Here is a 263,748-nt window from a genome sequence, read left to right on the forward strand (position 1 = left end):
GAAAAGCATAAGAAAATTAAAATGTCAATAGTAAGCCCAGTGGTCAGATATAATCCATGTTAGTATTCTGGTTTATCTACATCAATCTTTTGAGGCACCGCTACAACCTTTGTAGAACCAATCATACATTATAGAGTTAGTTCTATAGATATAGATTTGATTCCTTATTTTGTATTTAATATTGGACCATGAGATTTTAGCTCTATATACTATGGGACTCTCTGGGAATGCTGTCTGCACAGAAAGAATATCCCAGGACTAATTAAAGGAGAGCCCTTGGCACCTGGGTGGCTCAGTCATTTAAACATCTGCCTCTTGGTTTCAGCTCAGGTCATGATCTCAGGGTTGTGGGATTGAGCCCCAAGTCAGGCTCCATGATTGTCCAGGAGTCTGCTTGGGATTCTTTCTCTCCCTCTCCCTCTGCCTTCCCCACCTCTCCACCTGGCTTTCTGTTTCTCTAAAGCAATAAAACCTTTAAAACTCAATCACTCAGGGGCACTTGGTGGCTCAGTGGCTTAAAGCCTCTGCCTTCGGCTCAGGTCATGATCTTGGGGTCCTGGGATCAAGCCCCGAATTGGGCTCTCTGCTCAGCAGGGAGACTGCTTCCCCCTCTCTCTCTCTGCCTGCCTCTCTGCCTACTTGTGGTCTCTGTCTGTCAAACAAGTAAATAATCTTTTTAAAAAATAAAAAAAATCAATCAATTAATTAATAATAAAAATAAAACAAAACAAACAAAGGAGTGCCCTGAAAGCCCTCAAGTCCGAAGCTGTTCTAATCCTGAGGAATGTAAAACTTTCCTCCCAAATTCTCATGTGAACCCAGAATCTGAAAAAGGAAGTCACCACCTCCCTTCTCTAAAAAACCAAAGCCTCATCCAGCACAGAAGGCCGATCTCTGGTTGCATTGTTGTGACTCATTCCCTAGTCCTGTCTCCTAAGTGGAAAGACCACATCCGGACAAAGGTGGGATCTGCAGGGTTAACCACAAGGAGAGAAAGAGACAGAAGAGACGAAGAAAAGGAGAAGAAAACGTTTGCTGGGCTTCATCCCTGGGTATCATTTGTCCAGATGCCTTTGAGGAAACCCAAAGGCTGACATTTATGCCAGGTTCCACATGAATTCTTGAAGCTGGTCTCATGGAGGGGGTGGCAGTTTATCCAGAGGGCTTGGTTTGCCCATGGCGAAGAAAAGCAAGGGTAAGCAGCCTGGATGGAGGGGCGTCATGACACCGGGACTCTCCAGGCCTTCCAGTGCATGGCTTCTTGCTTGGAGCTACTGGGGAAACCATCCAGTGGCCCCCAGTCTCAGTCTTCCTCTGTAAACCAGTGGGAAGAAGAAAGGAGGAATGTAACAAAAACAGCATTTACCAATGGCTTTGTGTGTGTGAATCACTGTGTATATCACACGTGATTGTCTTTGATCTTCACAACAACCCTATTGGATGTTTTTGTTCGCATCTTACAGGTGAAAAGCTGAAGCACAGAGTCCAGAAACTCAATATGGTTACGCATCTAGGAAGTCAACGGCAGAGCCAGGATTGAAAGGCAGGTGTCTTATTCCAAAGCGCATGCTCAGTCCACAAAATTCTGGTTCTGTCATAAGCAAAGCACTTGACTCCTGAAAACTGAACCATCCTGCTCTTAATGTGAAAGAAGCAACAGTCACAATGAGAAGTAATCAAAGACAGACACAGCCTCTCGTGACCTAAGACATATGAAGTTATCTGTAAATCTGATCGCAGTGATGCTTATGTGTTTGCAGTCACAACACGAGAGTCTGTGACTCAACATTTAATTTATTCCTACAATAACCTATTTATATCACAGGCAGTCAGCATGCTCTATAAATAGAGGGTAATGAAATCTTATTTTTAAGACTCATAAATTTAAATTTAATTAACTACCTACATATGCTCATATCTCCATCAATGATCAACTATTCCATTAAAAACAGTGCAAGTCTGTTCCAGCAACCACAATCAGATCTACCAGAAAACTCTCATGAGGGCAAAGGAAGGAAGCTGGGTGTCCCTCTTAGCTACCTGCCTTCCTGCCTGTACGTCTGCCCACTGAGCTCTCTCTCTCTCTGTCTTTTCCTCTGCTCATCAAAGCCCATTCTCAATAGATCTAGCTACTGGGTATCTACAATTTAAGGTAAATTTTAAACAGTGTGCTACTGGGTATTTAAGTCATTCACTACTTAGCTTCGCTGCGGGAGGTACAGGAACAGAGGAGGGCAAGATGGGCCCAGCCTTTCTGCGGACAGTGGTATTGTCATTACATCAACCCCCAATACTGAGAAAGAGACCAGAGGGAGGGGGAAGACAAGCTTTTCTTTTCTCTCCACGGAAGGATCACAGGCATTGTTCGAGAATGTGGGTGGAAACAAGGCTTGAAAAGGGGAAAATACTGGCCTTAAGGGAAGCTGGGATTCAGCTTCCCCACCACTACTCAGCTCCCAGCTCCAGGCAAATCACCCTGCATTTTGAGACCTCTATTTCTCCAATGGCAAATTTAGAAGCTTGAAGTAACCCCTTCCAAGACCTTGCGACGTCAGTTTTCTAGGATTCTAATACTTGAGCATCCTTGAAATCACAGCATGGGGATTAATGACTACTGTGCTTATCATTTATAAACAAGCAGGTTTTCACAAGAAGATCTTCGTCCCCAACCTCCGAAAGCATACTCGCCCTTTCCTGACGTATGCAAGAAGTCCCTGAATTCTGAGACTGAATTTTCATTGGTTTTCACCCAAACTCCTGCCTATCAGCACATGCCATTGCTACCACAACCTGGGACCCCTCCTGCTGCCCACGTGCTCCCTCCCCTCACCCCAGGACCACCCTCTCTCTCCACTGGACCCAGGCCTCTTGACTGACCTGAAATGTGTGCTAATACAAGGCAAACCATGGGGCTTGGGGGGAGGGGGGAAGAAAGGCTCCTTCAGGTGCTGAACGAGGAACCCAACGCATCACTGTCTTTATGACACATCATCACGAACGGTTCCTGCCGGCTCTCAGACTGTCCGAACTCCTGAGATGTCACTCCTCCGGGCCCCCTTCTTTTCTTGGTAGCCCCCACAGACCTCCCCTCTCCCTGCCTTTCCGCCTCCCTCCCCTGCCCAGCAACTCCCACCGCAGCTGGGAAACTGCAGGCGGTTGAGGAAGGGCACAACTTGGCTCCTCTCCCAAAGCAAACAATTAGGAAGCATTAACTTCCCTTAATGGGCAAAGCAACATTAAGCAGATGGAAGCTCAGACCTGGGTCACTTTGCACAGAGCCCAAGCTGTGAGGGGGCTGCCAGTGTTCGTATGTGACCTCTAAATTGAAACTTAATTGGCCATTAATGGAATTCATCTAATTAAAAACACTTGTAATTAAGCACGAAGAAGAAAAACAGCCTGCATTGGGGACTTGGAGAAAGCAGAACTACATTTGATATGGTCAATAAACCCATACTTAAGAACATATTCCATTATTTCCTGTCTTCTATGGCGCAGTGCTTCTGCACGAGGAAGCTCCCCTCTAGTGCCCTCCCCTCCCTGACTTCACCCCTCACAATCCAGGATCTTCGGGACGACGGGCAGTGGCAGCTGTGGGGGCTCTATGGTGTCCCCCAGGTTGTAAGGCAGGAGCAATAAGGAAACGCTTTAGAAAGAGTAAAAGATTGCTGCTATAGCTTGAAACTGATCGATGCACCCCATTTGGGACCCCAACGTTTAAGGGGTCCTCCAAGATAAGAATGGAGTTTCCTAAACTTATTTTTTGTGCATTTCAAAAATGCAAATAGAAATAGCCTATTGACCTGCAAGGGGGAGGGAAAATGAAGTAAACAGACTCTCAGAGAAGTGAAGCAGTTTGCCCAGCGTCACAGAGCACAGCATGACAGAGCCGATGCTTTATGGCAAACTTGTTACCCGTCTCATGAATCAGTGGAAGGACGCAATGAGATTACATTTGTGAAAACTAGAACCTGTGACTATAAAGTGTATCATCAGTAGGTCCAGTTGTCCCTTCTTGGAAGGAAACAATGGGAACGCAAACCCACCCATCACAATAAAACCCCTAATGTGTACACAGCGCCCCTAGCCCTATGCCTCACCAAGAGAGGCCAGTACAGGAGAGCAGTGAGGAGTGCATGCTTTGGACCTGATTGCCTGGGCCAGATTCTGACTCTAGTACTTACCTGCCAACTGCGTGGCCTTTGGGAAAGCTACGTCTCTCTCAGTTTGCCCACCAGTAATACGGAGAGAACAATAGTCCTCTCCTGTAGAACTCAATGAAGGCATAAAACATTCTTCAGACGGGATCTGGCACATAACGAGCACCCAGAAGTGTTAGCTATCATTCTTAATGGGCGCAGATTAACAAGAGGTCCAGTCTCTCCCCAGAGCTCCCCTTCCCTGTTGCATTCCCAAATCTCCTTGTGCACTTAGTGGTCAATCGAAGAAGATCATTCCCGGCTCCTCTCCCAGCTCGTGCATAAAGCCAAGATGCTCATGCGGTCCTCGGGGGCTGTAGAAGGCAGCAAAGCTGCCCCAGATGCTGGAAAAAAAACATCTCCGCTCTGGGTTTGCTGCAAGAGCTGCTGCCCAAATCAGACGCTTCGTGCTGCCCCTCGCCGGGGGCCTCTCTGAACCGCCCACTCCATGCCTTCTGACAGCGAGGGAGCGGACACAGCTCCCTCTGCACCGCACCATCCCGAGCATAGCCTGGACTCAGCTCCCTACCATGCCCTCCCTTATCCATGGGGGACCCATTCCGAGACCCCCAGTGAATGCCTGAACCTGCGGATAATACCAAACCCCATATATGCTATGTTCTGTCCTATACATGCCTCCCTGGGATTGAGTTTAATTTATAAATTGGGCATAGTGGGAGATGAGCAATAACTAATTATGAAATAGAACAATTCTGACAACATACCACAAGCGACGTTCTGTGAATGTGGTCCCTCCCCTCCGTGCCTCTCTCTCCATACGTTACTGTCCTGGCGTCCCCCTTCGCCTTGTGAGGATGTGAGATGATGAAACACCCGCGTGATGGGAGGAGTGAGGCGCAGGTCACAGGCAGTGACGCAGCGCTGTGCTACTACGGACCTCCCTATGCTACATCGGAGGGGTGGTCTCCGCTTGGGGACAGCGGTTGACCAGGTGTAACAGAGGAAAGCGAGAGCCAGACAAGCGGGGACAACTGTCGCCTGAGCTGAGACCCACCTGAGAGTCCCCGAGCGGATGTCGGCCTGTCCCTGTCCTTGTCAGCCAACCATGCGCTGGGAGCCATGACCAGCTGCCGGGTGCCCCGGAACATGAGCTTGTCTCATTCTGGCCCAGACAGAGGGGGACGCCCAGCCTGCCTGTTTCTTCCCCAAGACGAAGCCCCACCAGGGCTGCCTTCACCAGCTGTGATCAAGGCAGAAGTGCTCTGCACTTGGGGCTTAAGACTCTGTGGCGACCATCTTGAATTTCTTAATAATTTTCACTTTGAATTTATGTCTATAAGCGAAGTCCAACAGGACAGTGAAGCGGGTGCTCTGTGGGGCAGGCGCTTGGGCTCCCTCTCCTCACCCCTGCCCCATGATGGCTGTTGTCCTCTGCCCAGAGTGACTACTCCCATCATCTGAATGGGTTGGGGGGACAGAACCTAGGTAGGACAGAAGAGTAGGGGCGGGTGTCTGGGCCGTGCCAGGGGGGGCAGCCGTCCCTCCACACCAGGCGGGCAAAGCCAAAGAGCAGTTGGCAGACGAGCAGGAGTGACAGGCATGGGGCTGGCAGGGAAATCTTGCCAAGTCCCTGCACCGAGTTGCAGTCCCTTGATGTCCGCCTATCCACCAGGGTTCAGGGCAGTGGGCCATGGAAAGAGCAGGCTGATTTCCCATCCCTGCCCGGGACCCCCATTTTCATTCTGCATTGGGGGGCAAATTATGTAGTGAGCCCCAACACTTTGTAGGATGACTGGCCATGGGAAACCAATCACCTCTCAGGAAAACCCCATTTCTTCTACAGAAATACGGTGAGACTCCGTGACCCCAAGAAGCCAGGGTTCTTGGTGTTATCTGTGATCACTTATAATAGATACTGTGCCAGTATGAAATCATGTTATACCACAGGGCTTTACATACCATATTATTAAATTCCAAAAAGTGGTCCTACAGGTCTCCATCCTTTCAGGGTCCCTTTATGGTGATAATAACAGTAAGCAGACCCGTGACCCACAGACGGTCTTGATTTGCTACACAACTGGAAACAATGAGAAGACATATCGTTCAGGAACATTCTGATGAAAGTAAGGGCTATGAATACCAGGGTAGGGTTAAGTCTCATTTCACCTGACTTCCCGGGGCTTCCTCGCAGGTGATAAGATTCCTGCTGCCACAAGGGACACCCCCATCTGCAAATGTAGCCAACCCTAAGAGGCGGGGACACATGGAGAGGTTTCTAAGGAAACCTGGGCTTTTCCAAAAGAGTTGTAACTCAAACCAAACCATGTCTTCTCACTTCTTCCCACTCACCCAGGAGGTAAGTACTATTAATCGGCCATCCAGAGACAAATAACTCCACAGGATGCTTGGAACGGTCTTACAGAATGGTGCCGAGGTTTCTGATAAGATAAAGCGGCCACTGGCATGATCTACCTTTCCCGTACCTTTTGACCAGCCTTCTATTTCCTACAGGTCTGCCGTGTGAGTCGGGCAGAAAGGGGTTGGCGGAAGGAGTGAGAAGTGTCCGTAGCCGAGAGCAACAGTAGGGACGTTGGTCAGTCGACCTAAGTAGTTGCTCTTCCTGGCAGACAGTGGCTATCTCTCCAAAAAGGAAGTTCCCAGATTCTACCTACAAAACAGGTAAAGTCCTAATCATCCTAAAGGGGTTGTGGTTCTAAGTTTCATCTGTGGGTCGAACCACGTGTCCCTCAATAGCAGGAAACGCGGCTTGCACATCTCCTAATCTCCAGGGCGTGGCCCAGGGTTGAAACACACATGGTGCGGGATAAACGTGGGCAGAGAGTGAGGACACCGGCCATGACAACACGGGGAGGAATGTGGGGTTTTTCCTCCACTGGCTTCACAGAATTCTCTGGAAATTTATTTTGAGTGCAGAGATAAACATGGTAATAATTGAAAGCTAGGAGCCTTGTGAGACCCCGCATGTGTATAATTTCACCGCTGAGCGTGGCGCCAAGGGTGTGTGTGTCGGGGGGGGGGGATGGTCCGGAGTTATTTGTGAATGGAAAATGTGCCACTTTCTGTGACTGTCCCGAGTCAGGTCAGGCCACCTGCCCCTCTTTGGAACAACTGGACTTCGTTGCTTGTCTGTGATTTTGGATGCAGGACGGAGGCCGAATCTTCAGAGCCTTCAGGAGCGTCGGAGAAAATCTGCACTGGGGGTGGAGGGGTCCATCTGCCTACTTTGTCAGGAGGAAGCTCCTCACACTGGGGACCCTTGCCGATCCTCCCTTCTTCCCAGCTGAAGGACTTCCTAGCAAGAAGTACCAACAAACCAGCCAGGACTGTCCCGTGTGGAGCAGGGGCCAGAGAAGGCAGCCATCTCCCTCAGCCACCTGCTTCCCACACTCTGCTTTCCTGAGGCCTGACTTATAAGGTCAGAGGGCGTTAACCAACAGAATGATGTGCTCCACAGAGCACAAGCAACAAGTAACAAGACCGAGACCCAGCAACCCCTCCTTCATCACTGTAAACCCCTAACCAGGAGAGGCTCTATTGATCAAAACGGTTAGCCTCGCCCAGCCGCTGCCTGCTTCCAGAAACCCTCCCGGTTTGAACCCACAGAGGGCAGCTGCCCAGGAGAACCCAGTTCTGGCCTGTTGAAGAAGAGCGCAGACCCGCCCCGTACATTTGGGGCTGGAGCATTCCTCTCCCCAGAAAACCACGACTGGAGGATGGATGGCATCAATCTGATCTAGTCTGTTTCCAAGAAATACCAAAATAGAAACAAGAAAGGAGTAAGGTTGGGTTGAACTGGAATCCCTCCCCTCCCCCGCGTGCTTGGGGCATGTGGACAGGATTGTTGTGGATAAGCTTCTGTTAGACCCTGATGGATGTCTCGCTCCCCCGACAAGCACTGAGAGAGCAAAACAGCTCCCACTGAGTGAAAATCCAGCCATCGACTCCCCAAAAAGAGAGCTCTGTCAAGTTCCTTGAAAACATAACAAGACCCCAAGTTTTAGAAAACAAGAGCCTTTTCCTTGGCACAAACGCATCACTGTTGTCTAAGGGGCAATAAACCGGATGTTGGAAACGCAGCCCATGACACTGCGACCGGACAGATCTCTCGCCTCTAGGGGAAAATGCACCCCCAAAAGAAAAGCTGGATTCTAAGTGTTTGAATGTAAGGTTTTTCCTTTAAGGGGCAGGTAGATATGTCACTGCCTCACAGACACAGAATGGGTAAGAGGTAGGACTCAATGGCTTTGGTTTTGCAAAAATATTCACCACGCAAAAGGTATAGGGATAAACACCTATTCAAGGCAGAACTCCTTCATCAGCAGTGTTACAAATGATAAGGGCCATTGCTTTTGATGTACAGAGGAACCCGATGGTCCTCAAAGTGTGGCCCCCAGATCAGCATCAGGATCATCTGAGAACTTGTCAGAAATGCAAATCCAAACCCACTGAACTAGAAATTCCAAGGATGAGACCCAGCAATCTGTGTTTTAACAAGCCCTCTGGAGATGCCTCCCCTCGTCCCTAAGGAGATTCAATTTCACTGGTAGAGGGTGTGATGGGGATTTTTAGAAGCTCCCCAGGGGATCCCAAAGTGCAGTGAAGTGGGGAAACCACCGGGCTAGGAGTCAGTAACTGATCTCTACACAGTCTCAGAATTCCTTTGTGCCCGGCATTTACAGCCACTTCAACTCTGAGGAACAAATTTTCAAGGAGTTACTTGCCTCTCAAAACATTGATGGGAGGGGTTCCTGGGTGGCTCAGTGGTTAAAGCCTCTGCCTTCGGCTCAGGTCATGATCTCAGGGTCCTGGGATCGAGTCCCGCATCGGACTCTCTGCTCAGCAGGAAGCCTGCTTCCCCCCCTCTCTCTGCCAGCCTCTCTGCCTACTTGTGATCTGTGTCAAATAAATAAATAAATAATCTTAAAAAAAAAAAATTGATGGGAAAACTCAAACAGATTGGCCGTTGCCAGGTGAGAGCCCTGGGCTCTGGGCCCACGTTCCTGGACACATTCTTGCTTACTGAGTTGGGGAGACCTGGGGGACACTGTGCTCAAACCCTGCGGTAGGTTACCGTGAATTTGCTATTCCTTTTTTAAAAATAAAAATATATTGGGGCACCTGGGTGGCTCAGTCAGTTAAGCGGCTGACTCTTGGTTCCAGCTCAAGTCATGATCTCAGGGTTTTGAGATCAAGCCCCTCATCGGGCTCTCTGCTGAATGGGGAGCCTGTTTGGGATTCTCTCTCTCCCTCTCCTTCTGCCCTTTCTCATGCACCCCCCACCCAAGCTCACTAGCACACTCTCTCAAAACAAACAAACAACAAAATAAAAAAACAAACAAAAAAATACATATATTTATCAAACCATATAAAATCAATATTAAACAATCATCAGTTTTAAAAGCAATACTTTAGAACAACGTTTAAAAGTCTTTGATATGAGGGGCTCCTGGGTGGCTCAGTGGGTTAAAGCCTCTTCCTTCGGCTCAAGTCATGTTCTCAGGGTCCTGGGATCGAGCCCCACATGGGGCTCTCTGCTCAGCAGGGAGCCTGCTTCCTCCTCTCTCTCTCTGCCTGCCTCTCTGCCTACTTGTGATCTCTGTCTGTCAAATAAATAAATAAAATCTTTAAAAAAAAAAAAGTCTTTGGAATGAAATAGTCATTTCTTACCAATATTTCACTCTTCTTTTATCAACTCATCCCGTATCATTTTAGCATCAAAAGCCGTCTCAGTAATTTAACTTTGACTTTGGGTAGCTCAGCCTGAGAGTGACCCTTGGTTGCTTGCGCCAGAGGACACTTGTGTTCTTTGCTTCAGTCGGAGGCAACTCAGCCCATAGCTTCTATGCCTCGAGTTCAAGAAAGGGATGCCCCGCTTGGCCGTGGGTAGCAGCAAAATGGAAACCGCGAGGATGGTCCCAGGGGCAGAGAGGGGGATGGGATGAGTGGGGGCACAACGGCCAACACCAGAGCAAGGACGCCGGGACCAGAGCCCAGGCAAGAACACGGCACCAACCACTGATACGAGCCAGGGATCCAAATTCTAGGCTAAATTATAGAAGATCAAGCCATGGGTGGGAAGACAGGCATCAGCAGACAGAATAAGCAGGTCAAGAACTTAGAAACAGAACAAAGGCAAACACTGAACAGCAAGAAGACACGGATGTTGACAGTACAAATGTCCTTGATACCGATTCTGTTTGAAACCAAACGGGGCTTACACCAGGACAAGGTGACTGCAGAGAACCACGTTCCCGAGCCCCGACTGCCAGTGCAGCAGGGGACTGCACACAGTAGGCATTCCATCTCACATTATGGAATGAATACTGTTTCAGAATCATCCGTGGTTGGGACTACCTAACTCTCTCTCTCAGGGGCCAGGGTGCATCCACCACGGCCGGCCCTCACTCTGCCAGAAACAAATCTATCACAGTCGCTGGAGTGTGGAAGGTTAAGTCTAGGCGTGCGTTGGGTAGAAAATACCAAGCTCTCCCCTAGGAAATCTGGATTTGGATCCTAGCTCCGTTTCTAACTAACTATGCAGCTTTGGGCACGTTCTTTTATCCTTCTGCCTCTCAGATCCGTTCCTGGACAGTGAGGCAAGTGAGGCATGGGAACGCCATCTGAGGGTGAAAGCACGTCCAGACTCTAAACCCCCCTGGCTCTGCACAGCGGCAACATTCCCCAAAATCCATCCCAGAAGATTGATTTGTCGTGTCAGACTGCAGAGGGCACCTGCCTATTACGGGCTCCCTGTGGCTGGCGATCTTCCAGACGTTTTCAAGGTCTCCGTGGTCAATGGGAAGTAAATCTGATTTTTCAGGTTGTTCATGCAACCAAAGGGCAACCCTACGAAGAGACTGATGCCAGCCTTGGAGGGCTTTCGTTGGCCAAGTTTAACTGGAAGTTTTTCAAGTTTTCCCTAAGGAAAGCCCCCGTACCCTGCCATCACGGGCAGGGAAGCAGAAATCAGAGGCAGGGAACCAGAAGTCTGGTTTTGGCTTTGGTCTTCCTGCACTGGGGTCAGAGGTGGGGACGGGGGCAGGAGGACAGCAGGGGAAAGGATCCCAGACAGAGGGAGAGCGTTCTTTCCTCCTTCACACCCTCCGGAGGGCCAGGCCCACACCCGGAGCTGCTACGTGCTTCACAGCATTCCCAGCCAGATGCGGGCTGGCCCAAGGGGCAGCCATCTGGACTTCAGAGCCCATTATAGCCGTAACAGGCAGCTGAATCTAGTTATCAACGGCGGCCTCTCCCAGCCTGCGTGTCTTGAGCTGGAAATCACACACTTAGGAAGCATCTGCTTGGGACACGAGACACCGCTCCCATGGGGATCAACAGAGGAGAAGAATGTGGGGACATGGACACAGGCACACAGACTGGTGGCTGAAGCAGGTTCTGGGCAAGGTGCGCAGGCCCCTTCTTGCCATCCTGCCCCTGCTCTATTACCCTCTCTCGTCCGTGCTCTGTAAGGAGCATGGACACACACATATTACCGAAATCACCCTCTCAGGGACACGGCTGCACATAGAGCATGGTGTAAAGCAGGACTAGATGCGAGATACCAGAACGTCCAGGACTGTAATCCAAGCAGAAAGCCGCCTACACTGGGAATAGTCACATCCACAGACTGCCCAGGCCCTGGATGAGAAGAGCTCACTCTGCGGGCTGCTGAGACCCTCAGCTGGGGTGTGCAGAGAAAACACGGTGCTTCCATCCATGGCCCTTTTTCCTTGAACCCATACAGGGCCGTATGTGGTATTGGAAAGGCCGACAGCTATACTGAGGACGGGACACACAGGAACAAATTCTATCCCTCTCTGCTCTGGTGGCATGGTGCCTAAATGTGCCTCCCTTCACCAGGATGGGTCAGGGCTCCCTCCCGATGTCTGAAATAGAATATTAGGGCAAAGGTCATAAGAAGTCCTGAGTGGCCCCAGCCCCGTCTTCCCATGACTGGCTCTGTCTGGCCACGGCTAACCGGACTTTTGTGAAAACCCCACATGTCTTCTTGCTGCCATGACTAGCACAGACTGTCCCGTCTTCCTGGAAGGTCCTCCTGATCTAGCCCACCTCTACAACATGCTAGAAGCAGGAGAGAGGTCAAGACCACCATCTCTGAGATCTGGGGAAGATCTGGGTTCAAATCCCAGCTTGGCCACCCCTATCCGGTATAGAAAGGTAAAAATTTGAAGTGTCTTGGATTGAACTGGCCAGACAACGGCTAATAACGCCTCTCACTCAGTTGGTGCCGTCTACCTGCTGGCCATGTTGCTGAGAAGTTCGTTCATATGAATGAGTTGTTTCTTTAAATTCCGTCTCCTGTGTTCTCGTAGCTCACAAGTCTGACTTTCAGAAGCAGGAGGGGAAAGTGTTACTACCAACGAAACTTTGAGGGCTTAAGGCAAAAGAACTGGAGAAGAAGAAACAGACAAATATTGGTCCTCTTTGGAGAGAGAGAGATGTAGGAGAAGAACTGTCAGCCTGGAGTCTATTAACACAAAAAAGGTGATTCTGTGTGGCCAACAGAGCTCTCAGGAAGGCAGACTTAAGGCCAGAAAAATGAAATACATAATCAGACGTAGGTCTAAAAAGAGTGAAATTTCCTAAAAAATAATAAAAAAATAAGGAATAAGGGGATCAGCACAAAACAAACCAAAGCAGATGAATGGGCTGTTCTCTATAATATATATGTAATACATACACAGATACGTACGCCTCTCTCTCTATATATATATTTATCACTTATATGTCTATATATTATATAATATATATATTATTAATTATTAGTATTATGATATATATTCTAAAGTATGTTAATATTTTATGTACTAAGTATTAATAGAATAGCATATTCTATTAATATATATTATCTATAAAATAAGGAGCCGGGACAGGGAAAGAGCTCAGCCTGCATCCACTACGGCCTGGGACTGGGAAGACCGGTGTCAGAAAGGCAAACGCCTGAAGCAAGCCTCGCAGGGCAGGAGCAAAATGCTAAGAGAGCAAAGGAGGCTCTTTTCTGACAGGGAAACAAGTGCTCATTCAATGTCCAGAAAATAGAAAAGAGGGAACCATGGCTCAAGAGGGGCTCTGTCTGGGCTGATGACGAGGAGGCTGAACAGTTCTGCTGGTGTTTGCTCCCCTCTACCCAGTGAGGACCAGCATCGGCCAGTTAGGAACTGGGGACAAACTTCATCAAGAGGGAAATGAAGACCAAAATGGGTGAAAAGATTGCAGGAAAGTCCTTAGCAACTTAAAAGAACTTAAACCTCTTGCCCAGGCAAATTTTATCGTGACGATCATCATTTTATGGTTTTTAAAAAGTCCTTTCATTCTGTTATTTTATGAACTTAGCTTCGAAACCGTTTACGAGGTTCAGAATGAAGAGCTGGCGTGGGCCTCTGGTCAGGGCCCGGCAGAAGTAAATCTTTGGTTGATACAGAAAAGTCGTGTTTTTCACTCTAACATCAAAGAGGAGAAAATGAAATCATGTGGCATCGTTCTATCCTTTAAAAAAAGTATTCTTTTAATGGATCCCCACTTCTATCATGAAAAAAATTGCTGCGGCATGAATCACATTAGGAAATGAAAGCCCCACTTAGCAAAACAGGATCTGGAGGACTCGAGGACCAGCAAGTGTGCCACATTGGAGAAAGGTAAAGGGAGGAGGAGGGCCGCTCCTTGGTGGGAACCGGGGCTCCGGCCCAGCCCTCACTTCCCCGGGTTTTCCCAGCGTCTCCAGCGCCCAGTGCCTGGCAGAGGCCTGAGCGCCCAGCGTGGTTTAGGAGCGCCACCCTGTGTCAGACTCGGAAGCCACAGACACAAAGGGTTTTCACGTGACGAGCTTTAACTAGAGGCGTCGACCTGAAATTCCAGCCGTAAACTAATTTCTTTTCTTTTTTTTAAGATTTTATTTATTTATTTGACAGAGGGTGAGATCACAAGTAGGCAGAGAGGCAGGCAGAGAGAGAGGAGGAAGCAGGCTCCCCGCTGAGCAGAGAGCCCGATGTGGGGCTCGATCCCAGGACCCTGAGATCATGACCTGAGCCGAAGGCAGCGGCTTAACCCACTGAGCCACCCAGGCACCCCGTAAACTAATTTCTTACCTATGTTAATTTCTGGAGCCCATGCAACCTAATTCCAAAACACCTTTAAGAGCTCTGTGTAAGATGATTCCAAAAACTGTCTGAAAGCAGAAAAGGGACCCGCATATCATCACCATCATCACCATCATCACCATCATCTCCATCATCTCCATCATCTCCATCATCACCATCATCTCCATCATCTCCATCATCACCATCATCACCATCATCTCCATCATCACCATCATCACCATCATCTCCATCATCTCCATCATCACCATCATCACCATCATCACCATCATCTCCATCATCACCATCATCACCATCATCTCCATCATCACCATCATCACCATCATCACCATCATCTCCATCATCACCATCATCACCATCATCACCATCATCTCCATCATCACCATCATCACCATCATCTCCATCATCTCCATCATCATCATCATCACCATCATCACCATCATCACCATCATCACCATCATCACCATCATCTCCATCATCACCATCATCACCATCATCACCATCATCTCCATCATCACCATCATCTCCATCATCACCATCATCACCATCATCTCCATCATCACCATCATCTCCATCATCTCCATCATCACCATCATCACCATCATCTCCATCATCACCATCATCACCATCATCACCATCATCTCCATCATCACCATCATCTCCATCATCTCCATCATCTCCATCATCTCCATCATCACCATCATCACCATCATCTCCATCATCACCATCATCTCCATCATCTCCATCATCACCATCATCACCATCATCACCATCATCACCATCATCACCATCATCACCATCATCTCCATCATCTCCATCATCACCATCATCACCATCATCTCCATCATCACCATCATCACCATCATCACCATCATCACCATCATCTCCATCATCTCCATCATCACCATCATCACCATCATCACCATCATCTCCATCATCACCATCATCTCCATCATCTCCATCATCACCATCATCACCATCATCACCATCATCTCCATCATCACCATCATCACCATCATCACCATCATCACCATCATCACCATCATCTCCATCATCTCCATCATCACCATCATCACCATCATCACCATCATCTCCATCATCACCATCATCACCATCATCACCATCATCACCATCATCTCCATCATCTCCATCATCACCATCATCACCATCATCACCATCATCTCCATCATCACCATCATCTCCATCATCACCATCATCACCATCATCACCATCATCACCATCATCACCATCATCTCCATCATCACCATCATCACCATCATCTCCATCATCACCATCATCACCATCATCTCCATCATCACCATCATCTCCATCATCACCATCATCACCATCATCTCCATCATCCTCATCCTCATCATCATCGTCATCGTCGTCATCAGTGAGAGTAAGGACTCCCTTGACCGCACACGCACACACATGGCCTAAGGATTCGGGTGTTTCAAAGGAGAAGCTCTCTCTTAACCACTGTGCCCACGCCCTTGAGTCTTGCTTCAAACCCTCCCCACCTTCACACCCTGCACCTCAGAGAATAACAAACTACCCCCAAACTCTTCTTGTGTCTTGAGAATTCTGCTGCCTGGCGCGCCGGGCACCAGCGTGGCTCAGCTGGTTCAGCAACTGCCTCTTGGTTTCGGCCCAGGTCCTGATCCCAGGTCATGGGATGGAGCCCTGTGTCGGGCTCTCTGCTGAGCGGGCAACCGGCTTGAGATTCTCTCTCTCCCTCTGCCTCGGCCCCTCCCCCCACTCACACGCTCTCTCTCTTTCTGTATCTTAAAAAAAAAAAAAATTACATCTTAAAAAGACAAGAGAAGAAAATAAAATTCTGCCACTTCAGACCTCAATTGAATCTCCAAGGCATTCTCTTTGGTGCAAATCTTGCTGAATTTAGAATCAGGAAAGGATCATCTTGGTCCTAGGGAGGGAGAAAGGAAGCGAAAGATGGTTCAGGGCACGTAGGTGGGCAGGTAGAGCTCGGAGAAAAAGCAGGTGCTTTAAGGCCAAAGCACCTCTCCCCCATCTTTCCTTCCTAATTCTCCTAAAATGTTAACATGGCTGGTGCCTTAGAATTAATTCTCTTTCAGTGACCCTGTAGACCAACCTAGATATTCCTTGTAAAAGCCAACAAACAAACATAAAGTCTTTCAGCTCTGCTTGCAAAATAGTAACCCTGACCTTCTTGTGTTAAATCTGACTCCTGGGTTTTAATTATAAAGGGTCCCCACATTTACGCAGATGCTTCTGCTGATTTCCATGTGTTCACATGGCACTTGGTTCATGTCATTTCTCTCTGGTGTTAATTTTCCCAAACATGTGACCTGTTTTGTTCCATGATCCTGGTATGGAGAATATGTTAAAGAGGTGAACAAAATTAATTCTGGAGTCTCTTCATCTTTCTGCCTGCTACTGCCCTCAACTTGATGTTCACTTCCTTAAGGCAAAGATTATTTTTACCTTTCTCCATGGCTCTCCTGCCACTGAGCCCAGGGTTCTGCTGGATACACCTATGTTGAATTAACCCAGAAAGAATAGCAGTTGATGTGGGAGAACCTTCTTGACAGAGGCAGCGACAGAATTCCGGAATAGGCGGGCAGAAGCAAATCCCTGACTCTGGGCTCCTTGTGAAGTGAAGAGATGTGGGGACCCTGGGTGGCCCAGTTGGCTAAGCGTCCAGCTCTTGGTTTCATCTCAAGTCATGATCTCGCCGTCGAGGGATAGTGCCCCAGGCTCTGCGCTGAGTGTGGAGTCCGCTTCAAGTTCTTTCTCCCTCCTCCTTTGCTATTCTCAACTCATGTTCACGCTCTCGCGCTCTCTCTCAAAGAAATTATTTTTAAGAAGGAAGTGAGCAGACGGGTGGGCAAGAAGTGCAAAATCTTAAGAAAGGACTGTAACTTCTCAAATAGCAACCTCTTCAATAAATGATGCAGGCGTTTCCAGCCTGTGAGCTGCTGCCCCAGTGCAAAGATGGAGGGAATGAGGGTGGGATGGAAGCTGAGGGAGAAACGGGCAGGAAAGAGCCTGAAGTGCGTCTGTCCATCTTCTGCGTGGAAGGGAAATCTGGTGCAGTCTGCCCTGGTTGCTTCCACTGTCGACCCCCCGGCCCCCGCCCCGAGCCTCCAAGTTCAGTTGTTTGCATCCCTGAAGCCATCCCAGGCTTCTCTTATTATTAGAGGGAAGGTTGAACGGACCTTTGACGTCAAGGAAATCTTTAATTTGTCCATTTCTGGGACTGGGTCAGATGGGATCATAAGAAGAGGGACATCAGCTTCTCTGCACACAGTAGTTGAGTTCAAAGTTGAACTCACCTCCCAAGGAGCAAGAAGGAAGGTCGGAATGCTTGGGGAGGACTGTGGGTCTCGATGGAGGGTGGTCACGACCCTCTTCTCTCATGATGTTGCCTCCCACTCTCTTCTGGAAGGTTCACAGGACCTGCTGGTTTTTAAGCTCCCTTTCTCGCTCTCCAGCAGGTGGCGCAATAAGACTCAAGATGGTTTGGAAAATCTTCCAGATCCCAGTTCCTCTGAAGATTGGTTTAGGGGGAGGAAGCTTCAGCCCCTCAACTCAGCCCCTAGACATAAGAAAATAAATGATGGGAAACACCGAGCATGGAATAGGCATGTACAGGCTAAGTTAAAATAGTCTGAGACTAAAGAGGTAGAGATAATAAGAGGGGTAGGAGGTTTGGTGGCTTGGATAGAAAATCATTTCATTCGACAGTTTTCCTCCTTCAAGACTAGACAGAAGCGTTTCAAAATGTTAATAGGCTGATAAGGCCACAGGTCATTTTTTCACTCTTACCTACACTTTTCCATATTTTCCAAATGCACTGTATGAAGCAGATCTAAATGTCATACCTACCAAATATTAAACGTCATTACAAAGATCTTTTTTGCTTGTTTGTTTCTCACATTTCAAATTAGATTTTTTTTATTTCTTTTCAGCATAACAGTATTCATTGTTTTTGCACCACACCCAGTGCTCCATGCAATACATGCCCTCCTTAATACCCACCACCGGGTTCCCCCAACCTCCCACCCCCCACCCCCTTCAAAACCCGCAGGTTGTTTTTCAGAGTCCATAGTCTCTCATGGTTCACCTCCGCTTCCAATTTCCATCAACTCCCTTCTCCTCTCTATCTCCCCATGTCCTCCATGTTACTTGTTATGCTCCACAAAATAAGTGAAACCATATGATAATTGACTCTCTCTGCTTGACTTATTTCACTCAGCACAATCTCTTCCAGTCCCGTCCATGTTGCTACAAAAGTTGGGTATTCATCCTTTCTGATGGAGGCATCATACTCCATAGTGTATATGGACCACATCTTCCTTATCCATTCGTCCGTTGAAGGGCATCTTGGTTCTTTCCACAGTTTGGCGACCATTGCTGCTATAAACATTGGGGTACAGATGGCCCTTCTTTTCACTACATCTGTTTCTTTGGGGTAAATATCCAGTAGTGCAATTGCAGAGTCATAGGGAAGTTCTATTTTTAATTTCCTGAGGAGTCTCCACACTGTTCTCCAAAGTGGCTGCACCAACTTGCATTCCTACCAACAGTATAAGAGGGTTCCCCTTTCTCCACATCCTCTCTAACACACAAAGATCTTTTATATCAATATTTATTCAATATCCTTTTAAGTTATTCTGATTCTATTTTTTACCCTTGTAAGCAGCGAGTGCCAAAATTTTACATTTCTTCGATGATTGGGCGTTTTGGAGATCACTGGGCTCATTGCGGTAAATATTGTACATCCTGGACGCCGTAGGTTGTTTCCCTGTCAAGCTTCTGATTCTCCCAGGCTAAAGCATTTCTTTTATTTATCGAACAAAGACATATCCTAGAAAGGTTTTAAACAGTGGGGTCCCATGAATGCTAATCTGGTGGTGTGAGGAGAGACCAAGGTCAGGAGATCAGAGAGGAGCTGGTTATCATGGTTTAGGCATAAGGAATCAAAAGCCTGACGCCAGTGCGTGTTAAGAAAGAACTGGAAGCAAGGGATATTCCAGCAGACAGGTTCAGAGGGTTCAGTAATGGTCAAGGGGAAGAAGGAATCAATGATGGCGACAAGGCTAAGCAGCTGGAAAAATTAGAGAACTGGCAAGAGCAATAAGTAAATGAAATGGTGAAGATGGTAGATCAAGACACATGTCATGTTACTGGAAGTTCTAAAATAGACTAACAGGATATATGTTGGATCATTAAAATAGTGTAACTCCCAGTAATGAATATAGTAAACATTAAAATTACAGCGATTTATTTTTTAAAAATATACAAATTACCTACTTATAAAAATTAAAATAAAAATTGAGTAACTTTGACCCAAAAGGGCTCCACGGGGCTTCTTTAAAAAAGTCCCCATCATGGGTTGAACCATGGCTGCCAAAATGATGTCAGTCTTACCCCGCGGCCCTATGAATGTGACCTTACTTCCAGATGGGGTCTTTGGAGATGTAATCAGTTTAAGATGAGCTCAGACTGAATTAGGTGGGCCCTCATCCAATGTGACCAGAGTCCTTATAAGACAAGAAGAGACACAAAAATAAACACGAAGGGTCGAGAGCCATGACAGCATGGACACAAGGCTTGGTGGTCCACCACCACCAGCCAAGGAGTGTCTAAAGCTACCAGAAGCTGGGAGATGCCTCCTCCAGGGGCTCAGGACAGAACATGGTCCTGTCAACAGCTTGATTTCAGACTTCCAGCCTCCTGAGCTGTGAGAATATATTTCTGTTGTTCTAAACTGCCCACTTGGTTATGACAGCCCAGGAAAGCTAACACAGTCCCTCTTGAGCACTCAGCGAGAGAGGAGAGGCAGGTGTTTGGTTTTGTAGGCGGAGTGGGTATGACGGGGACTCGGTCACTATGGAGACCCACACACCGTGTGTCCAATCCCCATTAGACAGATGGGGAGATTAGGAATGTATTAGCTCAATAACACTGTGTGCTTTCCCTGATAAGGGTGGCCACGACTGTTACTTTCCCACTATGTGGTGAAGGCTGAAGTCTCATTATCAGGAATAAGGAGGGATTAGCCAGCCCACGTTCCTTAGCCATGCCAGCCCCACAAAAGAAACACATCCTGTGCACCTCACTACACCGCTTCCTCTCTGGTAAAGGCTGTTGGGTTTTGGAAACCCAACAAGCTCACAAAATGTTTGCTTTAATATAAAATAGAAAGACAGCAGTTCAGCTATAAATCGAATGAAAGGGGGAAATGGGTCAACTTACAACTAATATGGGATAACCACTGTAAGCATAGATATACCCTTATAGGCTATGGTTTTCCCAGCTCAAAATATTAGTAAGACATTTGACATTATCTTAAAAATCACCTTTTCAGTTTGATAAGAGAAGCACTGAAGTCCTCTTGGTTATTAATTAATACGAAAATTAAAAATCTGAGTTACGTACATTTTCAGGGGAGATTATTTAACTTGCTATTTTTTCCTAATTAAGTTTTAATTCAGCAAACATGTACTGAACACTCTCATGAGTCAGGCACTATGCTGCATGCTGAAGAATTTTTCCAAGAATTCCAAAAATTTTTCCAAGACCCTCTCTCAAGGAGTATGCACACCAGTGGGAGAAAGAGACAAATAAATCATTAAAAGGATACTGACATTTTTGAAAACTGTGGTGTAACAATGGTTCCTGTTGGAGGGTTAACAATAATAATAGTAGTAGTAGTAATAATGTTGAATGAATTATATGTTTTACATGCACTGAAGGAGAGGACAGAAACTTTTTCAGCTCCCTCTGGAAAGATAAGGGGACCTGCCTATCCTTGGCACGCTCCTACTCCTCCAAGGGGGACAAAGAGCCAAGAGAGGGAGAAGGGGCCAGCGAGAGAAGAAACAGTCTGTGCTAAAAACTAGCACCTTAAGAATTCGTGGTGTCTTTGCAGAAATGCAAACAGCCCAAGGGAGATGTGGGAGAGTAAGAGACAAGGCCAGGGCTGTGTCTTGAAAATGTGTTTGTGTGAGCCTCATTCTCGGAGCCACGTGTTTTCAAACTGGTGTGCGCACACACAATGGGGGGGATCATGAACTTCTCTACAAGAAAGCATGTACGCAGGATGCCTGGTGGTCTCAGTTGGTTAAGTGTCTGCCTTCCACTCCTGTCATGATCCCAGGGTCCTGGGATTGAGCCCCGCATGGGGCTCCTTGTCAGCGGGGAGCCTGCTTCTCCCTCTGCCTGCAAGCTCTGCCTGCTTGTCTCTGACAAACAAATAAATAAAATCTTTAAAAAACAAAGAAAGCATGCATGCATGTGCTTATGCTTTGTTTGAAATATAATCTAAAAAATTATATTAACATATTCTGACCATCTGGATAAACCACCTTATAGGAGAGCACTGCCAGTGATTTTAGACTCTGCATTTGCAATTATAATAAGGTTTGTACCAATTAGTGCTTATTTGATTGTACCCTGTCACATATTAAGAGGGGTGAACACTCAGTAACCCTTAGCTGTCTGTTTCTGTGTCATAGTGTCTGTGGCAGAGACTCCTGGTTGTCTTCTAACATAAGTTTCTTCTTCTTCCAAAGCAATGAAACCCCCAAAACTTAGGTGGGCACATAGCTATTCAGAAAAAGAAAAACAAAAAAGCAAACAACATTGTCCAGTCTTGCTTGAAGCCAGCTCAAGTTTAAGTCAATGAATTGTAAGCAGAAGTATCTTCTGGCAGCTTCCAGGAACCTTTCTTAAAAGCAAGGTGATCTTCTCTATATGTCCATAAGATTAAGTCTGCCACTGTGTTGTTCAAATGTCCCACATCCTTATTGATTCTTAACAGATTCCATTAATGACTGAGAGGGGTGAATTAACATTTCCCACTGTAATTCTGGATGTCTGTTTTCTTCTTCTTTCAAGTTTCACCTTGTAAATATCGTTTATGTTTGGGGGAAAATACTGCAAGATTTGGGTCATCTCAGTAACCACCATTTAATAGGGAAATTTCACATGATTTCCTCATTTCCATTTGCATTTATATTTATAATCATTTTAGTGCCAAGTAGCACTCTTTAAAAAAAAAAGAAATCCAATCTGACAATTCTTGACTTTTAATTAGAGCCGTTAGTCATTTATGTTTACAATTTCTGATCTTTTTGTACTTACATTTCCATCTTATTTTGTACTTTCTGCTTTCTCCATCTTTCTCTCTCCGTTTTTAGATTCATTGTTTTTTCCATTTTGATTCTTCTCCTGTGCTGGTTTGTAAATCATGCTCTCCTCTATAATCCTTTTACCGTTATCCCAGATATGATGACATGCATCTTAATTTCTGGGTATATCATGTTAATTGGAATCTTTACCCTTTCCTTGGGCTATAAAAGAACCTCAGAACCCTTCGCTGTTCTACCTCTTTGAAAGCTCAGGGCTTTATTACAGTGCACTAAATACTTTATTTTCCAAATCTCAGTTTTATGCAGCCAGTCTTGATTTAGATATGCGCCCACATATCTACTACTTTCTCAGTCCTTCATTCCTTCCTACATCTTGGTCCTACATCTAGGAACATTTCTTTCTCCCTCAAATATATCCTTTAAAATTTTACTTAGGGCAGAACAAAATCTCCTTTGTTTATTTGTCTGAAGTTGTCTTTATTTTACCGTGTATAGAATTTTATATTGACATTTGCTTTCTTTGAGAATATTGAAGATATTCCCCTATTTTCTGGTTTCCATTATTCCTTTTTAAAACCCAGCTAAAAATGTACTGAACGCTCCTTTGAATATAATGTCTTTCCCCCAATCTGGCTGCCTCAAACAAAAATTTTTAACTGCTTGCTATGGGAAATTTAGAACATGTTCCTAAATAGAAAGGCTCATCTAGTAAACACTCTTGTGCCCCCATCCCAGCTTCAACATTTTGCCACTTTTGTGTCATTTCTCCCCACACACAGAGACACGGATGCACTTGTTTTAGGATTTTATTACACTTCTACTAGAGGATTTTAGAACACATACGAAATACTAACTCATGACTTTTCATCTGCAAACACTTCAGTATGTACCTCTAATGGATAAGGATTTCATTAACAAAAGCACCTGCCATCATCCCAACCAGTAAAATTAACAAAACCTGAGATCTTCAAATACTCATTTTCTACTCAAACTTCCCACTTATCCCAAAGGTACTTTTCACATTTGGTTCTTGGGACTGAGCCCTGCATTGGGCTCCCTGATCTGCAGGGAGTCTGCTTCTCCCTCTCCCCGCGCTTGTGCTCTCTCTCTCACACACACACAAATAAATAAAATCTTTTTTTAAAAATTAGTCTCTTATGGTTTGTCTCCCTGATTTTGTCCTGTTTTATTTTTCCCTCCCTTCCCCTATGATCCTGTTTTATTTTCTTAAATTCCACATGAGTGAGATCATATGATAATTACCTTTCTCTGATGATCTTTCTCTCCATACATGTCATTGCAAATGACACGATTTCATTCTTTTTGATGGCTGAGTAGTATCCCATTGTGTGAGTGTAGTACATATATATGTATATGTACTACATCTTCTTTATTGATTTATCTGTCCATGGACATTTCCATAGTTTGGCTATTGTGGACACAGTTGTTTTAAATGTTGATGTACAGGGACCCCTTCAGATCACTACATTTGTATCTTTGGGGTAGATACCTAGTAGTGTGATTACTGGGTCATAGGGTAGCTCTATTTTCAGCTTTTTGAGGAACCTCCATACTGTTTTCCAGAGTGGCTGCACCAGCTTGCATTCCCACCACAGTGTAGGAGAGTTCCCCTTTCTCCGCATCCTCGCCAGCATCTGTCATTTTCTGACTTGTTAATTTTAGCCATTCTGACTGGTGTGAGGTGGTATCTCATTGTGGTTTTGATTTGTATTTCCTTGATCCTGAGTGATGTTGAGAATTTTTTCATGTGCCATGTTGGCCATTTGTTCGTCTTCTTTGGAGAAATATCTGTTCAGGTCTTCTGCCCATTTGTTGATTGGATTATTTATTCTTTGGCTGTTAGGTTGGTAAGTTCTTTATAGATTTTGGATACTAGCCCTTTACCTGATAAGAAGTTTGCAAACATCTTCTCCCAGCCTGTCGGTTGTCCTTTGGTTTTATTGACTGTTTCCTTTGCTGTGCAGAAGCTTTTTTATCTTGATAAAGTCCCAACCGTTCATTTTTGCCCTTGCTTCCCTTCTCTCGTCTGCCCCATTTATCCTAGCAGTTAGAGCCCCCATTTCTTAATTGTATCTCATTAATAGTGTTTTTAAAATCTAACTTGATTAGATTTTAGTTCTTTTATTTCTCCAGAAAAAGATGATTTCTAGTGTCTTCTATGCTTTTTTTGAGCCCAGGTATCTTTATAATTGTTATTCTGAACTATAGTTCTTATCTATATCCATACTGATTCGGTCCCTGGCAGTCAGTACTGCCTGTTCTCTTTTCTGAGGTGAGTTTTTCCATCTTGTCATTCTTGCAGGAAGTGGTCACTTTTCTCTTTGTAGAATTACAGAATTCTTTTCTTAGCTCTCGGTTGAGTTTACAGGTGTTCAAAATGATTTCGAGCTACCTAGCTACATTCCAGGGACCAGACGAAACTCAGGTCTCCTTCTCCTCTGCCATCTTGGGATGTCTCTTATACCTTTTTTTTTTTTTTTTAATCAGCTTTATTGAGGTTTAATGTTCATCCAATAAAATTCACCCATATTGGGTGCACAGTTTGGGGGTTTTTGTTTGTTTGGGGTTTTTTGGTGGGTGGTTAGCAAAGCAAGGTTTTATTGAGTGAGAGCAAAGTGATAGTACAAAGCTCCCGAGGAGGGAGGGGACCTGAGAGGGTTACCCTTGAGTATATCGTGTGACGAGTTCTGACAAATGAGAACATTTATGTAAATCCAACACAATGAAGATTAGAACATCTCCAGGACCCTCCAAAAACTTTTCTCTTGTCCTTTCAAGTCCATCAGTGCTCCCCCACTCCCCTGCCCCTGGGCTCCAGCAGCCTCCGTCTGCTTTCTATCACTTTGTTTACGTTTTCTAAAATTCGCTATACATGAAATCACACAGATTTAGTCTTTTGTATGGGCACTGTTCACTTAGCACAATGCTTTTTTTTTTTTTTTAAGATTTTATTTATTTAATAGAGCACAAGTAGGCAGAGAGGCAGGCAGAGGGAGAAGGAGAAGCAGGCTCCCCACTGAGCAGGGAGCCTGATGGGGGCTCAATCCCAGGACTCTGGGATCATGACCTGGGCCGAAGGCAGACGCTTAATGGACTGAGCCACCCAGGTGCCCCTAGCATGCTTTTGAGAGTAATCCATGTTGTTTCATGTACCGGTAGGTTTTTTTTTTTTTTTTAATTGATAAGTAGTTTTTTATTACATAAATGTGCCCCATTTTATTTATTTATCCGCAGTTTGGTTGGGCATTTCATTCTTGTAGGAGTCGATCAGCCAAAGACTCAAAGGGACCCTTCTGTAGATCACTGGACCCCCTTCCCCACACCAGGTACTTCTCTCTTGTCTGGTACTCTGTTCTGCATAACCAGCCACCCCAGCCTGTCCAGACTCCATTCTCTGGATGCTCGACTCAAAGAGACAGTTGGATTCTGTTTGGGTTGCCACTTCATACACTGCAGCCTGAAACCTGCTTCCAGGTACTAATGTGGGGCAGTCACAGAGGTCATCTTATTTCCATCTTATTTGAAGGGGATCGCACACCTGCATTGCCCATTTTCCAATATTTGATAACAGTTATATTTCGCCTAGTTCTCCAGGTTTTGAAGGGAGAAGGGCAAGTCCCATAGAAGTCAATCTTTTATGGTGGAAGCCGAAGTCTCCTGCATCTTTTTGACAAGAAGAAATTAGGTGTTTTTTTTCCAGTCAACTTTACTGAGGTATAATTTATATACTTTAAAATTTCACCGTTGACGTCTACAGGTTGTTGGCTTTGACAGATGTATGCAACATATAATCACCACCTCTGTCTCCCCCAGAAAGTTCCTCATTCCTTTTGGCAATCAGTCTTCATCCACACCTCTCAACCTGGGCAACCACTTATCTAACCTCTGTCACTACAGAGTAATTACATCTGTCCTAACATTTCAAATATACAGAATCAGTTTCTCTTTTGTATTTGGCTTCGTTTACCAGTATCATGTCTGTAAGATGTTCTCATGCCATTGTGTGTGTTGATGTTTTGGGGTTTTTTTGTTGATACTTTCATTTCTCTTGGTTGAATATCTAGGAGTGGAATTTCTGGGTCATATGTAAGTATATGTTCAGTTTTATGAGAAATTGCCAAACTATTTTCCAAAGTGATTATACATTAATTATGATCCACATTAATATTATGATCCACATTGATTTATTTTTCAGTGTTAAATCACCTTTGCATTCTTGGGATAACCACATTTGGTCACAATGAATTATCTTTTGTACATATTCTATATATTTTATATGATAGACCATGCTTAAAAACCTTTGCATTTATGATCATGAATAATGTTGTTTTATAGTATCAATTTCTTACAATGTCTTTTTCTGGTTGTATTGGGATTATACTAGCCTCATAAAAAAATTGGAAAGTAATTTCTCCTCTTAATTTTCTGGGAGAATTTCTGTAAAATCGATATTATTTCTTCCTTAAATGTTTGGTAGAATCACCCAGTTTACTTCGTGGGAAGGTTTTGTTGTTGTTGTTGTTGTTTTAGATCTTATTTATTTATTTGATAGAGAGAGAGAGATCACAAGTAGGCAGAGAGGCAGGCAGAGGGACAGGGGGAAGCAGGTTCCCCGCTGAGCAGAGAGCCCAATCTAGAGCTTGATCCCAGGACCCTGAGACCATGACCGGAGCTGAAGGCAGAGGCTTAACCCACTGAGCCACCCAGGTGTCCCTGTGGGAAGGTTTTAACTACAAATTCAGTTTCTTTCATCTATATAAGGGTATTTAGTTGATCTATTTCTTTTTAAATGATCTTTGGCATTTTATGTCTTTCAAAGAATTTCTTTTTCATCTAATTTGCCAAATTATTGATATAAACTTGTTTACAATGTTCTCTTATTAGCTCTTTATATCTGTAGAATCTGTAGTGATGTCCCTCTCTTATTTCTGAAATTGGCAATTGTCATCTTTGTTTCTTTATTCCTTTTTTTTAGCAGTTAGACTTTGTATCCATTGGAGTCATTTTATTCATGTTTCTTTTGCTTGGGATTTATTGAGCTTCTTGGATCTGGTACTCTGCCCTGCTGATGCTAGCTGCCTTGCTTTTCTGGACTTCTAGCTCTGTCTCCTCAACTCAAGGAATACATGCCTGGCTGCCCCTCCCTGTAATTCAGGGAAACCTCTTCCTGGGCAGTACTAGCTGTGACAATAATAGGGATCACCTGGTATGTTTCTGTTCTTTCATCCTCTCTGCCTGATGTCCGATGTAACCAAAAATAATAATAATAATAATAATAATTTCATAAATTTTGTCTGATTTTTAAATTGTTTCATATAGAAAAGTAAATCTAGTTCCTGTTACAACATCTTTGCTAGAAACCAGGCACTAACTTTTATTGTGCATCTTCTATGCGCAAACACTTCACTTATCCTTTCATTCTATTCTATAGAAGTCCTGTGCTAAAGATACTATTAACCCTTTTTACAGATCAGGAATCTATGGCTTTGACAAATTAATAAATAAAGTTATATGTCCTATTAAATAACAAAATTACTTGATCTCAGATGTGTTTGACTACACAAGGATGCTACCTCCAGATAAAAGAGAGATAGGAAAGTTCATGAGTGCAAATAAATAAAATCTATTCTGTAAAATTAATTTTAATCATAACTGCTTTAATAACTGCTTTGATCTGTAGAAACTTCCCCTTTCCCTAGTAGTGATAGCAGGACACAGTGTGGGAATGACAATTTTACATTTCTAATCACTATTTTTGTTTCTTTTCTTTTCTTGTCCCTTATGGGTAGATTAGTGTCCCTTAATGGGCAGATTCTCCACATTTCCAGCCACTTTGGTTATAAAAAGGCCAGTCCACTTTGAAATTCCAATCTCATATACAATTTAAACCCTTCCCTCACTAGACTCCAAGGGACCTGGAGAGGGAGGGAACAAACTGCTTTATCATTCTTCCTTCTCCAACCCTTTGGAGAGGAATGGGGAATGTGGTCTTGTTTTGTACACCTCCCCTCCCTGACTTCTCAATATCTAACCCCTCTGAGGTTGTGGGATCAAAAGGAAATAGAAGAGGCAGAGCTTTTCCTATGTAACTGGTGCTTGTGTGAACATTGCTCGTCTTTCCTTGTCCAGTGATGTTCCATGCTTTCCTGCTGTCCTCTGCTCTTAAGATGTGTTGTTTCTAGGCCACCTGGGTGGCCCAGCTAGTTAAGTGTCTGTCTTTGGCTCAGGTCATGATCTCAGGGTCCTGGGATTGAGTCTAGTGCCATCAGGCTCCCTGGTCAGCAAGGAGTCTGCTTCTCCCTCTGCCTCTCCCTGCACTGGTGTTTGTGCACCACCCCCTCTCTCCCTCTCAAAAAAAGAAACGAAGGAAGGAAGGAAGGAAGGAAGGAAGGAAGGAAGGAAGGAAATAATCATTTTCACGAGGAAGTTCCCCTTCAATGAGATCTCTAAGTCCCTTCTCCCCCTGGTCCTGCCTATGGTTCTATGCCCACTCTGGTGACGTATTACCTTATTTGACCTAGAGTCTTCCATGGCTTCTGCTTCCTTACACAAGCCCTTTGCTCCTTCACGAGCCAGGAAAGTGCTGAGATTCTCTTTGGCACTCTCAAAGGGCCGAGGGGGACTAGGATGGGTTTGGCCACCATTCCCTTGCACACTCATCACACTACGGCTCATTCCTGTCTTCCAGCCTTGGGTTTTTTCTGCAAGCCTCCCTTCTCAGCTCTCTCTCAAGATGACATGGAGTAACTAGTTTTTCTAAGAAATCCCTCACCATCATCACCCCTGGTGGCAGCAAAGGGCTGGGAGGGAAGCTCTTTGGTGGTTCTGGGGGTCATCAAGTCCCCCTGGGGAGTGAGCTGCCCATCTCGCCTCTGTAGACACTCCTTTCTCTTGGATGGTGTTCTTAGAACCCCACCCTGTTCATTTAAATACTGGAAGTGAGAGAATGACCCGGTGGGAGGGCTGGGAAAGGAATTACCTCCTACTGAGAGAATGAATAATGGCTTGTCCTCTTGCTCTCCCCAGTAATCTCCTTATAATAGCGTGTTTGCAGGTGGATGACTGGATGACTCTGAGTAGTAGAGCCTTTTCCGCTGAACTCAGTAAACTCTGGGGGGATTACTAGGCCCTCATGCTGACGGTTCTTTAGACTGTGGCACCCGAGTGGTTCTTGTTTTCCCATGAAGCCCCAGGCAACAGTACAAATCCTGCTTAGTAGCCTGTTCTATAACCAATAGTTCAGCTGGTCTTCTATTGCAGCTGTCCAAACTGTGATCACACAAGTCGATTTAAAGTTCACTTTACCTAATTCTGATGCCACAACAGAAAACCTTAATAAGCTCTGACGTACACAATATGGACAGAAGCCCAAGGAAAGTCAGTATGATGTGCAAAAATGATTAAAAAAAAAAATTAACTACTTCCCTACACAAAATATACACCATCTGATCCCCCCCCCAAAAATCAAAAAACCAAAAATCTAGAAACAATGCCTTCTTTAGGGCCCTGATCTGATTTCCAAGAAGTTGGAATGAGCGTGGGGGGAAGGGAAGGTATGACAAATGAAGTGGAAAAAGAGAAGGGGGGTGCGGTGGGGAAGGAGACTGAGAACACAGTAAAACACTTCTTGCTTTCATTCTCGGCTCCCATGGACACAGCCCAGAAGGAGTACAGCGGGCCCCACTAGGGGACAGCTGGAAGCTGGCAGGCTTCCTTAACTCGCAGAGCTATTTAGAGCTCTGGGATTGGTACCCACGTCCAGGGAGTTAGCATTCCTGCCCAGGGGAGGTGGCACAGGAGAGAGCTTTCAAGTGTATTCAACAATCTTCCCCACAGCCTCTCCCCGCCCCCCCACTCCAAGACCAAACTCCAAGATTTCCTGAAGAAAAACAAGCTCATTAACCCAGACTCAGCCTGACATAGCAAAAGATACCAGCAGCATTCACATGGTGAGAACTCTGGCTTTGTAGGTAAGTGCTACTCACCCGTCCTTTAGTTAAAGTTTAGTCTAAACTTTAGACTACAAAGTAAGCTGTCTTAAAATGTCTTTTCTGGTCTTGACCTTATCCTCCCTTTCAACACTAAGCTTTTTCCTGAATTATTATCATCAAAGTTCCCTCTAGAGCAATCCATTTGTATCCTGGGCATATATTATGATCTTAGCTCTGAAGTAAGTATGGTGAACTCAAAGAAGAGGAAGGTGTGCCCTGCCTATGCATGTGATAGGGTTCTCAGAAGGAGGAAGCCAGTGTGGCTTGGTCATCAGGGTACGAGAAGGGTAGAGAGGACCAGAGCTCTGAGAAGATGGGTGGCGACGTCCAACCCAAGTCTTCTCTCCACTGCTGCCCAGACTTCTGGTCTAGGATGCCTGCACTATTCTGTGACCGGGAGAGTCCTACTCTTCAGATCTGGTGTGTTATTATTAGACTCCACAGTCACAAATCTAAAGCATCTTAGGAGTGGGAACTATGATTCAGTCATCACTACCTTCAGCACTTAGCATAGCACCTGGCACCTGGTAGACTAGAGGCTGCGTGGACCCATTCATATGTGAATGAGTGAACCAAAAGGGGTCCCATTGAATGGCTCTGCCCTACGTCCCACATCCTCTCCAGACCCTTCAGCAGACTTTTTGGAAGCTCTTGAAGAATAGTGGAAGAGACTCTCTTATTGGGTGAATAATGCTTTATGTAAAGTGTTTCCTTTTTTTTTTTTTTTTTTTTTCCCCAAAGAGGTGTTTGTATGCTCTGTCTTCACAGACATAGCAATCTGACTGGGGCTGTGTGGGGAGCCTATGATCCATCACTATTTTATTGGCAAGGACACTGAGCCTCAGAGAACAATTTTCCCTTCCATCTTCTGTGTCATTCTAGGAATTCATTAGTATGGGACAAAAGTTCCCAATGGTATGACTGGGCAGCTGCCGTTTCAGAAACACACAGGATTCAAACCTCGAAACCTGATTAAAAGCCAGGGGTCAGGGTCTCTCCCTCACCCCCCATCCCTGCCTTGCTCTATCAGGTTCGTCATGGGGCCTGTCAGAATCCTGTATGATTGTCTCTAGACCATGAAGAGGATGGAGAGGCACATGGTCACGGGTCCTGCGTATAAGCACTTCGATTTGGAGAGGAAGAATGCCAGGCGGGCTGAAGCCAGACTCCGCCAAAGACTGCACACACTGGAGTACATCTGCCTGTACCAGATGAAGCTGCTGACCTGGGAGCAGAGACAGCTCCAGAAAGAACTGCAGCGGTTGCAACAAGGTAAGGCCTCCGGGATGGGGGAGAGGCAGGGCAGGGCGGCAGGCCACTGCCTGGCTGAGGCCAGAGTGACACCCCCTCCTCAGGACAAGGGCTCTTTCAGAGACCTGGATCCCAAGGAAACAAGAACTGAACCCGGACCCGGATTTTAGGCTGCCTGCCCTCCTGCCGCCACCCTCCCCCTCCCTCTCTCCCTGGAGTGCACAGTCCCCGAGAGCAGCTCATCAGAAAGCCTTTTTCAGCTAATACTTCTCTGGCTTCCAGTCACTTCAGTGTTTCAAGTGAGCTCTCTCTTACTAAGTCCTTTGTTTTCTTCGTATTTTATTTTTCATTCTGCTTTCTTCTCACTATGTCTGGGTTGGTGTGGTTTCATCTCTGCACCTGGTCAACAGCCATTGATTGAGCAATGGTTCAGTGTGCAAGTCACATTATGAAGGGGAAGTCAAAAAAAAGAAAACAAAACCCCCACGCTTAGTGACCACAGAGCAATATCCTCTGTGTGGAGAGCGGCCCTCTGATGGGGCTGAGCAGGGGGCATTTGGCTGTTTTCGGCGCTCACCGATGAGACCGACTCTGATACGAACTGCTCAGCCTCCTTATACTTTCATGTGTGTCCATACGAGAGCCTGCAGGGTTTGCTTAGATGAGAACATTTCAAAGAAGTAATTGTGGCATATCGGAACTGTGTTTTCTTTGACTCTGTAAGTCAAAGGGCCAATATTTCTGTTGTTTTCCCAAAGAGGTTTCTTTATCCATAAGCCATGTGCTCATAGCCTTTACCCAATGCTCTTCCCTAGAACCCCCGTCTCCAAAGAATAACCCTTTCCAAATGTATATATCACTTAGAAGACTATCCAGTTAACAGGTATAAGTAGGAAAGTAGTGATAATAAGAATAATGGAACTAACCTCAAAAACTAGTTTCTAGTTAGTAGCTACTGATCATCATAGAGCCAAGGGCTACACGTGGTGTCCGGAATCTCAGAACCTCCAGGGCTGTCTATACCATTCAATAAAAACTGGGAAAGAAAACTCCCCCTACTCAATGACCTCATTAAAACATGGCGGCTAAGAACACGGACTCTGGACCCAGACTGTCAGGGTTGAAATCCTGACTCCTGTTTACCAGCTGTGAGGCCTTGGGGGTGCTTACTGGACCTGTCTGTGCCTCACTTTCTTCCAATGTAACATGGAAATGATATTCCCCACCCCGTGAAGTTAGTTGAGGATTCAGCAAGCACTTAGGACCTAAACACGAAGTAAGTTTACATAAGTGTTTACGCTTATCACTTAAGTGATTGATCGAGCCATCAAGAAAAGATGGTTTCAGGACTAAAACATTCCTACTGCTTTGTTAAAACTGCTGTAATTGTATGCTTTGCAGAAATGACATCCATCATTAAAATAATTTGATTTTTATATGACTTCAAAATTCAGCATAGAAAGGATCCACCCGAGTTCTGCAAAACTATAGCCCCTTCTCACTAAAAGCAGGTGCTGGCACTCAGAAGTTCTGAAAATGCTAGAGCAAGCTCCAGAGGAAATCCAGGTGTCATGATTCAGTGTCGACTTGTTTAGGTCTACACGGCTAATACATGGACACAAGAACAGAGAGTGATGTCCAAACAGCTGGCCTGGGAATTATTTCTAACCTGCAGCTTTGGGCCTAAGAGAGGACTCTGAGCAAGTAGCTGAACTTCTCTGCTTTCCATTTCCCTGTCTATAATAAATGGTTAAAACAAACGGGAATGAGAGCTCACAGACTGGAAAAGAACCTTAAAAGCCATCTGGTTGAATCCCACTTCTACTCTCAAAAAGACACAGAAGACCATATATCTACTTTCACAGAAGGGGGCAGGGAAGGTATGCAGAAGGCCAGGCTGAGACAGGTGGTGGTCCTGGCTGAGTAGTGTCTGCCTCAGGGACAGGTGGCGCAGGAAGAGTCTGGACCAGGAGGCAAAAAACTGATTCAGGGGCCTCGGCCTCTATGTCCTTTGGAAAGTCATATTCTTTCTAAGCCTCGAATTTCTTGACAGTAAAATTAAGGCAAAGGGGAGAAATTAAGGAAAAGGGGAAGAAATAATATGTATTATGTCTTGGTATTTATCAGACACTGTACTAGGCAACATTTTCCCATGATTCATTTACTGAAATTGTAACTGAGATTCAGCCACATGCCAGTTGGTAGATTGTCCAAAATGCATAACCCCTGTCCTCATCTTAGAGATGTCCTCACCGTAGAGATTTGGATCAGCAGGTTGGGAATTGAGCTCGAAAACCTACATTTTAACTGAGGTAATACTTAGATTATTATGGGACATTATAGCTACTCCAATAGATGCAGGAACATAAACATGAAAAAACATGGTCTGTGTCTTCTAGATGCTCACGTTTAAATTGGAAGGTATCTGTGCTTTTGAAAAATTATAATAGAAAATGCTAATTGCTAAATTAGAGTTGTTTACAAAGGAGGGCAGGAATATAAGAAGATTCCTATGGGCCCCAGGTAAGATCTTCCAGGAGAGGCACTGTGTAGGCAGAATCTTAGAGGAGAATGCAGGGGGCAGGGGGTGGAGTGCAGTTTGTCATAAGGACATATGGAATGAGGTCACTCCTGGCAGAAGGAACAGTATGTACAAAGGTGCATACACGAGCATAAGTTGCTTCAGACAGCCCAGTACTGAGGAGGGTAAGGGGTGAGGAGAAGGTGAGGCACAATGTGGAGGCAAAGGGGGGGGCGGGGCCTTGATCATGAAGGGTTTTATAGGTCATGCAAAAGAGTTTAGGTTTCACGCTATAGGGTCTGGGAGTAGGGAGATAGCATGTTCACTCTGGCAGCAATGTTGAAGAAAATTCCTAAAGTTCAGACCTAAATTAGGGAATTGGCCAAGGAAATAAAAATTAGTATTTTAAGATATTTAGAAAGTAGAATTGTCCGAACTTTGTGATTAATGATATGTCCAGGGGGAAATAAAACCAGAGTCAAGAGTGTATTGCCCGGTACAGAGGAGGCATTCAAGCATCCTTGTTGAGTTGGAGAGTTGGATGCCTACAGGTACCACACCTTCACAAGGGAACATGGGAGAAAGATCACGTTTCAGAGGAAAGTTATGTTCATTTCCGAGCCTGCTGACTCAACAGGTCTAGACTTCAGAAGACTGGCCTATCTGGAAGAGGTATCTTAGAATCTCTCGGTTTATAGCAAACAGATGAAGGTCTTACATGGATGAGACATACACACACACACACACACACACAGACTCAAGGAACTAACAGAGGAAAAAGGGCTCACCAAAGATGGTCTCTTGTCTTGACTGTCTCACAAAGAGGTGACGAGATGAAATGATACTAGGAGGTGAATATGATGTCTAGTCCCCCTGTCTGGTCATATTCCCTCTGCCTGCTGCCTGCTAACCCCAGTGCAGATCCGGGGAGCTCACTCCCAAGCCAGTGCAGGACTTTCACACCCAAGTGATCCATTCGTGAGGTGTCTTGAAAACTAAGTAGGTCCTCAACAGCAGCCATGACTACAAGATGCTGAAACATTTACTCAAAGAGTGAAAAACCCACTTCATCCTAGCCGGCAGTTGCAACTCATGGTTGAGACCAGTAGGAGGGCACATAATTGAGGTAAAGGAAACAATAGGGCGCCACCTCTGGGTATCGCTCACACCCAGTTATTTTGTCTTGAAAACACCATGTTTGCCAAATACAACATTCAAACAAAACCTCCATGGGCCTCCAGCCAGTTTAAACCTCTGATCTCAGTGTTTCTAAATCCTTGTTAACATGGTCTAGGTCAACCCTGGGGAACTGCTGTGAGTCCTTCTGCCTCCATCGAGCATGCCAAGTCAGCCTGCTGTGGTCTGAGTGTGTTCACGTGTTGGTTCTCTGCCCAGAAAACCCATGGGTGATCCAGCATCCGTTCCGTTCTCCTCTGACTAGATTAGTTTTTAGGGCTTCCATAAGAGAGAACCATGAACTAGGTGGCTTATTTTTTGCCCTACAGTTCTGGAGGCTACAAGTCTAAGATCAAGGTGTGTAGGTGGTTGATTTGTTCTGAGGCTGTGAGGGAAGAAGGACCTTCAGGCCTCTCTCAGAGTGTCAATGGCTGTCTTTTCCCTACCTTCCTTCACGTTGCCTCCCCTCTGTCTGTGTCTCTGTGTCCAAATTTCCTGTTTTTTTATAAGGACACTACTCATGGATTAGGGCTCCCCCTAACGACCTCCTCCTAACTTGCCTATCTCTGTAAAGGCCCTATCTCCAATTAAGGTCACATTCTGAGATGCTATGGGGTGAAGACTTCAACATAGGTCATTTGGGGAAGACAGAATTCAACCCATAACACTTATTCATTAACTCAAAGCAGATATTATCAAGAAAAAGCTCTCCTCTTATTTGGGGAATGGAATTCAGAAGAAACCAAAAGATGCCCTTCCACCCTCATCAACAAGAGGACAGAAGCACCGAGTTCCACAGGTTAATAAAGTTAGGTAAGAAAATGCTTACTAAACTCACTGAGACACCATTGAATCCCTCTTCCCAACTGACCACCCTATGTCATCCTCTCCCTGAGAAAATGCTGCCTTTCCTCCTGAAGCAACGAAACACTTCCCGCTATCGACACCACCCCCTTCTCAACCACCATCACCTCAGCTGACACCACACTGAAAGGGAACATGGTCTAACACCTGGGAAATTCAAAATATGGGCCTTTTTATTGGTTTTCAGAGATTTTTCTTCTTTTCACCTCTTTCCCCAGAGCACTGGTCACCAACACAACCCAAGAAATACATAAAACCAAATCCCAGATGCCTCCTTTCCATCACACTGCCCTAAAGGACTCCATGAAAAGCAAAGAAGAGTCACTATCTCAAAATTACGGAGCTTCCCGCTCTACAGCAGAGAAGCCACGAGCCCATGAGAAAGATTGTCAAAGCCCCCCAAAGGGCAAAGACTCCAACAAGGGCATCTCTGTTCTGTGTCAAGATCAAGATGTCTCCATCAACACCCTAGACCAAGGCCCTGGTTCCAGCCCAGCTGGTGAGAGTGGAAAAGCACACATTGACAAGGCCGGATCAAAGGATGCCAGCCTACAGCCAGACCCCAACGCTGGCAGACAAAGTCCCCTGAATCCCAGGGAATGCGCAGGATATTTGAAAGACGAGTCCGTAACACCTACCTTCTTAGAGCTGTTTGTGAAGGTCAGAAATGCCCACTACCTCCGACACAGGGTTCCCCCCGAGTCTGAGAGACTGCTTAGTATTGGGGAGATATTCGGCACAAGGAATCCTTCCAGCCCAGAGGAGGACAGGAGTGTGAGAACAGGGCAGGCTTCCTTCGTCTCTAACCATCTAGCATAACCTCACAAGAACATCTATCATACTCACTACAGAGATGTGTGCCTCAAGTAACTGCAGTAATTAAGATATATAATACACATGTCAATATATATTATATATATAGTCTGTTTTAAACCCTCAGGTTTTTCTTTTTTTTTTCCTTTTATGGGGATATAATCTTTCACTGAAAGAGCAGTACAAGTATACGAAAAATGAGGGGAGAGATGAATCTTCTGAAAACTCTTTAAGGGATGCGCACATGTTGCTGATGTCAGCGAAGCTAGGAACCGACACTGACGACTAGACTTTTCCGGAAAGGAAAATACCACGGGTCCTGCTTACGTTCCGCCCCCTTTTACTATAGGAGGTTCTTATGGCGCCACCTGCTGGCAAAAGGACGTAGCTCTTCTGTCTCAGTTCGCCTGCAACACAGTGGGAACAGGAACGTGGTTGGAAACAAGTATCCTCATAGATTCCATAAACAAAACCTGCTCGCCCACCAAAGTCGTTCTGTTTCCTTCATCCCTGCCCCCTCCCTCCTTCCCTTCTTTCCTTCCTTCCCAGGGGGCTCCACTTTAGTTTCCTCATTCCTGCTTTCCACCTGCTTATATCACACTTTTTGGATCCTAATAAACGAAAAATAAACAATTTCTTCTTTTTATTTTAAAGATTTTATTTATTTATTTATTTTGATAGAGAGATCACATGTAGGTAAAGAGGCAGGAAGAGAGAGAGGGGGAATCAGGCTCCCTGCTGAGCAGAGAGCCCAGTGTGGGACTCGATCCCAGGACCCTGAGATCATGACCGGAGCTAAAGGCAGAGTCTTAACCCACCAAGCCACCCAGGCATTCCAAACAATTTCATCATTTCCTCTAACATAACCCTCCAAGAAGCAAAGCAACTGAGGAAGGCAGGCTGGGGCAACCAAACTGTTTCATGGACAATTTATTCGCACTGGCCCATGACCACCGGGCTAACAGGAACAGGGTCCCCCACTATAGAGAAGCTGCTGCAGACTGCCCCAGCCTTTTATTATATGTCCTTCCTCCTTGTCTGCCATTTAAACTGCATCTGTCTCCATTACAATCACACACCAAGGATGAGTTTCCAAAATGATTTGTCCCACTTCTCCACGGGCCTTTTCTCTGGGCCACCCCTGGAGGTTGCGACCATCACTAAGGCAGCAGGGAGCGTGGCCTCAGCATGGACCCCCGCTCCACACATGCCATCAACTCCCCACACCACATACACCCCAGTCTTATGAACTTGAGAAATAATCATTCAGCAGGTCCTTGTCCGTATTACGCTTGTGTCTTCATACATCAGACAGGCCCAGATCGGCCTGTGCTCCCTACTCCAACATTTTATACACTCTATCTCAAATGACATGGCCCCCCTTGCCACAAAACTGTGGGTTTACAAATCTTCTAGCCACACAGATTTCATATTCTCATCATTGAGTCCAATACATTTTCCTTCTTTGATACAATAGACGCGATACTTTCATTGGCACAGCTCAGCACAGTCAAGCGGAAAGCTGCTGTGGGGGACTTGGCTGGCCTAACTCATTATTTTCTAAAGGACAGTTCGAAGCCCTGGTCTTCACACGGCATTCAGAGCTCCAGGATGGAACGCAGCCAGTCAGCTTAACGTCATTCATTCCTACTCTGCTCTCACCTGGGGATAAGTGTGCTCCCCAAAAGACACTGGGCAGTGTCCAGAGAGAACTTTGGTTGTCACAAGCCAGGTAAGGAGATGAAAAGACCCCAATCTATATACCACTGCATTACATCTTGACAAAAAGCCTCCAAAGTATAAGAAATCGGTGAGATGGTAGTCTCCACTTTGCAGAAAAGAAAATTGAGGTTCATGATAAGCAAAATGACTGTCTCCATACCGCAATGTGAATGAGGAGCAAAGATGTATTAAGGAGAATGTCTTCTCCATTTACCCTGGGAAGGGAAAGAGGACTTTCACCTTATTATCTGAAACCCTCCAGCTGTCAGGGAATCCATGTTTCACCTGGAGACAGAGTGATCTGGAAACTCTGAGGTGGTCAGTCACTCAGCTTCCCATCCAGAGTCCCAAGGTTGTACAGGCTGCTGCGAGGGACCCCAAAGATTCCAACAACCCTCAGTGATCAGGTAAGGTGCTTCCAGTAACTCCAGAACAGCCGCCCCTCTGAGGGTGAAGGCAAGGCAGAGGGAGGAGAACCTGGAGGACTTGGCCCGCACGCCAAGAACTTTGGACAGAGGATCCTCCATCCCAACCAAGCAGAAGTCAACAGCCTACACCACCAACCCCAGCCAGCACAGCAGGAGCTGCCGTGGAACAATGGGAAGCCAGAGACGTGGGACCCCAGCCTGAGCCCAGCCCTGCATAGATGTTTGGACCTGGAGGGCAGGAGGAGGGAGATTGGGAGCCCAAGCTTCACTGGGGTGGGGAAGAAGGACTTTAAACTGGACAGGAACCCTGCATAATAATACCAGATGCAGTTGAAGAACATCTACCAGAAATAAAACTGGTAAAACAGAAGGGACCAGAAGCTGTGGGCTCAGACTGAGAGAATATTAAGCCAAGTTGGTGGCAGTTCCTCGGAGAAAAGCCTCTATCCTGTGGTTACATCTCACGGAGCTGGCGTTTCTCAGTCGGATCTATGTGAAGCAGCGTCGTGCTGGGAAACATCCCGTACGAGGAATCCGGGTGCTGATTATACATCCTGTCTCAGAGGCGGCTGCGGCCCACCTGAGATTTATAGGAGAAATGAAAGCAAAGGTAGGTAAAACTTGGGTCTTGAAGGAAAAGGAGATTCATAAAATTGGGGTTTAAAAGGAAGGCATTTAACACGTATAGGAAGAGAGTGAAAAGCTACGGATAGGAGACCAGCAAGCTAGGGCTCCCCTAGGAATTACTGGCAACTTGAAGACATGGGATCTCATGGTCCCAACTCTGTCCCTTACTAAGCCAACTGGGACCCTCATAAGTGGAAAAGCTGACAGAGCTGAGCCTTGCTGCCCACAGAGCCCCTGTCCTTGGACAGAAGGTAGCTACTGGTGTCACATATACATGGAACACCACTCAGCCGTCAAAAAGAATGAAATCTTGCCATCTGCAGTGATGCGGATGGAGCCAGAGGGTATTATGCTGAGCGAAATAAGTTAGTCAGAGAAAGACAAATACCAACCACATGATATCACTTCTATGTGGAATTTAAGAAACAAAACGGATGAACATAGGGGAAGGGAAGAAAAAATAAAATAAGATGAAAACAGAGGGACACCTGGGTGGCTCAGTGGGTTAAAGCCTCTGCCTTCGGCTCAGGTCATGATCCCAGAGTCCTGGGATCGAGCCCCAGCTTGGGCTCTCTGCTCAGCGGGGAGCCTGCTTCCCCCTCTTTCTCTGCCTGCCTCTCTGCCTACTTGTGATCTTTGTCTGTCAAATAAATAAATAAAACCTCTAAAAAAAAAAAAAGATGAAAATAGAGAAGGAGGCAAACCATAAGAGATTCTTAATCATAGGCTGTTGTCAGAGGGGAGAGGTTTGGGGGGATGGGTAACGGGGGGATGGGCATTAAGGAGGGCACGTGATATAACGGGCACGGGGTGTGATATAAGACTGATGAATCATAAATTCTACCCCTGAAACTAATAACACACTATATGTTAACTACATTGAATTTAATAAAAAAAAATAATAAGTTTGGGGAAACATGGGTTAAACAACGAAAACAAATCTCTCTCCTGGGACTCTCTAAACGTTTAATACACTAAGTTTATGACGAATGTCTTCGGGAGAAATTATGTCATGCTGAATTCCCCTAAATGATGTGACCGTGACATTTTTGCACAGGAATCATCTTCAGAAGCTATGATAATTCACTCATCACACACCTTAGAAACACTGTCTTGGAATAAAAACTAGAGTAGGAGAAGGTTTTTTTTTTCCTCATGTAGGTCAAATAGTCAGCAAAGATCTTACAAATTCCAGATGGCAATAGCAGGAACGACACTTTTCATAGAGAATATTTTCCTCATTTTCCTATTAAGGGTTCCCACATGCACCCCCCCACCCACCCACTCCCCACACATGACAACAGCCTCATTCAAAAATTTTTCTCAGGGCAAATTGACAAAAATGGTAAAAGGTGAGGTAATGTTTGTGGCTCTTTCGGCCACTTTAAATAGGTTACATGTGCTGGGAGGTAATCTGTGCTTCATCCCACAGAAGAGAAATCTGCATTCAGAAGTCCAGACGGTTCCTACAGAGGCAATAAAATACAGAGCTGGGATCAAGCCTACTTCTGTCTACCTCCAAAGCCCCTCCTTGCCCCACATCACACACCCTGCTTACTTTCATCCGAAAAGTTCAACAACAGCAAAAATTGCCAACGCCAAGCACTGGGCAAAGGGCTCCAGCGCGTGCTCTTATCTCAAGGGGTTTGCTATTGAGGGGAAGAAACAGAGCCAAGAATGAACTCAGTTCAAGTTGACGTGGTAGGGGCGCCTGGGGATGCAGTTGATTGAACGTCCAACTTTCTTGGTTTTAGCTTGGGTTGTGATCACGGGGTCGTGGGATCAAGCCCCATGTTCAGCATGGAGTCTGGTTAAGTTTCTCTCTCCCTCTCCCTCTGCTCTCCTCCACCCCTCTCTAAAATAAATCAATAAAATTAGATTAAAGGCTGTCTATTCTCTAACATCTATTCTACCCCAAACGGTCAAATAAAACTAGTCTCAGTAATTCTATTCCACCTTCCAGGAACTCATTCAGGAAAGGGCATGTGCCTCAGCGGTTGACAAGCAGACATGAGAAGTCAACCAAGGGCTCCAGGGCAGAGCTTCCCATTCCCAAGAAATCAACACAGAGAAAATGGCTGCAGTCATCTTTTAGACACTGTCCTCTCTACCTGCGCTTCCCTGACCTGTAATAATCCTGCTGCAGACTGAGGAGGAAGCCCGGGCAGTGAGGAGCTGGAGGCAGAGCTGGAGAAGTACGTAGAGGGGAGGTCATTAACGGCTTTGTGTTTGGGGTGACTATGTAAACTTCTCTCCAACCTGGCGCGCTTCTGAGAACAAGAAGGGATGCTACTAATACACATGTTGAGTTAACAGACACAAAATGGACAGATCTTCTTACATCCCATGCTAAAGAGTGGCTTTGCCTGAGTCCCCCCACTTCACGACTTTGAAGGAGAGAAATGCTGTAGCCCATCAGCAGCTTAGATACGCCTTTCTGGCCACAGCGGCGAGAAGAGGTTCACAGGACAGGACGAGAACTGGGATAAAACTGGAGGCATGGTCCATATGAGAGAGGTTAAAGGACTGGCTGAGCCAAGGTTGTAGAGATGAAGAGGATGCAAAATGTTTAGGAGGAAAAGAGGAGAACCTGGTGGCTGAGTAGGTGTGTGGGGAGGAAGCAAGACAGGACTGAGATGGACACCAGTTCCTGGCTTGGACATCTACACGAAAGGTGGTGCCACCTGGGTGCCTGGGCGGCTCAGTTGGTTAAGCGACTGCCTTCAGCTCAGGTCATAATCCTGGAGTCCTGGGATCAAGTCCCACATCGGGCTCCCTGCTCGGCAAGGATATGCTTCTCCCTCTGACCCTCTCCCCTCTCATGCTCTCTCTCATTCTCTCTCTCAGGTAAATAAAATCTTTTTTAAAAAATTAAGTTTAAAAAAAAAAAAAAAGATGGTGCCACTTCCCAGGACTGGGGCAGCACGAAGGGGACAGACCTCACCTCACCCTGGGAAAAGCCCAGGTGGCCAATATCTGAACCCCGGGGGAGACTGACCTCAGCCGGACTCACTGAATATGCTTATGGGTGAGACGGCATCTTGATGGGAATTGTTGGTAGGAAATTAGGGGTGGAGGGGATTGTTTATTCTGGCAAATTTTAAGAAAGAGAGAAAAATTTGAGGGAAGACAATCCCTCATCTATCAGACCATCAACAAGAAAAGATTGAGGGTAACATACTGCCATGAGTCCGTGGCCCAGGACACATCAAGGAGACAAAGCCTGGCCCCGTGCCTGGATTTCAGATCACACCCATGCTGTGGCTCCCGCCCAATCGTTCTCTTTCTCCCACGAAGCCACCTCTCTCCCTCATTCTCCCTCCTTGTGATCTTATCAATGTTAATACAACTAGGGGACTGACATTTAGGAAGCATTCCAACATCCAGCCAAGATAATAGATGTAACGGGGTGGTTGCTGTCCAGGGGACGAAACACCCCTTGCCCTATTGCTTGAGAATTCAGTAATTCATTCATCTAACAAAGATCCCTCCTGAGCGCCATGATGTTAGGTCCATCCCTTCCTTACAAAAGAAGAGGACACCAGGCACGGTCAGTGCGCGCACCGCCGACTTCCAGGCCATTTGTCGATGCCTATGAATCTAATCCAATAAAGACATCAGATGGGGAACTGTTTGTCCGGAAAACACACCACTCTCTCTCTCCTCCCAATTTCCCTTCCAAATCCATGACCTCGCCGCATACTTTACGAGAACCAAAAAGAGCAAAATATGAAGACGCTAACTGATGTGAGCCATGAGAAGGACCACAATAAAATAACACACAGGTTTTGCAGGCTAACAGTGAGTTCTTTCTTATTATAGAACATTTTTGAGTTCTGAGTCTAAGACGACCTTCCCTCTTGCTGGACCCCATCTTCGGTGCCTTCAAAACCACAGCGTCTATTCCAAACAGCTAGAGCTGGTGGTGTTCAAAGTCCGAACAGCTTTAGGATGACTTCAAAAGTAGTTCACCTCTTAAAAAAAAAAAAAAAAAGGAAAAAAGTAGTTCACCTCTTAAGGGAAAAGTACTTGCAGCTGATCAGAGCTCTCCTTATTTGGATTCATTCCATGTGTATTTATTGTCTACTCGATATAAAGTTCCTGTCCCAGGGGTTGGGAATGCAGAAAACACGCATATATAACCCTCCCCCTTGGAGCATTTTTACTTTATCAGGGGAGCCAAACAATAAGAAAATAATTATTCAATTAATTTTTGAATCGCAATAATGAGTGCTACCACCTTCCAAGGGCTGAGAAAGCCTAGAACAGAGAGTCTGACCTCGTCTGAAGAGACCCGGAGGCGTGCCAGAGGGCCACCGGATAAGCTGGGACCTGAGGGCAAAGGCGACGTCAGTAAGGTGAAGGGGAGGCTGAGGTGAGCTTCTGGCAGGAAGACGGGCCTGAGCGGAGGTCCTTAGACCAGAGGAAGCCCAGGGCTCGGGGGTCCTGAAGGAGGAGGGGCGTGGCTGGAGCTGAGAGAGAAGAGGCAGAGAAAGGCCCAGGAAGGCCTGTGGAAGAGGCAGGGGCTTTGCTACTAAGAGTTTTCAGTTGAACAGTGTTCACAAAACTTACAGCTGATCCTTGAACAGCACAGGTTTGAACTGCTTGGGTTCCCTTACAAGGGGATTTTCTTTAAAAAAAAAAAAAACACTATAAATGGATTTTCTCTTCCTTATGATATTCTTAACATTTTCTTGTCTCTAGCTTACTTTATTGTAAGAATGCAGTATATAATACACAGAACATACCAAATACGTGTTCGTCGCATGTTTCGGTTATGGGTAGGGCTTTCCGTCCGCCCTAGGCTATGGGAAGTCACGTCGTGGGGGAGTCCAAAGTTACAGATTTTCGACAGCTCGGGGCAAGATGGGGGTCGGTCGATGCCCCTAACCACGTATTGTTTGTTCAAGGGTCAATGGTACTCCTGGGGGGTTGATATCATTGTTTCAAAGGCCTGCAATAGTGCTGTGATGTTGGTGAGTGGACCAGGAGACTCTCCAGCTTTCCCTGGAACAGGCACAAGAGGAGGAGGAGGAGGAGGAATGTGTGTGGCTCAAACCTACCAAGCCGAGGGAGGCTGTGGCACTGTTCGCGGACACTGAACCACCTTACAAGTCCCTCATTCTTCTATTTGTTATTCCTCCAGGGATTGCATGACCTGAAAAGGAAGCCAGAGGAAGGAAGTAGGACGCACCGATGAGCAGTGTCCTTGCAAATTATTTCAATGAAACAAAGTCCCATTACAGCGATCTCCTTCCCGAGGCTTATGGAGTTTAACTTAGCGCGCCCTGTGTCAACCCAAGATCCAAGTCCCCAATCTCCTGGGACTTGAACAGGAGTTGGTAAGACATGGATCTGAACAGGCTCCTCAACCACAGTAATTCAACATGTGTTCTAGACATCGTTTGGCACAGAATTATTCTTCATCTAGTTTTCCTAATAAAACTGGAGACCAGACACATCCAAACCCGGGTTAGACGGACAACAAAGGGCTAAGCCTCATGCCCACTAGAGCAGCTCATCTGCACCTCTCACACAAGCTCAAACACTGATGCGAGTACCGACAAACAAATGCGCAAGCGTGTACGTTTATACATATGGAAATGGGCACATGAATATTCATTACCATATTTCATCTGACCCGGGATACCATATTTTATGACACGCACCATTATTTTCTAGTAAGAAAGAAAAACATGCTGCCAATTAAACTGACATGCTGTCGACTAGAAGATGCATCAAAATTTCAAAGAAGTTGAAATATGAAAATGTAAATTTTAGAACGGAAGAAACAAGGTTATCTGAGGGTGTATACTGTGTGAGTGGCACACACCTACTTTTTCTCATGTCTGTCACCTGCAAACAACCAAACATCACGGTAGAATCCAATAAGGGCTGATAGTCTCCTGGTGCTCAAATCATAAGAAATCAGGAAAAGAGCACATTAGCTACACACTTAGATTATGCTGAAATCCTTTTATTCCTGCTGAAGTCCCACTGGACACATGAAGCCTTTCCGCACTGATCTCCCTTCCCATCATCGCTAGAACACCTGCCCTGTACTCCGCCATCCGAAACTCAATACCAAAAACCTCGTTTTCACCTGTCACCATTTCTGTATTTCAGTGGAGTTTCAGGATAAAGGTCCCTTTAGTGTGTGTGTGAGAGAGGGGGTCGCTGGGGACCAGGATTTCTATCTACCATTCCCCACCCCCGCCCCAGCTTCCGCAAGCACAACCATTATACCCATGCTCTTGACTTACTCTCCCAGTGCTCTAAAATGCAAAATGTGAGCATTCCCAATAGGATGCTTATTAGTATTCCCGGCAATTTCCAAAAGGAGAGAAAGCCTCATAAGAAAATCAGTGTATGGGGGCAGCTGGGTGACTTGGTGGGTTAAGCCTCTGCCTTCGGCTCAGGTCATGATCCCAGGGTCCTCTCTGCTCAGCGGGGAGCCTGCTTCCTCCTCTCTCTCTGCCTGCCTCTCTCTGCCTACTTGTGATCTGTCTCAAATAAACAACAACAACAAAAAATCTTTAAAAAGAAAGAAAGAAAGAAAGAAAATCAGTGTATGATTTCAAACTCGCATAGCACTCACCCTGTGCCCGATGGGGGCCTGGGGCTGCTCCCAGGGAGCCTGTGGCAGGGGACAGACACACCAACACTCAAGCTGGATGCACCGTTGTGTTCTCACGTGACACAGGAAAGCCTTGGCAAGTACGTTCTTTTTTCATGGGCCGTAATACAGCTGCTTTTGGATGACAGTGTTAAGAAGGTTTCTGAGGTCCTAGCGGTTACCAACGCCATCTGTACCGCCAGAACGTGTCACTGGGAAGGAATTCACAAAATGCACAGCTAAGCAGAGAGAGGTAAGTCACTCACAAACAACTTGCCATATTTGGGTGGTTTAGCCCAGGTCATAAAGGCCTCATTTTTATTTAATCATTTTGTGGTTGAATCATGTATGTTAACTGTAGATTTTTACAAAATACAAAAAAAAAAATGTTTACTGCGGTGGTGGGGGGGGCGTGGTGGGAGGGTATTAAGTTATATACCCAGCCACCAGGAAGAGGCAACACTGTTAACTTAGTAGCATATTTCTTTCCAAAATTTTTTTCTAAGCATTGTCAGAAAAGAGAAAATTACAACAAACAATAAAAATGCAGAGAATCCAGCTACCTTCTGGTTTCTGTTCAAGGATGGACAACAGGTCCCAAGGTGTATCCACAGGTCATTCTGGCCACAAGATGCTCTTAAGAAAGTATCTGTGTTGAAGTGCATTTGGGATACACCTGTGTCCTGGGGCCAGGGAGGGACCGTGGTAACTCTATTAGCATAACAAAGATCTTGGGACGTTCCACAGTAAACAAACAAATTCCTACGGAAATTTTCCTTTTTCTCCCTTTCCGGCTTCTTCCCTTGCTCCCACCCTCTCCCTTTCCTCCCTCTCCGCTCTCCATCCTCTCTGTCCTGCTCACTTGCTTTTACTACCAATTAGCATCCGGCAGCAGAGTCACATCCCGATGGAACACACTTGGGAAATAGTTCCTCCGTGGACGTTCCCACATTCCCACATTTATAGTCTTCCAGAGCCAAGCAGGCCTAGCTCCTAAGACAGAACTGCTAAGATGCTGGCAGGCCTCTGGAACACGGCCTCAGAAAATCCCCCGGGGGCCGCACAAGATAGAAACCCTGTGCAGTAAGATCCCTGCCAGGCAGCACGCACTGGAATTGGTAGGATAAAGTCAAAGTGAAAAACCAATAAACTTGGAAAACTCTTGAAACTTTCAATATCCATAAAGATCTACTTTCTTCCTTTCCTAGAACTGAAATGCGTCTTCTATGACCCAAAGTGAATGTCTTTTTAGGATTAAGACGTAGCTCTTACCGCCCACGGTATGATAGGCTCCGGCAACATCCACTTGAAAGGAGGCAGAATCCCAAATGTCAGGTTGGGTGTCGCTGCCCCCTGGGCAGACTGCGGGGGAAGACAGGCCCTAGGGATGAGGAACAGAAGAGGCTGGCTGAGGACAAAGCAAAAGCTGACACCCTCCAATCTTTTTCCTGAGGGGGATGTTCCACGTGGGACATTCTTTAGGAATCTCCCAACCATCTTAATGTTAACACCTTGCTAGAGGGAAAAGTGACCTTGACAATGGCAAGGTCTCTGGGTCCTCTTTAGCCTATGAAAGTTCTATTGAATCCTCCCTTTTCCTTCCACCCCCCAAGGTACAGAACCAGCCACCCCTCACAGCCCCGGGGCAGCAGCTCTTTCTGCCCACGGGTCCTGTCCTTGTGCTTTAATAAACCACCATCTTGCACCAAAGACGTCTCAAGAATTCTTTCTTGGTCATCAGCTCCAGACCTCACCCCACCGAACCTCACCTATGTTCTGGAACTTCAGCACTAGGACCCAGAGGGATAGGGGGCGCCTCTAGCTTGAGGTAGGAGCTTCCCGCTCCAGACGAGCCTTGTGCTGAGAGGTCTTGGTTGGGGGTAAGGAAAAAGGGAGGTTTTAAAAGAGCTTTCATATGCTAAAGAGGACCTTCGAGATACCTGAGGCATTGAGACCTTGTCTTTGTCAAGTTTTTTCCCACTAGCAAGGTGTTAACATTAAGATGGTTGGGAGATTCCTAAAGACTGACCCAGAGGGGATGTCCTCTCAGGAGTGGCGGTGGGGGAAGGTTGGAGGGTGTCAGCTTCTGCTTTGTCCTCGGCCAGCCTTCTGTTCCCTCTTCACCTTCTCTCCAGAAAATTCTGCCCCTGTGATCAGTATCTCCATCTGCACAAAATTTACGCTGGCTTCTACTTACTTTATTTCATATGAAGGTACTGCTTGATCGTCAATGACTGTTACTTACAGCAGAACTGTTTTGCTATTTTATCTGGTTTAACTTTTGGTGATTTATTTTAACTATGGATAATCTCTCTTAAGAACTCCTTAATTACTTGCAGTCTTAATTTTAATTTCTGTTAAAACTTAATCTTAATTTTTAACAATTAGGATAATCTTGTTATAGACTAATATGTTACAGGATTCTACACAATTACATTATTAATTATATGTAAACTTACAATAATTATTTTCAATAATGAATGATTTTCATCTTTTTTTTTTATCTTAAGTTTATTCATTTAAGCGAGAACTAGAAAATGCCAATGTAGGGAATACAAATAAAAGAGGCCTACTGCCTTTCTTACCCCGGTCAGCAGGACAGAAAGAAGTCCTTTATCCCTTATAGCACAAGTCCTAGTGAGCTCCTTATGTGGTTAAGTAAGCAGCCCATAATATCCTCTGGGGAAGATCAGGTAGATAGCCTGCTCAACATCATGGCCCTTGGCGCTCATTATTTATTTATTACTTATTTTAATAAGCACTAATATTGCAGTAGTTACAGGATGCTGGATACTGTTCTAAGCATTTTATAAATATTGACCCAGAACTTCCCCCCCAAAAGAGTAATGAGCCCTATCTCAAGGAGCTCTCAGAAGAGCTGAGAGGGCTGTGTTTCTCTCTTATTTTTAGAACTAACACACGAAGTCCCCAGGTGAGGAAATCTCAGAACTAAAACTCAGGGTCTCCAACAGATCAGTCAATATTAGATGAAAAAGAATGAAGCGGGATGTCACAACCTCGTTGGGCCCCTCATTATAATTTAATTACACCCACTGTTCTGACCTCGTCCAGAACTTTCTGGGAGCAGAAGTTTCCCTGGTGAACCTAAGGAAAACACCGAGAGTTGGTGATAGAACAACGGTTCTTGAAGGAATGGAACGACTTCGTTGATTCGGGAAACTCATTCACAGAGCTCAGAGGTCAAAACTATTTCCATAGCAATACACTATGGCCTTTTCCACTCTTTTCTCTCGCACGTGTGTACCCAAAGTTTCCAAAGTCTCCATGACATTGCTCAGAAGTTTCCAGACCTCTGGCCGCCTCCAGCGGCCCTCCCTGTGGAAGGAGGGGTGACTCCTAGTGAGACCAAGCAAAGGGAAAGAGCAGGTGTGTTCGGCTCCTTCAGAGCTCGCTTGCCCACGGGAAGGACGAATTGTTCTCATTCCTGCGCGCATCTGGAAGGCAGGCTCTGCCACCGGGGCAAGGCTGAAGACCTGCATCCACACAGGGTAACCTTAGTTCCCAGAGAAAGGACTCCGAACAGCTACTTTTAGCCTCAGATCCAGTTTTGCCAGAAATAAAATTAATCTGGGAATCCCCATGTGCCTGTTACTCAAACAAGGCATGAACTGCAAGGGAAGGTGTGCAGTGGCTGATTTATGCATCAGACCCCAAGGTGAGCAGTGGCTGATTTATGCATCAGACCCCAACGTGTGACCTTAGGTTAGTGGTGTCCTCTCCGCACCTTGGTCCGAGATAGTCAAAACTGGCCTCGCCGGCTTACGAACTAATTACAGAGGAAGAATCCAGAATAGTGCCATCACAGAGAGCCTGCTTTGTCACCATTAGATAAATGAGATGCCCCGAAGAGCTTCGGAATGCCCAAAAATGAGTTCCATGTAAGCAGAGACCCATGAACTATTCACTGCTCCAGAAAGTTCCTTTGGGCCAACTAGACACACTTGGATTCTACCCAGTCCTCACAGCAATTCTGCTCCAGTGTCTGTAATTTCTTTCTGAAACCAGGGTGATTATCAGGTGGTCGGTCTCATAATCAGGAATTCAACAGTAATAAAGAGTAATAAAGAGACTCTCCCTGCCATTTCTGTAGCACCAAAACAGGCTACAGCTCTTGGCCCAAGTCCTTGTTGAAAGCCACACTCAGTCAGCGGTGTGTGTGGAAGAGCTGTAAGGCTCCTTCGTGGCCTTGGCTGTGCGGGAGGGCCCCAAGATGGAAGTGAGATTTCAAGGTGCCGCAGGATGATGTCTGGGTGAGGTGAGATGGATGGTCGGGGTCACAGAGGACATGTCCCAGCTCTTGAAACCGAGGACACACAACGAACAAAACTGGATCTTGAACACCAGCTCATCTGCAGACAGAGTAAGGTGATACTGCGATTAATAGTAAGACATACACATTGGCCCTTCATCCCTCACTCTTGGCACAGAGCTAAAGTCCTCAGAATTTCCTAAATAAAAGGCAAGAATAAAGAACAGAATCTAGAGAGAGAGAGAGAGACGTGGTTGCAGTGTCCCAACCAGCGCGACAAATCGACCAGGAACGTGAGGATAAGAGGATGAAGAAAAGAACTCGAGAAGCAGAGAGATGGGGGCAGGAGGAGCCCTGAGGAGGATGTCCAACAGGGCTGATTTTACTCCACATCTTACGAGCATTTATAAGGCAGACCACAAGAGAAGGAGTAATGCATCCATATCTAGTCAGATAACTGCAAGTTCCTATAACAAGTTTTACATTAACTACAAACAAAGCTCGTGATGCCAGGTAATCACGGCTAATACCATTAGCTACTATTGATACAAGAAGTTACAATCAACCAGGGAATGGGTTATGGGAAGTACAGGAACAACAAGGACCAACGAAGAATTCAGGACCCTGACCACAGTTGTTCCCTTCGATAGGGAGAGCGTGTGGGAAGTCATGTAGGCGAGCACACGACACATAGCACAGACCCTTTATCAGTGTTACTCAACTTTCCTGTCCTTAACCCCTTATCAAGGCGTCTGGACTTTAAAGGAGACACAAGTCAGGACCTGGTTTGATCCACGACTCCAACCGTGCGGTAGCCTCCAACATTGCAGCTATAATTCTAAGAGAGTCCCTGGCTAGCACTGCAGCCTTCTTCCAAACTTTGGCCCAGCAGGGAGGGACCCAGGAAGGAAATACTCCAACCTACCTTTGCTCCCATCTTGCCATATCTACCTCCTCCTTCCAATGGCTAAAACCAACTAGAAGCCAAGATGACAGGGGAGTGTGCTTGATCATTGATAATGACAGTGTCTCCAGCCCTCTGCAGAGTGGATCTAGAGGCGTACACAAACCACAAGGACCAAGGATTGGACCCCAGAGAACCCAACACTTAGACCACAACCACTGTAATCTGGATGTCAAGAGGGAAAGCAGCTTGAGAAGGAATGCCTGGCAAGTTAGGAGGGCCAAGCAGGAAGCTATGTGACAACATGTTTCAATAAGGTAGAAGGGACCCACAGTGTCAGCTGCTACTGATGGCTCAATTAAGGTGAAGATATTCCAAATAGCAGTGAAGGTCTTTGTTGTGATTCCTAGAGCTGTTCTAGTGCACAGGTGAGAGCAAAAGTCCGATTGCAGTGGATTTAAGAGAGGACGGGAGGAGGATCATTGAAGACAGATGCTCCAGACAGATCTTCTGAGTTTTGCTACAGAGCAGAGCAAAACACCAGAATAGCCCATGGCTTGGGGCAATGGAGTAATAGAGTTTTTTTGTTTGTTTGTTTGACTGATTTTTGTAGAGAAGGAAGACCCTGACACATTCATTCATTTCAAGTGCGACTAATTTCCTATTCCATCTTGAAAACAATCCAATTTCTGTAGCATCCCAGAGACTCTGAATCCTATTAAAACCTCCACACCCAGCAGCATTTCTCATGATAGAAAATTTCCTTTCATAATATGCAATTCCAGTTTCTACCTATTCATCCTATTCCGTGTCCCCTTGTGTTTTGCCACCACTATTTCATACTTCAAAGACAAAACTAAGCAGAACGGCGGACTTCACGCCAATGAAAACATCTAGAATATCAGAGTTACTTTGAGAAAAGGTCAGAAAAAAATGCTTTCGGGTTTAGTGGAGGATTAAGCAGATTCCAGCATTGAGTTGTATCTTGTGTAATCTCCAGGTTGTAGATAAAACACTGACATGGTGTCATGGTATCGTGGTATCGATAGCTCCAACTAGAAAAGACAAGATTATGTCCCCCTCCCTAACGAGGGAGAAGCACTGTTCTTTTCAGAAGATGGCCAAAACAGGTGGTGCCCAGGATCAGCAGGTTCCACAATCTACCTTCCGTCTAGATGCATTTGCAATAACCTGTTGCAGGGACCTTTCTGGAAGGGAAGACCCTTGAGGACTTCCCATCAATCTTGAGGTTACCACCTTCCTGGTACGGGCCCTTGCTACTCCCTCGCCCTGACTCCTCCCAGGGACTCACCCCTCCGCCCCGCCTGACTTTTTACACCCTCACTTCCGGTTGGTGTCAGGTAGGGGCATTTTTCTCAGGTTTCAAGCCTGACTTTGACCATTTGGGCTCCACTGAGGAGCCGAATGAGAGAGATTGAGCCGAATGAGAAATCCGTTAGGGAAAGGCAGGCAGGAGCCCAGACTCTAATAAGCATCTCCTTGGGATATTGAGTTCTCTTCTGGTCCCATTTCTCATGGAGTTTATCCTGAGGCAAGTTCTCCTCTTGCACTCGTTGTGCAACTGAGAACCCAGAGCTGAGAACGGAGAACAGAAAACCGAGGGGGTTAAACCCATCAATCATAGGGGTAAAGAGAGCAGCCTCCTGAATCACGTTACCTGCTTTTTATTTTCTCAAGCAGTTTTGGAGTCCTTTAGGGGCAAGTTTAGTATCATAACTAAGTGTAATGACAGGAGGGAACAAGCTACGTTTTCTGCACGGAAAACGAGTTCATTTCTGTCAGTATGAGCAAACAGCTGATGTTCAGAAGAGGAGCTCAGTGCAATTGAGTGTATACTTGGCTTTGTGACACTCTATTTTCTTTGAACCCATTGGAATTATTGAAGGAAGAATGAAGGAAATACAAAATAGGGACCAGGAAGGAGACACCAGGAAGAGTGCATGCCCAAGGATACAGGCTCCCAGAGGGTGCAAACTGGACTGTGTGTTTAAATGACAATAGCCATGACTAATTAAATATATTTTCTGCTTCTCGCTCCCACACGGTGACAAATGTTTAAACGTGTTCTGACACATGCTGTCAAACAAACCTGATGGGATCTGTGATCAAAGGAGCGAGACTGACACAAAGTGAAGGTCCAGCAAAGCTTTATTTCACGCCAGCACCGAGAATCAAACCTACCGGCCAGAGCCATCTCTTACGGAGAGAGCAATGACACCCAGCCTCACAGACTAATTTTATAGAGCAAAAGCAATGTGGTTGAGCCTGGCCAATGAGATTGTTAACACACAGAGAAAGTTGCATGGTCACCCTAGGTCAGACACGGGTGGCCAATCGAATTACAATTTACCCTATAGTAGCTGTTTGAACTAGCCTATCACTCTGGTCAGAACTGGTACAGTAGTTTGGCACCCAAAAGGCGGGGTTTACATTCTTTGGTGGTCGGGGAGATAGCATGTGTGCTTTACTGATTGGATGTCTCCACCTGGCCAGACTCGTCTTCTGGGCTCTGTTATCTCCACCTGACCTGACCCATTCTTTTATTTGGGCTCTGTTATCACGGACTGGTTGACCATATTTTACTGGTTTCCCAGACTTAGTAAGTTCCCCTGGGGGGCGAGGGGGCAGTGTCAGTTTTTTTACTGCATAAACAACAAAATGGCTGTTTAACCAAGATGGAGTCGCTCTGGCTACATAGGCTCCTACAAAACCCTTCAGCAGCTATGTAGCAAGCCCCCAGGCCAACGCCTTTCTTTCCTATTCATTCACAGACACACACACACACACACACACACACGCGCGCGCGCGGATCAACTGCACATATCATGCTGTCATGAGAAAAGATTTATTTCTGAGTGTCCTCCTTAGGACTACAGCATCTGGAACTAGACGGCTGGGTTTGACCCCTGACTCTATGGCTTACCAGCGCTGGACCTTGGGCAGGGGACTCTTTGCCTCATGGCTAAAGCGAGGACCACGATGTGCCTGCCCCACAGCATTAAAATCACAACACAAGCATGCATCACACACTTAGAGCAGGCGGTTCTGGTGCTGCTGGGAGGAAGGCAATGTGACAGGAGTTGGGGGGACGTGGGGCAGGAGGGAAGGTCGATGGTTCACCAGGCGTGACCCAGGCGCTCTTGTGCACAACGAGCTGTTCCAGGGAATACGGCGTGTAGGGAAATCCCATCAGTGATGTGTGATGGCTCTGGAACCCTTTAAATCTAGCGCCCGCGGAGACGGTAAAGCGTAGATTTCCAAAGTTGCAGAATGTATTGTTTGGTGTCTAAATCCCCTTCTCCGCAGGCCCCTGCGCTGGAAAGGCCCGTAGGAGAAACGTCCAGGAACAGCCAGCAGGACGAGGCACTGGCGGGCTGGTTGTCTTTGACCCAGTCCCTACTGAAAAGGTGAAGGGTTCTTCCCTCGGGCGGGTTAGCCATGGAACAAGAACGGACAAGTACCACGGAGCGCTCCGCACACGCTCCCCCAGCTCCTATCCCGCTTGATAATGAGACCCAGTTGGGAGAGAAGCCGCACACACACGGCCCCCAGCGGAAGCCGTCACCCGACCTCGGGGGTCAGGCCCAGGGGCTCGCGCTCCGAGCGCAGTCAGAGAGGGTGGCCGCTCGCCGGTCACACCCGCATCACCGCTCGGATCCGCGCGGCGGCGGCGCTCGGGCAGCGGCTGCATCGGGCTCCACTGGGCTGCGCGCTCCCTGAACCCCCAAGCGGGGCGGCGTCGGGGGGGGGGTCGCGCTGGGGTCCGGGTGGCAGCCGTCCGGGGTGCAACCCGCAGGTGCCTCCGGTGGGGCCCGCGGGGAGGGCTCACCGGCTCGCCCCGTGACCCAGATCCTCCTCATCGGCGGGGCGGGAAGAGCGAGCGAGCGCGCAGCGGCGGGACCCCACGGTGCGGTTTCCCAGAGTTGATTTCCACCTCGACGGCCCTGCGGCCCCGCCCACTGCGCAGCCCGGGGTCCTCCCGGCTCCCGCACCTGCGCCCCACGCGCCCCACGCGCCCCGCGCCGCCCCCGGCGGGAGGGCGACCCCTGCTGGCCCAGACGCGCCGCGGGGGCCCCTCCTGCCACGGGGCGCCCGAGTCTGACCCGGGTGCCCAGAGCCTGCCGCGGCCTCCGCGCGTCCCACCCCCCGCGTTCCCACGAGTAACAGGTTGAATCCTTCCTTATTCCACGTGTTCTCCCGCTCCGTGCTGCATGGACACGTCCAGCCCGCCAGTGGCACTTTCGGGTTCAGTTCCAGTCGCGCATCTCCTCCGCCTTCCCTCCGTGGCCACGACCCTCCTAATCGCAGTCCGCCTCCGGGAAACTCCCAATTTGTCTGGGTTTCTGTGTTGCCAGGCGGAAGCGGGAGGTGATCTGGGTTTCCGTAAGGAACTGTGTGCCGTGGCACCTACCGTAACAGGAAATATAATTCCATGGTGTAGAAGAGGTGATCCACTTCCACGGCGCGCAGCTGACACGGAACCTCTAGAAAACATTTCAGTCCATTTCCCCACATCCCCTGTCCCTGTTTCTGGGCTTTGCAGGGCCGTCTTCCCAAATATCCCGCGTCAGAGGCGGCGGCCACGCGGAGGTCGGACGCCTGGAGGCTGCGCAATCTGAACGAACCATTTGATGTCCTAGAGATTTTTTTTTTTTTTTTGAGTAACGCATGCTGACAATTAAAAATAAAATAAAATATATAAACTCCAAATTCAGAGCAAGAGAAATACAGAGGAAAGCCCTTGTCTATTTCAGCTTCCCAGAACAACCCGTTACTGTGGTAAAACCTCGCTTTGTTTAGGTGCTTGGAGATTCTGTGTGTGTGTGTGTGTGTGTGTGTGTGTGTGTGTGTGTGACACAAATGAAACAAAAACAGACATACTCCACAGCATTTTGTTTTTATTCACTTAATAACTTCAACCCACATGTACCTACTTACATTCTTTTTATTTAATTCTTTTTAATAAATAAATTTTTTATTTATGACTTTAAATATTTTTCTCACATTTTTATGTCTATGACGTCGTTCTTTATCCAGTAGTCCTGCGGCTGGATGAAGATGTTTAAGTCCTTTGTACTCTTTTGCGGTTGCAGGACCAAAAAAAAAAAAAAAAAAACAGCAATAAATGTTCTTGTCTAAAATCCCTTGTCTGAAATTCTAAAGCTCAAACAGCTTTAAAAACTGAAAGTCTTTTCAAATTTTTGGCACAGTCATTTGGCAGCTAAACTGTAGCGGAACGAATGTGAAGCTATTTATAGTCTTTATACTACTTAATGTGAATTCATATATCTTTTTGCTGACATATTACTGGGTTTGATTTCGGGTTGTTATCACAACTCCCACTAGAGTTGTTAACAAAAAATACTGTGTTGTATGCAAGGACTTATCTTTCTAAACTCCATGCAATTTTAAGTTCTGAAGCACATTCAGCACTAATGGTTTTAGCGCAGTGATGGGAGCCCTGGATAGATAACTTTGTACATAGTTATGAGTTGTGCTTTAGGATAAATTTGGAAGAGTAGAGTTGCTAATAAAATGTTCATGTTAAACTTTGACAGATACTGTCAAATTGCTTTTCAAAGGGGTAAACGATTTATATCACTAACAATATTAAATAAAAATGCTTGTTCTGGGGCACCTGTGTGGCTCAGTTGGTTAAGTGTCTACCTTCAACTCAGGTCATGCTCCCAGAACCTCTGGGATCCAGCCCCACATCAGCTCCCTGCTTGGCGAGGAATCTGCTTGTCCCTTTCCCTCTGCCCGCCCTACCCCCACCACAGGCACTCGCGCTCTCTCTCTCTCTCTCTCTCTAATAAATAAACACAATCTTTATTTTAAAAATGCCTGTTCGCCTGTTCTTTCACATGCAAACAAAACTTTTTGATGTTTGCAAATGTGATCAGTGAAAGGTGATAATCCATGTAGTTTTGAATTCATTTGATTACAGGTGAGATTAAGCATCTTTAGAATTTACCACTGATTTATGTGCATTCTTTAAGTATTAGGTAATTAACCTGTGTTCCAGATATTTTTTCCCAGCTTGTTGTTTGTATTTTGTTTTGGCTTTATTTATAATTTATAGTACAGAAGTTTTAATTCTTTTGTAATTATATTCGTTCCTCTTTGATCCATCTGGAATTTATTTTGATGGAAGGAATTGTCTGCATGCCATAACAAGCTGTCACAAACATCGTGATTTAAAACAATACAAATGTATTCTCTAGGTTGTGTGTGTTGTAAGTCCAGCACAGCCTGATTAGATCCGCTGCTCAGAGTCTCACTGGGGTAAAATCAAGGTATTGGCCAGGCAGGATTCCAGGTCCTTGCACAGTAGATGAGAGCTCCCTGTTTCCTTGCTGTTTGTCAGCGTCTAGAGGACCCCCATCCTCTCTGGTCACGTGGCCTTTCCACAGTATAGTGACTTGTTTCTCGAAAGGCCACAAGACAGCATCTACTGCAGCTTCAAATTTCTCTGACTTGAGCTCTGCTATCTCTCTTCTGCTTTTAAAGGCTCATGTGATTACACTGGGCCCATTTCAAAAAATCTGGGATAATCTTCCTATCTTAAGGTCAGCTGTCACAAAGACAACACAAACATGAGAGTAACTCCAGGCAAAGATCATGGGGCGCATCTGAATTCTGCCCACGAATGAAGTAAGGAAGACTCCAACTTCTTTTAGTTACTAGCAGGTTGTTCCAAAATCAATTTGAATAAACCACTGATACCAATTTGTTTGGTTGTTTGAAATTCGGATCGCTGGACCATTCAGAGATGAGTGGAACTCAGCCCCTACCTTTCTGCCATTCAACTCCTCTGGGGGTGAGAGATTTGTATTTGACAGCTCTAAAAATCCTGGAAATCAGAATAGTCCCATTCGGGGGCCAGTCCCATAGACTTGATATGAAAGGTCCAGGACTCAGTGGCGCCATGTGAGGGAAGAAAGAGTAGAACGCGGGGGTGTGGCTGTTCCCTGAAGAGCTCAACCCTGTACAGTGGAGGGAAGGGTCTGGATCTTGTAGGTTCGATGCTCATAATACTATGGGGATGACAGCCAGAAAAAACTGAGCTCCAGGAAGCCTCAGGGTTTTGGACCCCAGTCAGCAGCTTCTCCCTCCCATCATATGCCCACCCACCCCAGGTAAGAAAGACCTAGTTACTTGTATTTCCAGAGACTTGGCTTCAACTTCAACTTAAAGAGGAGCCAGGACAGAACTTGGGATGATTGCAATGTCATTTATTTATGCCATTAAATTGTTGCATGACGTAAAGCATAGTTGTCATAATATTATCCTTCTGTCCATGTCTCCTTTGTGCTTTCAACAATTCCAGTGTTTTCATCTTGATTTTTGTTCCACTGTTGTAGATATTTCAGTTTCTGGACACTCAGAAGAACAGCTTGGTCATGATAACCCGATGCCTGTACAATGTTTGATCCAGTTCCTTACGACTTCATCTGCCAACTCTGTCTCTGGCTGGTGATGTGCTGTTTTTTTAAGCCATTTCTACTAGGAACTTTAAAATCTAGCTCTGAGGGGCGCTTGGGTGCCTCAGTGGGTTAAGCCTCTGCCTTCAGCTCACCCAGGGTCCTGGGATCAAGCCCCGCATCGGGCTCTCTGCTCTGCAGGGAGCCTGCTTCCTCCTCCCTCTCTGCCTGCCTGTCTGCCTACTTGTGATCTCTCTCTCTGTGTCAAAAAAATAAGATCTTTTAAAAAAATAAAATAAAATCTAGCTCTGATGCCATTCAAGTGCCTGAATTGTCGTAGGTGGCTAAGAATAAAATGACTTGTCCTTAGCTCTTTATAACAGAGAATATCCCCTTCTCTGTAAATCTCTCTGGAATGAGCTTAACCTCCAGTAGTAAGCAGGGGAGGGGAAGAAGTACAGCCTTGAAATCAACTACTGTCTCTTTTCCTTTTCTTCCCTCCTACCCCGTCTATCCCTACCCCCCCATCTCTCCTGTCTGTCCAAGTCCCCATACATGCAGCCTGGCTCAGAATGAATGCGTGTGATAGGACTGTTGGTATTTTTTATTTATTTATTGTTTTTTTAAATACTTTATATTCTTACTCATGGGCCACAAATAAAAAAAATCATTTTTCCTTTCTAAAAATCTCAGAAGTGAGAAAACGTGTGCTTGCAAATATGCTTTCTTTTCAACAACAGAATGTAAATGGTAGTTACAAATGGAAATCATTTTGCAACCAAAGACACAGAAAATATAGCATCGTTCCAGTTGTTAAATAGAAAAGAATGGGAGAGAAGTACTTCCTGGCCGAAGGAAGAAAGAAATCTATGTACCGTCTCTATCTAAAGCTGAACCTAGGACACCTATCCACATTAAAGCTGTTTATGAATCACTAACAACAACAAAAACAGTAACAAAAATATGTGTTTCTTGTACATCAAGAGTCTCTGGGACTTTTCTTCCCCACTGCAAATCCTCCATAAAACCTCCCAGAATCCCTGTCCTTGAAGCCGGAGTCAAATTAGATAGCAAGCAATAACCCCAAGGAATGGTGAGACGGGCTCACTCTAATCCAGTATGTTACTTTCCATCATCAACCAACCCTTGTCTCTATTTTATAACTATAAAAACATGTGACATCAGATAATGGAAATAACTCAGGTTTTCAGGTGCCAAATAAAAAACATGGATTTTTTTTTTTTTTGGTGGAGTTTCATTACTAGGAATAAGACTCATTCTACATTCAGGTTGTTCTTAGTACTTTTTAAGTCTTTTCCTTGAGAAGTAATTATCTGTATTAGCACAAGGCGATTTCTAAGAGAACAGTAACAGCAGACAGAGCCTCAGCCAATAAACTCTGGCCTGGTACTCCCAACACCATTCCAAACCAGAGTGTGCATTGTCATCTAGCTGCTGCTTCCTTTTTAATATGGCTACAATAAAAGGGTTGATTAAGGCTATAAAACTTTCGGCCCAGAGAACTTTCAAAGAGCAAGATATTTTTATTCAAATAAACTTTTGTTCAATCAATTGTTCATACATATATGTAAGCAACGAGTATTTATCAAGAGCCTACTACGTGCCCGGCATTGATTTCGTGTTGGAGATGCAGTAATGAACAAGAATAAAAAAATCTCCCAATGTTCTACCCCTTTTGAAGCTTACGTTTTGATGGTGTTAAAAAGAAATAAACAAGACAAGTTAAATGCATACTAAAGATGGTAATGAGTGATAAAAAAGAAGAAAAAAGGGGGGGAGATGAGGAAACCCGATAGGCGTGATGAAATTCTAGATGAGGAGATTGGAAAGGAGCCCCCTGGGAAGGTAAAATACAAAATAAGCAAACACATCAACTAACAATTTCAGTTACCCTCTCTACCCCGCACAACCCCACAGGAACAAGAGAGAAGACCAACAAAACACACTATCTAAGTTGAACTATATGTACGTGCACACAACCTAGCTTGGGAAATAAAACGTTACAGAAACCCCACGGGTTGTTCATCCGCTACTTTCTCTTGCCTCCCATTCAGGAGTGACCAGCATCCTTAAGTTGATGTAATGTTTACTCTTCATACATATGAATGCATTCCTAATTTATGAGCGGAACCAAACTGCATACATCTCTCTGAAGTTTGCCTTTATTCAATATTCTATATTTTTAGATTTATCCCTATTGATACAAATATCTCTAGGTCATTAGTTTTAAATTACTCTACAGTACTTCATTGTAGAACCATCTATTCTCTTGTTAATGGTCATTTAACTGTTTCTTTTTGTAGTACAGGAATGCAATTGACTTTTTTTTTTTAATTAACTTGTATCTCTCTTTGGTTGATCCTTTACACATTTCCCTCATCTGCAAATAATAGCTATTCTGTTTCTTGTTCTCTGATCCTTACACAGTATTTCTTTGTCTTGTTTTATCCTCTGGTTCAAACTTCTAGTACATTGTTGAAAAGAAACAGGAATAGGAGACACACACACTTTGTGACTGTCTTTTAAAAAAATGCTCTCAATCTTCACTGACTGTGGTAATACGGTATTTGCTAGCTGTATCCAGTTACAGAACTTCCCTTGTATCATGGATTACTTGAGATGTCTTTATCATAGCATGAGTGTTGTTATTAAATCTATTTCTGGATCTACCAAGAGAAGCATATTACTTTTCCTTCTTATTCTTTTAACATAATGAATTACAGGGGTGCCTGGGTGGCTCAATGGGTTAAGTGTCCAACTCTTGGTTTCGATTCAGGTCATGATCTAGCTCAGGTCATGATCTCAATATCCTGGGATCGAGCCCACGGGGGGGCTCTGTGTTCAGCGGGGAGTCTGCTTGGCGATTCTCTCCCTCTCCATCTTCCCCTCCCTCCGCTCAAGCTCTCTCTGGTGAATAACATCATTGGCTCTTCTGGTGCTGACCTGTAGTCCTAGAATAAACACCGCGTGGTCATGCTTAGTTTTGTTTATTAACATATCGCTACATTTAGTTACAACATCTTTGTATCTATGTCAAGTGAATTTAGTTCACAATTTTCCTTTAAGGTCTTGTGTTTATCTGGTTTTAGTAAAGATGCTGGCTTCATAAGATGATCTTCATAATAGGCCCTCCTTTTCAAAGATCTGGAAGAGTCTGTATACAACTGAGAAGATTTGTTTTTTTGATGTTTGGAGGAATTTGTCAGTAATCCTATCTGGCATGGGGGGATGATGCATATTTTTTCATTGAAATTTTTACTGAAATTATTGTAGATTCACACATAGGAGTAAGAAATCAGAAAGATTCCATGTGCCTTTTCTCTAGCTTCCTCCATGGATAACATTTTGCAAAACTAGAACACAAGGTAACCATCAGGAGGCCAGCAACAGTGATAAATCTTCTCCAGATTTCCTTAGTTTTCTTGTACGTCTTTGTAAGGTTGTGTTTATTTTGTTCTATACAATTTATCACACTTACAGGTTTGTGTATCTGCTACCATCACCAAGATACAGACAGTCCCATAATCACAAGGATCTTGTAACCGCAAAGAAGAAAAGCATGTTCTTAATGCTATTTCTTCAATGGTTGGAAGTCACTCAGGTTTTCCGCTTCTGCTTGTGTCCACTTTGGTTAAGTACATTTGTTTTCTCATAAACGTTTTGCCAAAAAGGTATGAACAGTTTCTTAATTTGCTCCCATTTAAAAAATCTCTACTTCTGTAGTGACGTCCCCTTTCTGGTCCTACATTTTTATTAGTACCTATTCTCTCTTCATATAGTCATCTCATCAGAAATTTCCCTATTTTTCTTTTCAAAGAATCAACTCTCATTTAATTATTCTTCTTCTCTGTATTGTTAATTCATTATCTTCTGCTTTTATCTTTTCCTTCCTTCTGCTTTCTTACAATTTGTGTATTTCCCCTCTAACTTCTTAAGTTTTTATAACCTATTCATCTATAAGTCTCTCTCTTAGTAATTCTTAGATGAGTTTTATTCATCAGCATGTAGAATTTTCATTGTTTAATCACATATTTTCTAAATTCCAATATGAATTCTTCCTTGACCCATGAGTTTTAAAGCGGGTTTCTTTATTCTTTTTTTGTTACCTTATCAATGCACTGTGATTACAGAACACGGTCCGTATAATACACATTTTTGAATATTTGTGGAGACTTACTTTGAGGTCTTAATATTTGATTAGTTCTTATACTGTCCCATGCGGATTTGAAAATAATAAGGTTCTCTGCAATGGTGAGTTCCTTATACATATTCATCAGAACAAGCTCACTGTGTTCTTACCTTCTATATGCCTACTGAAATTTTTGTATGATTAAAAACCCATTAAGTGAGGTCTATGGAAGTTATTAAAATTGTGAAATTGCCAACTTCTCCTGTAATTCTGTAAACTTCTGCCTTTTACATTTGAAGCATTAAAGGCATACACAGTTTTATAATTACAATACCTTCATGGTGCTTTATCTCATCATTTGGCAAGAACTCACTTAGTCCTTAAAAATGCTTTCACCTCAAAGCCTTATTTTTCTGGTATTTGTATCCCTATGCAAATGCCTCACTAGCTTTCATTAGATTTGCTGGGCATACATTCTCTCAACTTCCTACTTTCAACCTTATATACTCTCATGTTTTAGAAGTTGTCATTGTAAAAAAAAATTTTTCAACCCACTCTGGTAATTAGTCTTTTAATATCTTTAATATCTTTTAATATCTTCAATGTTTATCCCAATTATATTCATTTTGACCTATTTATATTTTAAAGATCTAATTTGCTAATTCTTTTTTCTGAGTATCCTTCCCTTCTCCCCTATTCCATTCTTTTTGGATGCCTTGTTTATTCCTTTTTTTAAAACCGCTTTTGATTTGGAAATTGTATATCCTATTTGTGTACCATAAGGTTGCCATTAAAAGTCTAATAGGTACCTTAAACATATTAATGCCTAAAGTTTACCAAAGGGGCGCCTGGCTCAGACGGTTAATCATCTGCCTTTGGCTCACATCATGATATCAGAGTCCTAGGATCAAAACTGAGTCAGGCTTCCTGCTCAGCGGGGAGTCTGTTTCTCCGTCTCCTTGTTTGTGCTCACTCTCTCTGTCTCTCTCTCTCAAATAAATAAAATCTTTAAAAAAAAAAGTTCACCAAAATCTTTTTCTTCTGAGTGTTATCTTGAATATCCTTTTTAAAGATTTATTTGTTGATTCTTTGAGAGACAGAGAAAGAGCGTGCATGAGTAGGGGAAGGGGCAGAGACGATGGGGAGAGAATCTCAGGCGGGTGCCCCGCTGAGCAGGGAGCCTGATGCGGGGCTCGATCCCAGGACCCTGAGATCATGACCTGAGCCAAAACCAAGAGGCAGCCGCCTAACCGACTGAGCCACCCAGGCGCCCTGAGTCTTGAATATCTTTAGTCAACTCCCCCAGCTTACCTGTTGACACTTTGCCTTTTCTCCTTCTGAAACCAGCCGTTTTTATTATTTTATAAAGTCAGAGGTTAAGGCTTATCTACATATTTGCAAATATCTTTGGTCCTTATTCCTTTTGTATCTCACTCCTCCCTTGCAGGTTTCAATTTTCTTCTTCAAATACCTCTTCCAGTTTTCTTCTTCTTCTTCTTCTTTTTTTAAGATTTTATTTATTCATTTAACGATCAAAAGTAGGCAGAGAGGCAGGTAGAGAGAGAGGAGGAAGCAGGCTCCCTGCTGAGCAAAGAGCCCAATGTGGGGCTCTATCCCAGGATCCTGGGATCATGACCTGAGCCAAAGGCAGAGGCTTTACCCCACAAAGCCACCCAGGCACCCCCAAGGAATCTTTTTCAAAAAAGGAATGTTAGAGGTAACCTCTGTCAGTGAGGGTTAGAGATAAACTTGGAACTTTGTCTCAAAATTTTATTTCAGCTTCACTCTGAAGTTACGGCTCAGATGTGTTCGACTTCACTCTACACTTACTTTTTTCTTGTCTTCTCAAAGGTAACACAGGAAGAAACCTGCAGTTAGTCTCAAGAACTCCCATTAGTGATCTCTTCCCTCTGATTGGCAAGTCAGCTTCTCGGGCTCTCTGCAATTTCCCTGTATCTGAGCTTGTGTTTGAGACGTGTCATGTTTCCTCAACCTGATGATCACAGCTGCCATCAACACCGACAAATGCTCGGTTTTATCTCTTCAAATCATGCCTTTTTCACATTTCTCAATTCCTTCTTTCTGGAACACCTAATAAATGCACTTTGAAACATCCCATTCTATCTTAACATGTCCACTCTCTATCCTCAAAACCCGAGAGTGCTGGGCTTAGAGCCAGTGCCTGAAACATATCTGTAGAATGAATGACTTACACTAAATCCATCATGGAAATAAGAATACGTGCAGCATGCGGCACCTGGGTGGCTCAGTGGGTTAAGTGTCTGCCTTCGGCTCAGGTCACGATCCCGGAGTCCTGGGATCAAGTCCCACATTGGCCTCTCTGCTCAGTAGGGAGCCGCTTTCCCCTCTCTCTTTGCCTGCCTCTGTGCCTACTTGTGATCTCTCTCTCTGTCCAATAAATAAATAAAATCTTAAAAAAAAAAAAAAATATGTGCAGCAGCCCAAAGAAATCAGATTAGCCATTTATAAGACAAAACTCGGGCATCTCCTGGAGCCCAACTCCTAGTAGGCGAATCTTCAACCTAGTAGCCAAATTCAGGTTAAACTGGAACTTGGGATGATTTAATGACAATAACCAACTGTTGACATATGCCACTTGGTGTACGTACTTTGGGAGGGGCAAAGGGATGGGGGGGCTGTGATTTGTTCTCCATTTCAAGGAAATTTGATAAAATGGGTCAGAAAATATACAGAGCACCAACCTGACACATCACAAATGGCACGATACCAGGATTTAGTTCCCTCTTCAAGTCTCCTTTTGGGCACTTACTACAGAACAGAAGTAATTAAGTTTGTACTGACTACACTATCTACTAGAACAGTCTTACAAATCTTCAAGGTGAGCACTGGTCGCAGTATTTTTGTAACTAAATCAAGGTACAAATTGAAGTAATTTGCCGTAAGTTATCAAGTTAGTTAATGACAAGACCCAGATTTATCCAGTGTCCTCCCCATCCCAGTGCCCACACTCGTCCCTGGTGCCTTCTTGCTTGTCCAGATGCTGCCTCCTCAGTGCAGATCCTATACTCAGAAAACCGAACCCGCTCTCAGTCAGATTAGGTCAGTGTCGCCCAGCGCCTTATACCCCCATCATCAGAACCACAACATTCTGGCTTCTCCGTCTCTGAGAAGAACTGTATCGTCATCATCCTCAAAGATGCTCGTTATGCACTACACATATTATTGCCTTTAACGTTCCTCCACACCCCCGAGCGGAGGAAGCACAAAGAGAACCACTTCACTTCACAGAGGAGGAACCTGAGATTCACAAGTACGCACTTCTCGCACAATCGCAGTGTGAGCGATCCCAAGAGCACAGCCCAGCAATCCCAAGAGCACTGCTCTCGGCTCTCCAGCCTCACTCTTCCTTCTCAGAGACAGTGTGCCGAAGCGTTCAGCCCTCGTGTCCACATACAGGATGCTTAACTTTATTAAAAATATCTTTACGAACAAAATAAGAGAAACAGTAACCAAAAATTCATATTTAGAATGTGTAGAAACTGTATTTCTATATAAATTTTCATTTTTATTAGTCATTCAAAGTTTTGCTCACTTAACTATCTTCCAGGGATAGTGGTTATAGATAGGGTAAAAACATCTGGACATTTTAGCATTTTTGTCTTCATATGTAAACCACTTGCAACCATTACTGATACCAGCAAATATCCCACCTGCAATTATTCAATTAGAAAATTTTTTTGAAAAATCTGAGTAAATAATTTTTTGCTGCATGTTTGCATACATTAAAATATAATCATGAAAAACAGGTTGGTTAGCAATGAACAAATCTGTCAACGGTGTTAAAGGTCAGGCACAATATTAACACAGACTACCTCGACACCCGTGAAAGACACTTCCAAGAGAAGAAATAATTCAAGTGCCCAAACACACACACTTTTGTTCCTGCAATTAACTACATGGGTATCCATATTAGGACTGTTAGGATTCTAACAATCTCAGATTTTAAAAGATTTTATTTATCTAAGTGAGAGAGACAGAGCATGTGTATGTGAGTGCAAGAGGGAGAGAGGGTGTGAGAGAATCCCAAGCCGACCCCACACTGAGCATGGAGGCCAACTCAGGGCTCAATCTCTCACCCTGAGATCATGGCCTGAGCTGAAATCAAGAGTCGGACGCCTAACTGACTGAACCACCCAGATGCCCCACAATCTCAGGATTTCTAGAAGCAGCACATGGAAGAAGAAATTGGGTATAAGACCTAAGAAAACTGTCCATAAGAAAAGGAACAAAGCTCAGATGACCTCTCAGGGAGTGGACAGTACTTCCTCCTGCTCGAGAAGGCCAAAAGGAGGACCGGTGAGTGCCTCTGTCACAACCACTCGAGACCACACCTCATCCCACCAAGCGGAGCTTGGGCTCCAGTCGGTTGCTTGGTTGGGTGACTCAAGCACAAGTTTGATGTAACACCATTTTGGAGAACATCTAACTCATATTTTACTTATCAATCTTTTCCTCATGTATACACACACGTGCACACATCAACAGCCTTAGAGATAATCCTGAAACAGCTCAGCGATTGCCACACAGACACAGCACCCAACTCAACGGAAACCCAGAGCTCACGGTAGGTATGCGGTGTTTTAGGGGGTGCCATCGTCAGCTCTGATTATTTGTTTTTTTGAATGGTGACCCTAACTTGCTTTTCCAGTTCCAGTAAGTTTTGGTAAAATTTTTCAGCAGTGTCTTCATCTAGGTCCATCTGGAAAAGAAGCAAAGATAAGGATGAACAGAAAGGAAAAAATAAAACAAGTGGCATTTGTGTAAAACAAAGGCACTCAACATCCATGAGAGAACCAAAAAAAAAGTAAGAAAAGAAAACGAACAGGCCTGGTAGGTCAGGCTGGGTTCCTGCCTCAGATCCTGAGGACGTGTTCAGTCCAAACTCCCGCCTCAGCAAAGCTCTGCAGGCCGCCCTTACACGGCAAGCCTGGAAGACTGCGGGCTTCGCTCTCTCCCCCGACACCTGCGTGTCCAGGCACAGGGGACCCCAGCCCACTGAGATGTAAGGACCAAAGGGAAAAAAGTTTTTTTGAAACTGAACTGCCATCCACTTAATGGCCACCTTCTTTCATAAAGAGCCAAGCGTTAGCCAGGTTCACCCGCCTCCAGATTAAAGCCCACGTTGCCAGGCTCCACGGGAAGTCACTCCGCTCTGGCCAGTGAGATCTGCGTGGAAGTGGGTGGTCCTGCCACGAGTCTGCTTGGAAGGCCTGGGCACCCTCTTCTTAACCCCTCCTTCCATCCTGCTCTCCTGAGGCACCAGAATGAGGCTCACACGCCAGGGAGGAAGAGGGGTGACTGAAGGAGCCTGGTGCCTGGCAACTTGGGGAGCTGCCCCACCAGCCTGAGGCGACCTCTCTTCAAACTGCTTTTACCCTCAGGAAACCTGAGCTCCCATCCAGTTTAGTCTGCTGCTAGTTCACACCCTTCCGTTTCATGTAGAAAATCTAATTTTAACTCACACACTGTATGTAAATGCAAACTCTCAAGCCCTATAAAAAAAGCAGTATCTCTTTTCTGGTCAACAGAGCCTAAACGTAAAAAAAAAAAAAAAAAAGGCTCTTCTTCACAAGGCTGAAAGGCTGAAAATTAAGATTTTTTTAGCATTTTTAACTGATACTTAGGTTTATTATAAATCTCATCAGAATATTCCCATACTGGGACTGGAGGAGATATTAGAGACCTCGTTCAACCCCACCTTGGAACAGAAGAGAAAGGTGACTTGCCCAATGAATCAAAGTTTTTAAAACGCTTTCTTCAACCCATTTCCATAAAATGTTAATGCAATATTTTAGTTTATAGAATGAAGCATTTTCTCCCTATGATAAACAAGTCAGTCTCTTGAGATTAATTGACAGTATGTTCAACAAACTCTGAGGGCCCTTTGAAAAGGAAGCTTATTAATTTATAACAGAGTTCCCAAGGTGTGTTCTCTGCGTTGTTATTTAGTATTACAAAAAACGTGAAGGGAAAAAAATCATGTAGTGAAGAAAAAATTGAAAATGGTAGGATGAGACTGCACACACGCACGCACACTCACACCGTGGACTACGGCACCTTCTCAGAGCTTTCTGTGGACAAATGTTTTGTGAAGTCTCTGAAAATGGGGAGTCAAATATGAAGCATTTCTCAAATTTACTTGGCCAATAAACAGCTCTTTGCCAATCTTCTCAAGGAACCAGAATCTCACAGAACATATTCTGGAGAACACTGGAGGTTCATAGGTTCCTTTTTAGTAAAGAGACACCATGGGAAGCAAGATAATTGTTCCCCTTAGACCTCAAGCTACTGACACAGACAAGACCACTGCTGATTACCTGACATTGAGAGAATTTATTTGTCTCAATCTAATTTTATTTTATGGCAATGTCTACCACATAAACTAGGCAATGGAAAACAGGAGGCTGAAATAAATCTTAACTCATGACAAAAATACAAGAAATATAGCTTTATAAGTTCCAAATAAACTTTCTCATTTTCTTATATGTAACTCCACATTTAGCTTCTTTTAAGAAGGCTATACTGAGTCTAAAAACCACAGCACCAAGGATTCATTTTTCCATACTTCATTGCCTGTCTCTTAAGAATACCAATCGATTGGAGCTAATAATGGTCACAAGCAGAAATGAACACTCAAAGGGACGTGAACTTCACCCAGAAAGACACTTCCTACGTCATCCACTTGGCAACCCGCTTCTTGTGCACCTGCCATGTGCAAGGCAACGCGCGAGGGAAGTGGTACAATCCTCCCCCTCACAGAGCTTATACTCGGACACAGGAGTCCAACACTGAGTGAATCCTACACAGAAGAGTTACGAGATGTCAAGAAAGCCTACAATGGAGGCTCCGGACGGCCTGACTGGTCACAGAAGGCCGGGATACAAGCGGATGTCTGAGGCCCAGGAAGCAATCAGCGGGCAGAAAGCAGAAGGGTCAGAGCCGTTCGGGTGGACGAAGACACGCGCGGCGCAGAGGTAGGACAGAGCAGACCAGGATGAAAACAGGCCGGTGTGATGGCAGCGACCAGAGAGGGAGACCAGAGAGGGCAGCCGGGACCCGGGTCCAGTTCAGCAGCAGAGCAGTGAACCGCCTCCACGCGATCGTGCAAACACGCTTACCTTCTGGGTCGTTACGTAATTGCTTCCAAAGCCAGTGGTGGCGCTCAGATACTTGGTCAGAGGGTTGAGAGACTCCGGCTTTTGGTGGAAAAGCCATACCTGGAAAGGACGAGGATGTCAATGATTTTTTCTTCTTCAGCCCCAGGTGAGTGAGGCTGGTGGGGACCGCCGGCCAGCACCTCACCGAGCTCTACACTTTCTCCTGACCAGCACCAGCTATCGCTGACGTCTTCGTGAACCACCACAGGAACCTGCTTCGTAGTACCCTTTGAACGCTTAAAGCAGAAAAACCCTCATGTTTAAGCTCTCTTCCCTTAATCCCCAAATCAGAGTGCACAGCACTGACTAGCTTTTTCAGAGCTGCTGCTTGGTCCACGCCACAGTAAGTACAGGTCACTGACATAATCTTTCATTTGATTAGATAAGCCTGAACACGCCCTGCTCAGAGGACGTAGGCGGTAAAAGGCGAGTCTCCCTGTCGCCCCGATGTTCCAGCCACCCACCGGTCCTCTCCGGAAGCAAGCACTCTTGCTGGTATCTTACATATTCTTCCGAAGAGAATCTGTGTCTTTAAAAACATGTATGTCCTCTTCTCCTACTCAAATGGCAGCAAAATATACACATTATTGCATACTTTGCATTTTTCTCTTGAACAAGAGGACCTTCAAGATAGGTTTGAGTCAGCAAATAGAGGGCTGTTTCACTCATTGCTAAAGAAGCCCAGTACTGCATCTCGTGGATGGACCATCATTTATGGAATCAATTTCCAATGACGGACATACAAGTTGTTTCCAGTCTTTGCTTTCACAAACCACACTGCAGTAAATGATGCATCCATCTGTCACCTCGTGTGAATCTGACTACATCTATAAGACAAATACCAAAGATGGAATTGCTGGGTCAAGGGGCTGGGCACGTGTCACCTTGAATGACGTCGCTAAATGGTCCCAGACACAGGCTACATCAGTCCACCCTCCCCGAGGCAGTGCAGGAGAATGCTCGCTCCCAACGGTCCTGCCACAACCCTGTGTGCCGAACCTCCTCATCTCTGCTAAACAGCTGAAAAACAGTCTTTCGTCACAGTTTTGATTTCCATGTCTCTTAGCATGAGTGAGGTTGAGTGCCTTTTTTTAAAGACTCTCTGTTCATACCCTTTGCCCACTGTTCCAAAAGGCTGTTTTTCTCGATGTGCTGAAGCTCCTTAACTCGTATGAAAGCGAACCCTTCCCTAGGATACGAGCGGCAGCTACTCTTCTTTCACATCATGGTTAGTCTTTGGAGTGTATTTATATAGGGAGGATTCTGGTCATGCAAAACTTGATTATCTTCATGTAATCAAAATGTTCAGGGCCACATAGGTGACTCAGTCAGTTAAGAGTCTGCTTTTGGCTCCAGTCATGATCTCAGGGTCCTGGGACAGAGTCCTAGGTCGGGCTCCCTGCTCAGTGGGGAGACTGCTTCTCCCTCCCCCTCTGCCAACCCCCTTACCCTGCTTACGCGTGCTCTCTCTCTCTAATAAGTAAAATCTTAAAGGGGCGCCTGGGTGGCTCAGTGGGTTAAAGCCTCTGCCTTGGGCTCAGGTCATGATCCCAGGGTCCTGGGATCAAGACCCACATCGGGCTCTCTGCTCAGCGGGGAGCCTGCTTCCTCCTCTCTCTCTGCCTGCCTCACCGCCTACTTGTGATCTCTCTCTCTGTGTCAAATAAATAAATAAAATCTTTAAAAATAAGTAAATAAATAAAATCTTAAAAAAAATATTCAGTATTTTTTCTTGCAGTTCTGGGAGTAGCTAAGCACCCACATTCTTTTTTTTTTTTTTAGCACCCACATTCTTAAACTATTTAAACATGTCCCCATGTTTCCTTCTAGTCATTGTATATTTTTATTTATTTTATGTGTAAATCTTTTAATTTATCTAGAATTTTATTTGGGTGTGTGGTCTAAAGAAAGATCCTCTTCTCTTCTTCGGCGGCATTTGCTGAGTAGCCCTCGCCCCGACTAATCCGGAAGGCCATCTCTATCTTACACCAGACCCCTGTGTGCTGCGGGCCTGTCCTGAACTTTGTCTTCTGTTCCACTCATCTGTCGAGTCACATGCCAGCACTATACTGCTTTCATTTACATCGTTTTCTTCAAAATTTTAAATTCTGAAATACACAAAATCCTTTATGGTAAGCCTCCTCTAATGTTTTCCCATAATTCCTGTTTTACAGATAATAACAGGCTTAAACAAGTACTTCATAGCCGGAAGCTGGAGAAGTGGGATTTGAAGAGAACCAGTCCAGCTCCAGAGCCCACACGCTGAACCATGGTGCCTTCAGCCACTCCAGCCGAGTCCACAGAAGGAGCCTGAGGACCAGGGCTGCAGAGGCTTCCTACCACATGTGCACTAGGCCCAAACACTCATGGGTTCATATCTACCAGGGTCTACAACCATTACTAAGTGGCAGTCGGAGGCATTCACCCACATTTTAGGAGCTTACAGCAGGGTCACAAATTTTTTAAACTGTGACATGGGTCACGCTGTCCCATCCAGATCCGGTTCATCCTTGAGAGCCCAGATCAAGGCCTACTTAGTGAGCAAAGCCTGCTCCCACCAGCTCGGCTTCCAGTGGTCCTCCTTTCGGATCACTCCGACTACTCACCACCCGATGACAAAATGACTTATTTTCTTGCCTACCTTCTACATTCCTTTTTTCCCCCCCGGAAACATGACCCTACACTCCTTAGTAACTGGAGATCTTGTCTTCTAATAACTACTCGTCACACCACCAGTACTCAATACATACTTGACCTCCACACCTGGTTTTCAGTATCTGAGATGTTCGAGTCCATAATCTCTGAAGGACACGTGTTATTTCTAATGCTTTGGCAAATACATGAAGGACTAATTAAAACGTTTAAAAGTACTTGCTTTGACAATCCATTTGTGTTCCTATGACAAACGCATTTATTTCTGCAACATTTACCAAAATAAGAGTGCCAACCGATTCCCTCAATGTTTTCCTTGGTTAATTTCAATTCAGCCAAGATTTAAGAGCCTACTCCGTATAAGCACTAGAGTTACACAGGACAAATAAGTTTCCTCTGGTGTGACAATTCTGATCCATGAGCAGAAGGTGACTTTGGGGCCCTAGGTTGACGAATCATCAAAGACATCGTTTGCATAATTAGTAATGTCTGCCACTGATGAGGAAACCCAAGTAATCTGTTTGCCACGTGGGACTTAAGAACATGCACTGCCTTTCTAATAAAGTAACAGCTTGATTCTCTAATATATAAATAGAGGAAAGAGAAATCTTCATATAAGGAAATGGAGTTGGACTGTGTCACCTGTCTTCTCGGCCTACAAGATGCACCTTCTCCATAGGAACCGCTGGCCTGGCTACCACCTTGCTTTGCCTGCAGTAGGGGCTCTGTGCTTAGCTGATGTGCATCTAGCTTTGGCAGAAATGCTGTCCATACCACACGGTATCCAGCACTATTATACATACTACTTTTAAATTTCACTCCTCATACTCTGTCCTTGGGCTCCTGGTCCCCTGTAGTCCAGAACAGGACCTTGATTATTACAGAGCTGGTCTCCTCTGTTGAGACAGCTTCCACTCCCAGTGAACTTCAGTTCACATCCACTAAGCAACCGTACAAGTGACGGCAGCTCTAGCCAACGTACCAGGGCTTCCGTTCCATTCTCTGGCGTCAAAGTGAAAGCATTTGCAAAAAAGCGAATCTAAGGAAAAGAAAAGAAGCGTCATTCTGTGACAGGGTTGAACAGAAGCATTATTCATATATTAAAAAAGATAACCTGCATTTCTTATCACAGGACATTTTTGAAGTACTGAAAGTGGAGAAAAAAGTCTAAAAAAGAAGTATCACTTAATCTCCACCACTCTGAGCCAACCACTTTTTAACGTGAAGGCATAATTCCTTCTCCTCTTTTACTTACACCTGTCAGAATGGAGGGGCATTTTCCCCCCAGGGCTCCCCAGGGCAAGAGAGAAACATTTCCTACAAGCAGCATGTCCTAAGATGTGCTGAAGGGATACTGGTCCTCCAAGAAATGCAACATAAACACGCAAGAACACAGTTCTGTGGCCACACAATGCACAACCATCCCCTTCCTGGGACTTTTAACACATCTGACCACATTGAGAGCTCGGAGAAATCCAGTTTAATATCACTTAACCCGGGTTTCTCAAAGTGACGTCATCCTAGAACTCTCGGGAGCTTCAGGGCGTGATCAGAGACACAGGCCCCTGCAGAGAAGCAGACACTCGGACAGTGAGGCAGCGAGGACTGAGGTTGTTTGAAGCAGAGCTTACACACTGAGGAGCGTCAAAAACCTCAAATGAAATGAAACTCTGCCACCTTCTGGTTCAACTAATTCTTTTTTTAAAAAAAATAATTAATTAATTAAAAAAATTTTTTTTTTAAATTTCTTTCCAGTGTTCCAGAATTCATTGTTTATGCACCACACCTAGTGCTCCATGTAATCCGTGCCCTCCATGATACCCACTGCCTGACTCACCCAACCTCCCACCCACTGCCCTTTCGAAACCCTCAGTTTGTTTCTCAGAGTCCACAGTCCCTCATGGTGCGTCTCCCCTCCAGTTCCCCCCAACTCCCTTCTCCTCTCCATCTCCCCGTGTCCTCCGTGTTATTCCGTATGCTCCACAAGTAAGTGAAACCATATGATAATTGACTCTCTCTGCTTGACTTACTTCACTCAGCATAGTCTCCCCCAGTCCCGTCCATGCTGATATAAAAGCTGGGTACTCATCCTTGCTGACGAGGCATCACACTCCATAGTATAGACGGTTCAACTACTTCTTAAGTCATTTCCCAACCCTTAAGCCCATCTGTTTGGTCCCCATCAAAGAGCTGAAGTAGACAAAGAGTCGTCACTTACCAGCCATATGATGGGCAGCAGCAGAGTCCACACAAAGGGAGGGAGGATTCCACAGGTCAAATTGGTCACCATTGTCCCTGGGCACACCACGCTGGAATACAGACCCTGGCAGCACAGGGAGGAGCGGAGTAAGATTCAGATTCAGCGACTACGGACGCAGCCCGTCCAGGGGCTTGCGAGTAAGGGAGATCTGCAAACGAGCCGGGAAGCTGGGACACGGAGACTGATGCTCTGAGCTGCCCCTGAATCTGGGCAAACCGTTTCAGAGGATTCAAGGCTGGAGGACTCGGGAGGAGGGCGCACAGGATGCAACGATGAGTAAGGCGCGGTCCCTGCTCTCCAGAAACTCACAGAATAAAGAGCAACCCAGCTTCAAGCTGGAGGAGAAAAGGCGCATCTGGTTACCGGAGTTTGCCGGGGATTGGCTTAATGGAAGATCAGCTCATCGGGCATGATAAGCACTTCAGATAAAAAAAGACATCCACGATACAGTCTCTGCCTTCCAGAAGTTTCTGGTCTGGTAGGGAACAGACAGCTAAACCTAAAGCTTGTGTCTGCTCCCCTGCAGGTACAGAAACCGCACACTCCTGCCAGGAGAGGTGAATGAAGGGCTGCGTGTGCTTCCACGAAGCCTCTCCCCCACACCTGCAGTTCTGCATCAGGACCTTAGCCCAGGACCTGCCAATCTAGAAAGATCTGCCCTTGAAAGAGAGCCCAGTTAACACAGAGCCTGTGCTGCCAGGAGGGGCCTGGGTGGGCTTTACTCGACCTGGGAGCACAGGGATTGGTTCTACTAGTTGACTTAATTCAGTTTTTACTACCTTTTACCTTATGTAGCCATTGACCATTTTAACTCTGCTTTTTATTACTTTCAATTTTCTTTTTCACTGTGCCCCAGTGCAACACAGCAGTTCAGTGGGCAGAGAGCACCCTGAGCAGAAGCTGGAGCATTTCTCTTCCTTTATCTAGCGCTGCAGAGGTGCCGTAGAACCTGACAGATTACCCAATCCCAGGGGGTCCCCTTGATTTACCAAAGGTCCCCTGAAAAGAGTTAAGAGCCTGGACTCATCAGAGACCAAAACTTCTCCCCAAGAGAGTAGCACATTTTCCCCCCGTGACAGCTCCGGGGGCTTGCTTATTCTGGGGGCCAGCTAGGAAGTCAGGGACTCTTCAATCCTAAGTGAAGACATCTGTGACCTGAAATCCAGGGTCTCTGACACCTGTGACATTCTGATGTTGAGCGACACAAGAAATAAACAAGGAGGCAGCCTCATCTGAGAATCCAGTCCCCCCACACGTCATAAGGCTCAGCGGTTACAGGCAACCTGAGCGCTGCTATGAGACGTGGACGAGGGGTGCTGATTAAACTCTAGCAGGTGGCCCGCATGCACCAGCAGCATTTCCAGGAACACAAGCCTTCACTTCAAGAGAACATGGTTCTCTCTTCCTAAAAGCCGAGGAGAAAAAGCCGTGGGCTAAAAACCAATCATACAGATTTTAGGAAGCAGCAGTATTAGCTAAATATCTTTTTTTTTGTAAAAGATGAAGTCCCAAAGCTTCTGACAATTAAAAACCTAAGTGAAATCCCAAAGCATTTTATGAGAAGAGATGCTAATCCACTCTGACCTTGTCCCCAAAAGGAAACTTCCAGAGAACAAGCAGTTGTGACAACTTTTGAAACATCTCAAGAACCTCAGAAGGAGGCTGACCACTGGACCAACACACTGAACTCAAATAAAAATAATAATAGTAATAATAAACATAACAACAACTACAGCCAACATAAACACACACAGGCACAGCATAGACCACACACCTTCCGTCCACACAAGACACCCACACACATGCACATACCACATGCACACCCACAGCACACACCCACAACCCAACATGTTACACGTCCAGACACTCCCCCCACTCATTCACTCACATATGCACACATATATGCGTGCGCACATGCGCGCGTGCACACACACACACACAAACACATTCTGCCGCTGCGAGCTACTGTGAGTGCTTCACACCATCTCCCTCTTCAACCCTCCCAACAAATCTGTGAAGCAGGCACTATTTTTATCCCTATTTTTCAGATGAGGAAACTGAGGCATTGGGAGATGAAATAATCTGTCCAAGGATTCAAATCCAGTTCTAGGAGATGTTCTCAGCTTCTGTTCTTAGGCCATCCTCTCCCCTAAGAGACAGGGTTCCAGGAGAGAGAGTTCTATCTGATAAGACGTCCACTCCAGGATAAACCCAGTCAGGACCATCACAGGAGGCTCTGCGTCTGACGTATCACCAGAGAAGGTCCCGCAAGGGCAGACAGCTTCTTGGTCATCTTTTTCTTTCTCCTTTCTCCTCAGTCCTAAGCCTGGCCCAGTGCCCTAAACATGGTAGCTCTTTGGTAAATATTAGTGGAATTAAATTTCTCCAGTCCCACACTCAAACAGCAGAGTTAAAGCAACAAAGGAAAATGCGGTAAGAAAGACTGGAGATTTTCAGTGAAGGTCTCAGACCCGAGCAAGAGAGACATCCAGAGAACAGCAGGCTCCAGACCAGAGGCCACAGGGAGCTGGCATGACCGGCAAGGGCTGCCTTCTCCAAAGACAGACCCCCGACACCCGGAGTCCTCAGAGAGAGCTCTGCATCTCACCAAAGATCGCCACTATCCAGAGGGCTTTGTAACTACTGACAGTCTGTGACAAACAGTAGGACACAGTATGGTTTAGGGGGAAGATTCCAAGCCACGGTCAGACAGCCGCGGGCTCAACTCACCATTACCTAGTTGTGTGACCTCTGGGTAAGCCACCTAACCTCTCCAAAGTGTGGTGTCTCCACATGAAAATAGGAATACTCAGACCTACACTCAATGTGACAGGAAAGGCACTGCATGACACACACGTAAGGGGTACAGCCCCTCAGACATAGTATGTGCTTAACAGTAAGTACTGGCATTGTCGGTGGTGTTGTCCATAAGTTATAGCTCTTGAAGAGATACAGAATGGTGAAGGAGCCCCCATGTACCTAAAGGTCAGGAGCTAATTAGCTCTGCCCAAAAACTTTTATGCACACCAACTGTGATTATACGTCTTCTCGTCCGCACAGCAAGAAGAAATTCTGCTCAAGAAACGACACCACATCTTCTAAAGGACACTTTACAGAAGGCCAGCCCTGTTACAGGAAGTCAGCCGTACTTGGGAAACCACCGCCCGGCTGCCCCGGTCTCACCGAGCCGGGCCTCACCCGCGGGTTGAAGTTCCGGTTCAGCGCCACACTCAACAGGTCAATGGCGTACTTGGAGGAGCTGTAGGGCTCCTGGCCTCGGCGGTGCTGGATGTCCTCAAGGTGGAAATTAGACCTCCTTGCATTGCGAGATGACGTCCAGATGAGCCGGGAAGGATGGTCGCTGTGACAGAGGAGGGGTTCCAGTTCCCGAATCTGAGTGAGATAAAAAGGAACCACCAAACGGATTGAGGTCTACTGGAGGAGCACAGGAGGACAGCTGGGACACCACTGTGACCGGGAGTGTCGTTGCTGGAGGGGCGACTCCAGACACACGACAGGGGAGGCTATAGCCACCCCCGCAGAGACCAATTAGAGACAGTATGAACAGACGCTTAGCTTCATGAAGATACAGATGGTCACATATAAAAATACGTACAGGTACTCAGGTGCCCGTGGGTTACCATGAACGTGTATCCCCCTGCTCTGTCAGGCCGGAAGCCACTGCTCCAGCAGCAGCAGCAAGCACCAGATCTTGGTTTCTAACATCATTGTCTAGTAAGAGGAGCCAGATCTTGGGGCGCCTGCGTCGCTCAGTCAGTTAAGTGTCTGACCCTTGATTTAGGCTCAGGTTGTGACCTCAGGTCCTGGAATGCAGCCCCACGTCAGGTTCCACGCTTGGCAGGGAGTCTGCTTGAGGATTCTCTCCCTCTTTTCCTCCCCCTGTTCAAGCTCTCTCTCTCCTTAAAATAAATAGATCTTAAAGAAAAAAGGAAAAAAAAAAGCGGAACCAGATCTCCTTAGGGAGATGGCTGATTCTATGACTGGAGCAGGAATATATCCAATGACTCTGAACCATCTTCTAGTGCCAGAAAGGATACGCTCAAAACAGAAAAGCACACCAATGAGGCTATCAACAGAGATATGCAGGATCCATCACAAAGAGCCCCCAATGGAAAACTGAAATATTCTGGGCAAGAAAATAAAGTAGTATTTCCATCTCAAAGTAGAAAATACACATCCACAAGCCCAGAGGAATAAAATACGTGATTTTTGCAGCTTTATTGAGGTATACTTGACCAAGAAATGGTGGGGTAAAGCCATAGATGGAGTACAGACAATCTCTCTTGCAGGAAAATTCTAAATAATTTATGCAGCTAATTGACCCTTCAGGGCATCAAACACAACCCCTTCAGGGAGAGCTACACATAGTCCATCTCTTCCAAAGAATACAATATGGAAAGGGAGAGAAAAACAAAAAGAGAGACTATGATGAAAAACCTGACAAACAATACCTCAAGCCAGGTGATCAAAGAGAACGTCCCAGTGACAGCTCACACCGGGAATGTGAGGTGACCAGAATGGTACATCACCTCGTGGTCCTCCCCCCGCAAACAGAACCCTCAAGTCTCACCCTGAGAAGCATTTTGGACAAATCCCAACTGAGGACAAAGAGCTCAGCCAGAATCCTCTAAACCATCAAGATCATGAGAAACAAGGGAAGTCTGAGAAACCGTCCCAGCCAAGGGCAGCCTGAGGAGATCACCACTGTGTGTATGCGGTATCCCAGGAGGGGTCATAGAACAGACAAGGGGACATCAGGCAGAACGGAAGAAAGCTGAATAAAGTTCGGACTTCCATTAATAAGTATCAGTGTTGGTTCTCCGACTGCCATAAATAGTGTGGTAGAGAGAACGGGGGTGGGGGGGGGACGACACAGAACTCTCTGTACTAGCTTTGCCAAAATTCTGTCAATCTAAAGCTATGCTAAAACAAAAACTGTATTAAAGAAAAATCTAGGAAAGTTCCCAGATGTGCTCCACATTTGCAGTGAACAAGTCAGTCAAATGCAATCAAGATATAACTGATACACATGAGATTAAAGCAGTTACCTGGTTCCTGGACTATAATCCTACACTGCGCTTAGAACATCACAAAACCACCTCTATTCTTTATAACAGCCCTCAAAGTTTGGTCATGTTACACGTAACCAAACTGGGGAGGGATGATCTGTTTATCCAACACATTTAAACCTGAACCTAGAATCTAAGCTTGTGTTCCATAGGAAGTGGTAAGATTCTTAAACCTAATATGAAGACAGTGGGAAGCATTCTATGCCTTCTGATGATTTTACTTGATAAATTCATTCCAAAACCCCTGCTGATATGCCTCCTTCTACAAGGATACACAAGAATAGGCCATGTCATCAGGACACCTGCGATCATTGTGCCCATGGCCATGGCTCTCCTCTGCCATTCCCCCAACCCAGATGACTCAAACACCTGATCTTCCGAACAACTTAATTTTTTTTCCGAACAACTTAATTTTTAAACACTAGATTGTCACAAAATTAACAGACTAGTAATAATGATCTTCTAGCATTAACAATGAATAATTCAAAAAGAAGGCAAAGAATGAGTATTATAAAAAGATAGAGGAAATATTAGATAATGGATCTGTGTAAAGGTATAAAGACCAGACAAGAATTCAATCCCATTTTAACTCTACATTTTAATGAACTTTTGTCATTGAAAAAGTGACACCATGTCACACTAAATAAACAGCACTAATGGTTGTAGAACGACACGCAAAGCTCCCCCTCATCCCTGATATCCTGGAACCCACTTCATCAAGTCAACCAGTGCTCCTCATTTCATCTGAAACATTCTAGAAATATTATGTACATTTACACACACTACGTGAAGACAGATCTTCTGTTTCCGCAAATGAGATCATGCTACACATACAGCACCCTGCTATTCCTTCTTCATGATAAAATACAAGAGGCTGTTCCACGTAAGTGCAAAACATTTATCTCATTTCTTTTCGTGGGTCCATAATATCCCAACATTTGCCTACATCTTCATTTACCGTAAATGCAGGCGAGAGCTCGAAGAGTTCCAGCGCCGAGGGGAATGAGGCTGAAGGTGAAGAAGAATGGGGGTGAAGAGGCAGGCACAGACACACCCAGCCTCGGAGTTCCTCCAACACCGGGGAATGACAGGCCACCGGCGACACAGTTGGGCACTACTTCCTCTAGACAGTAGAGCTGTCCTTGGGGATTACGCCCGAGCAAGAGCGCAGAACAGGCGAGAACAAGTGTCACATCTCTCACTCACATTTACATGTGTGCCTGGAACTATAACACACGGTACAGATGCTGAAGAATCGGAGATCAAAACAGTAAGAGACGAATTGTGGATTCTTGCTTAATAGAGGCCTGCCCACCCCCTATCCTATCTAGCACCAAGCCCAGTTTCGAAGACCGTTCCGAACAGGACCGGCACACTTCCTCACTTCTGTACATTGTTTCTGAAGGCCCCTGTGTGTTTCTTTCTCACTTTGTCTCTGCTCTCTAAGTTGATGTCAAAAGAAAGATGATATATTAATCGAATGCTTTAGGGAAGCCATGTTTTCATAGAGTGCAGTGACACCCCTATTTCAATACTCTAGGATTTCATGCAAGCCATGATCTATGGGCTTAACAAACAGGCCTGGGACGTGTCCACGCAAGCTTTTAGGATTATAGTACTAACGAGAGCATCTTGAGCCCAAAGTCTTTTTACCAGAATAAAGTGGCCAAAGATGTTGGTTTCGAACACCTCTTGGAGCCCGTCGGCAGTGACTCTGTCCTCCTGGGTCAGCAGTCCTTCAGCTGTGGAGAATATATGAATCACTTTTCTGAAACAGGAGAAGACAGTTGTATGCCTTTTAAAAGCATCTTTAACTGAAGATACTGGAAAACACTCCCTGCTGCCCTGCCCTGCCCCGAAACTGCATTTCCTTGCTCCTACAAAAACAACCATTTCTCAGACTGTGTTCATGTGCGGATATAAATAAGATGCAAAAACTCTTCCTTTCCCCCAATTCAGGGAAGTGCTTACATTATAACTCACAGCACCCACTGGGCCCTGACTCCAAAAAACCTGCTGCTAAAACTCGATTCACCTTTTCTCGACATCAGGTTGCAGGTGAACTGCTCTGGGGAAGTAATAGCCACACCAGACTCTGTGCAAACGGATGGTTAACTGCCCAGGTCACACAGGTTGGTTTTTTTTTTTTAACTGGGAATTCTTAAAGCACCAAACACAACACATTAACTTGTGATTTGTTGTGAGATCCACTGAGTCAGTCAAGATCTGTGTGTGAGTGGGGGGGTTGTGTAATGGAAGAAAAGTAAAACAAAAGTAGCACCGTAGGAAGAGAGCAAATATCTATGTATACTAAGTTGAAGATAAGATTTATTTCTCACTGTAGGTTGTGGGCAAACATTCTTGGCGGCCACTGTGTTACTGTGTGAGAACACAATACTGTGTGAGACCACTGTGTTACTGTGTTACTTGAGAATCTCCCAGGGGAGACCTTCAGTTCTGCGCACTGTCCCCACCTGTGGGCCAGCGCCCCTGCTGCAGAGCTGGGCAAGCCGATTGCTCCAACAATCTCACTGACAACTCTGCCCAGCTCTGAAATGTTCCTGTTACTGGTCACGTCCTGGCAGATCAGACATGGACCTTCCAAGGCATCTGGCCACTTGGGATGTCCTGGAGACCTACAGTGACCTGAGACCCAGGACCTGCTGCAACCCTCCAACACACACGGACGCAATACTTCCTGTCTTTATCTTCTCCACCGGCTCTCAGTCCCTTCACCTCACCTACCAAGGGCAAAACCACTGATTTCTTCCACTCGGTTCATCTAGAAAATGGACATTACCTTGAAAAGAGGCTGGAGAAAAGTGCTTTGATGTTTAGCTGTGGGTTGGGCATGATCCCAGCATTCAGATAGACACAGTCTAATCTCTGAAACCTGCAAGGAAAACACCAGGACAAGATTGTTCATCTTCGCTAGAGCAACTGAAACAAAGAAAACCCACGAAGGACAGAAGATGCTTTCCGGAGGGGACACATGACACATGAGGGTCACACCACTTCTTTCTCAATGGTGTTTCTCCAGCCACAGTAAATATTTGAGTATTCTTTCCTTGACAGTGGCTTCAAACAGAATCTGGGGAACTGCAATGGGTTTTGAAGTTAAATCAAGGCTCCTTCCAGCAGGGGCCCCGCACCTCCGTGCGCCCTCCCACGTCACAGCCCTGCTGCCTCAAGTCCCTGCTAAGTGACCTAATATACTAAATACAAAGTTACTAAGTTTGTGATGACAAATATCTTGGAACTTTGAAGGTAACTGAGAAGAGTTAATACTATGAATGTTACAACCAAAAATCTTGAAAGTCGTTGTACTGGAAAGGGCTCTTCTTTTTTTCTTTTTTTAATTGAATTAATTAACATATAGTGTATTCTTAGTTGCAGAAGCAGAAGTCAGTGATTCCTCAGTCTTATATAACACCGCGTGTTCCATCCTGTGCCCTCCTTAATGTCCATCACCCAGTTACCCCGCCCCTCCACCCCTCCAGCAACCCTCAGATTGTTCCTTCTGTTGAGTCTCTTCCAGTTTGCCTCCGTCTCCGATTTCATCTTGTTTTGTGTTTTCCTCCCTTCCCCTATGACACTATTTTGTTTCTTAAATCCCGCATATGAGTGAGATCATATGGTATTTGTCTTTCTCTGATTTGCTTTGCTCACATAATACCCTCTGGCTTCATCCACACCATTGCAGATGGCAAGATTTCATTCTTTTTGATGGCTGAATAGTATTCCTGTGTGTGTGTGTGTGTGTGTGTGTGTGTGTGTGTGTGTGTATTCCTGTGTGTGCGTGTGTGTGTGCGCGTGTGCGCGCGTGTGTGTAGATCTATACATGCACACGTCCTCTTTATCGATTCATCTGTCAGTGGACATCTGGGCTCTTTCCAAGTTCGGCTATTGCAGACATCACTGCTATAAACATTCGTGTGGAATTATTCTTAGAAAATGTATTCTCAGCCTTCAGGGGTGACTGTGGAAGCAACTGAAGCCATCAGGGCCATTCCTGGTCTTGGGCTACTGAGCTCAACAGCCCGGTATGACCAGGATCCCATGATCTCCTGGGGCAGGGCACAGGTTATGAGCTATGAATCAGTCCCCGTTCCTGCCTCAGGAGAGAGCTAGCGCAAACATCCTGCTGCCCCTTCCCCATGCCTGCCTCCCTGCGTGCCTACGTGCAGGGAAAGGTGCAGGCGTCCTTTGCATCTTCAGGATGACCGCTGCTCCTTTACACCCCTTTCCCACACTTCGGAGTCAGAACATGCATTCGTTCAGAGGGTGCCACATCTGTCCTTGCTGTTCTAATAAAAAACAGAACAAAAGCCAAGCACAGAAGCCAGCTGCTGCTCTCTCTCCCAGAGGCAGTCCTGCACATTCCCTTAGATCGTTTTCTGAGAACTTTATTTCAGTGCATGATGATAACTGGGGTGCACGTGCCCCTTCGGATCACTGCAGTGGTATCTTTGTGGTAAATACCCAGTAGTGCTATCCTGGGTCGTATCGTCAACTCTTTGAGGAACCTCTGTACTGTTTTCCAGAGTGGCTGCACCAACTTGCATTCCCATCAACAGTGGAGATTTTTTTCCTCCGCATCCTCGTCAACACCCGTCTTTTCCTGACTGTTGATTTTAGCCATTCTGGCAGTGTGGGGTGGGCTCTCACTGAGATTTTCATTTGTATCTCCCTGATGCCGAGGGACGTGGAGCATTTTTTCATTTGTCTGTAGGCCTGGAATGAGCTATCTTCACTGAGGATGAAAGGCTCTTTTCTGCTAAATGAGGAAATATAGCTAAATCCATACAAAGCAAAGAACTGGTCAAGAAGGTTTGGGGAAAGGAATGCCCGATGCCTGATTTTGAGCTCAAAACTGCTGTACTGACTCCAGGGTCCCTAACTCAGTAAGGACATTTCTTTTGCAGCTTCAAAGGCTTGGAAACTCAAGGTTATGGAAGAGCAGGGCATATGGAACCAGAAAACCTCCTCAGTTTTTCAGAAAGATGTTGTGGCAGAAAATTCTAGGAGAAAGGACATTTCACAAGAGGTTAAGGCTGAAACTAGAAGAGCAGGATGAAGAAAACCAGCTTTACCTTCACTCTGTAACTTATGCATTCGCAACAGGGAAATGCGAATGGGCTGGCAACGCCCAAACATAAAACACAGAGCTGTAGTCTTCAGCAAATGCCTTTACCAAAAAGGCCTTCTGTGTTTCTACTGTACTTCATTTTACTGTCCAAGGAAATAAAGCAGCTCTCATTTCTTAAGGACCTCAATGACAAAAATGTTTGAAGGGGTACCTGGGTGGCTCAGTTGGTTGGGCGGCTGCCTTCGGCTCGGGTCATGATCCTGGAATCCCAGGACTGAGTCCCACATAGGGTTGCCTGCTCTGCAGGGAGTCTGCTTCTCCCTCTGACCCTCTCCCCCTCATGCTCTCTCTCTCAAATAAATAAACAAAATATTTTTTTAAAAAGTTTAAAAATCAATTATTCTGCATATCTTTAAGGCTGAATATGGACTAGTATGGGGCTCCCCACCTTTTTGGATCATAAATTCCTCCTAGAATTTATAAATAAAAATAAAGCATGCCCTCTTTTCCCAGGAAAAAAAAAATGCATTCTGCACCTATATACAATTCTGTGTACACTTTCCACGGAGTTGTACATCCAAGGACTCTATTCCTTCCTATACCAAGTATTTCTCAACCGCCTATTACATGCCAATTATGTAGATGTGAACAAATCTTTATGGGCCTGGGGGGTGGGTATGGAAATCTCTGAAGAAACAGGGTGCAGATGTGGGTTCTCAGACCAACTCAACCAACATCAAGTCCTATAACATTCTTAGGCACTTGTCCAACTTAATGAAGTTGTTACATGGAGGAGAGATGCAGAAACTGTATTGAGAAAGAAGTTACCATAATGTCCACACAACTAGCCATACATCAAGGTGTACTCAAATTCATCCTCATGAAATAATCACGATTATGACTGAGCCTGAAAATGTGCTCCTGAGACACCACGGGTCACTCTGTACGGATCTCGCCAGCATAATGTCTTACACTGCACCTGTGTCTTTTTAGGTTTTCTTCTTTCTCATTCTGTTCACGGCCGTCTCATGCAATCACGCGAGAGAAAACCTGTCACCCAGAAGCGTACCTTTGCTTGAGCTCCCCGGCGGCCCGGAGGACTGACTGGAGGCTGCAGACATCCACCTGCACGATGCTGACCTCGGTGGCGGGGTGAGAGGCCAGCAGCGCCCCGCGGACAGCCTCCGCCTTGCCCACGTTCCTGCACGCCAGACACACGTGCAGCTCATCGTCCTCCTCCAGCAGCCGCTTGCAGAGTGCGAGGCCAACGCCACTGCCAGGACAATTCAGAGACAGAACATGCGTTCGTTCAGATGGTGCCACATAGGAGGCATTGCTCTCTGGTTCAGAAAACTGCCTTTACCCAGATAAGCTCCCATGAGGAGCCCCAGCAGAGGAAAAAAGACTCAAAAATTGCAAAGAAGAAGGGACACCCGCCCCCCCCACCCCAAACCTGAATAGTCAGTTACTCGCTCAGGATGCTGCCCAGTTTGCCTTTCTCCCATTTTGCAAAAGCTCAAACACACAATTAAGCACACTGCACATGGGAGCTGACTTTTCATCCGGCGGTTTGCATTCTGTACTGGGTAGGACACTGGTGAAAGGGAGTCAGTATATCACCAGCGAGAGCTGAGAAGAGCATTGTACTTGCCGTTTCCCGTGTGCCTGTTTTGCTTTGCTGTCTCTGTCCCTCAAGGACAAGGGCTCTACTACCCATTGGCATCACGGCCACCATCCAGAGCTTGCAAACTTCCCCATAAGGAACGGATGGATCTTTCAGTAACATAGCATGAGCCAAGTCCCTCTCAACCACAATGATCGAATAACCCGCAGGAAGAGAACAAACTTCACATGACTAAGCAGCAGGTAAGAAGAGGAAACATAAGATGGGCCCCAGGAAAGAGCAGGAGGATGAGGGCACAAGTCAAAGACAGATAAACTACTTGCGAAACTGCACAGTAAGTGAGGACACCACTCCGAAAGGCGGGGCTGAGTGCAACCAAAGCCTGGGCCTTGCCGGCACAGCACCAAAAGTATTTACATTTATGCTTTCTCATTGGATAATAGCAGGTCTTTCCAATAAATATCCAAGTGCATAATATCACCATATGTGACTCGTTGACAAGAGTCCAGCTTAGGAAGTACCTTGTCGACCAGTGAGGGCACTCACATACCCCTGCCACACTGGCTGGGCTAAGACAGATGTGACTAGGTCACTGAAAGGGGACGGTTTTAGATGACGTTTGACATGTCTTCTGTCTTCATCCCTCAAAACCGCCCACTGCACCAGGCAGAAGGGAGGCCCGGTTGGTGTCTTCCTCCCCACTCTTCAAGAAGTGCGGATGAGGGGCGCCTGGGTTAAAGCCTCTGCTTTCGGCTCAGGTCATGGTCTCGGGGTCCAGGGATCGAGTCCCGCATCGGGCTCTCTGCTCAGCGGGGAGCCTGCTTCCTCCTCTCTCTCTCTCTCTCTCTCTCTGCCTACTTGTGATCTCTGTCAAATAAATAAATAAAATCTTAAAAGAAAGAAAGAAAGAAAGAGAAGTGCGGATGAGAAGTCAGAGCAGGGGGCAGAAGAGGCCAAGGGTCCACAGGGGCAGCCCTGGAATAACTAGGAACGGGGGAACGGCTGTCTGCGCTCCTGCCACGCCTCACCAGGTAGAGGGTGACTTTTTAAGAGCGAGTCTGGGTGTCTAGCTGCGTCCTGGGTGGACAACTCCGCCCCCCACCCCCAGCCCGCCCCACCGCTCCTGGGTGTTGAAACTTCTCCGGGGCGCAAAGTCCTGCACAGATACGGCGCCCGGAGCACACCGTGGCCGCGACGCTAAGCGCGGGGCACTGAGGTCCACACGGACCAGCGGGCGGAGGCGGGGTCCGCGTGGGAAGCGCCCTGGTCCCGGATCCCGGCGGGACCCCCGCGACGCTCCCGCTTGCCTTTCCGCCGTCACGTTTAATTCCAGCACGGGTCCCTGAGCGGCTCGGGTCACTGAGCGGCTCCGGCCGCGGGACGCCCGCATCGGGCGCGGCGGGGACCCGGGGACAGAGGCCCCGCGGGGCAAGGCCGGGGACGCGCCCTCCCGGGGACGGGCGCCGGCGGTGGTCCGGCCCTGCTCTTCCTGCTCCCCGCGACCCCCGACCCGCCGCCGCGGCCGCCGAAGTCGCCTCACCTGCTGGCCCCGGTGACCAGCACCACCTTCCGCATGGTCTCCCTCCCACCGCCGAGCCGCGCGGCCGGGAACCGCCACCGCCTCCCGAGCAGAGCAATCCGGCCGTCCGCCGCGGCCACGCCCACGCCGCCGCGGCCCAATCAGAGCCCGGCGGACCCGCCTCCTTGCGTCATCGACTCCGTGCTGGGCCCTCCAATCGCCGCACGCGGTGCGCTCCCGGAGCGGGGGGGCCGAGGGTGGGGTGAGGTAGGCCGAGGGGCGGAGTCGGGCCCGAGCCAATCCGGACTCTTCTCGTCCCTAGGCGGCGCCCGAGTGCGGGAGGACCGGCCACGCTCCTTCAGACCCGCGGGGTCCCCCGAAGGAGGACTTGGGTGCAGAGTCGTGACACGCAGGGGCTATCAGCCTGCCACTCTGTTGCAGGAAGGCCTCAGGATAGTTGCGCAAGAACGCCTTAATTTTAGCGGCAAGTTTTGGGTTTAGGAATTCAAGTTTGGGTATTATCATCTACTTTGTTTTTCGCTTCTTTTAGGAAGTGTAGCTGCAGGCACTGTGCCCCTTTACAGACCAGCTTCTGATCCCAGACCTGCTCTTTCTCCTTAAAAAAATCATCTTTGGAGAAAGGAACATTGCTTTCATTAAAAATTTTATGTAGAATCTTGCATGAAATACCAATTTTCAAAATTTGGAGTGTGGTATGAATCAGAGTATCTAAGAACTTCATAGGACATTGTGAGCCGCATACTGTAAGCTCCTACTTCAGTGTTCCTCCAACTCAGTGGTGGTAAAGGACCCGTTTTGTTTTTCCAAGACATCCCAGATGGGTACTTTTGGAAAATACAGTAACAATGCATTTTAGAAAAATGAAATAAAAAGCGAAGTATACAAAATACAAGTCCTCAATATTTATTATTAGATACAACACGTAAAAGAATATTCTGCCAAACTGCTATGAAAGTTTCTGAGGCTTACTCTAGGTTTCTGTATGTACCTTGTATTGGTAACAAGGTGACCATCACTAGTCTAGGTTCACACTAAGTAACTCCACACCTCATGTGCCTAACTCTGGGGAACATGCTTTAATCTACTTCCTGGCCTCTTTCAAAGTTTCAATTATTTATGCACAGCAATGATCCCTGAGCAATGTGAGACTGATATAATTTATACTGGCTTTTGAAATCATAGAGGTCTTGGTTAATTGATACTGTAAGGGCACTCCAACTTGCTTCAAGTTTATGCACTCCTTGCTTGCACCCTTGGTTTGCAACAGAATAACCTACTTTCCTTAGGTTTGCAGACCACTGGCCTTAAGGAATGAAGAAGTAAACTTTCCCAGAAGATAAGGTCTGACTACATTTAGAAACAGCTGCCACAGATACCAGCCAGCATGTCTGTTCAGGGTCATGTCAACAGACGACTAAGCACCTGGGCACCTGCTTCTCCTCCATGCAGCCACCCCACCCCCTTAGCCCATGCCTTCTCCTTTAAAACTTTCCACCTTGACCCGATTGGGGAAGATGGTCTTTGAGAAGCTACTCCACTGCCTTCCCAGGTTGCCGGCTTCCTGAATAGAGCCTCCTTTGCTTTCCCACCATCACTTGTCTCTCGAGTGTTGATTTCCAGGGGCAAGCAGCCGAAGCTGAGTTCAAAACTGGTTCTCTGTCCAGGAACAGTATCAACTAGTTTAGTAATACTTTATCTTATACCAATAAAATTATATCCAAAAAATAAATCCAATTGTTTGAATATTAGATTCCTAAATCATTCAAACATTTATATTGTTATCTGGGTGGAACTCAGCTCCTACCCTTCTGCTATTTTCAAATATTCTAAAGAGACCACATTTTAACAATATTTTCTGGGAGTCCTAGAATAAAATTAACCCCAATCTTTAAGTTTAGACCCAAAGTTTCCTTCTAAGGTGTCCTAGGGCTCAGAAGTGGCATGTAGAAGGAATAGAGTTGTGGGGTTGTCCTGTGAAAAACTCATTCCTCCAGAGAAGGGGGAGGGCCCAGGCTCTGGAGATTCAGCATCCCCGCAATTTGGGGATGCCAGCCAGTACAGGACCCACTGTGAGTTAAGTGAAGACAGGGCGACCAGAGCTTCCATCTCCTACTAGTGTGATATCCATCCAGTCCAAGTTAGAAAGCCTTGTTCCTTGCTTCCCTCTTTCTATTCAGGTTGGACCTTTCAAGTCTCTGTAACCTTCCCAGGATGGGTGAACCACTAGAGGTGCCAGAGAGACCAGGAGAACAGAAATCTATTAAAACAATTGGCATTAAATTTTATATTTTAAAAATATCTAATCAGATGTGGGACACCTCAGTAATGGTTATAATATATAGTTCAGTGATAGGTGAGTAAGTATGGCTTTCATTGAACCAAACTAGTCATCTTGAGTTCATACTGTTCATGGGCTGTTTTCCTGGAAACCAGAAGAACCTAGTATGCGACATTCCATTTATCCCCGGTAAACCTTGGCCCCTTGAACAGAATCGTAAATGGAGCACTCCTACCTTTGACTACTTATTACCTTATAAAGTAAGTTTGCCTCTACTCTAAATGCAGAAACCCATCTCTGGTTCCTTTGCTGGTGCCTGAAACAGTCCTTAGGTAGACAGAAATGAGCAAAGGTAGCTTTAGCACCTGGGACAGAGCTCTACTCGGGATCTTTAGAAACTTCTCCAGAATGGACTTGTCTCTGGTTTAAAAACAGGGGCAAAAGAACAGCTGCCAAGGGGCCACGTAGCTTTTCTCGTGGGTATCTTTCAGCCTTCTCCTCTTCAAATCACTAGTCCTTCAGTCTGGCCCAAACCTACTCTGACAGAGGAATTTTACTCATTTCACTCAATAGGAAGAGAAAGATATGTCGCTTATACATAAGGAGTTACTGAGTGCCTCTCAAGGACCGGAAGGTAAGTGTGTATACTTCTTTTTCAAATACAAAATGAACATAAAATTCTAAGTAGCAATAAATCAGTAACAAATTATATGCTCAGATAAATGCATAGCCTATAGATGCCATATGGTGTACGAATACATATCACACATACCTTCCTTTAAAGCTTGACAACAGTGTTGACAATATAATTGTATCTCTGAGTATCTCTGCTGTTCCTGTTTACTTTTTTCTTCTTTGCCTCCAACCCCACTCCCATTGCACAGATATTTGAATCCCTGGCCCTTAGCCCCAGAATCAAACCAAACACTCTGCGGATCAGAGTGTGCCTTCGTGAATTATTTTTGCCCTCTGAGTATTCTCTGAGAATTTGTATCCATTCTCTTACCTATCCTAGCTGTTGCTGAAAAAATATGTAATCATTCAGAAAAATAAAAGTATAAATATATTCTTCAGAGACCAAGTAAGAAACACATTTTTTTTCTTTGGGGAAGAGGGTGGTTCATCTGAATTTCTTTTATGAAGACCAAGTCTGTATTCTGGCTGTTCAGAGTTCTTGTTGCTTTTTGTATGCTTGTGTGGTCTCGAGCCAGATGACATGTGGATTTAGAAGAGATTTCTATGTGTCAAACAAGACCACTTCGTAGCAACAACAATAAAGCATCTGCAATTAATTCTGGACTGGCTTCTCCAGAACTAATGTGACAACCCAGAATCCCAATCTCTAGTATGTTTGGATGTGCCAGAGACCAAGATGCTTTTCCTCTAATAGACAGTCAAGCAATATGCAAGAGGGCTGTGTATGTAACCCTCTGTCGGATATCCCCCCACAAACATGCATGCCCACCACGCACACAGCACACTTCTCTGGCTCTGTCCCGGGGCCCCATCAGGTGTCCAGAAAGACTGTGAGATAACCAAGCCCAGAACTGGTGCTGTTGACACAGAAAGAAGGACCCATCAGTAGCATATTTCTTTAATCATTGTTATTTACAATTTATCATCTGACAGACGTACAGAGAATAAATAAAGAAAAGAAAATATACAATGGGTATCTTGTTTCTTTTTCTAATACAGAGAACTTTTACGTATTCTATTTTGGGATGACTATGATAGTTTCAAGCAGAGATCAATCGGTTTGCTCTACCCCTTGATAAGACACATTGTCCTCCAAAGCCTACAAAACAAGGCCCAGAGATTCCTTCCTCACAGGAAGAGTGAGCCATGCTGGTTCAGAAACTCAGTCCTCAGAAAAAGATAGCAGACAACAGGGTAGAAGAACAGGATATCATGAGTAGTAAAGGACATAAAATGAATAGGCTGGGTTACAAACTCTTGGGTGTGTTTGCAGGAATCCTACCCAATTCCAACCATTTCTAAGCCTCTTTTCAAGAAAACAGGTGATTGCCTCATTGCATTGTGCTTTCCCTTGGTCTCTTTGCAAATTCCTCCCTCATATGCTTTTGGAGATATGGGTTAGGCTGGCTTGGGACTCTGATCCTTCCCCTTTAAGGGTTCTTGACAGGTGTCTGCTCGAGAAACCAGAAAGCTTGTTTCAAAATGGGCTGTGTTTGGGGCCAGAGTCCCTCCCTGCTCTTGATGGGGTGCCTTGAGAGAACTGCCTTGCTGCTGCCTAAGGACTCCAAAGAATTATATAGATCTAACGACTCCAAAGAATGATACAGATCTAACGACTCCAAAGAATGATACAGATCTCCATAGATCTATTTCATCCTCAGAAAATACACGAATGGAGAATGTACTGCACCAGGTACGAGCCTGGCCACTTTTCTCTCTTTCTTCATTGGAAAATAAACTCTCTGCATTATAGCAAAGCAGTTCTCCCTAAATTCACCCCAGTTATGCTGGGTGACAAGTTTCAGTTTCTTTTATTCATTCCAAAAACAACACTCCGTGAATATTTGTTGAGTGCTCACTATGTGCTTGGAACTTGACAGGACATGCAGAAAGCAGTGTGAACCCAGTAACCGTCCTGTGACCCACAAATAGGGCAGGTGAAAGATACCATCACAAAACTCACAGCTGTTTCAAGTCCCTACCTCAGGTTATTTCTGTGTTTACATTTAATTTGGTCTAATATAGCTGTTATTCCACTTAAGAACTGATATTCAGGCAAATGAAACGTCTCTACCATTCTGACCTTTGTGTTTCATCACACACTAAAGGACTCTATGCCATTGTATCTATTCCTTCCACAAGCCAGCCCTGATGCCATTAACTAAGTGCCACCCAGCTCTTGACCAAAATACTGGTTTTAACCCTAAGTCCCCTGCCTGACACCATTACAAACCCTACTCACTTATAGGAACCGCAGAGAACCATCTGATTCTCTTGTCAGCAAGATCCATGCAGATCTCACTGCCCCTGTGTTTCCAAATCCTTCTAAGTTGTTCCTGGATTGTTCCAGTTGCTAAATAGCCAAACTAGTCAGAAAATGTGGAAGCAGTCTAGGCAGGATATTGCTTGTTGATAAAGTTACAGACAATTTGTTATATTCTCTTTAGAATTTTGTAGAATCGTATCCAGATAGTGTTTTTCCTGATGCATCCAAGCAAGGCCAGGTTACAAATCAGAAAGGGATGAAGTGTCCAGAAACTAAATAAATACATGTTAAAAAAAAAAAACAAAACAGTGAAATCTGCATAAGGTCTGTAGTCTAGTTAATAGTATTACAAATGTGAACCTTCTGGGTTTGAAAATAGACAATGGTTATGGAAGATGTTATCAATGGGGGAAAGCCTGGTGTTAGGATAAAACTACTCTATTTTCCCAACTTCTTGTGAGTCTTAAAAGTATTTCAAAATAACAAATTAAAAAAAGGAAGATACGGCAAGTAAATAATTACCCACCACTTGTCTGCCACCAAGCAATACAGCTAATTGTGCCAGGGAACTCAAAATGCCAGCAATCCAATCACCGTTAACCATTCTGGTCTCTTTCCATCTTGATTCAGCATTCCAAGACATTTACCAAGTGGAAAAGACATTCATCTGTTTCTATAAAAATGTTAAATTTCAATTCAGAAGGATTTCCCAGCATAGATCAGGATCTGCAACTTCCAGAAATATTTAGAGACCTACCATATGCTCAGCCAGAAGTCAGAGGTCTTGCTGAAGAGAACAAGATGGCAGGTATATAAATTCAAGCTCGGATCAAAGATTAATAGCCATATGTTGGAGTAATCTAAGCCCTAACTGTAAGTTTCTTCATTTTTTTTTTTTTTTCGGTTTTGGGCAAAACAGATGCTGTTCCGTTTTAGAATATTTCCTTGGAACATCTTCCTCTCTCCCTCTTGCCAACACACCCCTTCTTCTGTTCCCCATTACTCAAAACACATGGCTTAGCCCCACATCATGGCTTTCTTGTGGGAAGTCTGGATGGGACTAGAAAAACACATGGTTCCAACGTGGCACGTACCTCTTTGCACAGATACCAAACAAGACTTAGTCTTGCCTAACTTCAGCCTGGGGCCCCCTCTGAACCTAGAAGACCCTTCCCTGATGGTTGCTTACGTGTTTCTGTTAGGACTTGCCCTTCCTGAAGACTCTGAAAAGCTCCTTCCTTTCCATACGCGGCACCTGCCTTTTCATTTCTTAATAAATACTTCCATAATCTCTATCATCCAGAATTCCTTTCTCTATTGTAGTTATCCTTTATCTTCAAGACACTTGCTTTTCTGCCTCTCTTCAGAGATGCGCACTCCTGCTTCACCGCAGACTCCTACCTGTGCCACCTGCTCCTCCCTGCCCTGCCCTGCCCTGCCCTGTGTCCTGTACCCTCCCTTACCTCTTTTTGTGTTGCCTCCTCTCTGGTCACCCTCCCCCCGCCTCCCCCACTCAGCCACGTGCACTTTCACTGCTTCATTTTTGATGCCACGTCCATACAATGCTCATTGTTACACTGTCTCTTGCACTTGCAAGTGACCTTTCCACAGCACGAAAACCACATTCTCTACCCAGTGCCCCTTCCCACTCCAGATCTCGCCTAATCACATCTGTGTCCAGACGACACATCAAGATGTGGACCTAGTGGTCAGCCCATTCACCACAAAAGTATAAATTTAAATCCGCCATTCCACAAACACAATCTGGACATAAACTATTTCACGTGTGTCATGAAGAGGACAACTCACTACACACTAGCAGGGCCCCGTGGTTGGCTGTCCCTTTTCCTGTGTCCCTTTCTAAAACTTCCCAGCTACATTCTTCACGTCGAGGCTGGAGCTACTTCTAAATTTAATGTACTAATCCTTCACCGTGTCCTCTGTTGGGTCTCTTGGGTCTGTGCAGCGAGGCTCTGTGGGTCTGACCAGGCTAGACGCAAGACCTGTGTCTGTGACAGAGGAGGCTCAAAGCCGGAAAATGTGCGTCCTCTTCCCAGGAGAGGGTCACTGTACGGGACAACGCTTCCTTGCCAGCCACTTGAAACAGATCACTCTGTGACTCAAGGCCAGGAAAATCCAGACACACTAAGTTGATTTTCAATATGATTTTTTTTTTTTAATGGGATGATGGAATGCAGTGAGTTGAGGCAGAAAGGGAAAAAGAAAGAAGCAGAGAGATGAGGCAAAGATGGGGAAATGATGTTGTCTTCTCTTGCCACACAAGACATCGTGGGCACCGTGTGCATGGAGCCCTCCCAGAAGCAGGCGGATGGAGAATAGGCTGCCAGTCCTGATTTCAAGGCCCTTTGATTCTACGGCAGTGAGGTGATTAAGTTTATGTGTCTCTGGGACAGGGGCAGGGGGTGCCCAGATGAAACACTACTTCTGGATGGGTCTGTGAGGGTGTTCCCAGACGATGTTAGCATTTGAATGGGTGCACTGAGTGAAACACATTGCTCTCTCCCAGGCATGCCAGTGCATGCGTTTGTGTGTGTGTGTGTGTGTGTGTGTGTGTGTGTTGCGGGGGGCTCATCAAATCCTCTGAGAGCAGGGGGAAGTAGATGAAAAAAGTTGGAGGAAGGGGGAATTCATGCTCTCTGCCTGACCGCTGAGCTAGAACATTTCCTGCCCTCTGTTTCTCAAAACCTTTCCCAGGTCTCCAGCTTGCAGGAGGCAGATGGTGAGACCCTGAAGCCCCATAACCATGTGGGCCAGTCCCTTATAATAAATTCTGTATATCTAGGTATAGATATCCTATTGGTTCTGTTTCTTTAGAAAGCTCTCTAATACATGAAGTTGTCCTGGTCCTGAGGGCAGAACATAGGGGATAAGGACATGTCTGGCCCCGCACATATGAACTGAGACTGGGTCTATGGAAACACCTGGTGACACTTCAGAGCACTGTACCCGTGGCAGCCATGACCGTTACTGTTACAGTAAGTTCCCTGCACGACTCCTTCCACTGACCACGATTTTCAGAGCAGGAGAGGACCAGATAAGGGAATCCGTATCAACTGTCCATCCAGTTATTCAACCACCCCTGCACATTTCAGGATGGGAGAGGCTTTAAGACCCTCTAATCCAATGTCCTCATTTTACAGAGAGGGAAATGGGCGTCCAGAAAGGTGAAGTGACTTATCCAAGGTGACACACTTGGCCTGGGGCAGAGTAGGACCAATTTCCAAACTAACGCTCTCCTGACTCCCAAACCTACAATCTCCACAGAATTAGTCCTGGGAGAAGCTGAAGCCCAGAGTCAAAGGACAGCGATAGGGGCAGGTATATGCCAGGGTCACAAGAGCATCTGCGGATTTGGGAAGTTCACTTCTGCGGTAGCTTGGAGCGCTGCTGAAGGCTGACCAAGGGAGAACAGTCAAGTCCCTGAGCGACTGTGCACAAGGGGGACCAGGTGAGGGCTCCAGCAGCAGACCCAAAGAAGGACAACTCAAGACTACTTCTTCTGAGCTGGGGAAGTTTATTCTGTAAGTTTTTCTGATTTCTCCTCAGCAGGAGCAGAGAGGCCTCCTTTCTAGCTTCCCATTAAAATCTGAGCCGTTGTGGAGCACAGAGCTCCCAATCTGTTCTGAGGGGACTCATTCGACAACGTATCAGTCTCCACGAGTTCTGAACCCAGACCTTCACGATTCTCTTCTGCTGCCCATACCATCCCCGAGTGTGTACGAAGCAGGAACAGGGAATGACTTCTCTATTGTGCTCACCCCGTGTCTCTCTAAAATCAAGGACTCTTAGGGAGACAAAGACATTAAATACCATCTCATATGACCTTGTGTTTGAAAGCCTACATCTGAAGCTCTTCAGGGACAAAGGACTCCCCCCTCCCCGTCCCCCACCCTCTGGAGGTGGCCCGACTGCCCTGTGTGTTCTGAGGACTAGGCTTTCTCGAATAAGGAGTGGAAGTCCATCTGCTTGTAACTTTCCCTCCTTGGCCCTCTTTGGTCAACATTCTGCAAACACGCAGATCTACTCCCTACAATACATGGCCTTCAGAGAAGGGTCCTCTAGGGGATACATCTGCCAAAAGAGCTGGAAGACTTACAGAAGATGAACCGAAGGGCCCGTGATTCAGACATCAAAACACCAGGCTTTATGGATTCAAAACCAGGGTCTCAGCGAAACACACACCTGGAAACATCTGAACGAGAAGAGGACCTTCTGCAGAAATCACAGGTGAACAGTATACCTATTGCCTGTCCCCCACAGACCTCTTTTCCCATGTCCATTCTCTGTTCAAGAATCCTTCCGTGCATGAGGTACTTTTTTGGCAAGTGACAATTCCCCTTCATACAGCCTTGGACGGACATTCTCTCTTATGCACATCCTTTGTATTGTCTACGCAAATAGACCACATAGACCTTACCCCTGACCCCTGCCCATGAGTGAACAAAACACCCACTCCGAGAAGCAGGGGTTTTTCAAGCACATATCATCTGCTTTGACAGGGAGAGAAACGCAGAGGGTAGACATGTCCAGAGGGCCAAATTAGGAAACCAAGAAATCCATGACCAGTTGCTGAATACCAACCATTCCATCCGATTCTCCACTCTTACCGAGTGTTTTCCCTAAGCCTCATCATGTTTCCGAAGACATTAGTATTCTTCAAGTTTTTCATTCTGAAAATAAGTTTTAAAAGGTGACATGGGAAAAACATTGTAGCATCTGCACATTTATAAACATAGCATATTTAACCTTTATAAATTATCTAAATTGTCTAGCCCGCTATCCAACACTTTGGTATATTAAGTAAGATTTCTTTACTAGATTTTATCTGCCCTAGGCTTTTTTTTTCTTTTTTTAGTTTTTTAATGTAAAAAAAAAAAAAAAGAGTAAATATGGGTCAGGGGTAGAGAGTGAGGGAGTGGAGTGAAGGGAGCCCAGGGACAGAGAGAGAGAAGCCAACAAGCCTCCATCTCCCGAGCCCATTCAATGTCCAGATGGAGTGGCTTAGGCGTGGGTGAGCGAGTGGCAGGTCTCGCGAGAAGGACCCGGGCCATCGGGATGTGGCCAGGCAGTGAGCGCATCATTCGTCCCCTTGCTGAAGGAGCAGAAGGTGGATTTCCTGGAACGACGGACGGTGCTTGGTATCTCTTCTCCAGCAGCTGAGCATCAGCTTGTACACAGAGTCCGGGCACATGGCAGGCTGCGGGAGGTACGTCTTGGAAAACAAAAGTCCACAAAAACCCAGAGTGTTAAGAAGGGCAAAAAGGAAGTATAGCTGCACGGTGGTGTTATCGGCCTCCCCCAGTGCTTGAGCTTGATCACTGAAACAGGTGTGGTGTCTGTCTTTCCCACTCCCAGCTGGGTCCCTGTCCCCTTCCCTTGTGCCTCGTTGTCTGGACCAGCATCTCCTGATGGACCACTCTGAGGTCCCGACCATCATGCCAAAGATGAACCTGAAGCAGAATGAGGACTCAGGCTGGAAAGCATGTGGTTAGACTACAAAACCCTCTGCTTATGACCCACGCATGTTGAGGTTGATCTTGGCCGAGCCAGTCACGGTGGGGCAGGGGTGGCAAGTGTGTTGGTTGTCTCAGCTCCTCTCCTGGAAGAGGACCCCGGCCAGACACAGACACTGCAGTGTATCCAGGTCCTGGGATGTACCTGTGTTGCTCCTACTGTCATGTTCTCTGTGACCCCCTCCCCCAGACCGGACCGTGGAGAGGAGTCTGCTGACCACAGAGCCCACCTCGCAGCTGATAGGGTTGAGAAATGACTGTCCCTGTCAAACGTTCAAAATGTGAATCCTGAAATGTTAGTAATAAAACTTAAAGTAATTAAATGTTGTAGTAAAAGGTAATCAAGTATAAATTTGATAAATTATGTTTCATAATTAATGTATTCAGTTTAATAAATTTTTATTGACAATTTAAACTTACACCTATAGGTGAGAAGTTTACTCAGCATATAATGGTAATACTTGATTTTGACGGAGGCCTCAATCAAATTCTTAACTTTACTATTCGACCGTTTGGTGGTCGGTGAAAATATATTTGGTTCACTACTAGTCTTTAGTGAAGATAAAACAATGGGCCCTTTTAAGCTGAGTATTCAAAACTAAATAAGAAACATAAAATACTGGAGATTGTTAGAAATTAAAACAAAACTAGGTCAACCTGGGGTCATGACAGATTTGTCCAGGAAAAAAACCATCTTATCCCTCAGTCCACTCACTTATCTCTGCACACAGGAGTGAATTTGCCCTTTGTCATGGTAAGAAAGCAATTATTTTTATAACTAACAAAGATCATTTGGATCCCCTCTTCCCAAAATCTCTAGAGTGTCAAGATAAAATGAAATTCCAGGATCTCTTCCTCTTATTTCCAACCTGCATATCGTCTTACCGCTTGTCACTCCCTTATCTGTTGCTTGCTTCGATGTATTTAAGCCTTCAGAGAATCAAAATTTTATTTTGCACAAGAGCCTTCTCCCCATCCCTGGCCATTAGATTGAGCTGCCGTGCTTGAGGGTGCTGTGGCCAGGCCACTCTGGGGAGATTCAGTGCTCCAACTGCATCAGCTAGCCTTACGTCCTGCATCTCACAGGGATCTTACAAACCAAGCCAGCCAAAGAAATCGTAGAGTATCCTGGCCGGGAAATGGTATCCTTGTCAGCGTGCGAATCTAGCTTTTCCCAAGTTCTGAGAAGCCACGGTCCAGGCACCTGATGGTCTCTGGGCATATACGTCTAGAAACGTAGCTAAATATTTAGTCCAAACCGAATTGTTAACGCCTGCCAGTAAATCCCTTATTCACTTTTAAACTTATAGGAGGGAAAACCGCACAGTCTAGATCAAGAAACAGAGCAAACGTGAGAAAGAGAATCTTATTTCCTGCTATCTTGGAGCTGGGAAAGAACCTGGCGTAACTAACCCCTTGTGTTGTCCAATGACCATGGGTTGCTGTGTGGATAAGGCTGAGTGTATGGCTGGTGGGGCAGGGGCAGGGGTAATTCTCAGTCTTCCGCATCATCTGGATCATTAGTGACCAAAGGCTGCCACCAGGTGACCTACCTTCCAACTCAGGCTAACCTGCTAAGGCAGGGCTTTCTTCCTCTCACCTTCCGGAGCACCCAAACCCACACCTGGCCAACCCCAGCAGTTCTCACCTGCCTCCCTTGGTCCCGGAAGAACTCTCCAGTATTCTCGATGACCTGCTCATCTGACAGCTGGGAATAGGGCTGCTCCTGGCAAAAGGTGAACGTCTCCCACAGAGTCACCCCAAAGGCCCACACGTCGCTCGCTGTCGTGAATTTGCCCTGTTTACACAAGGAAAAGGAGAGGGCACAGGAGTGGCCTGTACGTGGCAAAAGCAGGTAAGATCCATAGGACCTGGGTACCCCGTCCACTACCCGGGTCACAGAACACTGAAACTGCCATGATGTATATGGAGAATCTAAAAGGACAAAGTCAAATTGTTTTGACATCAAGCTACAGAGGCTGCTCTCTTGCCCTCCTGGTCTCTTAGGTCTGCTTCTCCTGCAGATGAGACCCCAGAGGTGCAGCCGTAAGCTATCTGACTCTCCCACTGAGTGTCAGCAAGCTCAAACTTCAATGCCCGTGGGAAAATGACCGTGGGAAAATGCCTGTGGGAATGGCAATAGATGAATGGGAAATCGATCATTTTTATGTTAGAGACAGAGGAACCTAGTTTAAGGGCTGGGAGAGGTCTCTTGAAGAATCGAGGGCTCTGGCTCCCCAGATCAGTAAAAGTCACCATCTTGAAGGGGAGACCCGCACGTGACAGCAATGGGAGTCAGGTGCCATCAGCACGTGTAAAATCGTGCACGTTTCCTGTTCCATAAATACAATGCTCAAGTCCATGATGTTACTTATCCTTAGTTTTTCAGATCAGGAAAGTGAGACAAGGGAGGTTTACTAAAGTCTCGAGAGTAAGGCCATGAGTAACGGAGAAACTAAGATTTGGAACAGGATCCTACGGCTCTCATGTTGATCTGCTTTTCCAACACTATAGAATATCATCTCTAAAGGGAACAATGCCCACTGATCATATTAGAGATGGGTGAAGTACTGATTCACATACACAGATGATAAAGATCCTTGTGAGGACTCACGTAAACTGGGATATATCACAGCATCAGGCGTAACAGTGGGAAACTGGAATGCACTTATGTATCAAATTACAGAGACGTTAATAAATTACTGGACAGGGTCACCCAATGGGATATGATGCGGCCATTAAAATCATGTTTTTTGAAGAAATTTAATGACATAGGAAATGCTAACGATATAGAATTATATGCACATAGTGCTGTCCCAGTTCTGTAATGTAATTGTTGGTACCCAGCAGTCCCCCTTATCTGCAGTTCCCCTTTCCATGATTTCGGTCCCCCACATTCAACAGCGACCCAGAAGCAGAGCAGTGTCCTCCTGATGTGCCATCAGAAGGTCAGCAGTAGCCTCACCCCCCATCACGACATCTGCACAATGCACCCACTTTATCTCATCACGTGGGCATTGAGTCATCTTACAGTGTCACAAAAGGAAGGGTGAGTACATGACAATATTTTGGAGAGAGAAACCATATTTATATAACTTTGGACATTATGTTATAATTGTTCTATTTTATTACTAGCTACTGTTTTTAATCCCTTGCTGTGCCTGATTTCTATATTAAAACATTAAAATATATATATTACACCTTTATCATAGATATGTATATATGGGGAAAAAATCTTCAGTTTCAGGTGTCCACTGGGGGTCCTGGAACATATCCCCCACAAATAAGGGGGAGACTACTGTATATACACACATAAATACACACATATACACATATACACACACATACATGTATGTACATATGCACACATACATAGACATATATACACACACACACAAACGTATGTATAGAAAACAACCCACAAAGGAAATATGCCAAAATATTAATAATGGTTATCTTACTGAGAGAAAGGGGATAACTATATATATTTTTTCTCTTTGAATTTAATTAATGAATCCCTTAAGAATATGAACAAGAAATACACAGATTAACTATAAATGAACAAAGCTAGATTGCTCTTGGGCTTTTCTCTGCCATGTTAAATGACAAAAGACAAAATTACAGGTACACGCCATTGTAGGAAGTAAATGTTTAAAGTCTAATAATTCCACAAATCAGCTAAGTGGTATAAAATCAACAATAAAATGTCTCAAATATGCAAGGTCAGAAAAAATACCTCCAAGAGAGACATCTGGAAAAAAATCATGCACTCTTGGTCCAGAATACCAAGAGTTGAATAATAATTATAAAGGAAAGAATGATGAACTTAAAATAAAAAATAAATAGTAATACTCATTAAAATAAACACATAGACATCAGTCTAAATAATTCATTAGAAATATAGTTATGAAGTTAATAGAGAAGAAAAATATTCTTTGTGGATAACATTTCTTTAAGTGATAAGGTTTTTTAATAAATTAATGAAGACCAATTGGTATGTCAAAAAGAGAGAGAAAAAAATGATACTAAATCCCTTATGATGATAGGTATGTTTTTAATCTTTTCTCCAAATTTTCTATAGTAAGCATGTTACATTTTATCAGCAGAAATAGGCAAGTGTTAAGAAATAGTAATTAAAAAAAGAAATAGTAATTAATTCACCAAAGTGAATCATCTCAAGTCAGAAAGTATCAACGTCTATTGTTTGCTTCCTATTGTCTCACATTTGTCTCTATGTGCCACGTGCACCAGCCTACATGTCAGTTGCTGAGGTAGTGCTTAAAAATGTGAGGAACTCTAGGACACCTGGGTGGCTCAGTTGGTTAGGCGTTGGCCTTCGGCTGAGGTCATGACCTCAGGGTCCTGTGATCAAGCCCCATGTCTGGCTCCCTGCTCAGCAGGGAGTCTGCATCTCCCTCTCCTTTTTCCCCTCCCCCCAACTCATGGGTCCTCTCTCTAGTTCTGCTCTCTCAAATAAATTAATAAAACCTTAAAAAAAAAAAAAGTGACGAACTCACCAGCAAGATACTCTCCCAAGACATCCAGCGGATGGGGAGCACTGCCCGGCCCTGGATTCGGTAGTAATCACCGCTGTACAGGTTTCTGCTCATTCCAAAGTCAGCTATCTTGATGGTATAGTTCTTACCCACTAAGCAGTTTCGTGTGGCCAGATCTCGGTGGACAAAATTAAGGGAGGAAAGGTACTTCATGCCGGAGGCAATCTGTGTAGCCATAAACTTTAGGTTGGCATAACTGAGGAATAAAAAAAGAGGAAAGTGGCCTATGGGAAGAGAAAGCCATGAGAGGCATACGTTCTACAGGTGGTACCAATGAACTGGAGTTTTGACCTCAACATCCCTTCTCTGTTCTCAGTGAATCTTTGTGCTTTCCCCCAGAGGGCAGTGGTGCCATTATTCCCCACCAGGCCAGAATACTGACAAACTTGAATGTTTGAGGTTCCCAGTCTTCAAAGCCCAGTTTAGTGCCACAAACACAGGGTAGAGCTAGGAGACTTGGCATATTTACCTGACAGTGGGTGCATTGCTGGAGGCAGAACTGGGGGGCTCGTGGCGGGAAAGAAACTGATTGAGATCTCCATTCTCCATGTACTCAGTGATCATGCATAGAGGGTCGTCGGTGATGCAGACGGCTAAGAGGCGGATAATGTTTGGGTCCTTGAGCCGGGACATGATCTTTATCTCCTTAAGAAAATCATTCCTTGAAGGACACAGACATAGGTAAACCCAGAGGTTGCCAGGGTTAGAGAAAAGAGGGGGAAGAAGACACAGCAAAGCCTAGTCCTACCCATTATCCCGAGGCTTGTTTCCCTTTGCATAACCTTTGAGAGGACAGAGAAGTTGGTACCTAGAAACTATCTTATTCTACATACCCCGGAATAGGATGCACCCTTATTCAACTGCAATCTTTTTGAGAACATGAACCATGACCTGCTCACATATGCATCCCTAGAATCCAACAAAAGGGCCACCATATAGAAAGTGATTACCATTTGCTGAATCAAATATATGCTGCTAAAAACAAGTCTGCAAAATGAAACTTTTCCCTGGATATGCTATCTTAAGTGCACTGGGGTATTTACCTTTGTAAAAGCCATGGACTCCTCTCTACTAATAGAGCAAAGAAATCTTTTATAAAGTGAATAATCATCCTCTGGTTTATCTGGTGCATCTTTTTTTTTTTTAAGATATTTTAAAAATTTATTTGACAGATAGAGATCACAAGTAGGCAGAGGCAGGCAGACAGAAAGTAGGAAGCAGGCTCCCTGCTGAGCAGAGAGCCCGATGCGGGGCTCTATCTCAGCACCCTGGGATCAGGACCTGAGCCAAAGGCAGAGGCTTTAGTCCACTGAGCCACCCAGGGGCCCCTTATCTCGTGCATCTTTATTTTTCTCATACTGACTGTTCATAGTACAGGACATACCAGAAGTCCATCACAACACACCCTGAGGAGTCTGGTCAAAGCAGAGCTTTTCAAAGCTCACGGTGGCAATGTGGTATCATTTCAAAAACAGTACTCACTTGGCAAAGACTGGAGCCATTTGAGTACCTAGTGACCACTCCCTCCAGTCAAAAAAATGGGCTCTCACCTTCCCAAGAACAATATTTGTAAGTAAGACCACTAGCCCACATTCTTAAAACTATCAGAGCAGATCAATTAGTAAACTCCTATGAGTTTTCTAGCAACCCTGAACTGGGAGTCATACTGTATCAATATAAAACCCTTGAAATCAATGCATTCCTGATGTGATATGCCCCCTCTTTCATTCCCCCCTCTACTCAAAATCAGGGATTTCCACAGTTTGGGGAGCACAGAGTCTAGGTCATCCTTCACGGCTAAATTGCAGTAAGCATAGGTGAAGGGACACCAAACTTCACCAACCAAAACAATGGGCAAAGGCTTTGTTATATCCTATGTTTTTTCTTCTTTCCACTCTCTTCAATTGTGTGCCCAGGTTAATATTAAGAATATTCCTCCTCTCTAAAGGACTCAGACGATGTCATTTTTCATGCTTACTAAAGTCTTTAAGATTGAGGTTCTCACAGTTAAAATTCCAGTTCTGTTCTCTCAACTTTCTTTCTTCTTCATTCCACATCCTGTCCTCTGCAAGACAGTGGAAACTACCACCATTCTTGGAATTTCCAATAATTTGGGGAAGAGGGATAATAAGCTTTCTTTCACTCTGAATATCAGTGAGACAAATCAAGTCAACACAAATGGGGAAATACATAAGCTACCCCGATGTACAAACTTTTCTGAGACAGAGACAACCAGCTTTCAACCAGCATGCCTCTCTGGGTGAGGATTAACTCACCATTACTGTAACGGAAAGGCTGTCAGACAACAGAGTGTGGCTGGAAACTGCAATTTACGTAGTAAAGGATCCAAGAGACTATTAGCCAGTTTGGGGCACTGCTAAAAGACTGTAGGATCCTTTTGCTTTGAGGTCCATGGATACTTTGCCAAGTAGAGGTAGCTTCTCATTTTGGGGGTTGCTGGGCATTGAGGAAAAGGAGCATAAAAGCAAAAGAGAAAAAAAAAGGAATAAGAAAGTAAATAGAGATGCAAATAAAGGAGAACAGAGGAGACTTAGCAAGAAAGTTGTGTGTGAACAAGGAAGTCAGCCAGGAGGCGGTAATGACATTCAGGAGTACGTCTGTGTGTCATGGTCAAAGGAGCACATATTTGGGCTGTTGTGTGTGTTGGGAAGTACAGCTCTGTACAAAGGGAATTTGGAAGTCAACATGTAGCTAATTCAATGGAAAGCGGACATCTGCGTTTGCCAGAGATAGCGAAGCCAGATGAGGACTACAGGCCCATCAGAAAATGAGAGCACAAGAGCGAAAGGTGAGGCAGTTCACAGGCCTTCCCATCTCAAAAGAAAAAGGTTGCTCACAGGTTTCGAGGACTGTTCCTGATCCTGAAGGTGAAATACATAAAGGAAAATTCAAAATGCGGACCACAGACCTGGCATTCTTGTTGGCATCTGCTCGGAGCATTTTCACGGCCACCAGGACAGGCTGGTTGGCACTGACATCTAGGGCAAAATCTTTGTCTTTGAATTTTTCCATCCCCTCCACTTCACAGAGATGAACCTAGACAAAAGTCATCTAGTCTCAGCATCATCGTTTCTCCTGAAGATGGCTCAGTACTCTTGCTGGGCATTTTCGGGAGATAAACTAACTCTTACAACTCAAGCAAAATCATCAAAAACTGTTAAGATACATATAGCATACCTTTACTTCAAATAGCCGAGACAAACAGGGGGTAAAACCCAGCTAGTATGACATGTTACTACTTTATAAAAGATATATACATTGATTGGAACATTAAATATGTGAACAAATCTACAACATAGCGTTTTATTCTAGTAGAGTCCACTATAAAATGTTGCTCAGCATAAATGCTCCCATTTTGATTCAAGGAAGTTTAGTTACTGGTTCATATGAAACAGATGGCAATTTCTTCTCTAAGGTAGTCCCTTAGTGTGGCGTTAGGACTACAAGTAACGCCTACGTATGAGTAACAGAATAATGAGCATGTGTTTTCAACCCCGGGAACGGAATGACATCTCGAAAAGATGCCATGAACCCTTCCACCAACACCAAACCCATGCAAGGGCAAAGCGTGCCACCCACACTGAAAACCGAGAACACGTTCTTCTATTTCATCTGGAGTTCAGATGGCACCATTGAAGGGCTCCTGTTGCCACTTAAATCATGGCTTTGGATTCTCAGAAGGTTCACGTGACTGACGTAAGAGTGCAAAGTCACTATGACATGCATCGCTCAGAGGGTGACCGGGAAGAGTGCTCCTCCTTATCTCAATTGGCAATTCATCCCCTCGTGGCTGAGTCTGGGACTCAAGTCAGGGGCGAGGTTGTTTTTGACCACTTTACACGTAACTCCCATGGAAAGGAGGAAAACAAAGTGGCTATCAAGTAGCGGGATGTTCTTGGACAGTTTATCAAAGATGATCACATCTTACTCGTCCCCACCCTCTCTGCAACTTATTGTAAAAAAAAAAAAAATTGAAAATACTGAGTGTTTTTCATGATATCTGAAGTCTAGTGACTTGCTGGCTTTAAAAACTCCTATACAGAAGTCAGAAGACCCAGGAACCTTTGTGAGTTCTTTCACAAGAGCGAGGTGGACCCAGTCCCAGCCTTCTAGAGGACAAGGTAAGGACAGATGAGGGAAGGAGACATTCTGGTACAAATCCACTTTGGAAGGGGTACTTTCCTGCTCTCCTGGCCATTTTTATTCAACTACTATCTTTGGGATACCCAGAACTAGAGACCCCACGAGGAGATTCAACTTACCTCCCCGAACTGGCCTTCTCCCAGCTTCTCCTTGAATGTCAGGAGTTTCCTGGGGAACTCTTCCACGGCCACATCTTTCCCTGAAAGCAGGTCCATGGTGACAGCAGGCACTGAGTAGGTGTTGCCTCCGGTCACCCCCTGCAGGTTCACAATGTCAGCCTCTGCGTAGTGGGGCGCTCCCTCCGGCCCGCTGGGCTGGGCAGGCTTCACAATGCCACTGCAGCCTGGGAAGACACCTGCAGTGAGTCTGACTCCAAGGGGCATCTTTGGAGATCCTTCCAGGAAGAAAATCTGAGAGGAAGGCTAGGACATGCCCTGAAGACAGCCTATGCTACTCCACGCCATTCTCACTCAGAGAAGGGTTCCCCTAGAGACTCTTTCTTGTGGCCTTCAGAATGTGGAACATCATTTTCTCTCTTCTTCTCAAACTGTGTGATCATTAACCACCTCCTTGACTAATTTGAGGGGATCATGGTGAAACTAGAGGACAGTTCGTGTTACATAAGGGCAGTAGTATTAAAGTTGGAAGACTTCATCACATGTTTCTTTAAGATGCTATCATTGGTTTAACAACCTACTTTAGGGATTAGATAGCTTTCTGACGATCTAGTTTAAAGCACACCTTTCCTTACAAAAAATTAAAATATGAGGGGGGAGATGTTTTAAGACTTTAGAAAAAAGGTAAATTACTTTAGTCTAGTCTAAAATAAATTAGTTTATTCTTGCTATCTTGCTATCTTCCCACAATTCCCTAAGTTCAGTGTGCTTCTTCAATGTTTGCTTTCCACTGAGCCATGAATACATGTGAGCTTCCTCGCTTCCTTTGGAAAGACCCCTTGAAAAGCTTATGCGCTCCCAGTCTGTCCTGTCTGCTCCTCCAACTGGCTCTCCCTTGAACACAAGTTCTTTTACTGACTTGCATCACTCTTCAGTTGCTGACCTTCTGGAAAAGCTGCTCTGAGCCTCAGTGATGACCCCAGAATCCCTTCTGATGTCATTCTGCAGCACGTTAAAAAAAAAAAAGAAAACCACTGGAAGTGAATCAGTTGTCCCTGTTTTACCAAAGCAGTACTTTTCCTGAAGAAAGGCAAGAAATATTTGCTGTTGTAAGAGATCTTGTATTAGTCAAATAAATTTCCACCAAAGAGAAATAAACAAAAATTAGATAAACTCTTGAGGGCCAGAAAATTGGGAATTCTAGGATGTCTTTAGCTTCATTAGTTTATTTTCTCCAGGTGAAATGCTAGTCCTGAATTTACCATTAATGATGTTTGGTATTGGGTGAGTGGCCTATCTGGGCCTCCTCAGCTTCTTCCTATGGACAATGAGGATACCAGACTAGCTGGACTGCTTAGGTTCTTCTGGCATTAACACTTTAGTGACACCCTTTATTTATTTTCTTTCTCTTCTGACCTGAGAGTCCCTTTAAACACCGACTATGTGATTAAACACCTCAGAGGCACTCAGATTGGGGTAGGAACAATAGCAGATCAATCTAGAAAGAGAGTGTGGACTTCTCAGGGAAACGTGGACTGCTCATGACAAAAACCAGATTTGGGTGAGTAGGAGTCAAGTGTCATAAGTGTCATCACCTTCATAATGCCTGTCAAGACATCTCCCTCATTCTCTGCCACGGTGTCATCCTCACCTGACTCTTCTTCCCCTGGAGCAAACTCTGGGAGTTTTCGTATCAACCGCGATGGCTCCTGGTAGTCAGGGCGAAGGGGAAAGATGCGATCATAAGTGGAATTGGACTCCTGCTCACTTGGCGACGAGGAGCGGTTATTGTTGAACATGCTGGACTCGCTGGGCAGGGAGAGGCTGACTGTCATTTCATCATCCAGCATCCTCCGGGAAGCCTGAACGAGAAGGATGGGGAAGGCATATTGGCACAAAGGGGATGGGGTTTCCTCCTCTTGAGACCCAGGCCTTCCACTTGGGTGGAATGTCTCTCTATTACTCTTCAACTCGGCAAGTGTCGCAAGTGACAGGGGTGTAGTCTGGCTCCCCGAATGCCTGGGTCATAGAAACTTAGAATAATCCTTCATTGATTGCTTCAAGGCAGAAATTGACACCCCTAACTTCCGTGTTGTCAATATTCATTAACTTTTATCGAAGCAATATAAGCATTATTTACCTGACACTATGAGAACCTACCAGTTACCAATGAAAGATCTTCTCAATCTTGCAGTTTTCAAGGTTCTATTAAATAATAGGCTTTTGCAGACTTATCCCTTAATTGGTTTGATCTTGTGTAGACACATTAAAATGTTCATTCATTCAACAAATTCACTGTTACATGGTGGATCAATAGTCTGGCACTGCAGGTTAGGGTAATATGCCCTCGATCCAGCATTTTTACTAATCAAAAATAAAATGGCTATAAAAATGGGAAAGGAAATCCCTGGAGATACTGAGGTGAATTATACCTAATAAAGGAAGAAAAAGAATAAAATAACAAATCGTTCTGGCATCCTATCCAATGTGACATACCTGCTCCTTCCAGAGGAAAATGCCAGAATCTGAATACATGTGACTACTTGGATTTGAACGTGTAAAATATCCCACTCCAACAAACACACTTTGAATGCTCAATGGAGAGACCTAGATATCTACTTTGTTCCCTGGACTGAAAAGTCCTTTGTTGCAGTAATACCCCCAATACTGACCATGGAACCCAGCACATTGTAGGTACTCAATAAATATGGGTTAACTCTCGCAAAGGAAAAATGTTAAGGACACTACCAAAATGATCCTACAAATATTGATTACTCTAAAGCTATTCTGACTAATGTTTCTTGAAATATATAGATATGCTTAAGGGTTTTACACACACACACACACACACACACATACACACACACACACACACACACACACATACACACACACACACACACATCTGTCACCGGGAAAAAAATCTTGTGCCATTCCAGAGCATCTGGAGTTTTATTACTAGGATATGCAGGGTAGAAAGAATTTCTTGAAGGACCAAGTTAAGTATTTGAAGGCAAAATTGTTGCCCTCCCTTTTATTTGAAGGGTCTCCAATCCAACACTCCTCTTCCAGCCCATGGAAATATTCTAATCAGACTCTGAAGAAAGACCCAGAGAAGTATGGCAAATTCTGGCTCCAATGAAGAGAAAAACAGTCGTAGAATAAATAACACAGATTCCCTCTTCCCAATTAAAATGGAGTCATAACGAGATACTCAGTAAGACACACATCAGCTTCAAGCCATCCCATGAACCTTCAGTCCACCAGCTTCTATTACCACCAGCACTCTTCGTTGTCCCTCACCCTGAATTTAGATACCCAGTGTGCTCCAGCATTCTAGAAGAAAGGTTTTGAACAGCCTCACAGTTCAGAGTTTCTAAAACCTCTCAGTCCAACATCCATTTGAACTCATTGATCAGTGCAGATCTCCATGGTCAACTCTAGAAACACTCAACCGTCAGCAGACCCCAAGATCATCAGATACTTAGCAGAAGTGCCCAGAGAATTGCTATCTAGCTTAAGAAGCCAAGAAAAGTCATACATATTCTATCCTTGGTGGAATAGATTTATATTGGAAGGAAAAAAAGTTTACAAATTTCAAGACTGACAATTGGAATGAGCATAGAAAATAGGATACCAGTTGTATGACCTTGCACAAATGACATTTTCTCAACAGAAAAAGCATTAACTACAACCACTGGGCCCAGCTCACTGTTATTCAATACGGTCCAAGTAAAATAATACATGTGAAAAAAGGCCTTGCAGATTGTCAAATGTTAGACAAATGTGTAAATATTACTCAGATAAGTTAGACTGGACAAAGCAAATCTGAGGAGGGGCCCAGAAAGATGCATAATCATAACTCCAAATCCATAAAGAAGTAGAAATAGGACTATGAAAAAGTTGGCTTGGATATTGATGAGGTTGAATGTTTTTCTGTGCGTGTGTGTGTGCGCGCACACACACACAAACACCCACGCAAACAGTAACAGAAGAGAAGGAACAGCATTATCAGATATGTATGAGTTGTTCATCTGTTAATTTTTTCAAAAAATATAGATGCATGCACTCCCCTCCAAAGTGCAAAGATGAACTTCGATCCTCCAAAGTGGATCAAAACCTTCAAGTGAGATGTTTGAGTTGAGATTGAATGGATTAGGAATAGTTTTCTGAGTTTTCTAGGGAGCTTCCAAAATCCCCATTCTAAATATGAGAAAATGGGCTTAGCTTATTCTTTTCTGACTCTCTTTAGCACCAAGCTTCACCACTCCCATGCTTCTTGGTGGCCTCAGTTAACACTCTAAGTATTTACAAGGTCTTATATTTGCCTTTTTCTCCTTGGGTAACAGTAGCTTAGGCAAGGGTGAAGCGGTTTCCTATACCATGACTGTTCTGCACTTCCTCACCTTCTCCAGCATTTTCTGCCAGAACTGCCTCCAGAGGATGATGACAATGATGGCCAGGAGGATGAAGATGATGGCCACCAAGCAGCCAATCAGGATCCGTGTGTTGCTGTCATCGACTTTAAGCATTGGATCTGTGACCAGGAAGAGAAAGATGGAGAACACCATCATCTCATGGGGCAAGGAAAGCATGACAGACTGGACTAGAGACAGAAAGGTAGAACATTTTCCTTCCAAGATAATCCCACAAGATGCCACCTTAATACTTCTGCTTAGTTTTGGTCTTGCTACTCTTGTATGCCTTTGCTCCTCCATTGTACATGCCTCCTTCTCCTCATGTATCAGACTGGATAATGGAGAGGTTTTCCATTCATGCCCAAATTTTGCTCCTTTATTCCACAGCCTAGGTCTACTGGCTCACAATCACACCTCATGAAAAATAGGTGAGGAATCTCCTTTGGAGACACTTAATATTGTGTGTTTCCCAGATTGCTGACTCATATGGCCAGTGACCATCTGAAGTACAGGGTACACTTCTGCATATATCTCCAATTAGAGAGAATACCATTTCATTTAATGGGCTTCCATCCATTCATTGCGATCCCCACTATGGGTCTTACCTAGAAATGTCCCTTTCCTTGTTTCCATTCTAAGCTACCTAAATTCCATGAAACAATTGGAACAACTCCAGACTCTGCTTTAGCTGAAGAATCACATGAGCCGGCAGTAAGGAGAGTGAGTTTGGGCTGTTTACTTTGAAGCCTACCTTTCCAGAACCACCCTTTATCCAAAGCCACCTGGTATAAAGCCTCCCACACAGTCGGATCCTTGCAAAATCCCCACCCTTTTTCATCCTGTAGAAGGTCCCTTCAATTTTAACTTCTATAACTAGATATCACACATACCATAGGTTGTGGGTGCCACAGGTGAGGTGGGCAGGGCTCCAGAGTTGTTGTACATTGCAGCATCTGTTATAAAACAAGCATGAGTCAGAGCTGGGGAGAAGACAACTAAGTATTGCTTTTCAGGTCATAGATTGTGACCCAGAACACTGTGAAATCAATCTAGTGGGTTGCCATCAGCCTTTCTTAAAAATGAACTCATAGAATATTCTAAATACAAAAAAAAAAAAATCACCCTTCATCTAGACAGTAAGGGCAATTCTTCTTCTGTAAAGTGTTTGTTTAAATGGTACAAGGTGGGATGGTATAAGAAAGTTTAAGAAATGGTGGTTCAATGAGCTGTGACCACACATTAGCATAAAACATACACAGGAAGTCAGACCTGTAAAATGGAGAGAACATGATGGGTATGCAGGCATGGGACAGACATAGTGCTAAGAGGTTCTTTCCTTCAAGGAAATTAAGTTGTTTTCACTATGCTCATTGACCCAGCCCTTTAATTTATAAACCAAGACTTCACCCTTATAGGTAGATTATTGATACATGTTCTAAAACTCGACGCCCAAAATGTATTTGTTATATTGACGTTGGCAACTCATTTCACCCTTTGATTTGTGTAACCAAGGAGGTCAAGAATTAGAATATGCATTTCCCTTTAAGGGGCATGTTCTCCATAAGTCCTAGTTTTTCTTCTTCTTAGAACTAAATTATGCAGATTGGGAGGTAGCTTACATCCACATGTAATTTTCTGTGTTAGGTTCTCAGGCTCCAGTGGAAATGAACATTATCATGACATCAGATTTAAAACTCAAGAGATCCGGGCGCCTGGGTGGCTCAGTGGGTTAAGCCGCTGCCTTCGGCTCAGGTCATGATCTCAGGGTCCTGGGATCGAGTCCCGCATCGGGCTCTCTGCTCAGCAGGGGGCCTGCTTCCCTTCCCCTCTCTCTGCCTGCCTCTCTGCCTACTGTGATCTCTCTCTGTCAAATAAATAAATAAAATCTTTAAAATAAATAAATAAATAAATAAATAAATAAATAAAACTCAAGAGATCCAAGGAGTCAAGAACTGTAATCCATAGTGGCAATTGGATATAATGAGGTAAGTATACTAATTACTCTGCCAAGGGAATAGGACCCCTGAGGCTGGATGAGAATCTGTGGTCTTCTAGTTAAAACAATGTAATGACACTGATTTTGAACATCTAAATCTCTGATCTTAATAAATGCTCCATATAAAATAATCAATCCATTTATTCTTAAATTAAATCTTTATAACAGAAGACACTGAGGCAGCAAACATGTTTTTCTAAACAGATGTTCTATTTCCTTGTCAGGACATGTTATGAGCAAACCATATTTAAATTTTCTTCTTTTAGAAATTAAATCAGGGGCGCCTGGGTGGCTCAGTCAGTTGAGCATATGACTCTTGGTTTCAGCTCAGGTCATAACCTCAGGGTCAGGGATCGAGCCCCATGTTGGGCTCCACACTGAGCATGGAGTCTGCTTGTTCCCTACCCTCTGCTTATCTTCCTCTCTCTCATAAATAAATAAACAAATACATAAATAAAAATTAAAAAAATAAAAGTTAAATCGGAAACATGGGGTCTTCTGCTTTATCTTTATACTAGTCTCTTTTGCCTTTTTTTCACCTATACTTTTGCCCAGGTCCAGTGCAAGACTCACTCTTTTGATTGTTAAAAAGCCACTCTCTACTGACCTCTTTCTTGGTCACTTATTGTTGGTATCACTTTGAGCATCTTTCTAAAAATTATTGTGTGGGTTTTGTACCCCATCTACACTGCAGTGGTATAGACAATGCCCCAAATGCCTTTTAACTTTCCAGCACTCAATATAATCCTTACTGCCCAATTTGTGGTCTCTAAGCACCATTCTCTGCTAAAAGGAACCGCAACTTCTTAAGGAAATGGTTGGCTTCATTTCTGGAACACAAACGTTCAAAAAGAACGTGCGTAATTTTGTTCTTCCAGAAAATAAAATATTCATCAAAGGCTTATAGGATCAGATCCAAAGAACACAGAGCCAGCTTAAAGGTGTGTGCTCTGATCAAATGTAAGACAGTGTGAGCACCAGAAAGAATTAATAATTGCAACTGATTAAACATACGGAATTCATTTTTTTTTAAAGCAATGAGTCCATAATGATACTAAAAAGCAAAACAAGTATGAAAAGCAAACATGAAAAACCTCTTTAGACATTACTGAAGGTTGCTAGGGCATCAACTCTAAAAATCGATGAAGAGAAAAAATTTAATCATGTATCCTGCCCTTCCGATGTGAACTCTATCTCAGAGTAAGCAAGTGCATGAGGAACAGTTCTACTAGTCAGAAGAAATTCAGCCGATAAATGCAGAAGGAATGCAAGAGCTAGAAAATCACTATTTAGCAAGCCCTAATAAAATAAATAACTCAAGCAGTTGTCACCAGTTTGTGGTGATAACCTGAGCCCAGAAATCAATCTTAGCATCACAAAAGGTGAGAGGATATAACACTACATCCCCACGATGAGGTTCAATAGCATTATCTATGATGATGTTCAAAGGACACAGCTAAATTAAATATGTTAAAAAATTTTTTAAAAGGATACAGCATTATCTATGAAAATTCTTTACAGAAATAAGTATTGAACTTGAATCAAGTTAGCATGTAGATATAACTGCCCATCTACAGGAATGACAATAGATACAAGCTCTAGAAAATGACATCACAAAAAGCAATCAGCCAAACCAGAACAGATTGGTTTTTTTTTAAAAGGACTGTCTTATATTAAAAGAGACACTTAGGAATATAATAAAGGAAATCCCCCAAGAGGGCCTTATTTGGATCTGAATTTGATCAAGCCAACTCTTTGGATATTAGACAATCAGGGATACTTGAACATGAACAGCCTATTAGATAATATTGAGGAATTAATCATTAATAAATGTTGTTAGATTTTATATTGCTTTATGCTTGCAAGGCATGATGCTTATGAAGAAGATGTTATTTCTTTGATGTATTCTCAAATTTTTAGTAATAAACTCAAATAATGTCTCAAATTTGTTTAAAATATTATAGTGAAAATGGAGAAATAATGAAAGACAGTCACAACATCAGTAGTTGGAAAGCTGAGAGTGGTTGGTAAGGCTCATTGTTCTCTACTTTTGTGTATATTTGGAAATTTTCATTTAAATATTTTAATAGTGTGATTCCCCTTAACTGGCTTAATTTATACAGTTTTAACTCATTGTGCTCTCATGTTTTCATCCTTTAATTTACATGCCTTTTAAATAAATATGTGAGAGCCCAGTAAATATTCTAGTCATGCAGATTTCTCTATTCACCAGTGAGAAGCCACTGTGCAACCCTCTTCCTCAGACACCTACCCACTGAGCAGCTCCAGGGTGCACCTGCCTCCTTCACCACGCCACCCCACTCCCACCTCCGCAGGAGGCCCCCCAGCTCCCAACCTGATTGGAAGGTGATCTCACTGAACATCATCCAGGTATCAGCAAAATGGTATTGGCACTTGATGGCGCTGGCCATGCGGTGGTGGAGGGGCACCGTGACGAAGCGAGCACTGGGGTTGACGTCGTCCAGGACGAGGGGGAAGGACACAGCGTTCGGTTCCCACTCGTTGGCCTCTGAGCGGAAGTAACACTGCACCTCCTTAAAAATCTTCACACCTTTGGCAAACATGTTGTTGCAGTGGACCTGGCAGAGAAGGAGGCATGTGAGGGATAGGCTGACACCAACAAGTGGTGCAGGGACACAGGGCAACCTAATCTGGTAAAATCCTCCATCTGCCCGTTTCTCTGAGCTCCGCTCTTGGTGACTAGCTCTGCAGTCTCTCGGACTTGCTCTTCCATCCTCTTCACAGCAGCTGTGAGACGTTGGTCTGGCCCCCTAAAAACGGTGTGGCTTCCCCAGTCACCTCTCTGCAACTGTGTGCCCCCAACCACCTCATTTCCTGTCACCTCACCTGTTAAGTGAGGGTCAGACCAGCATCTTCTCAGGGGCCTTCCTTGCCCTTAACACTCCCAAGTCTCTAACCCTCCCTAGCACTAACTGGCTGTTCACTCAGAAACACACTGTTCTGAACTGAGGTTAAGGGGACACCCTCCAACTTCCTTCTTCCCAGGTACATTCTAAACCAGTCCACTCCTTCCAACAGGTTTAACTGAGAAACCTGAAATAATACACATTCCAAAAATGATTTCATCTCTCTCTTTAAAAATCTCATGTCAAGGGCCGCGTATTAGCATTTTTCAGCCAGAGACGCAAGACTTCATAATCTGTCTTGACGAAGTTCAGTTCAGGTAATGTCATTCTGATGAGGACATGGAATCTTCCTCAGGGATATTTTCTGAGATGAGAAAAGAAGGTCTTTCAGAAAGTAGCTTGCATTCTCTTCCCCGCTGCCCTGACACTTTCACCAGGATATCTGTATGGCTTGTAAAAGGGTCCTAAGAAACAAAGATCCCACAACAGTTCCTCTGGAGCACCTTGGTGTGCCCAACATCCTTCAGAAATGGAATGTGCATATTTGTAACTAGGTCAGGTCCCTCGTGGTTGTTCACTGACATTTCCACTGGCTCAGTTGTACATGGAAAATGGAGCTGTGCTGGTCTCAAGCCCCTGAATTAAAAGACTTCATAGGCTGGAAATGTCTCATTGCCATTCTGGGAAGATATTTGCTATTTGCATTTTAATGTCTTGGTTAGGCCCTGCCTGCATTGTAAGCCTTCGACTGTCTTTGATACCCTCCTCTGTGTTCTGGAGGGCAACTAGAGGACTACCATTCAGAATTTATGTTTAGCTAAAGAAACAGCAGCAAAGGTTGTAGAAATGTTATGATCTCGAAGAAATGAGCAGAGATACTCTGAAAGAATAGAATAAAATTGGGGCGCCTGGGTGGCTCAGTGGGTTAAGCCGCTGCCTTTGGCTCAGGTCATGATCTCAGGGTCCTGGGATCGAGTCCCACATCGGGCTCTCTGCTCAGCAGGGAGCCTGCTTCCTCCTCTCTCTCTCTGCCTGCCTCTCTGCCTACTTGTGATTTCTCTCTGTCAAATAAATAAATAAAATCTTTAAAAAAAAAAAAGAATAGAATAAAATCACCTACTCAGACTCTCTATTTCTTAATGAGCTAGTGCTCAGGTAGGTATGACCTGCCTGTGGCCAGTCAAAAACAGAGTGGAGTCTAGAACCCTAGACTCCTAGTCCATTGCCCTCACCAATACCACACCACACAGAAATGGAACAAGTCGCCTTGACTTCTCCATTTGGATTTTCCTGTAAATGTTTTAACGATGAAAACATCTGTTAGTATCTTCCTTGGGATGAATTAGCTGTTCCAGTTTACTGAGCGCAAGTCAATGGAGCAAAGCTAAGAAAAAAGAATCTTAAAAAAATACCATCTACAGCTTCAATAGATTTTTCAGATTTTTTTGCAATCTGCAAAATGTTGGATAAGTAGCCTGTGGGGGAGGTAATAATCTCTCCTACAGATGTTTTGGGAATTCTCCTGGAATGCAAATAAATAGTATAGAATTTCATTCCCCTGTGGACTTAACACATTTATTTAATAAATACGATACATTTTAAAAGGACAGTAATATACTTCAATAGAATATTTTGACTGTATTTAAGGGACACGGGAAATGACAGTAATTTGCCTAGAAACCAATAACTACTTTCTAGAAGATGTTAGCAACCTGTAAGTCATTTTTTGTATTTTATTTGTCTCAGAAAAATTAAAATACACTAGAGACTTGTTTGGCCTCAAGAGGAAAGACTCTAAGATAGAGAAGATTCTGGTACCTGCTTACTGCAGAATACACTTTTGAATAATTCTGACCTATGATAAACTAATTAGACAGAGCTACAGGGGACTCAGGGAGATCAAGGTCTATTGACTAAATATTAAAACTTTGTGGAGAGTTTAAAATACATTTTATTATTTGTGAGACTAAAAATTACCCCAATGATATATTTTTGTGAATTGATACATTTGTTCTTAGGTGCATGTGGGTACCTCACTATTCAGCGATAGAAATAAATTTTCCCTGGAGCTAGATATTTAGCACTATGTGTATTCCCCTCCCCCCTCCAGAAAACCCTCTGAAGGATAAGTGTTAGACACACAACTGCACACACTTACATTTTTACAACTGCTAAGAAGCCATCCTTGAACAATATAAGGGCAGATGGGCTCGTGTTGATCCTTCTGTTCTCAACCTAAACGTTTGCTCATTTAACTAATAGCTATTAAGCCAGTTAGGAGATATTATCACATTAACATATGAGGGTAATATAACAGACATGGATTTCCTCTTTGACTCCAAGTTTGTGCCAAGAATAACAAATTTTAATGATATCAAAGATTTCCTTCTTCTGGGTCCTCATCTCATCCTACATATCTCCATTTGCAAATAAATGGTGTCTTCCCCCCACTGAATGGCAAATCATCCCAAGAGGATTTAGTTAGAGGCAGCATCACCAATCTGTTGGCCATTAATATTCTGTACCCGTCTATGAAGAGGGGAAATAACAGATGAACAGGGGTCCATGTGTGAGGTCAAATTCACATGCCCACTCTCTTGGGCCTTATCCTGGTGTCCTCTCATGCTCCTCAATAAACCAGTAAGAGTTATACATGGACCACAAAAACTTCAGGGGTCTCCCTTACACTCAACAAAAGGACTTTCCACTGTTAAGCCCCAGTTTTCCTCAAGCTTAGAGCTCCGGTTGGAGGAGCATGAAATCTGGTAGGACAACCAGACAGAAGATATGCTGTTGCAAGAGATAGGAAACAAAGAACTCTGGAAACAGAAGAGTGTGGAGCCTTCTGTCATGACTTCTCAGTGACCACGGAATAGAAGAAACAGGGTAGATGTGGAAAGTCATTTCAAAGACAAGATACAAAATACTCAATCCTTCCACTGAAAATTAGAGTGGCAATGAGCCATCCTTACTGATAAAAGCATGTCCCTCAGGAACATTGGGCAGGGCCATAAAATGATTTCCATGGGTTCTATTTACTTTTGCTTTTGTGAGCCCCTCCCTCCATAAAAAATTAAAATTGTATTTTGAAATTGTGTCGTTAAAACAGATGAAAATTATGTTTGACCCTAAAAGCTCTTTTTTTCCCCCTGACATTAAAAGAAGTTAAAACATTTCGATAGGCCTTCAAAGTATTGTGGGCTCTAGACACTGGACCCACTGTGCCTAATGGTATGTAGACGTTGATGTTGGAACAATAACAGAAAACATTGAGAAATAGTGACCCAGTCTAACCCCCTTATTTATAAATGAAGCAAGAAGCCCAGAGATGAAGTGATTTGGAAATGCATGTAGCTCATTAGTGGCAAAATAACAATTTGAATCCAGTTCTGCTGACACCACCCAAGGTTCTTTCTAGCATGCCTTTTCACTACACCATTATCTTGGCTTCTTTGTACACGTTCCACCACACCTAACACCACTGACCTTCATGGTCGTGAAATTCCTGATTCGGTCAAATTCAAACATGATCTCGATGTAACCACTGGGAGCACTTTCATTCCTCCAGCCCACGTAATCATAGCCCGGCCACACGTGGTATTCGTGGGTCTGAGTGAAGTCATCCAAGCCAGATACCCCATCTGTCAGCTGGCCCAACCCTTCAGTCATGCTGCTCAGGCCAAAGGAAGAGAAAGGAAAGGGAGAAAGAAACCTGGAATTAATTGCATATTCATGGAAGAGCTTTTATTCCCAGCTTCTTCACCCTGGGTTTTGTAAGAGTTGATTATCTTGAAGGTTGAAGAATTATGAAAAATCCAGTATATTTTATAGCATTAATGCATTTATCCTGCATCAATGGAGAACAAAGAATTTCATAGAAATGAATTTTACAAAATACTTAATGCTTACTGCTTTAGTAACCAAGCTTTAAACAATATTTTATCATTTTATAAGAAAAGCTTTCTATAACCTATTGCATCCTTACCTATTCTTGTAGACTGAATGTAATGTTTTTATATACTAACTCAGTATTATCAAATGCATTTGATTAATTAATCCATTAACAAGTAAATGAATGAATGGATGGATAGATGCATAGAATGAACACCACAGTAGGTAGTAGCACTTGACCATCACTCAATAAATAGTCCCAGAGCTTGTTGGAAATTTTTCTGACTCTCCTTTGACTGTATGTTGTCATTTTTCAGTGAATCAATTCCACAGAAGCCAGCCATGCCCTCTTCTACCCCACATCCAACATTCCAATTTGATATCAAACTAAAGGGGGGAAAAGTCATCCATGCCAAACTTAAATACTAATTTATATGTAATTTTAATTAAATTGGTAGGACACAGATTCATAGAATAGAACACATGAATTACATGAGGGTTTAAGGCATTGGATTTAGTCTTGTTTTCTAGATTGGCATGCTTTCCACTTCTGATTGTAAGGCTTTGCTTGATTGGTATGTGGGATGATTGTGTATTTATGTTAATTTGGCTATTATTTTTAGCTTTCTGTTTCTATTTGGCCTTCTTTTTATGGAGAGACAGAGCAAGAACTCATCCACTGTGACTTCACTGTCCTCATGCTCTGCATTGCCAAGTTCAAACGGTTAAGTCAGGAGTCTCTCAAATGAAGAGATTGGGATACTCACCCTCAAGCAATAATACATGTGCCCCTTGAGTTTATGTATAAGTTGTGGATTCACAAAAGAAAAATTGAGTGATTATGCCAGCCTTACAGATGCACTTTTAAATTTATTTATTCATTGAAAAATGTTGGGCAAATTATAAAATTTGACTGGCCTTATCCACAGTGACCAGAGCCTGGATCTCCCTTCCAAGGATTTGCCATCTTTTTCTTCTCTCTACAGATCAGAAGGCTAGGAGAACATAAGTTTACTTGCAATAAATATATTTCCCATTGTCCCCATAATAATAAATCCCCATGAAACTTAAGAAAAGCACCACAAATGAAAAATTAATTTCTTTTAGTCAAAATTAAATCAAATGGGGATGGGTAAGGAAAGAAACTTTCCCGGTTTACTTCATATCCTTTAGATTGTTAGAATTCCTACAACAAGCATGTATTACTTCTGTAAAAAGGTAACTTTTACTATTAAAACTATCTATTCCCGAGATTCTGAATCAGGTAGCTTACACCTCATCACCCAGGCACACTCCATAGAGATAACCTCACTATCTCAGTTAACAAGTGGAAAGTGACTGTGTTGAAATCTCTGCAATTCCTCTTTACCTTCCCTGTTAACAGTGCCTTATTTATCCATTTGAATGTCCTGCTATTCCCTTAAATTTATATCCCAAACTAAATCCATCACCACCCCTTTCTAAACTAAATCTTTCACCTACGTTTCCCATTTCTGCCCATTATAATCTTTCATACCAATGGCTCAGTGAAAGTGCCTGGGAGACCATATGTACCAAAGTATGACTGCTGATGAATAAATGCCAACCCAAGGTTTCATCTACCTCTTTTCCTCACCCAACTGTCTCACACTTAAACCCAGTCAGATTGTAAATGGTCCCTATGTGAATGTCTCCTCCTCCCATTCCCACAGTCACCATTTTGGCCTTAGTCCTTCATTCTTTTCATTGGACAGAGTTCACAATTAGAAAATGTCCCCCATCACCTCCTCTTTTGACTCAAATCTAACCTTTGTGAGCTGCTTGATTAATCTGTTTAAAGCACAGTTCCAATCTTGTCCTTCTCCAGCTTTAAAAATCTTCAATGACTTGTCCTGTCGATAGTTATAGTTATGAAGAAAAAACAACTCCCCCTCCTCCTCTTCTTCCTGGCCCTGACATTAAAGTTCCTCCAAAATACGACATCATCTGCCCAGTCATGCTTCTCATCTATTATTTTGCTACATAAGTATCGCTGATGATTAACTAAATGATTGATCTTTAGCAGACATTTCCCCAAACTTTAAGTGTGATTCTTTTGTTCCTATGCTATGCACTCTGCCTCAAATGCCATTTCAAGATTCTTTACCTATGAAAGTTCTACCCATCCTTTGGGGCCCACTTTAGTTTCAGCTATTCCATCATATCTTTGCTGGTTTTCCAAATCAGATAAAATTTACATGTATTTAGCACTTTACCTTTAAAAAATGATTTTCTTATACATTTTTATAACTTAAGCAAATGGAAATAACTTTCATGCCATGAATCCAGGTGTTTTCACTCCTAGTGCTGTACTTTCCTGCCCTAGTCCCCATTCCTAACTGGGAGCTTCTTTAAGGTGGGATCCAGGACTTCCTTATATTTTTGAATACCTACCAAGTCTGGCCAAATTCGTTGTAGGTAGCAAGAGTGGATTAGCAAAGATTTATGAATCTAAAATGGATTCAATTGATCTCAATGTCCTCTATACCTTGAGTAAATGTCAGTTGGGGAGTGGCTGAATGAAATGATGCCCATACAGTTTAAGTGAACAGAAAACAACAGTGACCAAGCAGATGGAAAGGAAGTAGCTGGAAATCAAATACTGGGTGAGTCAGGTCTTCACTGAGGGGATGGCAGTTGCCGGGGCGCTGCGGGGGGTGGGGGGAGGCATGGAGGACAGGAGTTTATTTTTCACACCTAAAACAATGGACGTCCTGTAATCCCTCACTCCCCTTCCAGAGACTAATTTCTTCCTCTCTCAACCACTAGAAATCTCCATTCTCTAGTCTGGACTTAATCTCTCTTGCAGGCGCAATCTTTGTAGACAAAGACCAAGCTAAGAGAGAGAAAAGTGTCAAAGTGGACTAGAATAAGAGTGGCAAGGCTCAGAGTGAAGTGATATAGGAGGAACATCTCTCATCCAACCCTATTACTGTGTCCGACTCCTCCACCATGTCCCTCCCTAGGCCCATTTCAGGACTACACTGGCCGTCTTTGCTGCTCCCAGCTCGAGCTTCTGCTACAGTCAGACCATTTCTGTCCTCAGCCTTGTTCCCCTTCCTCTGCACTTTTCTGCCCACGTCCTCCGCTCTAAATCATATCATCCTAGAAACTCTCCTTGTCTATCATAAGCCTTACAAGTCTCCTTTTCATGACTTCCAAAGCATTTCCATTTATGGGGTACAGTCTTCTTGAACCTCTTGACCTGTTCAATTTAGTATACTTATAACTTCAGTTCTCTGGTCTTTCATCTCTATAAGTAGGCCATTATTTGTGTCAGACCATATGTCCTGTATATATACATATACATATATATATGTATATGTGTATATATATATATATATAACCATTCTTAGAACTATACCACAATTTCAGTTCTCACTTTGTGTAATTTGTTGTTTCCCCTGTCTTCCCAAACTAGGACCTCAGTTCCTTGCAAATAAAGAGTCCCTATTTTACTTCATCTAAATTATCTCACAATGCCTAATACAGAGTCTAAATAAACACCAGCTGGTTGACCAGTTGATTAATTATTAATCCAAAACCATAATAAAATGCTATTCTCTTCTAGTGGCCACTTTTCCATTCTGATAACCAAAGTTTCCCAGAATTTACCTGTACCCAACAGCTCCATCATAGACAGAATCATTGAGGTAAATGATGGAGCCTCCAGGGAGTACGAACTGCTGTCCCGCTGGAGCACTGTAAGACACCAAGCCATCTGCCAAGGAAACAGGTGTGTCAGTGCCTTAGGAAGGAAAGGCACCCACTGCTTAGACCAACTATCCCAGGGAGCTACACAAGACTTCATGGGTGAAATCTTGTTCAATGCATCTGCACAGAACTCAATCTGGGCACAAAGGGAGCACTGCCAAGGAGCACTCCTCAGTGGCAGTCACTGAAATGACTCAGATTGCATCATTTAATGTATAGAGCACCAGACGCTGGTGAAGGAACAATGTCCTTTCTTGGCTCGAGCCTAGAGGAATCCCTTCACTCCAGAGATGACTAATCCCATATCTTTCTGACTTGTTTGCCTTTATTTTCCAGGGGTTGGGGTTTTTAATAAGATCTATAAGCTTTCTCTCTCTCTGGAAACCTACCTAGCCAGACACAGCCATAGAGCTCCACCCGCATGCACACATTCATGGAGTGGTCAGTGACTGGAATGAAGCGGACAAATCTAGCCACGATGGGTGGCTCCAAGTCCTTTAGGAAAATGTCATAGGGGTTACTATTCCCATCCAGCACCTGAGGAAAGAGAAGAGAAAGGGGGGGAAGATGCTATCAGGTTATGCTGACTCTCCCTCATCAACCCTTTCAGGGACCCTCTCTTTTGAACCGAAGGAGCAGAATGTGTCCTTTCAGTTTTCTCAGCGACCTTGATATTCCTCCTGGTCCTCCCACCTTGCCCTCCCTCATCCTCGGTCCCACATGGACAAGGGCATGCCAGGTCTGTGTGTGCACATACCTACAAGACAGCCTGTGTACTTCCTCTTCTAGCCTAAGTCAAAATATGGTCCTGGACATCTCAGGGTCTGGATGTCTCTTCTTCCTACCTGTTTCCCATGCCGATTCCGCCAAGAGATCCAGCGAGTGCCATCCCGACTGTAATTGATCTTGTACATGGGGGCAAATTCAATTCCATGGCCCCCGGCATGGCGCCCTTGGGTCCCCACCAGAGTAATAAAGTGCAGGGTGTGCAAGTCAATCTGTAGGAACTCCTTCAGGTCATCAGGTTCCACTGGAATCTCAGGGCACCAGGCTCCATCCCCTTCTTCTGAGTCCAGCCTTGAGACACAGGGTAGGGAAGACAAAGAGAAACCATGAAACCAGGGTTGTTTACCAATCCACAGCAAGCAGCTGCCCTGTCCTGAGGGGAGAGAAAAGGCTGCAGCCCCACTTTAAAAAGATTCTTTGGGTCTCCCCTCAAGCCTGACTGCTACCACCTGTGGTCAGTCCCCTGGCCCTGGGGCACTATGAAACTGAGAAAGACGCTTACCACCAGGGCCTAGAGGCCTTCAGATCAGATTTAGTCTTTATTTCTCATCCTGATTTAAAGACCTCAAGGGAAATGAAACCCTTTCTACCCTATACTCCCCCATGAGTCATTTTACCACCCCCTTCCACTTTCAGTCCCAGCATAACAAGGGTGGCCACTCCTTGCTTGGATATCAAGTTATAGGAAGGAGGAGAGAGGGATCATAAGATCCCCAGTGTGGGTTATGTAATGCAATGGAATTTTAACCAACGGGATGGGCATGGCAGCCCAGCAAAAAGCCATGGGAACCCATGATGAGAGTGAGGGGCAGGAGTGTGTCAGGGGAGCAGTAAATAATCTGCTTTCATTTTATTACCTCCAAGCTGAGCTACCAGTGAACAAAATTGTGAAATCCGTATAAGGTTTATTTTGGGAGCCTCTTACCACTTTCCCTCTTCCCTAAGATGTCCCTTTTCTCACAGATGTCACCTACTCATCACTGTTCTCTTCCAACCCCACCAACCATCACTCTCATCTTTCACATACTAAGAAATTATGGGGAAGGTTTATTGAGGTTGCTTTTCTTACGGGTGATTCCATTTTAACAGAAATCAACACTTTACACCAAAAGAATTAGATTCCAGGAGGAGGAGGATTATGCCCTAACAAGCAGACTAGTTTTTGACAAGGGAGTTCATTGCTTTAGAGGACCCCTGCTTAGGCCACTAGGAACCCACCATAATCTTTATGGATGAGGATGGCCCTTCTATGAGGTATCCTTAAGAGAAGGGAAGAATTTATTGGAGGCCTCATCATATGCTGAAAGCCTTCATGTTTTGCACTGTGAGTGATGTTTCACAGACACCCACTGAGAGGAGGACTGAGTCCCCTAGTTCCCAGTGTCCTATCTCATCTGCATCTTCCCCTACCTACACTGTCACCAGCTTCCTGTAGTTGCTCACAGTGAGAAGGTGAGTAAAGCAAATCCACTGCATATCAATGAACCCATCTGTTGTGGGTAGTGCCATGCAAGGCCCTGTGACTGGGATGGGGTTGCCAGACCAGCACATGGCACCCAGCCCTGAATTCTCTTTCTGAAAACATACAGAACAGGACAGGCCCACTTGATGTTCTTCTCTCACGCCTCCCAGGTCCCATTAAATACCACCCTTCTTCCCGAGTCCCTTGAGTCAGAAAATGTACCCAACTCAGGATTTAGGCTTTCTTGGGGTACCCATCCTCACCTTCCATATTTGGCAGCTGTGGATTCTGACCACTGACTGGAAGCTGTGATGTCCTCATCTGGAATGTGGCCTCCTGACATGCCCAGAGGATAGCGGCATATGGCTAGACCAAGAGAAACCAAAGAAAAAAAGAGAGGAAATACTTTTCTTCTTATTTCTGAAGATCCCCTGCCCCTTTTAGGAATAACATAATTGATTGCTGGACAGGGAAACAGGGGGCTTAAATTTTTCAAAGCCTTTCTATGACCCCAGTTTGATTACCCTGACTCTCTCAGGCTTTTCTCCCTGACCCTGCCTCCAAACTTATTAGCATCCAATCCCTTGAGCACTGACCTTCAGCCACACCTATCTTTTGGTTCAAAATCTGACAAGTAATGTAACATAATTCAGTGTGCTGATTTATCCTTTTATTTGGTAATAAGCTCATGCCCCCCCATTTCCCTATGAGAAGATGTGCACTTCTAACCAGTTTCCCAACTGTGCTGAATCATCTTCACAGTCACTAGGTACCACTTGTGATCCAAAGCATTCTTTTTTCTAGGTAGATGATAGCACAAAATTATGGTGTGAAGCCAACAAACTCTCCTATGAAGGGACTAAACACACAGCTTTGGCCCTCATCAGCACCATGTTTTGGCCTCTGGCTAATAATAATAACCTCTGGAGAGAGACTCTTACCTTCAGCCAAGACAGAGTAACAGGAACCAGACTTACTCTCCTGGGTAAAACAACCAAAAAATGGACAAAGTATCCAAAAGACTGGGTTTCAATACAACGACATCCCTGAGAGACTGGGGACAAAGAACATGAGTCCTACAGTGGCACCAGCTTACTGCTGTGACAGAGTCAGGTTGCAGCACAGTGAGTGAGAACTCAGGCCCAGTCTAGAGGATTCCCCAAATCAAGGAGACAAAGAGAAGAGTTTGAAGAGGCCACAGGGATCTAGGGCTGCCAGGGAAATACAGGATTCCTAGCTAAACTTAAATTTCAGATAAATAACGAATCATTTTTAGTGTAAATATGTACAATGCAATTTTAAAAATAGCAGGCATGTAAAGAAGCAGAAAAATAGAACTTTTAGTGAGAAAAAAATCAATCAACTGAAACTGATTCAGAACTTATATAGAAGTTAGAGTTTAAGAAGAAGACTATTCAAACAGTTATAACTATATTGTACATGTCCAAAAATACGAGGTCAGCCACCGTGGGAAACAGTTTGGAGGTTCCTCAAAAAATTTAAAAAAAGAATTACCGTATGATCCACTACTAGGTATTTACCAAAAGAATACACAAATGCTAATTTGAAGAGATATATGCATACGTATGTTTACTGCAGCATTACTTACAGACAAGATATGAAAGCAGCCAAAGTGCCCAACGACAGATGAATGGATAAGGAAGAAGTGGTACACACACACACACACACACACACACACACGGAATATTGGTCATCATGAAATAAGAAGATCTTGCTACTTGCAGCAACATGGACGGACCTACAGTGTACAGTGCTAAGAGAAATAAGTCAGGGAAAAGGCAAATACGATATAATTTCACTCACATGTGGAGTTTAAGAAACAAAACAAATGAACAAACAACAAAAACAGAGAAAGAGAGAAAGAAACAAAAAAACCCAGTCTCTTAAATACAGAGAACAAAGTGGTGGTTGCCAGAGGAAAGGTACATGGTGAAGATGGGTGAAACAGATAAAGAGAATCAAGAGTACAGTTAATCTTGAGAACTGAGAAATGTCGAAATATTTGATCATTATATTGCACACCTGAAACTAATATAACACTGAATGTTAATTATACTTAAATAAAAATAATAACAACAACAACAAAAATAAGGAAAGCTATAGGTGATATAGAAAGGATATAAACCAAATTTCTAGAGAAGAAACTTGACTGTGTGAGAAAAGACACTGGATAACATTAAAGGAAGATCACACATTAAAGAAAAGATTGGTGAACTTAAAGACAGATATAGAAATTATCCAAAATGAAACAATGACAGAAATCAATCAAATAATCAATCAAGCAACAAAAAACCAGAACGTTAGTAAGTTCTGGAACAATTTCAAATATCCTCATACACATGTAAATGGACCTCTTAAAGAAGAGGAGAGAGGAAAACAAAGTATTTAAATAAAACATGGTGGAAATTTTTTTCAAATTTGATGAAAGTGTAAACCCAAGATGTTCAATGACCTGAAGCATGAGAAACATGAAGAAAATTACACTAGAGTACATCATAATCCAACTGCTTAAAACAGGTGATAAGGAGAAAAGTTTTTAAGCAGCCAGAGTAAAAGAACACATTATGAAAAGAGGACCAAAAATAAAAATGACAGCAAATGTCCCACGGGAAACAGTAATTATATAGTAAACATATAAGATGGGTTTTCATGTTATTTACATCTCTTTAAGTGGTAATTGACTATTTAAACAGAAACAGTAACAATATACTGTGGGGTTTACAATATATACAAAAATAAAATGCATGTAAACAATAGCATAGGGCTGAAAAGGGGAAAATGGAAGTTATCTTGTTGGAAGATTTTTATACTATATGAAGATATATAATATCACTTAGAGATAGACTTTATTTAATTAAAGATGTATATGACAAATCCAAAAGCAAGTGTAAAATAGCATTTTCTTTTTTTTTTTTTAAGATTTTTATTTATTTGACTGAGTGAGGGAGAGTGCATAAGCAGGGAGAGCAGCAGGCAGATGGAAAGAGAGAAGCCGGTTCCCTGCTGAGCATGAAGCCTGATGTGGGGCTCAATCCCAGGATCCCCAGATTATGGCCTGAGCCAAATGCAGATGCTTAACCAAGTGAGTCACCCAGGTGCTCCTAAAATAATGTTTTCAAAAAGATTTATAGCTAGTAAATCAACAAGAGATAAAATGGAATAAAAAAATACAATTCATTGAAAAGAAAGCAGAAAACCACAGACAAATTACAAGTAAAAGGATGAAAAAGATATACCATAAAAACTTTATTTTAAAAAAAAGCTTGAGTTGTTATATATTAATACCAGACATAGCAGATTTTAACAGAATAAAGATGGTATTTCACAATGATAACGGTGTTAGTTCATCAAGAACACATGACAGTCCTAAATATGCACATAACAGAACTTTACAACAAATGAAGCAAGAAAAAAAAAAGACTGCAGGGAAAATTGAACAAAACCACAATTATATATGGAGATTTCAATACTTACATCCCGATAAGTGGAAAATAAGTGAACAGAAAAATCGGTAAGGATATTGAAGATTGGAACAACATTATCCACTAGTTTTATATAACTGACATTTATAGAACTCAACCCAAGAACAGAGAATACATTCTTTTAAAGTGCATATGCAATATTTACCAAGATAGACCATATTCTGAATCATAAAACAAGCTGCAATAAATTTTAAATATTCAAGTCATACAAAGTATGTTTTCTGTCACAAAGTAATTACTATTTAGAAAAATAAATAATGGAAAAATATCTGGAAAATCCCCAAATATTTGCAAACTAAATAGAACTCTTCTGAATACGCCATGGGTCAAATGGGAAACCAAAAGGGAAACTAGAAAGTATTCTGTACTATAAGATAAAGAAAATAGAACATAACAAAATTTGTGGATACCACTTGAGAAGTACTTATAGGGAAAATTACCATAGTAAAAGCCTACATTAGAAAGGAAGAAAGATCTTTAAACTATGACCTCAGTTTTCACCTTTAGAAACTAGAAAAAGTAGAACAACAACAAAAAAATACAATGTAATTACAAAAAGAAAATAATAGATATATTAGTAGAAATCAATGAAATAGAAAACAGAAAAGTTCCTTAAAAACAAAAGTTGGTTCTTTGACAAGATTTAAAAAGAAAAAGCAAAAAAGAATTTCAAGCCAGACTGATTGGGAAAGAAAAAAGAATACACTACAAATATCGAGAATGTGAGAAGTTACCGAGGAACAGATACTATAGATGTTAAAAATATACAGTTAAAACTGTAAGCAGTTTTATGGCAACAATTTCAACAACTTAGATAAAATAGTCAAATTTCTTGAAAATACAAACTACCGGGGCCTCTGGGTGCCTCAGTGGGTTAAGGCCTCTGCCTTCAGCTCAGGTCATAATCCCAGGGTCCTGGGATCAAGCCCCGAGTCAGGCTCTCTGCTCAGCAGGGAGCCTGCTTCCCTTCCTCTCTCTCTGCCTGCCTCTCTGCCTACTCGTGATCTCTGTCTGTCAAATAAATAAATAAAATCTTAAAAAAAAAAAAGAAAATACAAACTACCAAATCTCACTTATAAGGAAATAGATAACCAGAATATCCCTGTATGTTCTAAAAAAATTAAATAATGGTCAATAACCTTCCTACAAAAAAACCCTCTAGGACAAGATGATTTTACTGTTGAATTCTACCGAATATTTCAGAAAGAAAAAAATAGCAAGCACTAACAAACTCTTCCAGAAAATCAGAGGGGATATTTCCTCATTCATTCTATGAAATTAGCATTACTCTTATATAAAAACCAAACAGAAACATTATAAGAAAACTATAGATTAATAACCGTCATCAACATAGATGCAAAAACTCTAAACAAACTTTTAGTAAATTGAATCAAAAATATATAGAAAGGATAATACATCATGATGAAGTGGAGTTTATTCTAGGAATGCAAGGTTGGTTTGACGTTCACAAATCTTTCAGAGAAATTCATCACAAACCTAAAAAGTGAAACTGTAGCATCACTTCAATAGATACAGAAAAGCATTTGATAAAATCAAACATCATTTCCTGATAAACATTGTCAGCAAGCTAGAAATAGAAAGGAACTTCCTCAGGGTACCTGGATGGCTCAGTCGTTAAGCATCTGAGTCTTGATTTTGGCTCAGGTCATGGGCTCAAGGTTGTGAGATCCAGCCCCGAGTTAGACTCCACGCTAAGTATGGAGTTTTCTTAAGTCTCTCTCTCTCTCGGGGTGCCTAGGTGGCTCAGTGGGTTAAGCCACTGCCTTTGGCTCAGGTCATGATCTCAGGGTCCTGGGATTGAGCCCCACATTGCTCAGCAGGGAGCCTGTGTCCCCCTCTTTCTCTGCCTTCCTTTTGCTTACTTGTATTCTCTCTCTCTATATCAAATAAATAAGTAATTTTTAAAAAAGAGTCTCTCTCTCTTTCTCTCTCTCTCTCCCTCTGCTCCCACTCCCCTGTTGTCTCTTGCTTGCTCTTTAAAAAAAAGAAAAAGAAAGGAACTTCCTCAATACAAACACGTGTAACAGATTATAAAAAGCCATATGCCAAAAAAATGAACAACTTAGAAAAAAAATAGAACAACTTAGAAGAAATGGATAAATTCCTAGAAAGATGTAAACTACCAAAAGTAAAGCAGGAAGAAACAGAAAATTTGAACAGACCAATCACCAACAATGAGGTCCAATCAGTACAAAAGATGGTTTCACAGGAAAATTCTACCAAACATTTAAAGAAGAGTTAATACATATTCTTCTTAAACTATTTCAAAAAACACAAGAGGAAGGAATCATCCTGACACCAAAACTGGATAAGGACACCACAAAAAAGGAGAACTACAGACCAATATTTCTCATGAATATACTCTCTCATGAACATAGATGCAAAATCCCCAACAAAATATTAGCAAATGTAATCCAACAATATACTTTTAAAAATCACACACCACAATCATATGGGATTTATTCCCAGGATGCAAGGGTGGTTTAATATCCGCAATACAATCAACACGCTATATTGCATCAATAAGAGAAAGGATAAAAACCGTCTGATCATTTCAATAGATGCAGAAAGAGCCTTTGACAATGTACAACATCCATGATGTCATTTGATACTTTCAGAAACAGTATGATGAAGCAAAACCATATACAGCTGCTTTGGCAAGAGTCATGACCATCTACCCACTGAAACACTTTTAGGGTTCCTGTCCACTGCATTTTCCAAGTCAAATTTGAGTCAAGGGAGGAACGTGGGATCTAGTATCATTTTGTCTAATCTGGTCAGATGTATAATTTCTCCATCTGAGGTGACAGGTTCTACAAATAATAATTATGCCTGAATCTCAAGGGTAATTCTGGGCTGTTCAGGAATGAAGCATCAAATTCTCAAATTCTAAACCCTCTGGAATGTGAAATTGAAGGGAGGAGTAAGGATGAGGAAATATTGATACAGGACACCAGTGAAGCCAAAATTACCAGTGAGTGAGGTCAACCAACATTTCAGAAATCACTCACAGGGTGTGCCCTCTCTTGTGGTCCACCCCTCCATGCCGTGAAGGCCATACCCTGATTCAAAGCCTATGCTAAGTGTTTTAACCCTGGTACTTAGTGCCTCTCAGTATCAGTGACTTAATGGCAAGGAGAAGTTTCTGGACACCTTTATCCCACATGCCACATGACCCAGTCCAGTTTGCCAGAACACTTACATTGGCATTTGGGACACAAGCCAGCTACTAATAAACTAGACCTTTGTTTTCCCTTTGTTATTGTTCTCTATGTGTATAATTCCCTCAAGGACTTTCTGGAGGGAGCTTGGCTAGCCAAGGCAGGAAAGCCCTGCTCCTTTGGCTATCATTCATGTCCTGGTGCCCCCAATTGCTATCTTGACTCCTAAAATACAGCTCTTCACAGTTTTCAAAGTTGTGTCCCATTATTTCTACCTGTTGACCCCTACAATAACCCTACATGGTAGACAGGGTCTGTGTTATTATTCTCAGATTTTACACGAGGAAACAAACCAGTTAAAGTCCCACACCTATTAAGCAGTCCAAATCCAAAATGAGTCCCAATGTACTAGACAGTCCCCCTCTGCTTTTTTAAATTTTTATTTTTTAAATTTCTTTTCAGTATACCAGAATTCATTGTTTATGCACCACACCCAGTGCTCCATGCAATACGTGCCCTCCATAATACCCACCACCAGGCTCACCCAACCTCCCATCCCCCGCCCCTTCAAAACGCTCAGATTGTTTTTCAGAGTCCATAATCTCTCATGGTCCATCTCCCACTCTGCTTTTACCACAGCCACAACATGATGCAGGCTGTTCCTCCCAACACGTCAAGCCGAGGCAGAGTCTTGCAGATTAGTAAGAGAGTTTGTCCCTCCTTTCTGAAACCAAAGCTTTGTTCATGAATCCAGTCCTATCTCCATCCCCAGCATGACATTCTGCATATTTGCTTATTACGTTTCGAGTCCATGCAATCCTTGAGTTCCTATTCTCATTCATTCATTTATTCATTCATTAATTCATTCAGTGATTTTTTAGACCACTATGGGAATATAGCCATAAACAAAACAAGTGCCTTGTGTCAGAGTTTGCATTCTAGTGTGGGGAAACAGACAACAGGCAAATGTAAGATGAGAGAAGATGGTAAGTGCTGTGAAGAAAAACAAATGTGGAAAGGAAATAAGTGCACTTTTCCATAAAGAGATAAGGAAGGCCTCTCAGATGAGGTACTTTGAGCAGAGCCCTGAGTGGAGGAAGACAGTGAGCCCAGTGACTCTTAGAGGGCGGATGTTTCATGGAAAAGGGACAGGAAAACAAGAAAAAGGTCTTCTTGGTTGTTTCAGATCAGCACAGAGGTCACACACCCAAAGTGGATAGACTAGCTTAAATTATTATCCAGCATTGTCCCATTGCCCTGTAACAAACTTGGACAAAGCTAAACCAAATGGTTTTGGGAAAGAATAGTACCAATTTTGGTTAAATTCTCCTTCCTCCAATTTCCAACATTTTTAATATCTGTTTTGTAGCCTTAGGTACATAGTACTTTGTCATATAATTATTTGTGTGAAAGTCTGATGTCCCCCTCAGATGGCAAACTTCTTGGAGGGAAAAAGGGGGATAATATCTTCTTCAATTTTATTTCTCACTGCACATCTGGGGAGACAAAAGATGCTCATAATATTGATTGAAAAAAAGAGATAATATGGATTAGGAATAAGGATAAAATTGAGTAAAATATGTCTCCCTGCAAACCTCACCCCCTCCCAGACTATTCCATTTCAAACAACTCCATTCTGCCAATTACTTGAGCCAAAAATCTTGAGGCCATCCTTGACTCTTTTCATACTCCATATCCACCCCATCAGCTGATGAGAAATCCTGTTAGCCACCCTAAAAAGTTCCCATAGCCCATTTACTCCCCACTTACACTGCTACCACTCTAGGTCAAACCACTACCTCCTATCAACAGGAATAGAACAATAATCTCCCCACCCTGCCAGACTTCCTTTTCTCCACCTTGCCTAATGTATCTGTGAAAATGTAAGTCAGACCATGTAACTCTTCTGCTCATCACCCTCCAGGAATTTCCCACTTCACTCAAAATGATATTCAGAATGCCATGTGTGGTCTCCAGGAACCCGCAGAGTTGGTCTTCAGCCGTCCTGGACCCCCATTCAGCACACCCATCACCGCCGTCTAGCCACTCTAGCTTCCTTGCTGTTCTGCAAACACACTGAGTATGCTTCTCTTTCCCGCATCAAAGTATTTAATTTAGTGATGGGAATAATCTGTGCAGGTTGAGGAAAGAGAAGTGAAAGACTGCATTTCCTATTATTTTTCACGTTAACATATCCGAAATCGGAATGCATCTTACAAGCAAATGGTGAGTCAGAGCTCAACTGTCTGGGGTTTTTTTCTTAGAGCTACACAAAACAGTGAGACATGGTACAGTCAGGAGTGTCTTACATTTGATGAAGTACAGTAATAATAGCATCCATTTAAAAGCATTCGTGGGGGAAAGGGGGAGGGTAACTGGGGGGATGGGCATCAAGGAGGACACTCGATGTAATGAGCACTGGGTGTTATGTAAGACTGATGAATCACTGGCCTCTACCTCTGAAACCAATAATACCTTATATGTTAATTAACTGAATTTAAATAAAATAAGATAAAATAAAAGCATTCATCAAGTGTCAAACAGTGTGGTATTTTCTCACTTATTACTTCATATTTCTCACCAATTACCCAGCTATGGGTAAGAGTTTAAACAATGGCCCAAGGGGGTGCCTGCGTGGCACAGTTGGTTGAGAGACCAACTTTTAGTTTCGGCTCAGGTCGTGATCTCAGGGTCATGAGATCAAGCCCCATGTAGGGTCTGTGCTGAGCGTAGAGTCTGCTTGGAATTCTCTCTCCCTCTTCCTTGCTCCTCCTGCTCATGCTCCCCCCCCAAAAAAAAAAATAAATAAATCTTTTTAAAAACCTGCCCAATTCATTGAGAAGATACTAAGTCACTTTTAGAATCTGACTCTAAAGACTGCCCTCTCAGCTATACAACCTCTGAAAATAAAGAAGATTTCAAATCCACTCCAGGATCTGAGCAAAGTTCACATCTTTTCTGGGCCTCAGTTTTTTCATGTGAAAAGCAAGGGCTGCATCAGATGTTTTCCAAGGCAGGGGTTCCCAAAAGCCGATCCATGGACCAACCACTCGCTCTAGACTTGCTTGGGAAGGTTGTAGAACATCCGGTAAGAACCCCGTCTTAGAGACTTCGGGACATCTGAAACTGCCCAGGAACCTGCAGATCTAAAAAATTTCCCAGGTGATCCTGCTGTGCGTTCAGGCTAAGGAATCACTGCTCCCAAGTCCCTTCCAGCCTGGACACATGGTAACTTTCTGGGGTCACTCCGAAGTCCAGAGACATCCACATTCACAGTCCCACTGGGCTCTCACTCCTGACTCTCATGCATCTCCAGTCCCTGGGCCACAAGTGTAGGACGAACTTCTGTTTCTCGGAACATCTAAAGTAAACCAGAAATGGGGAAAGAGGGTCGCGTGGGGTGAGTCATGATATTGTTGCAAATAACTTCTCCACCAAGTACTGCTTATCCTGGGAACAGCAACCAGGGAGTTTAACAGAGCTGCTTGTAGCTGAGCCATCATTACGAAACGTGTGTCGATGCTTCCTGGGTTCAGGAATCCTGTCTCTTTTGTGTTCTGACTGTAACTATGTAGGTACTTTCCAGAGTTAACAAAGAAAGGAAGAGAAAGAGGGACAGAGATCCCACCTAGGGTACTCTGTTGGGTGTCAGAGGTGTACCACTTCCCCTGCCCTCCCCCTCCCTCCCTCACCCCTGTCCCAAGGCTCTTTGCTCCCTTATCTATGACTGTGCTCGGGCCTAGCCTCCAAGTTGCTCAGGGACCAGCAGCCCCACCCCCACCTGGGAATTTGCTATAAATGCAAAGCCTCATTCCCCACCCCAGCCTAACAGAATCACTCTGAGGGGGAGCCTAACCAACTATGCGGTCACCAGCCCTCCAGAGGACTCAGACGCAGCCCCAGTTTCATAACTAGAAGGACTGGGGTACAAAAGGAGACTTTAGTTCTCCACATGGGGAAAAAAAAAAAAAAAAAAAACCACCACAATTTTAACTCTGTCGGTGTGCCCGACTTCTTATCCCCTCCAGGCCTTCCCTCACCCAAGCACGGGTAGACAGCAGTGGCAACGCCAGGACAAAAACTGGCAGGTCTCCCCGAGACACAGCACACCTGGGGACCAGGACAGGAAGGACAGACAACACATTTATTCCTGGGAGGAGGCAGTCAAAGAGTGAGAAGTAAACCTGTCCTTTGGGAGTCTGTCATCAGGTCTATTAGCAGATCCCACAATCCTACTTCCTGCAAATTTCGGGAGTCCTCCTGTTTGTCTTCTCACAGCCGAACCTCTCTCATGCCATCTAGCTCTTCTTCCCGTCTCCTCCGCCAGCCCGTGTCCACATGGCAGCCCATGAGAGCTTCCTAAAACCTTATTCTGACAAGAACCTTCCAACAGCCTTAGGGACTTTCTGGGACCGTGTGGCCCATGAGGTCTGCAGGATCGGACCTCTGCCTACCTCCCCAGCCTCACCCTGGGCTCTCCCCACATCTCCACTCTCTAGATCCCAGCACACTGGTCTCATCCCTACTTCATAAATGCCCGAAGTACCTTCCGACCTCAAGGTCTCTCTGTGTGTCCTGTTTCCTTTATCTGGAATGTTCTTCCCCTCCCCTCCCTTATCTGCTGACTCCCTCTCATCCTCCAGCTCTCAGGGAATTCCTCTGAGCCCTTGGGGAAAGTACATACTCTTATAAAGCACTGGTTCCCTTCTTAGTGTTCCTCACACTTGTAATACAAATAGTTATTTGGTTAGTTTGGTTCTCTCCACTAAACAGTTAAGTGGCATATGGCCAGGGAGCCTGTCTTTCTTTCTCTCTCTTGTTTCCCTAATTTCTAGCAGGGTGTCTGGCATTAACTGAGGGCTCGGTACATATCTGCTTAAAAAAAAAGCAATAAAGGAGGAGTTTTCTGTTGTTCATAATTATGGGGCTTAAAAACAGAGACCTGGGAGATCAGAAGGTAGCCTTGACCAGTGATCTTTAACTAGCCAGTAGACATATAAGACTTCCTTGGTTTTGGGGGTCATTACGTATCTATGGCAACCCATCTTTTCGTTCACATATTAATTTAATGAATGTATGTATTTAGTGTAAATTTATTTAGTGTTCATGAATTTACTGAACAAATAAGTTCCTGCTTATTGTCAAATTGTCTATTTGACCACAGCTTTTATCAGTAGGTACTATTTCAGACGGTATGACAGAACTATGGAAAAACACTAAAATATGACAGGGTTTAACAGAGACGGTCAGTGTGTTCTTTGAGGTAATCCTCACCAGATATTTTCTAGTTCCCTAGTGCCTGTTTACCTCCTTATTGAAGCTGTAAGCAATTTTGAGAATAGTAGCCAGGTCAGACTCTTCCTTCTCCTCCTTAGCAACTGCCAGCACATGGTGCCCATTAGATGCTCAATACACATTTGGCAAATAAATAGGTAAGCAAAAATGTACAGGGATGGAGAGATGGTTGGATGGATGGATGGATGGGTGGATGGGTGGGTGGGTGGATGGATGGGTGGATGGATGGGTGGGTGGATGGGTGGGTGGGTGGATGGATGGGTGCATGGGTGGGTGGACGGGTGGGTGGACGGATGGGTGGATGGGTGGGTGGATGGATGGATGGGTGGATGGGTGGGTGGGTGGATGGTGGGTGGATGGGTGGGTGGATGGATGGATGGGTGGATGGGTGGGTGGGTAGATGGGTGGATGGGTGGATGGATGGGTGGATGGGTGGGTGGATGGGTGGGTGGATGGGTGGGTGGGTGGATGGATGGGTGGATGGGTGGATGGGTGGGTGGGTGGATGGATGGGTGGATGGGTGGGTGGATGGATGGGTGGATGGGTGGATGGATGGATGCAAGACTGAACGAAGGAGAATTCACATGGGTTGAACTCTAGAGGACAGCTGCTGTGACTGGTTCATGTCTCCAGAAATGATTCTTTCTCAACCATCTCCAAACAACAGCAAGCAGTAAGGATGCTGTTTCAAGGGCTTTGTGGCCATTTGCATGAGAGGAAGAGCAGCTCTGGCAAGGATATTAGTCAATGGACACTGGATAACTGTCCAACAAGCGGTACTAAGGAGGGATCCCAAGTGTTGGTGACAAGAAGCACAGAAGATGAGGAAAAGAGGTGGGAATCCCACCATATGCCTTGATGAGGATCCCTAGCTCAATGCCAGAACAAGGCTCTGAGCCACTGGTATCATAAACCTTCTTTAGGCAATGGCAATGGGCCTGGAGGTCTAGATGTTGGGACCAAAGAATATAAGGATAAGGATAGAGAATTCAGAGATAAGAGCCAGAAAAGCAGCCATTAGGCAAAGTTTCTTAGTGAATCAGTATCCCCAGGGGCCTCAGAGAAAGGGCATAGGAAAATAGACAAGCTGATCTTGGATGGCCTTTCGCATCCTAGTGGGTCTTTGGAACCGGGATAAGCCTTGGCCCAGGGCAACCAACGTGGCACTTCTCAGCAGTACCACTGTGGTTTTCCTATTGAGTATGCCTATTTTTGGTAAACTCCTTCTGTGGAAGGGATCCCAGCCAATAGCAAAGACACAGAATGCCAAGTCCTAAATGTCAGTCCCCCTTGCCTTTCCCCAAGCCCACTTCATTTTTTATCAGAGCCCCTCCATCTGTCTCTGTACTCCACATTATGAAAGACAGGGGAGCATGAAAAGGCAGAGAACAGTAAGAGAAGCAAGAGATCCAGCAGCACTCAAATGTGTCCTGATTTTGCCTGCTGAGTTGTCTTGGTGGTTCTTGATGCTTCCACTACCCGCCAATCTCCCGGCCAGAGAAGCCAATTCACTTTCCAGTTTCCCAGAGTGGAAAACTACCAGCGCCGGCTGCCCACATGCCCAGGCAGAGCTCGATCTGTCCTGAGTGGTGGTAGTGCCTGGCAGGCAGGCTGAGGAGATGCAGCTGCCACTGGCCCCAGCTTCCCAAGAATTATTTTCACACCATGCTGCCAAGGTGGAAAGCCTGAAAGGGCTGCTTGTTCCGTGATGTTTACCATCTCACTGCTAGCTCCAGACCACAGGCTTACCCATCAATGAGTGTCCTATATGCCGCTTCCAGGAACACACACACACACACACACACACACACACACAGAGCACATGTGAGGCCTGGGGCATGGTGAGCTGACACCTGGGCCTCGCTGGACACTGGGAAGATGAGACTGACTGGGAGCAGGGTTACTGGGGTCAACCAGGGGACCCAAGGCAATCTATGGTCTAAAAAAACATCTGCAATCATAAACTTTAAACCCAGGAAGGAACTTCAGGAACCAACCCTTCCAATGGCTCTATGTTAAATATGAGAAACTCTGAGCCCCCCACCCCGCAAAGTGAACTGACTTACTCAAGGATGTACTGCTAAGAGTGTAATGAGGACTGACATTCAGGTCTCCTGATCCCTGGTTCCTCTTTCGTCAACCCTTGGCTACCTTGATAGAATTCTTCCAATTCCAGAAAGGACAAGATGGTCCCCCATTAAAGAAGCTGTTGCTTGGGTCACTGCTCGCCACAAGCTCCACACTGGAGGCTACTGCAGACTGGCTCACTATTCAGGTAAATCTGCACAATGGGATGCTGCTAGGACTCAAGGAAGATTATCTGGGTTCTTCAAGATACAGGGGGCTATTTTGCCAACACCCTTTTTGCTGAAGTTGAAATTCCCCTTAGGATTAGTCCTTTCAAATTGCAGCTTTCCTAGAAGCCCAAAATACTTCCCAGAAACAGTTATTGCAGAAGAGGGGTCCCCAGGCTGTATGGGACTCCAGGGTAATAAAGTGAGAGTCCACCGAGAAATATTCTATCCGGGCTGACAAAGTCAGCGAAGGCTTCACAGTGAAATCGTATGTCTCTCTCTCCCACGAGGAGGTAAGTTGAAGGGACAGCAGGGTCGCCATGAAGGCCAGGAATTGAGAAGAAAACCAGGGCATGGTCTGGAAGCTGAAAACTGGAGTCCACTGCTTCCAGATCATGGGACTCCAAGACAAGTTACTATACCTCTCTGAACCCGAATCTCCTCATCAATTAATAATATGACCAAGACGGTTGTTACAGAGATTTAACACAATGAATACAAAGGGCTTCATGAAATAGAATTGGGCTCCAGGAACGACATCCGGAAAGAGGAAGAGAGGGGATTATTTGTTCTAAATATTACATTCACTCTTCTTAAGCAATTTCGAGGTTTTATGGTCTTAGGAGGATTACTTCACTTTCAACCTCTCAGCTTAATGGTAATAATAATATTTGTTTATAGGAATGCTGTCAGGAAATAGGAGTTAACATAGATCAAGTACTTTGTATGGTTTAGAGTAAAGCTTAGAACAGTAATAACAAAGGTTGGATGTGATGTATTTTTTAGGTATTTTGACTCTGACTCATTCTAAAACAAAGATTGGAATTGGCTTCTGAAATTGTGTAAGATAATAAACAAACAAACAAACGAACAAACAAAGGTATGCTAATGGTAAAGAGGATAGGGACAATAAGATAAGCCAGAGAGCTAAGGTGAATATCAGAAATATATTACATGTGGATCTAGACCTTTGCTGGTGATGGGCCTCTCAAACTTGGCTCTGAACTTCCCAGGAGCCAACGCAAAGAGCACAAGATAATGAGTTAACATGAATCACAATGGCAACGCAACTTTTTAGTTCTGTTTCCAGGTGGGATGGAGTAGCTTGCAGTAGCCAGTGCTTCCCCTGAGCATATCTGGAAGACATAGATAAAATTCATAAAGCATCTATTTGAAAGCACCTGCTGGCTGCCTGAGGTTAAAAAAGTTAAAAATGAGCAGAATATAAAAGCAGCTGTTTTTCCAAAGAGATTGTGAGCACAGAGGACTAGGACTTCAGAGAAGGGCGAATCTGAGAGGCCCTGTAACTCCTGCAGCCACATTTAGCCAGTCCTCAGTTTGGAGCAGGGATAGAGGGCTGGCTCTGGGCTTTGCACAGGCGGAATGTTCCCAGGGAGCAAAATCCCAGAGCCCTTGAACAAGACCAGGGATCTCACTGGCTAACAGCATTTTTCTTCCTGAGCACATATGCCAAAAGCATAGCTATCTATCACTGGTGAGCAAGTTTCTCAATAAGAAAAGCCCCAACAAAGTCCTAAATATTGGTCTAACCTACTGAAAGCCAAATGAATTTAAAGGACTGCTTTCCCAAGGTAGATCTGCCCTACCCTGATAGCCAGGGCTTCTCCAATGCCAGGATAAATCATTTCTTACATTAACCAGGCTTTATCCATAGAAAATACAATTCATTGCTTGGCCTGATATCTTGAATAAAGGCTATGGCACCCAAAAGACTGAATTCCTCTCCCATAATGCCAAAAGTAAGAGCTTTACACATATTTGGGTAAATTAAAGCACGTTTCCCTCCATTTACAAGCACTAAAATGCTCTGCTGCTAGGCCAAAGCAGGGAGACTGTTAGCATTTGGGGAAAGGCATAGGGGCTGCTCTCTCTCTGCATAGGCTGTAGCTCCCCCGGCCCTCAGATACCAAAAGGCTGGACCCCTGATACCAGAGGCTGGACCTCTGCTACCAGGAGGCTGACCCCTAGCAGCTAGAGCTAGAGCTTTGGTCCCTCATCCTACCTCTGGCTCACTCCCTCTGTACTTAGCATCCCTGTCCTTCAAAGAAATGATCTTCCAATGAACTCCTTCTCAGGTTCCTCATATCTTTGTGAAATCAAGTCTCAAATGGCATAATTTGGACTTTTTTTTTTTTTTTTTTTTGCAGAAAAATAGAGAAAAGCCTGGGGTACCCTTGACTTCCTTCCTTCCCGCCTTCTCCTTACTCCTCAAGTTTCTGTTGATTGCCTGCATAAGCCAAGGACTGTGATTGGTGTTGCTTGTGAATACGTAAGAGATCATTGCCATCCCAAATAAAACGAAGACCAAAGTCATAACATCTGTGACACGCAGGGGTGGGGAGGAATTGCATATTTTTAAACAACTCATCACCTCCTACTTAAGCCCCCCAAAACCTCGTTGGTTTTTTTTGTTGTTGTTGTTGTTTGTTTTGTTTTATTTTGTTTTAAGATTTTATTTATTTGACAGAGAGAGAGAGAGAGACAGTGGGAGGAGGAATACAAGCAGGGGGAGGGGGAGAGGGAGAAGCAGGCTTCCTGCTGAGCAGGGGGCCTGATGTGGGAATGGATCCCAGGAACCTGGGATCATGACCTGAGCCAAAGGCAGAAACTTAATGACTGAGCCACCCAGGCGCCCCAACCTCACTGTTTTGAATGTCTTAACTTTTACTTTACTTTACTGTGTACGCATCCAAACCACAAAAATTGCTGGGAGGCCTATCTTGCCACATCCATGCTCTTCAGAGGCCTGCTGGCTAGGACCAAAAGCTAAGTCAACAATCGCACTATTCTCCCCCAGAAAAATACACTGCCATGGATAAGCTCGGCTGGGTACAGGGCCCTGTGTTCCCTTGGAGTTTGATGGCCAGAATTCAGGGTTGTTAGAATCCCCAATTCCCAAAGGTAACTTGAGTCTTTCTTGGAAACCACAATGGACCATAATGGTCACTAATGAACTCTTTTTCTCTTTCCTCCCCCATCATCTGCTAAATAGAAGCCATTGTTTTATGGTATTTGGTTTATTTTATTTTCCTTTTCTTCCAAAAGTAACAAATCACAACCCTCAATATTTGCATATAACTTTCCAGAGCCCATTAACTTCACTTATCTCATTTGGGCCCCCTAGAGTAGCCATGTGAAGCGTAGAGAGTGGAGTTAATTCTGCCCATTTTATAAGTGAGCAAAGTGAGATACAGAGTTTCACCTGAAGTCACAAAACTAGATAGTGACAGAGCTGGACCCAACTCTAGGTCTCCTGATTCCATTGCCATGGTCTATTCATCAACCACATCAGCATAACACTCTGTGTCAGCACTCACTCTGCACACTATCTGTCATGAAGCCTCAGGGTCAAGAGGAGCCACCAATCTGGGGAACAATCTAGACAGAGGACTCAGGAGGGCTTACTGCCCATCTATGTCTTAGAACATCTTGGTCTCAGATTTGTTGAAATACCATAGCAAGGGGCACCTGAGTGGCTCAGTTGGTTAAGCATCTAACTCTTGATTTCAGCTCAGGTCATGCATGATCTCAGAGTTGTGAGATCAAGCCCATGTTGGGCTCCATGCTCAATGCAGAGTCTGCTTGAGATCTTCGCTCTCTGTCCTTCCCTGTGCTCATGCTCTCTCTCTTTCAAATAAGTAAATAAAGCCTTTAAAAAAACATGAGAGTAACAGGAATCTTCTTCCTGGTTACAGGATATAAAATCAATACATAAAAAAATCCATTGCATTTCTATACACTAAAAATGAAGTATCAGAAAGAGAAATAAAGAAAATAATCCCTTTATAATTATATAAAAATAATCAAATACCTAGAAACCATTTAAACAAGCAGGTGAGAGACCTGTATACCAAAAACTATAAGACATTAATAAAAGAAATCAAAGAAGATACAAATAAATAGAAATATATTCCATGCTTTTGGATGAAAGAATCAATATTGTTGAAATGTCCATATTACCCAAAGAAATCTACAGATTCAATGCACTCCCTATCAAAATCCCAAATCCCCTTTGTTTTTCAAAGAGATAGAATAAATAATCCTAAGACTTGTATGAAACCACAAAAGGCTCTGAATAGTCAAAGTGACCTTGAGAAAAAAAAAACAAAGCTGAAGGCATCATGCTCCTCATCTGCAAGATACATTACAAATTGTAGCTATAGTAATTAAAACAGTATTGGCATAAAAAGACATATAGATCAATGGAATAAAGAGCTTAGAAATAGATCCACATATACATGGTCAGTTGATTTACAACAAAGGAACCAAATGTGGAGTTCCCTCAAAAGATTAAGAATAGAACTGCTATGGGGACACCAGGGTAGTTCAGTCTGTTAAGCATCTGCCTTCAGCTCAGGTTATGATCTCAGGGTCCTGGGACTGAGCGCTGCATCCAGCTTCCTGCTCTCTGGGAAATCTATTTCTCCCTCTCCCTCTGTTGTTCCCCATGCTTCCTCATGCTCTCTCAAATAAGTAAATAAAATCTTAAAAAAAAAAAAAAAGAACTACCATGGGAGCTCCTGGTGCTCAGTTGGTTAAGTATCTTCCTTCAGCTCATGTCATGATCCCAGGGTCCTAGGATCAAGCCTCAGGTCAGGCTCCCCCCTCAGAGGGGCACCTGCTTCTCCCTCTCCCTCTGCTCTCTCCTCATGTAACTCTGCACTGCCTCCTGCTTGCTTTCTCACGCATGCACTCTTTCTCTCAAATAAATAAATAAAATCTTAAAAAAAAAAAAAAGGAGTATCATGTGACCCAGAAATTCTACTTTTGGACAATCTGAAGACAGTGAAAACACTAATTCAAAAATCTTTTTGAACTAGTGAGTATGCACCCCCATGTTTACTGTGGCATTATTTATAAGAGATACAGAAACAACCAAAGTGTCTATCAATGGGTGAATGGATGAAGAAATTATGATATATCACACAACAGAATCATAGTTATGAGAAAGAAGGAAATTCTGCCATTTGTGACAACATGAATAAAACTAGAGGGCATTACACAAAGTGAAATAAGCCAGACAGAGAGAGACAAATACTCTATGATCTCTTATATGCAGAATCTAAAAAAAAAACAAAAAACAAATAAACAAAAAAAACAAGCTCACGGATATAGAGAACAGATTGGTGGTTGCCTGAGGCATGGGGTAGAAGGTGGGAGAAATAGGTGAAGGGGATATAAATTTATTAAAATGTAAAATAAGGAATCTAACTGTTGGGGGTGGGTAGTGGAAAGAACCTGCATCCTGGGAGGACGGACATGGCATAGCATTTTGTTATCACAGGGTAAAGACAAAGCCTGTAATCAGAAAGCACCTGTCACATACTGAGGATCCCACAATTATGGGGTTGCTGCTCTGGGTACCACCCTAACCTCACTTTTGCCCTCATGAGCACTCGATGACAAACATCTCCATATTCTTACTTTTCTATTTGTGCTCTGTGCCTTTCCTTAAGCTCAAATGTTCTCCTTTCCTCTTTTCACCTAGCCTCACAAATGCCTTCATGTCCAGCTCATGCTCACACCTTCAGTATTTCAACCAACAGGACACTGGAGACCTGACCTAGTTGGGTAGCGTATGAATATTCTGTGAAGTCTGACACTCCAGGAGGCAGTAAAGCACAGAGGTCAAGAGTACGCTTGGGCTATATCCTCACTCTGCCCCTTAGCTAGCTCTGTAATCTTGAATGAGTTACCTAACGTGTCTGGGCCTCAGTTTCTCCTTTCTAAAACTGGAATAATAATACTACCTAAGATTATATACCATAAATTATTATGAAGATTAAATTTGCTGACACCCACTTAGAATGGCACCAGGACTACAGTAAGTGCTCACTGGATATTAGTTGGTACTCTCCTTTGGACTCTGTGTTCTCTTTTTCCTATTTGGCACAACCAAGGATATTTGAGGGGCAGATGAGTCTCTGTTGTCCCCAGAGAAAGATCCTTTTACTGGCAGGAAGGATATCAAAGGCCACCCTTAAGCTAGACTTGACAAACAAACACACAAGCAAGAAAGAGCCAATCTGGGCAGCATCAGGCATTGCTTGCTTAAGAGAAATGCAAGCAGGGAGGTCTCTTCCTAGCCTTTTTATCTCCCTCTAGGGCTCTGCTCAAGCAGAATAAAGCAAGCAACCAATCTCTCTCTCTCTCTCACACACACACACATATACACACACCCACACACACAGGCACAGCACTAGTACCTCAGGTCTGGTTTCAGAAACCTGAAACTAGTACTACAGTCTCATTAGATGAGGCCCCACAAACCCTCTCACATGTCTCTGGGGACATGAATGATGAGAACCCAAGGAAGCAAAAATGATTCTCCAATTTGGAAATGTGTGTACGTAACTTAACATGTATCAGCTTCGGTGGGAGACAAGGGGGTGAGGAGAAGGGGAGAACCTGTGCAGAAGGGAGCCAGTGCATTTCTAGTGCTTCAGTTTCTTTTTGAAGCTGAGTTAGTCCTGAAGGGCTTCTAGCTCCAGCCTTGCTTGCCGGGCATGTGAATGAGACCAAGACTCCCAGAAGGAGCCCTGTATGATCCTGTTAGTCTTCTTCTATTCTTCCACTTCAGGTGGTACCTCCAACACCAGTAACCTCTCACCCCCATGAACACACACTGGCAATCACAAAAAGGAAACCATGAAAGGTCCTTTCCTTACTGGTTCCCTCACGGGGCTGGGTGGTTTTAGTGGAACGAACTTGGGGCCAGGAGACGGGAGTCATGGGTTCCTGCTTTACAGTTAGCTAGATGTGTGCTCATGGACAAACCACTCACCCCCTTTGACACCACTTCCTTTAACTATAAAATGAGGAAGAGGGACTTGGATATTATTATGGTCTATTGCAATACAAATAGCCTAGGATGCTAGTTGCCTGGACCTGAAGAACTCACTGGAAGGTAGGAGGGATGCTGGAAATAATAAAACCACAGTGATGAACCTAAAACAAATGTGGAATCTATAGGAGAAGAATTCCTGCTCCCAAAATCCCAACCCGCTAAAGTCTTTGCCCCTCCCCTGAAAGTAGAACATTCTAGACACCGAAGGAGGATTCTCCTACCCCAGGGCTCTGAACTGCTAGTAAGTTGCCTGCTTCCTATGAGGGGAAAGTGTGGAATGGAAACAGGAAGCCCCAGCTCTGCCCTGCCCTGGCTCCACACCATGGAGCCCTAGTGCCAGGGTGGTCTGTTAGGGAAAAGAGCTGTTTCTCCCTTTTCCAAATAAAAGCAGTTGTCACAGGCCAAGTCAGAGGTTGGGACCAATCACCCCTGTGCTCTTCACATACAGCAATTATCTGGTTGGTAGGGTGGGTCTTTAGGACCTCAGACCCACAGGCTCTGTGTCCAAGGCAATCAGGTCACTTCTACCCACCCTCCTACCTAGAAATCCACAAGATTCTGATCATCGAAGGAGAAGGAGAAGCCTGGAGGAGTCTGACCTTGGTGGCTGATCAAACAACCCCTCCAGCCCAGAGTATTATGCTTCATTGCGAAGGGCCAAAGACTTCCCTATCTCCTGGAGGTACTCCCAAGCTCTCCACTTAAGTCCTGTAGCCCAGCCCAAGCTGGGAAGGAGGGGAAACTTGACCCAAGGACCTGCAAGAGGGATAGAAAAGCTTCCCTTTGGGTCCCTCACTCAGTACCCTCCACTAGGCACCCCATGTGTACCTCTCCTTGCCTTCCAGCCACTGTGTACGCTATTCCCTCTTCTTGAAAGACTTCTTCTTGGACCCACCTCCAGAGAATAAAAGCCCTGCAAAAGGCTTCTAGTACTATGAAACTCCTGCAGGGTAGACTGGGGCAGGTTTTCTGTACCCAACCTGTCATGAGGGTTTTAATATAAACATAATATATTATATTATAATTAATATAATTATAATATAAATAATATAAATATTATTAATATAAATATTACAGTTTATATTTTAATACATTTTTATCAGCTATCTTCTTTGTGCTTCACCTCCAAGGCAAGGTTGTCTTGAAGTTCAGATTTTAAATCCCTGAGTCTGAGAGGTGCCAGGAAGTTGGGGACAAGTGGATTTTCTTACAAAGGACAGCCATGCAAGATCAGAGCACCTGCTTCCAAGCCCAAAGCCCATCCACATCTTCCAATACAGGCACTAAAGCTCCCACACAATAAAAGCATGGTAAGTTTCTGACAGAAAGGCTCTCACAGATCCTCTAATCCAACTTTATCTCATTACAGGTGAAAGGATTAAGGAAGTATGAAGAGAAGTACAATGGTATGCTATGTGTCATATAGCTGATTTAAGACCAAGCCAGGATCCTAACCAGGTTTTTCCTCAAAATAGCTTATTAAGTGCATTAAATAGTATTTTCTAAGTGAGCTACAAATCATTCACCAGAATGTCCTAATAACATCCAAGTCATCTGTTGATTTGTAGAAATGCTTTTCAGAAAGTGTTGGTATGATTGTTTGTCATGGTTGAGATGCCTCAGCTAACTGATACACCTGAGCCAGGATTTTGAGAGAGGAAACTGCCTCAGACTTTTTCAGTGGCTTCCCAATGGAATCAATAGTCATCGGGACCTGGTTCCTGCTGCACTGTTAGAACTAGAAGATGGCTCAGCACACTGCCCACACTTTAGAACCGGGTTGTGGGCCTACAGCTCAGCATTTCCCATGGGGACCCAGCCTCTACTGCCTACAATGGTACCTTCAACACTGCCACTACCAGAAATGCCACCATGGCCACCTGCCCCATCACCTACTTTGCTGCCATTGTCAGAGCTCTGGTGCTGTACAGCAGGAGGCTGACAGCCCCCCGCCATCATGTCACAACCTACTACCCATTATCACCCTAGCACCACTCCTCAGCCTCCATGGTGATGCCAGCAGTCATGATGAAGTCTCCAAAGTGGGCTTAAATGAATGAGCTTGTTTGAGATTAATTATATTATTGGTTAAGTCTGATGCTTAATCCAGTTACTATTTGCCAGCCAATATTTTATATAAAATAATCTATTAAAATATGTGTCAATATTTTAACAATTGGCTCTATAGCAGATCTGTTTATGACCCAGTTCTCCTGACTTAAGTCCAAGTTGCCATCTACTTACACCATGTGACCAACCTAGGGAGAAAACTTAGCTGGCCAAGAATTTCCATCTTTGAAGAGACATCAATAAGGACTTCTAGAAAGTCATCCAGAAATCCATAAACACATGTATTATTATATACCTACCTACCCTGTGTTCATCAGTGTGCATGCCCTAGGACTCTATGAACCTCAAGCCTTGTGACCATAGCCTTTAACATGGATTACATTTTCCTACTGCTTGTCTCCAGCTTACCTTGATAAAATAGAAGGCATGGACAAGAGAAGGATTAGTTCTTCAACTCAAACATGTTATATTTCTATAAAGACCTTTGCAAGTCAAGAACTTTATTTCTTTTTTCTGTGGTAGAAAGAGCCAACAGAAATAGTTGAAAGCAGGCATAGGAAGAAAATGCTCTAAAGATAACTGTTTGCTGTCTTCAAACAGCTCATTTCCTGTCAGAGGGCTACAGCAGTGTTCTCCAAACAGATGGCTATCTCTTTAGGTGTATCCATGGAAATGCCCTCATGTCATTCCAGTCTCTGTGAATGTGTCTGGCACCAAAACTTTCTACCATTATGCGCACATATAGCGACTCTTCCTTGGAGAGCCAATCAGGCAGGTGACATTGGGCTTGTTACATGGAGCAGGAGGCAACCACACTTCAACAGGGCACAAAGGAACACAGAGGTGAAAAATGAAAGAATGGTAAGGCCGAGTTCAGATCTGAGTTCAGATGTACCAAGAAAGATCATTACAAGAAAGTAGTAAGAGAGTGCGTTTATTAAACCAATAAATCTTTGATCTTCCTTTTCAGGTATGAAGAATATCCCATGAAGAGGGAATTCTTGTGAGGGGAAGAGGATGAGAATGTTCACAATGTACCCTCATGTTATAGGAAAAGGACAAAATAAAACGTTCTAAAAAATCCAAATATAGCACGCAGTGACTGGAACTCTCCAACACGACTGTGGAGGGGCAAATGGGTGAAAGCCCTATGGAAAACTCTTTGGCAGTATGTAGAAAAGCATATTGCATATGACATATAACCCAGCAATTCCACTTCTAGGGGTCTACCCCCAAAAGGCTGCGCACATACTTCAACCAAAGACCTTTACGAGAATGATTATGGCAGATTTACTCATAATGAATGCAAACTGGAAACGATCCCAATTCCCAACCACAGAAGACTGGATAAATAAAACAGTCACACAAAGTAATGTTATATAATGAAAACAAATAGCTGCCGATTCCATGCAACCCTACAGAAGACCATCACCAACACCACAGCTGCCAATTCTAAGCAACCCTACAGAAGACCATCACCAACACCACACTGAATGAAAGAAGCCAGACACAAAAGCACATTTAGGCATCATCTGCTTCCACTTACACAAAGTACAAAAACAGACAAAATTAACCTATATTGTTAGAAAGCAGGATAACAATTAGCTTGGGGTGAGGGTGGGGAGAAGTGGCTAGAAAGGAGGAGAGCCTCTGAAGTCTGGTGAAATTCTGTTTCTTAACCTGGATCCTGCTGATGGATGTATTCCATGTGTAAAATTCATCCCACTGAGCACTTACACTATGGGTATTTTCCTATATTTACATTTGTGTGTACATGAAAAATGGACAGCAGTCCGTCCCCCTTCCCTATACCCAGATCTTCCCCAGGTAACTCTTTATGCCTGCCCACTCTGACTCTGGGCGTGGCCACACCAATGAAATCCTGAAAAATGCCACATGTTTCTGCTTCCGCTCTTGTTCCTGTGCAATTTCCATGAAAACATACCCATGGTAGTCTGCTGGAGAAGAGCACTGCCAACATGCCCAGTCGTCGGAGCCAAGGGCATCCTAGATGAACCAATAACCAGCCGATTCCCAGATATGTGCATGAACCCAGAGATCAGAACAATAGTTCAACCAAGCCCAGACTAAATCACCAGCACTACACAGGTTGTTAAGAGGCACTGTTGTGTAATAGACAAGTGATAAAATCACTTACATCAATGTAAAGTTAAAATAGACATCTAATTTTTAAAAATTGGGGAAAACAAAAAGATTTCTCTTCACACATCTATTTTTGAGTATGGCCACACTGGCTAGGAGAGACTGCCAAGATCCTGCAAGACCAGGGTCCCAAAAGCACAACATGACATCCAATAAAACACAGGCCTGAACCAGTGAAAAATAACTGGAAACCCAACCTACAGAGGTTCTAGAAGGCACCTATAAAGTTCTCTCCTTCTATTTCCTAGAAGATGCCGAAGCAAATGGCTACTTCTTCCATTTCCTTTTTTTTTTTTTTTTTTTAATTCCCATTCACTCCACTCTACTTGATATCAGGAGCCCTTTCACAATAGTTAAGATGTTATACAGATACAGGACTTTGGTTTCTGATTCTGCTTTGGACATGTTTCATCTTGAAAGTAAAAGGAAGGAAGGGAGTAAAGGAGGAAGGGAGGGATGGAGGAAGGAAGGAAAAAAGGGAAGGAAGGAAGGAAAAGAAAAGAAAGACATGAGGGAAGGAAGGAAAGGGAAGGAAGGGAGGGAGAGAGAGGAAGGAAGGAAGGAAAAAGAAGGAAAGGAAAGGGGGAGGAAAGAGAGAAAGAAAGAAAGGAAGAAAGGAAGGAAAGAGAGAGAGAAGAAGAAAGAAAGAAAGAAAGAAAGAAAGAAAGAAAGAAAGAAAGAAAGAGAAAAGAAAAGAAAAGAAAAGAAAAGAAAAGAAAAGAAAAGAAAAGAGATGAAAGAAAGGGGAGGGGGAAAAAAAATCCCTGTGGATACCCTTGGCAGGGCCTTTCCCAAGATGAACACTGATTGACTTGAATATCCAGCTGGTCTTCTAGCATGTGGCTGAGCAATGGCTGTCTTACCTGGATTAACCTGAGCTTTCGCAGAACTCAAGAGGGGCAGCAGCAGGAGCAGCACCAAGGGCATCCTGGGAACGGGGGTCAGCTCAGAAGATGGTGCTGGAACTGGAGCCTGGAGCCCACCAAAAAAGGTGAGAAAACAAGAGAAAGGAGAGGAAATGAGGGAGATAAATACTATCAACATTGATGAATACAATTTGCATGATTATATTTGTTGTTCTTAGAGTCTTTATTTCTGTATCTGGGACTTCAAATCATAGACTGAGAATCAGGTGGGACATTCAATGATCACATAATGTAAGAATTTCCAAACTCTTATTAGATCATGGAATTAAAATTATAAAAATTATAGGCAGGTAACAAAGTTTTGCTAAGATACATACTTATCCAAATTATGAATGGTGATAAACTAAAACTTAAATTCATGAAGTTTTCATAACTTTGATACTCATTCCAATATTAAACCAAGAAAAATAGTCAGTGATGTTAATGTGTTTGCCTTTCAAAAGATCTAATGTAAGTATTTATCCTGATTTACTGGTTCTGGAGTGGGAGGTGCCTGGGATTCTCTATCTTTAAATTTCCCCAAATGACCTATGTGGTAAGGGCTTAGAGTTGAGACATTAGTTTGAACTCAAGTTTGGCTTAATAGAGATACATACAGTTACATATGGAGCATTTAAAGATATAGCATAATTACAGGTTAGTATATACACATGTGTCTCTAGAGGGGCTAGAAGCCAGATACCACAATAGCAACAAATAAGTCTGGTGCCGCCATCTTGGTTTTGAATACTATTTTCCAGTAAATGGAATCAAAGCTCCCTGGAGAAGTGGCTGATCTGACCCCTGGGTCATAACACATACAGAATCTTTTAGTGACAGAAATTGAGAAAGTATATACCCCAAAAATGATTGGGATGTACCAAAGGGACACAGGAAACACTTGAAAGAGTTCCCAGTGGCCAAAGCTGAAATAATGTGACAAAATAAACCAAGTACCATTGGACTATAACTCAAGGTATAATAAGATAAATATCTGCAAGTCCATGTTGATATAAATAAGTGATTGAATAAACAGATGGGGGAGAAAAGAAAAATTTCCCATTCAAAAGAATTCTAAATGATTTATGCAGACACTCTGCTCTTAAAGAGGCGGCAAATAACCTCACCCCTTAGGGTGAATGGCACACAGTGGCCTTTTCAGTGAATTTTTCAGTAGAGAAACTTGATGAACACTACCTCAAGCCAGGTGATTGAGGTTAATCTCACCTTTGATAAGTCGTATTGATACTACATCTCCTTGATATGATATGATATGATATGATGAGAACGGCACTTAGCCTCCATGGTCTTCCTGCTAAAAACTCATTACCTCTGTATAATCATGAGAAAAACATCAGACCCATCCCAATTTAGGGACACTCTACAGAATTCCTATTGAGTCATCCCCCAACCTGTCAAGATCACAAGAGACAAGAAAGTCCCAAGAAACTGTCCCAGCTAAGGGAGCCTAAGGAGACATAACAACACATGTAAGGGCATCTTGGGTGATGATCATTGAACAGATAAAGGACATCAGGGGAAAACTGAGGACATGTGAATGAAGTATAGATTTTAGTTAATAATAGTTAATAATAGGGACGCCTGAGTGGCTCAGTGGTTAAGCGGCTGCCTTCGGCTCAGGTCATGATCCCAGCATCCTGGGATCGAGTCCCACATTGGGCTCCTTGCTCAGCAAGAAGCCTGCTTCTCCCTCTGCCACTGCCTGCCCCTCTGTCTGCCTGTGCTCACTCTCTCTGACAAAAAAAAAAAAAAAAAAGTTAATAATAGTATATCAACATTGGCTCTTTCACTGTAGCAAAGGTACTGTACTAATGTAAGATGTTAATAATAGGAGAAACTTGGTATTGGGTAGGCAGGAATTCCAGGCACTATCTTTGTATTGATTCTGTAAGTATAAAACTGTTCTAGAATAAAAATTTTATTCAAAAGTTTCCACCAGGTAACACTAATCATCAACCAAACATTGGATCTACTATTATAAATAATGCATAATTATAAAGGGAGACAAAATTCCATTCAACTGGGTTGATTTCATGGAGAAATCTGATCTGATCAGGGTCTTGAAGGCTGAGTAGGATTATAATGGGCTGTAATGGGAATAGAGTAAATAATATGCTAATGGAGCCAAGACGCCTTTTGGTGAAACAGAAGCTTTCTATGATGTTTTCTAGGCAGAACTCAGACCTGCTCTCCTCAAAAAAAGTGGTAAAAAAAAAAAAAAAAAGGCAGATGTTCAGATGCCCAAAAAGGATTGAACAAAAAGTAATCAAACACACAAGACCAAAGTCGGCTAATGGTGAAGATAAGGGGTGGGTGATCCACAGACCTCAGAAGGATGATAAGCATGGTTTCATGGCATGATTTGGATGGGCTAAAATATGTGTCTTGGTGTGCCGCATCACTGTCAGCAGCAGGAACACTGTGTTTCCATAAATGAGTCCCCAGACTAATATGCCCAGAGAAAGAAACACATGGGCACATCTTGGAGACATTGGTCATGGCTGTAAACCAGCACTGCCCATGGCCATGATCCATGATGTCCTTCCACAAGGACCCAAGCTCCTTACAGGCAACCATTTGGCCGTGCAAACCCTGCCTTAGCTAACCACCTTCTCCCTTTGTAGAGGAGTCCTACAATTCTCTCTTATGGCACCTTTCTCAGGAGTTGTGGGCCATAACTTTCCTCCCCTTTAGAACCTTCCCCAGGATTTCCTTCTACGAGGACTGTCTCTTACACCTCACTCCCTTCGCCAAAATGCACACCAATTTTGCCTCTATTATGTCCTCTATAACACAGTTACAAAGTGATCCATGGAGTCATTACCTTCAAAACAGCTCATTCTTCTATCTCCAAAAGAGTACTTTCTATTTTGTACAAAGCAGGTACTCAAAAATGGTTTTTAACTGAATGAAGCAGAACTCATGGGATGCTCAAAAAAATTAGACTGTATTTCCTTTTGGAAACTGTTCCTTGGTTTCAGGCTGTGAATCTACAAAACAAGTGATCATTTCTGCTTTGCTTGCTGTAAAGTGAGGCGTTGGCAGCTAACAAACACAGAAGAACAAAGTGCTCTAACCACATCACAGATCTCTAACCTGTGCCGAAGACTCTCATGTAATATGCACAGTGACCCAATGAGGTTAGTTTTCATCAGCAAGGTAACTGAGGAGGAAGAAGTTAAAACTGATCTGGTTACACAGTTGACAGGTGCCAAAACTCATGTGAACCCAGGGTTTGCATTACTCCCATATCCACACAGGTTCTGTTGTTTGTTTTGTCTTTGTCATCATGCTGCACTCTCCTTTGATCTGGCCTCTGCCAACATCACCAGAGCTACATGCCGCAGGACCTCTGCCAAAACGCTTCACGCTCTCTTCATCTGGATCAAACCTCTGTTCAATAGTCACTTCCTCCATGGCCTCTCTGGCCCTCTTGTTACATGCACTAAAATCTTCTTATCATTTTTCTGCATAGAAATGATCCTAGCCTCTAATTGTGTGTTCATTGCTGTCATGTCTCATTAGGGTTCTTCTCCATCCCTCCCCGTCGTAAGTTCCATGTTTATTCTGCTCGCCATTGCTTTTCCAACACCCACCAGGGTGCTGGATAAATATTTGCAGCGTGAATTAATGATTGCCTTGAACCATGTTATTCAGTGACTACATCCAGCCACACTAAATTCCATTCTCTAAAAGGAAGTGCACCCAAGGTTTACGATAAGCATACATCACCCTTTTCTGCCCCCTTGAGTGAGTTTTTCCAAGGGTTCCATATTTAAACCATATGACATGTGAACAGAACCCACAAACATACATGGAAGAACTTCAGGGAGGTAGAAAGGCCCTTCTGTATCCATTTTTTTGGTCAATAGTACAAATTCCTTTGACAATTTATTGAAGTTTTGAAAATAAAGCTCAAACTGCAAATATCCCTAGTCGAAGGTGTTCTTTCATTCCTCCTCCAGTAACTATTCTCTAAATGTCTATGGGTGCTACTCCACGTGCTAAAAAAGGCAGTTTGGAGCTGTCCTCATGGAGCACGTAATCTACAAGCAAACAAGTAAATAAATAAGAATTCTAAAGAGATGTGTGTGCCATGAAGAAAATACAGTGGGGTTAGGTGGTAGAGAGTGAAGGAGGGCTACTTCAGATAAGGTGGCCGGGACAGCCCTGAGTGTGGGATTGGCACAGAAATACATAAAGAGAACAACAAAGAGAATAGGGACCCAGAAAAGATTCACATGTAAATGGGAACCTACTATACAAGGGGTATTTAAAATCAGTGGAACAGTTCATTTTAACTCGGAAACAAGTAAAGATATATCCATAACTCATACAGAAAAGAGAAAGCCCATAATATAGAAGTAGAACTCTCAAAGTAGTTCAAGAAAGTATAGGAGCATTTGTTAGAAACATTTGTAAGGAAGGTCTGCACAAATGAGACAGAAAACAAAATCCAAAAACCAAAAAAGAAAGATAAAAATCTCCATCAAAATGTTACAGGTCTTTGAGACTGAAAGCATCATATGCTTAACAGACAAGCAACAGGCTAACATTGATATTTGACATTTTGTAACAAAGTAATATCCTATGATCCATATATTCCACTTATCATTAGTTAAAGACTTAAGTATCTGCACAATGAGGTATGCACAAAGAAGTGCTTTGCAATATTTTTAAAATTTTACTTTATTTCATTGTGGTAAGAATACTAAACATGAGATCTATTCTTAAAAGGTTTTAGCATTCAGTATATTATATTGAGTGTAGGTACAAAGTTGTACATCAGATTTCTAGAATTTATTCATCTTATTTAATCTTAATTTTATGTCTATTGATTAGTAGCTCCCCATTTCCCTGGTAGCCACCATTCCACTCTTCCATTAGATAAATTTGACTATTTTATTTTATTTTATTTTATTTTTTATATATTTTTAAAAATTTATTTATTTGCCAGAGAGAGAGAGAGCGAGAGCAAGCACACGCAAACAGAGTGGCAAGCACAGACAGAGAGAGAAGCAGTCTCCCCGCCGAGCAAGGAGCGTGATGCGGGACCCAATCCCAGGACACCGGGTTCATGACCCAAGCCGAAGGCAGCCGCCCAATCAACTGAGCCACCCAGGTGTCCCAAATTTGACTATTTTAGATCCTTACTATAGTGGAATTATGCAGTATTTGTCCTTCTGTGACTGGTTTATTTCATTTAACATAATGTCCTAAAGGTTTATCAGTGTTGTTGTATAATAAAGAATGTCCTTTTTAAAGGCTGAGTGATATTCCATTGTGTGTTTATGCCACATTTTTTATTCACTCATGTATGGGTAGATACCTAGATTGTCTCCACATCTTAGCTATTGTGAACAGTACCACAATGAATGTGGGATTGCTAATGCCTCTTCAAGATCATGATTTCAATTCTTCTGAAAAAATAGCCAGAAGTAGGATTGCTGAATTATACGGTAGTTCTATTTTTAAATTTTTAAAGGAAATTCCATACTGGTTTCCATAATGGCTGTAGACAACTTATCTTCAAGAAGGGTGCCATGAATACACACTGGGGAAAGGATAGTGTCTTCAAAAAATGGTATTAAGAAAAGCAGATACCACATGTAAAGGAATGGAATTGGGCCATTATCTTACACCACACACAAAGATCAACTCAAAATGGATTGAAGAGTTGCAGGTAAGCTCTGAAACTTTAAAACTCCTGGGAGAAAACATGGGAAGAAAAGCTTCATGACATTGGTCTTGGCAATGATTCACAGATATGACACCAAAAGCACAGGCAACAACAACAAAAATAAGCAAGCAAGAGTACACCAAACTAAGAAGCTTCTGCGCAGCAAAGGAAACCTTCAATGGAGTGAAAGGCAACCTTTACAATGGAAGAAAAAATTTTTAAACCATACATCTGGTAAGGGATTAATAACCAAATTTTAAAATGGGTTAAGGACTTGAGTAGACATCTCTGCAAGGAAGACAAATGGCCAACAGCTATATGACCAAAAGAAAAAAAAAAGCATAACAGCACTAATCATCAGGGAAATACAAATAAAAACCACAATGAGGTATCATCCCACACCTGTCAGGAGGGCTAGTATCAAAGAGAGAGAGAGAGAGAGAGAGAGAGAGAAATGTGTTCTCAAGGATGTGAAGACAACATTGACACAATTTTTTTTTAAATAATAAAAACTTGGGGAAATTTCTATGAATAGGAGAATGCTAGAGACTATGATATATTTCTACTGTGAAATACTATCCAAGACTCTAAAAGCATGATCTGTATAATTTCATGGTTAGTGAATGTTGAACCACCCTTGCATCCCATGAATAACCTGGTCATGGTGGATAATCTTTTTAATGTACTGTTGGATCCTATTAGCTAGGATCTTGTTGAGAATCTTGGCATCCACATTCATCAATGTGATAGAACAAATCAATAAGAGAAGAGAAAAGAACTATATGGTTCTCTCAATTGATGCAGAAAAAGCATTTGACAAGATACAGCATCCATTCCTGATTAAAACAATTCAAAGTATAGGGATAGAGGGGACACTCCTCAACTTCATACAATCTATCCATGAAAAACCAGCGAATATCATCCTCAATAGGGAAAAGCTGACAGCCTTCCCTTTGAGATCAGGAACATGACAAGGATGTCCATTCTTTTTTTTTAATAATTTTTTAATTTTTTAAAACATATAATGTATTATTAGTCCTAGGGGTACAGGTCTATGAATCGCTAGGTTTACACACTTCACAGCACTCATCATAGCACATACCCTCCCCAATGTCCATAACCCCACCCCCCTCTCCCTACCACTCCCACCCCGGCAACCCTCAGTTTGTTTTGTGAGATTAAGAGTCTCTTATGATTTGTCTCCCTCCTGATCCCATCTTGTTTCATTTATTCTTTTCCTACTCCCCAAACCTCCCACGTTGCATCTCCAATTCCCCATATCAAAGAGATCATATGATAGTTGTCTTTCTCCCATTGACTTATTTCGCTAAGCATGATACCCTCTATTTCCAAAGGATGTCCACTCTTGCCACTGTTGTTCAACATAGTTCTAGAAGTCCTAGCAACAGCAATCAGACAACAAAAAGAAATAAAAGGTGTTCAAATTGGCAAAGAAGAAGTCAAACTCTCTCTCTTCCCAGACGACATGATACTTTATATGGAAAATCCAAAAGACTCCACCCCCAAACTACTAGAACTCATATAGCAATTCAGTAATGTGGCAGGATACAAAATCAATGTACAGAAATCAGTTGCTTCTTAACACACTAACAATGAAAATACAGAAAGGGAAATTAGAGAATTGATTTCATTTACTATAGCATCAAGAACCATAAGATACCTGGGAATAAACCTAACCAAAGACTTAAAGGATCTGTACTCGAGGAACTACAGAACACTCTGAAAGAAATTGAAGAAGACACAAAAAGATGAAAGACCATTCCATGCTCATGGATTAGAAGAAAAAACATTGTTAAAATGTCTATACTGCCTATACCATCTATACTTTCAATGTCATCCCGATCAAAATTTCACCAGCATTTTTCAAAGAGCTGGAACAAACAATCCTAACATTTGTATGGAACCAGAAGAGACCCCAGATTGCTAAGGAAATGTTGAAAAGAAAAACAAAACTGGGGGCATCACATTGCCTGATTTCAAGCTTTACTACAAAGCTGTGATCGCCAAGACAGCATGGTACTGGCACAGAAACAGACACATAGACCATTGGAACACATTAGAGAAACCAGATATGGACCCTCAACTCTATGGTCAACTCATCTTCGACAAAGCAGGAAAGAATGTACACTGGAAAAAAGACAGTCTCTTTAATAAATGGTGCTGGGAAAATTGGACAGCTATGTGTAGAAGAATGAAACTCAACCATTCTCTTATACCATACACAAAGATAAACTCGAAATGGATTAAAGACCTCAACGTGAGACAGAATTCTATCAAAATCCTAGAGAATATAGGCAGTAATTACATGGTTACGTGTTCACGACATGTTTTTGGATGAACCAACAGGTTACAAGATTTACATAAAGCACACTGTGTATCTTTATGGGTAAGCGCACACATACATACTCATACACATTTATATATACACAAAAGCTCTAGGAGGATAAACCCCATGCTAATAACAAGCTTCACTCTTGTGCTCACTCCAGTGCTCAAATAAGAGGTAACTAGAGACAGAGTGAGGCCCCTCAGGAGACAGTACTGATAACAGTAGGTCTCTCAATGACTGGATATCTTGGCAGAGGAGACTGGGAATGGTGATCAAAAGAAAACTCTAGCCTTTTTGGTCATGTTTTGATTCTTAACATGGAAAACATGCTCCTTTTTAATGTCTTATATATTGTTTTTTCTGACAAAAAGCAATTTCCCGGGGGCAGTCTATCAGAATTTGGAGGGTGCTTTCCAACCAACCATGTATATCCTGGAGGTCCGAGGTAGGTGGGGAAATCATCTTGTGTCTGACCGATCATTTGTGGCAAGGAGCAGAATTCTTGATCAGTATATCTTGCACATGAATAAAGCAGAAGCAAAAAAAAAAAAAAAAAACCAAAAAACCTGTTGAGAATTGCTGCTTATACCTTACTTGGTGTTTTTAGAACTCTTGCACTTCAGTAGGTGCTAATAAATGCATCATTATTACTGAGCCTTACAATAACCCTGTGGAGAAAGATTACCATCTCCCTTTATAAAGTAGGAAAGTAAGGACCTGAGTCACTTCACCCACTCATGGCCCAGTATTTTCCAAAGAATATCAATGGATATGTAGCTCAGAGAGAATGTGTCCCTTCTAATGAAGAACGCACTTCCCTCCTCCCAGTCAAAACCCCCTCCCCTAGCCAAGCGGGATGAACACTCCAGACTGCCTCCAGAGGGAGCCATGGCTCAGGACTCCCCAGGCCTGATGGGAGACAGTTGGCTCTCCGTGTCAGGTCTGCCCACACCTGAATCTGCACAGGCTGTGGGCAAAGCCATCAGGACAACCGGGAAGTAAGTGGAAGGTGAATGGAAGTATAGCAGCCATGACTAGAAATCAGCAAGAATAAAACACACGAGAATCTAGAAGGTCAAGCTTCTTACAAGCTATCTCACTAATTGCGTGAACTTCCAAAAGCCTCTTTCTGAAACATAGTCAGGGTCACATGGTGAAAAAGCAAGTCTTCAGCACATTCTGCCTGACACGATCCTGTCCCACAGAGAGTTTGTGCACCCAGGGAGGGCTTGCCGCTGGTCAGTCCCCGCTCACCCACAGCTCCGGGTCAGACACACCCCGGGACAAACACAGTCCTCTTCTCCAGCCACCTTGAAAAGTCAGACTGTATCCCTAGTAACAGGCTCTATTCTAGGGTCCAAACATGGTGGTACGCGAGGAGAGAGCACAGAGGAGAGGGGTCTGAAATGCCTGTGGGCTGCTGAGTGAGGAAGGCTGAGTGGTAAGGTCAAGTCTCTTACTCCGTACAGATCAAGCAACAGCCTTTCAGGGCTCTGAAACATGAGCCCTATGGCTTGTCCCTTCTTTTACTATGGAATTCAATACACATGATAGATAGATGATAGATCGGTGACAGATAGATATGACACATCTTGAGACATAAAGAGAAATAATTTTAGAAATGTAGCTAGCATAGGTAATTTCATTTATTGGGGGGAGGGGGAAGCACCATCATTTGCACTCTGTGGCAAGTTAGTGAGAGCAGGCAACCCTTGGGACCTCTTGCCCTAACTGGATGGAAACTTTGAGCGCCTCTGTTCCTTCCAAGCGCCTTTGGAGGGACCCTAACTTTCAGACAGTCAAGCTACCTTCTTCCCCCAAGTCTGAATATTAGCACAAACCATCTTTTTCTCTGAAGCAGCACTAGAGGTACACCCCACTTTAAGAAGTGCCTAAACTTGCCAAGCTCATCAGTCATGAAATGTTATCCACATTACAGAATAATTCTTTGCACCACACTGTTATAGCTTTGAATAACAAGTTTCCACCACGTAGGATGAAGCTACCATTCAGCACACAGCAATGTTCCGACTACTTACTGAGCTCAGAAGTCGCTGGCTGAGGCTCCACCTTACAGAATAGCTCTCCACTTTCTACAGGGCTGGGTTCCCTCGAACGGCAAATCCCTCTGGTACATTCAAAACATGATTCCGTACAACTTCAATCCAGTTCATAACAGAGTTTGCGGGAACACGGCCTGGGTCGGAAGCGAGGAGCATCTGCTTTGGCAGACGGGCCTCTCCCCAGATAGTGTCTTCCCAGATCCAAAAGCTAGAGGCAACGTGAGATGACCACCCCTTGGAGTGGCGGGAGGAATAAAAAGTCACAGATTTCCTGCGGACATCTTCCTGCTGAGCCTGTGATAAGGTCTGAGAGGAAGTGCCTGCCCTCCCAGAAAATTATCTAGAGCCTCCAGCCTGCGCCCCTCCACCTAAGGACAGGCCTTTCCAGCAGGAAAGGGAGGGGCTCGGACAGGCAGGGGTGGGAAGGGCACAGAGATAAAGTCCCCAGGTCAGGCCGGAGCAGACGCAGGAGGCCTGGTGCACACAGCTGTGCCTGGTACCGGCGTCTGTGTGTGTAAGATTCGGACCTGGGGGCGGGGAGGGGGGGAGGGGGGAGAAACCCACTCGCTTCAGGGCTGTATATTTTCATTCAGGGGCCATTCGGGGTCTTCGGGCTTGTTTTTCCTCTGTGCTGACTCATTTTCATTTCAGATTCAACAAATCGCAAGAGTAATCTTCGGAGTGTTTAATACTCAGCAAACAAATATGCAGAAATGAGCCTGGTTTTGGCAAGAGATGGGCCCCCAAACACACACACACACGCGCGCGCGCGTGCGCGTGCGCCCGTGTCCACGGACACACCAGCCAGCCCCGGTTGTCTGGGTCCCAAAGATTTACTGAAGTCTTCCTCACTCGCGTCCTGCCCCTGGGAAGCCCAGGCTCGTGCTTCTCAAAGTGCAGCCAGCAGTGCTCAGCCAGAGGCCCCGAATGGCTGCATCTGTGAGCAGTCACATGCAGGACCCGAGGTGACCCTCCCAGCCCAGAGGCGGCAGGACGGCGAGCCAGGGTCCCGCTGCCTTGGTTAGAAGCACACGTCGCTGCCCCGCTACTCCTCACTCCCTGGGTTATAAATTGGAAACAACAGGACAACCTCTGTCCCTGACGTGAGGAGAAAGCCAGGTAGCTGTGCTCTCTGGAGGGGAGACGATGCTGAGTGACGTCCCTGCCATCGAAGACACTCCCCCCTCCCCAGGGACAGAATAGAGCAAAGAACCCTGACTGTGCGGCACCATCTGTGTCACGGTCTAGATCAGAAGCGCTCAGGACATCCGATCTAATGCCTTCTCGCGATTAGCAGGAGGAAGAAGGAGAAGAAATTCATAGTGAAGGCAAAGCCTTTTCCAGACGCAGAAAGACCTGTGACCCAGTACCCCGGGCTGCTGAGTCCTGGGGCAGCTCACCTGGCCTCACTGAGCTCCGGCAATCCCTGGTTCTTCGTTTAGATAGGTCCCTGCCACCCTGACTTCCACCAGCCTGACCCCGAGCATTTCCCCACCCAGCCTCCATGCCTTCCCCCATCTCCCGCTCTGTCCCGGGCTCTGCACACCCCCAGTGCGCGTGCTGGGGAGCAGAGGGCTGTCTGCCTGTGTTGCTGGGCACAGGAAGGTCGGCATGAGGGACTAGGGTCCAAGGGGGTTGGAGGTTACAAAAAAAAGACACTAGTCCCCGAACGATGGACCCACAACAGTGGGAGCTCAGGAGACCCGAGAACTCACCTGTCTCGATCCCCCCTGGTTAAAGGTGAGGAAAGTAGGGCTGCTCCAGAAGCAGGGAAGCCTGGTCACAGACAACCACAGGTCAGAGGCAGGGCCCGGGCCCCTGATCGTCCAGACTCTCTCTCCAGCTTTGCTCTCCTGTCAGCCCTGCCTGTCCCGGCCCTACCTCTTCTTTTTCCTTCCCAGACTCAGAGCATGCACGCCTTCCTTGGGCCCTGTCTGGGATAACCGATTTCTTTGAACCAGAGTGAAGTTAGTTGGAAAATCTCTGCGGTGGTTTGCCAGTGCGTCCACAGAGTTTTGTCTCCCTCTCCCAGCGAGGGCTGGTACCTCTTCAACAGGCTAACGAAAGAATTGCAGGAAACCTGATGGTCATGGAACTTCAGAGCTGGGTCCCGGAAGGAGGTAGACCTCCACTTGGCTCTCTCTCTCTCTCTCCGAATAGCCAGGGGAACCCAGCTGTGAGGCCGTGAGGGGGCCCAGGCCTCATGGGAAGCCGCAGCCTGCAGGTGTTGGGGCCCACGGTCCTTGCTGAGGTCCCCAAGAGCGCAGACTGCTCTCCCGCCATGAGCGAGGAGGGCTCACTGGTGACTTGGAGGCCCCCGGGCCCTCTGCTGCAAGCACGACCTCGCTGAGCCCAGTGCCCTCAGGAGCACGAGGGATGGTGACAGTGGTGCAGGGCTTATTTTACGTTGTGAGGTGACTACACAGCACGAAGGAACAGGGAAAAACCTCCTTGAGTGAGGCCTGGACTCCCACAAACGTAAGTTTTGGTTTTTAAATGTCACCTCGTTTTTCCTTATGGCCAATCTTCCCATCACCTCAAATGCCCCGAAAGAAGATGTAGGCCACATAGTAAAGGGGTAACGTGATGAGTGATGGGAAGGAGGAGAAGCCAATCCCTCCCGAATCCCAGGAGCGGCCTTAAAGACAGGGTCTACATATGAGACGCCTTTCCCGGGGAGGGCACGACGGTGCATCTGGGAGCAGCAGGGGAGGCGGCAGGGCTGCTGCGTCCTGTGGCCCCCCGGGCCCCAGGAACCCGGTGCTGCACTGCCTCCAACCTCGCTGGTGGCTGTTTCTCAGTCACCTTGTCATAACCACACTTGCCTGGTCTAAGTCCTGTGTCTTCCTCTACCGGCCGTGTGGACCTGGCCACGCACTGGAACCTGGGCCCCTGTTCCCTCATCTGGAAAAGGAGGGCAGTAATGGCACCTGCTCCCAGACGAGGGTCATGTGGGTGGACTGAGTTATCCCCCGGGAAGTGCTGAGAACACCGCCCAGATCCAAAACGTTCATGTGTACTTGTGTTTCTGTTTTACTTTAACTGTGCCTCTGCGTTGTCTCAATAAACTTGCAAGTTAGAGGCAAAAAGCACATTTCCCTCTTCCATGCCTTTATTTTTGGAATCGGCTGACAGCTCCATGGTGGGTGCTCGGAGAACACTGCGGCGCGACTGACGGGTCATCTCAGGGTAATAAAACAGGCGACCACCACACCACAGACTCCGTGCCTTGCCTTGGCCGGGGTGGGGGGGGGGGGACGCTGCTTCTGGAGCAATGACTTGGGCCTTTCTCTGCAGTCATTTGAACCAGCCTGGGGCTGAGGAGGGCTGAGCGGTGGCCACCTCTATGGGGACAGTGACATGGACGCTGCTCGGGGGAAGGCTGGTCTGTCCCTGTGTGGGATCGCACCCGTGTCTCAACAGCTTCCAACAGGCCATGCAAAGCCTCAAGGCCGAGAACTTGTGCTGGTTGTGCCCCACTCTTGGGGTCCTTGGTCGTGCTGGCCCCTGAATAAGGCAGAGCTCTTGGGCTGCTTGGCCCCTGCATGGGCCCCGTCTACATGGGCTTGCAGCATCTCCGGGCCGTGAGGAGCTCCCATCTCATCCAGCCAGAGGGGACTCTGTGGAACCCTAGAGGAGATTCGTGTGACACTAGCGAACCCTGCTTTCTGTTCAGCCGGAGTCTCTCCATAGAGAGACGTGGATCCTCTCTCCCAGACTCGAGCCGGGACCTCCCCTTTCAACAAAGTAATCCAAGCGTCTTTCCCTTCACACGCTCAGGGCCTCCTCTCCTTTCCTGAGACCATCATCCAAAGGACACGGGCAGGGAGGATTTCACCTACTAGGCCCTTGCAACCATATTTCGTGGTGAAAACTTCAGCCATAATACAGGTCAGACCATGTATTTATTTTATTTTTTTAAGTAGGCTCCACACCCAGGGTGAGGTTTGAACTCATGACCCTAACCTCAAGAGTCACATGTTTTCCCAACTGAGCCAGCTAGGTCCCCCAGGTCAGACTGTTTAAACAACCAAATGCCAATTCAGCTCTCGGTTGAAAGGCATCTCCTGGAGATCAAGAAGTACGAGATATGGGTACGAGTTGAAAATGATGTCACTGTGACCATGAGACGGGCTGAGGCCTGTAAAGGGGTCCCAGCACAGTGCCTGGGAGATGGTAGGTGCTTTTTAACATTTAGTTATTATTTTGTGGTGGGATTAGGAGGAGAATGGTGCAAACGCCTGGTGCCCACGCCTGGTGCCCAGAAACATGTGGAAAAACAAACAAGATAGCGGGGGAGTGAGCCCCCATCTTGCCCTGACTCTCGGGCTGGTGGGGCAACGTGGAACCCGGGGTGTTACACAACTGGGGGCCCAGGGACACAAAGACACCAAAGCTCATGGGCCCGCCACCTTGGACAAACATGGGCCAGGAGTTTGGCCCAAATCACAGAGCCCGAAGGCCTCATTCAGCAGCTGGGTTTGAACCAAGTGTCTGGGGCTCCTTTGCTGGTCCCCAGGCCTTCCTTCAACAAGTCACGCCCTCGGTGCCTGCAGCTTCTGCAGTACTTGCCAAAACCCTCCTGGCGCACACCAAGAAGAGTTCCGCTTCTCACACTTTCCATTTCAGGCTTCCTTCACGTGGTTCACTAAACCCTCCCTCCTCTGCTACTTTAGCTGGCGGCCTCTGAAGCAAAAGGTGCAGAAAATACAAGTTGATTTAAGAGTACAAGACATCTGCAGACTCCATCTGCCTTCAGAACTTCCCTATTGAGTCACCAATGCCTTGCATTTACCCCTGACATCTAAAAAGCCCCTCCCCAGTCCAGCAGGCCCACTCCCCGCACTTCCCAGCCTGGCTCAAAGACGCCACATCACCAGGGCTGAGTGTGGAACCAAGGGCCTGCCCCCATCCTGGCCTTGGAGCCTTCTCCATGTAGTCAGAGAACGCTCTTCTTCAAAGCAAGCAACCCCACTCCTTCGGCAAAAGGCTCACACCCACCAGCTCCCTCGGACAAGAGCTCATGGCTTTTGAGTTGTCCGTTTTCACCAAGTAGGTCTATACAAGCAAGGCTGTGAGTTCCTCCCCCAAGGGAGGGACCTTGTCAAGGGCTTCTTTCAATTCCCAGTGCAGAGCAGAGTCTGGAGATGGGCAGGGAAGGTGCTGGCAGGATGAATGGGGGACCGGCGGGGTCCGCAGTATCCCGGAATGTCTAGGAGTGCCTGTTGGCCTGCTCATGGCTGAGAAGATGAGTACACAGGCTTTCTTCTTTAGTCCCTACTCCTGTTCAGCACTCCTTCCAAGCCTAAAGGAGTCTCTTCCCTTGACTCACCTCCATGATATCAAGACCCCATAACTTAGCAGATGCCATAGAGGGGTTTCTACCGCTCCCTAGTTGTGCTTAAACATGGCATGAACATCTTGTCTCCTCAATAAGACTATGAGCTCCTACAGGGCAAACATATTTTGCAAACTGTCAGGGCTTTTGGGAGCATGATGACATTTATGGAGCACAGATTCTATACCAGGCAACATGCTAAGTTTTACCTGAACTTCCCCACTCGGCCCTCGTATTAGCTCTCTGAGGTTATTACTATTATTATCCTCAAGGTACTGATGGAAAGACTGAGAGAGATAATGTGCCCGAGATCACCCAGGTAGCAAACGCAATGGCCTTTGATCTCCCGTCACTTACGGGATGGTTCCATGGTTCTGCAGCGGTGTCCGCCATGTTTTCCCGCACCAGCCCTACCACCAGTCCGACAGGATGTTCTCATCAGGCACAAAGGTATGGCCACCTCTGCTCTATCTGCAAGGTTTCCATCAAACTGCCAGTGTGTGACTCTGGCTTGAGGGAATTCCCACCTGACTCCGCCATGGTGCTCGCTGTTTCCCACTGACCAGCAGGAGCCTCTCAGGTACTGCACCTCCGAGCTGGGTCTGGCATCCCGACACCAGGACAGTTCAGGGTTCACACCTGCCTATTCCCCTCACACTCAAACTACCAATACGAAATTAGGTGCAGGGCCTCGGAAGGAGGCCTCAGAACAAGTGAGGAGGGCGGGCGCAGAAACGTCACTATCTGACGGCAAATGCGCCTCAGGATCCGAGTTCTAGTCCCAGCTCTGCCCACTCACCACTCCGCCACCCAAGTGGTGGTCCCTTCTCTGACTGGACTCAGCCTCCCCCTTGTTCACAGGAGGGGCTGGGCGGAGGAAGAGGGGAGCTGCTCGGAGGCCCCGCTCAGCCCTGACACACCGAATTCTCTCAGGCATGATGCCACACACATCCCCAGGCTCAGCACAACCTAACACAACCGCCCCCTGGTCCGGGAGGGATTCTGCTCCTCCCTCCGGCCCGGGCACATACTGTATTACAGTAATGAGAGCTTTGGTTGCTTTAAATATCACAAAACAAAAACAACGGGCAGCCTGCTTCCATCATCATCCCCTGTCCAGACCACAGAGGAGAGCGCCGCCAGACCGAGGCCAGAGCAGAGATGGCGAGAGAAGCCCGCAGAATCCCTTTCAGGAATCCATTGGCTCGTATCTGGAATGAAAATCACCAATAGCAGGGGCTGTGAAGGGCCAGTCAGAGGGAGAGCCCGCGAGGTCACTCTGGGACAGAGAGGCCCTAGCCGTAGTGAGATCGGAGCCTGGGTCCTGGATCCACCAGAGAGGAGTTGGTGCCAAGCCTGAGGCTGTCGGAACCGCGGTCTCTCACCTCTGGGAGAGGCAGAGAAGTCCAGCCAAAGGTCTCCACAGAAATGAGGCGAGCCTCCCCCAGGTCCCGGGAGGCGCCCACAAAGCAGAACAACAAGCATTCATCAGTTGGGAAGGAGCCGGTGGGCAATGTGGAGAGGCCTGGAGCCGGATTCTTTGTCCCTCTGGACTCCCCCAAAGCCACAAGGGGATCTGGCAGACCCTAGAGGATCTAGAAGCAAGAGCTCTGCTGTTCAGCTCACCACACAGGGGCCCTACTAAGCTCATATTCTGTAAAATGCCCTGTGGTGGTTCAGAGGCCTTATCATATAGTTATTTGGTGTTGGAATGGACCAAGTCAGGATGAAGGGCTTGCACGCTGAGCAATCTTGCACATAGGCAACGAGCAGGGCCATACGCAGACCCTCAGCCCACAAACCTGGCTCCTTCTCCCTGTCCCTCTCTCTGGCTGGCTGACTCTGCAGCTCCAAGGCGCCCCCTAGTGATTAGGGAAAGTAGTGGACACATATTGTCAGGACAGGTAGGGGCTAGGGGCAGACAGATGCTCTTTCGTCACCATGCCAGTCCAGACCACCTGACCCCAACAGGTGGTGCCTCCACCAGAAAAGGAAGTTGAAAGGAGATTTGCCAGTAATTTGTGTTTGACAGCAGACACCCATGGGCAAGTCTTTCCTAACCTTGAGGTCCTTTGCTGGATGAGGTTTCTCAACCAACATGTCAGTCAGACATCTTTAAAGGCAAGAGGAAGGTCTCAAGTCCAGCGAAGGATGGAGGTCCTTTTGCCTGGAGCCTGCCCCACAGCTCCTGCCAGAAAGGGCATCACCAATCTGATGGGGATCCCCACGTGCTCACAGAGGACAGAGTCAGGCCAGTGGAAGTTAGTCTTCAGAAAAGGCTGGGGTTGGGGGCTGGGCTGGTGGTAACTGCTAAAAAAAAAATCCATTGAACTATGAAAACCAGACACTCCAGGAACTGGAGTGTCTGGTTTGGACCACATGGCCCGGCCTGCATGTGAATTTAGGCTCCATGAGGGGAAACCTTTCTCTGTTGGTCACTGTTGAAACCCCAACACCAAACACAGTTCCTGTCATGGAGCAGACTCTCGGGACATACTTGTTGACCAAACGCACAGTCGGTGTCCATAAGCATTTCTTGCCTTTCCTTCTCAGTTACTCTCAGGAACTTAAGTGGACTACGGATTTGTGGCCCTTTTGCCACTTGTGGCTGGTACTAAGTGGACAAGACCGTCCTAGAGCACACCTCCCTGTTCCTCATTTCCCTCTGGCCTGCCCTGGCCCTCCCCCACCATCTCCCTTCCACCACGAACAGGAGCACGACAGCGAGCTCTCCATTACCTTCCCTCCCTGAACTCCTCGCTGACGCTGAGGACCTTCTGTCTTGGACTGGAAGTTCATTTTTTTCATATGATTCAGTCTTGTCAGTTTTTATCCCATTTGTATAGGGCTGGCTATATTACCTGATTGTAAACTCACTGAGATCAGGGACTAAGTTATAGATCTGTGGTACACACCATGGCACTCTGCACCATGCTTTAAATTTCCAAACTTTGCAGACTGTCTCCAAAGCCCAGACTTCCCCAGGTATACTGTATTCCTCATGGTTCCCCCTGAGCCTTTTCCCTTAAATGTAGTCCCAACTTTTAAAAGGATAAAAGGCTCCAAACTTTCCTTAACCAGCATTTATGAATGTTTATCACATACCAGACAGTGTGCTGTGTGGGAAAGAGGGAAAGCTATACAGAGGCATATCTTAGAGATATTGTAGGTCTGGTTCCCGATCACCACAATAAAGCTAACATCGCAATAAGGTGAGTAAAATGAATTCACTGGTTTCCAAGGGCATAGAAGTTGGGTTTTTTTGGGGTTTTTTTTTTTTTAAGATTTTATTTATTAATTTGACAGAGAGAAATCACAAGTAGACGGGGAGGCAGGCGGGGGGGGGGGGTGGGAAGCAGGCTCCCTGCCAAGCAGAGAGCCCGATGCGGGACTCGATCCCAGGACCCTGAGATCATGACCTGAGCCGAAGGCAGCGGCTTAACCCACTGAGCCACATTGTATTGTAGTCTGTTAAGTGTGCGATTGCATTGTGCCCTAAAAAAGTACAGATCTTAACTAGAAATAACTTATTGCTAAGAAATGCTAACTACTATCTGAGCTTTCAGGGGTCATGATCACTGAGCCCGGATCTCCATGACAAATACGGTAACAATGAGAAAGTTTGAAATACTGTGAGAATTACCAAAATGTGGCCCAGAGACATGAAGTGAGCAAAACCTGTTGGGAAAATGGCATCAATACACTTGCTCGATGCAGGGGTGCCACAAGCCTTCCATCTGTTAAAAAACAGTATGTATCTACCAAGAGTGATAAAAGCAAAGAACAATGAAGTGAGGTGTGCCTGTGTGTACACACACACACACACAGAGCATAGACCAGAAATGCCTCCGGTTAAGCCTCTTTTTCTACAAAAGCCAAGAGAGTGAGCCAGCTGAGTGGTTCAGCAGAAATGGTGCCTGAACCGGCTCCTCTACTAACGGTGTAGCCTTGGAGAGACCAGTATTCTCCCTGAGATTCCGTCTCTCAGTCTGTAAAACAAAGGACGTTCCCTCTCTCCTACTCCGTTCCTGGTGGGTGGCGAGTGGTTGCAAAGTGCATGTGACCACAGTCTGTAGTGGAAAATAAAAGAGCCAAAGCTGGGGCACCTGGATGGCTCAGTTGACTGAGCGTCTGACTCTTGGTTTTGCTCAGGTCATGATCTCAGGGTCCTGGGATCGAGTCCCGCGTTGGGCTCCCTGCTCAGCAAGGAATCCGCTTCCCCTTTCTCGCTCCCTCTGTCCCTCCCCCAACTTGTTCTCTCTCTCAAGTAAATAAATCATTTTTAAAAAGCTGTAGCTATTGAGAGGAGAGGGAGAGGCACAAGATTGAAATAGTTTGGAGATAAAATCTAAGCAGCTACTTTTTTTTAATTATAATTAACACACAGTGTGTATCAGTTTTAAGTGTACAAGGTTATGTATGACTCAACAATTCTGTACATTACTCAGTGTTCACCACAATAAACGCAGTCACCATCTGTCACTGAACAACGTTAATACAGCATCATTGACTCTATTCCCTGGGCTGCACTTTTCATCCCTGTGACTTGTCTTAGAACTGAAGTTTGTACTTGTTGATCCCCTTCACCTATTGCCCGAGGAGACAGACCTAGAAAAAAGTGATTCTGTAACCAGAAGCAGCTACTTTTAAGACCACATCAACAAAGTCCATACCCAGAGACTTTAGTAGCAATGGACTTTCAGTGACTGGGCTATACTTGAAGTGACACCTGTGAATCCAGCTGGGCACCCAACTTCCACACAAAACAAGAATGAATATAAGGCTTTATATTGTTCTTGGCCTTTTTGAACTCACCGGTTCCGTGAGCTATAAATACAATCTGATTTTCTAGTTGGAGGAGAAAGAAAAGAACGTAATAGAGTGTATCTCTTTGTCCTGGCCGATGGGAGACATTAAAAATTTTCAAAGGAAAATGGCAGAAGTCATCCAACAAGGAAGGAAGGAAGGGTGACCATGTTGGCAAAAAAGCAAAAGCAAGGAATGTGATTCAGTACTTTGTGCCCCGTGATGCCTGGGGCAAGGATGCTGGGAAGAAACTCAGAAAAGAGGAGAAAGAAGAACTCCAAACTATACCTCCAGAGCCATAAGAAGAATGAGACTTTCCTCAGGCAGGGAGTAGTGAACCCTGTGACAAGGGAGCCGAGTCTCCAGAGTCCACAGGTTCAAGTGGGAAAAGGAGAGGAGTGGCTTCCCTATAAAGAAAACAAGAGAATTCATTGAAGGACCTTGGAATGTTTCACCTGTCAAAAGAAAAAAAAAAAAGATTCCCCTAGAAGTTGATGGTCTTCAAATACGTGATGGACGCACCCTCCTGAAGTAGAGACATTCAGATCACACAACAGAGCTTCAGAGTTTTAACTTAAGGAAGTGCCAGAGGGGCAGATCTCAACTGAACATAAGGGGGGTGGGGAACATCCTAAGAATTAGAGGCATCCAAAACTGGGGTATGTTTCTGTGTGGTATGAGCCCCCTGTTACAGGAAGTGTTCAAGTAGAGGCTGGATAATCATCTGATTTAGAAGACAGTAGGGAAGAGTCCTTCTCTCTGCAAGAGACTCGGCCAGCTAACTTCTAAAACCCTTCCTATTTTTAATAATCTATGTGTCTGTTCATTAGAGCCCACAACTGGGTATGCAGACACCAGTCCAACACAGAGGACCATGAAAGAACTCCTTCTTCACGCCAATGGAGATGTGAAGCTTCACACATAATGATAATTTATGGCCCAAGAATTATCTGATTTGTAGACATGTGAACCCTCACATGCTCACACCGCCTCCACAAGCAGACACCGCAGCTGGTCCTTGTCACCTTCCATGATCGGCTATCTGGCCCAGATTCTGTGGCAAAAGTGACATATGAGGACCTCGCTCTATTACAGCTAAATCGTTTAAAGTAAACTTGAGCTTCAGTCAGAAGTGAGATCTGGAGAGTAGTATTGGTCACTTTTCCAAGAAAATGTGGTAAACTTATTTAAGGCCACTTAACAGTTAGAAAGAATAATTAGATCTACTGGGGTCAGTCATAAAATCCCAGTTACTGAAGTGTTTGAATCTATAAACATATGTTAGTAAATTACCTCTGTTTTTCAGTTCCACTTCTTGTGTCCTGATCTCCTAAAACCTTAAATTATTTATCAGGGTCTTGGATACCACAGAAGTGAAAGCCAATACTCTCAGTGTTTGTCTTACTTGGTCTCACCACAACACACACAGAAGACAGAATATAGGAAAGAAAACACGGGTTAGGATCACACAGTGTATACGGTTTCCTTTTCTGTCTCAGTAGCTCTAAGCTGTTTGGGGGTCTGGACTCTGCATGTCCCCCCAGTGCCCTGCAGATGACTAATGACTGATCAACATCTCATAGCCCACAGCCCTTCAGAACCATCTCCTCTAACAGCTTGTCATAGCCTCAAATCTCAATATCAGAGTCCTATAGTCCCAGGGCTTCCAAAATTTTGGTTTGAATGTACATTTTAACAGACATATATTTACTGTCCATTTAGTAAAAGAATGACTCAACCCAAGCATGCTCATCCTTCTACTCAAGTACTTCCTCTTGTGTAGCAGTCTGCACGGACACCAGGATCCCAAAGCTGACAGCATGTGATAAAAATCCAGAAAGCTCAGCACCACTCCTGCAATCCTGGAGTCCCAAAGTCTCAGGCTTCCCAGGGACAAAACAGTCCCCTGGGTGTGAATCTCCAATATGGTGCTCAAATACCTTACGTGAGATCCTTGGCTGAGCTCCCTGAAAAGCGTTATGACATACAAAAGTATCTAGATCATGGCCGTGGAGTCCACCAAAGCCTGAGGCATAGCATTCACAGGGTCCCAAGCCTGCATATAAGGTCCAGGGCTGAAAAGACAAGGAGCACATTTAGCCGAAGTGGCAGAATATAGTGTTGCCAGGGGAAGCCAGGATATTGCTGCTGAACATCAAGTATGGGGTGAGCTAAGGTTGAAAACAGGAAAGCAAATCCCAAGGCCAGAATCCTGCAATCCTGGAAACAAGAAACATGGTGAAGAGTCTCCGGGAAAAGTCATAGTCACTGTGAAAGTGCGGGACACACACCTCTATATGGTCCCTGGTAGTTTAAAGAAGCTCTCTCAGGAGTAACAACATTTGTTCAAAGATGCGTATGGTTGTAGTCAGGGCATGTGTAGGCTATCGCTTCCCTAACTAATTCAGCCACATCCCAGCTCCTAAAACAGGGCAGGTGAGAAAAGAAGCTAATAAAGATGCAGAGATCTTTCTGAGCATTATCTAAACTATTTGTTTGCACATCCAAAAATCTTGGCATTTTATGCCTAAGAATGTTCCCAGGGAGCCTCAGCAATTGAGCTTCTATCCGTAGTATTATGGACCTAACACTGAGTTTTCACTTGGATAAAACTGAGGGCATTTGTAGAAATAGTGAGCGATTCTTACAGAAAGGAAATGAAAACAAACTTATTGAATACATTGAAAAATTCTACGTTTTGCTTTTATTTGCTCATGCTCTGAACAAACCAAACGAGGAACAGAGAATGGCACCACAGGGTCCAGCCACCAGCTGGGCGGCCCGGAGGGACCAGACGACATAACCACATCTAGCCGCAAACCATTCTCCATGCTCTAAAGCCAATGTTCATAGAAGGGAGCGACCCCAAATTACAGCAACCACTACAGTCCATTTTTTTACAAAAATCTGGATGTGCAGCGCGGGATAAAGCCAATGAGGAATAGTGGGGAAGGGGGAGAAGCATCCAGAATGAACGCAGAAACAGAACAATGGGATATAAAAGAATGTGAGTGGAACCAGTACAGATCTCATGAAGGCAACTATTAAAGCATTCTGGCCCAGCTAGGCCAGCGTTTAGAATTATAATGCTAACGTGACAGGTTTCAATTCAGTTCTGCGCACAGTTTTTGAGGAGGCACTGAGAACTCCAAATGCCTCTAATGGGTTCTTGAAATCTCCTTCCCACCCGCCATGTTTGTGTCACGGCGTCACGGCGCAGTGATGTAAGTCAGCAGGCCATGCTGGCCTCCTGCAGCACGGCCTGCCCTGAGCGCATCCTATGGCAGTTAATCTGGGTTAAATAAGGGTCTGGAAAGCCCCAGGGAATATTCTTGCAGCACAGAAAACCCCAAAAGGATTACAGATTGAAAACTCCTCACCCTATAAATCAAACAGAGCAATTCCAGGCTTGGGGAAATCTAATCTCCTCTCCTTCTCCTCTGAAAACCCTCAGGATGGCCTTTAGAGATGAAGCATGTTCTTCAAGGCCTCAAATGGTAAGAGAAGCCCTCCAAAACTAGCAAAGGGACAATCAGGGAGGAACCTCTCACCGACCCCTCAGAGCTCCTTTACAGTCTGGAAAGGCGTTGTGAGTGTCAGAGTACCTACGAGCTTCCCAGATCCCAGCTTCAGCAGGTGGGAACGTTCATAGCCATGACCGTCTCCCAGCTGTGAAGGAGCCATGTCCACACGGCAGGAGGCAGGAGAGAGGCAGGCAGAGGACAGCTTGACCCTATCATAGGGCTGGATCTCAACCCATCTTGGGAGGTGCTATTCCTCCCTCTCCCCTGGAAAACAAACCCCATGGCACAACTAGAGTGAAGGACAAGGAAGGGTGAATTAAATATATTCCCTATGCCAGGCAGGCCTAAGGGAGCAGGGGGTTAGGCATCCTGTATGAGTCTCAGACCGTGCCTCTCCCAACATTTTGAACAAGCATGTTCATGGCCAGGGGTTGATCCCCTCTGATAAGCAGAGTGTCTAGCTGGACAGCTTCTGAGAACCAGATCCCTGGCCATAGTATCCCACAGAGCTTTGCCATTTGTCCCATCTCCCTGACTCCCAGCTGTCCCCCCTGCTTCTCAGTCCCCCCACACACCCACAGTGGTCAATTTTCATTCAGAACAGTGTCCTGTGACAGTTCTCGTGCACATAGACAAGATAAACTGTAAACATCGGTCACCAACAAATTAGTAGGTTCTATTCTCAATCTCAGAGAGGGTCTCTGTAGCTGGCTGTTGTTGTCTTTATTATTAGGAAGTGGAGATTCTTGGGATTGGGAACAGATAGCCCAAGCCTGATCGATGCTACCATCTCCCCCTTCAACATCCTGAGCAGGCAGCCCAGCACGGCTTTAAATCTCAACGCAGACCTTTACTAGCTGGGTGAGTTTAAGTGAGTCACAGAGCTCTCGTGCCTCAGTTTCCTTATCTAAGAACTGGACGCTAACCACAATACCGTCCCAGAGGAGCATCAGGAAAGAGAAACAAGTTAATATGTAGAACAGTGTCTAGCCTCAAGTCTTACTATTACAACTGGTGCTGTTTAAAGAATTGGGGTTTGTCTCATTTCGCAGTAAAGATATTTGACTCCCCATAGGACCTGGCTTGGGCTCATATATATTAAACACTCATGACATGACAAGACCTTGGCAGCAAAAACAAACATCCCCAAAACAAAGAGCCCCTCTCCCTCACTCCAACAAGAGGCAGTCTGGGTTAGCATGCAAAATTGTCAGAGCCCATCTCTCCCCAGAACACGTTCCTCTGCATACGTCCTGATGCTGTCTGAGTCATAATCTTTGGGGGGATTCTTTGCATTCAGCACATTTGTGAGATTCTGCAGTCTCAATTTCTCCTTGCCAGGAGGTTCTTCGGATCTGGATTTGACGACCTACCCAGGACGCTACTTTCGGTCCAGTCGGGGAGCTGTTTTGTGCCCTTCCGGGAGGCAGTCCTTGATTCTTCTTAAAAACCATCTTTAAGGAGTACCTGGGTAGCTTAGCTGGTTAAACGTACAACCCTTGATTTTGGCTCAGGTCATGATCTTGGGATTCCTGAGATCAAGCCTGGTGTTGGGCTCCCTGCAGGGCACGGGGTCTGCTTGGGATTCTCCCTCTTCCTTTTCCCCTCCCCCCGCTCTCACTCTCTAACTAAACAGATAAATAAATAAATAAAATCCTTTTTTAAAAGCCTGTCTTTAATTCCATCTCTTGTAACAGACATACACTCTCACCAAATTCCTGATCCACGAATCCTATGAACTCAACAAATAAGGGAACCAAGAGAGTCGCTTATAAACAGGTCATTACTTCTCCATTATGTTCTCCCCCTGAAATGATAACCAGAATCAGATGTACCTGTCCTCCCACCCCACCCCACAGCCAGACTGGGGACAGGAGACTCCAAAGAAGGAGGGGGCACTGGTTCGAGGGAAACCTCAGCAGGCAGTGGAGATTCTGACCTGCTAAGGACAGGAACTCAAGGTCCAGAGGTAGGGAAGTGAATTCTGGAACCTCTGGTACTTTCTGTGCAAGGAAACTGGCTGCGGGCGGAGAGCAGGGCCGGGAAGAAAGCTGTGAGGTGCAAGGCCTACCTCTGATTGCCACAGGAAGCGTGGGCCAGCAGCAAGGGTGTGGGTGGGAGCAGAGAGGAAAGGGGCCTCTCTTAATAAGGCAGTGGTTTGGGCTCCAACCAGGAGGGTGTCGCTGTCAGTGTTACTGGGGGCTAGGGATTGGTGAGGTGCGTGTCCAGCAATCGCCCCCAGCAAATATGCATCCAATCAGTGTCGGTTTGCAAACCCTCACTCAGCTTTGGCCAAGGAGCAGCGATTAAAGCCAGAGGCTGAGGCTGACACAGGCGGGAGCCTGGAGCTCATGAAACATGACACCTAGAGAGGGAAACTGAAGGAAAAGAATCACAGCCAAACAAACACACCCTTGGCCAGAGCGGAGCCCAGGGGCCAGAGAGGGAAGGAGGGCCGCTACTCGCTCCCTCCTCCTCTCCCGGATCACAATTTCTCCAGAGCGGAGACTCTTTTTGTTCAAAGATTACACTTACCCACCCTGCCCACAATTGAAGGATCTTCTGCTATGAACCCTTGCTTAGTGAAGCTTATTTTGGAGCTACATGGTGAAAAAGTGTCTTCTGTAGGTCAGATGCCCACATTTGCAGGGAATTTGCTATCACAACTCTCTTATCTTTTAACCAGTACTGGAGCATAACATGTGGATTAGGCCATGAATAATCCACAGCAACAGACACCCTAAAATCAGATGTATTTATCTCTAGAATTAGTTGGTTTATTTTTCAATATGGGAGGCCATGCAACCTAATGATTAGAAAGAGGAAATGGTGAAAGAAATTGAAGACCACACAAAGAAATGGAAAGTCATTCCATGTTCATGGATCAGAAGAACAAATATTGTTAAAATGTCTATAGTACCAGGGCACCTGGGTGGCTCAGTGGTTAAGCATCTGCCTTCATCTCAGGTCAAGATCCCAGCGTCCTGGGATCGAGCCCCGCATGGGGCTCCCTGCTTGGTGGAAAGTCTGCTTCTTCCTCTCTCATTCCCCCTGCTTGTGTTCTCTCTCTCACAGTTGCTCTATCTATCAAATAAATAAATAAAATCTTGAAAAAAAAAGTCTATAGCACCAAAAGGAATCTACACATTTAATGCAATCCTTATCAAAATACCAACAGCATTTTTCACAGAACTAGAACAAACAATTCTAAAATTTGTATGGAACCACAAAAGATCCCCAAATAGCCAAAGGAATCTTCAAAAAGAAAAGCAAAACTGTAGGCATCACAATTCCAGATTTCAAGTTATACTATAAAGCTGTGGTAATCAAAAGAGTATGGCACTGGCATAAAAATAGACACATAGATCAATGGAATGGAATAGAAAATAGAGAAATAAACCGGCAATTATACAGTCCGTTCATCTTCAACAAAGCAGGAAATGGGGAAGGGTCTCTTTAAGAAATAGTGTTGGGGGAACCAGGCAGCTCCATGCAAAAGAATGAAGCTGGACCACTTTCTTTCACCACACACACAAAAAACCTCAAAATCGATGACCTAAACATGAGACCTGAAATCATAAAAATCCTAGAAAAGGACACAGGCAGTCAGGTCTCTGACATTGGCCACAGCAATATTTTTCTAGATATGTCTCCTGAGGAAAGGGAAACAAAAGCAAAAATAGACTACTGGGACTTCAACAAGATAAAAAGCCTCTGCACAGCAAAGGAAACAATCAACAAAACTAAAAGGCGACCAATAGCATTAGAGGAGATATCTGCAAATGACATATCTGATAAAGGGTTGGTATCCAAAATATATAAAGAGCTAATACAACTCAACAACAAAAACCAAATGGTCCAATTTAAAAATGGGCAGAAGTGGGCACCTGGGTGGCTCAGTTGGTTAAGCAACTGCCTTTGGATCAAGTCATGATCCTGGAGTCCTGGGATAGAGTCCCACATGGGGGGGGGGGGGTCCCTGCTCAGCGGGGAGTCTGCTTGCTTCTTCTTCTGACCTCTCCCCTCTCATGTTCTCTCATTCTCTCTCTCTCTCTCTCAAATAAATAAATAAAAATATTTAAAATAAATAAATAAATGAAAATGGGCAGAAGAAATAAACAGATATTTCTCTAAAGAAAATGCCTAGATGGCCAATGGACACATGAAAAGATACTCAACATCACTCAGCATCAGGGAAGTGCAGATCAAAACTATAATGAGATACCATCTCACCCCTGTCCAAATGCCTAAAATCAACAACACAAGAAACAACAGGTGTTGGTGAGGATGTGGGGAAAGGGGAACCCTCTTACACTGCTGGTGGGAATGCAAACTGACGCAGCCACTCTGGAAAACAGTATGGAGCCTCCTCACAAAGTTAAAACTTGAACAACTCTATGATCTAGTAATCACACTACTGTATTTTTACCCCAAAAATACAAAAACATGAATTCATGTTTATAACTTCATTTTTTTTATAACAGGCAAGATACGGAAGCAGCACAAGTGTCCATCCACTGATGAACCGATGAAGATGAGATGTGTACACAACGGAATATTATTGAACCATAAAAAGAATAAAATATTGCCATTTGCAATGACGTGAATGGAGCTAGAGTGTGTAATGCTAAGTACAATAAGTCAGTCAGAAAAAGACAAACACCACATGATTTCACTCATATGTGGAATTTAAGAAACAAAGCAACAAATGAAAAAAACAACCAAAGGGAAAAAGAGAAAGAGGAACAAGCCAAGAAGCAGATTCTTTTTTTTTTTTTTAAGATTTTATTTATTTATCTGACAGAGAGAGAGAGAGAGAGAGAGATCACAACTAGGCAGAGAAGCAGGCAGAGAGAGAGAGGGAAGCAGGCTCCTTGCTGAGCAGGGAGCCCAACGCAGGTCTCAATCCTAGGACCCTGAGATCATGACCTGTGCCAAAGGCAGATGCTTCATCCACTGAGCCACCCGGGTGCCCCAGGAAGCAGATTCTTAACTATTGAGAACAAACTGAAGGTCACCAGAAGGGAGGTGGTGGGGGAATGAAGGTGGGCACTTGTGATGAGCAGCTGGGTGATGTACAGAATGGTATCACTACATTGCACACCTGAAACTTATATGACACTGTATGTTAGCTATACTGGATTTAAAATAAATAATAAAATAAAATAAGGAATGGGTTCATAGTTCAGTACTACCACCGATCTGCTGTGTGACCTAGGGCAAATCACTCAATCTCTCTAGACCTACTTTCCTCATCTGCAGGATGGGAATAAATGGTATTGATCCCATATGACTGGATTAAACTTAAACAAGATGGTCTTTTTGAAACAGTTACAGGGCCTGGAACACAGCAAGTGCTTAACAGACAGGAGCTACAGATGCATCTGATGCTTAAACATTTATAATTCTCCAAATCATCCTGTTGATACAATTTTTAAAAGTCAGTTTGAGAGACTCTGGCTCAGTGCCCCAGGCCCAGCTGAAGTCCTTGCTCAGCTCTCTTCTGACCCTCATGCCAAGAGGGATCAGGAGCATCCCCTCTCACGTGGGTGAGTTGTGGGTATAAAAAGGGCTACTCAGTCCTTCTTGTGCCTCCCACTCTCTCTTCATGTTAAAAGCTTTCATTTCCATATGAAGGAGCTGTGATATATTGGAAAGAACTCCACCTAGCATGCCCCAAACCCGACAAGACTAATAAAGTCTAACTCTGATTTTGTTTTCTAGAAATTAAGTTTCAGCTCTAGAAATAAGTCACAATAATCATATTGCTTTGCTGCCGGAGAAACACATTGGGGTCTCTGCATTTGAATGTTTTCACAGATTCAAAGTTCTCTGAATTGATGTTTTACGTATGACTGAGTGAAATAAGGTAAAGTTAAAAGTTGATGGATAATATTTCTGTGTTTGGGAAATTATGGAACACAGAATTACCAGGAATAAGAATCTAAACCCAGCAGGTCTGGCTTTTGTGTCTTGACAAAGATTGTGTTAACTGTAAAACCGTTTCATCGATTACCATAATAGTACTACAAGACTTGTTTAGTATCATAGGGATCTACGTCAACATGCATTCATTCATTTAACATTTATTGAACAATGTCTAAAGGTCAGGAACTATGCTAAGCAGTGAGATACAAAGTAGAGTTCCCTCCCTCCTGTGTCATGGAGTTTAGTGGGAAGTTCAGGAAAATAAAGGCAGGTACAGAATAATCTAAGCCAGCCATGATGGGGAGACACCAGTGGGATGGACACGTGGCCAGGGTTAAGGGGCAGGAAAAAGTCCCAGCATCAATAACATCTAAGTTAAGATGTGTCGGATGGGCAAAACTCGGAATGAGCAGGTGAGGAGGGGAAGGATTGCTATAAGCAGGGGCATTCTCAAGAGGGAAAAGCTCAGAGTCCAGAGGGCTCAACGGGAAGCTGAGGAAGGTTATCGTTTTGGCATGACTCGAGCATGGGCGGCAAGGCATGAGCAGCAAGAAAGGACACCAGAGAGGAAAGTAGGGCATTTGATCTAAGTATAAAGGGCAGTAAGTATAAGTATATAGGGGAGTAAGTATAAGTATAAAGAGGAGCCCTTTCTACTTTCAAACCAAAAAAAAAAAAAAAAAAGTGGGAGAATGGAAGACAGAGTTAAGAAACTATTCCCCAAACAGGCAACAACAGTGAAGATGGAGAAAAAGTGGAAAAATTAAGAGATATTTAGGTAGGGAAGCAAATGGATTAGTGTTCTGGTTTGAATATGGGGCCAGAGGAAAGAGAGAAGACAAAATTGGGACCCAGTTTTCTGATGGGGGAAGCCAGGGATCCCACCACAGGGCCTTTGCATTTGCTGTTCTCTCTGCCCACAGTGCTCTTTCCCCACATTCCTGTTGGGCTCCTTCTGTCACCACATTCAGGTCCCTGCTCAAATGCTGCCCTATCACAATGTCTTTGTCTACTAGATATGAAACGATACCTAATTGGTGCCCAAATCCTCACCGCAGCTCATGACTCCCTATCCCCTTATCCCCCATATTAGTTCGTAGCACTCATCACCACCTCACATTTTATGATTTGTTTATTCAATTGCCTTCCTGGCCCCATGGGAATGGGAGCTCCCTGAGAGCAGCAGTTTTTTTTTTTTTTTCTTCTATTTTGTTCCCTTTTTTATCCTCGGTATCTCACATAGTTCCTGGCACAGTCATTCTCAATATATTTTGTCTAAAGATTAAATTCGTAAAAATAGAAAATGCTAAAAGAGAAAACACAGAAGCAGTCTAGAAAAACACACACTGCCCTCTATTTCTAACACTTCCATTCAGCAGCTCCTTTGTTTTTCAGTTAATGAAAATGTAAGATATACAGAGAGGTACACAAACCCTACGCAGGTAGCTAAGGGCCAGAAATAAAACACCATCAAAGTCTTCCAACTTGACCCTCCCAGACACCACCCACCTTACTCTTCCCCCGAGTTCCCAGGAGACTGACTTCTAACTCCATCAAGAGTTTTGCCTGGTTTTGAACTTTCTATAAAACAGAATAATTCCTTTTGTATCCTCTCGTGTCTGGCCCCTTTCATTCAGATTAGGTTTGTGAGTTTCATCTCCACTGTTGTTCAAACAACACTTCATTCTTTTTTGTGGCTGTATAGGATTCCGCCGTGGGAGTGGAATCATAACTTACTTTCTACTGTTTTTGTTTTTGTTTTTAAAGATTTTGTTTATTTATTTGACAGAGAGAGATCACAAGTAGGCAGAGAGGCAGGCAGAGAGAGAGAGGAGGAAGCAGGCTCCCTGCGGAGCAGAGAGCCTGATGCGAGGCTCGATCCCAGGACCCCGAGATCATGACCCCAGCCGAAGGCAGAGGCTTTAACCCACTGAGCCACCTAGGGGTCCCATTACTTTCTACTCTTGATAGCATCTGGGTATTCCCCACTGGGAGCCGTTGCTACTGATATTCTCTATCAACCTTCCAGTACCTGCCTGCGGGTGAACTATGTGTGTGGTTTTTGGCTATATATCTAGAACACTCATTGCTGGGTCACAGGGTACGCATATGTTCAATGTTAGTAAACACAGCCCAAAAGTTTTTGAAATGATTGTAGCAAATTCAACTCTCAGCTGCAATATACGTTATTTTCCACGTCTCCAAATCCTCCACAACATTAGGCAGTGCAGGCTTAATTCGTTTTGGCCATTTGGGTGGGTGTGTTGTGGTGTCTCACCTGCTAGGGACTAACTCATACAGACGAGCACCTTCTCATCCGTGCCACTGGGACACCCACTCTTGTGAGCTCCCGCCTCGCCCCTGCTTTCTGTCCTTCTCTTCCTGCATTGCCTCCACGTTCCAGTAAAAGCCCGTCAGTGCTTACAAAGGCTGCAAATATTTTTTTCTGCCTCTGTTGTCTGCCTTTCACCTTCTCCCGGTGACTGCTGGAGAACATAAATTCCTAAGTTTGATGGAACCCACTTTCTACACCTTTTCCCTGCTGGTTGGAGTTTTCTGTAATCTGGAAGAGTGGTAAAGGAGCAGGAGGAAAGTCAGGAGATGGGGTGATGGGAAACTGCTTTCCAGATGGGAAGACCAGTGTGAGCCAAGGCACGGCTGTGTTCCCAAGCCTGGGCTGGACCGGCTGGAGGAACAAGTTTGTGCCGCTCAACATGGGAGAAAAGTGAGCCCGGTGAGGTGAGCCTAGGTCATGAGGGACCTCCAAGGCACTTCCCCTTGACCTGATCCCAGTGGAGGGGCCCTGAAGGTCCCCAGCCCCGCCTACCTGTGGGCCTTTCCACACGTCCTTCCTGTCCCTGCAGCTCCCTGCGTGGATGTCTCCACCACAAAATGGAATCTCTGTCCTCCTGATGCTTTCCTACCTGGTACATTCTGCCCCTCTCTGCCTTATCACACTGCACCTGCCTCTTACCTATGTCAGAGTCTAAACTGACAACTTTTTGAAAACAGTGGTGGTAGGGGCAGGACGAGACTGTAGGGCCTCAGGAGAGCTCTTACACGTTGGAGAGCTCTGCGAGCCAGTCTGACATCATGTGGGCGGTTGGAAATTAACCACGGTGAGATGCTTTTCATGCTATGGAAATCAGCAAGGCTACAGAGCCCCACAGAGCCCCCCCCCCCATTAAACACCTGCCTGCACATCGCTAGACACGGGTCTCCTTCGTCTCTAGACAACAGCGCTGAATCTCATGCCCACACCAATGGCTGTTGAATTAAACTGCATTTTTTTTTCATACCTATCACTCCTTTTAGAACATAAGTAAATGAACTCTTCCCATTATAACTGACATCATGCTACATGAAATAAGCCAAAAGCAGAAACACAAGTACGGCATGAATCCATTTACAGGAGGAATCTAAAACAGTCAAATCCGTAAAATCAGAGCCTGGAATGGTGGTTGCTGAAGGCCAGGCAAGGAGGGGAAGGGGGAGTTACTAATCAACAGGCATAATGTTTCAGTTAAGTAGGATGAACAGTCTTTAATGATCTGCTGTCCAACATTGTGTACTGTACATAATAACATACTGTACACTAAAAATTTTTTAAGAGGGTGGTTCTCATGTTACGTGTTCTTACCAAAATAAAAAAGATTTTTAAAGAATCCTGCTCTCCACTCCTCAGTCCAGCTAGCAAGTATGTGGTGCTCATTTACTCTGTGTGGTGACACTGTCCCCAGGAGCTTACGCGTCCATGAAATGACAAGAGAACAACACATAGTTTGTGTATAGTCAAGGGCGAGGAGGGTTGCTGGAGAAGCCCAGCCCCGGGAGGCATTCTGAGCCAGATGGAGCTCCTAAGAGGTCTGTGAAGTATGGCCTCCTACGCAAATCTCAGTAAAAACTGCCCAGACACTTTGCAGAGCCAAAAGTTCATCTCCCTCACAAGGCCCCCAAATGAGGAGGAGCTTGTGGGTCCCCGTGTCAGACGCACGGGCACGTCCCTTGGTGTTCCTCCTACAAACAGGATGAGGAAATGTCCGTTGGTGAGACAATTCATGACTCACAATGATGCCCGGTGGGGGTAAGGGGGTTTTCAGTAAAAGGAATGAGTGAAGTTTTATTTGCTGCGCACACCGGAGGGCCAAAACCTAGCAAAAGAATGAAAACAAATAAAAAAGACACAACCCCCGGCATTTCCAAGCAATTAAAAAATTAACTGTAGATCCCTTTGTTGTTAAAGTGAAAATACCATCGCCATGATTCTTCCCTGAAAGACTGCCCAGGCTTGGGGGTGGCGAGGGGTAGAGGGTAGGCAGTGTATCAGAATCACCCTCGGGGTAGGGATGAGGACCAGCGTGATTCAAACAAAAATTACTCAATATTATAATTGATTTAACTTATTTTTAGTCATGGTAATTCACTTACTCAGAAATTTCAAAGAACAGGAAGGAAGGAATAATGTTTTATAAAAAGAGGCATGGGATTTCAAATGGATGAGAACTATTTTAACACATTTTAATTCTCACCTTTTACAGATAAGAAAACTGAACATTTCACCCTAAGCTCTATACCAGCGTGGACCAAGTCTGTCTTACTCACTGGTACATACCAGTAGGTAAGCTAGAAGTAGTTGTTGAATGAATGAATGAATGAATGAGAACCAAAGAAAAGATGTGACTTGATCAGCATTGGGCATGTCGACATTTTGGCAGGGCCACTGTGAGTGTCCTAACCCCAAACCCAGCAATCTTTCTACCCTGGAGCAGTGGCTAATTAAGAACATGGGGCTTTGGAACCAGACTGCTAGGGAGCCTGAGCCAGCCTTACCAGTTACTAATGGTGGGACCTTGGGTAGGTTATATACCATTCCTGGAACTCAGTTTCCTCCTCCATAAAGTGGGGATAATCAGGGTCCACTCCCCAGGGGCAATCAGGAGCAAACAAGGAATAAAATGTGAAGGTTTTCCCAAGTGCCCAGCTCACAGGACGTGTCCGCTCTGCAGGGGCCGTTATTATTACACCACAAATGATGAGATGGGTCAAAACGACCTTACTGCCTAATGACTCAGCATTGTCATCTGTGTTCATGGTTAGTAAGCTCTTTGGAAAATGAACCTGAGGCCATACCTGAAGCTTTACTTATAAATGACACTTCACATCTTTTCCAGAAGTCCATCGACTTAAAGTCTACTCAGAGACCACCAAAAACCCAAGTCAGTGAGACAGTCTTTGAGGGAAGGTCCTCTGTTATTTATCACTTTATCCCATAGAAAGCCAAGTGGAGGTGAGGTGGGATAGCCTGGTGGCCGAGAGCACAGATGCTGGGCCTTAGCGGCTGGGATTTCAATCCTCCTTCCTCTACTTGTTTACTGGATGACCTGCGATAATTTATTTACTCTCTGTGCCTACACTTCTTCAATTTACAATGAATTTTGTTTTTTTGGTTTTTTTAAAGATTTTATTTATTCATTTTTGTGAAAGAGAGAGACACCCTGAGCTGAGGGGAGGAGCAGAGGGAGAGGGAGAAGCAGGCTGAGCAGGGAGCCCGATGCGGGACTCAGTCCCAGGACCCTGAGATCATGATCTGAGCAGAAGGCAGTTGCTTAACTGACTGAACCTCCCAGGTGCCCAACAATGAGTTTAGTGACTACACCCCCCAACAGGGCACTTGGACGGCACTGCAAGTGTTGGCCATCACCATGTGTGGTGGGTGCCCACGTGAATAGATGCGCAAAGTCATGGACTTGGCGAAATGACCACGTATTGTTATCTTTCTATTGACTATCCTTGCAGCACTGAACTGCATTGCAAGTGGCCCCAGAGCCATGGTCCCAGCCCACGGTCCGGCCCTGACACCAGCCTAAGGAGATGCACAGAACAGCACATAAATTCATCACTGATGACTGGAACAAAGCCCAGTCAACTGGACTGATTTTAAAGACTTGGGTCACTCAACAAGAATGGAGGCAATTTTCTGGCAGAACACTGTGAATGGACCCGAGGGTCTGGGTCTCCATCATGGGTGGACACAAAGCCACCAAGGTACCCATCCACCGGCAAAAGCCTGAGGAGAGCCCACACCACCAGGCTGGTTCTCAGCCAGAATCGGCAGAGCCACAGGTGCTGGGTGCCAGGAACACGCTGGGAGCTGAGCACTCTCGGGTTACCTTCCACCGCTTTGCACTTCCCTGGACCTTCTCCAGCCAGTGTTCTGGCAGCCCCAATGGCTCAGTTCAACCCAGGACAGCTTTCGGATGATCGTGTCTCCTGACGCACCCCCCAGACGCCCCTCCTTTGTGAGTCATGGCAGAGTCTTTCTTACGGACAGATTCATAACACACAGCTCAGATTTTTAATAGGGGTGGTGTATAAACACTTTTCAACGAACAGGGCTGAAAATCAATAAACTTGTGTATTTTATAGAGCTAGTGTAGCGCTGTATTTATGAGGTTAGTCTCTACAGACTGGCCCTACCTGAGTTCAAATCTCAGCTGACCCACTCATTTACCCTGAGTGAGACACTTGACCTCTCTGTGCCTCAGTTGCCTTATCAGTACAATATAACAATGATATCTCCCACACATGGCTTCCATGAGACTAAATGAGAGAACATGGGTAATTTATCTGATGACTAGGAAGCAACATACACAGTTAGCTATGATTAACACACCACTTACGCTAGGCAGTAAAGGTATCTGTGCAAAGTGGGGGAAGGACTTAAAAAGAAGTCTCACACTGAACAGAACAAAAGACTGTGCCCATTTGCATGCGCTGGTGCTTGCACTGGAGAAATATGTTCATCTCCCTAAACTCCCTCTTGACCCATGCTCAAATATTCCCATTGCTTGAGTCCAAAGCAAAGATCCTTTCAAGTGCCCCCATCCCTTTACTTGCATAACACTGAAGTTGCCCAAACCAATCTCATTCAAATTTTCCAAAACAATCACCTTTGCACTGAGTCAGCCTGGAAACTTTTACTAGATTGGGTTGCAGTTTCAAAAAGCTGTGAGTGAAAACACCAGATGCTTACCTACATCATGTTTTGCTTCTCTGATTGTACCAAAATATTAAAGGGTACCCACAAAAAGGATCCACCTTCCTATCCCACGAATGCTTGGCATGTGTATCCCGAATACTCATTATTCATTGTGGGATAAGGTGTGTAACTGCAATTTGGCCAGAATTAACAAGGTCGAGGTCTTAGAATTCAACCTCTCCCCATCCCCTCCATGGCGCAGACAGCATGTCCTCTGCCTCAGTGCATCTGGCATTTCCTCTATCCACACCAGAAATCTGGGTCACAAGAGAACACAGGTCAGAGTATGATTACAGGATGACAGTCAGTTAAAACTAAAACTGAGACTAGAACACCCAGGTCTACTGGCTCCAAGATCAGAGCTCTTTTCCTAAGACAGCTGGGAAAACACCTCTAAAGATTATATCCTTTCAACAATACGCATAACTAAAAAACTAAAATAAAATGAATAAAACAAAACTCAAGTAGAAGTTCAAAGCAAAGCAACAATGCTATTCTGTCATGGTCACATTGGGAAATAATAAATGAGCTGTCAACATTGCTAGGGAGTCATTAGCTGCCAATGTACCGATAAGAGGGAAAGCGAGTCAAACAGCGGTGCCATTTTATGGCCTTGGTGGCCACACTCGTTCTTAGGCTTGAGACAAGTGTACTAGTCAAACAGGAATCAAGCAAACCATTGTCAGTATTCCTGGTCTAGGTAATGACTTGTCTCCTCTTCCTTCTACCACATTCACAGCGCCTTGGAGGGACATGAGAGAGGTACAACTCGGTCTCACAGGAACCCAGCAGGACCACTTTACCAGTCAGGGAATGAAGACAATGGCAGGCAGAAGAGAGGACAGACTAGCTCAAGGCCTGGCAATCTCATTGTCTTCCTCTTGCTCTGGGTATTCCCACTTTCTACTCTGTAAGGAGCCTCCCTGTGCCCTTAACCAGAACCTTCACTTTGTGTGGATAATTTCAACAACAAAAAAAATGAAGCTGAACATGGTCAGCTTTGCTACACTCGCAGCAACCCAGGAGGCTGAAATGAACACAACCCAACAAACATGTCATCATCAACAACAAGAGTGATGGATGTTTACTGAGGACCTATACAAAGCTCTAGGCGCTCTTACGGCTCTGTGGGGCGAAGAGGTTGAGGAATACCCGGCCTCTCTTTCTTTTTTGCTTGTCCAGAATTCCTGGGACTGAAATGAATGTCTGTGATGTGTGCCCTACACTATAGGGACATGAAACCCAGCTGTGCCACTTTATAGCCACGTGACCCTGGGCAAGTCATAGCATCTCTCTGCTTCACTTTCTTTATCTGAAAAACAAGGGTTATAGGGGCATCTGGGTGGCTCAGTCAGTTGAGTGTCCGCCTTCAGCTCAGGTCATAATCCCAGAGTCCTGGGATCAAGTCCCACATGAGGCTCCCTGCTCACCAGAGAGTCTGCTTCTCCCTCTGCCCCTTTCCCTCCACTCCAGCTCATGCTCTCTCCCTTTCACTGCTCTTTCTCTCAAATAAATAAACAAAATCTTTCTCCCTAAATGGGGGCATTACTAAAGCCTTCTTTTATAGGATGGCTGCAAGGGTTGAAGGCTAAGAAAAATGACCACTGTAGAATTTCACAGTATTGATTTTGATAAGACGGTCTCTTCCTCCACAGACCATCCTGTCTCTTCAGATATAAAATCTGGAAAGGACTTCAGAAATCATACACACATTTCAGCTTCCTCAGCATACAAGTCATACAAGTGAGAATGAGCCTTGAGTCAGACCCTTCCCCCAGGTCTGCAAACTGCCTCCCAGTCTAAGAAGGTGGTTTATACATAATTCTGTTGACCCTCCTCAGAACATATTTGTATTTTAGTGACTCAACAAAGAAATGTACTGTTGATAAGAGTATCATAGTGACCACACCATGACAAGATACATGGAGAAATTATTTTAAGGCAGTGGACCCCCGTTGTCCCACTGTTATTATATATTATGTGAAAGAACCCAACTATTTCTGCTTTATTCTATTCTCAATGTATTTAGTTTGAGAGGGAAAAGTTCTGTGGCCCAGTTCAAATTTGGGTGTTATTAACATCATATGTGTCTTAAATTTTATTGCTTGCTTTTAACCATGAATATTTATGGCAATAATCACATAAGGTAGCATTGGTACTATGGGTGCTATTAGTCTGTGTGTTTGAGAGTATGTGTGTGTATCTGTGTGTCTTTATTCCACATACGTGGCTTGCAAACCTCCCAGTACCCACACAACACGAATTTACATATAATCCTCTTTGGGTGGTTGATTGTTGGTTTGGTGAATCATTTCAAGACTGTTCTGTCCCCATAAGCAAAAGCAGTTTACTGGGAAACATATCATCTATCCCTGAACACCTTTCTTTCTCTCCTTCCCTCTCCTTGTCTTCTCCTTCTTCTTTTTTTTAAGTAGGCTCCACACCCATCATGGAGCCCAGTGCAGGGCTTGAACTCATGACCCTGAGATCAAGGCCTGAGCTGAGATTAAGAGTCAGAGGCTTAACTGACTGAGTCAGCTAGGTACCCCTCTGAAGCTCTCATAACTGCTATAAAATCTCTTATTCACAGACACTCTCAGAGGTTCACATTACCAAATCAGAACTTTGGGCCTTAGAGAACTCTAATCACACCTCCTCGAGTGTGAGCCCTGTTCCTTGTGCTCCTTAATAAGTCCAAATGAAGAGCAGATGGTGTTAGGTGGGAAGGAAAAAAACCACATCGACATATTACACATTAAATGGCTTGGTATTTGGCTTCATACAGTAGAGATCTCATTGAGGTGTACTGTTTACAACAGTCAATGTAGCAGTTCTTTTGCTTATAGAGTTCTTTATACAAGTAAAAATTGGGAAGTATTTTGTCATCTCTTGTCAAACAGAAAGCTGGAAGCAAGAGAGGGCAGATTCTCCCTATTAAATAGAACAGGAAACTGAAACAAAAAAAGTAAAGTGATGTAGACTCAGAATCAAAGACTTACAACTGGAAGAAGTCATTCACCAAAGGCCATGCTGCGGGTGAATACTAGTCCTGGTACCCAAACATGGGCCTCCTGACTCTGAGCCTAGAGCTTTTTTGCAAAATAAAGCTACACAGAGGCCTATTTTGTGGTTTATTTCTATATTCTCTGTTGTGTTCCTTTGAATTATGTGCCCACTCTTCTGCCAGTACCAGTCTTGATTACGATAGTTATATATATATCTTCAAATAAGACAGACTGATTTCTCCCACTTCATTTTTCTTTTTCAAAATTATTCTAGTTATTATTGTTTCTTGCTCTTTTCATCTAAATTTTAGGATAATCTAGTCTACCTTGACTTCTTAAAACTGTTAAAATTTTGATAGAAGTTGTGTTAAACCTGTATGTCCTTTGGGAAAAATTGGAATCTTGGCTATATTGAGTTTTTAATTCATGAACATAGTATGTCTCTCCATTTATTTAACTCTTCTTTTGATTTCTTTCCTCGTGCTTTATAAATTTTAGCATACAAGTTCTGTGCAAGCTTTATTCAATTTACACTTTAGTGTTTTTGAGTTATTAGAAATGGCATTATCTTTCATTACTTGGTCTTTCACTGTTGAGTGTACTGTTAGCTGTAGACTTTTTATAAATGCTTTGAATCTAGTTGACATTAGTCCCTTCTACTCCTAAACTGTTAAGAGGTCTTATCATGAGGGGTTTTTGCTATTTCTATATCAATTAATATGACCATATGATTTTTCACATTGAACCACACTTGCCTACCTGGAGTAAATCCCACTTGGTCATAGCATATGATTCTTTTTACACATTGTTGAATTATATTTGCTAATTTTATTGAGGATTTTCATATCTATTAATGCAGCCACTCCTGCTTCCTTTTGGTCAGTATTTGCATGACATAATTTTTTTTTCCTTTCAGCATGACTATATCATTACATTTGATGTGAATTTCTTACAGACAGCATATAGTTGAGTCATATTTTTAGAGCATTCTGTGTTCTTTGTTATGTCCTAGATTCCAAATAGTTAAAATATCAGCAATGTGTGAAATATGTTTTTTGAAATATGTGTTTCAATCTAAAGTATTAGTTTGTCTAATCTTTAACATAATATCCTCAAAACCTTCAATATATACCTATTTTACAAATTAGAAAGCTGAGATACATTTTCCCAAATTAACACATCCAAGCAGCAGCGAAGTTGGAATTTAAACCCAATCTGGCTCCAGTGCACTTGCTTAAACCCACTATGCTTCACCACCCTGGGCTAGCCAGCAAGCACACTCTGTGATTCTTGCCCCTGGAGTTGTTTGGCATGGGCTGTAAATGTTCTAACAGGTCCACCTGCTCACTAAGGTGAGATGTATAATTCCAGTTCATGGGCTAGATGTTTGGCCTGATAGTTCTTGCAACCGCGCATGCCCCTCATAACTGAGTGCTGCAGGGTTGGGGCAGGCAGGGGTAAATAGTGCTCTCCTTATGATCCCAGAGGGCCTGAGATGCAGGGGCCAAAATCATTGGCAGACCAATTGCCTGGGGAGAGTCCCTAAGCAATTAAAAGAGGAGAAGCATACTTCAGCCTGAGCCAACAAAGCAGCAGTGTCCAGCTTAAGTGAGGCCCACAAGATAAACATTGACCTTCCCCACCCTCCACCCTCACTGTGGATAAAATACAGGGCAGCACCTTGGGTTTGATCCAAAGAAGACACAAAGACACATCAGGGACCTCATGAGGTTATAGCTCGAGGCTATTCTGAATATGGCAAGAGTTCCCTGAATGTTCCAGAGAGGACCCAAAATTAACTTTTCTCCCTTGAAATGAAGCAGCTAATGGGATGACTCAGCGCAGAGAAGCAGAGCTCTGCACACAAGTCATGGCTTCCTTCAGCTGTGAACATCCCTGGGCCAGGAACATTCACACTCCTACCACCCCCATCATCTACGCAGGGTCTCCTGGGATCTGGGTGGACTCCAATGACTTGATAAATAAAAATAGAATAAAGTGATCTGGTAAGTGACCCCTGTCACCACAGAGAGGAGAAGACCTGAGGAACCAGCATAAAGAGAAACAACAAAGACTCTCAATCAATCAACAACTGTAAACTATATAAATCAATCGACCAAAATACAGTTATTAAAGACCATATAGATGTGATTTTAGCTTGGGCCCCTAGAAATCTTCTGCCTTCATCAAGGCTGAGCACAGTGCACATTAAACAGCCTATGCTACTGCTGTGGGGCAGTAATCTATTTTAGAAAATCTAGAAAATTGATCCAGAAAGGTTAAGACACTTCTTCAAGGTCATCCAGTACATGGGTAAGCAGAGTTCAGTCTTAAAGTCTGGTTTCTAGCCAGACCTGTTGGCTTCAGCGTGATGTTCTCTCCATTCTACCACACTCCATCACAGAAGTAGAATTCCAATCTACAGAATCTCAATCTTCTTCATCTACAGAAGTAGATTCCAATGCTCACATTTGTCGGGATGCAACACTCCTCCCACAAAAGAAGCCAGACTGACTTCTCAGAGAATAGTCAGCAAGTCCCTGACTAAACCAAGGACAGGACTAGAGTTTTCTCAGAAATGTCTAACTCTATAATTTTAATAAAATTTTGTGTTGACAGAAGAAGATTGGAGTGTATTCAAGCTGATAGGATGATGAGTCAAGTTCTCTCCCCCAGAAAGGGAACCTTCTTTAAGGCTGGGTTGTATTATTTTTACACTTTTTCCCAAAGGAGTCCATTTTCCCCAATGTCATTGTAATGATGTCTGAGGCCAATGAACTGAAGCCTTTGGCAAGAAAGAAACTAGCTAGGAAGTGTTGTTCTTGTTAAGAACACACCTGAGCATCATGACAACAGTTTACCCAAGTCTTTGAATTAAAAATAGGATGTTCATCTGTGTCTTTGAGAATTTGTATATTTCTCATTCCAAGTCAAATTACCTCAGGACTTCTCCTTTACTCAAGGGTCTGCAGGATTCTCAGACTCCACAGAGCTCCCCTCAGCAAAGCCAAGTTGGAGACCAGCAGTTTCTTCACTTCACTGGTCTTTGAACATAACCAACGGTTATCTGAGAGACTCTCGCAGAAATTGTACTAGTGCTTGATGGGAGATGGATTTACAAGGAGATGAGAGGTCACACCTGGAAAGCAGACAGCTTTGTGGGGAACGTGTTCTGGGCAGCAGTCTGGACACTCTTTTCTCATGCCTCAGTCACTCAGTCTGTGACCCCAGGCCCTCCATTCCTGTTTGGTGTTCAGGTTGGACAATCTCTAGGTTCCTCCCCATCCTAATGTTCTCTAAGCCTAGGTTCCTAATACTAAATCCCAGAGGGTTTGTTTATTTGAGAGAGGTTGACACACCAAGTAGGACAGGCCTTTAGCCACCAAACATTAATAATAGCTTTTTAATGAGTGTTTACTATGTGTCATGTACTATTTTTAGGGTTCTATGTATACTGCTCCATTTAATGCCCACAACAACTCCATGAGGTATGAATGATTCTTATCACCAATTTGTGCCCAAGTAAACTAAGGCTCAGAGAAACTAGTTAACCTGCCAAGGTCAACAACTAGTAGGTAGCAGAGTTGATTCATGAACTCAGTTGGTTTGGCGTCAGAACCGTGTGTTTAAGGGCTATTCTGCATGGAAAGATCTGTCTACAGAACTGAGTGTTTCCCCAGTGAGTGGACTTTACTAACTTCAGGTCAAACCAAATTCATTCCCCCATCCCTGCAGGTTGACCAAACTCTTCATCATCTCCCTTCTAAATATTTTTAAAAGATAAAAAAAACCTTTGCCCATGCCCCAGAACACAAGTATAAATAATGTGAAATGAGAGAGGTGAGGAACAGCATATCTACAGATGTAAGCCTAAAGCTGAGAGAATAAAGATAATATCCACGAAGTGGTTTTCAGAAGAAGGGCAACTTCTTGGAGTGCTGAAATCATTGACTTCCCCAAAATTCATAGCCCCCATGCTCACTTCTGCCTGGTTCCCATGGTGAAAGGCTGCCTGGGAGGTGCTGTTCAGCCCAAAGATGTTAAATAGAAAGAACTGTGTGGATGAGTCATCCAAGCTGGAGAGTATGGAAAAGTCAGGAAGGAAGGAACAGCTATAAGACTTCCCTGGGATATTCCCACCTGTCCCTGTAGGAAGCTCCTCTGTGCTCACTCCATCTCACTGGGTTGCCCATGACAATGAGGAAACCCACTGAGAAAAGAGCTGAAGAGCCTGCAAAGATCAACCACAATTTATCCATGAATGGAGCCTTGCAAAGAGTTACCAGACAATGAGAAGCCATCAACAAATAGAATATTAATAGAATACCAACTATATATGCAAGGCAAACTGGAGATAGAAAGTCCTTGTCATTTTGTTTAAATCCACCACAGTAACCAACAAAGAGTTGGACAAAGAAAACCCACAATAAATTAGAAGTTTTCACCCCAGTAACAGTAGAACTGGGAAGTGGCTCCCCAGCGGGTAGACAGCGTCCTGCCTGGATCCTTGGGAAAGAAAAGAAAAAGGAACACATTTGAGGGAAGGGGAATCTCTATCCCCAACCCACCATGAGCTTGGCTCTCAACTGAATGATTATCATTCTTCCTGTACTCCTGGGAACCAGCTCATAGCATCCAGAACTGGATCTCACCCAAACTGGCCATGTCTCTGGGATAATATTGTTTTTGGTTCCCTTTCCGTGATTGGCCAAGCCCCCTTAAGCACAGAGGAAACACTGCTTCCTTTTGACCAAATTAAACCCTTTTATTTCTCACAGGAAAGCAGTGACTTTTCCCATTGTGCAGGAAAGAGAGAGCTGGGGATAGGGCACCACGGGGAATGGCGGGATTGAGAACACATGAGTCAAGGGCATAGGCTTTGGTTCCAGTCACAGCTCTCTGCTTTCCAGCTGTGACCTTGCAAGTGACTTAATCCTACTGGGCCTCCCCCTGTCATCTGTCATGATACTGACCGCCTAGTATTTTTGAAACTCCAGGGACTTTAAAAAAACATTGCACATAATATACTTGGTATTGTACTTAGAACATAGTAGGTTCTTAAAAATTAGTAACCATTATTACTGTTGTTTCCAAAACACAGGAGGCAACAATGAGATTTTCTATGTAACCAGCCAATTTTGGCTAAATAGGTTTTCCTTTAGTTTATTCAACAAACATTAGCTGAGAACCTACTATGTTTCTGAGTAAGTTAGGCTCTGGGGACAAGAGAGATAAATGACACACTTTCCCAGCCTTAAGGATTTCACAGGCTAGCAAGGAAACTATTATATAAACTCTTAAGAATAGTGGTGTGATAACTGTTATAGAGGAAAATGCTGTGTGAGCAATGAGGAAGGAGCAATTAATGAACTTGGCTGAAAGCAGCTTAGGATGAGTCAGGACGGAAGTACTGGTCTGAGCTCTTCTGCCCATTTCTGCTTGTGAGTTGGACCATGTGATCAGGAGTAAGGCATAGGGAGTACTTCACATGCCTTCAGGCTGAATAAATGAGTATTTGAAAGCATTCCTGACTGCTCACTTGCACTTAGGGAAGTTTGTACACACACACACACACACACACACACACACATTCCAATGCACTAGAATATATAGCATTCCAACATACCACACATACACACTCACACACCTAAATTCCAATTCAATCACCCAAACATACACATACATATTCCAACTCATGTGCCCCCCACACACACTTCCCAACTTTATCCAACACATACTTTCCACTTAATCATACTCACACATTCCAATAAGTGCCCAGATGGTGGCCTTCCCCCTGCCTATTTCTCCCTCTGTACTGCTTAGATAAAACCCCAAGGGCTACCTTTCCACCCCATCGTGGTCCCAGCACAGAACACAAGGCCCTCTGTCATCTTGCCTCTTTCTTGAACTCTCTAGTCCCACCACCCATGCCACTGTTACCCACATAGTGCCTACTGTGTGCAAGCCTTTGGGCCAAGCACATTCTCTTTGAAATTTCTGCATCAGAAATGCCCCCAGACTTTCTGCTCCCTAAATGCCCCCAGACTTTCCCTTCTCCAGGCCTTTGCCCATTGGTCAGTACATTCTAACAAGTCAACGAACCATGAAAGTGACACGATTACCAGCTTTCCCCTTCCCATACTCATTGCCCTACAGAACTGACCGCAGGCCTCTGGGGTCCCACCCAAACTGTGGTGGGAGCTGTACCAGCGACAGTGCCTCTTCCTTCCAGTCCTTGTCCACCAGCCCCACACCCACTGGCCTGTGAGCTCTGTACCAGGCACTTCCATGTCCCTGGACCGTGAGAAGCTCTCAGGAGAGGCATGCAGAGTGAAGCCATGTTTCTGCGTGGTTCCCAATTGTGAAAATGGTTTGCATCCTTTATTCCTCCCCGAGCAAGCAGTTCTAGAAAGGAAGCTCTACGTGGGTCTCCAATGTTGGTATTAGCTTTATCAACAATTACAATGTAATTAGCAAATGGTAAAATAAGTTTTATACAGTGTTCTGCACCACTCAGACTCAGACTTCCGACTGAACTCTGTGTTCAAGACAGAAGGGATAAGGAGTGCTTCATGAGCCTTTAGGCCAAGTAGATGAGTATTCATAGAAAGCATTCCTGACAGAGACAGAAAGTACAAAGTTGGCAGCCAAGGGCTGGGCAAGGGGGAAATGGAGAGCTCCTGCTTGATGGGTGTAGAGTTTCAGCTTTCCAAGATGAAAAGAACTATGGAGAAAGATGGTGGTAATAGCTGCCTATCATGAATACAGTTAACCCTTGAACAACATGGGTTTGAACTGCATGGGTCCACTTTTATATGGATGGTTTTCCATAAAGATGGCATACTACTGTAAAATGTATTTTCTTTTCATTATTTGCTATTAAGAATAATAACAAATCCTCTTCTCTAGCTGACTTTATTGTAAACATATAGTATGTGATACATATAACGTACAAAATAAGTTAACTGACCCATATGTTAGGGCTTCTGGTCAACAGAAGGCTATTAGTAGTTAAGATTTGGGGGCATCAAAAGCTATACACAGATTTTTGACTGCACAAGTGGTCAATGTCCCTAGCCCTTGTATTGCTCAAGGGTCAACACTATATTTAATATAACTAAACGATATCCTTAAAAATGGTTACACAAAATTTTACATGGATTTTACCATGATTAAAAAAAATGGAGGAGAAAAGGGAGATTTGTTGATGAAACAGTACAGCAAAGGGAGAGTCCATTTTCACCGAAAGATAAACGTCGCCCTTTATCTTATTCATCGATTTGATATGAAAGTGTGTCAGTCCTGCTCTGAATTGTTAATTCCTATCAGACACATCCCTACTTCTCCTTCATTCATTCTTCAGGGTCTATTACTGAGCATCTAACATGTTCCAAGTTCCATGTTAAATGCTGGATATCCTATTGGTGAATCAAGGGTCTCTGAATTATTGGAGCACGCTGAGTCCCATGACAGAAACAGCCAGAACACAGTGACTGAGAATGAGAATGGTCTCTGCAGGTGGGGGCCTGCAGAATCAGGGAGAGGGTGACAGCCCAGATCAGAAGGATGAGTCACCAGGAGAAAAGTTGCTAGGTGCTCCCAGCAAATAAAATAGTCTGAGAGAAAGTCCTAAGCAGGAAAGAGTTTGACTGGTTCAAACCTAAAAGAACTCCAAATGGCCAGACTGGAGACGACCAGAGCCAGTGGGAAGAGCCCCACACCCCACAGAGCTTCACAACTATGTGCTATGGACTGAATTGAGCTCCACTGTCCCCTGCCCCCCACAAAATTCATAGGTTAAAGCCTTAACCTCTATCGTGACTGTATCTGGAGACAGGGTTTATAAAGAGGTAATTAAGGTTAAATGAGGTCATAGGGTGGGGGCCAGATCCTATAAGATTAGTGTTCTTAAAAGAAGAGAAACCAGAGAGCTCACTTGCTCTCCCTATGTGCCACATGGGGACATTGCAAGAAGGAGACCATCCAGGAAGCCAGCTTTCTCCAGAAGCCAGACCCAGCAGGACCTCAATCTTGGACCTTCTAGCTTTCAGAAGTATGAGGAAGTAAACTTCAGTCGTGTAAGCCATGTAGTCTATGGCATATTTGTTACAGCAGCCCAAGCTGACGCATACACCATGGTAAGAGGTTTGAGTTTTATATAATGGAAATTAGTGAAAAAGTTTAAACAAGGGAGTGACATCAACTAATATACTTTTTTTATGGCCTTTGTGTTTGTTGGCATTGGGGAGAAAGGTGGGGAAGGACAACCAAGGCGGGGGGTGGAGGGCAGCAAGAAGCTATATGGGTTGCAGTCACAAGGCAGTTCATGATGGCAGCCTGAGCTAGGACAATGGCCCTGGCAAGGGTAGTTGCTGGGCAGATCTGGGGTGTGCCCTGAAGTGCAAAACATGCCTTGCCGATGGCTCACAGGTGGAAAGAGGAACCATCAAGGATGGCTGAGCTTTCTGGCTTGGCTGGCCGAGTGGACATGTCACCATTGATCAAGTTTGGGAAGAAAAGAGCAAAGGCTTTGGAGGAAAAGTCAGTTCAGTCTGGGACACACCAAGCTTAAAATACCTATGAGTCACTCAAGAGGAAATATCAAGAGTTCTGATTGTTATCTGCATCTGGAGCTCAGGGGAGAGGTGGAACTGGAGACAAATTTGAGAGACAGAAGCATAAAGGCAGCCCGTGAAGTCTGAGATGAGCAGAATCACACAGTGTATTTGCATAATGCAGAAGAGGAAGACTGAGTGAGGCCCTTTCTACTCTACTATACTGTCTCTTTTGCTTGGATTTATCAATGGGGGCAGAAAGAAGGTAAAGATGCAGAATTTCTAGGATATATATAGAATATATAAGATGAAATGGGCACGGCATAGTCCTTTGGTTAAAACCTCAGAGTTTGTCTTTTTTTTTTCTTTGAGTGCTATAGAGGAAAAAATGAAGAGAGATCTGAATTATTGAGAATACTTGTAAAATGAATTCTAATTTAATTAAGGTTTGTGGGGTTGTTTTTTTTTTAAGTAAAGCAACCCCCTTCTCCCTCTCTCTCTCCCTGACAATGGTAGATGAGAGACAGACAGACAGACAGATAGATAGATAATCTGCTGCCCATACATAAATAAAAATACAAACTCCGTGAATCTAAAATGACTCATATTTTCATCTTTAATACGTCACGAGAGAGACAAAAAGTCAGAGTTGCCCTAACATTAGTTCTTTCTTCTCTGAAGATTCACAAAGCATTGGTGTCTCCTTTAAATTTTCTAGTCAAGAGACATTTTTTCTAGATGAGTCAAAGGAGGTCTTCAGTGTTCTGGACCCAGTACTATCTCTAGGACATGAAGTCATGCAGTCTGTGGGGAGTGTAGGGAGGGTAACGCTCCCATAGCCTTCCTGAACCAGGGACTACCGGTTCCCAAAAGGTGCCCTCTGAGAGGCTCCTTCCGTGTACAAACTTTTTAATGATGTATTAATTTTCTTTGAAAGGTAGGGTAAGAGAAAGAATCTGGAAGTATATCAGAGTTGATTATAATATCTACAAAATTAACATCTTTATATCTAATTACAGAACTAAAATGGACAATTAGAGCCCATAATTAAAGGATGCACATAACAATGAAATTACAGTGTGCAATGAGTCGGGAAAAATCCTAATTATACTCTGGGAACCTGACATCCCTGGCACTGCCTCACACTGCTATTTTCATCACAGAAACCATCTACATGAGCTCATCTCAGAGGTTTTCAGTGTCTCTACATGGATCTCTTCCACAGGGATGGAGGGTCCCTGAGTGTGTTTCTGGGTACCCTTCCCGGAGACCAGCCAGCACAGTGCACCCTTATCAGAAAGACTGGTACACTGGAAAATAGATCTCACTCATGATTAGGGTGATGGGAAGCTGTCCTCTGGATAGTTCTGAAAAATTACTCTTTCACCATCACGTGAAAGGTAGGGGTTTGCCTAAGTGTTTTCAATTTGGAAGCATCATGGGAACATTGAGTCAGTTAAGAAACAAGAAGAGAGTGTATGTGAATCTATATGTTTATGTGTGTGTTTACACAGTTTAGTATATTATGCATATGTGTGTATCTATACATGTGTATAGTTTAGTGCAGACACACACACACACACACACGCACACACATACAGTTTTTAGGGGAACTGAAGAGAGACAAATACATCCTCTAGCGCACATTCCATAGAGGTCCGGCCAGTTGTGTGGACTACTCGGCAAACAATGATTCAGGAACATAACAGACAATGAGTTAGAAAAGCGAAGTCAAGGTACAAGAGAGGAAACATGGCGAAACAAGAGGCCAGAGGGTCTACAGGCACGGAATGCCAATACAGTGTCAGGGACTTCCACAAGCACGCACAGGCGTGCTCACAGAAGCCGCAGCACAATCGAGTGAGATGGGCCCGACTCTTCTGCAGATGACGTAGCTACAGCACAGGGTGGGTAGTCCCTCCCCTAACTTGCAGAATCGGGGTAGAACCCCAGCATCCGGATGCAGAGCCCAGCAGGGATCCACTGAAGGCTTCCAAGCAGCAAAGTGACCTCACAAGGACTATCAAGATCATGTGCTCTGGTTACTCCGGAAAGGATGGACCAACACGGGGGGAAGGCTGCAGTAGAGAGGCTGTAGGGGAAAGTGGCCCAGACAGTCTGACTGGGCATTGGGGATGGCAAATAAACAGAGGGAAGAGATATAAGGGAACACAGAGGGCGGGGCCATGGGACCAACGGGTATGATCAGAAAGGTAGATCAGGGGCGCCTGGGTGGCTCAGTGGGTTGAAGCCTCTGCCTTCGGCTCAGGTCATGATCCCAGGGTTCTGGGATCAAGCCCCACATAGGGCTCTCTGCTCAGCGGGGAGCCTGCTTCCTCCTCTCTCTCTCTGCCTGCCTCTCTGCCTACTTGTGATTTCTGTCTGTCAAATAAATGAATAAAAAAAAATCTTTTTAAAAAATTAAAAAATAAAATAAAATAAAAAAAGAAAGGTAGATCAAAGATGACTAAAAATGACTAAGTTTTTAACCTAAATGCAGTAAAGGAAGGAAGGAAGGAAGGAAAGATTGTGATAACATTACCAGAGATAAGAAAGGGAAGGAAGAATATAATGGAAACATTAAATTCTTACCAGATGCTATGCTTTTGAAAAGCCTGGAGGCTCTCCAGGAGGAGGTGTCCATCAGGCAGCTGGAGAGTCAAGACAAGAGCTTGGAGAAAAGGTCAGGCTGCAGAGGCTCACTGGAGAGAGGTCTCTGAGGAGGGGAGACCCAGACCAGGGGACCTCCTGAGATAGCCAAGAGAGGGGATTCACAGGAGAGGAAAAGAGGGTCAGAAAACAAGGCTTGACTCCCAGCAGGAAAGGCGTTAATAATCAATCCTCGGCTACCAGAGGCTCCCCAGCCCTAACCTACAACAACCCCTACTTCTGCATCCGCGACCCCCACCTCCTTGGGAAAGGACAACCTTCAGGAAGCACTAACGACACGGCCGTTCTTCCAGCTGGGGACGGGGTAAGCCACGGGGAGGAAAGGCGCAGCCCCCGGAACACACTGACACTGGAGACTGCTGCATGCGACCGATGGCGGCCCACGTGCCGTGAGCGGGGCGGAACACGCAGAATCGTCGAATCCCTATGTTACACACCCGAAACTCACATTGCGTTGCATGTGGGCTATTTCTGAGTTAAAAAAACAAACCAAGATCTGATCATTATTGCTCTTTGAAATGACTCAACAGGAAGCCGGAAGGGAGAGGAAGAGCGTCAGTCCCGCACGGCCGCTCCGTCCTAAAAGCCTCCTGCTTAGCCCGGCACTGACTAAACTACGTCCTGAGTAACGAGGAGCGGGACAGGGGTCTGGCGGGACTCCCCTGGTGAGAAGTCAGTAGAAGAAACTCATTCCCGGTCCAGCGCTGTCTGTCCAGCGCCCCAGCACCTCCCCTTCCGCCAGACCACCGGCCGCAGTCTCTGGGGGCCGCCCCCACAAGATGCCTTCACAGGTCCTGGAGCTTGTGTGTGCTGACAGCAAGCAGAGGCCAGGCCACAGCCACTTTCCCCCAGCAGACCACACCCCTAATTTACTGTGAACCTCCTGGCTCGGGAAGAAAACATCAAATCCAGCATACCAACCACCGTAACAAGCATAGGATGTTTACCAGGGCCAAAGGGGAAAAGCATCACCCCAGCCTCTGGTCCCACAGAACTTGTACCAGAGTCAAATCTATGAAATGAATGTTCCAGCTCCTCAGCTAACATAACCACTTGCTTCCGGCAAATCCAAGAGGAGACACTTGCCCTTCCACACGGCCTGAGCCCTCAAGTATCATCAGCCGACAGATGCGGCTCGGGGTTGGCTGCAGAGCTGAGTTCAGTCAGTATCATCAAAAGAGTTGGGGCCGATATTAGCTTCATGGTCAATGCCCCGGAGGACACTAGCAGGGCGGCAGTTTCTTTAATCATGGGGGCCGTAGTCTTTGATCTGTCAGCTTGGCAAGGCGCTAGTCCCCAGCCATTCAAACCCTAATCCGGGTGTTCCTGGGAACAGGTTTTGTAGATGGAACTACAACCCATACTCCGTTGACTCTACAGAAGAGACTATCCTGGATAATCTGGACGGAACCAACTCCATCCATTGAAGGCCACAAAAGCGAGCTGAGACTCCCCTGCAGAAGTTCATTGGGGACAACAGCTTTGGCCCATCCCCAAGACCCCCAGGCTGCCCTCTCCGGTGGCCCTGAGGGCTGGGGACTTGCCGACACAGCTCCTATGGTCGCCTATGCCAAGTCCTCGCAATCACCCTCTTGACCTATATCTCCTGCCGGTTCTGCTTCTCTGGTTGGACCCTGAATGAGACAACACAGGACGGCCCCTGGAAGGATGCATCCAGTCAGTAACTACTGGAGTGTTTGCTGTTCTAGATGGCGGAGATGAAAGAGAGTAGAACAAAGACAGGTGGGGAGCTGCCGCCTCGTGACGCCAGTGCCAGACCTCCAGCTTTGTCAGGAAATACTCCCACAGCATCTGACTCCCTGCCTTCAGGGACACAGAGACCCAGAGACACACACAAAGGGAAGAAAGCTCCGGGACAAGAGAAGCAGGGGTTGGGATGACCACAGGAGCCCCTGGAGAGAGAACAGGTGAAGAAGGATGCTTCCTGGAAACTTGCAAGGGAGTCGGACCCGCCAACATAGTGATTTGGGCCTTCCAGTCTCCAGAACGGTGAGACAGTACATTTCTCTTGTCTTGAGCCAGCCAGTTTGTGGGAATTTGTGAAGGTGACCCTAGGTAAGTAATAAAAATACTAAAATCCATTCACTCGTCTTCATTGGAAGGATCTGCCCCATAAATCACAGAGGAAGTAAGGTCTGATGTGTCACTAACAGTCTCATGTTCAACCTGGGTTTCCGCAGGTCAGAAACAGCCTGGAGTTCCCTTGCTGTCCTGGGTTCACTTCCAGTGGCTTTCCAACAAAACCGTTTTTTATAAATGGGCCACCAGCCCATGGGGTATAGTTTGCCAAGTTGACTATTTTAATATTACATTAGAGTTTTATTCATCTTTTTAAAAAAGATTTTATTTATGCATTTGAGAGAGAGTTCTCAAGCAGGGGGTAGGGTGGGGGAAAGGGGAAAGCAGATTCCCCGCTGAGCAGGGAGCCCGACATGGGGCTCGATCCCAGGACCCTGGGATCATGACCTGAGCTGAAGGCAGTCACTTAACCGACTGAGCCACCCAGAAACCCCAGAGCTTTATTGATCTTGATTACTGGGTCTTTGGGTGTCCCTGTACAGTTTCCACTGGAGGCATGTGCCTCCCTGTCTCAGCCCAGGCCTGGCCCTGTTTCCCTCAGACTTTCTGCGCTCTCTTCATTAGTCCGCATCTTTCCAGGCCGAATTGCTCTCCTTCCGGCCAGGCCCTCTCCAATGCCTGTGCAGTAACTCCTGGTCTCCAGGGACTCTGCCCCAAGTGGCACCTGTTGTTATTTTTATTTTTTTTTCATATTTTACCAAAAGTTGATGATTTCCTGCAGATAATTGAGGAAGATGTCAGTTAAGGCCACTCTTAACTCGATGCCGACAGGTCCCTACCAGACGCTGCCCTGTGATGGCCTGGGGGAGTCCGTGTCACGGGTGGGACGGTTGCGGTGTCCTTGGTAATTCTCCTGCCACACTCACGCTGCCTGAGCCAGCCTCCGCCTTTGAAAGAGGTGGCAGCTAGATCAAAATGACTCACCTTTGGGCCGCCCTTCCCTAGTTCCTGGTGCATTTCTTCCACACAACGGCTTTTAAATGTGTTTGGCCTTGAGTTTTTTGTAGAATTGTTTTTCTTTTTTGTATCCTTCTGGGGTTTTTTTAAATACAATAATACAGCTGCCTGCTCATGATCCACTCTTTTTTTTCTTTTTTTCTTTTTTTTTTTTTTTTTGAGAGAGAGAGAGCACGCAAGCGCAAGTGGGAGGGGCAGAGGGAGAGAGAGAGAATCTGCAGCAGATGCCCTGCGGAGCATAGAGCCCGTCATGGGGCTCCACACAGGGCTCAGTGGGGGGGCTCAATGCCATGACCCCAAGATCACAAACTGAGCCAAAACCAAGAGTTAGACGCTTAACCGAATGTACTCTGCGGGCGCCCCTCAGTCCAGTGTCTTATTTAAGCTCCGTATCACACTTGGCTACCGCGCTAAATGGGCTGGGCACCAGAATTCAAGCACTGGCAAACCCCAGCTCCGTCGCGGTCCTGCTGTGGGTCTCCAGCAAAGCACTTGTTCCCTCACACCCTCTGTTTCTCCAGCTGTAAAATGGGCTAACAATATCCGTCCTTCCTTGTCATGGTGGTTATGAGTCGGGACAGTGGTAGATGGTGAGGCGTCTGGTGTGGCTGAAGTAAGAGCTGTGCGAAAGCTTACCAATGCGTATGTGAGAGGCGGTGCTGTCTGTAATCAGAAAACCCTGGAACTGTGGGACTGGGGTGCATTACAGGATATACCATGATGGATAATTCTGTAAACATTCAAAAAATAATCGACTCAGAGATGATAGATGGGTGTGTAGATAGGTAGATAATTGATGGACAGATAGACGCGACTGGCTCCCTTTGGAAAATGTGGGTGTGTGTGCACATACGTAGGCCTGTGCAACTTTGGAGACACATCAGGAGGAATAAGCATCAAGCCCTTAGGTCTTAAAGAAAGCAGTTGTCTCTGGAGAGTTAAAAGAGATGGCCAGGAGGGTAATTTTACTTCTCATTTTATATCATTCTTAAATGCTGGGATTATGGGTGATTTTCATGCAGTGATTTTCAGGGTTTTTAATTTTATGAATATTTAGGGAAAGCAGTGTTATATAAATCCCCTCTTCAACTGCAACCCTGTGCCGGGTGATTTTATGTGCACTCTCCTTAAGGTAAACTTTAATCATTTGCTGCTTCTCACACACACACACACACACACGTACTTTTTCAACAGCGGTGGGGAGCTAATCCCATGGTACTGAAAAGACATGCCCAGGGTTCCAGAACCACTAAGTCAAAGCAAGGACCCATCATCCATTCAGCTGTCCATAGTTTGTTCACACTGGCCTGTGCCATTAGAGTATGTCTGTCCTTCCTATGCTCATTCGTTCAGTCCACTAATACTAAGGCCTGTCCTATGTTTAGCACCATACTTGGCTCTAGAAAGAGCTGCAAAGATGAATAAGGCAAGATTTCTGCCCTTAAGCAGCTCACAGTCTCTTGTGCTGTTAATAAAAAACAGAAGGAAACAGAATGCTCTATGGGCAGAGACAGAGTAAGAGCTGGGGACGGCCCAGCCGCCCTGGCTACTCTTAATGAGGTTGAGTCAGAGGATGACTCTGAGTCCCTTCTTCTTGAGTGGAACGTGGCAAAGAAGCCCTGTACGTTTTGGTACACCTCAGTTTGCCCAGCCCCCCTCTTCATTTTGCCCGGCGTAAGTGGGTATGGGTCGTGGAGAGAAAGGAGGAGAGTAAGGCATTTACAGAAATCCGAAGGAAGGGAGGGCCCGTGGTCATGCTGGGGGCCACACGGGGACAGGAGGTCAAACCAGTGGTTGGCAGAACGGAGCTGTAAAGTTCACATCTGTATGCTGGCCAAAGAAGAGAATAATTCTTCTGACTCAAAATAAACACAGACTTGCTGTGGGCCCTTGTGTGATTGTTCTTAGGATTTGGGGGAATACTGTTAAAAGTCTAACTGCCCCTCTCCCCTGAATTCTGTGGGGATCACAGGCTGGGCTCTGTCCGGACCAGAAACAAAGGGTTTAGGGAAGTGTGCACCTTCCTCTCAAAAGTTCACGTAATTTGGTTTTTTTTTCCCCCGTGGAGTTGAATTCTTATTCAGATGGGAGTATCTGTTGTATCCTCAGCATGAGCCATGAATTTGGCAAGAGGCGGTATGCATGAGTAGCCAAAGGACGGACACATGCAGTCATTGTCACTGGAACCTTGAGGGACACATCATGAAGGAAAAGGAACGGGAGCTAGGAAGCACCGACTCGGACAGGTGGACAGGAGGGGAGGGAGGGACATTTAAGGCAGCAGGTGCATGTGGGGCTAGGGACGGAGGAGTAAACCCAGCTAAGACACTGAAGGAACACGGCTCCCCCAGCTTTGAAGCTGCAAGGACGCTTAGCCACCATCTGTTGCTTTCTGCATGTCAGAGGTGAGCCGTTTGAGAACCAGAGAGGGACATGGCTGCCAAGACCACGTAGCACGACCCATCCCCTGGTCTCGCTCCCTGAACGTGCTGTGCCCAGGAAGAGCAGGCATTCCGAAACGGGAAGCTGCGACACGTACAAGAAATAGCAAGTCTGAGGCAGGGAACAGGACTCTGACTTGAGGAGAAAATACACGTAGGGAACTGAGGGGAAGACAAGGAGGAGAGATTGGTTGGGATTTGCTTCTGAAAGGCGTTGAATACGAGACCCACGGGTTTGGGTCCTTTGTCCATGTAGAAGACAGGGAACTACATGTGTGCTGGAGCAGAGCTCAGACGGCACGCTGCTTTTCGTCCCCAGCAACGTGTGAGGACATCTGACTGGGGGAGACAAAAGAACTTCAGAGTTCCAGGGAAGGAAAAAGCTCACCGAGATTTCTCATATTTTCTCTCTGAAAGCTACAAATACTCCTTTATAACAGTATTCTCTTTTTTACAAAAAAAAATTACACAATGTCTTTTCTTTTCTAATATAAAAGCCATGCATGCCCATTTGTGAACTTCCAACGTGATGAAGAACCAAAATGGCTCCCACAGTCTCCTCACCAAAAATCAAACCCTGTCAATGTTCTGACTTCATGACTTTTCATCAGAGATTTTGTTCCTTGGATTTTACATTCTAAAAAATATTTAATATTTTTTAAATGTAATTTTTAAAATTTAATATTTAATATTTATATTAAATATAACTATATAGCTTTAGAACTTATTTTTTTAAGATTTTATTTATTTATTTGACACAGAGAGAGAGCGAGAGACGGCACGAGCCGGGGGAGGGGCAGAGGGAGAGGGAGAAGCTGACTCCCCATTGAGCAAGGAGCCCGATGGTGGTCTCGATCCCAGGACCCCAAGACCATGATCTGAGCCGAAGGCAGATGTTTCAGCGACTGAGCCACCCAGGAGCCCCATAACTTTATAATTTCTAATTTCACTTAATATAAAACCATAAATACCTTTTTATGTCATCAAAGATTCTCAAAACCATCATTTTACAGGCATATGATCTGTGTCCTTAACCACACCCTCCAGGGGCCATTCAGGTCTTTCCTTTCTCCTCCCTAAACGCTACGTTGTTGTGGGTAGTGTTTGTCCCCTTCAGAGTACTTCCTTGGAGTAAACTCACAAAAGTGAAATTCCTACAGTCAATAGTATGGACCGTTTTTAAGGTCATTCACACACCTCGTCATATTGATTTATAATTCGGAGGTGGAGGGGTTCTTAATACATACAACAAATAACTCAAAAGACTAGAGTTTTTATAGAATGAAAGCAGTTTCTTTGTTTGGATGGCTTGTCTTTAATTACAAAAGTATTTCATATTTGAAGAAGAAAAAATACCCCATAAAATTAGGCTGTGGTGGGGTGGGGGAGGATACAGCTTCCCCGGAATTTAATGTCCACGCACCCTGGACCACATGGGCTTTCTCCTGTCTTCTCCAGGAAGAAGACTTCCTCACTACCTACCCCACCCTCTCCTCCCAGCCTCTCAGATTCTGGGATGTTGTCTGTTCTGGGTTGATTAAGGGGGATGATTCCGTCTTGTATTTCCTAGTAAAGGGCCCAAGTCCACACACAGAGGCTTCAGCACCCTTGCCCAGCGCTTTGGAAAAGTACAGTTTGCAATGAAAAGATTGACGGTGCTTTCCTGATCTTCCCGGCCTGTGTGTTTCTCATTATCTTCCCTTGGATGCAGTCGTCGGCTTTTGTTCCAAAGCCACACAAGGCCGGTCCCTGCTCCTCCCAGAGCAAGGAAGACTTCTCTAGAGCTAATGCCGTGGTGCGAGCAAAGCCACCAGGCTCTCGCGCAGTCAAAACCCCCTCTTCTGTCTTCCGCTCGGCACGGCTCTGCTCAGACGCCTTCACGCCCCAGCTGCCCCTGTGCTGGCCTCCGAACGAGCTCCCCCACGCCCGCCTCCTTCCCCTTACAGTCCTCCTCGTAGACCACAGCAAAACCAGGCCTTCCTGGAGCAAACTTCGTATCGTCTTACAGCCCTGCTCGAGGCTCCACAGCAGATCTCTGTAACTTACATGGGAAGTCCGCTATTTTGGAATGGATCAATAAACATGTACCATGGGCCCTTTCACGGGGCCATTAAGCACCACAGGGGCTCTACCATGAGCTCTGTGTCTAGCTCGGGGAGCTAACACAGACACGTGAGAAGTCACAGGGCTCTGGTCCCCACCGCCTTCCAGTTCTCCAGTCTTGCCCGTGCGACAGGCAGGGCTCACACTTGACATGTTTCAGACTAACTTGCTCTCTTCTCCCCAGATCTATGCTCTTTGTACAATGGTTCCACTATCCAGGCTCTGAAGACAAGAGAGATCCGTGTCAGGAATATGGGGAGGTTTGTTTTTTTGTTTTGTTTTGTTTTGTTTTGTTTTTTTAAGATTTTATTTATTTGAGGGAAAAAGAGAGCACGGTGAGGCTGGGGCAGTGGGAGATGGAGAAGCAGATTCCCCGTTGAGCAGGGAGCCTGATGTGAGATTTGATCCCAGGACCCTGGGATCACAACCTGAGCCAAAGGCAGACACTTCACTGACTGAGCCCCCCAGGAGCCCAGGAATAATGGGGAGATTTGAGGGCAGGAGATCTTGGACTTGTAGTGCGCATCAAAATCTACTTATCTATTTATTCACTTCCTCAGTTGTGCTTAAGAACATAAAGGGCACAGAAACTAATCAGACGTGCCCCCACTGTCATGAGCATAGAACATAGTGAGGAAGACAGAGCTTCCTGTCCACTGCCAACTCGTTTACCCAAACTGTGCCTCCCAAGCCTGGGTCTCCAGAGCCACCTCCAGCTCAACCATTCACTTCCAGAAAAGTGGACTAGGATACCCCCACGTATTTTCATGATTCTCCTGTGCTTGTCTTCTACCGAACCCCAACTGATGCAGATTTCAGAAAGACCATAATACCCATGGGTATCAAGAACTACGAGTAAAAAATCATTAATAGAGGTCCCCGCCATTGATGACTTTATAACCAGTGGGCGGGGGGGGGGGGGGGGGGGGGGGGGGGGGGGGGGAGACTGACCCGAAACAGATCATTGCCACATAATATGGTGTGTGGCCAGACCGTGCAGGCATTGTGGCCAATGCCATGAGAAGGGATCATCCAGCCCAAATGCAGATTCAGGGAGGTACAGGAGAAGTGGCTTGAGGATGAGGGAAACCTGCCAACTGGAACATGAGTGAGGAGCAGTCGTTTCATAGTGGCGAAACTAGAATTTGAACCCAGGTTCGTCTGACTCTCCAGCCCACGTTCCCACCATCTTGTTACCTGGTAGGCTTTCAGTGGATGGTCACTGAATGAAAGAAGAAATGCCCTAATAGTAACTGTGGCTTTGAAACCCCCCACATTCCGACCAGCTGAGCTAATCAGCTGATGAACCTCAGGGAATTCCTGCAACAGGGCAGAGCCCCCCTGTCAGCATAGGAGGGGCTAATTCGCTCCTACGACCTTGTGGAACTGACTCAAGCTAAGATAGTCCGGAATTAATGGGGGGGACTCCCTATTTTTCATCCACTCCACTTCCTCAGAAAAACCCTGTCCCAGGCAATGCAGACAAGGCGAAGAGAAACTCGGTAAGCCTAAAGCTCCCAGAACTACAGCCAAGAGCCTCCCCCCACCCCTCCCACAGAAGCCTGTACTAAACCACGCCTGCCCCAGGTCTCTCTGGACAAGGAAAAAGATCGTAATTCTCCTACACCCACCTCCCCTGAAATTCTGCTCTGGCAGGAGGAGAGCCAGGATTTCTGAGACTTAAAGATCAGAGCAGGGGGCCCACATCCTCCAGCCATCCCATGGATTGTCTCTGTCCGCCCACACCCCCCTGCTCCTCTGGGTTTGCAGAGCAGATGCCCTCCACCAGCAAACCTTTTCCATACTTCCTGCTCCCCGGCCCAAGCCTCTGCCTCCTGTCTCTGTAGGCTTGGCGTATGCACGCAGCAAGCTTGGAGCTGGAGTGTGTCATCATTTCACAATTCAAAAACCCCAAATAAGAGACAGGTGGTGGGATTCTCCCAGGGAATTAAAAGAAGGACTCCAAGCCCACACCGTCTGAGTCTGGCTGCCCAGGGAACAGCCCAGAGGTGGGGCTGGGCTGAGGGCACTGTTTCAGGAGGTTCTGCCCAACCCTTTCCATACTCTTTGATTCCTTGGTCCCAAACACATCTACTCAGAATGTCCTCTAGGCTCCTCCCACTTCCTGAGGAAAGTCAAGCTTACTTTGAACAATTAATGGAATCAATTTGTGGAGGAAGGAATCAGTTCAACAAAACTGCAATCATTTTTTTAAGGAGGTTGTTATGAAAGGGGTCTTGGCAAGTCACAGACTCTTTGGTACCATTATCTGGATCGATTTGGGACTCGAGATACTTCATTGCCCACCTGGGAATTACATTTTATGATTCCGGCTTTCCATGATGGATTAAGGGCTTGCAAATTTTGCAGCTGGGGCAAACGATTATAGCTATTTCCTTTACTTCAAGGAATTATTTTGGGTTCATCGCATAAGCCAGCACCAGCAACTTCTTCTTCTTCTCCTTTTTTTTCTTTTTCTTTTTTTTTTTTTTTTTTGCCTGTAAAGGCTCAGAGAGTCAATATTTTAGGCTTTGTGGGCCAAAAGGTCTCTGTCAGAACTATTCGACTTGGGCTGTGTGACTCAAAAGAAGCCACAGGCAATGTGTAAATACATGAGCAGCGCTGTGTGCTAATAAAACTTTATTGACAAAAATAAGCAGCAGGCTACATTTGGACCACAGGCTATAGTCTGCTAACCCCTGACATAAACTGTTCTGTGCAGGAGTGTCAGTGTGAGGAAGAATGATATTCACTGACACCCTTAGAAAGGAAGTTGCTGCTTTGGTACAAGAAAACTTTGAGACCTCCTTGTTCTACCATTACCTAAGTAACCTCAAATAATATCAGAAATGGCATTTTTTAACATGATCCCCAGGTGGTCTGTATCCATTAATCTGGAGACCCGCGTGTCTCAAACACCAGTCAAATTACGGACTCTGAGTTCTGAGGCCTGAGACTCTGTACTTCTGACAGCTCCTGATGACATGGACGTGGTCCGTGGGTGGGGCTTCAACTAAGCAAGATCTGTTTGGGAATATCCTCCACAAAACCCAGTTCTGGGGTGAAACAGGGGAGCAGGTGGGTCCTGCTCCCACCCCACCCCCCCTCCCCAGTTTCTCTACTCCCAAACAGAGAATGCATGTGTCATACTGGGCTGGATGGTAAATAAACACAAAAATTCCTCATGGAAACTCGGACCTTGGCTAAGAGGTTCTTACAATCTCTTTATCGAGGGTGGTGGTGGAGGAGTGCGGAAAGTGAGAGAGGGGAGCTCATACACATTGAAAAAAATCAGTATAGGAGGTCATAGGAATATCTAAGACAAGGAGACATCAGCGAGAAAATCCTGACCAACGCTATGAATGTCTAGAAGGGTCACCCCAACCCTCTCATCCACCACAGAAGGAGGAACCAGGGGCTCCACATATCACGAAGCAGGAACTTTGAGTAGGTTCAAGTGCAGAAGGAAATTCAGCAAATGCTGCCTGTTGGGAAACTTAACATCATTCCTGCAGCCCACAGTCTCAGGCTAAGGTCATTAACATAATATGAGAAATTAGAAGGCAATGAACATTGAAACAATGGAAATAAGATTCTTGCTAGCAGCCCTAGGTTGGGTGATGTGGTCTGTGGCTGACCCTTCAATCCAGTCTTATAAACTATGAAGATCAAAGCAAAAACAAGAGGCTGACACCATAGAAAACGCTGGCTCCGAGGGTTTCATGCATGTCTATTTTTAGAGCCCTGACTAGTTCCCCCTTAAACCTGGTTCAGAGCTGCACTCACACTCGGCAAGAGGGGCACGGACCAGGCCCACGCTGAGACGGCGTCCAGATGTCACAGCCCAGCCAGCGGTCAGAGCTCTCCCCAGTCTGGCAGCGCCTTCCTTTCCAGCTCTCTCTTCCACCCCTCCTCAACCCTCTGCTCCCGTAGATTGCCCTTTGCTCCCTCCCCCCAACCCCTGACCCTGCGTCCAGGGCAGCCCTCGTTCACTGGTCACTCTGTGGCTTTGCTGCTGAGGTCAGCTCCACCGATAACGACCGACCCCATCTCAGCCCCTCTGCATACTGCACTGCTGCCCGCCCCCCCCCCCCCCACAGTGGAGGACCACCCAGCCACAAGTGCTCGTCTCCTCCATCACCACTCATCACCAGACCACCTCCGGGGTGCCTCCCTTCCTGCCCGCCGCCCCCCCTCCGCCACCTCCACACTGAGCATGGTTCTCTTTTCAGAATGTTGCTGGAGCCCAGTTCATCCAGAAACATCTAAGCCAGCCTCTGGCTCCCCTGACCTCTCTTCCCCTAGGCAGGCTTGGTTTCTCGGTTTCTAACTGGTGTCTCCTCTCCTGCGTGGCACACTAGCCGTGGCTCTCTCATTAGTTAGACTCTGACCCTGATCTTGCCTTTTCTAAAATAATCCTGGCACCGCCATGTTCCAAAGTCTCAGACCTCGAGGCCTAGGCAGCCATGTGGTCTCAGCGCCTCAGTCATCTCCACCGTAACACACTCTGCGTTCGACCACGTGTGTTCTGGTCACAGCTCACCCCTCCCCACCGCCACCCCCACCTCCAACACCCAGGCTGTGCCGTCCCCAAGACACTTGTCCTCCAGGACACAGGACAGCCCGACCTCCCATCCGAGATACTCCTGTGAAACAGACCAGGCCTAGGCAATGGGAACGGGAAAAAGACAGCGTCTCGCTCATGAAGGACAATCAAGTTCCAGTTGAAAATACAAACTTTTCCTTTAAAGGAGAAGCTAATTTCTGGCAGCCACACTCCAGCACGGCTGGAAGAGCCATCTGGGGAGAGAGAGGGAAAGGAAGACAGTGTGAATGACAAGTGGACAGGAGAAGAGCGAGCAAAGCCGACAGGAAGGAGGCACGAGGGAGAGGCAGGTGGGCGGCGGAGTGGAAACGGGAAGACCCACAGAGGAACAGCAGGGGGAGGGCAGAGGGAGGGTGAAGAGGAAAGAAAGGCCGGGAAGCCAGAGCTCTGCCGGCTCGCCCACAGACTACCCGTTCGGGGACAAGCGTGACAGTGTCCCTGGGAGCTCTAACCTCCCAGAGGGGACAGGCTCTCTCCCCTGAGTGGAATCTACACCAGAGGTTGGGGTTGGGGGGGCAAACCAACAACCAAACAGAACCGGCGGCATCTCTCTCCAAAGGCCCTCGGTAGCCTCTGCTCTCAGTATCGGTGAGTGAAGCCGGAGCTCTGAGAAGCAGGGGACCCCGCAATCCGGTGAGCCCCGCGTGCCAGAACGTCTGTTCTTAATACCCCCTTCCCTTACGTGGCTTCCCGTTCAGATGCTAAATAGCTTGGTCCTCCTATGAAGAGGAGACACAGGAAATGGAGACGAGTCTCTGAACAGAAGGAAATAGTGCGGTCATTCTCCGAAGAGGAGGAAGCCTGGACTGGCAACCAGGAGAGAGCAGAAGGTGTCGTCCCTGGGGGCAGAAGTGCCTGAGGGAGCTCTCGGGGGGACCGTGGAGGCAGGGAGAGGCGGCCGAGGAGGCTTCACAGGACAAGGCCATCGATATGCGGCACACACCGGGGTGCTGAAATACTGATTTCTGGACATAGTCACTCTGGATTGGGTGGCGGGGGAAGAGAGGTCTGCAGGGACCATTTCTGGAAAATAAAGCAGTGGGAGCCACAGAGAAATCACGTTGGAGGAATCTCGTGTAATAGAGAAAATCTGCAGCAGCTTCTGGTTGGTGGTTAAGCGTAGCCCTGAATTATTCATTGGTAACAGCGCCCAGCGAGGGGCCTGGTTAAGACCTGTCCAGTCTCCAGTATCAGGAGTCCCCCGGAAGCCGACTGGAAGGAAGCGAGCGAGGGAGGAGGGAAATAAATCCGTTCCGAGGCAAGCTGCGGGAAGAAAGGGACCCCGGATGGTTTATCACCACAGGAGGTGAAGGAGAAATGCGCAGATACCAACGGACGGCGCGTACAACCCGCTGAGCATCCCGGCCCAGAGAGATCTCTGGGAGGAGGCGTCCCTCCCCAGGACTCAGGGTCCACGTTACTCGCTCCGCCGCCCATTCCTTCGGCAAGTTCGACGAAGCAGTGAGGAAAGTCGAAGCCATGAGGAAAGCTAGTCTCGGTCAAGTCCGCGGGCTCCCCCGGGGCACCTCGTGCGCGCCAGACCCGAGCTGGAAGCCGGCGCTGCAGGCATGAAGGACACGCGGTTTCTGCCTTCTGCGAGCTCCAGGCAGACAGGTGCATGACCACCGTTCTAGACTCGTTAGCGGGATCTGAGTCTGCTGAAGGATGAACCGAAAGTCCCCTCGAGACCAAAATGCACCCAGAGCAGAGCACCTCGACACGGGCAAACGCTTCCTGGCTAACCTGCAGACGCTGAGATGCACCACGCGCTTCTTACTACCCCGAGGCCCGGGACTGAGAACCGCGGCTCGGTTCTCTGGTACGGGTAAGTCCTCCAAACCTTATCACGACACTCAGCTTCAAGGACCCTGGTTTCAGGAGTTCTGTGAATTATGATTTTTCTCTAAGCCACCTCAAATTATTGCTGGAAGAAGGCAACTTAAATAAATAAATAAATAAATGAGATTAGGAGAGATCCAAATCAATGTGGGAACCCTGAGATTCCAGCGGGTTCTGTAGGGACAGGGAAGGTCGAGATAGCCTGGGCCACTCAGAGTCAGGGAGGAAGCCCTGAGCCAGGACACCCCGGGATCGGCCCCTGACCAGGCTCAGTCAAGTGTGAGCTGACGTTCAACATCGGCTTTCCCTACAGTCAAACACACGATCTCCTCCGATACCAGCTCTCAGCACAGAACGCGTGCGCTTGATGGTCCCTGTGACACCAGCCAGGTGAGTGAACGGCTTCAGGGTACATGTCCTGTCGTCACCGCCCCCCCCCCCCCGGCTCATGGGGTGACAGCTTCAGCAACGGGCCCTACTTACATCCATGGGTGCAGAACATTCTCCGACAGCAGGATCCTCCACGACAGCTGGCTTCTGCGTCTCTTCAACTGTCACAGCGTCCTCGCTGCAAGCCACAAGCCTTGGAACTTTCTAGAGCATGGAACTCCAGACCACTTGTGGATATCCCTTTATGGAGGAGGAAGAAAGGGAAAGCAGTATCATGTTACAAATGTTTGCTTCATACACATTTTCTTTCCTACTTGACATTGGGGCATGAGACTAACAAACAGAAACCCCCCAAGTGCCCAGGGCACCAAAGGGATCTCCAAGACATTTTGTTTCTGAGGGTTCTTATACCTGCTGATATTTATCAGTTTAGAAACTAAAACAGAGGGGCACTGGGTGGCTCAGTGGGTTAAGCCTCTGCCTTCAGCTCAGGTCATGATCTTGGGGTCCTGGGATTGAGCCCTGCGTCGGGCTCTCTGCTCAGCGGGGAGCCTGCTTCCCCCTCTCCCTCTATCTGCCTGCCTCTCTGCCTGCTTGTGATCTCTCTCTCTGTCTGTCAAATAAATAAACAAAATCTTTAAAAAAAAAGAAACTAAAGCAGAATTTAAGTTTAGTATTTATTTAAAATAATTATTAAATTTTATAATTCATGTTTAATTTCTTACACATTATTATTATTAAATTATGATGATGATTACATGTTAGCTTAAATAATGATATTTTAATAAAAATAGCTATTTTCAAAAAATAATGAGAAGAGTGGCATTATTTTACATTTTAAAGAATCCCTTTGGTATCTGGCTTGATCCAACACAGATTCTTTCATCTGCTTCTGAATTCAGTCTGTTGCAACATCACCTATCACTTAACCTCTCAAAAACTCCACCATGCAATCATGGGAGACTGAGAGTAAAAAACAAACAAACAAACAAACAAAAACAAAAAAAACAAGCAAAACATTTTAGGATTATTGTGAAAATGGTCTTGTTCTTGTTGATCCCCTGAGGGATATCCTGAGCCCTGGACCCACCATTCTGTGCAATCAAAGCAGGTCTTACTTTCCCCTCTGACTATCCCTGTCTTTCTTTGACACTGCTAGTTATCAGTTACCTGAGCAGTCTTCTAGAACTTTCTGCACATAAATGAAAACATAGGGATGTAGAGTTTGTATCAATTTTTAACAATCACGTATGAGCACTCTATACATTCTCCTCAGGTTTTCTGTCACACGTGTTGGGCGGCGTTGCATTTGAGCGTGTGGTTACGTCATTTCTGTGGATATCTTGTCCTCCTTGTCCTATCCTTGCGGCTATCCTGGTGGGATATAACACCACCCAGGTCCGCACAGCACCACAGAACAAAGGCGGGCTGCTCAACAGCGACTGGGACTTGTCACTTTCTTCAGGGAAGGGGGCTTCATGGGAATAAAGGGGCCACACGGAGCAAGAACAGATGTCACACATATTAGTACAGCTTTCCTCCTGCTTCTGTTTCCCTAAGAAGGCATGCGGCCCAAGTATTCAAAATCTGAGAAGATAACCCAATTTTTTGCCATACTACTGGGCTCACCCAGTGTTATGCTTGGGGCTTACCTCACTGTACCAGAAAGACTTGTGTTAACAATCTCTGTGCCTATTTTTATAGGAATGTTTGCAAACAACCTGTCTGGAAACACATTCACTGTCATCGTGAGGCCAGAAGGCAGGATCAGGGTCCCAGCGTCCCCAGAAAGTATTCCTGAAAACTATTTCCCTGTGACCAAGTGAACCGAGATTAACCCTCTTGGGTCACAATTTGCCTGATGTGGAAACAGAATGCCCCTCACCTGCAGGAAACCCTCCCCTCGGAGGGGTAATCTGGTCACATTACACCGCAGGTTTCGAATACTCAAATTGATGCTGACCAATGAGGGTTCACTGCCTCTCTCCGAGATTTACTAGCTATAGAATCTTAGCAGTGGAAGTAATGATACCTATCTCGTGAAGTTGTTAAGAATAATTGTAATTAACTAGGGGCACCTCGTGGCTCAGTCAGTTGAGCATCTGACTATTGGTTTCGGCTCAGGTCATGATCTCAGGGTCATGAGATCGAGTCATTTCCTGTGTCCCTCCCCAACCAAGGGAGGACACCGAGGGGGCTCGGCTCCACACTCAGGGCCAAGTCCGCCTACCATTCACTCAGGCACCCTCTCTCTCTCTCTCAAATAAATAAAATCTTAAAAAAAAAAAAAGTAATCGTAATAATCTATAAGCTCTGCTGACCACATAGCAAGTGTTCAATGCTTGGCAGTTGGTAGCCTCCTTCCTTTGTTGTTCTATGAACAGAAATGACCGATCCTATGTCCTGGACTGGGCTGGTTCTTCAGGAGGTTTGCTCCTGAACACCTCCGGGAGTAACTGCCAGGGCAGCACAGCGAGCAAAGTCAGAGTCAGAATTCAGAACCAGGTCTGCCCTACTCCAAAGCCCAGGCACTGAACCGCACCATCATGTGATGTTCAGCTAGAAAGGAAAGCAGCCCTGGGGGGAATGAAACCGCAAAGCCGGGGCCTCCTAGCAATGGTCTCACAAGAGAGATACGTTATCTTTAGCTGTCAATTAATGATTTTACTAACCCAATACCGTGACTGTAATCCAAATCAAAATTCTTCAGAAAATCATCGCTATGCTAGACAGAAAAGAAAGAATGGCAGGACACCAAAGCCAAGATTTAGTTAGTTTGGGATTTAGAGATTATTTATTTAATCAGTGTTTGATTAGGGTTGTTATTAAGAAGAATGGGTGGTTTCAATTACAGACGATTATTTTGAATAATGGGTAAATAATGTAATATTAATTTATTTAAAGACAGTTCTAGCTCCTAGTGCATGTCAGGTGTGCAGATTAAAGAAACATGTCTCTTGTCCTCCAAGAAGGAATGTAACATATATCATAAGATATAAAGGATATAAACATATACATATACGGGTTGGGGGGTAATAAGATAGACAAGAATAAGGTGCTAAAAGAAGGAGAAATGCGGCCAGTGGGGTGTTCAGGGAAGGTCTGAAGGAGTGAGGAGGCATCGCGCAGCCGCTTCTTGAAGTAGAAATCAGATTTTGTCAGCCTTGGAAGAGAAGCAGGTAGCTCTAGAGACTCCAGGCTTAAGCTACAGGCTTAACCTGGCATAGGGGATGCTGCAGAGGGGGATCCCGCCAAGGGGCGGAGGGATCCACCAGATCCCGGCCTAGAATAACGACAACAGGAAGGGAAAAGAAAGAAATGATAATGCGGAGAGAACTGAGGGTTGACCAGTAACTGGCTACAGCAGGGAAGAAAGGAGGAGTCAAAGAAGCGTGGGTTTCCAACCTGCACATGACCAGGAACACGTCATTATTAACCAACCCTGGGAAAACTGGAAGAGGAACTGGTATGTAAGGGAAGATGGTGAGTTTGGTTCTGAACATAAAGAATTGGGTTCCTTAAGGGGCTCCCGGGTGTCTCAGTCAGTTAAGCGTCTGACTCTTGATTTTGGCCATGAGATCAGGTCATGATCTCAAGGTTGTGGGATAGAGTCCCACGTCGGGCTCCGCGCTGGGTGTGGAGTCCGCTTAGGATTCTCTCCCTCCCTCTCTCCACCTTCCCCATCCCCCGCCCCGTAAAAAAAAAAGATTGTTTTCTTAAGATGGAAATAGGTAAACTCTTGAGCACAGAAGAGCTTGGCATTCAAGAGAGAATTCGGGGTTAGAGACACATATTTGAACATCAAATACATAAAAGCAGTAAGTGAAGTCTGAGGCAGATAAAATGATCTGAGAGAAGAAAAATGAAGACAAAACCTCCGGACCCATCTGCCTTGAGTGGGTGGAAGAAGATGAACATCCCAGGTAAGAACCAGAACGACTCAAAACAGTTCCTCCTCCTAAAACACCCCAGGTAAGAACCAGAACGACTCAAAACTGTTCCTCCTCCTAAAACACCCCAGGTAAGAACCAGAACGACTCAAAACTGTTCCTCCTCCTAAAACACCCCAGGTAAGAACCAGAACGACTCAAAACTGTTCCTCCTCCTAAAACACCCCAGGTAAGAACCAGAACGACTCAAAACTGTTCCTCCTCCTAAAACACCCCAGGTAAGAACCAGAACGACTCAAAACAGTTCCTCCTCCTAAAACACCCCAGGTAAGAACCAGAACGACTCAAAACTGTTCCTCCTCCTAAAACACCCCAGGTAAGAACCAGAACGACTCAAAACTGTTCCTCCTCCTAAAACACCCCAGGTAAGAACCAGAACGGCTCAAAACTGTTCCTCCTCCTAAAACACCCCAGGTAAGAACCAGAACGGCTCAAAACTGTTCCTCCTCCTAAAACACCCCAGGTAAGAACCAGAACGGCTCAAAACTGTTCCTCCTCCTAAAACATCCCAGGTAAGAACCAGAATGGCTCAAAACTGTTCCTCCTCCTAAAACACCCCAGGTAAGAACCAGAACGACTCAAAACTGTTCCTCCTCCTAAAACACCCTCCTCCTAAAACACCCCAGGTAAGAACCAGAACGACTCAAAACTGTTCCTCCTCCTAAAACACCCCAGGTAAGAACCAGAACGACTCAAAACTGTTCCTCCTCCTAAAGCATCAGAAGCCTCTGATCTAACCCAACTCCCTTACCTCACAGATGAAGCAGTCATCTCCTTCAGGTCTAGAGGACCAAGTAACTTATCTAAGGCCTCACAGCTGCAAAACTGCAACTAGATGGTTAAGTGACCACTGGGAATTAGCACTGCCTTGGCGACTGGGTCTTCTGTGTGCACCAGCTGACACGGCTGGATTCAGGGAGGCCTGAGAAAAAACTGGAAACTTCTTTTATCTCTGCTACATCAGTCCAGCCCTGTAACTGTGCCCGACCACATTATCAGCTCAGGGTTCAAACCACATCTTACTCATCTTGTTGTCACGGCCCCTCTGCCCTCAACTTTCTCCACCACTGTCTCTGCCACCAGTGTTATTACAGAGTAGAAAATCACCGATGATGTTCTTCTGATTGTGCACATGATCATGGACTTCTGGAGTTGAAAGACCCGTATTAGTGTAGCCTCTGTGGAAACAGACCCAGGGAAGTCCAGTGACCAGATAAGCAGTTAATAGTAGAACCCAGACCGAAATTCCAGTCTCCTTTCTTTCCATTTCACCACCAACCTTCCTTGCAAGAGACTTACTCTTAAAGATTTACTTATTTATTAGGAGGGAGGGAAGGAGACAGAGAGAGAGGGTCGGGGGAGGGCAGAGGGAGAGAAAGAATCTTTTTTTTTTTTTTAATGAATGGGAAGTGAATTTATTTTGATTCAAGACTTACTTTTTTTTTTTTTTAGTATGGTTTTTTTTTTTTTTTTTTTTTTTTTTTGGAGAGATAGAATCTTCAACAAACTCTGGGCTGAGCACGAAGCCCAAATGCAGGACCCTGAGGTCATGGTCTGAGCCGAAATCAGGAGTCTGATGCTTAACCAACTGAGCCACCCTCAAGGTGTCCCTCAAAAGACTTGCTCTAAAGACAAGCTCTCTAGTCTCTGATTTCTCCAAATGTATGTTACGAAGCCCTCTCCCTTTAAGACGCTTCTTGAAGAAAAGAGCTCCGTGGTCCAAAAGGTTTGTGGAGTGCTATAAGCTACCCCTCTCTTGGACAGCCAAAATGCTTATTACCATATTAAAGACCTTGGCAGGTCCTGCAGGGAAGAAACGTGGGTCATTCTCGAAGAATATTTCCCAAACTTGTTTGACCACAGAACTCTGGTCCTTGCCCGTACCCCTGCTGTTGTCTATTTAAAAACCCACAGGTTTCCAAGGATTGTATTTTGGGAGATGCCACTTTTGTCTAATTAGCTAGATTCCTTAGAAGGTCCCGCGTAGAAGTAAGTGTCAGGACTGAGAGGTCCTCAGTGCAGGAACCAGGCAGGGAAGCAATGGGAGGCAGAGAAGGAGAGTGAAATGGCAGATTGTCCCAGCGTCTTCTGAGATGTCGGCTCTGCCAACACCCTTACCAGCAATCCTCTCTCCTCGTGTCCTTTGAGTATCTTCCACAGCCAGTCGGGCTTTCCCTTGCTCACGCTACGTCCCCAAACCCAACCACATCTGGATGACCAAGAGCAGCCTTTTAATGAGTCTCCTGACTCAGACCCTTCTCCCCTGCCACACACCTTCCAGGCTACAGTCATATTAATCTTCTTAAAACAACTGTTCACCTGCTTCAAGATAAAAAAAAGAATGTTCCGGACTCCACAACATCAGCAACCCTTAATGTAAGAAAACACATCTGTGCACTGGTAGGTCTCTGTGCTCCCCAGTGCAAATTTCTACAGCCCCAGGCATGCATGCTTGCTGTTAACTGAACTGTCCATAGCTGACTGACGGCCAAGGCCCCCCTCGGCCTGCTCTTCCCCTCCTGCCTCTCTGATCCTAACCAGCCTCATGCAACCCCCAGCTCCAGGGTCCCGGCTATACCAGCCCTTCCGTGAGTTCTTGCACCTGAAGACCCTGAGCCCCTAGCCCCTCAAGCACTCGTGTGGCTTTACTGTTTCCTGAATCTTCTGATGGGTCATAAACTCAGGAAGAAAAAGGACCATGCCTTATTACATTCAAAGCACTTACTAAGTGTTCAAAACCAGCCTTGCTGAATAAAGGGATCAATCCACACTGATCTCAGAACCATACGCCCAGCAGAAAACTTCACGTCTATAAAACACTAGGGACATGAACCTCTTCCTAGGCTTCACAGGCATTCAAGTTTTTCTAGTTCAATTGATCTTGGCTTTATTAAAAGGGAGGAAGGTCCCTTTGCTGAAGGTCCCGGCGAGTTTTTGTTCTTTTTTCTGGAAGACAGAGCTGTGCTTCCCGCCACTTCTTGCAGGCCACTTCACGTGTGGCCCCCAGGGGGACGTCTAGCCTGAGTACATTACGTGACATTTGCACACATATCTCTACATTTTCCCAAAGGTCTGGCTAGAAGGGTGCTCTTCTCAAGAACGTATTTTCTCTGGACAATCGTTTCTTCATTCACTCTCTGAATTATTCAACAAACATTGAGTGAGCAAGTCCGGGGGCTGCAGCGGTGGTTAGAAGACAAGCACGGTCAGACACGCTTTTACTCAGAGTGCATCAGAGGAACACCTGCCACAAAATCAGCAGAGGGGGAGGCTATTTAAAAGAAAAATGCGGGGTCCCTGGACGCTGTGCAGAAAATGCCTTATTCAGTCAAGCCTGTGGTAGAGCCTGGGAGCTGCATTTTTAAAAATCCCTCCAGGTGGGTGGCTCAGTGGGTTAAGCGTCTGCCTTAGGCTGAGTCATGATCCCAGGGTCCTGGGATTGAGTCCCACCTAGGGCTCCTTGCTCAGCAGGGAGCCTGCTTCTCTCTCTGCCTGCTGCTTCCCCTGATGCTGCGTTCTCTCTCTCTGACAAATAAATACGTAAATATATATTTTTTTAAATCCCTCCAGGTGATCCTGACTGTACTCAGGTGAGCGATCCACTGGCCAGCAGAAAAGGCAGGCTTCTAAGGAGATCGTTATAAAACAGTGGGGCCTGCTTCCAGCACAAGGTTAGTTCCCGATGCAGAATGGAATTTCACGCATGGAGAACAACTATGCAGTGGGGAGAAGTCAGGTGTGACAATGAGGGAGACCCGTGTGCAAACCGCTGCGTGATTTGTGCTGTGTCCGCCTACACAAAACAAGAAAAACACCCGCCTCACACAACTCTCACAAGACTTCGGTGAGATTATGTATCCAGAGGGCTACACCCAAATCTTGGTGCACAATAAACACATCACTCTGAATTCATCATGATTGTTATTTTTAGTTATGAAAACATTTAGAAGAGAGTGGGGAGCTCAGAAAGTCTTTCCTCAGAAGCAGCGGAGTCGGAATTCAGCTTAAAAGCAGCACCCCCGAGTGTAGAAGTGTTCTTGACACCTATAACATTTCTAGAATTTCTGAAATTTTATAACTATGATTCTATAGTTGGAAACCCTTCTTCTTTTAAGATTTTGTTTATTTATTTGATAGAGAGCGCACAAGCAGTCAGAGCGGCAGGCAGAGAGAGAGAAGGAGGGTCTCTGCTGAGTGGGAAGCCCGACGTGGGGCTCAATCCCAGGACCCTGGGATCATGACAGATTCTTAACTGACTGAGCCACCCAGGCGCCCCAGTCTGAAACTCCTAATATGGGTGGGAGCCAAGCGCTGTCGTGCAATCTCAATGCCTGTCTTTTCACTTGTGTTCACGACTGTACAAATGCCAAGTGGGAGCCACATCAAGTCAAGAGCCAATCCACAAACAGGACACGGCGGGACAGCGGAGTCACCCGACGGCATGGGGCAGATCAGTCTGCTGGCCATAGACCATGGCCACCAGTTCATGCTGCCAGCAGACGCGTGATGTGGACTCTTCTTACATACCAACACCTACCGATTTATAAGCAGAAACCCGAGGCATAAATACACAAAGCAGAATGCTTCTGTCTCTAATCTTATTAGCAACTGCAAGAGATACTTATTTGTAGCAATTTCAAATCACCACCAGGCTAATCTGACCTTCAAGAGAAGAGAATATTTAACAATTTATCCAAATGATACCTCATTAAAACTGTCTTTTGGGGACACCTCGGTAACTCAGTCAATTAAGCGTCTGATCATGATGCTGATTTCGGCTCAGGTCATGATCTCAGGGTGCTAGGATGGAGCCTCACATCAGGCTCTGCGCTCAGCGGAGTCTGCTTGTCCCTCTCTCTCTGCTCTGCCCTCCCCCCTCACTTGCATGCTCTCTCTCTCTCTCTCTGAGATAAATTATTAAATAAATAAAAACTGCCATTTGACCATTTCCTGCTTGCAGAGTTTGGTTAAGTATGAAATTTGATTTTCCTGAACTGATAAACCCTTGAGGCCCTTATTAGCAATTTGCTTAACATACGGACACCAACAGGCCGTTTTCTGCATGCACATTAATTACATTTACATAACAGACCCAGATGAGACACGGACCAGGCCCTGAGACCACACGGCTCCACTCAATCTTGATCCTCCACACTAGTGGTTAGTCTCAACAGACCACATCATTTAACGCAGTAAAATGATGTTTTTAATTTATTTAATCGAGTTTATAGTTATGTTTGTTTTAGGTTTGTACATATTTTAAGAACATCTAAATGATCAATTACCCTGAGGAGCTGAAAAAAAATTTTTGTATAAAATATGTCTACCTCCTGTTCAGGTTTGAGTAACATCAGACCAGATAAGCCCCGGGGAAGATGTTTAGAGAGCTGAGTCTATCCTGCAGCTCCTGCCTCCTGTGAGGACTGCTTCCGCTTTTTCACCAAGGTAAACGGCAGAGACTCTGCTCCTTCGGAAACCCACGACCAAAGCCACCCCTGCAGGATGTCTGTTGCATACCGCCTTCGGTACCATTTCTTTAACTTCCCAAAGCCCTTACATCAGCATCAGCAAAGTTATTACGTGGGGGTGGTGGGGAGGGGTGGCCAAGAGAATAACGTCTTTGAAAACAGAACACAGTTCACCTCACACTGGAAGCCACTTGCCTGGCCCTAAGAGTTGTGGCTACTGGTAGGCTGGGAATTGCTGAATTCTGATCAAAGCAAAGGACGTGGGTCTAGGTGTCACCATGCTTTGTCACCACCGTCATCCAACCCTCATTTATTCAAAAGAAAATGTTTTAAGACCCCACGATCAGGGGAGTGGATGTGCTTCCCTAATGCTTGTTGCCGGATCGCTCGGTGGAAACTAGAATTACCTCATCATAGGGCTGGATGTGAATGCGCGTTTGGGTTATGTTGTTGCTGCTGTTTTTAAGATTATTTGTTTATTTATTTATTTGAGAGACAGAGAGAGAGTGAGCAAGCAGGGGGAGGGGCAGAGGGAGAGGGAGAAGCAGACCCCCTGCTGAGCAGGGAGCCCAGTCTGATCCAGGGCTCAATCCCAGGACCCCGGGGGTCATGGCCTGAGGCGAAGGCAGATGCTTAATTGACTGAGCCACCCAGGCGCTCCTGGATGTATTTTTGAACAGTTCCATAAGTACTTCTCCAACAGCCCTGAGGACTGTGGCTGGGTAAATTTGAGACAAATCTGGGGGGACAGTTACCGCTTACGCTCCTGCAAACGGCTAGATTAAGAACCTTTAGAGACTTCAAACACTGAAGTCATAGCACCTTCCCCACTCCCCCCAGCAAGTTCTTTGTTACAAAAAAACACCACTAAAATATAGCATTAAGTGTAAGAACAATCAATAAAGTTTCCGTTTTCTTCATTATGACTTTTTCAACACTTCTTTGGAAAACAGAATATCAGCTTATTTTCAAAAGAAACTGGGAGTTACCCCAGCTCGAGCCTTAATCACCTTTGTGCAAAGTAACATCGTGAGTGTATCTAGATTTTTCACATGCACCGTCTCCCTCAAAACCAGGACTCGTGTGTTACGCATAGTCTGCAGATGACCAGTGTGAGGCCATTTGTAAAGTGTCAGACTCTTCACCAGACTTTTCCTTGCCCTGACCAACTCAAAAGAAGACTTAGATCTTAAACACTGAAATTCCTTATAAGATCCGTACTACTTGGGAAGCTGGACCTGGAAATGAGACTTTCTGCCAATTTCAAGGCTCCTGTTGTCTCCCAGATTATCTGCTCAAGGCCCAAAGCTCCCAGGAATAGGATCATCCAGAGATGTACAATCATTTCAAGTTTGTGTATGATTCACAGGGTAATTTTAGACACCCTGTCTTTGATTATCTATCGTAAATGCTGGCAACTACATGATCAAATAGAAAATGAAAGTCAGGAGACCTGGGATCCTGGAGCTGGAACTTCCTATAGCTAAGCATACAGCACAGAAGGACCCCCCCCCTTTTTTCTGGAGAAAGTGGAGTGCCTATAGACCTGGTTAGAGGGGCTGAAGAAAATTGTGAAGAGATCATAGGAAGACCTTGACCACCTTCTCTCCTGCAAAAACAAATTTTATCACCAAAAGCACAGCAAAGGGATTAGAAAGTAACTTTTCACACTCCTTTGAGGGGCCCACATAAGTCTAAAATGTATATCCTAGCTTGACGTCCCTTTGATAATGAATGGCTGAACAAAATGTTTAAAATTTTTTTCACCTCCAAACATGATAGTAAGCAAAAGTTAACTTGCTGTTTATATGACACTAAATGTTCAAATGAGAATTTTTAAATAAGTTTTTAAATGAAAGGGGTTTCAGGAAAGACTGAGCATTAGTATGCCAGGGTAAGGTGAAAGGTAAGCGCTTCTATTCCCAGAGGTCTGAGCAAACCCATGAGAGAAGAAGCAGCATGGTCAGAACAAAGACACCAGCTCTGCCCATCATCAAGCCAGGAGAAGCCCAACCTGGTGCCGTATCCTGAAACCTGATGAGTCTCTGTGAATAACCATTCTCTACTTAGTGCTCTTTTATAAAAATTAGCCCTGTGTGCATCATATGCCCAGGGTACCAAGTGTTCACATGTGAGTTTATTCCTCCTCGTCTGTACTCATGAAGACATTAACTAGTTCATTTCTTCAGTTTTCACAGCTAATAAGAAGCAGAAACTGAGCCCAGTACTTCTGATGACAAGCCCAGTGCTTACAGCATTTCTTTATAACCTGGCCCTCTGGACATCCTGATCTTACAGAATAACAAAATAAGTGAAATCTACTGAGCTCCTTTACACCCTCAAAGACTACAGTAGATGAGGCTTCAATACAGTTCTTGAAGAATTTCCCAGCAACAAATAACACCGTGCTAGGCAAATCATAAGACCTTAATAGACTACATATGGAGAACTCAGCAAATACTTACAGATTATGCTACGAGGTGAGTTATAGAGATTGCCTAATTCATGTTCCTTGCTAGATGTGATTGTGACCAAAAGAACTGGGATTCCAAGAAGCAAGATCTGAGTTGGCCAGAGGATCTGAAACCCAAGCTGGCCTTTAGAGAAGGGCAGAATTGAGCACACATGAGAGGACAGAGAAAGATATTCAGAGCACATGCGTTTGGGTGAGAACCACAGGGACACTGTAGTGATTGAAGACTTAGCTATAAAGCTGAAACTGGGGGATTGGGTGCAGGTATGGACAGCAACATAATTGAACTAGAAGGAAGGGAAATTTCATATTGCCCCTTATAGAGAACATTGAAATGCAGATAGGTTTAAAAAATATACTTGCGCAAAGTCCGAGTGCTAATAGGCAGCAGTTAAAATTAAAAATACAACACCCCAAAAATGAATAACCCAATTTAAAAATGGGCAGAAGACATGAATAGACATGCGGATGGCCAACAGATACGATAAGATGCTCAACATCACTCATCATCAGGGATATGCAAATCAAATCCACAACGAGGTATCGCCTCATGCCTGTCAGGATGGCTAAAATCAACAACACAAGAAACGTGTTAGTGAGGATGGGGAAAAGGGAACCCTTGTGTGCTGTTGATGGGAATGCAAACTGGTGTGGCCACTCTGGAAAACAGTATGGAGGTTCCTCACAGAGTTAAAACTAGAGCTACCCTACAACCCAGAGATTGCACTACTAGTATTTACCCAAAGAATACAAAAATACTAATTCAAGGGGACACATGCACCCTGATGTTTATAGCAGCATTGTCTACAGTGGCCAAACTATTGAATCAGCCCAAATATCCATTGATTGCTGAATGAATAAAGAAGATGTGGTATATGTATACAATGGAATTCTTCTCAGCTATGAAAAAGAATGAAATCTTGCCATTTACAATGACGTGGATAGAACTAGAAAGTACAATGCTAGGTGAAATAAGTCAGTCAGAAAAAGACAAATACACATGATTTCACTCAGATGTGGAATTTAAGAAACAAAACAAATAAGCTGGGGGCGGGTGGTTGTAAAAGAGGAAGAGAGGGAAAGAAAAACCAAGAAACAGACTCTGTACTATAGAGAACACACTACTGGTCACCAGAGGGGGTGGGGGTGGGACGGATGGGTAAGACAGGTGATGGGGATTAAGGAGGGCACTGGGAGCTGTGTGGAAGTTCTGAGTCACTATAGTGTACACCTGAATTTAATATTACACTGTTTGTTAACTGGAATTTAAATTAAAACTTTTTTTTAAAAAAGGCTTACTCTTGGGGCACCTAGGTGGCTCAGCCAGTTAATCATCTGCCTTTGGCTTAGATCATGACTCTGGAGTCCTGGGATCAAGCCCCGCAGGGGGTTCCCTACTCAGCAGGGCATCTGCTTCTACCTCTGCCCCTCCCCTCCCAAGTTCATGCACACGCATGAGCCTGCAATTTCTCTCTGTCACTAGCTTTCTCTCCAACAAATAAATAAAATCTTTAAAAAAAGAAAAACTTACTACTCTTTTAACTCACTCTTTCTATCGCACTCTTTCTATCACCGTAATTTTAAGTGAGAATATTTGTATGTTACAATAGTTAAATGACTATCCTTCCAGGTGATAGTTATTATAATTTGAATGATGTGACAAATAGATTTCCCAAATATCTGCTATCAACCTGTTAAATTAGTCTTTATCAATCTTTTTAACAATTGATAGCAAGGATTTTGCCTCTATTATCTTTAATAAATAAGATGTGACTAAAGTTAGGGTACAATAGCAATAGTTATGTGAAAAATAAAAACAATTTTTAAATAATAATAATTTTTAAATAGAAATGCTTATCATGGGGCACCTGATGGCTCAGTCCATTAAGTGTCTGCCTTTGGCTCAGATCATGATCCCAATTTGAATTTGAAATTTTCTAATGACATCATATTGAACATCTTTTCATATGTTTATTTACTATCTATGTGCTTCTTTAGTGAGATGCCTGTTCATGTCTTTTGCCCATTTTTTAATCAGATTGTTCCTTTTCTTATCACTGAATTTTAAGGGTTCTCTTCATATTTTGGATAACCATCCCTTATTAGATTTGTTTTTTGCAAATATTTTCTGCCAGTCTGTGTTTCGTATTCTCATTGTCTTGACATTGTCTTTCACAGAGCAGCAGTTTCTCATTTTAATGAAGCTCAGGTTATCAATTCTTTCACGAATCGCATCTTTGATAGGTAACAGGGATCAAGGAGCACATTTGTTGTGATGAGCACCAGGTAATGTACGGAAGTGTCAAGTCAATATATTGCACACCTGAAACTGGTATTATACGATATGTTAACTAACTGGAATTAAAATTTAAAAAAGAAAAAAAGAATCACATCTCTAGTGTTGTGTCTAAAATGTCTTTGTCATACCCAAGGTCACCTAGACTTTCTTCTGTATTATCTTCTAGAGTTTTGTTAGTTTTGTGTCTTACATTTAGATCCATGATTCATTTTGAATTAATTCTTCTGAAAGATCTCTGTCTCAAGTTATTCATTTTCTTTCTCACATAGGTGCCCAGTTGTTCTAGCACTATTTATTGAAGACTGTCTTTTCTCCATTGCAATGCCTTTGCTCCTTTGTCAAAGATCCATTGACTCTATTTATCTGGGGTTTCTATCCTGGTCCACTGGTCTACTTGTCTGTTCTTTTACCAACACCACAGTGCTTTATTATACCACATTGTCTGTGACTCCAGAGTAAGCCTGGAAATTGGCTGTCCGTTGTCTTTTGTTCTTTTCCTTCAGTATTGAATTGGCTGTTCTGGGTCTCCTGCCTGTCTATATAAACTTTAGTATCAGTTTGTCCATATCCACAAAATAACTTGCTGGGATTTACTAGGATTAGGATTTCGATTTCATTTCCTGTGATGTTATTTTAACATTCTCTTCCTCACAAACTCTACACAATGTAAACATCCTTAAAGAAGAACTACCTCTGTCCTACGATAGTTGTCCTTGATAGTTGTCCTAGGAACAACTATCTGCTCTTGAATGTACATAACTCCCACTGCTCTCTTCTTCAGATCAGCTTGTTCCCCAAAATCTCAAGAAGGTATGTCCTCAAGGATAAGGGCCAGCAACCTAGTAACCTTCACCACTCCTCTTAAGCTCTGTATGCCTCTGGTTAGGAAGACAATCCAAGTAAAGAAGCTGGGACTGTCGCTGATTGCTTTATGTCTTACTTGCCGATACCAATGTCACTTTTACTGAGATCCAGTACTATCTACCTATTTTTGAAATTTTCACTAGTCTCTGTCATAGGTGTCAGTTGTTCCCCAAGCTTCTAAGGACAGGGACAATGTCTTCTACTTCTAGAGCCTTCATTCTCATTTTTCATACAACAGATAATTATTGATGTCTGCTATGTCCAGGCATTATACTAAACCTTAGCCTGAATCAGGCAGGCACTAAGTGCACGATGAAAAATTTTTTAATGAATGAGGGACTCCAACATGTATATATACAACATTATAAACAACTTGAGGGGTATAAATATGTTTTACTCTTTTCTACCTCCATCATAACTAGCACAGAACATACAGTGGGTGTTTAATAAATACTTATTGAGTGATTGATTGAAAAGTGAAATGTAATACTAATACAAGATGTTAATAGAGAAGCTGTATGCAAAGGGAAAGGGAGTGTGTGAGAACTCTGTGCTTTCTTCTCACTTTTTCTGTAAAGCTAAAACTGCTCTAAAACATAAAGCCTATTAATTAAAAAAAGAAAATAAGAAAAATAAAATATCAAACTTTGTACCTTTTTTTAATAACATCTGATTCTGCTGATACCCACTGCACAAGAACTATTTTTGAATTACAGTGAAAATTTAAACAGTAAAATCTTATTAACCCAATCCTGGATACCAATTTTCCAAGTTGAATTTTGTCTGAATTCATACTATTGCTCCATAGACTGTAAAGGAGTGATTGTCTAAGGTAATGAATGATCGTAAACATCTAAAATCTTATTGGTCTTCCTGATCACTAAAACCTAGAATAGCACCTAGCAGAGAGCCAACACGTAATAACTATTTGCTAAAAAATAAATAAATGAATTCAGCAAAAACAGAGTTATAACAGAGCTTCCCAGAATGCTGTAAAACTGATCGTGGATAAAAAATCTGATTTTTTTGAAAAATCAGCTCCATTGGAGTAAAGACATTACATCAGTAAGAAACTGCTTCTCTTTGATATGAGAGCTCACCAAGATTTTAATTGTTTGATTATTCTGAATTCATACAGTGTTCAAATTTTTAAAAGAAGAAATGAAAAAAATTTACTTACTCACCTTTTTTTATGACTACATAATAATCCAAAAATTTGTATGGAATCAGAAGAGACCCCGAATCGCTAAGGAAATGTTGAAAAACAAAAATAAAGCTGGGGGCATCACGTTACCTGATTTCAAGCTTTATTACAAAGCTGTGATCACCAAGACAGCATGGTACTGGCATAAAAATTTATAATCAAGATACAAGCAATAAACTTTAAATTTACACACACATGCATATATGGCAAAAGAATTATTTTGTATTAGGACATATTTTTATCAAAGTTATATATACTCACATGTTTATTTAGAAAAACAGCAACCCCCCCTTACTACTCCTTGACTTTCAAATTGTAGGCATTAACTCTCTTTCACATACTCTTCATTCTTCTTTTTAACCCATCTCCCATCTCAATTTACTTTTGGCTGCCTAAGCCATGAAGACCCTAAAGATAATCTTGTATCCAGTAAATTCTGCTGGATTGGCTACCCATGAAATGCATCCCAAGGGGCATGCCACCTACCATCTTCATAGGCATGGCGCTTCCCAGTATACAAAGTTTCTTACACATTATTTTATCTGAACCTAAAAAGGAGGGGATAAAAACTCATGAGGGAGACAGATGAGGTCCGAGGTCAAAAATCTGGAAAATGATGGTGCTGGGACCCAAACCTTACTATGTTTTCTTCTCCCTCACTACCTTTTGCACATGAAGTTCTATTCTTCACACATCCTCCCCTTCGACCCACACACCACACTGAGGTAGCATTAACCTCTGAGCAGTAGGTCCAAGGGACTCCTTCGACATTTTGTTTCTGTCTGTCTAGGAACGAAACACAACCCACAAATCAGTGACCCACCGAGACCCTGCTGAGGAGAAGCCCAGCTGAACATAGGGGCTTTGGAGTGAGCCTAGCCAATTTTAAATCTTCTTTGCCTTTTCTTTGCTCCTCCACGACTCAGGGACACTTGGGCTGGGTCAGACCTGATCTTTCTCAGTGCTAGGAGGCCAACGTGAGATTCCAGCTAAAAAGTATATGACCTGCCAAAAGCTGGGATTCTCCATTGGTTGGATAATTACAGAAACTTGGAAACATCAAATAGTTCCATGCAAAACAGAAAGGACAGAAAGCAAAAATAAGAAAGGAAATCAAAATAAGAAGAGAATTACTTTCAACCAAGTCATGTCTGAATAACACAGGCTCAATCACAACAAATCCAAAGGCATACACATGAAATGAAAAGAGACAGAGAAAGTTGAGAGAGACCATCACTTTAGCCATTAGGTTATGGGTGTTCTGGTGAATGTCCCCAGAGAGGCATCTAGACATCTTAATTCCCTTATAAAGCTACGGTTATTTAAAAATGTTAAACAGAGTGTCTTACACTAATAGGCAGTGAATAAATGCTCACAGCATAGAATAAAACCAAATAAAATAAAATGGAATTGCCGAGGGAACCCAGAACCAGAGAGAAACAGATATGAAATTTCTGAGAAGTGTAGCCAGATGGAGAAGGGAGGTTGAGACTTGGATGTGAGGAGGAGGAGGGGAAAACACATGTACATGAACAAGCCAAGGCCAGTTTGCCTCCCTCCCCCGCCCCACCATGGTCCCTCCAGCTTGGAACCCTTGGTGGGACCAATCCGTTATTGGATGACTCCAGAGAAACACAAAACATGAATTTCTCTTTTGTTAGCTCATCCCTCCCTTTCCTGAATGCCTTTGGCGTTCAGTTACAACAGCAGTCCTCACTGTGACTCATACTTCTCATTGTAGTGGGATTCTCTTTTCGTTGAAATGGCATCTAAGCCATTTCACTATAATGGGATTGACTTGCCCAATGGATAACATCTAGTATCCCTTCTTCCCTACCTGCCCCAAACTGCCCATTCTTTCCTCTTCTGGTGTCGTGTAGACCCTCAGCCAAGTAATCCACTCTTGTGATCAGTTCTCCGTAACAAGATGGTATTGGGTACAGTTGTGTCTCGAGTATTAGGCGAAAGGTTGGGTAACGGTAAAGGTACAGTGGGGGAGGGAAGGTCAGGGGTGAGGAGATGTCATTGATGGCTGTTATTTCAAATCCACAAAGGCCAATTTCCAGCAAATCACATCCATGATCTAACCAAGGTGTTCAAATGAATCAATCCAAGATAGAGGTCCCCAAGGTTCACGCATGGTGGGCCTGTAGCCTGTGAGGACCCGATGATCATGTCAAAACAAGTAAGAGAGGCATCATTTACTGAACATTCACTTTTTTGGAGGCTGTGAGGCTTTGCGCTGGCCTCTCTGCCTATCTAACGGCCCCTGTTTTTCCTAAAAACCCAAGAGATGAGAAAAAGGAGATCTTGTCCCGGTGACACGGCTAGTAAGTGGTGGCCAAGCCAGAACTTGAACCCATGTCCTGTGCACTGAGAGAGCACTTCGGGTGGTATTGCTGGCAGAAGTGGACTTGGGCAGGTGAACACTGTTCATTGAGGAATGGGTCATGGAAAAACAAGGAGGACCAAGCAGCCACACTGAACCGTTAATATAAATCATCCACATAGACCTCGTCTAGTAACTACATGTGCAACACCATGCCGAGTGCACCCAGGTGGCGTCAGTAATGGCCGTTAAATGGGAATGATAACCCTGATTTCACTGAGTGGGAATCTGAGACTTTGGGGCTTTGAGCAGTTTGTGCAGGGTCCCAGAGTGGGTGAGCTCGGGCTGGGATTGGAAGTCAGGTCTGTGTGACTTCACACTGGAGAGAGTGGAGGCCTGGACAAGATTCCACCTCAGGGGAAAAGCAAGGCTATAGACATCATGAGGAGGTCTGCAGGAAGCTCACAGGAGGCGACAGGAGGGAGGTGTGCCAACCAGAGAAGGGAAGCACTAAGGGTTAGATTCTTCATAGGACCACGGCCAAAGGGGATGTGGTCCAGGCTGCTTTCTCTCCCCAGCCTGCCCTTCGTCCATGCTGAGGAGTGGCTGAGGTGACAGATGTGGATCTTTACCAAAGGTTCACAGTAGAACCACTTTGGGAACACTTCAAAGTACTGGTTCCCAGTCCCCAGCGGGAGATATTCTGACAGAATAGGTCTGGAGGTCTGTGAGTTCCTCTGAGGTTTCTAATTTACTGGGAAGCAGCCCTTCCTGTGGATGGTCACTGAACTCAGAGATGCTCTTGGATGCCTGGGGACGTTGGGCACATTTCTGGACTGAGTCGTCATCGCTGGGAGAGAGTCGAGTCATATGGTGCACGGCTTCCAACAGGGTGAGGGACAAAAAGAACCCAGTGTGTCTGCGCTCGGATGGTCACCATCTATGTGAGTTGGCACGGGACTTCAGCATGGCTGTGGAGGTCCATTTTTAGATGGGGGTGAGCTTTCTGGATGCCAATGAGACATGTGTTTGGGTTGCGTGTTTGAGGTGTGGGTGATGTAAAGTTCCTGACAGTGGATCTCATAAAGGAGCTTGGGAAGTGTGTCTGAGAATGAATGCTAATTTAAAATGGTGTGACGTTAACCAAAGGGGAGGGGGCGACCACTCTCATTTCTAAGTGTGTCTTTTAGAAATGCAATCATATGGAAAGGTCTGAACTATGTTCTTTATGTGTGATGGGTAATTCATCCGACTTAGAGTCTAGGGAGGGAGTGCAGAAGAAGACAGCTCACAGAGAGGCTGGAGGAGGGCAGGGGGTGATGGGGCTCCTTTGGAAGATGCTCCCGGTCTGCGCTCAGACATCGTCAAGGAAAAACTCAGTTTCCACCACGTGTGCACTCACAATCCTCCTGACACCAACTCTGTGTGTTTTCCACACCCAGAAACTCCAACACAAACCACCTGGAGTTGGTGCAGACCCCACAGGTGAAGGGCTCAGTCCCACAGGACCGCCCCCTCCTGATGCAGACATCAATTGCAAACAGTAGGTCAGCAATGTCGGTCTGACTTGGCTACAGATCAGAGGTTCCCACCAGCCCCTCCTTGAATTTGATCATTTGTTCGAATAGCTCCCAGAACTCAGGGAAATGCTTACTTACACTTAACAGTTTATTATATAAGGAAGGACATGATAAGAGGTACAGATGAACAGCCGGAAGAAGAGACACAGAGGTGAGGTCTGGGAGGGACCCGAGAACGGGAGCCTCTGTCCCTGTGGGACTGGGGTGTGCCAGCCTCCCAGTACATAGACGAGTTCACTGACCCGGAAGCTCCGCAAACCACACACTTCGGGGATCTTCATGGAAGCCTCACCACGTAGGCACGATGGGTCATTAACTCACCCTCCAGCTTTTCCCCCTTTCCTGGAAGACAGCAGGTGGGGCTGAAAATTCTAGGCTTCTAATCAGGGCTCAGTCTTTCTGGTGACCAGCCCCCTCCAGGAGCCCACCTGGAGTCAACTTTCTAGAACAAAGGACACTCCCATCACCCAGGAAATTCTGAGGGCTTAAGGAGCTCTGTGTCAGGAACCAGAGTCAGAGACCAAAGACGGGAACGAAAATGTCCCCAGTGCTCCTATCACTCAGAAAATGAGGAGGATTTTACGAATCCTGTGCCAAGACCCGGGGGCAGAGACCAGTCCATATATTTTCTATTATCTCACAGAGGCAGATGCTGCTGGGAGTTTCAGTTTGAGGATTCTTAGTCCAAGATTCTGAAAACACCTTCCCCCGCTTCCCTTACCTTTGGTGTTTATAAAGCAAACAGATCTGAACCCGAAGCAGAGGCAGGGGCCTCCCCGCCGCCCGCCGGCCTGCCAGCCCCAGCCCCAGCCCCAGGAGCAGCTGCTCTCCTTCTGACCAAAGGCACAGAAGGGGGAACGTGAGGTAAAAGACACGGTGAGGTGGGCCTGCCTGGGACAAGAAAGTTTTGGGTCAAGGATCTACCCTCAGCGAGACGCAAAGCTCCTCAAAAGCCCATCTTCTTCGAGGAGAAACCAAGGGACGGTTCCTGACTGCACACCCCTCTTGGTCAGAGAGGCTGGGACCGAAGCAGGGGACGCCTGAACAACGTGGGGTCCTCCAGCCCCCGCTGCTTTCCTCGGGTGAGGGGCGACGGCCAAGCCAGGCCACCAGAGGGGAGCTCCAGAGAGAAACCCTGGAAATAGTCCCCGGGACGAGGGATGGCTTCCATCCAAAGGAGATGGGCGCGGGGACTGGGGCCTCCCATTTCAGAGCTGTGTACACAGCCAACGCAGCCGCCCTCCTGCAGGCACCAGCTCTGGCCCCACATGGCAGACGCTGCCCCACGCTGCGTCCCCGTGTTCGGGATGATCGTCATTATCCCCACGGTATGGGCTCAGCCTTTCCCAGCCTCCAGAACACATTCGTGTCCAGTATCTCTGCAAACAAGGATGCTGGAAAGTATTACCATTATTCCCATGTAATAAATACAGAGGCCAAGGTGCAGGAGGGGAAAGCCACACTGCCAGGTAGTAAAACGCAGAGCCAGAAAAGCGGAACCTGGTTCTTCGGACGCTAAATCCCAGGCTCCTTGCGTAACAGAGGGGAGGGAAGCATTTCCAGAGGCGCAGAAATCAGCCCACAGAGGTGCCCACTCGCAGCCCCCTTCTGGGACCCAGAGACTACTCAACCATGAGCACAGACGTGGTCCTGGCGAGACACTCTTTGGAGCTACCCCGCCCCCAGCCCGCCACTCTCACCTCCTGCTCATGGAGGGAAACATGGAAATGGACTTGGGAAATAACCAAGTGCATGTGTGGAGGAGCGAGGGGAGCACGACAGCCCCAAGCCGGAAGCAACGGATTTTACTCTCATCGCAAGGAGACGACGGTCTTGTGTAACCATGTGAGGACATAGACGTGACCCAACTCCGTGTGCTCATCGCTTGGCATGTATACAAATATCCAGGCATTATGCTGTAGGCCTCAATTTTAAAAAAATAAAATACAAATGACTTTAAAAAAGGAGGGGGCAGGTTTTAGAGTCGGGCGCACATGAATTTCAAGCTGATTAGCTGCATTTCCTTGAGTAACTCACTCCACTCTGCTAAACCGTAATACTCTCCCTTATAAAAGTCGAGCTGTCTTCCAGAACTGGGACCACTCATCAAACATTGCATAGAGACCCTGAACGTGGAGCCTGGTGCACAGCATGTACTCAGAGGTCTGCCGCTTTAATTTCCACACACACACAACCAGAGAGAGTTGACCCTCGAAAAACACGGATTTGAACTGCGTGGGTCTGCTAATTCGGATTTTCCCCCAATAACTACAGTACAACACTGCTGTTTTTTTTTTTCTCCTCCTTATGATTTTCTTGATAAAATTTTCTTCTCTCCAGCTTCCTCTATTGTAGGAATACAGCATTAATGTACACACACCCATACACATAACACACAACCTATGTGCTAATTGACTACTTGTTACTGGCAAGGTCTCTGGTCCACAGCGGGCGCTTCGTAGTTAAGTTTTGGGGGAGTCAAAAGTTATGCGTGAATTTTTGTCTGCAGAGGGGTCGGCGCCCCGAGCCCCGTTGTTCCAAGTTCCACTGTTTGACCAGAGATGCCGTGAGCTGACGGGCCACCATTCCCATCCTCCTGTCTGGTAACCAAGGTCCTTGCGGGGACTTGTTCATTTCAGTGTCTCCATGATCTCAGCCGCGAAATGAACAAGAAAGTAGAGGCAGAGAGTGGAAGGAGCACTTGGTTCGCAGCAAAGCCAGCCCCAGTTTCACTCCCCGCCCGGCCTCTGGAGCCTCACCACCACGCTCTGCGTCCCTGATCATGTCAACTCTTTGCTACCATTTCCGACATCTGCGGAATGAAGGGCCAGATGGATCTCTCAGGCTCTTCGCGGGGCTCCAACTCCCTGTTCCCCTAGGGAGTGGACACAGAAAAGCCGGCAAAATGGTGCTGACCCCTTCCCCGTCGGCTTGAAAGGGTGCAAGCTCCCGCCTCAAACCACCGGCCGGCCAGAGTTTCAGCCACTCGGAAAAATTCTCTTTCTCCCTGGATGGGACTCTTGAACCTCAGCCAGGATGCAAAGGTCCCAACTGCAAAAGGTCCCAAGTCGTTGGATAACAAAGGGAAAGGCTCCCCAGGCCAGCCAGGCAGGGTGGGAAGTGCCCCCTCCACACAGGGCCCCTCACAGCCACCCCAAACCTCACGGGGAAGGCACCCTCCGCCCCAAGATGCCCTTCTCACAAGGAAGTTTGCGACACCGCGAGAAAACGAAAGTACAGAAATTGTCCTCTCCAAGCCTCGGGACCCTCGAACACCACTACTAAACACCTAGACCCCCAGCTCCCCCGCTCCGCTTTCTCTGAGCCGAAGGAAATCAGTTCTGCAATCGGCCTGTCCCGCCTGCCAACGGTTCCGACCCTGCTAACGCTGTTTCTTGGATCTCACAGCTGTACGGATTCCTGTTTTGCTCCCGTCTTCTTGGGTTTAGTGTTTATTCTTCTTTCCGTAAGTGTTAAGTCCAGGACGCTCTCCCACCCCCCAAAAAACGAGAGATCTTCGATTTCTCAAGTCTATGGTGCCCCATTTCCTTCTCTTCTGCGCTGCCTTGAAACCCCCTTCTGCCTCCTTTTTAAAACTTTTCTCGAGACATCAGAAGCATATTCAGAGCTTTCGTTTTCAGAAAAGAAAAAAAAGGAAAGAAAAACAAAAACATTACTTACGTGCATCCAGGAGTACACAGATTTGGAAAGAAGAACAGAGTTATAATCCACTACGTCCCCCCAACCCACCCCCCCAAAAAAAGAATTTGTTGTGAAACGCTTCTTTTTCCACTTTGCCGGTGAAGGAGCCCGGCGGTAGGCATACATCCACAGGCTGATGCAAGATGCTTTGAGAGAAACCTCACATTCTGAGGATTCCTGGGACAGCGCCAGGGATCCAATATATTGCACATTTGGTTTCAATTAGGAAGGGGGTTGGGGAGGGAAGAAGGAAAGTCACCAATCAGAGCTGTTTTCTGTTTAGAGACTATTTCTTTTGACCCAAGGGACCACGGGCAAAGCTATAATTTACAGCAAAACCCATTCATAGAAGAAAAAATATGTATAACCATAGGACAGAATTAAAGACATAGCTCTCTTCCGCCTTGTCCCCACCGCATCCAACCCCAAGCCCTCCCCCACCACCCAAGACTTGGTCCCCACCCTGTGCCCCCCCCAACCTCGTTTTTCTTCCTTGGGCTGAAGTTATAAGCACAACTTAAGGTTTGGATTCTCTTCCAGTTGAAGTTTCCAGGACAGTTGGGTCACACACATGGAGTTGATCTTCAGTGTTTTATCCATGAAAGCCCAGAGCTGAGCTCTCCCCCAAAAAGATTGGACTTAATCCCTCCCCCCACTCCCTCTCCCACCAAAGAAACTGGACAGTTTGGGGGTCTAGGATTCCTATTTTTCCATTCAAATTCCCAATGGGTTGTTGCCTCTGAGGGTCTACTGCTGTCTGGGATTTGTGCTGCTGGATGAAAACACAAGCATGTAAAAGGACTTTCAAAATTATTTTGAAAACTTTTTTTTTTTTTTACCTTTTTCCTCTTTTTTTCCCCCCTCTCCTGTCAGTGGCCAGAGCCAGAGATCATGTGAAAGGGGACCGTAGGCCACAAGGAAAAGCCCTTCCTCGGCTCTCTCATTGAGACCTAAGAATCTTCTCCATGGATCAAGGTTCCTGTCCTTAACCCTTCTGAGCCTGGATCACTTCTGACCAAACCCAGGCTTGGGCCACCCTGGAGATCCTGGTTGTCTGTGAGCAAAGCAGAGACTCAAGGTTGGGAGATCCGTGGAGGAAAGAAGGTGGCAACAGAGACGTGACGAAGACCTAACCCACCCTTGAGAGACGGCCCCCTCGCAGAAAGACTGCCTTCCTCTGGGCTCTGGAGCTATGACCATCTCTTGTCTGCCGGCGCATAGGCAGCCACTCTGGGATTGCATAGCCCCCAAGATGAGCGAGAAGAGAGGCACCTGGGAAAAGGAGAGGGGAGGGCAACCGTGGAAGGACATTCCCCCAGTAAGCGTGGAGCTGGAGATAATTCATAAGAGGGATGGGCATGGAGAAGACCTCCACCGGGATGGCCAGGAAGAGCCAAGCTGTCCATGGTAGGTCCTCACCACGCTACTATGCTCAGTCAGAAGGTGGCTGTTCCTGGCTGTGCCTCACATAGAAAAGGACATGGAGAAGCTGGAGGTGACTCAGAGGGCAGCCACAGAGAGGACCAAGGGCAGAAAACAAGACCTAAGAGAAAAAACTAGAACCAGGGCTATTTTACAAAGAGGCAAGGTCAACCTCGTAAGGAAGCTCTTCAGTTAACTTTGAAAATCTGAGATCAGGTCTGAGGGTGACTCAGGCCAGGACACTCGGCTCAACTCCGTAAATGCATACTGAGCATTTACCGGCCCTTGGCTGAGACAACTCCAGACATCTGGTTATAGAAATGGTCCTAGAATCCTCCCCAAATAACTCTGTCTATAGTACCTTCCGTCTTTGGCATTACTGTAAAGAACGCACCCATACGATGATCTATAATTTCACAGATGTGGTGAGACCATAGGTCAAATGTGCAAAACAGTGTAATAATTTCATAAACCGGGACCCTAATAAAGAAGAACTACCTATAAGGATATATCCCCAATCACCAGTGTCTAAGGTACTTGGCAGGATTTTTTGTCCATGTGTGTCTAACTAGGATTCTAGCTTGAGCCAGTGACGTTGATTCCAGAACCCAGACACACAGCCGTCTGTGCTGAGGAAGGACGGGCAGCTCTGTCAAGTGTCTATTGGCCTGCGGGCCAAGCAGACTCCTGGGAAGAATTAATTCTCTGGGTGAAGAGAGCACTGAGGGACGAAAGACAGTCCCAAATGCTACAGAGCTGAGTCAATAGTAAGGAGGAGCTCTAAGGAAAATAGCATGTCTATCACTCGGGTTATTCTCAGCCAAATCTGGGCTCTGACCTTGAACTCTAAGATGTTACCAAAAAAAAGGTGGGGGGGGGAGCTGAAAGTGAAGTTTTACCAAAATATTTGGGGGACATTTAAAGCATTAAGAGGAATTATCAGATTGAAGCCTCCTTTTCTGGAGGATTGCTCTTCAGGCTGGGGGAGAAGGGTGTGTTTCCTCAGGCCTGACAGTCATCGCTACCGGAAGTCACAGCTGAAGGAAGGCAAAGACGCAGGCCACTTCAAAGCTGAGAGGGGTAATTCGCGGAATACACAGAAAAAAATTCTTGGAGACTCTCAGAACTATTTGATAGAGTTTTAAGTAAAGCTGAAATTCTTAAAATTGTGGGAACAGATGTGCAGAAATACCATTTTTTTACTCTTGTGTGAACAGATTTTGCCCCCTGGTTTGGCTGGGGAAGCATGAGTCATTGCAATCAGAATTACTTATGTTGCACGGGAAGGTCATGCATCTTAGTTATGAGGGCTGTTTTACACTAAAAATGAATTACTGCCAGACAGTATAGAATTCCGCTACCTGGACTTTACTAAAAATAGGAGAGATCTATCTGGAATGGGCAAGATGCAGTATTAATTAGAAGTAAGGAAATGCACAAGAGGACTTTTCAAGATCTTTTCTAGTCTACAAGCCAAGGTTCAAGTAAATAGAAGTGTTAAAAATTGAAATAACTATGGTATTCCTGCTTCCAAATGGCCAAGGGTTGGACACCTGTGTGCTGCTTTAGAAAATAAAATAGAAGATGTAAGTAAGGAGTGTCACTGGTTTAGTTTAAAGGCACACACACACACACACACACACACACATACACACACACACACACACACACACACACACACACACATCTTACAAGACTGTAGGAGTATTAACAGAAACCAAACCCAACTGGTACATTTAAACTTCACAAGGAATTAAAAGCAACAAGTTAGCCCCCTGTAACCTCGTTCCTAGTTAACCGCTTTCTCTCCTTTCTCTCTACTGCTTATCTGTATACATCTTCCTTTAACTTTTTTTTTTTTTTCCGGCAGATCAGGGTTTTCTGATTCTTTTCACATGCTATTGAAGATGGTTACCCTAAAATGATGCCTTAGCTCTCAAATGTATAGCTCCTTACTTTATTTTTATAAGATTTTATTTATTTATTTATTTGAGAGAGCGACGGAGCACAAGTAGGAGGGAAGGGCAGAGGGAGAGGAAGAGGCAGGCTCTCCCCTGAGCAGGGAGCCTGATGCAGGACTCGATCCCAGGACCCTGAGATCACGCCCTGAAGCTTAACCCACTGAGCCACCCAGGTGCCCGTATAGCTCTTTATTTTAAGTGAATAGGAGAGAATGACTGTTTTATTGAAGCCCAGATCCAGAACCTTGAGAGGACGAGTATGATTGGTCAGGTGTGCTTCTTGCACTCACACTATTTCTAAGCTGGAGGGCCATAGGTCGTGACATATGAATATCGCTCCATCCTGCTCACAAGGGGGTCAGTTCTCAGAAAAAAGGGTGACATATGTTAGTAGACAAGTCAAAGTATCTGCAGCATCGGTAATTAACAAAGCCTGACAATCCCTGGGTTTAAAATATTGTATCTCATCAACCAATACCAGAGAACACTATATACAATGGAGTCACATGGTATTTAAGTACCAATTTTAGAACCTAATCCTTAAAATGAGATGTCTTATTACTGGTTAATCTGTGCACAATAGACCAACCCACTGCCATATATGAAGGTATAAAAGCTTAATTTTTTAAGTCGATATGGTAGAAATCTTGGGGGCAATAGAAATACTTTGGTTTTCTTTAAAGCTGAATGGTCTGAATGTCCGGACAGCTGCATATAGAGTTTCCTTTTTTTTTTCCCCCCTAAGTTTAGGTCATTATTTGAAAATCATATTTGTGCTTAAGATTTATCTTATGAAGCTGCATCCACAGAAGCATGAATACTGTCTTGGTGAGTGACTTGAAGGTCTTTCAAAGACCATCTTAACCCAAATAAATTTTTTCCTTTGCAGGGCTGGGTTCTAACCCTACAGGCTATACCAGACGCTGCTCTTCTGCGACAGACATTAGTAAACGATGATCCGAGTTCAAACGCCTGACCTGGGACAAATCACTAATCTATCCATCTGTGAGATGGGGAATGACACCAACTGACAACTCGCAGGGTTGTCAGGATCAAATGAAAACGGGGGAGAATAATTTGTTGCCTTTCTACTATAAGCCAGGCACTCTTCTAAGAACTTTCCCTTTTCATTTCTCATGAGAACTTTATGAAGCGGCAGTGGCGGGGGTGGGGGGTGTATTGTGATTTCTTTCTTTTTTTTTTTTTAAGATTTTTTTTATTTATTTGACAGACAGAGATCACAAGTAGGCAGAGAGGCAGGCAGAGATAGGGGGAAGCAGGCTCCATACTGAGCAGAGAGCCGGATGCAGGGCTCGATCCCAGGACCCTGGGATCATGACCTGAGCGGAAGGCAGAGGCTTTAACCCACTGAGCCACCCAGGTGCCCCTGCACTATGATTTCTTTACAAGGAAACTGAGGCACAAAAATGTTAATGTGCCCAAGGTCATAGCAGGGGGCGCCAGAAGACGTGTGTGCATTGTCAGACGCGAGTGGGGACAAGAGTGGGTTCTCTCGGGGCGCCTGGGTGGATCAGTCGGTAGAGTGTCCAACTCTTGATTTCCACTCAGGTCAGGATTTCGGGGTTGTGAGCGCGAGCCCCGCGTCAGGTTCTGAGCTGAGCATGGAGTCTGCTTAAGATTCTCTCTCCCCCTGCCCCTCCCCACCCCACCCCGCTCATGCTCTCTCTGGAAGGAAGAAGGAAGGGGGAAGGAGGAGTCAATTCTCAGGTTTTCAGGGCCGGAAGTCTTACTATCCACGCGGGGGATCACCTACGTCATTTTCCTTCCCATCCTTTATCCCCGGAAGCCCACCTTCGTGTCACTGTTTCTTAGCGTAGCCACGAGGAAAGAAAGGAGAAATTTAAAAAAAACAAAATCACTCTGCCTCGTCCAGTGAAGAGGAAGTTGAGGTTCACGGCCAAAGGAAGGCTCTTCCCTGCGTGTGTTGTTAACGATGCCGCACATAATAGTTCACGGTTGGAGCAACAGACATGACTTCATCTGGTCCTCAGACAGCCCTAGTATGTACTCAGTGCGGATATTAATATCCTCATTTTACAAATAAGGAGAACGAAGCTCGGGGAAGGAGTCATTTCCTTGAGGGTTTTTGCTGGTGAGCGGCAGAACCCGAGTTTGAATCCACGTCTGCCGTGTCTCGCTGCTCTTTCCGCCCATTTGGCACAGCGACAGACCTCAGAGCTTCTACACTCGCTGGGCGCCGACTCTAGCGAACTAGGTTATCTGCTCTCCCTGTCCGCCTCGTGGTTCTTCCAGTTCCTTCTGCACCGCGGAGCAAGAGCAGCAAACCCTCGCCGGGGCAGAGATTCTGAGATGCGTGGAGAGAAAACTCAGAAGGGAAAACTCAGAAGCGTAGGCCGGCTTCCACTCCCCGAGGAGAGTCAGGGCCACCAGAAGGGCGTCTAAAACAAGGACGCTCACAGCCTCCTCCTTGGAATGGGACGCTCCTCCAGGCGAGAGCCTGGACACCTAAACTGTGCTTGTCAGACAAGAAAGCAACCTGCTTTCAAGTGTCCCCAGGGAGCAGGATCTCTCGACAGCCTGAGTGTGTATCAACACATGGTGTCGGAAGTTCTGCTTTGTGTCTGCCCTGCATCCCGCCTGCTCCCCCTGGTACCACAGCCCTGCCGGCGCTGCGTGAAAACACCGCCCCCCCATACACGAACCTGCACTGCTTCAGACGCAGTGGACTTGGAGCAGCAGGGCGATGCTTTCACGCTAAGATCCACTTTGGAGCAACCATCCCATACATAATGATAACCGGCCTCGTGAAATCAGAAGACCCTCAGCTGCCTCACTTCCGGGCTGGGGCTTTTCCAGCGTCTGGGAGAGAAACAACATAATCTGCGCGGACTGTCCTGTTATGGATCCAAGAAACTTGGAAAATCAAAGGATTTTTGTATGTGTGTCTTGCTTTTAGGGATTCATCCTCCTTTCCTTATGTGTCTCGAGGGCATGGGGAAGTCTGAAGGGTTAATATCTGTGAGCTCCTCTTGGGAAGGAGCCGCTATGTGATTATTAAATATTATTTTATCTTCTAAAACATCTCACTTTAGAGACTTTGTTTGCTTCATGTCCTATCATTCAGCTCTCAATGCATAACTGTATCCCATTGCCCTGAGTTACACCATAAACACCACCTCTCTGTTTCTAATACACAACATATTTCAAAGCAGAAAGGAATTTATAGCGCCAATGTTATTTTTCCATGTACAATTCCAGTTTGGAACGTCCAGCAGTGTTCAAATTGCCTTTCAAGATAAAGACCAGATCCTGATTCAATGTAATCCTTGTGTGCTTCTGGAAAGGCTCAGATGCTAGTCTTCTGGATGGAGTCTGCATTCTCCAGGGACCTTCACGCCCCAAGGGGAACCACTAGTACCAAGCCAGGCTCCATCAGAATCCTGCAGCGGCCTCTGGCCAGCCTCCTCACGGCCAGTGGGGCAAGCTTCAGTTTGGGGACCCGTGCAACAGAATGCAAGGGCAAGTCCTTCTACCCTGACCTCAGGTGCATTGTAAGCTGCAAGAAGCTGTGGAGGTCAACCAGCCCAGCTCCCTTGTCTGATGGCTCAGTCTCAACACCATTAAGTGACTTGTCTGAGGTCACACAACACAGGAAGGGAAAGCACGCATCAAACCCATCTCTCTTGAGCCTCTATCCATTGGTCTTCCCCAAAGGTCATGCAGTTGCACTAAATGCTTTTTATTTTAAATATTTAAGAGATTTGAGGCCAACAAAATAAACAGGAAAAAATAGGCAAAGCATCCCCAGACCAACAGAGGGTTCGGGGAGTGGCCAGATGGTAATGGAGCGTGCAGAAGATCACCCCGTGGGATGTCAGCAGGCTCTGAGAATGCAGATCAAGTCCTTCCAACCTCTCATTCTTCACTTAGCCTATGGGGATGACCATTTCTTCAACAGAATGAGGGTTAGAGGTAGAATTTTTTCCCCGCATGAGAAAGCTGGAATATACTTGACATCTGGCAAAGGAGGATGGAGAAATGGGTCTTGAGTCTGCATCCTTCCCACTCCCTCCAGTGGAGGCCCCTGGATCCTCACCTGCCAACTCAGTCTCACTCCCCTCCCCCACCCTGTTAGAATCAATCCTAGCCAGAGATGGGAGGATCTGGCTAGTCTGTCTAGGATTAAAGACTTACATCTGGTCATGGCCCCCATGCCAAGTTTTATCAACGCTCCCAAGGCCCAAGATAGTAAATACTTATAGGTCTGCTCAACCCACAATGACCTCAGTATGGCCCCTCCCTTAAAGGGTTGGAACTACCAGCATCTGTGTTTATATTACATAATCTCCACTTCCATGGCCATCATTGAAGGGACCAGGATTAGACAGCTGATTCAAGTTGTTTTTTGAATTCTACTTCATAGATTGCAAGAAACTGTTTCATAACATTTGAAATTGGAGCAAAGGGTTGCAAGTCCAGTGTAGGCTAGTTTCATGGAAAGAGGAGCTATGGACTCTAAAACAGTAAGGGGTGATTTCTCTGCATAACATGGACCATCAGTGCAAGGAAAACTGGTCTGCGGAAGAAAAGAATGAAGTCAATGTGACATCCAGAAAATGCAAAAGCAAGTGAGAATCCTGACCATTTTCTAGTTCCCAATCCTAAGGTCTTCCCCAGGTCACCATGCCTCTTTTTGGATCCCATAAGACACTCTGCATCCTTCTAATGTGTTCCCATGTTTTCTTTAAACTATGTCAAGTAGGTTTCTGTAACTTGAAATCACACTCCTTTCAGGGTTCTGTACAGGTTCCTCTTCTGGTAAATTAACAGGAAGTAGTTATCCTTATTCCAATTACAACAGACAAGGAAACCAGCTCAGAGACTCACAGAGACATGCGCAGTAACGGTTAAGCTATCTCTTAACCGACTACTTCCTTGCCCGGATTCCTGAGTAATAGTTCCCTCTCAAGTTCTGTGTGCTGAGATCTACTCTTATATCCGTCTAGATCCAGTCAGGAAAACAGAACCCACACTAGGTACTTCAATGGAGAGATTTAATGAAAGGAACTGGTTCCACAGGTTTTGGATGGCTGACTAATCAGAAATAATAACGGCAAAATGTCCACAATAACCAAAATATGGAAAGAACCAGACAAATGGAAAAAGAAGATGTGGTACACACACACACACACACACACACACACACACACACACACACACACACAGGAATACTACTCAGCCCTCAAAAAGAATGAAATCTTGCCATTTGCAATGATGTGGGTGGAACTAGAGGGTATTACACTAAGTGAAATAAGTCAGTCAGAGAAAGACAAATATCATGCGATTTCACTCATCTGAGAATTGAAATTTAAGGAAAAAAAACAGATGAACATAGGGGAAGGGAGGCCTTGAGCACGGATTCAATGTCCTTTCTTGTTATTAATTTGTTCAAATTTTCTGTATCTTCATGATTCATTCATCATAGACTCATTTCTGTCTTCATATTTCCATAGTATCAATTGGAATGTCTTCACTTTCATTTATAATTTTATTTGCCTCTTAGTCTAGTTGGTTTGTCAATTTTAACTTTTCAAAATTTTTCTTAGTTTCATTTAACTTTTTAATTGCTTTCCTATTCATTATTTCTCTTATTTTATGCTCTGATTTTTGTTCTATCATTCCTCCTGTTTAGTTTGTTCTCTTTTTTTTTTTTCCTAGTTCTTTGAAGTACAAAGTTTGGTTGTTTATTTGAGATCTTTCTTTTTTCTTAATGAAGGTATTTATTACTATAAACTTCCCTCTTAGAACTGCTTTTGCTGTATCCCATAAATTTTGGTATGTTATATTTCCATTTTTGTTTGTCTCAGGATATTTCTTTCATTCTTGGTTTCTTCTTTGAGCCATTATTTATTGTTCAAGAATATGTTATTTAATTTCCACATGTTTGTGCATTTTCCAATTCTCCTCCTGTTACTGATTTCTAGTTCCATTTATTTCAATCAGGGAAGATACTTGACACAACTTTGATCTTCTTATATCATTAAGACTTGTTTTGTAACCTAACTATGATCTATCCTGGAGAATGATCTGTATGACTCCAAGAAGAATGTATATTCTCCCGCTATTGGATGAAATGTCTTATACATGCCTGATAGTCAGATTTAGTCCATGGTTGTGTTCAAGTCTGCCGTTTTCATATTGATTTTCTGTCTGGATGATCTAGCCATTGTTGAAAATGGGGTGTTAGTGTCTCCTAGTATTATTGTAATTCTACGGATTTCTCCTTTCTTTTCTGTTAATATCTATTTAGGGTATTTATAACCTTTCATCATTCTTTGAAACTTATTTGTCTCTTGTGACAGTTTTGACTTAAAGTCTACTTTGTCTGATATAAATACAGCCACCCAGGCTCTTTTTTGGTTACAGTTTGCATGAAATATCTTTTTTCATCCCTTCACTTTCAGCTAGGTGAGTTTCTTGTAGACAACATATAGCTGGGTCTTGTTTTTTTACCCATCGGTCACTCTGTATTTTGATTTGAGAATTTAATACACTTACATTTAAAATCATTACTGACAGTTAAGGAATTACTGTCATCGTTTTGTTAACTGTTTTCTGACTCTTTTGTAGTTCCTCTGCTCTTTTTTTTTTTTTTTTAAAGATTTTATTTATTCATTTGACACAGAGAGATCACAAGTAGGCAGAGAGGCAGGCAGAGAGAGAGAGAGGAGGAAGCAGGTTCCCCGCGGAGCAGAGAACCCGATGCGGGACTCGATCCCAGGACCCTGAGATCATGACCCGAGCCGAAGGCAGCGGCTTTACCCACTGAGCCACCCAGGCGCCCCTCCTCTGCTCTTTTCTTAATTTGTTTTCCTTTGTGATTTGATAATTTTGTAGTTTTCTTTGATTCCTTTATCTTTCTCTTTTGTATATGTACTACAGATATTTTTCTTTGTGATTACCATATGAAGCTTCCATGATACATCTATTTATAACAGTCTATTTTAAGTTGGTAGCAACTTAATTTTAATATAAGCATACAAAAACTCTATACTTTTACTTCTCTCCCTTCCATATTTTTACATAATTTATGTCACAATTTACACCTTTTATATTGTGTATCCATTAATAAATTACTGTAGCTATAATTACTTTATTTTTTTAAAGATTTTATTTATTTGAAAGAGGGAGAGACAGAGATAGTGAGAAAGAGCACAGGTAGGGAGGAGAGGGAGAAGCAGGCACTCTGCTGAGCAGAAGGCACGACATGAGACTCAGTCCCAGGATCCTGGTTTCATGACCTGAGCCAAAAGCAGATGCGTACCCAACTTAGCTATAATTATTTTAACGCTTTTGTCTTTTAATCTTTATACTAGTGATAAAATTGATTTACACATCACAATTACAGTATGATGATATTCTGAATCTAACTATATGCTTTCCTTTACCAGTGAGTTTTATACTTTCACATGAGTTGCTAATTAGGGTCCTTTTATTCCTACTTTTATTCCTACCAGATCTAGAGGGAATGAACTTCCTCCACTTTTGTTTGAATGGGAAACTCTTTATCTCCCTTTCATTTCTGAAAGCCAGGTTTGCTAGGTATAGTGTTCTTGGTGGACTTTTTTTTTTTCTTCCCAGCCCTTTGACCATATCATCTTACTCTCTGCTATCTTGCAAGGTTTCTGCTGAGAAATCTACTGATAGTCTTATGGGGTTCCCTTCTATGTGATAAGTTGCTTTTCTCTTGTTGCTTTCAATATTCTCTTTGTCTTTGACTTTTGACAATTTAATTACAAAATATCTGAATGAAGACTTCTTGATGGCCAGTCTATTTTGGGTTCTTTGAACATCATGAGCCATTTCTCTCTGCAGATCTGGGAAGTTTTCTTCTTTTCTTTTCTTTTTGTTTCATTTCTTTCTTTCTTTCCTTCTTTCTTTCTTCCTTCTTTCTTTTATATTTGAAGTATATTTGACACACAATGTTACATTAGTTTCAGGAGTACATGGTGATTCAACATGTCTATACATTATGCTATGCTCACCACAAATGTAGCTACCATCTGTCACCACCCAATGTTATTACAATACCATTGACTATATTCCCTATACTGTACCTTTCATACCTGTGACTTATTCATTTCACAACTGGGAGCCTGTACCTCCCACACCTTTTACCCACTTTGCCCATCCCCTCACCCATTCCCCTCTGGTAAAACAGTTTGTTCTCTTTATGTATGGATCTGTTTCTACTTTTTTTTATTTGTTTGTTTTGTTCTTTAAAATCCACAAATAAGTGAAATCATATAGTATTTGTATTTCTCTGACTTATTTCACTTAGCATAATACCCTCTAGGTCCAACAATGTTGTCACAAATGACACAATCTCATTGTTTTTTAATATATGTGTTATGGAATATTATGGAAGATATATACTCCATAATATTCCATAATACATATATTAATATACATATCACGTCTTTTTTATCTGTTTGCCAGTGGACACTTAGATTGCTTCTATATCTTGACACTTCTAAATAATGCAATAAACATGGGGTGCATATATCTTTCCAAATTAGTGTTTTGATTTTCTTTGGGTAAATAGCCAGTAGTGGAAATACTAGATCATATGGTATTGCTGTTTCCAATTTTTTTAAGGAAACTCCATTCTGTTTCCACAGTGGTTGCCCAATTTATATCCCCACCAAGAGTGCATGAGGGTTCCTTCTTTCTCTATATCCTTGCCAACATTTGTTATTTCTCTGACACTATTGATTTAAATAAGCTTTCTGTACCTTTCTCATTCCCTGCTCCTTCTGGGATTCCCATAATGCATAGATTAGTTCTTTTGATGGTGTCTCATAAGTCATGTAGGCTTTCTTCTCTTTTCTACTCTTTTTTTCTGTATGTTCCCCCAGCTGGATAATTTCAAATAACTAGTCTTCAAATTTGCTGATTCTTTCTTTGGCATGATTAAGTCTGCTGTTCAAACTCTCTACTGAAGTCACTGCATTCTTCACCTCCATCAGATGGCTGGGCTGGTCTTTGAGAAATACATAGTTTAAATCTGATTTCTGCCATTTCCCCTCAAACTTTATTGAGGTATAATTGATAAATTTTTGAAATCTATATATTTAGATATATGATGTATGTGTTGATACATATACGCATTAGAAAATACCACAATCAAGCTAATTAACATATCCATCACCTCACATAGTTACTTCTGTGTATGTACGCCATGAGACAATTAGGATATATGCTTTAGCAAATCTGAACTATATTATACAGTATTGTTAACTATATTCACATTACTATAAATTAGATCTCCAGAACTCAAATCTTACATTATTGAAATTTTGTTCTCCTTGACCTATTTCCTCCTCCGCACTCTGTCACATACTAACCATGACATTTGGACAAGAATTTTATCAAAATTCTCACAATAAGCAAGGCGAGTTTCCATTCTAGGATCCCATGCAATGTAACTTAAGAAGAAGCCATTCCACCAATGACCTAGACTTTTGGTGCCTCAGTTTTCTCATCTGTAAAATGGATATGTTAATAGTATCTATCCTGTGAAACATTAATAAGAATATATGAGTCAGTATACTTTAAGAGTTTATAATCGTGTTGGTATTCCTCACCATTAGCCATCATTATCATCATAATTATGCCATTATATGTTACCTTTATAATTACTATTCTTGAATGCAGCCTTGACCAATTCCCTTAAGTGGTCTCTCTGCTCACTCCAGGCTCCCATCTACCATTTATTTCAGTCCTACACATATCTAAGTTCATTAGAGTGTCTTAATTCTCTCCCAAGTGTTAACTCCTCCCACCTGGAAACTATTAACAATTACTTTCCAATAAGCCTCAAGTGTCTCTTCCAGAAATTTCTCAAGAAAGAAAAGAGAGGCCTTCTGTACAGTCACAGAGCATGATGACTAACTGGAATCCACCAGTCTCTCCAGGAAACCCTCCCACAGAGGTACATTTGCAGTGAAGCTTGTTCCAGTGCCTCTGACTAACATAGTTCCTGCCCCCTTCCTCCCACCTCTCCACACTGAATATTCAAGTGAGTATCTCCTCCACCAGCCTTAAAACCTCTTGAAAGTTGGTATTATGCCCTAACCATTTTTGCAGCCCCAGTGTCTTCAGCTCAGAGAAGGAGAGCTCATTCATAGAGACTGATCTGTGTGACTTGAGAATAATCTATATTCTGCTGCTGTTGGATAGAACATCCTATATATGCCAGCAGAATTAAATCCATGACAGCAAAATTATATAGTACATGGTAGAAAATATATGCCATCAGTGAGGTCTAGAACAAATGTTATAATATTCTAGGGGAAAGAGGACATCCTGTTGGATGGATCACTAAGGCTCCATGGGAAAAAAAACAGCATTTTTCAAGGTCTTGGAGAACTAATACAATTTGGAATTCCAGTAACTTAGAACCAAGCCAGCAAATGTATCAAGGCCAGAAAATGAATACCACATCCTAGAAGGGGAAAGAAAAGGTGACAGGATCTCAAATGTTGGTACCTGTGTGCATCTGAAACAGAACAGAGAGAAAGCCAATTATAGTTGGTAAGGCAGAGCAAAAGTAAGAACCAGAGATCTCCCTGTGATCTCTCTCTCCCTCTCTCTCTCAAGATTTTATTTATTTGAGAGAGATCGAAAGTGAGAGACATCACAGAGGGAGAGGAAGAGGCAGACTCAATGCTGAGCGGAGAGCCTGACACAGGGCTTGAGCCCAGGACCCGAGGATCATGACCTGGGCTGAAGGAAAACACCTAACTGACTGAGCCACCCAGGCACCTGTAGGTGCTACAGTACTTAAAGATGGGAATGAAGAGTCAGTTTGCAAGGTGTTGAGGAATAAGTACACAGAAAAAAGTAAAATGGTGAATAAAGAATGTTTTATACAATTTTGCAGTGAGAAGCAAAGAATAAAATGATAGTAGCTTAAGGTTCTATTACGTTGGAATATAGAATTTTTACACAGAAAGTGGTTTAGTGTGGTGTCTGACCCTGGTATCTGGCTGCTAGAGTTTAATCTTACTTCAACTACTTGTTATCAGAGTGATCTTGAACAACTTATTTAACCTCTCTGTGCCCCATTTCCTTAATATGTAGCTCACTCAGATGGTTGTAGTGAGGAATAAATGAGCTAAGAAATGTAAAGCGGTTACAACAGTATCTAGCTTATACTAACCAACTCAATAAATGTTAACTAGCTAGAATATAGAAGACTGAACATGTGCATATGAGTGTAATATATATATATTTTTTCATATATATTCCATTCCATGTATATGTATGGAAATACAGGTATCCTCTGCTTCAAAAGTTTCCATTATACCACTTCACTTTTAAGAAAGATCTAAATTAATACCTATTTTTGCTAACTGAAAAAAATCCAAAAAGGATTTTTTGCTTTTACAAAAAAAATAATAATAATAAGTGAAAATAACAATCAGCACTTGTCATGCAGGAGGGCACTACAGAGAAGTACACACCCTGAGCAGCAAGAGTGGCATGGCCAAGCCCTTTCCCCCAGAATTACTCTTGGGATCTCAGCATCAAGCAGCCATAGCTTGGAAATGTGTGTGTGTGAGCATTTGTGGTTTACGTCAAGTTATCTTCTGCATTCATTGGCAAGATGTGTCCTAAGGTATCGGAAAAGCCAAAGAGAGGTTATTTTTTGCATCTGAGAATGCTCGAAATTTTTTTCATATAAATTGATGGCGATTGCTTCTTCACTTTACACCACTTCAATTTGCAGAAGATTTCATAGGAATGCTCTCAGGTAGAGCACACCTATACATAGAAAATGACTGACTATCAAGAAAACTAGGAAAAGTCAAAAGCATTGCACAGGAGCACCTGGGTGGCTCAGTGGATTAAAACCTCTGCCTTCGGCTCGGGTCATGGTCTCAGGGTCCTGGGATCGAGCCCCACATTGGGCTCTCCACCTGCGGGGAGCCTGCTTCCCCTCCTCTCTCTCTGCCTGATTCTGTGCCTACTTGTGATCTCTGTCTGTCAAATAAATAAATAAAAATCTTTTAAAAAAAAAAAAAAGCACTGCACAATTAAGACTTATTGCAAAACCATAAATATTTCTCTTTTGAGTTATACAAAAATATACCTGAAATTCATTGAGCCCAATATCTTCCCCCCTAGACACACACACACACACACACACACACACACACACACACACACTCACACACTGTTCCAATCTATAGAGGAGGAAACCTGAGATTCAGAAAGAATAAGTAGTCTGGTCCCAAGTTACTCTTGTCAATAACAAGACAGAATGAGGACCCAATTCGGGGAAGGAAACCATCTCATAAAAAATGCTGTAAAGTTGACCCAACCATCTGATCAAAATCTGAAGTGATTTATCGAAAGAATAAGAGGGAGACCCAGAGAAGTTAAGGGGTGAAACTTCTTGAGGACCAACTGCACTGAACTGAACTCTCTGTCTCAGTTCTCCAGCATTTTTATTTCTGTTTTGAAATTGGATTAAAGACACGGTCTCTAGGGGGCACCTGGGTGGCTCAGTGGGTTAAGCCTCTGCCTTAGGCTCAAGTTATGATCTCAGGGTCCAAGGATCAAGCCCCACATTGGGCTCACTGCTAGGCAGGGAGCCTGCTTCCTCTTCTCTCTCTCTCTGCCTGCCTCTCTGCCTACTTGTGATCTCTCTCTGTCAAATAAATAAATAAAATCTTTACCAAAAAAAAAAAAAAAAAGACACTGTCTCTAGAAACCACTGACAAAGTACCCAAATCTGAAATACAATATTGTATAATCATGATCATATCCTAAAATGTACATTTGGAAATAATGTCTCAAAGAAAATGAAAAAAAAAGTTAAAAAAGAAACCACACTCGCTTTGGAATTATAAAAATAAAATAAAATATTAGCTAAGCTTTTAATTTTCCACTTTCAAATTTCATCAAATGATATGATTTCAGTGTGTCCTATTTTGTACTAAAGTCTCTGTTGCCTATGGAAAGCTAGATGAGACTGTCTCAGAGATTGGGATAAATCATTCTCAGATAAATTAAACAAAATTTGGTAACCCAATATGTCAGATTATGTTTCTGATTAAACAACTTGCTGGTTAAATATAGGACTTAAACCAGCAACAGATTACCAGTGGTTTGCTATTGTTCGGTTCTTCACAAAGGAGCAATTATTTGAGAAACCAGGGATGGAAAAAAGAAAGGAAGTCCGTTTTTAGAATAATATAAAGGGACTTAATTTGTAGTTTTCAGAGAAAAGAAGAATCAAATCAAAATAAAATTGGTGTTCTGGGTTTGGGGACCTAAACAGCCCAATATAAAAAAAGAAAGGGATTATAGAAATGTGAAACTATCATCATCATTTCAATTGCACATTTTAAAAAAATAAGGAAAAAATGTCTAAAATAGAACTCTTATTTGGCCTGCCAACTGAAAATTGATATTTTCATTATGCTTTCAGTCAAAGGTCTATTTGTAAATACTAGGCAGAGTTTTGCTCCATGAGTTAAATAGTTTTGCTTTGTTTTTTCCTACAGAGAATCTTCTAGAGAGTATGGGAAATTTTTAAATGACATGCAGAGATTGGGGCCTCTGGGTCTCATCTCTTTCATTCCCATAGAGTAAAGCAAAGTTCTGTGTCCAACTTCACTACTCATTAAATCCTTTTTTTGGTTCATTCACCTAAATCAACTAAGATGAACACAGGCTCAAAGAATCATGATCCTTAGCTATTGGTTATAAATTATTCTGGCCTGAACCATGAAATTTGATACTTCAGTTTTACCAATAAAAATAGCATCCTGTAAAAACATGTCTGTATATGTTTAAGGAGCTGTCAATGCAGAAATATATTTGTATCTTCTAAATGGTATCGCCATCCACTAGTTTGTATTCTCTCTAAAAATCAAAGTCTCTGGATCAGTCATGGGATGTGTTCTTTTTAAAGCTAAAACCAGATTTTGAGGTTATGTTCATAAACCTTGAGACATGATTATAAAATAATTTGCCTGTGTGAGATGTGTTGTGATGTGTTATGGCCAGGAGGAATAGTAATGTGGAGAGCCAATATTTTAAAAACCAATTTAGCCGTTTCAAGATGACATATTTACATGCACGTCATCTCCTTCTACCTGAGCTTGCATGGCAATGTTAGCAAAAGGAGAAACTTTCTCAAAATAGTGGAGTAAGCATTAGCACCTCCAAAAGTCTGCTCTTCCATAAAATCAAAAGAACACTGGGAAAATAGTCAAAATCAACTTTCTCAAAACTCTGGAAATTAAGCAAAGGCTTATAACCATCTGAAGAGTGTTTGTTGAAGAAAAATAGCTAAAACTAGGTAAGAAACTAAGTGGGCTTTGTGGAATTTTAACTTGCTCTAGTCTCATCCTCTTCTGCCGAGCTCTTTAATACGAATAGCCTTGGGGTGCCAGGCTGGCTTTGCTGAAGGAGCATGTGACTCTTGATATCAGGTTGTGAGTTTGAGGCCCACGTTGGGTGTAGAGATTACTTAAATAAACTTTTAAAAAATAATAATAAAATAAGCAGCTTCAAAACCATGATATAAGACAGAGGGGTTTAGAGCTTCCCAACAAGCCACATCCCCAGAAAACTGCTGCTATTCTTACCTATCTGATAAATCTCTGAAAAAGGTCCACTCACAGGCTTTTATCTCAGATCTCACTCAGTAAAAAAAAAAAAAAAAAAAAAAAAAAAAAAAAAAAAAACCTATTCCTAAGAAAATTGTCAAAAACAATCAATGGCAATGGTTTAATGCTGCAGTGATGTAAAGCAGTAACGACAGCTGGGACAAAAAAAAAAAAGGCTGGCCAAAAAACTTAAAAGGAAAACTGGGGTATGCTATGCAAATTGGGGACTTTGAAAAGCCCAGTGTATTCCAAGGGATGTAGAAGGCCACACACATATCTGTAAGTAAGCTCAGGAAAAACCTGAGGAAGATTTAAGCTCTCACTTATGGCCAATCTTGAAGTTCTGAGCAATTAGGAAGTGAGGACTAGGAAGACTTGTAAACTCCGAGCAATGCATTGAACGTGGGCCCCAAGACAAAGCCCTGCACTTTTTAAAAATCTCTCTCTGACCATTAACGGACCACTAAGTTAATACAGCAGAGACTCCAGTTGCCATACATGCAAAGAATACAGACTGCAGAATTAGTCGAGAAAAACCACTAAGCAAACAAACAGCAACAACAAAAAACAACAACAAGCCCCTGGAGGAGAGAGGACCCTGATTTCGAGATTGGAACGTTGCATTAGTTGTCCAATTTGAAAAATAAAAAGACACATACATATAACCAGGAGAGTATAGCTTGCACAAGGAAAAAAAGCAGTCAATAAAAACAATCCCTGAGAAAAACCATATGCTGAACTTACTAGACAAAGACTTTAAATCAGCTATTATAAATATATTCTAATAACTAAAAAAAAATCATACCCAAAGAATTAAAAGTATGAGAATAATGTCTTCCCAAACAGAGAATATAAATAAAGAGGTAGAAGTTATTAAAAAAAAAAAAAAAAGAACGAAGTAGAAATTCTGGAGTTAAAATAAAGTACAATAACTGAAATAAAAAAAATCACTAGAAGGGCTAAACAGAAGATATGAGCTGGCAGACGTAAAAACTGGTGAACTTGAAAATAGATCAACTGTGAAACCCAGTCTGAGAAACATAAAGAAAAAGCAACCAAGCCTCAGACCTGTAGGACACTATCAAGTGAACTAGCATACGCATTATGGCAGTCTTGGAAGAAAAGAAGGGAGAAAAGATCAAAAAGAAAAATGCACAAATAATGCCCCAAAAGATGCCAAATTTGATGACAAATAAGAACTCCAAGGAGAAAAACCAAAAAATATCTACACATGGATCCATTACAGTCAAACTACTGAATGCCTAAGACTTTTAAAACAGAATCTTGAAAGCATCAAGAGAATAATGACCCAACATTAAAAAAGAGATCTAAATTAAGATTAAATGTTGACTCCCCACCAGATACCATGGATGGCAGTAGGTAGTGGGATAACATATTTAATGTGCTGAAACAAAGGGAATGCAACCAAGAATTTTATGTCCTGCAAAACCATCCTGCAAAAATGAAGGAAAAAATTAAGACACTGCCAAATTTTTTTTAAACAAAAAAATTCATTTCTAGCAGACGTTCTCTGCCAGAAATAGTGATGGGAGTCCTTCATGCTCAAATGAAAGGACTCTAGATAAAAACTTGAATCCATATGAAGAAATAAAAAGCACTGGTAAAACTAACTACACAAGTATCTATGAAAACAGTATAAATGTATTTCTATTTTTAACACTTTTCTTTCCCTGACTTACACAACGGTATAAAGTAAGAAGTACAAAAATGCGCTGAGGGACTTATAGTCTATAACAATATAATTCGTATAGATATTACAGCAGAAAGGAGTGGGCAAGGAGATGAGAATAAATCTTTTATAAATTAAAAATATATTTCAGTAGGAGAACTCTATAGATACTAAAGTTAAGGAAACTGTGAACACAGAGCCAAAAGGCAGAGACATAAAATAAGTAAATACTTAAGTCAAAGTCCAGAAGGGAAAACATCTAACTAAAAGACGGTCTGGAAAGACAGAGCGAGGAATTCAAGAGGAGGTGGGTGGTAATTAAGCTTCACCTCCCGGAAGAGGGAATATCGATATATTTTACTTGAAATTCTTCTCCAAGGAAGATTGTCTCTTCTCCCCATTTTTTAATTTACTTACTTACTTATATACTTCTTTACTCATTTGTTTATATCACTATGAACTCATGTATTGTCATTTCATATCTAAGGTTATAATACAATACTGCAGTATTTAGGTACTCAGATTATTCCAAGTTGACTTTCGTGTTCCTTTGATACGCCCCCTTCCTTTTGGTTGGTCGGGCACTTCCTTACGTTCTGGTACCACAAGATGTTTCAGGCTCATTCCTGTTTCCCTTGCCCCAGCCACAGCACCTGGGGCTCCAAGGAACCCTAGAAAATGGTATTTGGAAACCAAGATCTGGGAACTGGGTGTGCTTATTACTACTGGGTCTTCTATACTTTTATAAGTTTTACGTATCTACATATTTGCTTTCTTTACAGCTTTAAAAAGACTCTAATCTTTGTCTCAATTCTGGGACCACTCAAGATCTTATAGCAACCTCAAGCTCTTTGCAGTTGCTACTGAGAAGCTATTTTTTAATATCTTTCTATTTTCCAATGAGTGTAAATATTAACTTTTCTTCTCAAATGTTATGACTAGCTGCTACCCCTTACTGTTTCTCTA

General features: G+C 44.6%; 3 protein-coding genes across 7 annotated transcripts; 1 reads left to right on the top strand and 2 right to left on the bottom strand.

The window, feature by feature from the left end:
- The first annotated feature begins 30,194 nt into the window (after nt 1-30,194).
- CCDC190 (coiled-coil domain containing 190) lies at nt 30,195-37,158 on the top strand. The gene is given in 5 exon segments (XM_032319132.1): nt 30,195-30,431; nt 31,483-31,724; nt 36,087-36,213; nt 36,483-36,997; nt 37,000-37,158. Coding segments are annotated over 4 exon segments (909 nt in total). The 5' UTR covers nt 30,195-30,431; nt 31,483-31,528; the 3' UTR covers nt 37,071-37,158.
- A 29,614-nt stretch (nt 37,159-66,772) lies between these two features.
- Nucleotides 66,773-88,819, bottom strand: HSD17B7 (hydroxysteroid 17-beta dehydrogenase 7). 3 transcript variants are annotated; one of them, XM_032318476.1, is made up of 10 exons: nt 88,694-88,819; nt 86,599-86,802; nt 83,241-83,333; nt 82,094-82,208; nt 78,534-78,743; nt 75,309-75,413; nt 74,073-74,129; nt 70,400-70,498; nt 67,845-67,980; nt 66,773-66,931 (listed from the first exon to the last, which is right to left on the bottom strand). In XM_032318476.1, exons 1-9 carry the CDS (start codon nt 88,726-88,728, stop codon nt 67,888-67,890), a joined length of 1,011 nt encoding a protein of 336 aa, XP_032174367.1. In that variant the 5' UTR covers nt 88,729-88,819; the 3' UTR covers nt 66,773-66,931; nt 67,845-67,887. The 3 variants fall into 3 exon arrangements, with proteins under 3 accessions (XP_032174367.1, XP_032174368.1, XP_032174369.1); XM_032318477.1 differs by lacking the exon at nt 66,773-66,931 and having other exon boundaries at nt 67,352-67,980; nt 78,549-78,743; XM_032318478.1 differs by lacking the exons at nt 66,773-66,931; nt 67,845-67,980; nt 70,400-70,498; ... (1 more) ...; nt 75,309-75,413; nt 78,534-78,743 and having other exon boundaries at nt 82,094-82,182.
- Nucleotides 88,820-92,549: 3,730 nt separating this feature from the next.
- Nucleotides 92,550-243,222, bottom strand: DDR2 (discoidin domain receptor tyrosine kinase 2). Of its 3 annotated transcripts, XM_032317314.1 has the most exons (19): nt 243,020-243,222; nt 219,265-219,411; nt 163,847-164,004; nt 153,715-153,823; nt 127,740-127,842; nt 126,074-126,305; nt 125,618-125,765; nt 125,130-125,235; nt 121,092-121,275; nt 117,074-117,317; nt 113,612-113,674; nt 112,710-112,840; nt 109,955-110,165; nt 108,307-108,530; nt 106,953-107,080; nt 104,493-104,684; nt 103,985-104,219; nt 101,116-101,265; nt 92,550-99,166 (listed from the first exon to the last, which is right to left on the bottom strand). In XM_032317314.1, exons 4-19 carry the CDS (start codon nt 153,776-153,778, stop codon nt 99,032-99,034), a joined length of 2,550 nt encoding a protein of 849 aa, XP_032173205.1. In that variant the 5' UTR covers nt 153,779-153,823; nt 163,847-164,004; nt 219,265-219,411; nt 243,020-243,222; the 3' UTR covers nt 92,550-99,031. The 3 variants fall into 3 exon arrangements, with proteins under 3 accessions (XP_032173205.1, XP_032173204.1, XP_032173206.1); XM_032317313.1 differs by lacking the exon at nt 163,847-164,004; XM_032317315.1 differs by lacking the exons at nt 163,847-164,004; nt 219,265-219,411; nt 243,020-243,222 and adding an exon at nt 186,294-186,392.
- Nucleotides 243,223-263,748: the final 20,526 nt, after the last annotated feature.

The sequence above is a fragment of the Mustela erminea genome, chromosome 17 (assembly GCF_009829155.1).
Source record: "Mustela erminea isolate mMusErm1 chromosome 17, mMusErm1.Pri, whole genome shotgun sequence".
Taxonomy (NCBI): domain Eukaryota; kingdom Metazoa; phylum Chordata; class Mammalia; order Carnivora; family Mustelidae; genus Mustela; species Mustela erminea.

What these genes read in the sequence shown, in the direction of transcription:
- DDR2 (XM_032317313.1), bottom strand. An exon ending in CTATGGCTGTGTCTGGCTAG is followed by an intron (nt 125,236 to 125,617) that starts GTAGGTTTCCAG and finishes TTTCCTTGGCAG; the next exon opens with ATGGCTTGGTGTCTTACAGT. An exon ending in GATGCCAACAAGAATGCCAG is followed by an intron (nt 104,685 to 106,952) that starts GTCTGTGGTCCG and finishes GTGTCCTTCAAG; the next exon opens with GAATGATTTTCTTAAGGAGA.
- HSD17B7 (XM_032318476.1), bottom strand. Translation starts at nt 88,728, where the DNA reads ATGCGGAAGGTGGTGCTGGTCACCGGGGCCAGCAG. An exon ending in TCTTTGGCCACTTTATTCTG is followed by an intron (nt 78,744 to 82,093) that starts GTAAAAAGACTT and finishes TATCTCACTCAG; the next exon opens with ATTCGGGAACTGGAACCCCT. An exon ending in TGCTGCCCATCATATGGCTG is followed by an intron (nt 74,130 to 75,308) that starts GTAAGTGACGAC and finishes TCTTTTCCTTAG; the next exon opens with ATTCGCTTTTTTGCAAATGC.